The 288,358-nt window shown below is 35.2% G+C and overlaps 1 protein-coding gene across 3 annotated transcripts; it reads right to left on the bottom strand.

The window, feature by feature from the left end:
- Positions 1-66,390: 66,390 nt before the first annotated feature.
- Positions 66,391-223,676, bottom strand: CDH18 (cadherin 18). 3 transcript variants are annotated; one of them, XM_059468705.1, is made up of 13 exons: positions 223,449-223,676; positions 189,727-190,021; positions 183,050-183,169; positions 127,441-127,608; positions 115,529-115,716; positions 111,564-111,817; positions 98,315-98,451; positions 85,998-86,119; positions 80,458-80,471; positions 79,666-79,672; positions 79,401-79,518; positions 68,910-69,161; positions 66,391-67,700 (listed from the first exon to the last, which is right to left on the bottom strand). In XM_059468705.1, the coding sequence occupies exons 1-13, from the start codon at positions 223,674-223,676 to the stop codon at positions 67,210-67,212; spliced, it is 2,394 nt and encodes a 797-aa protein (XP_059324688.1). In that variant the 3' UTR covers positions 66,391-67,209. The 3 variants fall into 3 exon arrangements, with proteins under 3 accessions (XP_059324688.1, XP_059324670.1, XP_059324679.1); XM_059468687.1 differs by lacking the exons at positions 79,666-79,672; positions 80,458-80,471 and having other exon boundaries at positions 66,391-67,712; XM_059468696.1 differs by lacking the exons at positions 79,666-79,672; positions 80,458-80,471.
- Between the last annotated feature and the right edge of the window lie 64,682 nt (positions 223,677-288,358).

The following is a 288,358-nucleotide window of genomic DNA, read 5'->3' as shown; positions in this document are numbered from 1 at the left end:
GCTGACTTTTCCCTGTGACGAGTACATTTCTGTCATGATTTATTTTTTTAATAAAATATAGCTACTATTCTATCTTCTCTATATGGTTTATTTAAATAATGAGAGCTGTACAAAAGAGGTGGGGAAAAAAGGAATAAAAAGAAAGAAAATAACTTTTCCCTTTAAGTTCTAGGGGTCCCTAGGGTTTGCATTTCAATCTCCAATAGGAAAAATTGACTTCTTATTCCTAAGGGAAACAAGAAAATCCATTATCTTTGCTAGAAAATAGGAATAGCTTAATCTTTTTCAATTTTAGCCAGGTGGTTCATTCTGATTGTTAACCAGTACATTGTACAGCCCATTGTTCTTTCTTGAAACTTTCTATCAAGCCTCCAGTTTTGATATTTTATATTCTGTCAGACTAATACTAGTGACAGAGTCTGTATTTTCTCATTTTCATCTAAAAATGTGCAAATACTAGATAACAGAGTATTAGCCACAACTCTCTTGGTGTGTCTGGCTGACTATTGGTTTGGATAATGTTAATTTTGAAATCCTTGTAATTATGTAGGCATCTCCATGTACATTATGTTGCTATGACTTTGTTTCTCACTGTAGCCTTTTCTTCTGTTTCCCTTTTTTATTTATTAACAGCCACTGCATCATCCCGTGTTTTTATTATACATTGAATATTATATATTGAATAAAACCAAATTGTAAAAGCTTTTTAAAAATACATACACCTGTAAGTAACCTGTGGTTGCCTTTGCTCCTTCTGTACAATTTTTGACATTGAATAAATCACACATGAGGCTCCTTTTAAGAAGCAGATGTTCTCCTCCATGCACATACCTCCAGTATCGATACAGGTGTCTTTCAGATCTGGTAGCTTCAAAACGAAGGAAGAAATTGTTGAGGTGAATAAAGAACTTCAAGAAAATCTTGGTCAACTACAACAGATCAGGAACAACAACAGCAGTAAGAGGCCCCATTATAAGAGGTTTCTATCCAGTGAAATTAGAAGTATGGATGAACATGGGATATAGGATTCTTATATTCTTATTTCAGATAACTCTTTTACACTGATTTTGGGCAGAGGAGGTAAATAATTCCCTGTATCACTACAAGAGGCAAAAAATTCCTTGTATCTCTCAAGTATGTCCTTGATACGGGTGTAGAAATCCGTACGACTATTCTATTTTTTTCCAGTACTTTTCTTATTTCAGCAAATATCTCATAATAGCTTGGTTTATAAGGAATAGAGGAAGAGCATATAATTATTTATGCAATAATAAAATAATCACTTGCCTTAGAACTCACTGAGAACATTCTTCATTTTCTTTTCTTAAAAGTTAGAAAACCTGCTTATTTTTCCTTCCCTTCAGTGGCTTAACTTCCTAACAAATCTTACCCTTTTGTACAGTTTATCTTTTCTTCTTCATCTTTTTATTCTATGCTTTATATCTGACATCTAATGGTGACCTTCATTTAAAGTCTGTACTGTGTTTAGTCTTTCCCTCACAAATAGTGCTGAGAAGTGGATTTTAACAAAGAAAAGGATTTCCTTTGCAGCAATCCATTAACTTTACAAAGGACACAAAAAGCTACTTACACTAATGAATGTCACTAAAGAGATAAAAAGAAAAAGAACTTTTTTCTTCTAATTCATAACATATGTGTAGCTTTGTCATCTCAAGGCCACTTATCAAGTTTCTGTCTGACATACAAAAAAAAGAAATTGTTTAAAAAAAAGTCGACAGGAAAAAACAGACATTTTAGAAAGGTGATCTCTCTAAAGATTGGTATGAGGATTACCTGCATGACAATTTTTTTTTTTTAATGAGGTGGTATGTTTTAATGTCAAAGGAATCTTTCGTGTGTCAAATCTTTCAATCACAGCCTCATAGAATCACTCAGGTTGGTAAAGAGTTCTACAAGCACCAAGTCTGATGTTAACCAAACACTGCCAAGTCTACCACTTGGCCATATCCCCAACCACTACATCTACAATCTTAATTTTTAAATACCTTCATAGTTAGTGACTCAACCTGGACAGTCCATATTGAAGATTAAGCTTTTTGGTTGATTTTTTCCCTAGTATCCATACTAAATATCCACTGGCAGAATTAGAGTCTGTTTCCTCTTGTCCTATTGCTTGTGTTTTAGAAGAAATCAATACTCACCTCACTACAATCTTGTTTCAGGTACTTGTAGAGATCAAAAAGATTTTTCCAATATGAAAAATATACATGAAATTGTGTTTTATTTTTTCTGCCCAACTTAATCTGGGGAAGTTACACACTCAAAATATATATAATCCTTAATAATATTTTCAATTCAGTATAGACAATAGCTTACAATATAAACATTGGTACAGTAAATTCTATGTGGTATACATTACCAAAAGTACTACTAAGAATATTTCTTATTTTATTTTATGTATACAAATAAGAAATTATTTTTGAAGGGAAAAAATAGCAAAATTCCAAAGGTAGCTACTTTGGAAAACATATCCTTACTCCTACTGAAGCTGAAATTTCACCCTTAAATTTTAGATCTTAGCAACATCTTACTAAATTAGTATGAGTACATTAAAAAATTATAATAAGACAAAAGTAAAACAACCAGTAAAGGACGTAAAGCAAACTTTTCTTTAAGTAAATATTATGTCCTCGATCACTGAGGGTATTTTGTTTTAAGGTGTTCTGGTGACTTAAATTGTCAGACAAACCTGTGTTTTCTTTTGGATTCTTCATTCCTGGAGGACTGTAAACAAGGCATCACTTTTTAGGTATGGAGGACATAGAAAATAATGGACGACACAGAAAAGAATGGATGACATAGTGATTGCATTATAAGCATGCCTTTCCATACTAAAAAATCTACATCTGTATCAAGCAGATGTCCTTGATGTCTTACCATTATGTAAAAACTGAGCAGATTATACTGTACGCTGCAATTCTTTTTCATGCGTTGAACTCCTAAAACTGCCTTGGGAAACCTTGGGTTGATTCAGACTCCAGGATTCTCAGCTTAATATCATCAGTTTGAATGTTTAAAACTATTTTCAGAATGGGATAATGAGGATTCTATATTGATGACATAATTCTCTATAGAAGGGAAAAGGCTCCCCAGGGAAGTGGCCAAAACACTAAGCCTGGCTTCAGGAAGTGTTTGGACAACGCTTTTACGCACATGGTGTCATTTTTGGGATATCCTGCTCAAGGTCAGGAGTTGGATTCAGTGATTGTGATGGGTCCCTTCCATTTCAACATATTTTATGATTTTATGATTCTATGAATTTTTTTTCCAATGTTGATTGGTTAAAGTAAATGAGAAATTACTTGTGCTTAAAATATCCACCCAATAGATAAATTAGTTTGATTAGTGTTTAGCGTAGAAAGGAAGAGAGAAGCTGAATCTACAATATAAATCCTTACTAACAGAAGCATAGGACAGTGCTTCCTGAGGAAGTGACACTCAGTTTTACAGGAAAACCACATCCAACACTTTTCAGACATGCTTTAGTTCTGGCTTTTTTTGATATATTTTTGAATACTGAACCAGACAGTGAGATGTAACTTGATTCTCAAGGAAGAGAAGCATCAGAGTGAATAGTAAAAGCTGTAAATCTAGATAAAGCACCTCGTTACCTAAGGACATAATTTAAAAATTGTTTGAAAAAGCAGCATGATCTTTATCCTGGTAGGAAGGGAGGCTTTGGTTCATGGTAATGCTGGACTTGAATGGTTGTATGGCAGTTTCAGCTCCTCTTCTACACACTTTGTTCTGTCAGGGTGTATCTCAGTCTTTCAGCATCCAAAACTATCAGAAGAAGAAGGAGAAGCAGATGCTGTCTCAGCTCTGACAGTTGCTTGAGTGGTTTCCAGTGATCGTCTTAACTGGATGTGAGATAAAGATTTTGAGTTTGGCTGGGTATTTCCTTCTTTTCTACAAGATCATTAATTTGTTTGGTAAGTACCCATAAAAACTGTAAGGTATCATAAACCAGGGGTCCTTCATTGAGGTACTGAGTAGCAAATCAAGTTACTTTTCTAAAGGTGGTCAGAAAGGAGTGGAAGGTATTTCCCAATCATTTCCTAAATGCAGGCAAAATTGCCTGTGTTTCCATAGGACATTAAGGCTTCAGTATGTTATTCAGGTCATCCAGAAAAGGTTGTATTTTGGTTAGAATTGAAATACAATGTGTTTGGTCTCTTGAAGTTACAAATAGACCTGAAATGTGGAATTAAAGGAGGATGACTCTAAGGAACTTCCTATAGCATTTGTTCTATCATTCAGATGTAGTTCGGATGGAATCAATGGAACTCACAGTGGAGATGATATTTTCCTACTCTTCTCCTCTATCCCTCTGTCTTAAAGCTCATAGCAGGTTTCCATAGGTCCTTACAATCTAAAACTATTTGCAGTCAGTGTCTGTAAAAAATGAAAAGCACCAGCACCTAGAAATACAGACTAAGTGAGAAAGAATAAGCAATATCTTTGTATTCCTCCCTTACAGAGAAGTAAAGACTGAAGTTGTTCCTGAGGTCCTGACTTCAAGGATAAAGAATAAAATCTCACACTTTAAAGGTCCAGGCACTTTTCTGAAAAGATTGAAAAAAAAGTGCTTCATCCACAGAACCGTAACTGGGAAGGTAAAGAGAGAGTGGCTTTTCAACTTCTCTTGAAGTATCAGATGGGAATCTATAGGTAGAGGCAGGGCACTGAAGAAGGCAGAATCACGGTACTGGTGAAGTCCCAAAATTTTGGAAAATGGATACAAAGAATACTAAAGCATTGAGAACAAAACCTACCCTGTTTTCTCTTGGAAATTTTTTTTTTTTTGAGGGTATAAATAAAGAAAGCAATTAGCTGAAAAGTAGCTATATATGAGGTCATGCTGTCAGAATCCCTATATGTTAAACACCACTGTAGCATCTTTAAAGAAGCATGAAGAAAGGTATCAAAGACGTCAGGTACAGATTCATGTCCTGAGACCTCCTTGGGGACGAGGATAAATGAGAGGTTTTGTGGACACCAGCTGATGTGCCCTGAAAACTGAGCCATAGTCTTGATGAAGTTTCTGTGATCAGGCATGATGTATGCAGGGTTGTGAGTAGCAATTCTATCAACAGATGTTTGCTGAGTTCCAATAAAACCTTAAATGTCAACAGATTCTGAAACATTATAAAAAAAATAATTGCATCATGCTCAGCATCTCAATCAAAATAATGAATATGGGCTGACATCAGTGTTCATCTATGTCATCTGCAAATGCAGGTCTTACACAGGGCTTCTGTATTTCAAAATCCTAAGCAGTCCAATAGAAACTAATATTTTTTCTGATATATTTATTCATTCTGTAGGAAGAAATTTTGCAACATAACATGCAGATTATTTATTTCCATGGAGAAAAAAAGAGAAAACCCTTAAAGGTTTTCATTTTCCCCAAAATGTTTTTAATCAGCTGGTTTTGGTTTGCTGTCTGTTTTCCATGTATATACAACAAAAGAGCTTCTCTTATCCAGTGGTAACTTTATTCTTTGACTAAAGTATGGATTTTTAAAAAAATTATTAATTAAAATTTTTTTTTCAATTCAGAATATCAGTCTTGTTTTTTTTTTTTGTCTGTCTTATAATCACCCCTAGAGCTAATAAGCTAATTTTGTAAGAGGAGGCCAAACTATTTACACCCAAAGAAAATTTAATTTCTTCCCCATTTACAAAAATATATTTGTACACACTTCTGGCACTTATTGAAGTTATTTTTTGAAGTTATAAGGTGAGTTTCCCTTGCTGAACATCCACCACTCTTCCTACATTTTCACCTTTTTTTTTTCTAAATTATTGTGTACTTTCTCAACTAAGAATACCAGAAAAAATGTAATAATTATCCTATTTACATTAAATGAGCTTCCAAAAGCTCAATACTCTCCTGCAGGTGTTGGATCTAGGAAAATGCATCAGTTGCAATGCAGCTGCAGTTAGGTAGCAAAGACATTGTATAGAAAAAAATAGAAATATTGCTTCAATTTCTATACTTTCATTTTAACAAAAGTATTTTTTGCAGAACTTGTTTTATCACTATAAACAGGTATTTCAGTTGGAACTGTTAGGTCTTACTTATATTTGTTGAGAGATAAGATACTTAAAAAAAAATAGATTTGTCCATCTTTCCAGAAAAACATTTTTGCAGTGTTCAAGGTAAAGAGTAACGCCTATAATTCATGAAAGATGAGGTATTTACTTATATTCTGTAGTTCCTCACTAGCAGTGTCATATCATTATTCCAACTCTAGTCACAAAAAGCACAGTGGAAATCATTCTGCTACAAAAAAAGATTCTGCCAGCTTTGTCACAGAGAATCACTTATTGCTTCTTACCGTCAGGGAGAGCCAGATTCCTCTAAAGGGTCTGATGAATCCCATGTGGTCTTTCCAAGCAAGACAAAACTCATTTATGCTCATTGCCTGCTATTTTTGCAGTGGGAACACAAGCCAGTCACCACAGGTCTTGTAGACCTCCAATAACTCATCACCATGATACATGAACCTAAAAGAAAATTCTCACACTTGGACTGGAAAAGATACCATATAAAGTGCCTCAGCTCAGTACAGGGAAAAGTACTCTGGGATATAGTCACACATTACAGCAGCAGCTTTGCCTCACAGGTCAGAAAAACCATAGATTTCCATATAAATACTTGTATCCAGGCTAAATAAACTTAGTTACCAGAGCTGTATGTCAATCATCATGTCTAGATTTGTAAAATACTAAATGGATATCAGAGCTATAGGAAAATTGCCTCAACAAGTGATCTCAAAATGTTTTAAGATCATTATGACTGATATTCATCTGGTGCTGATACTGGGACTGTTACTGTTCACCCTCTGAATTAACAGTCTGATGGAGAAGAAAACAACCTCAGGAAATACAAAGGTAAACCCAAGTTGAGGGTAGTGAATGATATGCTGAAAAATAGAGTTGTTGTACAGAAAGCTCTTAGAAGCTGAGGGTTGAATGTACATCACACAATCAAACAAACCAAAGATATTTTTAGTTTTATCATTAGCAATTTGATTTTTCTTTAGCATAATAAAATTCTGAAAACTATTATTCTTTGTGTCCTAACCATAATTATCCTCATAAAGAAACCAATTTTATTTCTGTGAGATATAGATTATGTGATCTGCTAATACTTTTCCCAATAATTGTGAAGCATTTGTCCAATCTCTACCACATTTAGCACAGAAGTAGAAAGCTCACAACTATTAAGTTCCAATAAGTCTCATGAAAACAGGCACAGGAATATAAAGAATATTGCCCCTACTACAAGAAAAAAGTTCTGTTTCAGCTCAGCAGGGCTGCCAGGCACACAGAACATAAAAGCTTTCATGGAGGAGAAAAAGAGTTGAGGACAAAAGCTAAGGTGCTAGAAGACAAGATTGGAGACAGAGCAGTAACAGTTAGAGAAACAGCTAAAAAGCCTGTGTAATACATTCACATGAAATTGCATTTAGTCAGTTCTGCTCCTCATGAAATATCTTGGAGTTGGAAGTTTGAAAACATGTAGCACAAAGTGAGGAAAAGAACGGACACAGACTAAGCTTACAGAAAATGTAAATAAGTGACAAAGAAGAAACAAAGTATTCTCCCCATCCACAAAGAAAAAAGTACAAAGCCGCTGTCATAAATTGGGTATGAATCGTGATATTTCACAGAATCACAGAATATGGGGAGTTGGAAAGGACCCTCAAGGATCATCAGTCCAACTCCTGACCCTGCACAGAACACCCCAAGAGTCACACCATGTGCCTGAGAGTCTTGTCCAGACACTTCTTGACCTCTGTCAAGGTTGGTGCTGTGACCACTTCCCTGGGGAGCCTGTTCCAGTGCCCAACCACCCTCTGGGCAAACTTGTAATGTGTGATGACTGAAGAATCCCAATCCTGGAAAATTTATTGGAAGAATAAATAATTGATGTTACTACAGGGGCTCAGTATGATAAAATTGTGTGAAATGAAAGTGGCAACACTTATACAATTAAAATGTCAGTAGCTTTGAGAAGTTATTACTGACCTTTGAATCAGCCAATATCATCTCTGCCAACCTCTTATAATGGAAATATTCAGAACTGAAGAGCTTCTAATTTAAATATGGTATTTCTCCTCTTAAAGAGTGAAAATATAATCTGTGAAAGGAGTAGAATGTATATCTGATACATTGGATTCTACTTTTCCAAGATGCTACCCATAAAAATAAATTTTAAAAAAGTGAAAGAATAAAAAAGTGTTCAGAATTCTGGAATTTGAAATCCCTTGTTATCTTTCCAGCACACATCAGCATAGACTTTTAATCCTTTACACACATCATTTTCCTTTGCATGTTTCAGTTCTTTAGTCTGATGAGAGCAAACTTTCCTCTTTGTGCTCTATCGGAAATGACACAGCAGCTATGAAAATGTACTGCAAGTATCAGACACCTTTTCTGATGAAATGAAAGTACAGCTTGATTCAAGAAAATCACTGAAGTTTTTTAGCTCTGCCAGTTCTTGTCCTTCCTCTCTGGTAATTTAATTATTGCTCATGAGGAGATTCATCTGGATTTCTTTGAAATGGCATTCTTGGTTCAGTGGGCAATTGCAGGGTTAAAGCTGCATCTGCATCTTCATTCTGGAAAATGTCTATCCATTTTGTGCACCCGTAATGAAGCATGCTTATTATTCCATGTTAGAAACACTGCAGCTCGCAAGATGGGAGAAGCAGATGCTCTCAGAAAGGTCTGGGGACATGTAAAATGAGCAAGATGGAATTAGAGTCTTTGAAGGAGGAACCCAGTATGAAGATCCTCAATTCCTTAAGGCTTTGTTTCAAAAAATAAATATCAAGGCCTTTTCTTAATTTAGTACTAGACGGTTTGAGCCACTACACTTCTCCCAAGGTATTTATTACCATCTTGGCTGATGAGGTCACCACAGCTTGTGATAAGAAAATATTTAATTAAGTAACAGATGAGTATATGATTGGACATAGCAGAATGTTCCATTGTGTCTCATTAAAACATTTTCAGCTTTCTCCAATCTAAAAATTTAACTTTTACTGGTTTGAATTAGAACTCAAAACTAATGTTTGAGGCAGTTGATATGAAAGGGTAGGAGATATATTCAGATGACAGAATGGACCACAGGATTTAATTTAAAGCTCCTATTCACTGGACTGCTTTGGATTATCAATGTGTAAAATTTCAGGGGAGTTTTCCTAATAAGAATCAACCTTAGACACATACTTGCCACATTGTCAAACATTCCTTACAAGCCTATCAGAAATATTTCTGTGCTGAATTCAAACATCATCTGCATTAGTAAGTTCACACTGGTGGAATTTACTTGCTGTTGTTCCACAGTGAACTTACACTGATATATTTTAAGTATGCTTACCTAAGTCTTTCAGTCTTGTTTAACTCCCTCAGAACAGTATAAGAGCAGATTTCTTTAAAGATAGTAACAATTAGTATTCTGCCAGACTAAGCAGAATAAAATAACAGCTAGGAAAAAAAATAACCCTTGACAAAACCCCAAACTAAACCAGATGTTCACTGAATGGGATAGTAAAGCATGCTCATAATTCTGTCTTTGTTTTCAACACACCATGGCAGCCTCAGTCTCCTGTAGAGGGATGTGTTGTCACTGTACAGCAAAAGCTCTAATTTAGATATCCTCAGTGCTCTCTTTGCAGAGTGCATAAAGTCATGAACCAAAGAAGACTCAAGGATGAATGTGGACAGCTCCCATGGTCTGTTCTACAGGCATTCTAGTCATGAACATGAGGCAGGTACTACATGAGGTGCTGGGAACGCAACTCTACAAGAGGGAGAAGAATGAACTGCCTGGACACAAACTTCTACAAATCATTCTGTGTGTGGGCTTCTCAAGGACTCAGATGAGTGTCGTTCTTAATACAGACATAATTTATTTATTTCATGCATTTTTAGATTTCTTTTGGAGATGAGATATCCTACTCAAAATTGTTTTTCATTAAATATTCTCGAAGACAGGTAACAGTGAATTTTTCCTGGATTTGTCCAGATAAAGAGAATATCAGATGATACGAAAACATCGAAGACACTGACTTTAGGAAGATAAAGTCAGATATGTTTCTAGTAATATTGCACATCAAGGTATTTATTGTGACACAAATTAATCAATCATTTTCCCAATTGATATCACATACTGGGGGTTTTTATTAAAGTTGCAATTCTGAAGGACAAAATAATAAAGAAGAAACTCCCTAGACAAAAAGAGAAGTTGTGCTGAAGCAGTACAATCCAATACTTGCTTGAAATCTTATGGATGATGCCCATTAGGGAGTGTCAGACAAGTAAGACCTCACCCAGAGATATTTGACCTTCAGGCAATTTCAGAGTCAATCTTGAGTTCTAAATATTAACTTCCAAATTTGTTGTAAAGATAACTGAATTAGTATAACAAAACTGTAACATCTTCAGCCTGTATTCCAAGAGTGAATGATAAAAAGGTTAATTAATATCTACAGCAATACTTACAAATGAGAAATAAATGCTTCTAAATGATGTGCCTTTCTGCCCCTCCATTAAGTTGCAAATTATAATTGTGTAAAATACATTATGATGCATTAACATGTTTGTATGATTTTTCAAGGTTTCTAAGTAGAGCATGAGAGACTGAGTCCCAAGGTACAGTACTGAACAATATTTCCTCTGTTCAGTCTTGCAGTGACAGAAATGGAAGGAAAGTACAATCAGTACTGAAGGCATCACGGGGCTTTCAAAGACCTAGAGCAAGGCCTAAGGAAACAGTCCTCTACCAAATAGCAGTTTGGTGGGGTTTTTTTTTAATTTAGTAGTAAGCAATTATTTCCCAGGAAATCCTGCTGCAGGTTGAAAATTTGGAAGCAGAGCTGTTAACTGTTAGACTGGCTTTTCCTACTCAAGAAAGAGTAGTGTTTCTTAGGCCAATTTAAAAAGCCTCTTTTAATTTTCATCTGCTTCATTCCTTTGCTCTGGGTGGTCTTGTGCTTGAGTTGCAGGAGTCAGTTTACCCAAAGCCTAGTTTCTACACACAGAAATGACTTGCACTAATAGTCCCTGACAAGGCAGGGCAGATTCTGGACTCCCTCTTCAGTGAGTGCCAACCTAGTGTATCTTTGGCAACAGATGGAAGAATGCTTCTTGAACCACTGCCTTCCTGGAATCTTATGCTCCTTTGCATGTAACACAGATTTAGAGAAGCATTTTATCAGAACTTTTGTTTAAGTGTTCATTCAGCGTATGAAATCATGTTACTTCATCTGTTCTCCCTCAGATTTGGTTGGCAGATTATTTTACTCATCTAAAGTCCATATCTGTTTGACACTGTGATGCAATTCCAGACCAAATATGTCCTGTTGAAGCCATTGAAGGATTGTCAATGTCCTTGTCAGCCTAGGAGGTCACTGTGAGAAAAGAAAAAAAGGACAAATAAACAAACAGAAAAATCCCACTTTTTTACAACACAGATGTTTGAAGCATTTGAAAAAGGGAGCAAAATATGAAAAATTGAGACATTAAAAGTCACTGGTATGAACTATAATAAGGGCTCAATTAAGGCCCAGTAGTTGTAAATAGTTGAAAAAAAATCTACTAGTTTAATTTTGATAGGTACATTGAAAAAAGTATAAAAGTATTAGGTAGTTAATGTGATCATCCTTTTTTTAAAGTTACAGGCAGAAAATTTTCCTGCAGGTCATTCCACATCAGACAATTCTACTTTTGTTTCTAAGAAATTATGCCATCCTTCAGAAATAGTGCAGTTTGGGTCTATTTTTGCTTTCTGCTTTGTGAGTGGCACTCGCAAAGTACAGGCTTCCAACAGAATATGATCTGAAATTGTATATTTCAGTTGTTTTATATTTGTTTACTCTAGTTCTGAATTTAGTTAAACATTTAGACATTTTCCATAAAAATATTTATATCCACTTGCACTTGGATTTGAGGGGGAAGATAAGCAATAGGCTTTTTCAGCAATAGCAAAGAATGTATAAAATATAAAATCAAATATATTTTTAAAATTTCAAAAAGAAATACAAATAAAATGAATTGTAGACCTTTTAAAGTAGATAAACTTGGAATTAAATTGCATATATTTAAACATACCAACAGAAGGAATCTAGGACATACTTACCTATTTTCAATTTTTACATAAATAATTCTGATGCATTCCTTGAAGTTCTGACAAAACGACATGAAATATGACTACAGATATTCCACATCACACGAGTTAGGAAAATTTGCAAGAGCTGTTATTTTTGCTGCAGAAACACATGGCATTCAGTGTTCATTACCATGGACATTGTCATTTTAAAGAGAATGTCTTTGTCCTGCTCGTAACATTCTGAAAACATCTGAAAGATTGTCCCATAAGCACTGATTAGTTACTTTGCTTATCAGCAGTTACTGTAAAAAAAACCCAAACAACAACAACAAAAAAAAACCTAACAGAGAAAACAAAAGAAAAGCAAAAAACACCCCCAGATATTACTGTATAGATACCAGCATACGTAGACAAGTTGCTCCATATCGAAAGAGTTCTTTCCAAAGCAGGTGGTAGGCATTGTCCTATCATGACAACTACTGGCAACTATTGGAATCTGCCAATATGGATAAAAAACCTGCTGCAAATGGTGCTTAGAAGTGTGGAGGTCCAGCAGGCAAAGGATAGCAAGCCTGACACTGAGGCTATTTTTTTTGTTCCTGTGTAAAGCACTGCATATTTGAAGTTACCTACTCCATAGCAAAGAGCAATGTTTTGTCCATTTTCCTATTATAAATGGAGCGGCTCTGGCAAAACAAGAGAAAACACAGGATATTTGAAAAGAGAACCTTGGTGCTTGACCTCTGGTGCCAAAATTGCTATTGCTTCCAGCTGGCTCTCATTTTTATCACAAAATATGTGGCAAGAAAAATCCTACAATGCATGAAATTAGAGTTAGGGCAAGGAAGATGAAATAACTGCCCATAAGGCTCATCAAGAGAAAACCTTGCTGTGATTTTGAGAGCAGTGTGAGCTGGATGTACAAGTGAGCACATTTATGGCTCATTTATCAAGTAATGAACCATCATATGATGTGATGAAGCTCCTTCTTCCCTTCAAGTCCACACAAATTGAAGAAGGTCTATAACAGTTCTTGTTTCCCAATGCTTTTTCCTCTTGTCTAAACTTTCTTTGCTTTGAAACATTGCTTACTAAGCAGCACAAACATCTCCTATGTTAAACATGATTACACTATTCACAAAATGAACGTTTCACAGACGGCTGCCATAGAAAACATATATTTAGATTTGAAATTGCTGCAATCAGACTGTACTGAAGTTTTAAATCCAACAGAAGATAGATGCATTTTTCTCCTACTCCTGAAAAACAGAATTCACCGCAGAAGGAGCTATCTCAGTGAATGGACACAATTCTAAGTGCAAAGAACAAGTAGGGTTTTGTATACAACACACTTAATTTCCCTTCAAAAACCAGCTGGAAATGTTGCTGTCTGTGATGGGTGGTATCTGATCTGCTCACAGTTAATCTTTTCTAATAAAGAGCATGGCTGGGCAGAAGAACTCCTGTTTTTCTTGCTCTGCCTGCTAACCTCTGCATCCAGCAAAACCCTCTAGAGAGCAAGGGTGAGTAATGCCCCTGCAGAGCATGCCTCACACTGCTCAAATGGGTGACTCTCCTATACACACAGGGGACAGGCAGCAACAGAAAATGAGCAGAAGAAACTGAAACACCTAAAGAACAATGAAACAAATAAATAGGCAAATATCAGAAGTGACAGGATGGAAAAACTTAGAGAATTAGACAAAGGGTGTGATTTTTGCTGAAACTTAGAAAAAATGGTTAACTGAATATAGGACTAGTTAAAATATAAAGAATGAAGTGAGGAGACGGGATAGTTATTCTCAAGTCATTTTACTGTTTACCTTCCCACTAATTTGTCTAATTGTCTGTGTTCAGAAAAGTGAAATCCTTTGTTGCAGTAAATCTTTATCTCCAGAGATGCAGAGCTGTAGTACATCCAATTTATGGAAATGTGTATGAAAATTCTCTGCAGAATTCTGGCATAGTTCTAAAACCATGAGCTTCAATAGGGACCTATCCCTGATATTTTTGGAAGATTAAGTGACAGGAATATAAAAATCATTTCCCCTTCAAAGGAAAGAGTTAGTGTAAATGCTAATCTTGTTTCTCTCCCATAAAGGCACCAGGAATAATTGATTATGTCACGCTGCAGTAGTCTCCCTCTCTGTCAGACAAGACAAATATCCAAGTCATTTCTCAAAATTCGTTATCAAAACAGAGTGGCTGACAGTAATTTATAACACGTGACTGTAATACTGCAGTTTGGCAGTACATTCACCTTAAGAGTTTCACTTCCTTCTTCTGCTTATCTTTACAGTTCCCCTCACTTTGTTAAAATAGCTATAATCCAGACACCTGAATTGATCTTGGTTAAAAAAACAAACTCTGAAGGACCAAGGTTTGAGGAGGGATAGTGTTATTGTGGCATTCTCACTAAAATATTCACATTCCCTAGGTATCCAATTGGCCTCTGGCAGTGCAGAGTCAGCACTGAGAAGTGGTAAGAATTTCTTTATTTGGTGCTGCTGTTGAGTCCCTTGGCCCATGGAACTGCACCTGGAGGTGAGAGTCGTGGGACACTCACTTTGCGCCTTGTGAAGTCTTGATCTGGGGCAACACTGCTGGAATTCAGTATCTTTCACAGTATGGCTGTGTGCAACACCCGTTCAGCCCATCCTGAAGTGACTGATGGCACAAATAGGAGATGGAGGGGGGATTATACACTATTTAGACAAATTAGAATTTTATGAGAAAAAAGAATGCTTAATTTCCTTATTCCATCTTAAATAACCCTCAACTAAATAGCTGAATAGTTTTAAGAAGAGCTACTTCAATCTGATCTGTGATTTCTTTTCAGACAAACATCTGCACTAATAAACCCCCATATGTGTACAGTAAGGCTGTGAAACCATGATGAACAGTGAATTTCTTTTTTCTTTTTTTTTGGTTCAGAATAAAAATACCAGTACAAAGGGTTTTTTAAAATCACCATATTTCTGCAGGGAAAGAATATATCATTTGTAATACAATTCTGTTCAGCTTTCCAACAACAAATCTAGCAGTCCTTTCATCTTTTTCTCAGCTAATTTTGATGCCCCCTTGGTTAGCAAGGATGTGCTTCAGAGTGTCAATCTTTGACCCTCTGTTATTTTCAATTTAAAACAAGGTTTGGTACTACTGTTCTTGGCTATTTGCCTTCTGTCTTTTGTCCTTCTAGAGGCAAATCAGGCATCAGGTGTTCTGCCAGCTGCTCCCCAAGGGAAGGTGAAAATATTGGCATTTTACCTGCCTTGGAAGAGGTTGTGAGAAGTTAATTGTTCAAGATCCCATGCACGGAAGGCACAGTAGAGATATAAATTATGAGTCTGGTTGCAGCAACAGAATGATAAAAGGCAGCGGCAAGGAGGGAGCGGCAGCGCAGATGTCTAATTGCTTGTATGCAACAGCTGTTGTAATTGAATTCGTGACAAGACCCTGGCATTAATGCAATGATTCTAATAATTGGACACACCAATGAAACCTAAATGAGGAGTTCCCATTGGCAGGACAAACTGAAACAAAAACTAAAATTAAATAACACACCAAACAAAAGAGAAATACCAAACGCACGACATTGTTAAAAAAAAAAAAAAAATGAACCAAAGACAAAAACAAGTTTGTGCTAGCAGCGTCACAAAAGATTGGAATTTTATTAAGTCTCCTGAGATTTAGTGTACCCTCCCATCTTTTTGAATGGGTGTTCTTCAAATTTCTGAAAATCATAAGTGGAACTCTGTGTTCTGGAACTGTTTTCATAAGAGGAAAAGACAAGTCCTAGTTATCTAAGTTCACCTAACCTCACCCATCTTAATGGAGACGTAATCAATAGCTCCTTGCAAAAAATGTCCATTGTAGATAACTTTCAGAATGCTCTTCTTTATCAATTTTCTTGACAGCTTTGATATAATGACAGTTTAGGTTTATTTTGAACAAAAGTTCTGAAAGTAGCAACTGAAATATAAGAAAAATTAACTAAACATACTGTTGATAGCAGCATATTGTCTGATTTTCAGATTTTGTTTCTAAATGAACACATTTTTTTACTTGATCATAATTGGAACTGCATTTTTTTAACATAAAAGAAAAGAAGACTTCGATAAAATGTAAATAAGGATTCAGTGAAATACCAACAAAAATGTATCAGTGAAAATGAATGAGCTGGAGTGTCCCTCCAAAGATAACCTCTAGGATGTACTTAATTCATAATATTAATTATTGTTGGTCATGGATTTCCTAGTAAATATTTGCAATATTCAACTATAATTTTACTTTGGTGCTTGATTTTGCTTCATTGTAAAACTTTACTTCATTTTCAAACTGTATCAATGCCAGAAGCTTCATCTTATATATTTAAAAGAAAACAGGAAACCATATTATTGCCCCAAAAAATAAAATCTAGGAATTATCATTTAATAGCAGCTTTAATATAATACTTTTTTCCTAATTTTTAGGAAGCAGTATCTATTATTATATCATTTTTCTGTGCAAATGTTTTATTAGTACTTATACAATAATGCCTTTTCCTCTAGTAGGAGGGTGCAGCCTTACCCCAATGCTCAGCGATGTTGTGCAACAATCAATCTACCAGCTGGCAGTACTGCTACTACACTTAGAGAGGAGCCCCAGTTTGTCCAGGTTCCTTCTCCAAAATGCTGTGGCTGGCATCTATTTTCTCATGACAATACAAATCTCGCTGCAGAAAATACAATTTTGATTACTTAAGCTGTTTGTCTGCCAATGAGTAATTAATGCTGTTATCACCTAATCAGCTGTTGTTTAAATGCAGAATGCAAACTACCTCCATCCTTGGCTTTGTTCTTTTCACTCTGAACACCGGTAAAGACTATAGGCTCTCCAATAAAAATTTCCCATGGCTCAGACTCTTGAAGTGGCAGTACACAGATCAGGAAGAAGGAATATTGTGAGAATTTACTTCTTGCTGTACCTAAAGAATTAAACACTTAAGTATTGTGGTGTATGCATTTCCAAAGCTGTTTTTTTAAGACCTGTGTGAGAATATTTTTATTTGCAAAAATATTTTACTTAGTCGTAAAGACTCCTTATAATACAAAATTATTTTAATAGACACTTCAAGGAACATTCAGCTCATGCCAGGAGACTGAATTTCTTCTGACATTAGGGAGTTAACTTTTAGTTTATGCTGCAGTCTTCTCACTTATTTCACTTCAGAGAGCAGCTGATGGATTAGCCTTTCCTGTGCCTTTTCTAGAGTAAAACCCAGCGCTAACACAGCTGCAGTCATGAGGTCGGTGACAGCAGCATTAGCACAGTGACAGCAGCAGCACATCCCAGACAGGACGCTGGGCTCTCACAACACCCTCAAAGTATCTCCTCTGCAGCCTAAGACATATCAGATGTCTGCTCAGTTTGCAGCAACACTGGCCAGGTTTTTAACTGTGGATCATCCTCTTGTGCTATAAGAAGCTTTTTCCACGGACCTGATAAAAAAATTGATAGGCAACACTAAGCTGTTCCTTTTCCCTTTTTTTCTCCTAGAAGTAGAAAGACAATATCTGTACAACAAGGAGTCCTAGTTGGCAGTGTGGAAGACCCTGAGGGAAGATCATATTTTGAAGTTTTCTCACATTTTTTCTTTTATCTATTGATCAGTCAGAATTAGGTCATTCTCAATCTCTCATGCTAGGAAATGAAAGTAAAAAAAAAAAACCCCACCAAACTAATGAAAGTAACCTCTGTCATCTGAGAAGATCTGAGGCAGAACTTAGGTCTTCAATAACCACAATGACTAACAGATCTATATGCCCTAAAAATAGTCTCTCTCTCTCACACTCATCTAATCAAATAATTTGGCGCATTTGAATAAATGTATTTTTATATCATTTGGAATTTTATTTATTTATTTGATTTTGGTTGAGGTTTTTTGTTTTGGGGTGGGGGTTGTTGGGTTTTTTGTTGTTTTTGGCGTTTTTTTGTTACAGAATTCTTGACTTTTTCCATCCAAGCCTTTTCCAGAGGGATACAAGTCAGGAGCCTTTTCATCATCAAGCATACAGACAGTTACTGCTGGGAGCCTCAGATCAGATCTGTCTGGATTCCTGTACTACAGAGGTCTTTGACAGCTTTTCACAGTAAGATGCACTTCACCTCATGCTCAAAACCCTACTGTGTGCTTCAGTGCAGGTAACTCAGAAGGTCAGCCACCAGCAACTGGGTGAATTTTCATTATGCCTGGCCATAGGAGATGACAGTAAGAGTAGGAAGATAACAGTAACAAACCCAAGATTTAACTGCTTAGTTGCATGTTAACCAGATACTTCAAGTGAGTTTTCAAACACTGCAGACTGCCTCAGAAAAAAGACAGGAGTACATTTCTGTGTAACTTCATTACTTATTTTAAGAGTTTACAGCAAAAAAGTTTTACTTTAGACATACAAGTTAAATATCTAAAATCAGAAACATAATCCCCATGTCTCACTGCTCCTCTGCACAAATACTTTTACTTTACTCTCTTCAGTGAAGTGATGAATAGACTTCAAAATATTAGAAAAATCAGAAAAATTCAACCACTGCAGACTCCCAGAGCTTAAACAAAGCACTTAAAATGGCATTGACCAAAAGGCCAGCCTGTGAATCCTTCTGGGACCCAAGCTGATATAATTTTCATTTTTATAATCAGATCCGCAATTAGAAGAGCTCTTGGTGGTTTATTATTTTGGATTACAAAAGAAACCAAAATTAAAAAAAACCTAATTTCCCTATGCATGTAAAAAATTTATCAAGTTAACTTTCAGTTAAAACACTGGTGATGTTTCTGACACCTTGCTTCTCTTGAAGATAAGCGTTTACTCTTATGTTCCCATCCTTACAATATTGGAAATTGAAAGTAATTCCTGGTGGTCTGAGTCATATTTGGCAATCTTAACAAGAACCACAGGTTTTTCAGTCTTGAAACTATCGAATCTGAATTCACCCTGGTACTGGTTGCTTCTCATCAGATCTAGTTTTACATAATTTACATTCTTTCTAGATACATGTTTGAAGCCTAGTAAGTAACACTGGGAGTTCCTGATTTCCAAAATGCATGAAAAAAATGAAAGCATAAAGATAGGGGTGTAAAAGTAAGACCTCCTGCTTGTCCACATATACAAGATCAACAGTAAGAAAAGCCTCCACCCTACAGATTTCCTTTCAAATTTCTTGAGGAAACTCCAGCAGTACTATATACAACTAGCACTACCTGGAGCATAAAACAAACTCTTTTTTTCAGTCAAAAGACCAAGAGAGACAGACTTGTTTCAACAGTTCAAGATACAATCAATTAAAATATTTTGTGCTGAAAAAGACATCAAGCATCATAGTGTGGATGCCTGACTAGAGACTATTGCCTTCTCTTGCACAGTGTATTTCTTCAGTGTAAATCAGAACATTTGCTTTTATTAACATAAAATAGGTACTAAAAAATGCAGATATGATGTTTTAACGGAAAGGGTTACATCTTTATTGGGGCTTGGATTCTGTTCTGCAAGCATACATAACGAGTGGTTTGGTAATGATAATAATTGGCCAAATTACTCTTAAATAGGATCTTGACTAATGTCCATGGGCAGTTATTGGAAGAGAAAGTGTTAAGGAACCTTATAAACAACAATTATGTGGACAAAGAAATAACCCCATAGTACCTCTATCCTTTCATTTTTTTAATTAGGCTTAGAAATTCCTTCAGAGTTCAGTGCTTGATGTCTGTTAACGAGATAGACTCTATTAACCGTCTCCTCATCATTAATATATTTGCTTCAGACAGAGTTGCTAAATTTGAAGAAAGTGTCATGTCAGAGTTCAACTTCCTGACTTTTTAATTTTTCTCCTGAGAAGAAATTATATGTGCTAGGCTCTTATCAGCTTGATTGATAAGGATCCCTTGGTCAGTGTGTTGGAATGTTTTTGCTGACACAAGAAAATGGTTATATAAAGAAGCATTTCTATGAACAACATGAATAATGAAGCCTGACTTGATTTAAATTTATGGTTCAAAGGATTTTCTTACACTCACAAGAAGAGTCTCTATTGTGTGTTACAAAATGTCCTTATGCACCAGTGCTACTCTTTGGTGAGTTGGGGTGGATTATTTCCTGAACAGGGAAAGCTTAGCTCTATTTAGGGTACCTTTTTGTATCCAGGCATATAGCTTGATAAAGGAATTTTTAACTCCACTTGTTCACTTGTCAAATTTGGGGAAAAATCTTCATGTCATATCTCTGATACCTGGCATGTAAGTGGTTGTGAGGCAGGGAAATATGCATAAACATTTATCTCAGCAAGGGATACAGTCTCGCTAGAGACTGGCTTTCTCTCTTTCTTAGAGACTCCAGCTTCAACCACATAGCAGTGACAAAGCATCTAATGGGATGAAGAAAAATTAACTTTATAAAACAATCTTCAAACATTTCCTTACCATTAAATAGAATTTTTAAAAATATATAATGCTTCATTTATTTAATTTTCTTTTGACTTCTTCTTCAAAGCTTTCCTGGAGCTGAACAAAGGAATAAAAAATCCTCCAAATCCCTGAGTCAAATTTTTTTCACTGTTAAATGGATCAAGGAAGTAACTCATTAAGCTAAAATTAATGTTAAATATCATATCTTACAATCTAATATCTAATTTCCTTATCATGGCATTCAGAGAAAAAAGCAAATATATTGAGTCTCCTGTACCTCATTTCCATTATGTTGCAAAATACTAATTTTAAGTTCTATTAAGATATGGAACACATAGACACTGCTGTCTGGTTTCGCTAACTTAATTACAAATTTAACTAGAAATTTTGCAGTGCATACATCCTTAAGATTTCCTCTGCAAGACACCCTCAGAGACAGAAGAAATAAGGAAATGCCAATTTTTTAACCGAATATTTAGAGCTAGCTGTTGTTAGTTGTTTAGGCTGTTCTTCATTTCCAGTTTGCCAGATCTCAGCTGTCAGTTTCTGTCCAAGCCATCTTACTATGCAAAGCAAAGTATTGTTATGGAGAATATTGCTTTATCCCACAATTACCATTTGTTTCGCCATAGATCTTCATAATCCAACTACTATTTGATTAAATGTATCAACTTCAGTCCTTTATCCCCAGCTTCTCATCTTGTCTAAGAAATAAAAATTGCAAGTAAAAAAAAAATGTTGCATCAAGCATTTTAAGAAACATATGTCTGACTAGACAGCATGAAATGCTCTGGCAATTTCTGTCCCAAAATTACAAACAAACCAAACCAAAACAAACAAAAAAATACCCCAATCTCAACTGATTTTGAAACAAAATATATAAACTTAGAACTAGAAATTGAAATTTCAAAACAGGAGTATTTCCAACATACCTTTGGAATATTGTTATTATTCAAAAGTAGTCTGCAGAAGGAGCAATTCATTTAAATCCTTATTTCTTTAATTTTTTTTTCTTTATATGCTGTTCTTAGGTTCTGCATTTCTCTTTCCTTATAAGCAGTTGTCTGCATGAATGTCAGCAATTATCCTTATTTCTTTAAATAATACATTTTACAATAGTAGACACAATTTCACATCCTCAGCTTACTTTTTTTTTCAAAATCTTCGCAGGCTTTCATTAGAGGGTTGTGTGCAGACAGATTTTTTGAAGCAACTGAACTTAGCATTTTATAAAAAATACTACAGCCCACAGGAAATGTTGCAAAACACAATTTTAAGTTTTATTGTGACAAATCATAATGAAAACATTAGATTGGGGAATAAGAGGTTCACAGCACCATATCTGTTCTACAGACACAGTTTGAAAAACCTGATTTTTGAAATGCTAAGCTATTTGGCCAACTAACATTTTTGGCAAAACTCTTTTGTATGTGCATAAAAGTTTTGCTTCCCATTCCAACCATTAAATAGTCAAGAGCAGGAATATATAGCTCATTTAAATTTAAATTGCAGTCAATATATCTCCATGTCCCTTAACCACTTTTGCCTCCTAACAAAGGCTGTTAAGTTCAGGAATATAAATGTATCCTGAAATGGAGTAACCACACTCATGAGGAAAAATCAGTAAATTACCATGTCTTTAAGATGGAGGGTGTCAATTTTTTATGTGAGAAGAAGGTTACACAGGAAAAATGAGTGAGGGGAAAAACAATGGTTGGGTGGATTTTCCTACAACTTTTATTTTCTCTTCCACATGATGCCCTGATGAAGGGGCCTAAGTGTATCAGACTTATTCTTCTGGCTGGAAACATTATTATTACCACAAATATGAATGCAGAATTTTTTTAGAATGCTAGAATTTTTTTTAGAAATTTTAAAGATAATTTGCTTAGAAAAGTATTATGGAAGTTGCAAGTCATTTCCCAAAAATGTCTGACATAAAGCTTAAGAATTATTTCAATTTTTATATATTATATCTGTTCTAATCTGTATTTTCTCAGGAGGGCTCAGAAAGCCAAATTCAGCAAGTCCTTGATATTTTATTTCAACTTATAATTACAAACTTTTGAGTAAGTATTACTCTCTGTTATACAGTCACTCAACTAACAGAACATAGTCTTAAAAATACTAAAATCCTCCAGTTTCATTCCAACATAAAATTAGGGATTATTTTATCAAAAGTTTCTTATTGGTGGAAATAGTTTGTTAGCTGTGTCTGAGATAACTTCACTGCTTGTTTAACTGCAATTTTTTCGGTCAGTGACACTGTAAATGTAGAATGAAGGTGCTAAAATATAAAAGAAGACAACAAGTATGATTCCCCAGGTTTTTTTTTAAGTATTATAGTATGTATTATAGAAGACAAATTATTTGGTCTCACCATAATACACAGTATGTGACAGATGAAAAGTCTGAATGATAAGACTAAAAGTTTTATTTTACCCAGTTTCATACATGTGAGAGTGAACAACTACAGTTAATTAAGGAAAGACACTACTCCTCCTTTCTCTTTCTAACTTGTAGTTTGGAGTCTCCTAGAGTTTTGAATTTCACCTAGAGTTTTATTTGCAAAAGTCACTGTTTGGTCTCTCCTCCATGTACGTGTTTAGTACTTTTTCAAATCAGTCTAGACTAAGCTGAAAGTGGGGAAACAAACCTTACAGATTTTTTTAATATGCTCCTAAGTTATTCCTTACTGATCTTCTTTATGATGTTGCCAATTTTTATATCTAACAAATATTCCACATCCACCTTCCATGCTGAAGACACTTTGCCAGTGCAGACTTTCCTCAAGAAATGTTCATTAAAAATTTATTAATTTTGTCGCGACTTCCTTTCTCCATGCATAATTGCAATCAATACATATGAGTAGGGAATTGTCATGCACATCATCAGTAAGATAGAATCACAGAATCATTAGGGGGTTGGAAGGGACCTCTGGAGATCATCTAATCCAATGCCTCTGCCAAGGCTAAATCACTTAGGGCAGGCTACAACATAATGTGCTCAGGTTGGTTTTGCATGTCTGTAAAGAGGGACACTCCACAATCTCCCTGGGCAGCCTGTTCCTGTGCTCTGCCACCCTTAGAGTAAAGAAGTTCCTCCTCATCTTGAGGTGCAGCTTGTGTTTTGTTTTATGGCCATTGCTTCTTGTCTTGTCACTGGGCATCACAGAAAAGGATCTGGCACCATTCTCTTGGCACCTGCCTTTGAGATATTTATATGCTCTCAGTCTTATCTTCTCCAGATGAAACAGGCCCACCTCCCTCAGTCTCTCCTCATCAGAAAAATGTTTCAGCGCTCTCATACTCGAGGGGGTCTTTCACTTGACCCTCTCCTTTTGCTCCTTGCCTTTCTAATACTGAGGAGCTCAGAACTGGACACAGCATTCCAGATGTGGCCTCCTGGCCACAAAGACCTCAAACTGGATTTTAGTCCTCTGATCATGACCCTCTGAGCTCTGTATTCCGTTAGTTCTTGATCCACAACACTGTTCATTCATGTAACCCACATTTCCTGGCCTTGCCTATGAGGATGTTATGGGAGTAAGTGTCAAAAGCCTTGCTGAAGTTAAAGTAGACAACATCCACTGTTCTCCTCTCATTGACCTATTCTACCATGACAGCCAGCCCAGCAAGCTGGACCTGGCTCCCCTGGCAGGGCCCAGTGACTTAAAACCTTGTCAAAACCCGTGGTTGTTTGAACAATGAGAAACTAATTTAAATGGGTGCTGAAATTAACCAGAACTGAAGAGGACCTGTGGACAAACTGAGACATAATGGGTGGAGCCATCTAAGTGTTAGACCTGAAACAAAACAGAGCAGAAACATGGGAGCTCTGAATGAGTTGGAGGCAAAATCAAAACCTGAAATGAGCAGGAGCCATCCACAAGCTGGAGCTGTCCATGACCTGGACCAAAAACAAACAGAGGCTGAAACAACTAACCCAAAGCTAACAGCCTGATGCCAGAGTTGACAATCAGAGCTGAATTCACTCGGAAGTCAGTTGTGCTCATCATAAAAAAATGGTAGAAGTCAAATGCTCCTTAAAATCTTTTTCTGTTCTGTGAGCATCATGTCAATGGAAAGGTATACCAGTGAGCCAATGGGTGAATGCAAAAAGCATAGACACTTGTATCTCACAGTCCGGGTTTCTTCCTGTGTAGTGGATGATGTGAAGGAAAGTTCAATCGTGCTTATACAAAAAAATACGGAAAGAGATCATGAATTGTCTTAAAGAGGCTGTCAACCTGAAGTAGCTTATGATTCTTGTGTTTGTTCTCTAGGGTCAGAATCACCTACAGACTTATCAAGTTTAGGCCTTTTTATAACATCTATTTGTGACCCTATTGAAAAATAGCCTATGATATTGATTCACTAAATAGAAATACTTCATAAGACTGTGCATTAAAGGATGTCTCATTTTCTCACAGGAAGTTTCTCAGGGGCTGTTAAATGGTTGCTCAACTTTAAGGTTGACCTTGCTTTGCATGGGATTTGGAACAGAGATCACGGTAAATAGTTTTGTGACACTGTAGGAGAGGACAATTGTTCTGTCAAACCTCCCTTTACAAAATTGGTTTTCTAGCAACTCCCAAAGAAGACAGGATGCTGTTAGTTTAGTTAAATGCTTCCCACAGTTCACCGAGTTAGAGTGCCTACATATAGGAAACTGCATCTGCATATCTGTATGTTAGATAGAGAGCAGTATCATATATTCTCTGTCCACTGAAAGTTTTCTCCTAAAACTAGGTTGTTTACATGGAGAAATAACGCAGAAGATATAGGGTACAGAGTCCCTGCACCAGTGGATTGGGACACAAATCAGTCTACACAAATCAAAAACATTTGGGAAAGATCTTTCAGATCTAGTCTCGGTATAAAGAGTTTAAAGAATGATTTTCTTTCATTTCAGTTTCCAGCTGTGTTTTTGGAGTATAACATTTATACTCAGCTGTCAAATAAAGGCTAAAATGCCAAACACCCTTGAAGTTGTTCAGCACATTATAGCTGCTGCTTCAACCTGTGACAAAACCTTTGAGGGGCATACAGAATTTCATCAGACCTACATTATGTGTAAAAACCACAAAAAACTGAGACTGTCAAATACTGTATACAGACAGATAGCATAGCATAGTGAGAATAGCAACTATCTCAGGACAAAAGTTCCTAGAGGCTTTTGATTAGACCAAAAAAAAAAAAAAGAAAAATATTTCAAAAATCAAGAAAAGCTGCCAGTGCAGATTGAGAATGGAAGTGTTGATAAATGTAATGTTATCAACAATGATTACATCTTTCAGAGGCTACAGTAAAAATATATCAGTTCAATATACTACAGGCAACTTGAACTCTTTATGCTCATGTTGGAAAATGATGGGACACAAAACATTCAGTTTCTGAATATGATAAGACACTCATGCTAACATACCTTGCCTTTCAGCAAGATTGCCTTAGACTTAATGCCACTCTATCTGGCTTTTGAAACTCACACAGGGTTTGTTCAGGTATTTTTGTACTACAACATTTGAACATATCCTTAATGCCTATCTCATGGGTAGTCCTCCAAGACATAAGAGCAGTCCAAACAAGGAGATGGCTATGGTAAAACAATCAAAGTGAAGAAATAAGGAAGGTAACATTCTTGATAAGACAGCAACAAAATACCAGACATAACACAGAGAAAATTCTAATAAAATTACACTGAAATTGAGTTTCCATTAGGGGAGAGAAACAATGGTACAGAGGAAAGTACAGAAGTAGACACTATAGGTAGGCTTATGCCTTAAGTTTTAGCTTTCATATTTTCCAAATTCTGTACTGCATTATTATATAACTCTGAACTCCATATAAAGTGTTAGCAAGTTTTCTTCACAGTTTCGTTAGACAAAACAATCCTTTTCCAGCCTGATAACCAAAGACATCACTGCAGCTTCAAGCCCAAAAAGTATAAACAATGGCAAATTGAGGAGAGCAAACAGGGAGGATGAGACTTCATAACCTGAAGCTGTAATCGAGCATTTAACCCCAATATGTAAACTGACCAAAACTTATTAAAGTGTGAAAACATGTGACCTGTCATCCGTATTGGGTGTAGCCTCGACTGGACTCTTGTACTGCCCAAGGTGTCCTTTGAAGGCCTTTTAATAAATGCCTGCTTTGTTCTTTAACTCTGTCTAGTCTCTGTTATAGGTAGCCTCTCAAGGCATCAAGGCCAGAGGAGGAATACTTTTCCCCATTTGCTGATGGTACAGTGTCAGTTTACAAGGTCTGTGTGGATCTTTTCATTAACATTTTGAAATTTCCTAAAAAATAATATTATATATGGTGAAATCAGACATACCTTAAAGGAATTCCTTTCATGCAGGGATAAACAGAGAGAAAGCTTTGCTCTTATCCCTGGGTCCTGGCAGAGCCAGTGTCAAGAGATGAGCAGTACACATCTTGTATGTGTACACATCTTGCTCCTGCATAAGCTTTTTCCTTTTGCCCTTAATATGTCAGTAGTACAGTGTTTCTGTTGTGCACACAGAAGGCCAGACATGATCTGGGAACAGTGGTACTTTGGGACACCATGTTTCTTGAGGTGAAGGAATGAGTGCTGCAGCCAGGTGTAAAAAAATATACCTAGAAAGATTGGCAAAAAATTTGGGGAATGTGATATATTTGAAATACGGATAAATGTAAGTTATAGTAGGAAAAGCCATTAAAATCTACTTGTCCTGTTTGCTGTTAATGGGTACCGAAAGCACATCAGAACACAACAGTTTGCTTGCTTTTGGAAATCGTTCAAAGGCCCTGTCTGTCAGAGAGCACCAAAGCAGAGACTTTTAGGAGTTTTTTATTAAAACTCAACTAGTCCTTCAGGATGCAATGTGATGAGTGGAACTTAATCTGAAATTGGTGATTTGATACTATACTGCAATGTAAAGGTTCTAAGATTTAGCAGCTATGCCAAGCTTATCTTTTTTTTTTTTTAAAAAAAACCCCAATAATAATAAAGTAAATAGGAAAATTTTGAATTTTCCCTGCATTTCTCAGTTTAATAAATTTGAGAGTAAGTTTTCTCACTCTTGCCTTCTTACTTATTCAATGCTGTGCAATACATACCATGAAGTCATTCTCCTATTCTATATTATTATTTTTATTATGTCACTGCATCTAGATCCCCTTTAAAAATTCAGATTATAAGAAAATTTACAAATTTATGCAGGAAAATTACACAGAAGGAGCCTAATTGCATCATAGATCTTACAGAGTTAGAAATAGCTTCATTACAACAGCGAAAATAAGATACCATGCAATTGGAAATTGAGCTATACGGAGTTTTATCAATATTATGAGGAAGAATATTGATAAAACAGGAGAGAAAGAGCAAGAAGATCACTCAGAACACTTGGTTCCCCAGATGGAGTGAAGAAAATTAGTTCAAGTTCACAGCTTATGAGGCAGCACAGGGGTGTTTGGGAGACATTGCCTTCAGACAAAGGAACTAAGAGCTACTGACCAAAGAACAGGCAAGCTTACATTTGTAGTGTCAATATTATGTTGCCTGCCATGGGTTAATTTAAAAATAGCTAATCCATGCTTTAGAGGTTTTACTCTCTACCCGATAAATAGAGAGGATCAGTAAACCTGTATTTACTCTGTTGTTCAAATCTTTTGAACAAAACTAGGCCTTTGAATGAGACTTCCTTTTTTTTCCAGTTTAAATTACATCACAAAAATGAGCCTCCACCTACTGTTTCATATATTGTATAGATTTTAGTGTACCATAAAAATTTGCCAAAGCCTTTAAAAAACGGTGTTTCAACGGGACTTTGTAGTTTAACTACTTAGCTTGAACTGCTTGGAGCAAAATTTTTCAGTCTTTTATGCATCTATCTTTTCTGCTTCTACTAGTGTTATCCCTGTGCCTCTAAGCACTGCAAGACAAGGAAATTAATAATAATAATTATTACTTAATGATAGTATGTTGCTTCTTATTTTTCCCCAATCCTAACATTATGACCAAATATTCCATACTTGTCTATTTCTAGCTGATGACTTTTTCTTTACTGATATTCACCCTTACACAGCATAATCATCACAGGAGAGAAGCATCCTTTCTGCTTTCATTAAGTACGTCTCAGAGAACCTCTCTTTAAAATCCTAGGAGTAAAAACGCAAGTGTTGAAAGGAAAAAAGCATATTATCTTTCAGAGAAGGCTTTCTTTCAGCTACTGACTGCTTGTTCCAGATTAATTTGAAGAATAAATGAATGAGTATGCGATTTTTAAGTTTTGCAAAATATTGGCTTTTATATATTTATCTATATAATGGAACCCTACATTTTTGTTACTATGTTTCATATACTGCTTAACGTCTTCCAAAAAAAAATTACCCAAACTCACATTTATCCTATGCACCAGAATATTTTTCATTCATAAGATACAACAGTAAGATTTTCTGCAGTTTTTGAGGATTTGAGTGATGCATGACAGCATTTTTGTTTTCTGTGCTAATATCATTGTACATCAGATTAACTACTGACCTTCCTAGCGGTGGAAGTATAAAAATAACCTATTTTTTTGACAGAACTATATCTTCTTTTGATCTTGCGATGATCACATGATTTACATAATTTCAAAAAATAAGTAAATAACCAAAACCAAAAAAACCACCCAAAATCCAAGAGAATAGCATCATTTTATATATACAGTACATGAAGCATAAACACATGCATTAATAAAAGGTGCCTTTTTTACTAGTATAACAATATCAAAGAACAACCAGAAATTCTGCACAGTTGGTTTAAAAAAAAATATGCACAGAATTTCTGCTTGTAATTTTGCATTACACTTTAAGACAGGAACAGATTTTATATAAATACATTATTTCTTCCAGCTCCAGACATGTCATCCTCAACTACCAAGTTCACTTTGGAAGACAATAAATAGAATAGGAAAATTATTATTTTTTGTGGTTGTTTTCAGGTCTCAACAATTATCTCTTAAGCAAGGACTAGTTGAGACAGAAAGCAGCTTTAATGTGCTCCCACTAGAGCATCTAGTTCTGTCTACTCTGTGATCCACCTCAGTTAAAGCAGACATTCTTAGTCTTTTTCTTCTAACTCAAAATCAGCTGCCAAGACTTCATGACACATGTATTTAGAGAAGACATGTCTTTTCAAAACTTACAAAAGTATTGCAAATGAATTTTTGCCTTATTGCACCATATTTAAAAATTTTGCCATTAGTCTATCTCTCTTGAGCTCAGAAGACTGATGCTGAGATAAAAGAGAGACACAAAATTGGGAGTTCTGAATAATTGCTTGTCAGCAGAAATGCAGCAGTTCTTGATTGTATAGTTTCATTTTAAAAGATGAATTGAGTTGTCTGACTAGTTGATTTCCCCTAGTGACTTTTTTGAGGAAATGTTTTACAAGCAAGATCATGTAGCACAAAAAAGTTAAAACAGGAATTGCAGATGAAGAATAGATTTGTCATGGTCCCAAGAGGTTAATTTAGTTCTGTATAAGAACAAGAAACTAGCATAAAAAAGTACTTTAATTTCATGAAGTCTTTTCAAAAAATATTTTTAATTCCCTGAACTATGCCCTTATTTATCTAATGAGATATGGCAGATACAAAATGCATTACCTACTAATAGCTACATTTTTACAATAGAGCCATTGGCTTCCAAATTCCAGTGGGAATTGCAAAATAGTAAGCTGCAAAACAGTGAGCTAGATAAGTTGGAAAATTTAGATTTAAACTCACCAGAGAAATCTGAATGCCCAATCTATATAGTCATTGATTATACAAATTCTATTTTTTCTTCTAGTAGACAGTATTTGCTGCAGCTGACAAGAATGAGATGCAATCACCCAACAAAACATGCTGTATATTTCATCAGCTACAAAAATAATACACAAAAAAATACCTTCTCAATAATTTTACTTTCCATTAACTAACTCATGCATCGTTGTTGTTTTCTATTCTACAGTCCCAGGTAAGACCCCTAGTCACTTCAGAGACTTCAATTTGGAGTCTTTGTCACCAAACGGAATCCTCTGTGAGCCACTCAGGAAGGACAATACATCTGCTGATGGGCTACCTCAGCTCCCTACAAACTCTGCAAAATGCCATTTGACTGGAATATTCTAAAAGATCAATAAAGTCAAATACAAGCAGAGTGAAGAGCTAAATTTGTATTAAACTGAAGATTTTCCTTTGCAACCTAAACTTTTGCTATATTTAAATATCTTCTGAATATTTTCTTTCTTGGAGAAAGAAAGCTCCTTTTGCAACAGAACTGTTAACATTTTCTAAGAAGATTAAGAAATTTTCTGCATGAAGGGTAGAGCTTCAGGATCTAGGGACTGAATAAAATAATATACCATGATGAAAAAAATGTAAATAATATTTCCCACGTACACACAAATGATAAAGTTTCATCAAGCTGATATTTTGTTTGACTGTTTCAAAAAACCTTGCTTCCCCCTTATGCCCCTGCAGTAGCAGAGCCCTGAAACTTTCTCTTCATCCAGTTGTATTAAAAAGTAAGTTTTTTGCTGCTTTATTGTTTGAGATATTGTATATCCCAAGGCAGTCATATATACAGTCCTAAAAATCTAGAGTCTTCAGTTCTATTTGGCTGCTGTGCACAGACTTGTCCTGTTCCTTATGCCTGATCATGATTCCTGCACTGTGGCAGCCAGAAACTGAATAGCAATTACTCATCCACCTGTAGGCATGGAGGTGGAGAAAAAAAGAAACCTTATACTAGTATGCAGCACAGAGTACAGATGTCTTTGAGCAGAGAGGGGTTCAGTATGTGGAATCTAATATAAAAAGGGTCAAGTTCTTGAATCAAAAGTTGTGTATGCCCTGGGTCATGACGGTTGGCTTTAGGGCCAGCTATCTTCAAGATATCTTGTCTAAAAATACTTGAACTCCCTTGTCTATAACTCACTAATATCAATTGATTAAAAAAAAAAAGAAAATTAACAACACCATAAAAATTCATTTTTAAATGGATTAAAAACCTCTAGAAATATTAAGAATATCTGCTGGGGTTTTGTTAGAGTCTTTTCTCTGTTCATTCACCGTTGCAGTGGACATGCTCCCTTTTTCTTTGTGTTAATATATTTTCTGCTTTCTTTGTAACAGTAGCTCATCCTACCTCATAAATAAAGGCATCAGGGAAGCATAACAACCCAACCAATTAATATGCCTAGTGGCTAGCCTGTCTAGGACCTATGTATAAGTAAGAGAAAGAGCATCATCTAGTGAATGATTTGGGACACATAACTTCAGCTCCTATCTAAAATTACTCCATAGGGGAGCCTCTCTGCCTTTCAGCACTATCTGTGCATGTCAGACTCCAATCTCACAGTGATTAAAGTGAGCTGGTATGAAACTCCCATATGTTTTAAGGCAATGCATGAAGCAAAAGTCTGCAATCTTAACTCTGCATTTCAGTTTCAAAGCTATGTTTTCTGGTGTTGATTAGTAGCTACCTAGGTTTAAATATGGGGCAGGGGAGTTATTTTGGTGAATTTTATCCCACAACTGCTGAAGTATGACTTGGTGGTTGCCTAATGCTGCTAGGCCAAGAGTAACCAAATAGTATCAGTATATTACCTCCACATGATATGTTGCAAAAAACCCCTAGAAGCAAACTCTTCTTTTCTCCTGTCACTGTCTAAAGAAACAAATTCAAAGGAGAATTGCACTTTAACCTGGTTTTGTGAGGTCCTCACTCATGCACAAACATCTAACCTATCATTCCTGTAGTTACTTCTAAGACTCTAAATGCCTGGTGAGCTTCAGATCACGTATATTTAATTATTGAGGAACTGTTTTGTTCATTGACAGAGAAATGCTGCCTTTTCCCTTGATAAACTTCAGTCACACTGAGACCTCATACAGAAAATGAGAAGGTGCATAAGAGTTTTTACATAAGCCAGGAAAAAATCATTATGCAGGCACAGTACTGATCTTTTATTCCTTTTTCTTGCTGTTGCTGTCATTGTTTTCTATCTACATTTTTGGCTCAATCTCTTCTTTCTTCTGAATAATTGATTTCATGGTATCACATAATTCCAATGTATCCTCATTTTCTGCCTTTCCATTTAGAAGCTCTCTTATTTTTATTGTTTTCTTTCAAAATACTAAAAAGTCTTACTTTTTTTTTTTTTTTTTCTTTTCCTACAGCCTTTAGTACTAGCCAAATAGTACCAACAAGTACTGCTCAGGGATGCTTGGACCAACAGTAAGAAGAGGAAAAGAAATCTTGGAAGAAAGGAGATAAATGCATTTTAATTTTTTTGATCCTGTAAAGTTTCACCTCTGCTCACATTAAAGCTCCACGGGCAAATGTGTTTTATTCCCAGAATCTCTGCAAGTGTCTCTACCCACAGAGAGGTTTCTGTCAAATATTCCAAGTGTCTGGCCTTCCAAACCAATATGTAAAGGGCATTTTCAAAAATTAAGGTCCTTTTCAGCCTACTTATTTCTCAAATATGTTTTGTTTGACTGTAAGAAAGTATTATTCCATCTCTGCCACTGATTGTGGATGTGGCTTATTTCAGATGCAAGTGTTTTGTTATTATCAAGACTGGGTAAAGAAAACCAAGACAGTGCAGTGTAATTTTGGGTCAGATCAATTGTTTATACATGTAGTGCTATCACATGAAAATCATTTTAATGCCTGAGTGCCTCCAGTAGTGCATAAGCCATACATAAATGTTTGTCATATTTACCCTCTCAGCTTCAAGAGTCTGTTCACAGAAATGTTGCAGAATGGGGAAAAGAATAGATTTGAAATTTTTATGTGAGTGATAGATATTGGGGATTTATTTGTTTTTTAATTTTCATTTTTAAGAAAAATTCAAAGACCTTAAAATTTAGGATTTAAAATATTTTAGACTGACTAGATCTGTCAGCCTAAGTTTCATTTACTATATGTTGTCTTTCTCTTTCATGCATTTAGTCAAGGAAAACTGTTGGGCCTATGTCTCATTTAGTTTTTCTAGATAACATAAGGTCAGGCTAAAAAATGTAGATATAACTTGCATGTAAAAGTAGTTTTCAAGAAATGCATTCTGAGATCATTAATAATGTATTGTTAATCTCTTAAGAAAGGAAATTAAACGTTTTGTGTCTTTTCACTGATTTCTGCAAAATACATTGTCACGTGTACATCCCTGTTTTGACCGTAATAGTTCATGGCTTAGCTCATGCTGCTCTAAAGCAGAAAGTTCTTAGAAAATGTACAATATATTTAACCCTCCTATTTTTTAAGTGGGATGGTATCTCTCCAGGAACATGACATGCAGCTCAATTGAATCCCTTATACTCTGCCTAGTTAATGGTGAATAGTCCAAGTGATTAATTAGTAAACATGTCACAGGCCAAGATTTGCAATTCCAGATAAGTCAAATCTGAATATTTAGGTGCTCTCAGCTACTTAGGCATTTGAAAATGAGATTTGGACTCCTGTGTCAATTACATGTTGCTGTTTAATTTTTTTTTTAATATTTTGCCCAGAAACAGTGTGCAGCTTTTATAAAGTATATTTTTTTACCTTCCTCATTAGTATTTCAATATATTTATACAGACATGTTGAAAGAATACTGAACTTCTTCAAATTACAAATAGTTTATTAGAATTCTATGTATTCATTGCTTTACATAGGAGGAATATCTAGTTTAATCAGTAATTGCTGATATTTTCTGTATTTCATATCTGTCACTGTGCTAGAATAGTTCTTATATCATTACTTTTTGTTATACCTGCTGACTACATCCTGACAAGTATGAATGTAATTTACTCATTAAAATTAAGAAAAAAAAATACAGTAGTGTATCATCCTCTATCTTTATTTCAATCTTCACACTGAGCTTTTAGGGACTCTCCTAAATGAAAGAGTTTTTATGGTGTTATAAATGACTCACTGGGATTTTTTTTTCTGTTCAAAATATCAAATTTTCCTTTGTTGGGAAAAGCAATGGGATACACAGGTATGTCACATAGTTTTTTATATTTAATACAGGATCCTAAAATATTATTATGAAACATGCGAACAAAAACCAGATGAAAACAACAAATTTAACTGCCAGAAAGAAAGTAAGTAAATTGTAGTAGAGTTTTTTCTATTTGTAAATATTCTCAAAAAGTCTATAATGCATCCAATATCTGAGATGAAACTGAGTTGCATAATAAAAGGCACACTTGAATTCTGGGACACAGAAAAACAAGTGCTTGCAGCTACAACTCTAGAGAGATTTTTGGAAGGTTTATGTAGTAGTTTGCCTTTCAGGAGCTTCTTACCACATCAGAGTATTGGAAAACAACACTCTGTATGAAGATGTAGTATGACACCATAAATATTTAGTTTCCCAAACCTAGTTCTTTCTTAAGAAGCCATCTGTCTTTGAAAAGGAAAGAAATATTCAATTTTTGTTCTTGGTAATCATGAAAAAATTTAAACACAGAAGTATTTTAGGGTCAGACAATCCCATAAGCATATTTTTTTCTTTTATCCTGTTTGATCTGTTCCCATTAGAGCATTAACTTGCAGGTGGCTACATGACGCAGATGCAGATTTAGCTGTAAAGAATTTTGTGTTGGTTTCTATCTTTCAACCAGTGAACATATGACTGAAATCAAGAGAAGCACTTTTCTTTAATCCTTCTGTCTTACTTAAAGCTTAGGCATCAAGAGTCTATTAGAAGTACACAGTAGGTGCACATGGATATTGATGGGAATTTCACTGCTTTCACTTCCAATATGCCCACAAGCCAAAGGCTGTGGTCTAGCAGAAAGCCAGTCCAGAAGGAAAGGCAAGATAAAACTCCCCCTGCCAGCCAGCAAAAAGGTGAGTCAAACCTATTAACTTACAGTGCAGAAACATTATCCTAGAACAACGTTACTCTCTTGGATGACACAGCCATCTCAGCTGAAGTTCTTCTGCTCAAGTATGAAAAAGCAGTGACAGCTGAGTGAAACTAAATTCTGAGCTGCATTAGTGTTCATCACTAGGAAACCGGCCCATTTGTTTTTTCATTGCCAGAAACAGTTTTTGACTACGTATAATTATGAGTCACCTTTGTCTAGAAGCATTTATGATTTTCTGTATCCATATATCTATATATCTATATATCTATATATCTATATATCTATATATCTATATATCTATATATCTATATATCTATATATCTATATATCTAGACATCCAGATATCTAGATATCTGTGTGTCTGTGTGTGTGTATGCATGTATATTGTATATATCTTGTGTGTGTGCAAGTGTGCATTAGAATAATCTGAAAAAGGAAAAGTCTGTTTGTAAAAGCTGTGGAGAATAATGTAAGAAGCAACACATGAAAGAATTTTTAATAATTAGAGAAAGCAGGGGAGACTGGGACTTGTTGAGTCTTAGTGCAGTAAAGAATTGATAAAAGAGAATGAAAAATAAAATAGAGAAAGGACAAAGAAGAGAATGAACAATCATCCTCCAGCTCTATTTACATAGATTTAGAATCAGTGCATAAACCTTGGATGAGATGATTTTTAGGACAAAAGCTAAACAATGAAACTTCAACCTCAAGGAGGTTATAATCCTAATAACATTTTTGTTATTAAAAATCTTAAAGAGGAGAACATTCACAGATATTGTATGTTTCTTCATGTGAAAAAAAATCACTTTTGCAAATTTATTGGGTTTTGAGGAGTGTCATATTTTAGATTTTTCCCTCAGCAGGATAAGAACAGTAAGATCAGAATGAGATTGTTGCACATTAGCATACCTAGGTAAAAATATGTAATGCCATATTCATGTCTGATTTCTGAAGGTTCAGACAGTCAAGGGGGTTAAGGTCAATTCTGCAAGGTAGCTTAGAGGAAACATCTTACCACCTCTTCCTCCTCCTAGTCGTCTGAGGTATTCCCGAACTTCAAAATGCCAGGTGCTTCCTCCATGCTCCCTGGATTTATGTTCAAAAGTGTGTTATGACCAAAACCAGAGCATATCTCATATACAGAACCATGGATTTACCAGTGATACTGGTGGCATTATTATGGCTCATATTGCCATATGGCAGAAGCCATTACTTTCTGAGGCAAAGTTATACCTACACAACACACCAGTAAGCAAAATCACTCAACCAAAATAAGAGAGGAAATTAATCACACAGTTAAATGATTAGTAGTGTACTTTACAGAAGTCACTATTATCTGAACTTCTTTCTCACTGTTTGGTCGCAAATGGTTTTGTGAACCCTCAGGCAAGCGCAGGTGAATGGAATCCATAATTGTCTGTCAACTACATGCTTACTGTGGAAACTTCTTCTGGTCATCTTCAAAATTTCTGATTTTTTTTCTTCTTTTTTATGTTGGTGTTTGTCAATATGCATCTTTTCCATTTGGTCTGGAATTCTGCAGGATAAAAATGCTTTTCTTATCATTGCTTGCTGGACCTTTGTGAGAAATGGTACAGGAAAATGCTGTCACATATGCTCTTGGTAAGCATTAGCTCGAAAAATTAAGCATTGGATAAAGCCATTTAATAAAACAAGTTTGAATAAATGCAGAGATTAATAATAGTGAACAAGGTCTGTAGTTTAACAACAATCACCATTTTGTTTTTCGAGTCAACTTTAGCCACACAAGTGTTTCATAGCTAGTGCAATAAAATATTAAAACAAATCAAGACAATTCCAGACTTCAATTTTACTTTAATATGTTTGGCACCTTCCCATGAGAGTACAGAGTTTCAGGGAAGAGATTTCATTTGAATTCACTCAGACTTGTGTTCTGCTAGTAATACCCGATATTCTGTCCTAAAAATTAAAAACAAGTGGATGAAACTGTCTAAAGAAATCATGATTTACCCATAGTCTTTGGTGGGAATTACCATTATTCGGGAAGCATTAATGTTATGGAAAGTTTCTGCAAATATTTTGTTTGAGTGTGGTATAGTGTATCATCATCCGGACTTTAGTAATAATATAATCAAATAAACATTATTTTCTAAAAGGCCACTGCCATCTGGTGATTAATGCCTGTTAAAAGCACAGTGATATTTCTTGTCAAGTGAGCCTTTTCTAAATCAATAACACTTAAGAAAGCCCATCTATTATAAATAACCACCTTTTACTTATTCAGTGTTTTCATTCCATTGAGTTTGTTGCAACTTTACTTACCATTTTAGCAAAGCTGGTCTGACATTCCTAACATCCTTGCTAGTGCATGCATAATTAATAGTAAGCAAACAAGTTCAGGAAAATTAATAGTGACAACCAAAGCGCCAAGACCATTTGTTCATCTCTTTTGTCTGTACACATCCAGAAATCTTTCTTAGATACTAATGTAGACATAGCATGGTATCCTAGAATCTCATAAAAACAGATCTGTCTCCAAGAGAAGAAAATATTGGAAGGACTAACTGGAAAGTTTGTCTGTGCTTTGGGTTTATCTGTACATATTACAGCTCTGGAATAATTTCAATATCAACTCTAAATAGGTTTTTTCTCTGATTTTCTGGTTCCTAGAAAGAAGTCATTGTTGAGATATGCATTTCTTAATTTGCTAAATTTCTTAAATCTGAAAATACACAGAATTTCCACATGTTTTTTTTTTGGTTTGGTTTGTTGGTTTTTTTTCTAATATGTTTGTCTGTATTGTTTTGGGATTTTTTTTTTTTTTGTTTGTTTTGAAATATTGATGGTTGTATCTTTAGTTCAAAGAGCAGTTAAAAGATGGAGGACAAAATAGGAACAGGAAACATTTCTAAAAATCTTTAGATGCTGTTTAACTGCTTTGTGGTTCTAATGGAGGTCTTAACCCAAACCAGTTTGGTAAAAACAGTTCACATGACAAAATCTACCTGAGTTTTTGGAAAATGGTTTTGTGAAATATAAGATGACAGAAAACTAATCAGACACAAAGCACCAGGAATCCAAGACAGATCAGTGAGCAACTGCACTGGAGGCAGAGAATTTGTAAAGGAGTGAAGCATGAAGAATCAGTAGTGAGAGTGAGAGCTATAGAAGGGTAAAATCCTTTTTCTACCACCAGACCCTTTTAACGTATTTTTGCATTGAAATGAGTTATTAAGGAAGAAATGGTGCCAGCAATGTCTGCAACTCTGTATCTAAATTGTCTTTGCCCACAGATTCAGGTCATTGCTCCAGTCAATAATACCAAAAATTGCATGGTCTCATAGATTAGAACACTAATCTCTAGTGAATGTGTGTAAATTGCTGGATTTATTTATTTTTTATTATGATTTCTGGGCTATGGCAAAGTATTTGAGCGAATATATTTCACCCAGAAGTGTATTCCTAGAGAACAATAGATGACTGGCAAATTAAGAACTGTAACCCTTCAGAAGTATGCTTCTGTGTATGAAATTATAAGTGTATAAAATAAAATAACATTTTTATTCACTTTCAGGTCTTTAAATGAAAATAATGACATGCCAGTATAACCTGTATGCACATATATATGCCTGTATTTCACATGTGATATTTGCGGCCTTAGAAAACAGTATGAAAAGCGCTTCACTATAATGAAGAAGAACAAACAGCAAAACATTCACAAATATCAACTTTAAAAAGAGCTTTTGGGGTTACATATTTGCATTGAAATATCCATCTATTCAGCTGGCTTGTTTGTTCCTTACTTTTGAAAAAAAGCAACCAATTTTAGACTTGATTTGGATAGCCAGGTGAACACTTCATGAATTTTTAGGAAAACACTACTTTCTATAGTGCTTCAGAAACTTTTGTAAGTACCATGCATTTATTTTCTGATAATTCTTTGCATAATTTATAGCATAAATGTGGTGTCTACATCATCTGTAAACCAGCCTTATGAGGCATTTTTTACAGTTGCATCATTAATTTGGCCTTATTCCAGGAAAGCATCTCTAATCATCAATGCAGTATATCTGTCACACATACAGTTTCACTTGAGCTGATGACATTTAAATAAATGCACTTAGCATAGTATAGAAAGCATGACATAGTGTTCCTGCTGCAGAATAACTTATCCATTAGAAATTAGTGCAAACTTCTGGAGTTCAGGAAAAAAAGGCAAGTATAATACTAAATTTTATCTGAGTAAAACTGCTCAGTTCTCATCCCTGGTACAGACACTAGGTTAGAGCAGATGCATATCCTGCAGAGGGAAGCCAGTGCTCCTATCTGGCTCCTTAGGAAAAGATTCAATTTGCTATGTTAAATAAGAAACAGAAAATGTGGCAGGTACAGTTGGTCTTACTATAGAACCATGCTTACTATTTAACATTAATTTTGAGGAAATAGATGACAGGAGACCAATCCATGGCCAGACAACCGAAGCAACAGATGTGCCCAAAAGATATGTCAAACTGTTTGTGGTAGTCCAAAAAGGAAAGAGGGAAGCTTGCTGGTAGACCACGATGTAGAGTGAGAAACAAGAGGGGTGAGTGTTTTGTCTGAGGGAAAAGAGTCTTGCTTTATCTTTCCTGTTAAGCTCATCAGCTCCCCTTTCTTCCTGGTGGAGTCTTCATCATCTTTGTGTGACAGAGGTATGGTTGCAGATTTTATCTCTTCACATTGTTTTATCCTCTCCATCGTTACCACCCACTTCCCATTTAAATTAAATTATTGTCTGTATTGGCTGTGTCAGAGATTTAATAACTGTTCACATTACAAAAGATGCTTTTAAAATTTTATTTTTACTTCTTTTTGTTTAACTAGCTGTGCTGGAAGCTGAAAAAAAAATGTTCAATTGATCAATTTTTTAAAACTATCTTGTCGCTTGGTTTTCAGTGGCGAATCACTGTAGCAGAAATAGTACATAGAGTAATGATAGACCTAAAGCAAGTACTTTGAATAACTCAGTCAAAATTCAATCAGTGACATCTTACAAACTGAAGTTTACCAAAATGTGGGTATGTCAGAAGGACAAGAGTGTACATATATCTGTTTTATCTACATATTTTATTGAGCTCTTTGTAATTTGATTAGGTATAAAACATAGGGAGATTCTTTAAAGGATTATGCTATTGATTTCACTGTACTAAGAAGTTAAAGGCTAATGATCATCCTCTACTTAGTCTCTCTACTACTTCGTTTCAGGTAACCTCTGAACCCAAGCAAAAAATTCCATCTATGTTTGTTTCTGAGGGGACAGCGAAGTGGGATATAGGAGTGGGATATAGTGATATATAACACTCCTAGGTGGAGAGTTTTTTGGTTTTATGAATTTTGTTTTTATGAATTAGTTATAAAGATCTTCAGAAAAGAGTTGATTGTCATCAATATTTCTACAGACTTAACCCAATGTCAAACTTATATCCTTTATATTCAAATTATTTTACAGAAAACACTTCTGCTCCATTTGGCTCTACCTTATCTTGCAAAAAGTGTATAGAGGTTTGGCAGAAACTGTATCTTTTTGCCTTACAGATGGTTCTCAGGGATCAGATCAGCCAGGGTGTGGCTGGGCCTAATTTCTGATTATAGCCTATTTATTACTACCAGTCTGGTTGATTTTAATAAAAGTTTCACTGTCACTGATTCATTAATCATGCAGTTTACAAATCCAATACATAAGGTCTGGCCAAGTTCCATGAGAACTTACACAATCCAGATTCATTAATAGTGCAGTTTATTGAAGCAACAGAGCAGCAAATGTTTCTAATTATTGTGCAACAGTCAAATTGATCGCTATAGAAAATTCTATATATTAGGTATTCTTCTTCCTTTTGCTGAAATCATGTTTCCCATTAAGATTATAAACAATTTTTTGCACCTCCATGTTCAAGGATATTTAGTGTTCTTTAAATATCATTGTATTTGTTATTCTGGCTCTCACCCACTGAAGACGAATTTACATCACGTAGATATCAAATGCTTCAACCAATCTCATAAAAAGCTTGTTTTTAATAATATTCTTAAATTACTCTGGAAGGAGTAATGTGGGCAGTTTCTTTCTTGTGACCTGGAGCTCTAGTTTCTTATCACAGATCTGAGGGGAGAGGTGGGGGACTATAGATGCTGCAAGATATTGATGGAAAATACATATAGGCTGTAGCTATTTTCTACAAATCAAATAAATTTTCTTTATGCAACAAACCTTTCAAGATCAGCTGGCCACTCAGGAGGTTAAGTGAATTAATTGTCTAGCTGTGAGGGAAATGAGAGTTATCTATGTCAGTTCCCCCACAACCTCCCACTCCACTGAAGGATCTGCTTTAAATAACAACTAACAGGGGTTTGGTTGGGTGTTTGCTCATCCACTGAGGCTTCTGTCTGATGTGTTTCTGACTGTTTTGCATAAAATTGTGCAAAATATCACTTGCATATCATTTTGTTTCTCCTTAGTTGATGTTAAAATAGAAATTAGTATCATAAATAGGATTTATACAACACTAATATCGAGTCCTGCTGTTTTAGCTGGGTTTGCTTTAATATGAATTCTGAATATGAAGATACATGAAATCACAGTTGAAAAGAAGAACTCCATGAATTTTGATTTTTTTTGAAACATAAAACGAACAGATGACTATCATTACCAGCAGAATAAAAAAGAGAAAAAAAATGCTTAGGCAATTAATTTCATAAAATAAACAAAAAAAAGATGCTAGAATTAATGAGTTTTTATAATGCTGTCAATCACAAGCATTTTTGGTTGCACTACATTTATGTAAGTTTTAAATTATTCAGGCTGTGCAACATAAAGTATTTCCAGAAGTGAACTCAAACCATAGTAGTCCAGTCCTACAAGTAGTTTGATTAGCCATGCATTATAGCTTAGTAAATGTAAGACTTAAATTCCTGTAAAACATATAAATCAGTTTTTAAAATTATATTATTTATTCATCCATGCTTAACTGCACAAGCCCAAAATTTTTGCATTTTCAAAAAACTATGATCTATTACTTTTTCAGCATTAAAGGTGAAATGAGAATTCTCTGCCTACTTGCATGAAAAGTTTTGTCTTGAGATAATAATCTAATCTGCAGAAGTCTGACTGCTTTAGGAAGTGGTGATCTTTTAAAGTGATCTTTTAGACAGAATTTGGTACTGTGTTGCCACACAACTGCATATTGTTCTTTTGGATGCAAGCAATGCAGTAATGCAGTAATGCAGTAATGGTGAGACTGGATCAATCAGAGGTTTGCTTGTGTTCAGTGAAGTTCATTGTTTTCTGAACTTACACTACTTTCTTCATCCTAGGAAATAAATTAGCACTAATATTTTGGATAGATTTATGACTGTGTAATACTTTTACACAGATGCTTAATCTGCTATGGGAAGGCGCCCTTTAGTAGAATAGACACATTCACATTCATGTTATTTTGAACAGCAAATGATAGAAATAGCTAAACAAAACCAGTCCTATGTCAGAGATATATCTGGCAACCAGCAAAGGCTTTAAAAATAATTATTGACTTTATGATTCAGAGAGTTACAGAATGAATAACTCAAAATTTAAACATTTGACTTATAATACAACTAATTTGTTAACTCCCTTGAGTTTGTCAAGTAAATATCAGTTTTTAATTTTAATCAATTATAAAGAAGTTTTATAAGTTGTCTTGAAATCAACCATGGTTCAGGTTTTCAGTACTGAATTTTTAGATTTAGTGTCCCATCATAAGTATCTGATGAAGCAAGGACTCTACATCGTTCTGAACAGCCTCTCTACTGAATAACATTACAATCTTGGCCAGCCCCCCTCCTGCTGATCTGGGCCGAAATCAGGACAAGATACAAGGTTTTGTCTTCTGAAAGCAAGGTTGGCAGCAGGCTATGAGCTTTGAAAAATTCAGGGAAAAAATAATACACCATTTAAATTATAAAAAGAGTGACCAATGCTGGAACAGATGTCTTATCTACTTCCAATCATGTTATCATGTTTCTTTCCAATACACCTTATGTATTAATCTGAATCTTAATAAAATTAAAGAATGTATCCCCATTCTACTAAGTTAATGAAAAAAATTCAGCTGAAATTCAGCTTTTTGTAGTGAAATTAGGGACTGTGTCCTGTTGCTAGTGGGATTTATATGTATTACCATTTTATATTGTGAATTCAGTGCTAATATGAATAATAATTTCCTAAGTAATTTACTTTGTGTTTTCTTCAAAAAATATGCCACATTTAAGAAAAAAATTAAAAGGTAACACTCTGACTTTCTTTTCAATGATCTATAATATTGAACAATAGGTCTTCAACTGCAGAATGAGATCTCATGCCATGCTCAAATACTAGCATACAAATAGTATAACATAACAGGAAATGACACATCATGGTTATTGTTGGGTCACTGACTCAAAGAAAGAAAGAGGTGATACTAATTAAAACCAGTGATGATTTAGACAGGAGAGCTGCCAGGGAGGGGGAAAGTATACAGATAGATAATGTCCAGAAGAGATCTAACATTGAAATAACTCCCTCTAATAAGAAAATTTGGTCTGTGACAGGAACAGTCCATTAGCTGACACAACCTGACTGGGCTACTTCATGCTTCTGGCTGTATTATTAAGACAAATGAGAGGCAGAGGAGCTATGACTGCGTAGTCAAGCAGATCACACCTGAGTGCATGTGCCAGATTAATACTTTTCACACTGCTTGACTAAAACAAAGGCCAAAGTTCAAGAAAGTCAGTCAAGCAAATGAGTGGATTATAGCTCAGGATGAAAAGATGGGGGAGAACAGGGAGGTATGATGAATGCTTTTTTACCAGAGGAATTACAAAAAAATGTAGTTATTTTTAATAAAGTAATTAATTTTCCTTTTTGTCCCAGGTCATTTAACAAATGGAAAAAAAAAAAAGAAGTATATTTCAAAATTACACTTCTTACCTTGTAATTTAAGGCATGTGTCAAAACAATTACTGAGTTTTTACATTTCCCTCAATATATGAAAACGAATGTATGTTTGAAATGAGTTGGAGAAATAAGTGGAGGAAAACACAATCTATATTTCTCTAGGACAGGAAAGAAAAACAATAACTATATAGAAAAACAAAGAAAAACTGTAACTGTTAAAACCTTTTTTCACTATTGATGCCAAATTAAAATTATATTCATAACATAATGCAAATATTACATAAATTGTAGTAAAAATCAAATTAGATTATTGTTTTTTTCCCATTTAGACATGGAAACTTTAAACCAGAAGTAAAAAAATCACAGAGAACAGTGTTGTCAGCTTATTCATCAAAAGCAGAAGACAAGAATCAGTGTATTTATCATTTTGCAGATAAATGTTGCACATTTTTGTAGTTCAAGATACGCTACAGGGGTGGTGGTCAGAGTTGCTCAGCTATACATCATTTTGCAGAAAAGTGCAGAATAAAGAAACGAGATTTTTTAAAAGTTTGTCAGAATAAATAAAACTATTCTAGAATGAAAAATTATTAGAAACAATCAAGAATTGCTATAAAGAAACTATATTAAAAGCACAGCTTCAAACTACCCTTTTTTAAAGAAATATGGGAGCCCTGATGAGAGACAAAATGCCTTTTTCATGAACTGCAGATGACTATAGACAACTTACAAAGTGGATAATCACATCAACTAAGGAAAAGATTTGCAGAATAGCATGCACATCAGAACCAAAAATCAAGGTAACCTCTTTGTTCCCTTCATTTGTCAGAATATTTATTAGGAATTCATTGAATGCTTTTTATGAGATAAAGCTCTTCCACAGCTAATGGTTCTAAACATTAATTTTTATTTTGAAATGAATGGAAGATAAGTATTATCTCAGAAAACTAGAAATAGTTCAACTGGGCGATGAAAAAATTCACAGCAGAGGGATTTGAGGGTGCTGGTGGGTGAAAGGATGGACATGAGTCAATCACATCTTTTTGCAGCCCAGAAAGCCACTGGTGTCCTGGGCTGCATCCGAAGCAGCATGGCCCTCAGGGCGAGGGGAGGGGATTCTGCCCCTTTGCTCCATCTCATACGACCTCACCTTGAACACTGCATCCAGCTCTGGGGTCCTCTGAGCAAGGGAAGATGATGGGGCAGGTCTAGAGAAGAGTGAAAAAAATGATTAGGGAATGGAAAACTTCCTATGAGAACAGGCTGGGACAGTTGGAGTATCTCATCCTGGAGAAGGGAAGGCACATTGGAAACATTTTTGTGGCCTTTCAGATGTGGGAGTGGGCTTTAAAGAAACAAAGAGACAAAATTTTAGCAGGGCTTGTTGTGATAGGATAAGATGTAGTGGTTTTAAACTGAAATAGGATCAATTTGAATTAGATATTGAGGGTGGTGAAACCTCCATGTCCATATGTGGTAGATGCCTTATCCCTGGAAATGTTCATAGGCAGAGTGGACTGGGCTGTAAGCAACCTGATCTTGTGGAGGATGTCCCTGCCCATTGGAAGAGCACTGGAACTAGATGACTTTTAAAGGTCCCATGCAACCCAAACCATTCTATGATTTTATGATTTTGCCTGTCTGAAACAATCAAACAAAAACACTCAAAATATTATGTATCAATCAGTTGAGGTCCAATTCATAGCAGAATTTTAAAGAACATAGTCCTATCCAAATATGGATAACATTGTAACCAGACCAGTGAAGAGATTTTTGCTTTTATTTCCAGCACATCAGTCTCAAAATACAAAATGGAGACATGACAGCTCACTGATCCACACCAAAAAATGTCTCCTCCAACAGGGCTCATACAGCAATACATAAAATCATCTCAGACTAGAATTCAGCCAATCAGACACAGAAAACACATATTGACAAGCATTCTATCCAATCTTATAAAACATACGTAATCGTAGCTAAAACAAAGACTAGTTCATAAGAGACAAAGAACAGAGTTCTATTCATGCTAACCTTCTAAAGATATACATTAAATAACCTCGTTGCCATCCTAAAGCCAATTCCACAGAGACCTATTGTAGTTTGTCACGTCTACTGCTTGGGAAACTTTTCTGCTTGCATGGGAAACTTTTCTGCTGTATTTCCAATGCTAACAAAACTTCAGTCTGAGGCCTATACTTTTTTAACCATTTCCTAAAAACCCTCTAACCTTATGGATTCCAACATTACTTACTTATATCAGCCAAAACTCAGTTGATGAAGATATTTCTCTGTCTATCCAATATTACACCTTCTACAATGCATTGGGTTTTATGAATAAGTAAAGACTGGGATGCTCCTTCATGTGATATTCGTGGGCAGGTTAGGGGAACATAACCTGACTGCAGTCTCAACCAAATGAATGCAGAACTTATCAGGAAACTGCTCAGAGAATAGCAAGCTGAACATCACAGTCAAAAGTACAAATAATGGGTTGAGTGCTTTTATACAGAAATTGGACCATAATCCTTTATTATTCACTATTTGCAAGCTCCATAATGATGGAATAGCAGGTACACTTAGCAAGTAAGCAAACTGCACCAAAACAGGAGGTAATGAAAGCTGTGTTGGACAAGTTTCCATTTTGTTCTGTTGTTCACACAGTTGTTAGATGCTCTGCTTCCAATGCCTACCATCGATGCTTTATGCACAGCCATGCCACAGCCACTGATCTGCAGAGTGTAACCCTTCTTTTTACTCTGCTCTTTAGTCACTGAATGCTCTTTCCATGTAAGTGCTATACAGAAAACCTATAATTCTGCTTCTGTTTCCAGAAAGGAGGGATAAGGTATGATGCAAATCACTTATTGAGCTTTTACTTTAGTAGTATCTTGTTGGGCTTTTTCCATCTGGTTTGTTTTTAGTTTGTTTTGGGGTTCAGGTTTTTTTTTCATTAAAAGCCTTTATATGGATTAACCTTTAACTGAAATCCATACGGAGTCACCATTTATTTTTCACTTGCATTTCTATATTTAAAAAATCAATACAAATTCTAGAATTAGCACATAAGCATGTCAAATATATTAAAGTACTAGTATATACATGAAAATTCTGTAACTATACAAAGGGAAAAAAAAAAGAAACCTTTTAAAAGAGAACAACATTGGTTCTGATTTAGTTTAGTATTTAGTTGCTCAAATTGGGTAATGGCCAAGAAAACAGAGGGGAAAAAAGTACCCTGATGACCTGCTAATAAACTCTAGATCCTGAAATCAATGGCAGGCAAAGGGTCACTGTCTAATCAAGCCAACTAAAGGATTTTATAGCTTTCAGCTACTTTCAAAAACATGAGAGGCCACCAACTAAACAGAAAGAGAGTTTCAACTCTATTGACATAATGAGCAAAAACACTGTGTCTCCCTTTGGTGAACACATTAGTAAAACAGCAAGGAAATCAACTGATGCTTCATCACAGGAAAAATATTTAAAGGAGCTGTAACTTTTCATGACTGTTCTGTGTGTCTATCTGAAATGTAATCAATTCACAATGCCAAAGAAGAATATAGCAGGATAGAGGTTTTTTCTTCAATTTGGTCTGTGCAAATCTGTACAATTAATTATTTCAAAAGGTACATTTGACATATTTGTACTCTTTAAGTCAGTTAATTTCAGAAAGTGGCTATATTTTCCAGAAAATGAAGTATGAATTTTCTTAGGCAAATTGTCTAAGAAATACAAAGCAAGTTTTGAACTTTTATAGCAGGTCATTTCTAAAATTTTTAATAGGTCTGTACATATAACCAAGACAATTCTTTCTAACCTACTTTTCCCTTCAAGTCTAACCTACTTTTGTCTTCAAGTTTAGTTTTATTAGTGGTCTTTTCAACAGTGAAGTAAAAAATCCCAGTTAAATTAACACAAAACTAATTACATTCTAAAAGCACAACTTAAAAATGAACTTACTCCCATTCAAACTGTAGGTGAATATTTAGCACTTTTAAATACTCAGTATTACATCGGTATGGAATACTCAGTATTACATCAGTTCCATACATCGGTATGAAACTTGAACACTTGACTGGTAAAGAATTTCAGTTGTCCCTGCTGGAATGTCCCACATACTTATCCTAATAATGTCTATAACCAGCCTTAGATACTGTCGTGGTTTGACATTGACAGGAAGTGGGTTTTCTGGGATGTTCCGTGGTCACCAATAGGTGTTCAGATTTTAATATTGGCACCTGATGTGGCCATTGGGACATTTGGACACGCCTCTGAGAACACAGGGGTTAAAAAAGAGAGCTGCTGCCCTAGGAAGCCCTCTTGGGACTTCGAGGCAAAGAGGTCGGATCTCCCTACCCTGTTCAGCTGCTGCTGCTGGGCAGGGGAGGGGCAGCTATGTGGTAGGCCTGGGCATGGACAGAGATGGGGGGTGAGGAGGCCCTTGAGGATGGAAGGGTGGGAGAGCACCAAGAGACAGCCATCGGGCAGCCATCCTCCCCCCAGGAGAGAGAGAGAGGGAGAGCCGGCGTCTGAATTTGATAGCGGCCGGCCCAGGAGGAAAAGGGGGGAGTGCGGTGAGAAGGTGCCCCACAGGGCAGCTGGGAGCTCTGGAGCTCTGGGACAGGCAGAGACTGAAATTTTAACCCTTTTCTTGCATGATTGAAACCTTGCAAATGCTGATCCTCCCGGAGCTGAATGAGAAGAGAGATAAGAGTGAGATAAGAGGGGATGGGCCACGAGGGAAGTGGAGAAGACTCTTGAGTGGGGGAAGAGATGATGGAGTGGCCTTTTGGCTGGACTTTTTTTGTGTGGCCATAGATGGAACCATTTTTTTTTTCCCTGTGACACAGAGACTGAATTTAGGGGTAGGCAATGGCTCAGAGACACGGGAGTGCAGTGATGTTTTGTGTAAGAGTGCATGAACAGAGACAACAGGTAAGGAGGGTGGTTGGTGCCCTCGCTCTTCAGTGGAAGAGAAGATCTCTGTTTTTGAGACCCCTCAGCCCCAGGGGGTGAAATTTGGGGGGGAAAGTGAGAGACTGTGCTTTTTGTTGGAACTGGACAAATCATCCTTAAAAGGGGAACCCTAGAAGCAGCTCTGGTCCATGCGCAGTGGTGAGAGCACTGAGCATGAAAGGAAGATGTCACGATAGCATAGGATTTTCCAGGCGGTGCCACCTGTGACAGGAAACACAAGAGGTCTCAATGGTGTTTCCGGGGGAAGCCTATGGCACAAGAAGGACTCCTCACTCCTGATGAACTCAAGATTGAGTATTCTAAAGGGTGGTACCGGACTGAGAGTTGGTGATTTGGGGGAATGTATTGTATCGGGAAATTTGGTGGGAGGGAGGAGGAAAATGCTTTTGTAGGGTTTTCATTTTTCCTTGTGTGTTTTTTTTCCCTCTTTCCTTGTAGTTTAGTCATTTTCTTGTAGTTTAGTTAATAAAGTTTTCTTTATTTCTAAGTAGGAGCCTGCTTTGCTTATTCCTGGTCACATCTCACAGCAGACACCAGGGAGAGGGTATTCTCATGGGGACACTGGTATTGTGCCAGTGTCAAACCATGACAGATACCTGCTACCCAGAGACACTGTTCATGTACAAAGAATGAGCACTGAGTGTGGACACCTTCCTTAAAATGCCTAACTGGTGTGAGCTGAATGTGTACAATTGTCAGTGTTCTTTCATGGGAACTAACAGAACTACCAGTCCTTGGAAAGGTCATAATCTGAACAACTGCATTCCTTTGTCAGCTGCAGGAATAAATGTGATTTGGCAGCATTCAAATGAGAACCCAATGGGGGTTTCAGCATTAATGAGAACCCAAAGACGGGTAACAGTCTTCACATTATCACAGTCAGCTAAGGGTACTAGGATGAAGTAGGATACAACCTGCTAAATGAACTTTAGAGTTAGGGGAAGGAAAAGAACGTGAGTGATAAATGGATGCATCTGGATGTCACCTAAAACTGTCTCTCAGATATAATGTTCTGAAAGTCATTTCCTCTATGGCAGTGGGTCAACCCTATTAATGATGATTTAAGGTACAGCCTATATATCCGAGGCTTTTATTTAGCACACTTGCATAATGAAATTGAACTGATCCTGACAGAAATGCTAACAAATTTGAGTGAACTGGAGCAGTTTTTTGAAATGAAAGTTAGAGAATTAACTTGAAATCTGAATTTCATCACTCGTGGAGCCACTTTACTATGCATCGTTGACTCTTGACAGTGTTAACATATAAAGCCTTTTCCCTTCAGTGCAATACCTGAATTCTGTTCAGAGAAGATATTTTTTATTTATGAATCTTGTTCAGGGGGAAAACATGGACTTTTAATTCAAGCTTCAAATGTGTTGCATGACTACTTTGCTAACACAACACATGGGAATAGTAATATCCATCAAGCGAAGCAAAAATGACTGAAACTATCTGAAAAGTGTTGCAAGAGCTTCTTTGAGCCTTGATCACTTCTGTGGAAAATATGAGGTAAAGGAGGCAATGTTTGAAATAGACCAAAGAAAGAAATTTTTGATGTCTTGTTCTCTGCGCAAAACTACATGTGATTTTATACAATATTCTAAGCAATTAGATTTAAAGGCACAAGAAAATAGTATCTCTTTCTCTCCCTGAAATAAAATTTATATTGTCTTATGGCAAACACTACTAAAAATGGTGACGTACAGTAACAACTTTCTCAGGAATTACACCATGTATTATGTTCCAAATACATATTATGCAATATTCATGATTTTGTCCTGCACATGCTGTGGAAGACTACAAAGAAGAAATTAATCAATACAGAAGGTTTTTTTCTTGTGGGTCATAATTTTTATCATGTTATGCTTAGAGGTTCCTCTATCTTCATTCACACTGAGAAATTGATCACACTTCTGTTTGTGCTACTTCAGATTCAGTTTAAAGTTTATAGGAGTGGCAAAATCTAATGGCAAGGAGAGAATGACTTTTCCTCTCTGCAGTTCTCTTTGGCTTTCCTGCCAAGCAGAAAACCATTGAATATATTATCTGAACTAGATGTATTAAATCACATCTGCTGCCCTCCAGCTATGAAAAACAACAAAGTAAGAATAGCTAGGTGTTGGATGCCAGACACCAACCAAAACATCTCTATCACTCCCCTCTGCATCTTGACAGGGGAGAGAATATATAAGGAAGGATTCATAAGGTGAAGTAAGGACAGAGAAAGATCACTCATCATATACTGTCACAGAAAACAACAGACTTGAATTACAGATATTAATTGAATTTATTACTAGCAACGATCAGGATAATGAAAAGCAAAATAAGACCTTAAAAACTTTTCCCCTCCCACCCTCCCCTCCATCCCTTTCTCAGTGACAGAATAGTAGTGGGGTAGTGGTTACAGACAGTTCATTACATGTTGTTTCTTTCTACTGCTGATGGAGGGGAGTCCTTCCCCTGCTCTGGTAGCTCTTCACAAACTTTTCCAATGAGTCCATACCACAGGCAACAGTTCTCCACAAACTGCTGCAATATGGGTCACACTTCCATGGAATGCAGTCCTTAAGGCACAGTTCTTCAGGTCCATCAGGACCATTAGGTCATAAGTTCTACCTGGAAACCTCCTCCAGCATGGCCTCCGCTCTCCACAGGTCCCTGCCAGGATCCTGCTCCAGCACAAGTGTCGCACATGTTCATAGACTCCTCTCAGGCATTCTGCTGCTCTGGCCTGGGTTTTCTCCATGAACTGCAGGTGTATTTCTGCACCCATGTGCTCCTCCATGGGCTGCAGGGGGACAGCTTCTTTACCATGGTCTGTACCGCAGACCACAGGGGAATCTCAGCTCTGGTGCCTGCAGCACTTGCTCTTTCTCCTTCTCCACTGACCTCAGTGTCTGCAGAGATATTCACCTTACACATTCTCACCCTGCTCTGCTCCAGCTGCAATTACAACTGCACAATATATTTTTTTCTTCTTCTTAAGTATGTTACCACAGAGGGCTTACAGTCATTTCTAATTAGCCCAACCTTGGCTGGCAGTGGCTCTGTTCTGGGACTGTCTGGCATTGGCGCTGTTGGACATGGAGGAAACTTCTAGAAGCTTCTCACAGAAGCCACCACTGTAGCCTCCCTGCAACCAAAACCTGCCCACACAAACCCAGTATGCTGGGCAAATGTTGCATCACCTTAAGCCATTTCTTGTCTGATCAGTACCCAGGAGGTACTCATAAGTTTACAGAATGCAAATTGTAGGCACAGTTAATTCAAAGGGCAGTCCAAAAAGCAGCAACATTCTTGTTGGCTTTTATAGAAGTTAGCCTGGACAATAGGTTTATTTTCCACAAACTGAAGAATAGAAGACAAACAGAAAATTTCAGGAAGTGTTTTTCTGCTCTAGATTTCCTATTTGCTCATATTTCTGCCATGCCTGAGAGTCAAAGCATACAGCAAGTTAAAATGAAGTTTACTTACAAATAAAAAACACTGGAATTATATTAGTGGAGTCTGGACCTTGTCCACCCAGTCTTGAAGCTAACAAATGAAATCAAGCCTTCTATTAGGCAGAGGTCTAAGTGCCAAGCAACATAAACAAATACTTCAGCTCCAGGAGCACGGGAAAGCAGACCTTCTTATTCCCTCATGCTTATATTCCACGATAAGACATCAACAGCCATGGCTCCCAAGTGCTGAACTGTGTGACTTCTTCATACAAAAAGCTTTTTCTCAGTGCTGTCTCTCTAACAGCAGTGTGAATACACTGCAGTTGGATGTGTGGCTTACAGCAAAAATTCATTTAGAAAGCCTGCCCTGCTGGGAAGCAGTTTCACTCCATCCAACAATATACAAAAGGTAGCTCATCATGCCGAGCTGCACAAAATTTAGAATTTAAAAGAAGAACTATTCTGATGTAGGTCAGGCTATCACTGTGCTTCTGCAGGACTGAAAGAGAAAACACATAATGATTTACAGGCAGTTATCTACATTTTGTCTCATATGTTAAAATAGAAAGTTTTTGAATAAAAATGTTGAAATCTCACACATCAGTCATGTTTTTCACATATATAATATTCTGTATGCTCTAAAAGGCTCTTACGTAATGTAGAGGCATCAGTCATGACAAAAACATAGATCAGAACTGTGGCCACCTCAGTTATTTTGAGACAGAAAATTAACTACCTCTGAGCATCCACCACCCTCTGCCATTTCTACCCAAATATGCCCCCAACATCTTTTAATGCAAAACAATTTTTCTCCAGGAAGGCTATCAGGGTAGCACCTTTGAACAAAAATATAAAAATAAAAATAAAAATTGAGTCTATTTCAAATGGAAACAGTAGAGCAAGGGAGCCATTCCAGAACAAAGTACTCCCTTCAGTCTTGTGATTCATCCTAAAAACCAGACACATAAATATAAATACATCATACAGAAATAATCAAACTCCAATATCATCCCAAATGGATAAGAAAGAATATCCCTGTCAGTTAATATATATCACCAATCAGAAAGACCTTTTTCCCATCTGATGGAAAAAAAAACAACCTTGCTTCTATCAAATAAAAAGAATAGTAAAGATGATGTATTGAAACTTTTTAGTACAAGAATAAAACCTGTCTAGTTTGACACGAGTGCATGAAATTTGTTGCTCTGCTATCAGTCTGCTTCTTTCTTCAGGCAACTGTTTCTCACTATTTATTCAGACCAAATTTGTAATTTTGCCATATATTTAATATGTTTAAAATTAAACAATATATCAGGGAAAAGTATGTGTGGTGTGACTCTGTGGGAGGGGAGATTTGATTAACTGAGAAAAACTGGATCTGTAAACAGAACTTTGCAATATAAGGCTCTTACCTTAGAATACTCAAGCTATTCTAAATGAAATGACAGAGTTATTTATTTATATGATCAGTATTTTCGTTTGCATTTTGTGTGAAGCACATTACATACCTTATGCCTAACTGGGTTTTATGACTGTTTTGGCCAGGATATTGGTGTGAGTTCTGTATAAATAAATAGGCTGTTAACCATGGGTGATAGCTGTCACATTTGCAAATGACATTGACAGAGGTAATAAAATGCTGTAAGCTAGATACAAGCCTGGGTAGAATGATGAACCTTAAGGAAAAGAAACAAATAAATGTTTTACTGATCAAGAAGGAAAGAAGAAATAGATCACTGCAAAACAATCAATACCCCAAAGAATTTTTGTGTATTAGCAGTAAACGCATCGTAAGCAAAGAGTACAATCTTCATTCTGTAAGAGGTAGTCAGAATTATAAGTTTTAATGTATTTACTTGATATGTTTACACACAGAAAGGCCTCCATAGAGCCATTTATAGTCCCAGTCCCATACATCTCTTTTACCATAATCAATATGATTATACTGTCTTTTCTTAAATGAAATGCATGCCTTTTTTTTCCCAGTAAGCAACAGGGTTTCTTTGTCTAGACAAAACAGTCTATTTTTTACATAAGCCCTATAAAATTTTATCAGTGAATTTAACTAAGAGTGATTTTTTAAAAAAGTTTAGGCACTGGAAAAAAGATAAGTAATTATAATAAAATCACTCACTAATTTGCAGGTAAGTAAATGTGGTTTGGCCACACGTGTCTTGTCGTTCTGCATAATATGAATAATTTATTTGCTTATTACATAGACAATGTAAAATTTATAAGTTCATATGCTTCAAATATTAATTTCCTTTCTATCAATTTGTCATATTTGAAGAAAAAGATGTGATAGTTCAAAGTTTTCTTCTAAATTACCACTTTCAACAATGGATGGATTTAAATGGTTAGTTTGGTTTACTCTGAATTTCTCAAATTTTAGCATATATAATTGGAATAATTAATTTCAAAGTTGGCTTTGAGGTATCCTAATACCAAAAAACACATAGCTGAGTTATTTTCTCAACAGGTATTTTGTCAGCTACAGTCTCATGCATAAAAGGGAAAAACCCCCTGAGCGTCACAGGTGATGTGATTAATAGTTGAGGAAGAGAGTGGTTCACATTTCTGCTCCTCTTTAAAAACTATTCTCTGAATATTTTATGTGGTTTGTCTGTAATCTCAGCTCTCAGTAATTTAATTAAGCAATGACTCACTTCAGAGCATTTTGAATGGGATAATAGAAGCCGTTGGACTGTACAGGGTGAGTGGAGGCCAGCAGTTCATTCACTTCCATTTCATAACTCGTTGGACTTTAAATGAACTTGTGGGTTCATTTTCCTGACTGGTATTATCTACAGGTGAGCCAAGTCAGCTGAAGAAGGTTCATGAGCTACTTCTGTCACTGGGTGACTGGTAGATTCAAAAGATGCAGAAGAGGATGCAGGTAAGTATTACAGGGCTGTAAATTAAGTGATGGCTTCTTTGTATTCCAAACTGCGAGGCAGGACAATAGTTCAGGTCAACAACACCGTAGCTAAAGAAAAAAATGCAGCTGTGTGACTTCCAAAGCCACATCTGTGATGGAAAAATGTCTGCATCAACTCTTGACTTTTACCACTTGGTTGTATGCCATGTGAAAATCTATCTCATTTTGTTTATTTCAAATCTGTTAACTAAAAGCTTACTTTATAGGTCCTAGTTTTTTCTTTTCACTTTTCTATTGTGAAAAATAATAATAGTAGTTTTTTATTTATTTCCCACGTCAGTTGTAATTTTGAAAATTTTAACTTGTTAGATATTATTCCCATTGCTCATTTATTTTCCAAATTGAAGAGCCCTAACTTTTAGAAACTCCTGATATGCATGCTGTTTTGCAACTATTAACGATTTTCTTGATTTCTGTGTGGTTTCTCCTGTTTTTTGAATGGCACTATCTTGTTTTACTGAGTAGTTGAAATATGGAATCACTCTGAATTTTTGCAATAGCATATTGACACTTCTAATTGTTTTTTCTCTTATTACCTAATACATTTTAATGCCAAATTTGTTTATATTGGGTTTGCAGATATTTAGTTAGAAATAGCAACTCAAAATATTCTCCATGAGGAATGAGTTTGTTCTGAGTTCAAGGAGCAGGTGCTTTTTGGGTAGGTTTTGTTTTTGCCCATTACCTTGTATTTTTTCCATTTCAACCACAGCTTCAATTCATGCAGTGATGATCCACTGATTTCTTTTCAAGTAGTCACAATTGGGTTTTCTATATTATCTTTGGCTATATGAGACAATTTCCCCCCTGAAAAAAATGCCTAGCAGTATTCTTTACACTGAGAAACCTCATAAAGTAGCCATGTACTTTTTTCCTGTTCTCAAATCTGTCTTTCAGATCATGTAGTTATAAGTTTGATGAAATATTTTTGATTTTTATCAAAATCTTATTGGAAATCCAAATGACAAAATCATATTACCTTTATTCAAAGGCTTACTGAATCCTTCAAGAAAACCTAGAAGATTAACCTTCTGTATAAACTAGGTGTACTCTTAACTTGTATGCCTAGGAATTGCAATGCCCACAAGATTTTGCTGTTTGTGGCAGTTTCTAGATGATTTCTAAGAATATTTTCAAAACAGAATGTGTAGGTTTTGGACCTCAGCTTCTTAAAGTACTTAACAAAACAGGATTTTCAAAGCTGAATATTCAAGTTGAGATTCTAAATCACTTAGATTTAAGGTTCCATGTTATTGAGAAATTATGACTTGGAAGCACCTGCAGCTTTTGTTTTAGCATCTTCTGTTCAGAGTACATTTATATATAGAGAGGATTGAATTCAAGAAAGCATATATGAACAACGAGGCCTAACTAAATCTGGACTGGAAAAAAAATCAATGATTTACTAATACTAAGGTATTTTCTTAAGGGCAGATAGGGAATCAATAGGAAAGTATATTTGTTTATGGATGCCTCATCATTTCTTTTTCATGGAACAGAATTTTGCTTTTAGTATACTAAGCTCAAGAAACAAGTTTTCTTCTACTGTACTGTTCTTATATAAAAAATATTTGGCTTTGACTCTATATCATTGCATATACAAAGAGCTTTCTTATCAATAAATGAACTGTGGTTTCCTGTCCATTATTACTGGATCCCATATGGCTATTCCTCTTTCCTGTGTGCATTGTGTAGTTATCCTTTATCAATTTCAAAAAAGTGTAAGAAAGACTTTTGCTGATCCATGAATTTTCCATTGTGAAACACCAGATATATCAAGCCAGCCAGAAACATCAAGTTATTTATTCCACTTCTCTCAAAAATGTTTCAGTCTTATCTTTTCTTTAGTTCATCTGTCTCTTGGTCTTCAATTACAAAACAACATCCATTTTATTTTTATTCATGTTGCTTCTGTCAACATTTGGATGAGAGTCTTTACCACCTCTTGTCGACGTTAAGGTTCCTGACACAGCAAATTTCAGCTGGTGTTTGTTCAGCAGCAAGAAGTTCAGATCCTTGTCACCCATAAGTTCTTTATTTCCATTGCAATCTGGGAGCAACAGCAGTGATATAGCAAGGGTGGAAGCTGGAAATGGAATGTTGAGCCGAATACAGACATAATGCTTTTCCCTAAAATTTGGATATGTCTATTACAGGATTACTCGTCAAATCCCCATAGTCAAACAAGAGATTCAAAATAACTAGCAGCAGACAGGCATGTGGTGATCATACTGAGTTACTAATTCTTTGGCACTGCCATCGTGGAGGTTTTCTGTACCAACACCGAAGTGAGATTAGAAGCAAATTTCCTGTGAAGTAATCATTTACTGCTACCCATGTTTATATTTGACATTTCCATGTCAAATATGAACTTGTGACCTTGAAATGAAATGCTCAGAGTTTCATGTTAATTTCTTGAACCAAGTACATTTACCACCATACTCCTATTAAAAGGTCTGTCAAGAATGGGATGCTTCCGATCAGTACCAGGGACCATACAGCCTAAACCATGAACAGGAACTGCCCAAGGTGCAAATAGGCAGATTGACCATCACAACCTCTCACATTCAGGATAAATCCTTTCAAGCAGTGATAATGTCTGTCATAAAATGCCTCAAAAATAAGGAGCGTCTTTTCACTTTCAGAGGCCAAAAGTTTTATTTTCCACAGTAACACATCATAGCATGATCTTCCTGGCTGTCAGAACCATGTAGAACTCTACCAGACACCAAGTGCTCTTTCCACTCACTTAAATTAGGATGCTTCTGTCATCTGACCAATTTTATCAGAAGGTGTTCTTCCTTTCCAAAATATAACTTGAGAACAGACAGTTTGAGTTCAAGTGTAAACTGCTGTCCAAAGTCACTCACCTTTCAATTGACACACTGCATCTTTGCATGTACACATTAAAACTATTATTTCATTGACCTGACAGTTGAGAATCCAGTGTGGAGGTTGAACATCCAAGATAGCCAAGATTTTGACCCTTTTCCTTTTAGGGATAAAGCTTAGGTAGTAAGCTAAATATAGCATAAGGTCATGTATGGTGCACTTACGTTCTGTGTTTCATGTAATATCTATATTTTTTGTGGGTTTATTTTTTCACACCTGGATCTTTGGAACTTCCTCTACACACAAGCTAAATAAAGTGTGAGCAACGAAGTAATACTGGACTCACCTAACCTTAAATTTGGTTAGATTTGAAAGAAATAGAACAGAGTCAGCAAATGTTTTTCTTATGTACATCATGACCACAGCTTTCTCCAATGCCTTCTGAGGTCTGACAATATTTATTGTCTACTCTACTACTCTTCCATTGCTCTTCATGCTTCCTATAATTCTCTTTCCTCCTGTATAAGTCTTTACTTTGTAACACTGAAATCAGAGATCTTGCTTTTAAAGTAAGCAATTACTTAGGGAAATAATATTTTCTCTGTGACCTCAGACACTAGGGTCTTGGAAAATATAAATGCTAAAAAACAGCAAGATATTTTAAGTTATAATAAAAAGTTATTTGAATTTTGGAATATCATGCAGGGGAAAAAAAGGCAAGGAATTCAGCTGCGATAAAGTCCAATCTAAATGTTTGCCCCAGGGAACAAAAATGAAGATTAGTACATCTGGCATCAGATAAGATTGAAAAGTATTTCCATTTTTTCAGAGAGATAAATTCCTAAATTCCCTGGATATTCTTAACCTGAGTTATTATATTGCAGTGCTCCAAGCAATCAGTGCAAAAAGAGGGCCTTTGAGGGTAGGGGAAAAAATTAAAAGGAACAATAAAGCAGAATACAAAGTGAAAAAATGTATAAGCCATGTTTTCAGGATCCCACATCCCCACAAATCTTGACTGAAAATAGTAATGTTGTTTTATTAAAAAATTAATCATTAAACAATAAGTAAAAATTCATTGAAACTTCTAATGGGATTAGAACTTCTAGTGGGATTATGATCAAGAAATAGCTGAAGTGAGAGATCCCCATGTAACATCCTGCTCTGAAGTCTATTTTGCTCATCGATAATAAAGTGCTTTGACCTGTTAGTTATTGATTAATCACTTGCAGATTTTGGTGAGAAGTTCTATCAAAGAACTGTCCTTCTGATACTGTTTCCATCAAATTCAACAGAATTGATTGCATAGTATTCTGAGGAAATCACAAAAAAATTTTGTCAAAAAATGCAGTGAATCTTACAGGAAAAGTATAAAAACCCTATTGATAAATACATATGAAATAGATTAAATACATATGAAATACATATGATAGATACATATGAAATGTAGATATGAATATATATATTTTTAAAGGACAAAATATCATGTGAGCATTACAGGCCTTTTTTTTTTTAGCAGTAAATGGGATTGAATATGTTTATGTGGTGTTGGTCTCTGACACACTTATATAGCCTGAGTTTCTGTTTCACATACAAGATTTGAGAATTTTGCTTTATATTTATTTTCCTTATCTCAGAAAATCACATGCTATACTTGCAGTGATAGAACCCATTTAGCCAAAACTTAAGGTGTACTTTGGCATCCTGCTTTAAAAAAAACTGCTAAAAACCAGAAAGAAGGACCAGTAACATTACCAATATCATATGCAAGAGAGTTGTTTTCCAGAGCTGATAGTTCAATTTGTATCATAAAGAAATATATTTTCAAGTTTTCTTCTCTTAAATAGTTGGAGCAGCTAGAGATTAAAAAGATTTTGATGTCTCAATTACTATTCTCCATGTTACCACTTTCAGATAAAAACTTATGCAGCACAAAGCATTGAAACTATCTGGAAAATGCAGAACAATGCAAGTTTGATTTTTAAAAAAGGTAATATAATTTGCAAGCACTACAGATTATGAGCTATGTTTACTTCTTTTTGAGAAATCCAAATGTGGTTTATATGCCATAATCAGGATCATACACTTTTTCACTTCAAGCATAGTTTTTGATCAATAGACCTAGACTAGCAGAAACAAAATAGTTTTAGTAAGAGTGAGCTTTACTTTTCAAACACAAGCAGTGTTTGATTTTTGCCCAGCTCAAATCCAATAATGAAGCTGACTGTTAGATGTGTGTGCTTGAGCCTTCAAAACGGGGCTGAATTTTATTTGTATGTGCTTTTTACCCAGATCAGTTCCAGAAAATAAAGGGAAGAATTGCTTTTAAATCAAAGATATAATGCAGATTTAAAGAAACCATGCATAATCTTAAGAGTAAGGTAGACAGCAATCCAATTTGTTTCAAGACAGATAATGTGGTAGGTAAAGTTGTGTGTAAAAACTGCAGAATATCTCAAAATTATGCTGACACTGTTAACCCAACAAATGTATTTATTAAAACCCATTTCTGCCCAGAATTCTAGCAGAAGATGCAGCAGTTCTGATATTTGAGCAGTTCACTTATTTACATGTACCTATACAGAGCTTTCCATTAAGCTCACAAGGCATTAGCGCATTGAACTTGCATGATGTCAAGGTCCACTGTGGTGGGAGTTCCTGTGGACCCTGATTTTATTCAGCTTTGGCCAGGAATTGATCACCTTCCAAGGTCTTTGTGCCCTATGATCCTCTAAGAGTGCTAATCCCAATGTCCATTTTTGCTTTGAGGGTGTCTCTGCTGGATGAGTATATTTCTGCAGGTACTGACTGCCTATCAGCTCTGTTGCATCTACTTCCAGAACAGACCAGATTATGAGACAGATAGCATGGAAATTCTGTTGGATCTTTGGAACTTCCTTGGTGGACTTGTGAGGAGTTGCAAGAACACAAAATGCCACATGGAATCGTGAAACCCACAGAAGAAGTCTGCTAAACTCACAAGCCAAATGTTTTTGAAGTCTCTCTCCACCTAAGTATAAACAATACATTTGCCACATTTATAGAAGTAGTATAGACTCCAAACAAAAATCTAAATCAATCAACTAAAAATCAATTTCAGAATAATATAAGATGATAGAAAGTATTGTTAAGACAAAAAAAAAAAATCAGTCTTGAGTATAAAATATTTCTCAAAGTGTTTTTGAAAGTTTTAACACTTCAACTGAGGACTAAAACGAATACCACAAAACTTCCCTGAACTTGCTTTCAGATTCAGGCTGACAATATTTATCTTGCAAATACTATTTTACCATCTTTTTCTTTTTTGTTTTCTGTGTTTGTGGTGAGGCACTTGTGAAAATTGCTTAGTGTGGTGGTACACAATCTTAATTGACTCATGGACAATAGAGTAAGTAGGGTTCAACAAGAAAATTCTACTTTTGTTTCCTGTCCACCCTCACTTCATGTTTGACTTTTATGACAGTTTGGGAAAGACAGCCTTGCTTGCAACAAGTTTGTTGTGAGCTATGGTGTCATTATTTTCTGAGATGTGATTTGTTGATAAAGCCTGTTAATTCCTTTGAGAGAGAACGATTGACTCCTCTGCTCTTTCATTACTGTTGCCTGAGCTTGAGAATTGTAAATGTCCTTGTCTACTTTTGCCTTCTGTGTCACCTTGGGATAACAACCATGGCTTTTACCACCAATTTGGATTCATAGATGTGCAATTCCCCACTTTTTAACTCATGTGGTTAATGTATTCGTCCTACAACACTGTATTTCAGTTTCAGACAGTGATGGTTGGAGAGGAACAGTTGCCACAAGTAAAAGTAATGAACCATTTAGCAGCTATACTGCAGTCTGTTGTAAACTATCTTATGGTGTCTCTCTCCATCCCCATCCATTTGTACCAATAATCATGTGAGGCAGTCTTTGAAATAGTGGCACCACCAAGGGACAATACCAGGCATTTCAGATCCAGCTCAAGTTCCCACATAGTTTATGGCATTGGCCTCATTAATACAGCTGTGTCACACCCGGGTCATAAAGATGGAGCGTCTGCAGATGTTCTGGTTCCTTGGTGAATGTAGGATACAGGAGTGAAGGCAAAATAACACATTCTGGTTGTGATGAGGAATACAATAACCCATCACCATAGCAAAGAGCACATTTTATTTGAAAAATACGAATAAAAGATTTTGTCCCTTTTGTTTATTAAAAGAAAATGTAACAATTTTCTATCAGTAACACTTGCATAAGGAGGTATACTTTACATTACTCTTTTGTTAAAAAAAATATATATATTTTTGGAGACTTTGGAAAAATAAGAATGGCCCAAAACTTGTAACACACTTCTAATGTTCCTTAGAATGCACTGTGCCATTTATACGTACTGCAAGTACAAGGTCTTAGCACTTTATAATCCACAAAGTAATACTAGGCAGCATAATTTCATATCCTTCTTTGCATTCAGAATATTCCCTTTGTTACCCTTATGAGTATGGTTATGAGTTTGGTTAATTCCAGACTGGTCCAATACTTATATTTTTTAAAGGATGATTTAAAAAAGTTTTAGACCACAAAAATTTTGTAATTCCTCTTAAATACCATAAATAATACTTTCCCATAGACATTTTCTTTCAGTATTCACAACTTAAACAATTGCATCAATTAGAATTAAAACTCAAAAATGTTTGCAGTTATTTTAGTTTTCTAAAAATTATGCAAAAAAATAAAGTGCATAACAGAGTGAAGTTACTTTCAACTTTTACAGTATTCTATGTGTATGTAATAAAAGGTAACACTGATAAACAACTTAATTTGTTTTCAATGTATGAATCTTAATCTAACGCCAGCTGAATTCAAGCTCTTTCTTGTCTTTAAAGTGCATTAAACTACATTTTTGACAGGTTTTAGTTTGACAATTAAGTTTCACATTTTTCAATTCTTATACTGACCATTTTTTTTATTATTTTGACTTGTCAAGATTACAGCATACCGAGTGCCCTCACCATTACAAGAAAGAGGGTTTTTTTAAAGGAATGCAGCTAATTATTTAGGTGGAAATGTACTATTAGTTGAATGGTTGTTGTAGAAATCAAATTGTAAATAGAAAAGCCCTTAAGTATCACTTTGCATGTGCCTTTTAACTTTACTCAGTATTTTCAGTTTAAGTCAAACTGGCAGTTTTCAGCATTTAGTTGTTAAGCAGCAACAGGATTACTATTTAGGCTAATAGGAAAATATTTGAGAATATGAGTACACAAAAGATCCATGAAAGCTTTAAGCATAGTAAATATAATCAGACAACCATAAATTGAGAAAAAGTTTCCCACAATACTTTCACTGAATATGTGCTGTGTTTAAATCAGCAATGCTACAATAATGATTGTGCCATCCAGTGTTAATTTTCTTTTACTTCAACATAGAATCTAGGTCAACAGCGAATTTCTCAAATATAGTTTAAATTTGGTTTTAGGATATAAACGACCAAAGGAAAAAAAAAAAAAAAAGAGATTGAGTTAATAAAATTGTAAACTTGTTATTTCTGCACTGTGAGGCCTTCTTCTGTGGCCCTGAAGATTTAACATTCTGTTACTTGTCATGCAAACAACACGACACTGTGGTGTGAATTTGAATAGAACACAGTAAGCATAGCAAGCATGCAGACACATCATGATAGAAAAGCACATCTGGCGATCACCGTGGATGGGACGCACCAAACAGGACACACCGCAGCATCACAGAAGCAGCGTCTCAGTAACCCTGCAGAGTTTCAAAGGATTCAGGTTTCCTGGGGTGTGATGCATGTGCTGTATAGCAGCAAAGACAGCACCAGGAATGGCAAAAAGGGAAATATTATTTCTCTGAGTTATTGTTGACTTAAACTGACCATTAGCATAAGGAATGACTATTTGGTTGTGTCACTGCACTTCTGTTGCCTGTAAGTCTGAATGTTCTGTGATGTAAATTAAAATAAACAATGGCACAAAACAAACACTGCTTTAAACACAAAATACAATTGATTTTCCCTGCTTTGGTGTAGGGCCAGAGGGAATAGACATAAAGATAACTAATACCCAGTTCTCAAAACTATAATACAACAATGAATGCAATTTTCATGCAGCTGTGATACAAAGTATTATGGTAGTAGTAATGCTGAAACATTTTGCTTTTAACATGCTACTCATACAGTGTAAAAATTTAGATGTTGGCATAAAGCAAGTGTGACTTAAATAAAAGGAAAATTGCTCCTAATAAAAATCACGCAATACTAGTTGCTTTATTTGGGACAAAACTGAAACATATCCTAGTTCTACCCCCCAAAAAGACAATAAAAGACAACCATTCTCAGCTTGTGTGTAACTCTTACTGCATCTAACTTTACTCTACAGTAAGAATGCCTCTTTAAATGCTTTTCTAAAAGACTTTGTATTTCATAAAAAGCATATAAAAAAAATTAACACAAATTATTAAACTACTTTCAAATCATCAGCAGAATATCTTAGGGTTCAGGTGTTTTTCCCTACAAAATTTTTATGTGGGTTCAGATTCTGAAAGAAAGAAGAGTAATTACAAATTTTAAACAAAATAGTGTACAAAAAAACAATTCTGGAACCACAGTACAACTAATACTTTTCAGAGTGTAAAAGTTGCTTACAAAGCTACTTGCTATTTTTCCTAGAAGGCTGTTTAAACCAAAAGCAGTCAACTACATCTCAGGAGAAAAAAAAAAATCTCTTCAAAGTAAACTGATCAGAAATTTCAGTCATGTCTAGGACCTATCCAACCATAGAGTAAAGAAAAGAAGGCTTAATTATCTAGTTCACCTGTGAGGCTCACAGTAGATCAGCAATAAATATAGACTCTTCTTTACTAAGCTGAATATACGTGGCACCTAAAATGCAGAGGGGGGAATTTAGTACAGCATACAAATCTGCATTACTCTGCACTCCAGACTGCAGAGTAAGAAAAAAAGTACACAGCTTCTACTCTGGATAGTTTTTCAATCAAATGCATACTGGAAGAAGTCAATTTGCCTAAAGTGGAGCTAGAATTAGGAGCAGAGGACTGTTGATAATGATCGTGAGTATTATAGGTCATAATCTCTCATGAGATATTATGAGTTCCTTGTCCTCTCACAGTATTATCACCAGAAAGACAAAGAAAAGGTTAAAAATCCAAACAAAGAAAAAGAAAAATCCAAATCTGCTATATGAGGTGCTAATCAGGCTGCTATGTTAAAAAGAACTGTTTAGCAGTTCTGCTGCTGCAATGCTAAAAAAAGAAAAGAAAATACTTGCTGGATTAGGTGTTAAGCAGCTTGCTATGTTAAGGAGAACTATCATTCCTGCAATGCTCTAAAGTTACTAATGTAAGAAATCAATTTACTTAATCCATAGGAACCACAGTAATGGTATATTTCTTTCACTGACTTGAAATGCTCTTGTTTCCATGATGCTTGAAATAGGGAAAAACCATCTTGTTCTGCTGAGGTGGCAAATGCTCTAAGAGAAATAAATATCAGTAGAATTGAATTTAAAAGAAAAACGCATCATCATCTTATTCTCCTTGCTTCAATTTTCACTATCCCAGTGTTTTACCAGCAGCTCTATTTTGCTTTTAGTCACACACAGAAATAGAAAAACATTGTGATTAAGAACTCTGAATTTTAAACAGACTGTTGTAGCTTCTGGACTCAGACTAGCAAAAGATTTAAAAATCTTCAGCTCTTGACACAAGTGAAGCACAGTGAACCAAAAAGCCATGTCATTTAATGGTGCTGCCATTGTTGTTTTTATTGAAAAAGCCTATGCTTCATCTGCTTCGCTGCATAAAGAGTACTTTGGGCCTATTCCATTTAGATGAATGATGTTTCCAGGAAAAGACAAAAAGAAAAAGCACAACACTGGAAACAACAGTTCCTCCAGCACGCAGTAACAGAGCAGGTCTGGGGTTATGAGCTAGAGCTGTGTTCGAGATACAGATAATGATGCCCTCCATCTGTTAGCTGGTTATGGATGACAAGATTATGAAGGACATTACAAAATGACAGCTTCTCAATGCAACCTGCTAAGCCAATAAGATTAAATCATCAAAGGATGATTTATTTAAGAGGACAGGTGTGGCTTATCACCTCTGTAAAGGAAACAGACTGGTATCACTTCTCACACTGATAGTAAACCTCATTGTCTACCTCATGTTGGGATCACAAGGCCTAGAGCACAGCTAGAAATGCAACATCACAACCACCTGCAAGACATTTGATCCTTTTTTAGCTCGCTTCTCAAACAGACATGACCATAAACTTACTGCAGCTTGGAGCTGTTATGCATATTGCAATAAAAATGTCATTTCTTGGCGTTACTTTCAGTATTGTTGCAGATAAGGTACCAGACACTTTAATGAGCAATTAAAAAAAATACACAAGGGACAATAGATTCTTTTTTCTGTATTTTCCAAAATTTGACTTTCTTTCAATTGGAGAACCCAGTTTCAAATATGAAAAGGGCACTTGTTCTACAGTAACTGCATACAACTTACTCAGTTCCAAGTACTGTATTCACTTTTTTTTTTGTTACCATTGTTGTCATTATCTGTCCAGTGGTTTAGGAACTTCTCTGTTCCGGGAATTACAACTAAGTTGTTCTTTCTGGTTCTATTTCCCCATAGAGTTCAGCTAGCTTCTTGAACTCGGGTCCCCAGTCTCCAAGGTAATTATAATCCTGGTCAGAGTGTGTCGTGGCTGAATCCAGAGAGCTGATAGACCCAGCTTCTGATCGATGACCCTCATAGGCATATGTCTGCAGGGAGTCATATGGGGGCACACTGGGGTCCAGATCAGCCTCTGCCAGTCTTTGATTAAGGAACTCCTGAACATCTATACTGTCAAGGCTTGAGGAGGGATGATGCCTGGACAGAGGCTTCACTTCAGGCCGAACATCCCTCCGGTATTTCAGCTCTTCAGCAGCAGATGGATTCCGCAGTGCTGTGATGTCAAATGCTTCTGTGTCTTCCTCTCCACCTCCCTCATCATCGTATGTCACAACATTTTCCCGGACATCTTCTTCTGAAATGATCAAAGGCTCCTTCTTGCTACGTCTTAGGGTGATGAAAAGGACCACAATTGCTAAAGAGAAAACTGCAGATATTAGAGTAGGTTTAAAGTTTCCATCTGAGTGTGTTACAGAAATAGCAGACACTAAGTCAAAAATACAGAGGTGTAATATTTTCAGGCTGGTATTTTCAGTACTGGTATTAGGGATCATCTGCTACTTAGTTTATTAAGGATCTCAAAAAGGAGATAAATGGAGATAACATTCTTTCAGGTAAATGAAAAATGAGCAACTAAAGTTAGCATTTTTCAGAAGCATAATCCAGGGCTTTCAGTGCTTCATTAAAACCAATGTTTAGCATATAAATTGAATTATTATGGAAAACATTTCCTTTTTTCTTATGAATATTCAATTTTGTGTAATAAAATACAAAATTACAAGATAAATGTATAACTGTATATTTTAAAATAGCCTTCTAACAAGAAAATACTGAAGCAAGCTGTAAAGAAAGTAGGTCTTAGAAAATGTAGTCTTTGGGGAGAAAGTCCTCAAAATATCTTCTCGGTTACACTGTAATTGCTATTATTTCTTGCCATCTCTGTGCAGAAAATCACATGAGTAGCACAGAGTCATGCACCAGCAAGTTGTGTGTCTGACAGGAAAAAAAAAAAACAAACCAAACCCAACCACAATATTAACTAATGAGTAACATTGCATTTGACCTGGAAAAATAAAAAACCTAAAAAGAGTCAAGAGGAAATGCACTTGTAATGGCATTAATCTTATGAGTCTGCTTATAGTCTCCTATGTCCCTTGTCCCTGTGGATTATGTTATGCATTGCTAACAGTTTATCCCACAAAGGTAATTAAGAAATGGCTTTTGCAGAGTGCTAATGATGCTTCTTACAGCATAATGCATTTCAAAAAGCTTTGCCCATCTCTTTTCTATGATTTTTTACTCTGTTCAAGACATGATACTAAAATCCTCTCTTTTTGAAATCTTTCCAAATTATGGGAAAAAAAATCTCCAGTGCTAATTACTTGATGGTCTCTGAAAAAAATTTCTACTGGATTCCAGATATCCTAAAATGTACTTCAAAGGCACTTTTCCCCTATGAACTCTAGCTAAACCTTTACCCTCTAATCACAGCTTTGTGTTTCTAATTGCCTCCTACTACCAGGCAACCACTGTTCCAAAAGCATGCCATGCTGAAACCTTGTGCCCTGCCAGATTCCAAGAGGCATTGGAGGGACAGCACTACTTAGAACTGCAAATGGCTCACCAAGAAGGATGACAATGCAGAGCAGGATGGCAATCAGAGCTCCCGTGCTCAAGCCAGCCGAGGAGAGGAAAGCTTCAGCATGGCAAGTTCTCACTCGTCCATCCCTCTCGCAGGCACAAACCCGGATGGTGAGGGTGCTGCTGCTGCTGAGAGGGGGCACGCCGCCATCAGAAATCAAAACGGGGAGGTAATAGGTATCTTGGGTGGTTCGACTGTATCTCCTTCGTCTTGTCAGAATACTGGCCGTATTATCTACAATATCAAAACAAGAACAACATTTCAGTGAAGTAGACGATGAAAAAAAAACCAACACGTTATTTACTGTTTGTTTCCCATCAAATGGAAGCATGGGGCTTCCTAAAACTAGCAAGCCCTAATCTATGAAAATGCACAATCTAGAATTAAAATTTGCCAGGAAGCCTTTCTGGTCAATAGATGAAAAAGGAGAGGAGTTGAAAAGTAACTAACATTATGTAAATAAGAGCACTTAAAACTTGTATTTTTATCGGAATCAAGAGAACTTTGACAAATATTTTGGGCCCAATTTGCAAGTCTTTTCATCCCATGCTATGCTGTTGGTAGCATTTGAACCCATGTCAAATTGAATACCTGGAATTATGAGGATAACTATTGTAAAATTTTTGTACAACACATAATCCAAAATCCTCTTGACACTCAGTAGAATATTAAAACTCATTTAGTAAAAAACTAAAATGAGACTTTCATGTTTTGGTATTTATTAAAGGTTTAAAAGTTTTAGTGAGTTTTCAGAAAACATCTGAAAGGACAGTGACCAAAGACACGTGCTTTGAAGAGGTCTGGAGGAAGAGGGAAGGCAAAGGAAGAGAAAAAGAGAGGATAATACATGTTCTAAACTATTAGAGTTTAAAGATGAATAAGAAAGGGGGAGATCGTGACATAAGACATTTTCACCCTTCCGTTACCTATGGGTCCATTTGGCATAGACAAAGAAAACCTCGTGCTTATTACACACATATTGCAAGAGCATTTGTAGGCACCAAGGAGAGTAGGAAGTAGCCACACATGTCCCTTCAAGTCCAAGAAATTAAGATACATAAAGAGCATGCAGGGGAAGAAATGTTGCAGCAATAAATAGTTATAGCCAATATTCATATGTGTAAAATTTATTTTCAGTTTGTTGCCACCACTATTTAATTACTAGCCTCTGAAAAAAAGACAAGGATAAATAAAAAAAAATGGAAACAGTGAGAATTTGAAGCACAAGCAATTATAGAGAGAGAGAGAGAGAGATGGAGCCTGATAGATACAGAGACTTTAGAAGAAAAGAGATTTCTTCTTGTATTGCTTGTCACATGGGTTCTGAATTGTGGGGTTATGAGATTGGAGTATTTTAGCAAAATATAGAAGGATGATAAGTACTGAATACATCTGCCAGGTTCATCTTCCTATTATAAACCAATAAGCAAGCAAATCTATTATTTTTCCTTACCACTGTAGCTACACTATTTAATGGCTTTATCATAATCTATGGAAAATTAAATCCTTGTAACTCTGTGAACATCTAGTGCAACAGAATAGCCAGTGTGGCATATATTTGCCCATTAGACTGCTGCACACACATTTGAGTGAAAGAGTTTTTGTTTAAACTGGATACAAGATCTGTTTCAGGTTCTCTTTACGCTGTACTTTCTGTCAAACTCTGTGCAAAATTTTAAACCATTCATTTTAACCCACTTTTGCCAACATTTTATTTTGCATGGCATTTGACAGTGACATTTAGAAAAACTGGCAATATCATCCCACTTCAGCATAATATCACAATATATTTGGTAACAGGTTTCACACAAGAAATACATATATGAGCTGGGAAATGATACAATTGCTGATAAACCAAGAACTCAGCACTGAAGTTCTTTAGCTCCACTTCTGTACATAAGCAACACCCACAACACACCTCCACACTCCCCCCTATTTTTGAAATATTGAATATCCAGCATGGTGAGTTTGTTATAAATTCATTAAGTGTTGTTCTTTTCACTTGGAGTGGGTGCAATATTCATTCAAGTTACAGAACCTTACTGCAAGAAGAATGAGGTGATAACTCTTTAATCTGAAAAATTTTGACAGAACATAAGACCACAATACTGTGGAAGACTATAAAATGTCCATGATATAACATTGCAAAGTTATTTGTTAGGTATACATCCTGCCCCCAAAATATTTTGCACTTTGTTGTTCTGGGCCAACTAGAACTCTCACATAACACCCAAGCACAGTCACTGTTATTAACATACACCAACGACCCTTCTCAGGCAGTATGGACAAGAGTGCACCAGGTTTTTTTCTTGCCTCAACATTATTCCAACAGTCTGCAGATCCTTAAGCACTCCTAAATAGCCTCATGCAGGCACCATGACACACTGTGGCATGTAAATTCCTTTTGCAATATGATAACAGTGTTTTGCTGAGCTGCAATACAAATTTCACATTATTTTGTAAATTCAGAAGAGAAAAACCCATTGAAAATGAAGTCATTGGGTTCTACAGAGTCAAGAGGAGGTGCACGGCCGAGCGCTGTTCTTGTCACCTGTGAGTTAAATTTTAAAAAGAGTGAATGATCCAGTGCACAGCTCCAGCAGCAGTGATGAAAATGCTTGCTGACAACAAAAGCATCAGAGACTGAGCATAATGAAGAAAAACTGAGGACTCTTGATCAGGGATCTTGCAGTAATTTTAGCACAGAGACTATTGGCAAAGATGTGAAGGAAAGAACATTGAGATTTGAGAATGTATGCTACAAGGGTATATGTGGACAGATGGGAGGAAAATTGTGACGAAAAAATATTAAAGTTAAGAGAAAAAAGAAAAGAAGAGGAAAAAAATGAAGAAATGGGAAAATTATACAATTCAATGTTACAGTGAAAAAATGCGAAAAAAGCTATAATTAAACCTTGCTTATCTGGGAGGAAGGCCTTGTCAAAAAAAGAACTCATATTTTTATACTGTAAAGAATAAATACACATTTTTTAAAAAATAGACTTTTTTCTCTTTCAGAATTGATTTCTTTAATTCAATATTAAATTGTTTTTCTTGTACTTTTAACATTATACAACTAACTATAAGATACAATGAAATATTGGTATAAGACACAATTAAGGAAAAAGGGAACCAATACAAAATTTTTAATTTAAAAGAACTGACATGGTGAAGTTTTGGTTTTTAAATTCTCTTGGGTAGTAAGTAGATTTCTGTAGAAACAGACGTTGCATGAAATCCTCAGAAGTTTCTGTAATAACATATCCCATGACAAACATTTTCAAAGAAACAGAGTAAAGTTTTTCCTTCAATGAAATTTCACAAATTTTAACACAAATAAAGTATATAAGTAAAATACTGAAAGGTATCTGAACTCTCACATACTATTTTTGTCTCATTAAATTTCTTAAAACATTTTACAAAGGAGATATATAATATTTTTTCAAGAAAGGAAACTGTGTCTGATTTTCCAAAGGTCACTGAGAATCAAGCATAGCAGATAATTATCAAAGCCAATCATATTGCCATAACTCAGAAATTATATCTCTGATGCTCTAGTCAGAACTCCATTCTTGATGATAATCATATGCAAAGGTATGCTAACATAATAAATGGAAAGAAAAAAAGTTTCTTGCAGCCAAATTGCAATATTGACTGCATCCTGAAAACCAGCCAACATGCTGGTGTTCTGAGCTTTCAAATTTTAATTGCTTTTGTTCCTTGTCAAAAACCATTATAGAAACGTGTTGAGAGAAGAGCTAGAAAGACAGTAACTTTTAAGAGCTTTGCACAGAACAAAAAATCTCTCCATCTGTAGAAGCTATAGGAAGCCAAGTATAGAGTCTGACACTGATGACCTAGAAAAGAGTTTATTGAGAAGGGGAAAAAAGTTATATCAACAGAAGTAGTTTGAAAGGGAGCCAAGGGGTTATGCAGTGAGAAATTTCTTTGGTATCTGAAAAAAGATACAGCAAATAGTTGGGGAAGGCAAGCGTATAGAACAGCAGCAATAGCAATAGGATGAGGAGCTCTACAGATCTCTTTCTTCTAGACCTGGAAGGAAAGATTTTTTTATCTCAATAGATTTAAATGGTGAACTTCACCCTTGAGGAGCATAAGAACCAGGACTCACTGGAGATTACAGGACTGACTGCTAAGGAAAATTAACTCCCACATAGGGAAATAAATATTTATCTGATACCCTGTGTTATACATTGCTCCATTTAATGATCTAAACTTTCTAATGATCTAAACTTACTCCTGTTTGGGCTGCTCTTTGCAAATATGTCAACTAGCAGTTAAGCTTTATCTTAAGTGAGTTTGAGGTTACCCATGGGAAATGCTACAGGGCTGTAACAGAGCAACTGTTCACACTCTGAAGATGTCACAGTTCACTAATCCAGGCTGTACACTCTATACAAGGCTGTTATCACAGTCTTTTTTTCCATAATCTCTGCCTTTTTACATTGACCTTCTAAGCTAAATAAAGAAATGAGGGCATAGGAAAATCAAGGAAACAGAGATACAATGGTAAGGCCATGGAAGCTGACTGCTGGAGTGCATTGGAGGATGCTCATTTATTATTCACAATTTGAGAATTCCTTTGACACATTACACATTAAATGCAGACACAAGAGAAACGGAGGTAAAAGAAAAAAAAAGTAAAATCCTGTTTATATCTTAAGGCATGTTTCAATTTTCAGTTCTGCTTGTGTCAGCAGTTCAACTACTATAAATTTTCTGAGAAGTCATAAACTAATTAAAACCAAAGAAGATATATTGAAATTATTTGCATTTCTTACATTTCTAAAGTTGGAGTTGTTAATTTGTTTATGTGAACTTCATGATATGCATTTCTGTTTCATTTCTTTATTGATAGCTCTTGTAAATATTTTTTCTCTTTTGCTCTCTTTAAAGCCATTGCCAATGGGCACAAAGCTACTGTAAGTTTCTAGTTCAGTGGGTAGCAAAAACGAAAAGTACCATAGAACTCATTTTTGGTCTGAAATATAGTTATTTGCTTATAGTTGGTTTTTGAATCACCAACAAGTTGCAGTCCAGAAAAGAAATGCAGATCCTCTACACTATGCACTAAAATAACTTTATGATCAGTCTTAGAGCTAAATTTTTTAAAATAAAAAAAATTTCAGAGATGTTCAGAGGCCTGAAGAGGGAAAATGTCTTCCCTCTACAGTAGCTGCTCCTGGTTTTCTGTTATAATCATGGTAGAATTCCTTTTTAACTTCCAAATGTTGATTCTGTGATAATACCTACTCAGACACTTAATCCATTTACAGTAACAGTACTTCTGTGGACTGTACTTCAGTCACCATGTGTGATGTTAACTTTGCACTTTCTCAGATATCATTTCTCTCCAGTTACAACTTGTCCTCTCTGCAGGATGATATTTTACAGAAGGTCAGCAGTAATTCACAGTATCACATAGCCAGAACAAGCACGACTCTGTGATGTGAATGAAAGCCGGAACTATGCGGGCGTTTTCCTCTTGTGATGGGTTGCAAAGTGGGGGCTTCAATCCAACCATTTTAAATGCCACTTTAGGTGTTCTAGAACCACTAAGCCATGGTCTGGTATCTGGCATATTCATTTGCAACTTGCAAAGCTCTGAAGTTAATTCACAGGCACATTGTCCAATATGGTAGGAAATAAGAAGGGCAGAGTGATAAAGAGAAGATTCTGTAAGAAATTCACACTGGGATGGAATCAATTACTCTCTGGAGGCTGTTCTCTTTCTAAATAACAGCAATGATGAGTAAAATGGATCTTTTTTTTTTTTACTATTTTTTGATCTGTGACACAGGGAGAAAGGTTAATATATATCACAGGCATGGGTGGATGAATACATTAAAAACTTCATTTTATACAGATGCCATTGAACTCATCATGCTCTAAATTTTACAGAAAAACACATCTCCACTTCTGTGGGTGTTAATGGATCTTCTGACACAAAATTAAGAAAATTGAATCTCCAGAATTATAGTATCAGAAAAATGGCATACCTTTATTCCCATTCCAGAATATTCTCCATCACTGGGCATTAATCAAAGGGCCAGATCTTTGAGATAAGTGGGCAGAGGGGAAAAATAAATTTCAAATGCTTTTGTGATATGAAACCTTTGTCCTGAAGAAATAAAAGAAGAGGAAAACAAATGCTAAGCATTCTCTAGGGAGGTGTTCTTCATTGAAAGTAAGCTAAACTTAGACTGCTATCAGAAGTCAGCAATCTCAATTTATTGAAGTAAGAGAATGCACAGATCTCACTGGCAGTGTTGGGTGAATGTGTCCATTATCTGCGTTAACCCTTCTTGTCTAGCAAATTTACAGTACCACTAAGCATCCATGGCAAATTGCATATCTTGTGATTAAAAAATTAGCACCAGCAACACAGTGCTTTACAGTCAGAAATTTCTTAAATATTCTAAGTGAACTGTTCTCTGTGGGTTCAATATTTTTTCATCTCTTGAAAAATATTATGTAAGTTCTGAAAGAGAAGTTACTCTACATATTCATGCTTGGAAATATGATAACAATGACATGTCCAGATGCATTTTCCATCAGACAAAAAAAAAAAAGAAAAAAACCAAATATATCCACAATTCCTTAGGTATCTGGAAAAACATTATTATTTTTAGGACAAGAAAAAAAAAGTACAATTCTAGAATTCATAGAAATGGATCTATTGGGAAGAACTTCTGTTGCCTTTATTCTGATTTCCAAATAGAAAATGGTTTTAGTCCTGTATAGTTATGGAAAGTTTTTAATGGGACATGCAAAAGTAGATATTTCTGATTATGCAAAAAGTATAAGTTCATGATATTAGAAAAAGGATTACAAAATTATCAATGACAATATCCTAAAAAAGAAAGTGAGAACAACACAGACAACAATTAAATAAGTTATGTAGAATCTGATTTACAATATAAAAGCACAGCAGAAAAAGTACTTGGCTTTTCAGGTTTTAATAGAAATTGTAACCATTTGGTAGGCAAAATAAATTGCAAAGAAACCTGTTTTCATTAAAAGAACTTCATAAGTACAATTCTCAAACACAAAAGAAAGGCTTCCTCTGTGGGTTTGCTCTCTAAAGCTGCAGAAAATTATTACAACTTAATGCATTTTCTTAGCATAACAAAGAAATTCTATTCCAGTCCTTGTTCAGCCTTGTTTACATGAGCACAGATACTGCATCATTTTGTTGTCTGTCCTCATGTTCATACTTGCAAGCCTTTACTCTCTCTGAACACTACTTTTCAAGTATGGAATAAAACCTAAAGAACAACAAAGAATCTCTTGTACCTTAAGAATACAGTAGAGAAAAACTATCATATTCTGTATTTCCCTTTTTTTTTTTCTTTGAAATGAAAATTGTGGCACAAGCAGAATATAGAAGGGGATCCGAGGAACTCTTAATTTTGCTGGATGTTATATTTGGTATAGCCCTGTCACTCTATCCTGACCTACATTTCCCTGAGGGTTTTAAACTCTGCATTATGAGGGTGAATATTCCACAAACAGAGATTTCATATTGTGGAGATTTTCATTTAGAAAACGCACAAGTTCAGGCCAAGAGATAAGAGCTTAACTGGTCAAATGATCAATTACAAGGACTGAGGCTTTAATACCTATTAAATTTACTGAAGGCATAGATGATTATTGAGCTGAATCACAGACATGCTGGGATTGTATATTGCTGCAGTCTATACAGCTAGATAGGAACAAACTAGAGAATTTTCTGCTTGTGCAAGCCCTAGATTTCAGTCAAAGTGCATAGATATAAGCATAAATATTTTAAGATCCAGTGCACTGCTGTGGAGTATACTGATAAGAAATGAATAGGGATAAATTAATGAAAAGTGTATTTAGGGTTCAAGAACAAAACTGTTGTTTTGAGTTATGAAAACAAAGGGGGGAAAATGCCTATTTATATTTTTATGAAATTAAGCCCTTTTTCTGAAGAAATAGAAGAAGAGGATGACTGAATTAGAAGGTGACTGCAAGAGAAATATAGTTTTGTAGAGACAGATACAGCTACTACTAACTACCATTTCCTATGTGAAAACAAGAATTTAGGTTTTACCATTCTACAAAACATTAATAAAAATTTTCTCAAGGCAATTTTTGTAGTTTTTTTCTTTAAAAAAACATAATAAACAAACAAATAAAACCCTCCCAAAATACCAGCCTTTATATAATTTGGAAATTCAGAGCAGCTGTCTTCTGTTCAGAGTATTCTGATTATTTTTAATGCCTGATGCTCAAAAACATGAGTTTTCAAAAGTGCAAACTTGTCACAGACATAAGAAATGCCTTTCCTGCCCACCTTCTTTCTGCTATTTCCTATAATAGAAAGCAACAGAAATTCTGTTTGTGAATAGAAGTAGATGAGAAATATGGAAGCTGTAAATGCTAGACAGCTGCATGTACTTCATAGGTATTTCACTACTTTTTTGTGTATAGATTGTGTCATAAAAGGCAGTGTTTAAACAATAGATTCAAATTGCCTTGTACCAAGCAAAACATTATTATGTATTTACTTTTAAGATAAATTTCTTGTTATGTTTTGAGTTAAATAGTAATTTTTTAATTATATGGCAAATTTTGGAGTTTCTGTATGTGTAAGAATGTTTATGCAAGATACTATAGGAAATGCATAATTTTGTACTTCCTTAGGTGAAATAGAAACACAATGCACAACAGGCTTTTGTCTTCAAAGACATCTTTTTCAGTTCCTTCCTCTACCCCTCCATTCCCATAAAATCCAATTTTGGGTAGACCAAACAGTGCTTTCTGTTGATTGCTAGGTAATTTCTTGCTGATCTTGGGAAAGTAAATTTAAAAAAAAAAAAAAGAAAGGCAACAAGTGTTTTTATCCAAAGTTGAATATTTCTATCCAAAATAGGACATTGCTGCATCAAATGTTTGTTAGAAGTTCATGCTCTCTTATAAATCTGTGTAGTTAAATAATTTATGTAGCAATGAACAGACATAATACAGACCCAGCTTTAAATATGTTCAAAACTATAAAACATCTACTTTGTCACAAACCACAGTTTTAGAAGAGCTATTCAGAAAAACCTCTCCATATAAATATCTTGTATTGAAATGAACATGCATACGGTCTTTCTCATGAGAACGCAGTCTAATACTCAAGGAGTTTATTGGGAACACAGACTAAAACACAGAAATATTTTAGTACCCCTCCATCATTTGAGGAACAAGAGTCTGGCTTTTTCTATAATGTTCCATCACAATATATTATTATTATATTATATTCCCAGATATATTAATCTGGGAAAGTGCTGGTCTCTCACTTAGGGAAAAGTTTTAATATATTATTTATCCCTTCAATATTTATGATTGTTTATTAATATTGATATATATTTATTGATCTGTTTTGGAACTTGAATATGAAATCCATTTTCATATGCCAAATAAATAGCATTATTCTTTTTCTTCTGTAAGTATAGTTAAACATTGGAACAAATTCTTTAGGAAGATGATTCAATCTTCTTCCCTGATTGGTTTTACAAACAGATAAAAAATTCTGTAAAGAGTTGTTTCAATATAACTGTATGTACTAAATATAACAATGATGGCGCTAATGCATTACAGAGGACTTGTGATCTCTAAGATCTCAGAATGTATTCCACAGCAGTACTACAAATACATAACTGTAAAACAAGGCAAATTCCATACAATTCCACATAGGCATACAAAGAAAGCCCCACAATACACATAGACAAAATATCAGGAGGAAAATTTAGACAAACTTTTAAAGTTTACTCTTATTTTCATCAGGTTGCAAAGTGGAGATCACAAGGCAATCCTTGATTAAGAGCAAGGCTGAATTAGGTTTGGGTTTTGGAGGTTAGACAGTTTTTCACTCAAGAAATGTTCAGAAACACTTGTTTGGGAGACTCATAGGGCTGTTATCCATCTGGGACTACCTGCTATGAATTTCTGATTGCAATGTTTAGGAACAGTTTCTTAGGAAGGCATGAAGAAATAGACTACCATCCAGGGACCACAGAAGGACCTGCTCTTGATGTCATATCTGTAAAAGTAAGCATGAATTCCAATTTTTATGCCCCTTAATTTTTTTTCTCCTTTAAGTAATAATTGGCAATAACCTTGACAGTACCCAGTCAGTGCTATTCACCTAAAAGCAGAACAAATTTACGTATTTTTCATTAATCTACTTTTCAAAAGCATTCTGGAAAGTATGAGGTATAAATGCTAAAATAAAGTAGAATATAAATACAAAATGCAATATATTATTATTCATAGTTTGCAAAATATTGTGTACACGTGTCCTTGATATCCAACAGCTCAGTGATGACATGTTACAGTTTTCTGTTTCTGTAAGGAAATGCATGGAAATTGTTCTGTTCAATTCAGACAGCCCAGACAAAACAGAAGCCCATTTCTTTGAGATTTATGTATTTGATTTACCTTCATTGTTCCTTAGAGTAAAGTTGGGATTCAAAGAAAGCCCTTCATCAAGAGAAAAATGGAATCTTGCGCCATTTGCAGAGTTATCTTTGTCAGTAGCAGTGATAGTCTGAATTACCTGAAATAAAAATTAGCAGTGAATGTGTTGAAATTTGAACTTGACCCACATAGTGCCTGACTTCAGCAGGATGCTGAAGTTTACCTTATTTTAATTTTCTACTTGACTGCTGCTGAACTCAACAGATGAAGTGACTGGGTCATTAACTTGATTTCTCTATCAGGAAATATTTCAGAAACCACACTTCAGAGCCAGGTAAAAGCATCTAAAAGATCTATATTTTCTGATCTTTTGATACAGTCAGGACCCAGTGTAGAGATTATCACCATCTGCATTGTGTCCTGCTGACTTCCTGAATTACAGTTTTAGCTAAATGTCTGTTTTTATGGAGCCAAAATAGAGGCTGAACTGGGATGGTCTATGTGAAGAGTCATCTCCCTGCTGTCCTAATAATTGAATGTACTTCAATATTGGTAAGGAAAAACAACTAAAATATTTCTGCTAACCATATCTCTGCTTAAACTTTCCTGTTAAGAATCAGTTTTAAATTGCCAGAGAACAGAACAGGAAGAACAGAAGCCACTCCTGGTTTTGGTTTAGTTTGCCCAAAAGCAACAGAACTGGATGTAGCCAGAACCATGTCTGAGAGAGGTATTTTTGAAAGGTAGGACCTTTGCCTTCGAAAGCCCTGGTGGTGTTTTAAATTTACTTTCAACTAAAATTGATCTAAGTTCTAGGAATGTGGGACCAAACAGTATTTCTACCTCTGCTTTCATTTTCATGCTGTGTCTTGAAACTCAAGTGCTAAAGTGGAATCCAATAAAAGTTGTTCCTGTGATATAGGCAGTGAAGCCCACACAGACTGCTGCACAGAGCTGATAGATATCCTGAGGGAAACATAAAAGTGGGGAGGGAAAGTGCTCTTTTCATAAGAATTTTTCTGTGCAATGTTCAGCTATAGTCTGTCTGGACTGAACCTGAAACATACCCAGCACAGACTCCAGTGGCTTGGTCTGTTTTAAAACTGAAAGACACCACAGAAATCTCTACCTCCATTCACATAAGAGAAGCAAAACAAATTTATTTTTTTAAACCATGGTCTGGTTTGGGCTGGGGTAGAGCCAATTTTCTTCACAGTAGCTGGTATGAGGCTGTGGTTTTAATTTTTGCTGGAAAACACATTGATAACACAGAGATGTTTCTGTCAGTGCTGAGCAGGGCTTGCACAGCATCAAGGTCGTTTCTGTTTCTTGTAGGGCCTCACCAGCAGGGGCTGGGGGTGCAGGAAAAGTTGCGAGGGGGCACAGCCAGGACAGCTGACCCCAAGTGAACAAATGGATTTTCCATTCCATATGATGTCATGCTGACTTATGAAGCTGGGGGATAATAAGGAAGGAGGGGATGTTTGTAGTGATGGTATCTGCCTTCCAAAGTCAGCGTTGCTGCACATGATGTTGCTCTGCTCTTCCAGAGATGGCTGAACACCTGCCTGCCCATGGGAAGTGGTCATTTCCTTGCTTTTCTTTGGTTGCATGTGCAGCTTTGGCTATTGCCATTACATTGGCTTTATATCAACCCACAAGCTCTCTCACTTCTACTTTCCTGATTCTCTTCCCAGTCCCACTGGTGAGGGAGTGAGTGAGTGGCTGTGTGGAGATGAGTTTTCACCTGGGGTTAAACCATGACAACTCAATAGGCTATAATAACTATTCCATTTACTATATACAATAAAGTACATTGCATTGACTATACACATCTGAGACCAATTAACAGTACTTATGATGGTTGCCAATAATATTTTACTAGTTTGGCATAATATTTTTGTTGAAGTGGAGCAAAGTAAAATCAATCTGAAAAAAATCTGAAATATCTATAAGCATGCATATGACTTTTACCTAAGTCATGGCAATACCGATTGAAAATTTTGGCAAAAGCTAATTTTTCACTACTGAATTTTGCAAAGGTGGCACAACTGTTAGTTAAACTATCATGTAAAACCAGAAAGATAAGATTTTCTTAGCTATACATATTTAGTTCATAATGTTGAAATGATATTTGGCACAGTGAGGCAAAAAAAGGGGTGATGGAACACTATGTTCAAAATAATCGATTTCTGTTATTATTCAAATACTAAACATGTCATTAAATGCCATACACATCTGTAAAAACTTCAGGTAAGACCATAAGAAAAAAAAATTATTTTGGTAAATATTTTTGTAAATCACCAGTGTTTTTTTATCGTGAAATATAAGTCAATTTGCCATGCAGCTTCAGCTTTTATTTGACAGCACGGTGGATAAATTTTCATCCTGTTGCCCTATGCTACATAAAACATTCAGTGACATTTTACAGAATGCTGCTTGAAGAGCATGCCATTCTGCAACAAAAATACCTTTGATCAAGGAGTCAGTGACACATGACTTGTGTAAAAATTATTTGGTTTCAAGACAAACTTTTTAACTCAAAATATACTGTCTATATTCCCTGATTTCACGCATGTAAATACAAGTATTCCCTGAATTCATGAATATATGTAAAAAGTATAGCACCACATAGTATAAAAGTTTTGCTTTTTCACCTAGAAAATAAATATTTTATGTTTACTAGGATAGGTCAAAGCACTTTTAGAGGCCTGTTTTTAAACAAGAACTTCACACATTTTCAGGAAATATATCCAAGACATTCATTCACCAGTGAGAAACAAAAGTACACGTCATCTTGACACCCAAATGTACTATTAACCCTTTTCTAATTAATTGGCCAAGTACCTAATAGCCTATTAACAGACCTTAACATGTACCATGCCAAGCCTGATTAAAATAGAAGACGTAATCTCAGCTTCAGTAAAGCCCAGCTGACAACACTGATAGGATGAAACTGAAGGGTCATGATATTTTTTTAAAGGCAAGACATGATGAGAAAAGAGAATTTCAAGAACTGAGGAGAGCTAATTGAAGAAGACAGAGAGCAGGTGTTAAATTCTACTCAGAATCATTTTAAAATTGAATCAATAAACAAGCAAATATGCACATGACAAACATAGCAGAGGCATTCCTTGCCAACTAACATTGATTTCCTTTTAAGAACAAGGCAAAATGTCATTTTCCTACATTGGCTAAATTTCACAGTCAATCACAAAATCAGTATATGTCGAGAAGTCAGTATTCTCCAAGTCTGAATATCATCTAAGATCAACTCACAACTACTTTGTCTACTTTAATATATAATATCAATCAAGCTTCACTTGGAATCTGTTGCAGATGCTTAGTCTCCCTTCTCACCTATATGATTACAAAGTGACCAAAGCTGTCACTTCAGCCTGGAAATTATTGTCTCCTCCTTTTGACATGCTTTAGGTTTGGTCGTTTAGATTTAAGGCTTAAGCATTAAAAAGTTGAAGCTTTTTTTTTTTTTTTTTCCCAAATAACAGAGCAGTGGAGTGGAAAAAGCAGGAGACAGGCTCTGCGATTAGATGATACTGTGAATTCACTCCATAAAAATGGAATTTTGATAATAAATAAGCAAAACCAAGAAGTCCTTCAATGACTGTTTACAGTTGAGTTTATCTCACACATAAAAATTTCAAAATAGATGTGCTGAGGAAAGAAATAGTGGATCTTACAGGACAGTGCAACATGGAAGCCCAAGTCAAGCAGATGTCCCTAGAAGTACCGAATTTGTTATTTAGGAATAAATCTTATGAAACATTCTCACAGGATGATGGATAACTCAAAGTTATACTGTCTTTACAGTGATTCAGAACCACCCAGCTGGGAACCTTTTGTAGCATATGGAACACTTGTCTTCTTCTGCAATCAGTTTATTTGCCCCTCCCTAATATTTTTGAACACCATTTTATTTTTTTTGGTTTTTTTCCTGAGATTAAATTGTAACATCTGAGCAAGACACGTACTTTTGTGCTTGGTTTCGGCTTCTGTTTAGTGTTACAATTTTTCTGAAACCTTGTTGTGAAATGCAAATAAAAATTCTTTCATTACAAACACGTGAAGGAGCCCTGTGAGTTGAAGAATACAACATGAAGCTGGTCCAGCCTTTGGTATTAAGCTACAGCTTGCAGAGTCCCTCATGGCAGCACTAATCTCAGGTGTTAAATTGCTGCGTGGCTGAGGTCAGGAGTCATTCAGACATGCAACAGTAGCTCAGGGAAAAGCACAAGGCTGGCCCAAACAGTGAGCTAATGTTATTGTATCTCTTAAAAATCTTGCCCATAAATTATCATTTGTAAAACTACTACTGGAGAATTAAAATTTTGCTACAAAACATTAGCTACCTACCAGCAACAACAGCCCCAGCAGCCCCAGCAAAAAACATTTCTGAGATAGCTTCAGATTTGCATAATTTACCTTATTATTTAGTAAAAGAATTTAATATTTATTGTTTAATAAGGTATTTTTTAAAATATCAGGAAAAGTTGAATCGGTTGCAACTAATGCTTAAAAGAGACTTTTTTCTTACATTAGTTCTTTGCAAGTTCTAATTATTCTATATTTTCATTTATTTGAAGTTTTCAGAACATTATTTTTAATTTAATAAGCATTTAATAAGAGATATTCAGTTGACAGACAGACCTACTTGGATTTTCCAGTGTCTCAATAAGAGCACTGAAGAACACTATACAATCATTAGATAAGAGGGAAGGTTCTTGCACACATGATTGCTCTAAACACAGGAAATAGGATCTCTTCTGTAAATTGCATATTACACAAGGAGAGAAAGCCACAGTGACTTCCTGCTTATGCTGGGCCACTTGTTTATCAGTGATCAATAATAAATGTCTTTTATAAAGAGTGTGATTATCAGCCCACCAAATCTACTCATGATATTGAATTGTTCAAAAATGAAAAGAGGAAGGGATGGCATTAAAGACCTTGCAACACTCAGTAGCCAGGCAATACAAAGACAGAGGAAATTCATTATACATAACATGAAGTCTTAACTTCACACACATGATGGTGATCTCTGATCTGACTATTGCCTTTTATGATATTGGTGTTAGGGCAGGCATACTTTTGTGCATTCCATGCTTACTAGTGGTTAAAAAGCAAAGTCATTCTTAGAAATCGTTATGAAAATACTAAAGATCAAAGCAAAGATTATCATATACTATGAAGCATGAAATATTATAAGAATTTTAAACCACGGTATACCTGCATCTTGAATCTTGATTCCATCTCAAGGTGAATAGAGAAGAATTGGAGAAATTTTAGGGGAGGAAAAGATTAATGATCAAAAGTCTGGGAGGGCTTTATCACTGATTGCCCCAGTTAAGCAGGACTAACTCAGTCTGGACAGAGACAGCTAAGGGACAATGTGCTAGAGATTTATGCATGTCACAGTGATAATAAATAGAGATCAACTGCACTCCCTCTTTCTCTCCCAAGAGAACTGGTAAATACTGATTGAAGACAGTATGGAAAGATTAAAAAAAAAAAAAGTTAGGTCTCATGGAAGCACGCAATTAAACTACAAAATTTCTAGGCACAGATTCCAAAAATTTATGTTTTTTGTAGGAAAAGTTTGACAGGTTCATATGAGATGGTTAATAAAGAATTACTAAAAATACACAAACCATATTTAGATCAGGAAATCACCTGCAAATGGTCTCATACCAGGGAAGAATTAGTGGTAAGTATCAAACACACTTGGTCGTTTCTTATATTGTGCTTTAGGTGCCAGTTTTTGGCTGCTGGTGAAGATAACTTTGATCAGGCTACAGTCAGATGATGTATGGCATTTTTATAGTCTCAGCTTTAAAAACAGAAATATGTCACTATGCATTTGTGTACACTCTTTTTAAGGATTTGATGAAAATAATGTTATTACTAGTAATACATTCCTCAGGAAACATATCAGCTCATAATTGAAACATACAACCTGTGCAATAATGCAAAACAAGCTCAGTGCTGTGGGTAAAACTCAGTCTATGCAGAAAAGGAAAAGCACTTTGCAAAACTGTCAAACCCTGGGCTGCAATGACGTGCATCAATCAGAGGAGCAGTGGCTGGAATACGATTCAGCTATTCAGTGGCAGTTCTGGCCCTCCCCATCCTCATAGTTATGAAAACCCATTCAAGATCTTTTGTGTAGCAATCCTTTATAGACAAGGGCAACTAACAAGCAAAGAGTGAGGATGTGAGCCATGCTCACCAGCCACTTCAGTGAGCTGCATTTGAAACATTACTACTATGTGGCACTTGGATGAAAGATGTTAAATCTGCTTTATTCACTTTGTTCAGGATAGTGGCTTGTCAAATTCTATCCCTTATCTGACAGGATTAAAGTTTTACCTGTCTTTACAGAAGATAGCTTGAGTTTTTTTTTTGCAGCAACAAGAAAGAGATATTGAACAAATGCCAAAATTTTCTCCCTTTTGCCTCATACAATTAAAATTTCAATCAAGTACAAAATGTTAAAGTAAAATCAGAAAGAGTTATGACATTTTCCAAACTTCTGACATATGTGACATTAACAAAGCAATTCTTCTTTATCACTGGAAGAAATATAGCTGTGAGAGTTACCTGACCAGGCTTTGAATTTTCACAGACGACTACATCATAATCTCTGGCCAGCTCGGGAGGATTGTCATTGACATCCAGGATTCTAACACCAACTGGAACGTGGCTCACTAGCTCAGGGTTGTCTGCAAAACACATTGGATGGTATTAAGTCTTTTAAAACACTCAATATTGCGTGTAATCCTCAATTTGAAAGTGGTTTATTAAAACAATGACTAAATGAAAATTTGATGCATCTACAGAAATTTAGGTAACAACATAATAAAGCATGTTTGTTGCGCTCCATTAACTGTTTTGAAAAAATAGCAATTAAAATGAGTGGGAAGTACGGCATGAGTCAAGTCACTTAAATCAAATACAAGCTACTCTGGAAAAGAAGTGGGAGGAAGCTGTTGGACTTATACTATTGCACTTTATGGTGAAAAATAATCAATTTCTTGGCAATTAATGTTAAACTGTCCTCATAGTATTAAATTAAATCTAATGCAAAAAATATGAAAGCATTTTTCTTTTTCACAGTTCCTTAAAGGGTTTAGAAAGTAAAATGTAAATATAATAAAAAAAAACACATAGGCATATATAAACTTTCCCTAAAACTGAGTTCTGGTTTCTCACAAGTTGCTATGTCATTTCACACAGTAGTTAGTAAGTGTGGCTTTAGCAGAAGAAAAGAAAGTTCAGCAGAAGTGAGTCTGGTTTTTGCACAAAGAAAACAATATGTAAGTACCAATGCCCAAGGCTATGATCTGTACTTTAATGGCAGCTCTCCCTCAGAAACATTACACCCTCTAAAAAGCACAATAAGTAGAATCCTTTCAACAAGAATACACTTTCCATGAGAAAATGGAAAAACCCCATAATTTCTTTCAGTCCATAATACCCTTGTTCTTACTTCCAAGTACTAAGGTAATTTTATTTTGTTGAAAGAATTATGTATTTAAACTTTTTATGATTATCTAATACGTGCCTTCTGGAGTCTGTACAAGTATCAATCAATTAGATGACAAAATTTATCTTGCATTCACCAACTAAATGAAATTATCAGTAGAAAACTGTAAAGTCAATCTTTCAAATGGAATAAAATGGAAGAATGAGGTATTCTTGATTGACATTTTAAAAGTTCATGTGTGTGCTCATGAGGAGAAAAAAGAAAAATAAAAGAGAGAGAAAAATTAGTAGCCAAAGCTTCATTCATGGTGAAACTTCATTCACCATGGTTATTTTGATCATAATTAATCCCCACCATGTTTCTGTTAAAAACGGTCATTTACAAAATGCCTTATATTTGTCACACATTTAATGATCTCTCCTCAGAATTCTGGAAAGCATTGACTTGACACACACTTGGCTTTAAAACCACCAGTAATGTAGGCTCCCAGTGAGGAAATATTTGAGAATGTTGAAGTTTTTAGAAAAATGAAGAGATCTCTCTTTTTCTTTCGTCACATGGGACACTAGGCCAAGGAACTAGGTCTTAGAAGTTCCCTCAGATTTTTCATATTCTCTTTTTAACTAATATGTGCATATTCACACAATGATTTTAATACTTTTGAAACCTCATAGAAAGGAGATAAAAAAGTCAACAGAAGACTTTACTAACAGAGGAATGCTATTCCCCATTACCCTTAGCATTAGACGTTAGAAGAATATGCTCAGAAGACATGTACAGGCTTGCAAATGCCAATATATTGCTGAAATTTTCCGTTACTGTTTTTTCCAGCTTTACCCTGAATCTATAAATATCTTTGTAAGAGGTGAACTAAGAGACAAACTGGACTATCTCCATTGTTTTTATGCAAGAATGAGGCTCTCTACTGCCATATAAAAAACACCTTTAGTAGAAAACTTTGAGGAAAGTTTAAATGCTGGGGATATATAAGTGAGGCAAGAATTACACTTGGCTGTCCACTAAGTATTTGGGAGAAGGGGATATTTATCTATCTTTGCTGTTTTTTCTGAAGGAAGCAATCTTCTCTCCAGGAGAACATTCACAGTATGAGTAGTTATACAAAACGATGTTTGTTCCTTTCTTGAAGGTAGTCAAAAGACTGTGCAGAACAGCACAGGCAGTACAGATTTAACATTACTTACTGCTCACTTAAATTTAGCTTGCAATTCATTTAGGCAATGCCCTCTGTTAATGTAATCAGACAATGAAAATTAAAAAATCCTGTAATTACAATTACAGAATATGATATCTATGGCCCAAAGAAACTTTGGTTTTGAGACTTTGTTGGGGAGGTTCTTGAACATAATTTGTAAGGTATATGAACTAGAAAGTGGTATACATGAAGGAAGAGCACAATACACACAAAGAGACAAGATTCATAAACTATAATGAAAAATTTGAACATTTCAATACTACAGAAAATCTGTAAGAGTTTTAGCAAGAAGGCAACAGAAGTTGTGATTATCAGATAATTGTAGGATTACTGAAAAATCTTAGTTGAAAGGGATTTCTGGAAGTCACTGGTCCAGTTTCCAGCTCAAAGCAGGGCCATCTTCAAAGGTATGAGGGGGCAAAAAACATTCAAGAGGATGCAGAAAAAATCAGAGAGGGCACAGAGTAGTGGGTACCATAGATAAAGGACTGCTCTGTAGGCCTGGCATAGAGTTACCGGGGAAGAAAAAATCAAACTTTTTAGTCCAGTGCATGACAAAAAGAGTTAAATACTTTTGTTTCAGTACAGTGCTGGAGACCTCTTTGCCCTGCCTTGAATGTGTCCTCTCGTATGCCTGTCACCACTACTCAGAGCAATCTTATTCAGTCAGTTAGATTTGAAGTAGTTTTTATGGAGAGATATTTTATGGAGATTCAGAAAGTTTACTTTTATTTCTTTTGCAGCTGTTTTACAGTACGAAGAATTTATAAATACCTCATCAGTTCAAAAGAGCTCTTTACGCACAAGGTGATATTAGTAACTCCCTGGAAGCCAGTACCTCATGGAATCACTGACATTTGCAGGCAAATTTCCATACTGACAGGATACTCACTATAAAATGCTAATGGCACAGTATTAACACCACTTACCAAAACAGTCTTGAACAGTGTGCATGCCTAAATTTGCATGCAAGGCGACAGAACAATTTATAATAGGGGGAGAGAATGAGAAGGAATTGAAGGAAATAAGTTTTTTTTTTCTCTTTCTTTTTTTAAGTTTTGATTTTGGGAATCAAAATATATTCCAGTCTTTTTCAAGAATACAATTCACCTGCAATCTCCAAACCAATCTAATAACTGGCACTTTTAATAGTACATTTTTCTTAATAAGACACATTTCTTGCAGTAGCATGGCAGATTTCCAGTTTTAAGATAATCATTGCTGACATACATTTCAGGCCTGTGCATCACAAAATATTCTGTGTCCTATTAGCATTTGCCTCAAGAATATATTTTTCGAAATGAATGCTCTCTGTTTTAAGGGGCAACTGAAGCAGAAACACTGCTCTGATTCACCTATGCTAGGGACTTATTTTCTTATGCTCGAGACTTTTCCCAGAATAAACAGTTCTTCTTCCAGAATACTAAATATCTGTAAAGTAAATAAATTTCATTATCCATATCCTCGTATTCAGATCATCCATTGGCAAGTCCACTCTAAATATACAGAAGACCCAATTAAGAGTCAATGTGAAGCCTTGAATCTTCTCTTCTATTAGTTTCTGTGGGCAAACTTTTAAATCCCTATTTAGGAAGAAAGATTTTTAATATAGTTACTGATGACTGAGAGTTTCTTTTCACACTAACAAAATTCCAATAGACTTCATAAAAAAATATTTTACCTGAATGACTTTCAGAATGTAAGTCCTGACATCAACAAGCTTTTGGTTTGTTTGTTACTTGCTTTTTGATATAAGCCCATTTGACATCTTTTTAAGACATTACAATGCAAACCAATACTTAGGAAATTCAGCTAGCTCTCTATACCATTACTTCTTAAAGAGAAGTACAAAAGACTCATCACATTCCTCTAATAAAGATTAGTTTTAACACATTAGAAGAATAAACATAGATCTAGGAAGGATAAAATATACTACCCAAAAAAAAAACCTAAGTGATGGAAGAATGTCCAACATGCAAGTGGGAGTGGCAATATCAATAAAATACTGGGTTTAATTCAGGATGATGTACATGAGATAAACTAAATATTCTGGCAAGGAGAAAATTATGCAGAATCTAAGAATAAGTTTAATGTTCCAGTCTTCATTTTAAGGAAGTGGGTACTTCTAAATACTTCTAATACCTGAAGATGGATAGCAAATGCTTTTATTTTTTTTTTGTATCAAAATTTAACTTTTTACTAATAAATATAAAGTTGAAGGCACTGCTCACTTCTCTTCTATCACCGCAGTAGTGATAGCAGCAGCAACTACAGAAGCAATAGTGATAATCATAGCATTGCAGTAGATCAAAAACATTTAGACTTTTCAAGCTGGAAAACCTCTATTGCTGTAATTCAAGACAAATTCTCAGATGATGTTGGTGTTGACTGCCTGATCAGAACAGGGCATCACAAAACATACTGGTTCTGTGGCCAGAAATGTCCCTTTTGACATTTCTGTCACAAAGCTTCAAAGGGAAGTAAATGCCATACGATTCCAAACTCTATCCTTTCTCTAGAGCCTCACCTTGGTAGCTAAGAAGAGCCAAGCCCTATCCCACTTTCAGATGATAATGTAGGAATATCTTCATTGTTGCTTTTCCCAAACAAACAGGAGAAGAAATTCTAGTATGCCTAGAAGCCAATGACTAAGCCAATATAAACAGGGAATAAGCATTGAAATTGGAATTAGAAGCAAAATTCCTTGAGCAGGCTAGAGAACTAACTGCCTTTCAACAACTGTTGGATTTTAAAATAGCTTTTTGGTAGGCTTTCTCTATTGCATTGGTAAGCACATTAAAAAAAAAAAAAAAACAGCAGAGGCTGCTAAATCCACATGATTTTTGAAAACGTCCAGAAATTGTTATTCCACCACTTCTCTGGTCAGCTTGTTCCAGTGCCTGGCCACTCTGTCAATGAAGAAATTTTTCCTAGTATCAAGATGGAATCTTTCCTGGTACAACTTAAAACCATTTCCGGTTGTCCTCTCACTTGTTACTTGGTAGAAGAAGCCAAGCCCCACCTCGCTGGAACCTCCCCTCAGGCAGTGGTAGGGAGCAATAGCATTTTCCCCAAGGCTCCTCTCCTCCTGGCTGAATGGTTGGATTCAATGATCCTAGAAGTCTTTTCCACCCTTAATGGTTGTATGATACTATAAGTTCACATTGCTGTGATGCATTAGTAGGCAGCTTGCCAAGCCTGAAAGTAAACTGTGCATCATTGCTAAGTTTGGACTGGGTACCAGTGCTGTGTCCAGCTCTCATCAGTAAAAATGTAGCAGATATCCAGGTCATTGTCACTACACCATGACCAATACAGTCTCAAAACCCCATAGTTTTGTTTTTAAAATCTACTTTAATCTCTTTTAGATTTAGGGAAATTCTTTTGTGGCAGATTGTATTTTCTGGAAAAAAAAATGTTACCAATATCAAAACTCATTCTGAACCTAAACTAGATGGCAGAATGCAAGTGAGGTCAAAGATAAAGAATGAATGTGATTTTTTTTCTTTGGTGAAGTCAGGGTTTATGGTAACAATTTTATTTCTGTTTCTGTATTGTACCTATTGGGATAATCATATATATATAAAAAATCAATACAAAACACAGTATTTCCCTCAAATGATGCTAAAAAAAAAAAAAAATAGTGAATTTCATTCTTTAAGTCCATTCTCTATTGCTACAAAAAATTACTAGTTTTGAAAAAAAAACAAACAACTGAGACCTAGATAAAAATCACTATGAGGATGTTTCATATTTATTGTAAGAAAAAATTCAGTTCAAAGAAAAACTGAGGCAGGGGTCTTGCAACAAACTCACTGGTATAAAAAAAATCATCCTGCTGTCCACCAGATACAAATGGCTAGGAGTTTATAAAACTGCAACAGCATTTTGTTCTGATTTAGATGATTTCTTGAAGATATTGTAAAGAAAACATTTTCTAAAAACTGATTATTTGAGACAAGCTATTAGAGTCATTCATGGTTATGTGGAAAATTAAAAATGAGAAAATAAATTGACATAAATTCTTGTTCTCTTATTTTTTGTGTGTGTGCCAGGAAGGTATTCCTCCAAAGATTTATTTCCTTCAGGCAATGCATATGTTTCTTTCATGTGTTTCGAAATAAACCAAAATCATTGTGTATTTCTGTCTTTTGATATTACTTTTTGTAAAATAAATCAGCTTGCCTCATAATACTATTAACAGAAATACTATTTATACTTTATGTCTCCCCTCCAGCTTCAGTGATCCTTCTCCATATGACAGCCTCATGCAGTGCTATCAGGAGTAATATATTTTAATACCCTACCCAAATCTTGGTAATTTCTTTTCTGCAAATATAAAATGTGAAAAAGAACTGTCAAATTCTTCCCATAACCTTGTGTTTAATGATGGTAATATGGGTAGCAATATCCCTGTTATTCCTAATAATAGATATAACCACACCTCACCATAAGAATACACTTTATCTGTTTATTTGTTGCAATTATAGGAATTCCATTATTCAGCAACTTAAGGGGGCTTATATTTCACTGCTGCATATTATTAGTTGTCTCTGTGGATTCCTTTTTCCTCTGAATTATGTAATTGTATGTTTCTGTTATTGTTTTTACCAAGACTTATTAAAAAACTACTTATGTTACAATTAGAAAGGACACTTTAATGTTATTTACTCTAGGTCTTTTTAAATGAATGTTCCAAACTTTTATTCTGGTGAGTTACCCTAACTTTTCACATATTTAAATTCTGAGTAGGGTTTGTTGGCACTCTATTTAAATATGTCTAAAAGTTATTTCTTTGAGTAGTTTTTTGCAGTTACTTTTTCCTGATATCCCTTCCATAGCACATAGGGTATTGCATAGTTTGCCATTAAATACTGCCCTAACTCAACCCCTTGGCATTTTTTCCTGTGAAGCTCATAATGAATACCCATGGCAAAGTAAATACAAAGACAAATATATTTGTTGGTTGGGGTGGTTTTTTTTCCAATATCTGATTTTTTTAACACCTTGGAGATTTGTGGGATTTTTTTTCTGTAAAATTGATTGCATAATGATGTCTCTTCAGTATTTTGATTTCTAATCCATTACAGTGTCAAAGCTCTGTATATACAGGTTTCTTTAACGTGGCAATTTTTTTGCTGACTCTTGATTGGATTTCATCAAGTCTGGGGGATCTGACGAAACCTGGCATGAAACACCATTATTTCAGTTCTCTTCTATACAACCTCTCCACAGCTTTACAAATTAGGAATTCTTTATTGTCCCTTCAATCACAAGTTTTTGCACCCATTGTATTCAAGTTGGTCCTTTAAGCAAATAGTGGAAAATGGTGTGATTTTCCATTTTCAGCCACTGCAGAGGATTTTGGAGACAATCAGGAGCACCACAACTGGATCCCCAAACTGCTAATTATCTAATAAATCCAGAAATCCATTCTACACACTGATATAATAACCAGTTGCATAAGAGAAATATGTGACAACTTCCTAGTTAAAAGGTACCTTTAAAATATTTAAAATATAAGCACTTATCTTGCTTTTTAAAAAATCACATTTCTAATTAGAAGCACAGTTATTATACATCTAAATGCCAGTATTTTATGAACTGTGATAACCTTTTGACGTTAACATCACCTGAAAAACATATCAAGAAGCTGGTTTTCTCCATTTTCTTCTTTTATTTTCTTCTCCACATTTAAAACACAGTTCCTAGTACCAAAAAATCAAAGAATCATTGATTTTGAAGGTGCCTCCATAGATCTGCAAGTCCAATTCCTTTGCTCAAAGCTGGATCTAGATTGTACATTGCTCTGGCCATGTCATGTTGGGTTCTGAGTGTCTCCAAGACAGAGAATCCACAACCTCTCAATGTGACCTGTTCCAATTTTCAATCAATCTCACAGTAAAACCATTTTTCTTCTTTGGTTTAAATGGAATTTTCTGCGCTTCAATTTATTCAAATTGCCTCCTGTCATTTTACTGTATACTACTCAGATGAGTCTTTCCTGATGTTGATCATCTTTAGTCACCTCTTAGATTCCCCCTAACAGTTACTTAAGCTTATTGATAAGCTCCTTCTGAGCCTTCACATCTCCAGGCTGAACAATCCAAGCCTTTTCAGCCTCTCCTCATAAGACAGATATTCCAGCCTTCATGATTCTGCACTGGACTTAGTCTTTTTGGCATTGAGGAGCCCAGATCTGGGAGATTCCTCGTGTGGCCTCACCAGGGCTGTGTGGAGGGGAAGGATCACCCCTCTCAGCCTGCTGACACCCAGTGTTTTCTCACCCAGTGCAGAATGGCATTGGCATCCATTGCCACAAGATCTCATCACTGGCTCACACCCAGCTTTCACCCACCGGGATCTCCACCATAACCTTCTTTAAAAAGCTGCTCATCTGCCAGTTGGCTGTGCATGTGAACTGGTGCATAGGATTATTCCTCTCTAAGTGCTCAACTTTGCATTTCCTATTATTAAATCTCTCTTCAAGATTTAATTTCCCTCTCATCAATCTCTCTTCATTTCCTGTTCAGCCATTTCTCAAGCCTATTGAGATCTTTCTGGTTGTCAACACAACAGTCTGATGTACAAGCCTTTATTCCAGTTTTGTGTCATTTTCAAAGACTGAGAGCAGTTGAAAAAGCACTCTATTCCACATATCACATCATTAATGAAGAGGCTGTTATATCCTGCATAAGCCACCAGGAATAATTCCTAGTGATTGGACCCCACCTGCTATCTGGGCTGCTGGTTGAGGCCCTTTGAACCTGCCATTTCAGACAGTTTTCCATCCACTTCACACTTCAGTTATCTAGCTCATTCTTCTATGTGTCTTGTTCTTACATGAATTTCTCTCAATCTTCCTTAATTCTTACCAGCTAGGGAGGTAATTTTGGAATTTGAATCACTTTGTATCATTGAGTGCTATCATAATAATGAATTCTAATTGACAGATTCTGTTAGTCCTTGAAATAGCTCAGCCTTAAGTTTTTCTACTTCCAAGGGACAGACTGTATTCTTGGTATTACTATGCTATGACTGTTATTTCTTTCCTCTAAATCAGTCTTTCTTGTGTTATAAAACATTGTGCATTTGCTCTGTACTTTTCTATTCTCATTACTCTTGTCAAAGACTTGTTTAAAAACCTGTACTAGAATCAATCAAATTATATCTTCTTCCTCTTTCAAATAGACTTTTCTAATTTTTTTTCAAAGAATTCTAAGAAGTCAATTAAATGGTAATCACCCTATATGAATCTGTATTTTAAAGTATTAGTACTACTCTTAGTATGACTTCTCCTTCCACCTGTCTTAGATTTAGTCTTTAGATCCTTCAACATAAACTATAGTACTACTTTATCATCTTATTTCCTAATACTACAAAGAAATTTCAGGAAGCACTCCTATTGAGACAATCAAAGCAAATGCTTCTGGACACAAAAATGCTGCTGTTTAAGAACAATGCATGTTAAAGAAAGAAAAGGATTGCCCATTAATTTTTATAATAATGATGTGATTTAAGAAAAAAGAGCACAAACAGAAAAAAGCCTGTGGATTATTACATCAGCATTACTCCTGCAGAGCAAAGTGGTAGGACTTCCTCAGATTTCAGAGGACACTTGACCAATGCAGACAGTATATATCACATACAGAGAGGAAAAGTGAAAGTAAATATCTTATGAAAGGTTGAGAAAGAATGAGGTTGAAGCATGAAGATATCACACAATTGTGAATTGGGGGTAGAAATATAATCTTGATTCTAAATTTCATTTTTGTAAAATAAGCCCGGTTACAAATAGCGGCCAAAAGGATGATAGGTGGAAACTGAATTCTATCAGTGATATGTAGCACAAAGTGAAGAGAGGAAAACACTTCAAGAAACTAACTACAATCAACACTTTATACCCACAGAGTACCTCTTGTTTTTGAAGGAATGCAATCTTTATGGGCCTTGGAGGTTCTGCTGTGTTCTTGGCCAAGCAAATGATGTCAGAAGCTGCAAATGCCTTCTGCTGTGTCAGATAAATTTGAGGAATACCAGCCCAACAGCTAAATAACACTTTTGTCATAGCCATAGACTGATATTTCAGCTTTAGTCTTAGTTTTGCAATACCTTGTGCTTGAGCTTAAAAGCAAAACCCGTAAGACCAGATATGGGATAGGTAGCACTTAAGGGAAGAGCTTTGGCCATACACAACATATGCTCCTTGCTCCATCATAAATTCATTATTAATTTCACAATGGATTTGGAAGAGAACAGTGTTGTAATTTCCAAATACGGCAAAAAAACAAAATGTTTGAGGAAGTAGACACAAGGAAAGGCTGTCTGTCATTTAGGCTGCCTGTCAGTCTGTCTGTTATCCATCTCTTCCTCACTACTATATCTGCCTTTTTTCATAAATGAATTGTTTTTCCAACTGACTCTATACATTTACTTATTTTTTCAACCCCAACTTTAACTGTAACAAAGGCAGAGCAAGGGACAAAAAATCAGATTTGTGTTTTCCTGTAAAAATTTGCACCTGAAACAGAGACTTCTAAGCAGAGCACCTAAAAAAAAGAAAAGCCAAAGAAAAAGAAAAAAAAAGTATAATTCTTATAATTTATTCCATTCTGTTTTAGTTTTAAACATAATCCTCCTTCTTCATACTATTCTCAGCATGATACATGTACCAGCACTCTTTTGATTATGTGAAACAAATAATGTGGAGAAAGCTATGTTTAAGTTTTATGCTATTGAGATTTTTTTCTGGAAAATTATATTTCAATGGTTTCCAAAAAAGGACTCATGAATACTCTTTTTTCAGTGTCCCTGTGTAGCTTTTAAATTTTGTTTTTTTTTTTTTTTTTTTTTTTAATTAACAGTATGCTCCTGGTTATGATTAAGCTTTAATTATATTTTATTTCATACTGAATTCAGTTTTATGCTGAACTGAAATGACATTCTATATATATCAACACTGTCAAGCACACAGGAGTGTTAGTGTTTGCTTTTTCAAGGAGCTAATCATAAAATTCTAGATCCTATTACTTACTGTAGGGAAGTACTTAGCTCAAAATGTCAATTTATTTGTGAATGTAGGTACAATAATAGGAAACAATTTGTTGTATTTATGCAATAAATTCCTGCTGTTTATTTTGTAGCATGTGCTAGTGCTGTAGTGGCAGAACAGATTACATTTTAACCAAGAGTTGAAACAGATGAAAGCAGACAGGGCTAAATAATGTCAGTGGAACCTATTAGAGGTAAAACCTGTGTTTTATCATTAATAAAACAAAAACAAAAAAACAAACAAACAAAAAAAAGAAAATGAATATACATAAAAGTATTTCACAGTTTTGATCAAAATCACTGCCGCTGAAAGATAGTATCATGAACAGTGCTTGGGAGGATTGATCTATCAATCCAGAATGGGACTTTTTTTTTTCTTCATTTGCCTGTTGAGTTTTTTAAATTTAAAACTTTGACCATGGAAAAATGAAGACCCTGCAATAAAAAAGCTAAACTGAAAAGTTCTTTACACTCTCCTTGCCTCAAGAAGAAATATTTGTCTCATACTCCTCAGCCAAATGGGTTTTGATCATTGCAGGGCTTATCTGAGGCAATGGAGATTCACCAAAGTTAGAAGACTTTCAAATGCACAGCTAAGTATTTATTATATCTTGGTAATTTGCCCATTAAAAGGCCAGAAACATAATCAGAAACTACTAGGCATCTGTGAAATATAAATTAACATGGGCATACAATTGGCATGCAATTCGCTAAAATAGTCGATAGTAGATACAAGAAGGAAAGACAGCACTAAATAGTGTTAAATTCAGACAGTAATAAAGTGTGTTAAATTCTCAGACAGTACTAAATAGTGTTAACTTCTAAGACATACGAATTGTGAAACACAAATGGCACAAGCTGTTGATTTTAGGAGATTGAATGCTTAAGAAATGTTGCTGGGTAAGTTGGCAGCCTTCTGTCCCATGCAGAGAAATCTGGCAAATTTACACAGGTGGACTCACATAGGCATGTGATTTTGTTTAATTGTTCTGTGGAGTTAGAGTATTCACAAACATACAGAAAACTCTTCTTTATCTGGACTAGCTAAAAACCCACTGGTGTTCAAAAGAACATAATATATTAATGTAGTCTTTCTCAAAATGTGAGAGTGATTATTTTCCTTTCTAATTTTTATTTTTCATACCATGTGCCAAATAAATTATTTACCTATCTCAGAAGCAGCCACTGTGATGTTGTACCAAGGTGTCTCCTCTCTGTCAAAGATCTTGGCAGTCTTAATGGTTCCAGTACTAGCATCAATGGTGAAATACCTATCTTCTTCTGTGTTATGATCAATGAAATATCTATGAAGAAATATAACAATAAATATATATTCATTGTAGTATATATAATCCAAAGTAACAGAAAGCTATATAAGAATATTACTTTCAAGATTTTAAAATTACAGACATTTAAAAAATAACCTGAAAAAAATATAATTTGGAGAAACCCAAACTAATACTGTATTTAAGTTCTTTCCTAATTTTTTATTTCTTTTGATATATAACCATATTTCCACCGTGAGTGACTAAGATATAAATTGCTAACAGGTGGTATTTTACACAGCAGTATACAATCCTTCCAAAGGTAAAATACACATGTATTTTGACTAAAAATCATGAAATGGAAAAGCAGAAAAGAAAGCAGAAACTAGGACATTATTATTCGGCTTATTTGCCCGTCACTGCAAACCAGTGCCATCAGCCTTGGTTCCTGTTTCAAAGCATGCCTCTCTGACATTAACTCGATGACAAGGTGACACATAAGCCATTTGGAACATCACCATTACAGAGAATCAGAAACATCTGGTTCCCAGAGCAGCCATTGACACTACCCTAGAAGAAAAACTAAAATTCCCTGCTTTGCTCCCTTGGCTTCGGGGCACTTTGCCTAGCAAGGAAGCTAAAAGCCTTGAAGTGGGTAATGGAAGGAGAGGGAAAGAACACAAAAGAAAAGATTGACAAGACTTTTCTCAAAGCTGGAATTATTTACAATGGCTTTTAACAAATGAAACAATTACTCAACTCTTCCAAGCCTTCTTGACTAAGTCCAGAAAAAATAATTTAGGAAAGGAAAAATATTATTTTATATACCATAACTACTTTTCCTGCTAATTTTTCATTCCTCTTTTCATTCTGTGAAATTCCATATATATCTAATTCATGGAAGGCATATAAAGGTCAAAATGATTTATTTGTCCCATCCAATTGCTCTTATTTTTTCATTACCACAATGTAATTCCTAGCTAATAAAAAGAGTGTCACACATAAAATTTGACAAGCATAAAACAATTAAAAATAAGTTTTATTTCTCTCACAATGTACTTATTTATGCTAGTAGTGTAAACAAAAAGTAAGAAAACAAACAAGTATTTAATTGAATGATACGTTAAAGGTGGAAGTGATGTGAAAAAATAAAAGAAAGAAAGCACTTAGAAGGGAAAGCAGAAATCTGAGTGAGTCACCTTAACTGGTCAAAGGATTGGAGACTCAGTGGAAAAGCCAGATAGGATTTGGTGACTTAGGGTAGATCTTCCTTACTGGAAAGAACCCGAACCCACCTCCCCTACCTACAAGAAGTATTTACATCTGCCTTACAGTATGCTAACTTGCTTTTTGGAACTCCAGACATTCTTGCCATGCCTCAAGTATTTTCAGCAGCTGAAGAACCATAGCTCAGTCACTGAAAATGAAAGCATCCAAACCTAGGATAGAATATCTTTCTTTTCACCTGTTCTCCATCTTTCCTTTCAACATCATGAAGACCGAAAGCCCTGCTGAATGACTGTTGGAATTGTTGGAGAGACAGGAGACCTCAGTTCCTACCCATTTTACATTTTTCTGGAGCCAGGATTGTCCTTGATGTTTCCCATAAGCTAAGTCAGAAACTATTTTGCAGTTCATTATTACCAACATTTGAGAATAACTCATTACAAAATATACCAGAAGTACCCAATAATGACACTTTGGATGTGCAAGATGGCAACTCAAGTTGCTTCGAGCAAGTGGACTAAGAAGATCTTGATTATGTAGGTGATGGAGCAATCTTCAAGAGTTTAAGTCAGGAAAATTTTTTCAAAGGACATTATTCACTGTATCGCTAATTGAATGGAAAAAACTAAAAAACAAAACAGTGGTGGCGCCGGAAAAAGATTTAAAAAGTTAATGAATTTACACACAGCCGTCATTGCAGACACACTTCTGAAAGTTGCTATGGTTCTCCATGCTTGCTAAACTCAGGAGAGGAATTAAAAGAAAACTCCTGATGAACTTTCATCAGTCACTGATCATGAAATATTGGATGGTGCAGACATCCAAAGAAATTTATTTTGCTTTGAGGAATATTGGAATCCTCTGAGGATACATCCCAAAAAAGAACTGAAATGGACCACACAATTATCCTCTTGGCATTATTTTATGTGGCCCCATTTGTACAAGCTACAATCACCTCTTTAAGACTGTGCCAGTCTCAGTGGAGAAGTTGTATCTCCCATGTCCACAGATAACATTGCCTTTAACGATTTATAAAAAACTTGGAGACAGAGTGGTATCAACCTCTAAAAATCCACAAAGCTGCCATATTTGCTACAGAGTCATGTAGACATCCGAACTTTGTCAAGAAGATAACATGTTTAAGGTGGAGAAATGCCCCCATGCCTTACACCTTATGCTTGGAAGCCTAGCAAAACTGGACTAGAAAAAATAGTTGGAATGTTTTGGTCATACTACTTTTAACACAGAAATAACGGATGTTTGGTTGTGTTGGTCAATATATATACACAGATACACAAGCATCTTGTACATGATGAACTAGAAGGTTAAAAGAGAAAGTGTGGAAACCATAACTGTCCTTCAGTTTTCTTGGAGACCTTTTACTGGTAGAGATTACAAGTTATGCAAATATAAAATTTAATTATTTATCTCCTAGTATAGCTTTGTTTTTATTGACTCTAGGAGTCTCCTGAGAACAACAAGGATTTGCTGAAAAAAAAAGATCAAATTATTTGCTGAAAAAAAGAAATCAAATATTCTTTCCTGACCTGTTCTTATGGAATATGTACTGAAAATTCAATATGTACTGCAAATCCAAATCTTATAATGCAAGAGTCTTGTCCTTCAAACATTAATTACTCAGGACACTCTTTGCTTATTATCAACATCAGGCAGTGACTACAGTGACTATTCTGTTAGTCATTACTGTCATTAACCCCACAGGGCCATAAAAATAAGGCTATGTATTTTTTGTAGACTGTAGCTCAAAAATAGACAGAATTTCATATTGGGCTTCGATGAGAAAAAAACTTAAATCTATATGAATGTCCAGCTGTTATTGTGTGTATAAGACTTATGACAAAATGTTACCTCTTCCTCTGAGCAAAGTACAGAAATAAAAGAAAAATATCTGTCCCAAAAATGAAGCTTGTGTAGAAAAGCTGATGCTTGATTTTTCTGATAAATTGTGATCACCTAACAATTCATTTTCATAGACATTTTGTAAAATATGGTATTTTAAAATTTTTTTTTAATATGAACATCTTTTTCCTAAATCAGTTATTTAAGTGTGTTCCACAGAAACTCAAATCTCCATTTAAAGAATTTAAGATTGAATTAATAACTTCAATTGTATTTTCTGTGTCATTAATGAGAACAAAATAATCCTGTAGTAATTAATTGTACTAACACTCATATTTCCAATTTTGCTAGAATAATGAAATTTTTTACAAAATTTTCCACAGTAGCACTTCCCTTTCCTGTGCTTTTACATACAGTTTGAAATATTCACAGATTAACAATTCTTTTCTTCATCAATTAATGAATAAAGAGGTCGTATTTTCTTAGGTTTTCCCATGATTAAAATATTCAACTCTTCTCCGCTACTCCAGATTCTTCCTTAAAACTGTTTTGTGCATCACATCTAAAGTAGCTATTTGCACTTGTGTTCCCCAACTATCATTAACATGTCAGTAAAGCAAGTTACAGAAGATATTCCCACACAGTAGAAAACCTAGGAATGCTAGTTTTGCTTCCAACTGCTTTAAAAATATTTTGTACAAGAACTCCCTTGGTAGAGCAACTCATTTTTGTCCTGTAAGAGGACATTTAGAACAGGTTTCAATGCTTTTACAAAGTGATGAACAATTTAGATCTTTATAAGTATTAGTCACTCATTTACCTACATGTTGAGAATAAAGACCAGATATATCCATAAATAGAGCACATCCTTGAGTCAAGGATTTTTTACTTAAGCTTCTGAATTTACTTCATCTGATTAAAAAAATTATTTTCATCTGGATCATAGTGGCAACAGACAGTCATTCCCTTCTGCTCCTACCCCTCCCTCCACATCTACTGATCTGCTTTTCGATGCTTTTTCTAGACCACAAAAAGATATAGTGCAAGTTTTGAATTTCAAGGAGTGATTTCAAGAGAGATTTTTCACCTTAAGTCAGTTGATGGCTTCTGCTCACTTAGAATGCATTAATTCAAAAAATTAATTTATAATATCAATTTTAGATATTTATTTACACACATTTGCTCATGACAATGCCACATCATAGCATTCTTATAACCACTGCACATTAAATCTGCACATCAGAGCTGCATGGCACATGTTAATAAAGAGACTTAATAACAAGACATGCCTAGATAAACAGCTCTTCATAAACTATTTACATACAAACCAGCAACAGAAACCAATCTAAAATAAACTTCATTAAAAAGAATCATGAATATATAAAACTTAAAGTTTTATATACAGTCACGCTATCTGAAGACAATCTGAAAAAAATTAAATACCAAAACTGAATCCCGCTAACACTGGGAAATGCAACATATGCCATGTTTTTATTAGGCAATCTCAGTGAATGGAAGCGCATTCCCAGCTCCATCCATATCCTTCTGACCAAAGCAAGCCACTGGCTCTTCTGGCTTCGTTCCTCACCTCCTGCCTTTTAGTGAAGCAGTGAGTCAGTGATGACAGATATTCCCCCCTTTTGGCGGAAAACTAAAAACATTTGCGTCAGTTAGGGTGTAAAGAGAAATATATATGAATGATGACCCTTTGGCAGAAGGTCACTATGGAACATACAATTCTGCTTTCAGTACTCAACCTGTCAGACCCCAATAATGCAAAGACTGTTTAAAATGGAGAAGAATTTCAAGGGTCCTAAAATAATTTAGAAATATTAATGATCTCCAAACCATTTAGGACGGCTTCTGAAGCTAAAAGGCATAAGCATTTTCAGAATCTCTCTACCTAAATGATTGCCTTAGTATTAACACCAGTCTATCACTGGACAGACAACTGGCATAGGCTGTTACTGTTCTGGTATGGCTCTCTCTAGTTACCGTGTTTTAAGGATGAGCCTTGAGTTTGAACTTTCAAAATAGCTTTGAGATTTTAAGTTGCTTCTTTCTTTTTTTTAATCAAATCTTTAAATTATATTTTAATTATGTTATTTTTCACTTATTACCCTATTTCTCAACTGCAAGAATGAACTCTGTTACATATTTCTACCTTGGCTGTGAATCTCATATTAATAATCAACTTCCAAATACAAATTTCAGCCAGATGTGAATTCAAGGAGCACAGTACTTCCTTGGACTTTTGAGACATAAGCAAATAGCCAGTTCTTAAATAACAAGTGGAGGTGCTTACAAAGAATTACTAAAAGAAAGTCCATGGGAATGGAACAGAACCTTGTCCAACCAATTATATCTTAAAAGACTTATCAGTTAAAAGTCAAATGCCATTGTAAGGAAACCTGTTCAGTTAAAGATTTAAGCAAGAAACTTTACCCAAAAGAGATAAAGTACAGAAATTTTTATTTCATTTTATAAAATATCTTAGAAAAGGAAGAGTAAGCAACTGCATAGAGTGAGAAAAAGAGGTATACCATGACAAAGACTGAGAGAACCAACCAGATGACACTCTCTGTGTTTGACCAGCTGGTGAACAACAAGAAATGGCCCATGCTGGGACATAACTTGAGTGTGTGCCTTTTATATTCTCTCTGCCTCCTGACAGCAGCGCTCATGAGCCTGGGAGCCAGCAGCAAAGCCTTGAAGCCAAATGAGGTGGTAGGGAGACATTCTGCTGCCATGACTGTCTTGCACTACAGTACATCCATTCCAGGGCCAATTTATTTCCCCATAGCTCAAACAAATTCAGCCAGGAGAGAAAAGCAATTGTGAAGTATGAGTCAGAAGTCATGCCAATCAGCAGGTAACCAATTTTCTCCCTGCAGCATGTCTGGTACATTAAGGAGACATTCGATATTCGATGTTCCAGAGCTTCTTGGCAGAAGCCTGCTACTGAGAACTACAGACTTCAACTGTGCTTTCCAGGTGTGAGAATTGAATACATTTGAAGATAGCTTGGAGAAGGTACCCCTCTGTTTACTCTTCCTTTGCTTTCTTTTCAAACAGACATAGCATAACTTTGAGAAAGACACTGCTCCTCTCACAGCATTTAAAGGAAGCTGATTCAATGTGCTGTTCCTGCTGAGTTCTCTCTGGTGCTGCCTGCCAGCTGACATCCACCAGCTGATCAGCAGTACCTTGTTGTTTCCATGCAGGACTCCTGGCTCTCCTCTCATGCTGAAAGCTCAGCCACAGTGGCAGTGTTCCATGTCCTGGTCCTAGAGACGTGAGGTGCAGGATCCCAGGGGAAACAGGGGAATTCACAGCACTGAAACGCTGTCTCTCAGGAAAGTCTCTGAGAGACAGCCACTGCTGGTTTGAATTTCATGCAGAAGTCAGCTTCCTGCTCCAGCTCATATTCCTATCTTTTAGCACACTGCGCACCTTGAACACAGGAAATTTGAAACTCTTCATTTGAATGAAACAAATGTCTAGTTATTTCTAGACACTCATAATTTCTAGCTGGCAGTTTCTCTCTGCATGTGTTAATCAGTGATCATTTTTCCAGCTAATTCTGCCAGTCAGCGTAGGCTAAGAACAGGCCACACCCTTCAAGGCATAATTCAGAATTCAAAGCAAAATAAAGATTTGTCTTTTCACGACTTTATGAATTTCTTCACAGGATTATGACTGTCCAAAATCATTTCAGGTAGATGTGTTGATGGCAGAACTATATTTTATTATATCTGAGTTGCTTGTTATTCAAAGAGATTAACATTCAGATGCTGATAAGCAATAAAGGGCAGTCAGTGTTACATGAGAAACACTTCTATTTTCCCCGACAAGCTAGCTACAGCTACAGCTACTTCTCTAAACCTATGCCTACTTTTTTACCTACCAGCTAAAGAATGATATTCTACTTACATACTATCTTATTTTCCCCTACATATTATACACTAAAGCAAATAAACCCAAGATTGATAGATTTATGCCTGTTTAGGGAGTTGCATGACCCTATCAAAATGACTATACTCTAGAAACGTTCCAATATGAAGGCTGACTCTAAAACCATAAAAGACTGTAAATGTTTGAGACATTCTGAAGTCAGTAAAAATTCTAGAAACGTAAAGATGATGTTCTGGTATGAAAAATCTGTTTTTCCTTGTCAAAAAGTTGATCTGAGGCATTTCCTCTCTCAGCTCTCAGGGAGGGATGGAGGTGGCTCTGGTTGATGTGGGATTCTGACCACTATCCTAAGCTGGATTTTTCTAGTCAGAAGAGCCGTCAGAACATTTTACCAGTTCCTGCTTGAGGACATGGACATGCTTGTTACTGGGAGACCTAGGACACATAATTTGACAAGAATCAAAACTAATTTGAGGCCTCAGGGGACAAAATAGCAAGAGACCTCTCACCTCAACACTGTAAAGAAAGGTTTTATAATAATTTCTGACTCTGAAATCAGGTGAAGAATTAGTGAAGAAATTGAAGAAAAATTCCCATCTCTCTCCAGCCATTCAAAATAGGGTGCTCTTCTTCTGTCTCAGTTTAACATCAGTTTTAGAGAAAACACTGGAAGATTATGAAGTTGTTGTGCTTTGAGGTCTTCTTTGAGGAGGGCAGATTTCTGCCTTTGCCTTCACCAGTGCAGGCCTGACAGAATCTGGAAAATCTCATATATTCTCCCCCAGGCATATGAAGGAGGGATTATCCTTCTACATGATGGCACTGATCTCAGCGAGCTGCCCTAAGTACAGCCAAGAGAGAGTCATGGACTCATTTAATCATAGCCTGGGTTGGAAGGGATCTTGGATGTTATCCAGTTCCGACCTCTCTGACATGGGCAGTGAGACCTTCTCATAGACCAGATTGCTCAGAGCCTCATCCAACCAGACCTTTTCCATTTCCAGGTATGTGGCACCCACAACTTCTCTGGTAAACCTTTTTCAATGTCTTACTACCCTGACAGTGGAGAATTTTTTGCTAATATCTAAGCTCTTTCAGTTTGAAGCCATTCCCTCTTGTCCTGTCACTACATGCTTTTGTAAATAGTCCCTCCCTATCTTTCGTGTAGGCTCCCTTCAGGTACTGGGAAGCTGCAATTATGTCACCCCAAGCAGTGTAACAGTCCACCCATTCCATCCATCTCATCACAGTTTAGAGAAAATTATGTTGTGGGAGACTGTTTTGAAGGCTTTACAGAAGTCCAAATAAATGTCATCTGTAACCCTTCCCTTGTCCACTTGTCCTCAGGGAAGCCATGCTGGCTGTACAAAGGACAGCAGGAAAAAAACTGATTTTATTCCTCTTATATGACATTCAAAGAGCAAGTAAGGCAAATTAAAAAAACTAGGAGAAGGGACTTCTGTATTTTCCAGAAGGGAAGCAGCCTTATCCCTTCTCTCTGTTGAGAGCACAGAGACTGAATTGATCTCAGAGAAGAGGGGAGGTGGGAGGGAACCTTAAAAATATAATTTAATTTTCAGCCCCCCCTTAGATCCTTTCATGAAGTTGTCTTGCACATCCCTTCAATTTGAATCACAAGTTGAGGTTTTATTCTACCTCTAGCAAATTTAAACTTTATATTAGAAAAGATTTTTTCCCAATATTTTATATCTTTAAGACTTTGAGAAATAATAATGGGAAAGCATAAAACTTATTGGTTATGTTCTTTCATCTAAGTATAAGCATGCCTCTTAAAATACTGTTTGCTGAAAATTAAGATTACTTTCCAAAGGCTGATGACAAAAAATATTCACCTTCAGATGAATCTAAAAGATGACTATCTTTTACAATCAATACAGCAAAAGTTGAAATAAGTTTCTCTACCGAATACAGGAATTGAAGACAAAAATCCTATACCATATTAATTGTTATAATCATATGCACCTGTAATTCATTCATTTTTTAGTATTCTTCCTGAAAGAAGGAAAGAGAAGTTTGTCAATTTAAATCAAAGTAGGAGAAGGGAAATAGGAACTTATTGGAGCCTCTACATACCAGGTGTGGTGTTGGAAAGTTTTTGCACTCATTAGTATATACATTTATTATAACCATTATGATATATCATCCATTTTAAGGCAAAAACATAAGACCGTTAGAAAAGTGGGAAGCAGGATCATAGCTGAGATTGTACTCTTATTCTTCACCAACCTAGCACAACATTAAAAGTCAATTTTTAGGAAAAAGAAATTTCAAATATTAAAATTAATTTTTAGTACAAAATTTTAAAAAGGAAAAAAAAGAAAACCAAAACAAAAGCAACAGTTTGTTTGTTTGTTTTTTCTGACTTCTGTTTTCTATAGCTGATCAATCTTTGTGAATAAAATACATTATAGCAAGACATACTACAACCTGATTAAGGTCCAGCAGAAAATTTACTTGAATTCCAAATTATTAATATAACAAATCAGTCTTCCAGGAACAGAAAAAAAAATAAAATATAAAGCTGTTTTTAGCCAAGCAATTGTAGACCTTCTGAAAAGGGAAGATGCTTATCTTTCTTATTGTTTGACGCTGCTGTCACAGGCAGAGTCCTGATCAGGACCTGTACCTCATTCACCAGAAATTTTCTGTTAGATACCAGGAAAAGAAAAAATCTTCCCAGAAATGCAAACAACCTAAGTTAAACATAATAAGTGGGCGTAAAAAAATTACTGGAGGGTGCAGAGGTCTTATCGTTAATGCTCAAAACAGTGATTTATCCCCTGTATCACTACATGACAAAGGAGCACTCAAAGGAGTGATCTGATGTTACTGTATTTCTGTAATGGGATGTCTTATTTCTCAAACACTACTCCTAAGTGTATAAGGTTAGCAAAAGCAAAGGCTTTCAGTTCTTCATAGTACATTACCAAACCAGGAAGAAGTTATTCTGGGGGAGCTGGTCTGTGTCATGGAACTACTTTCCCTATTACATCAGAGCTGCAGAAAGTGTTATGGTCTTAAAAGTACATCTGAGCTCTTTTCTGAATCACTGCCTTGGAGGTGGCTTGGGGAACAGCTACAGCATCACGTTCCCAAAAAACATCCCACTGGCAGCAGACCAGAGGCAGTTGGGAAGCTCCAAGGATCATGTGGAGGATGAGCTGTGCCTGGGTAGACCCACCACCCAAGGATCACCACCCACAGGAGGATGTCAGGGTTTCAGGAGGCGCTGCCCTGCCCTGAGGCAGCACTCACAGCCAGGTGCCTTGCCAATTAAAAGCTGTTTGCACCCCTAATCGCCACACAGGTTTTCTGTGTATGATTACAGAAAGAAAAAAAGATAATTTCTAAGTAGATATACAGGGATTTAAAATGAATAATGGACTAAGAAAATATTGTAATTAGAGCATCTAATAGTCATGCTTTCTTCTGCATTGTGTGGGAAGATACTTTTCAAGATCCACTTGCACATCAGATATTATTATAAGACGTGACTTAACGCTGACCTTTTCAAGCAACAAAAGATATGAGTATGGAGGCAGAATACTTGACACAAAGCAATGAAAGGGGATTAGTTTTTCATAAATGTTCCAGCAGGGCAGTAATACCAGTGAATGCATGACAAATAAAGATATTTTCTGTTGATTTAGACAATAATTTTTAGGTAAATTTTTAAGTGATTTTCAAACTACTCAAAACCCCTTTATATTTAAAATTAATACTAATACATGACGAAGTTTTACTATATTTATTTCTTATTTCTATTATATCTTGCTTTTCATATTTCAGTAGAATAATAATCTTATTCTAAAACAGAGCATTTAAAAAAGTTTCCCTGAAAATACATTTCTATGTTTTTAAAGAAAAAAAAACCATCAATCAGCTTGAAAAGAAAAATCCTTTTGAACAGTCCAAATGGCCAGTCAGGTATTGAATAAAAAGACCCCACCGCTATTAGCTACATTTGTTATTACAGTTCTGCTGGGGTTTATAGACTGAAACACTAGTACAAGCACTGGCAAGTACAAGTCAGTGCCTTCTGAAGACTGCTCAGCTCAGGAACAAGATGAAATCACTGAGATGAAATCGCAGTGAGGAAATAAGGACAAAACCCACTTTGTCTCCCTCTACTGATAGCAGTAGATGATGCTATTTATTTTTGTTCTCAGTTCAAATAACCTAAAAAGGTTTCAGCAGTATTAATTACCTTAACTACACTTCCAACCATTATTCTGTATACAAGAATTGTTCCTGCCATCAAATTAAACTGTTACTTAATTAGGCAGTGAACAAATCAGAGCACTGTATCTCTTTCAGCAGCTGAAGAGCAAAGTGAGATGGCAAACTGTGTGTGCCTAAATGCTTCATCAATCTCAAACACGGCAGCGAGTGTCCTCATAAAGTGGAAAGGATGCACAAGTGGATTTGGAAAGACTGATAAGCAAATCGCTGCTCTGTATCTTGCCCTGTAGCCTCACAGTATTTGGAGATGTACCTGAGCCTCTTGGATAAGAAGTGCTGTTCTGTTACTCCCCTGCTACACAGAGATCAGCAGGTCAAGCCCTAGCTCTGTCTATCTTCCCTGGAGATAGTGGTCTCTGCTTTCTACGAAAAGCCCTTGCCAAACCCCACCAACATGTGACTGAGCGAGAACTGGCTCCCTTCGTATCTTCGTGGTTTGGTATACTATGTTAGCACTATATATTTTTCTCCACTGAGACATAAAGATATGGAAGAAACAACTCAAAAATATATGTCAATTGAGGTAAAAACATGATTGACAAAAGTAAGAACAATTTTTTCCCCTCAATTATATATTGAAATAAAATATTTCAATATATAATAAAATATAAAATAATAAAATATTTTTAATATTAATAAAATATTTTAATATCAATAAAATATAAAATATTTTTCCTTCAGATCCCTCTATCTCCAGATAACTGCCTGTTTCACCCAGAAATTCTACTTCTGGCCTCCCCAGGCTTTGTACAAACTGCTGCTGCTTCCCTTTTGTCAGATTTATCTCTTTCTAGACAAAATTGTTATGGGCAACAGACAGCTGAATTATGGACCAGTTACTCAAATATGCACTTGCCCTTCCTCCTCCAAATTTCCATGACGATAATGGCTCTGACTGTGTTAATAGCTTCAGAATCACAATATTAAAGCTACGGGAATTTGGCAGCTATTTTTAGCAAAATTTAATTATGCATGTTACAATTTAGGCACAAATACCATAGTGGAAATTTTTCAAAGGCAATAACTTGCCACTAAGAAATTGCATATATTGATTCTCTGACACAAAACATTTTGAATTTTAGACTATTATGACAAAAGAACCATAAAAATTGGATGTCTTCATTGCTATGGAAAGATTGTTTCACCTTACTAAGACTATTACACATACCCAGCAGATTTCAACTCAGTCAGGAGACTAAATCTTCCTTACTAGCTGAAGAAAAACTGCTTTCCAAGGATATAATAAAACGATTTTTACAAAGGCTTTATTATTATGTCATGGAAAGGAAAAGCATCAAAAATCTTTTTGCAGATATTTTTTGGAGACCTTTTAGAGACCTTTTAGACCTTTGACACATAAAGTTCTTATATTGTTCCACAAAATTCATTATTGCACATATTTAATTCTTTTGACGCTCTACTGAAGCTGAAGCATGTTACAAAATACTGGGCTCACCCTCAACCAATGTTTTGCAAAAACGATCCTACTTGTCTCTAAAAGGAAGATGTATCTAAACCTATTGCTGTCTTGCACAAGCACCTGGGACAACTAGAGTGCAGCAAGTGCGCAGAGGGCCAGTGCAATTTTGACAGCAGGAGGAAAACCGTGCTATGAAATTCTAAAGATTTACAGTAGGACACCCCTGGAAAATCAGGCCTTTGCTCAGACCAATGATGGGAATTATAGTACAAATGAAATAAAGGCTGAAGGTTATGTTACTAAATCTTATCTATACAGACTGATCACGATACTGTTCCAACCTATGTTTTCCATTATGTACTAAAATAAACCATCTTCCTACATTCCAGATCTCATTGACCATTAAGCTTTTGAAATTCAATATCATGACTGAATAATTAATTCCTATAATTTGGATTTACTATACCTCACTAAACTGTTTGCAGCATCAGGATCATGTGCTGTTACTGTGCCAACAGGAGTCCCAATCTTTGCATTTTCATAAACTTCCATGACATAGGAAGGCATGGTGAAGAGAGGGGGTTCATCCACATCACCAACGATGACCTTCAACATTGTTACATCTTTGAATGGTCCCAGGTGCGAAAAGCGAAAATCCAGGTGAGTATTTGCTCCTTCTATATTAAGTGTATATGATTTCTTTTTTTCATAGTTGAGTGGCTGTTGGAAGAAAAAATAAATTCTCAGAGACATTCTGCTCTCCAGTTTAGCCTGCTAGCAACTTAACAACATCTTTTCTGTTTAACTTAAACATTTCTTTGTGTCACTGGAAAGGGATGATATTCTCTGATATTCTGGCAGCCACTGTCATACCTCGTATATAGAAGGATATAAATGAAGCAGGATGGTTTCAATTTTTCTCTGCAACAGAATATTGAAAAAGATACTAGTTTTGGAAATAGCCCATGGTTTAGGATGAGTCTCAGATTCTACTTTCCTGATAATGTACTGTCTGAATTTTGTCACCTTTTGGTTTTAATCAGTAAATCCTAGGCCCTGAAAAAGGTAGAGACTGATGTATCCTGAATTAAAATAACTTCATGTCTTAAATAAAAAATGGTCATAGTGACAGGGACGACATTAAAATTCTTTTGGGCATCTCTTTTATTCTCAACTGAATAAAAGCAACTTCTTACAGGAAAACACTTTCTCAGTGTAAGAGAGCAGATGTAGACTATTTCCAACAGTTTCCAAACAAAGTCATATCATTAAAGAAGTTGCATATGCACATATTTATTTTTAGAACGAGAATTTTTATTTCCTCTATGGCATGGCAGAATTCCACTGATACCAGTGGAATTTGACTGATGGTGTACAAGAAAAATTTATCAGAATTTATATACACTTTATATATTTGTTTGATTTCTCCTTTGTGTAGTTAAGGACAATTAAGTCATTCTCTAAACTCTATCAGTATAAGGCTTTTGTGACCCTCTTATTCTCTGTTTCCCTTTCCTGAATGTAAAAATAAAAAGTTCTAAAGGCATGGAAATTAACCGTAGCCTGGTAAATCTATTACTACACAAGAAAAAACAGCTAAGTATCCTTCTCAAGTCAATTCATAAAGAAATATACGTTTAATAAATTCTAACTCTGATGTCCATTAATTTATGGTGGTTTTGTTATGAGTAGCCAAATATTGACTAGTGATTTTCATTTCTCTGCAGCATGCATATTCTAAGAATAAACAGGTTTAAAAAGGACTGCAGCATTTATCTTTGATGTCTTTTTGGAAAACTCAGTTTATATTGACAACAACTGAATTAACTTGTACAGGAAGATTCATTTATCTCAGAAAACACGTGAGAGAAGACTACAAGACACAAAGTCTTGTAGTAACACAAACTCTTTATTTTATCGAGTTCCTTGATCAAACAATAACATTTTTTAAAAGGGAAAAATCTATTCAGATAATCAGAAAAAGCTGACATTTTAAATATAGTCAGACTAGATTTTTGTTCTCATTTGCTTTTTTTTCTTCCTATAACATCTCAATCATTAGCTGTAGATATAAGATGAAAGACAGACTTTTCTTGTCTCTCTAAATATGCAAAATATTTCTGTATTTACCTAAAATTATCCTTGAAGATCATTGTCTTCCCCAGAAAGAAAGCAAAACATTTATATTTTAGATTAATTAAAGAGAATTTTTGTACATGTTTTCTATTTGCCCAATTAATAACATCCTTTCATTACAATTAGCAACGTAACTTCAGTATGTAGCCATCGGATATTATGATTTTTATGCCAAACTGAAAATGCCAAATGTAGCTCAAGTGACCACTTACAAGGCTAACTGGAATATGCTGGTCTGCACTATACTGCAGTTTGAGTTTCTAATATGAGACTCCCAAAAGAAATCTCGTATTAGGGTAACTGCAACTCCCAAAAAGAGTTACAGAATTTTATTGGAAATAACTGTTTCTTGAACATTTCCAATTTCATTACACAAAATTGAAGAGACATGGGCTGTTAGACACTTTTTCTGGGAAACCTGAATGATACTTGCTGACTTGAGGTCAGGAAAGTTCTAACACATGTTTCTGAAAATCATGACAAAGGGGGGCATGATGACCATTCATTTTTTGAAGGATACAGAGAATAGTAGCTTTTACTGGGCTATTTTGTTTGGGTTTCCTCCAGTTTCTTACTCAAATGAGGAAATGCATGAGGTAAAGTGGAAATACTTCATGACAGTTTGTAATCAACCCTTTCTGGAAGGATTTTTGAGACTGAAGAATGGCTCCACAGGTTTGTCAGTAAGAAAGATAATGAAAGTACTGGATGTTTTGGGTCAGCCCAGAATGAGACTAAAAAAGATTCTAACACTCCCAGCCCTTGCATACAAGTAGAGGCACTGAAAAATTTTATTTATCCATCAGAATCTTACATAAGGAAATCTTTAATATTTGGATGACGATTTCATGTCATTAGACACAATAATATATTTACTTCTGGCTTTTCTGATGTGCCTACTGTAAATTCTTCTGGAGAAGTACTAGAAGACAAGACATTCTATTTTACTGTTATAGAAGGCATTGGTATCTGATATGCAAAACCAAAACAGTTCTGTCCTCAGCTAAGATTATTTATTTATGGTGGGGTCTGAAAAAAATTCAGCTTGAAACCCAATCTAAATTGAAAGCAATTACAGCATACAGCATATAATATACTTATTTAACTGCATACAAGATCTGAGTAAAAAATAAGAAAATAAAGTAAAAAAAAAAACAAGGTAAATTTTTAATACTGTACAAAGGGATAAGGTATCCAAGGAAATAACAGAGCTATTATACACAAATTTATGTATCTTTCAAGTGCCAAAGTTCTGCTCAACTGGAATATAATATTTCATAAGCAAAACTTACCTCCTCTTGTCTTGATGTAAAAAATGACCTAAATTATTGTCATGTGTATGTAAAAGAACAGGCAACCCATGCTTTTGTCATATTCTAAATATTAGTGAAAAAATTTTTGAAGCTACTTTGCCAAAACTAATAAGAAATGTGATTTAACAAAGTTTTCTATGTCTTTCATTTTGTTGGAAATTCTTCCTTTCTGCTTCATGTTTTGTATATTAGTAAATATTGTAGTTAATGAACAGCACCCATGGTAAGGGTATAATGCTTATTTTAAAGAATAAATACCAGATTATGTTTTTAGCTATAACAAGGCTATCATGAAATTAATTCAGCGGTATAAAAATGACAGTTTACTTATATGTGGTTGTAAAAGGTGGGTATTACATAACCTTTACAAAAGACACTGAGTTAAAGGTTTTTAAGATACTGAAAGAGATCTTTTAAATATGTATGAATTATAAAAATAATATTTCCTTGAGTTAGAAACTATTTTTGATATCTTAAATACACACACATATATATATATATATATATATATATGCGGAAGCAAAAAATTAAAATCATGCTTTAGACAGTTTTTTATTTATTCTCTTCTTTCATATTTTCTCAGGATTTCATTTATCCAACCATTAATCAAGACCAGAATTCATATTAGTAATTTTGAACATATACTCACTTTTAATTTTTAGGGTGTATGGTTACATATAATTTATATCTACAAGACTCAATAACAACAAATAAATCCACATAAGAACTCTCAGCTGACTGGGACAAATATAGGAACTACATATAAATGGTAACCCTGCAATAGCTTGCCAAGTAACATTTTAAGTCTTTAGCACAATACTGGATCATTTATATACCAACTGGAAAGTAAATCATAGAATAACAGTCTATGAAAACTGAATTACACATTCATTGCCACCGAAAAAATTTCTACGGCAAGATTTCAGCAGGCTGGGGACAAAAGTAGAATTTTCACCCAAATTTTACATCTTCTATGGCTTACCTTCTTCAGAGAGAGAATTCCTTCCCTGGTTTCTTTGTCAGTAGATATGGAGAATACCCCAGCGCCATCACCATTTATAATCGTGTACTTCATGTCTGCATTTGAACCAGTGTCTGCATCATTTGCTTTGATTTTGCCAACTGCCGATCCAACTTGAGCCGACTCAGGAACATAGAGTTGATAATGTTCTGAGGGAAAAAAAAAACAACATAATAGCTTGGACATTTTCTAGTCAAACTAAATTAGAGAACCATTACCTACTCGATAGATGTCTGACTCTGGAAGAGTATTTATGTATTTCATAAAGTGACAAATAAACCTATGAATTTATTTAGAAACCTGGAAGAATTCAAAAGTGAATTATATTTTACTTGGGATGCCTTCATTCCCTACTCAAGATTCAAATTACCTAATGTAGGATTTTAGTTTTCACAGTTATTGCTGTACATTGCATAATACAGAAGTCAGTTCATAATAGTATTTTTACAAGTTTATATTCTCCATAATCAAAATATATTTATTTAACAAACTTACAATTAAATGCATGGTCAAGTGAGTAATTTTGAATTGAAAAATATGTTGCATTTTTTCCCAAAATCCAAATATTTTTGCAACATTGCATCAAAATTTTCAACACATGATTTTTAGTAAAGAAAAATATAATAAATCTTAATTTTTTACCATTTGCACAAAAATGTCCACTGTCATCCACAGTAAATTAAAATAAACACAATGGGTACAAGTAAGTACTACACATTTATGCCCAGAGACATTTTTCTTTACAACTCTTGCTCCTTTCAGTGTTTTTGCAACATGCTAGGTTAATAATTAGTAAGTGAAATATTTTTTGAAAGATAATCTTCTTAACTGTCTCTATGCTTTTGTGTGAAGTTTTCTAAAAGGTACAAAGTTTACTGCTGGACAAGAAGCTGCCACATGGAAATAAAAGTGGCAAAGAGACATGTCACTGTGTAAACCTCAATCTCCATCTGCAACTAGGCCAGAAAAACAGCTTCAAGAAGATTTCTCCAATAATGCTACCCTTAAAATACAGTAGGGATGATGAAATCTACCAGACCTGAAAAGAATAATTCACATCCAACAGAAGGTGTGCACATACCAGCAACATACTAATTTCCCATCTAAAATAACCCAATCCAAATGCCTCCCTAACAGTCTGCAGAGTTTACATCACAGCCCAAACACCAACACAGGAAAAAAGAAAAATAACTTCTGCCATTACAGATCTTCTGAAACTCTACCGGGTTCCCTTCATGTTCTTAAGGCATTCTGTGGCAGCCAGTGCCATAGTGCAAAGCTGAGCGGCAGCACAGTGGATCAGCAGATTTGAAAGGGGACATATAAAAGTTAACATATTGTTAACTGTTTACTGGGTTGAAGCCAGGTAGCATGACTGCAGAGGTGCCCTTGTTAAGCATGTATAAAAAGAAAGGCAAAATTTAAATTGAATTCAGAGATTAAACCTGAGGTGTGGCAGAAACCCACTACCGGTTGGGTGGATTGAAGAAATTATCAACCTACAGAAGTGGCAATTGGAAAAGGAATAGATATCATCAGTAAAATATAAATGCCTTTATCATCATCTGCCAGAAAACTGAAGATTAATTATACATTTATATAATTTCTTGCACAACAGCTCCTAAACCTATTTGTTGTTTTGAATTAATTTTTTCATACTAGTCCATAGGACTAGTAAACAACTAGCCGTGTGACAAGTGCACTGATCTTTATTAGTCTAAAGGAAAGGAGATTCCATAGAAAAATAAAAAAAATAGTCATTATTCATTTGGAAATCTAAAGAAACATAATAAATGTCCAACAGAACAAGACAAAAATTAGAACTTAACATGTAAAAAATAAAAATATCAACACTGATGTAACAGGACAATTACTTAATTCAATAAAAACTCATAGTTATTCTTTTGATGCAATTCTTTGATATGCATGTAAAAGCCACCTACACAAATTTCCAAAGAAATGCCCTGCAAAATTTAGTGCTTACAGATGATGTCAACTGACACTTTTGTATTGCTGGTTGCTTTATTTCATACATAAAATTATAATAATGGGATGAGATTAATTTAAAAATTTACTTAGTGTTAAAATAAATGCAAAATATGTTTTTTTGACATTTTTGCTCTTCCAAAAAGGAAGAGGTTAAGAATATAAAAATATTAAGAATATTAAGAATATGTTACAAAATCAAGTCACATGAGGAACTGAACATGCTATAATTCATATGATAGGGTGAACTACTTGGAGACTTTCAAATAGTTAAGCTTGTTCAAATGTGTTTATCTGCATGACACTATGCTCTGCTTTATAATCACACTCCAAGCGTTAGCCATCTGTTTCAGAAATTTGTTTTACTGATACCTGCTTCAAAGATTCTGAAATACTAAAACTTCAAGCAAAATGAATATTCTAAATGACTCATGAATTATGTCAGTTTTTGTAGAACTGTAGAAATGTTAAGGAAAAATGTAAATAGAATTAAAAGAAAGCTGTTGAAAAAAGAAAAAAAACCTCTTAGGTCAGAAATATGTCCCAACAGGTGTTTAACCACTGTTTCATAGAGACAGGCTGACAATATCTCATAGAGACAAATAGATAAATACAAAAAAATATTATCTAAAAAGACCAAACATGCAAGAATATAAAATTAAGCAACATGAAGGTTAAACTATATTACATACTCTTTTTTTAGGCTAGTGGTAAAATTGGAAATGCTAAATACTAAATAGTTATAAACTTTACTGTTAGCAAGAGGAACTGACAAAAGGCTCAATCAAGCACTGAACAGACTTCCCCGAGAAAAGGTCACAGTGCCAAGCTTATTTGAGTCCAAGATGGATTTGACAATGCTCTCAGGCACATGCTGTAACTCCTTGGGTGCTCTCCATTGGGACCTAATGACTCCCATGTGTTCTTTTAAAGTCAGCACAACCTGTGATTCTGATCCTATGAATGTTTCCTTGGGCATTGGATAAAAAAAGTTTGATAGGACACTGTAAAATATGGGATGTGTATACTGTGAATTTACAGTTCTATACTGCAAACTATGAGTCTGTATCAACCCTCTAAAACATTTGATTGGGAAGACAGGAGCCCTGAGGAGATCAGCTTATAGCAAAACTTTTCCACCAAATCTGACCATGTTGAACAGATTTTTCTTATTCTTCCAGAATTGCAGACTTCCAGGAGCTGTTGTGGAGCAGAAATCTTTTGGGGATGGTCTATTTTTTTCTAGAGGAGCTGGCCTGTTTCTTACAGATCAAGAATCTTGGCTGATTCGGTTCTTAGCTTTTATCACATTCATTCACATGCCTTCCCTTTGCTCATGATATGAGGAATTTAATACTCTTTTCCAGGTAATGCACTGTATAGGGTACCACTTTTCAGGACTTTAATCTATGCTAATAGAAATGCTTTCCAAATTCAAGTATATGATCTTCATCTTTCAATAAACTTTAATGGCTTATCTGTCATTATACTACAGAAATAATTTATTTATCTTTAGAACAGTAGACTTTAATTTCAGCGTACAGGCAACCTCCAATGCTGTATCTTACTCTCAGAAAAGAGTGTTGTCTCTGTCTGAACCTCTCAAAAAAGAAGTGCAACAGCATTTAATGAAAATCAATGAATATACTATTGAAATTATTGTATTTATTAATCTGTTCTATTCTGTTGATAATTTTGATTTACTTTTATAGGTTACAATGTCTTGAACAGTAGACATTACCATATTTAACCATGGGAGGGAGAAAAGACAGTATGGAACACCGACTTGGGAAATAAGTGTTAATCACACTGGAGGGCAGGGCTGCTTCTCAGAGGGACCTGGACATGCTGGAGAAATGTCCTAAAACAACCTCATGACATTCAGAAACAGCACAGGGGGAGGAATCATGCCATTCATTGGTATGCGCTGGGGCCAGCCAGTTGTAAAGCAGTTTTGCAGAAAGGGACCTACAAAGGACCTTTCAAGGCTCTACTAGACAAGACTCTAATTAAGTGACTTGATCTAACTGAACCTCCTTTAAGCTGGGCTTTGGGTACTTTTTCAACTCTCGCGTGAACCTATGATCCTGTCGTTTACAAAGGTCTGTCTCATGTTTCACTGCCTGCCATCTTCGATAAAAACTAAAGCAGAGCTTCAGCTGTGGACTGTGCTCAATCTTCCTTGGTAGCTATCTTTGAGAAAGCTATTCTTCATTCACAAAGCTGCTTGTTTTCATTACCTGTAATAGGCTATTCTGGATTTCTCTTTAGCAACTGCAGTCTTTTTAGCAGCCTATTTGTCACAGTATGTCTTGGACATATGTCACATGCTCCTTTACTATGCTTATTTTTAATGTAATAAAACCAATTTTAACCCATCATCATTATAAGTATTGAAACCTTTATGGTTGCAGAAGTTCAGTCAATTTTATATCTACTAATTTTGGTCTGAATATTCTTTTTGGTGACAACTTCTCTTTAAGGAAACTAAACTAAGAAATTTTCAAGAGGTATGTTCGGCTTACTCTTCTTCCCTGCCAAAACCCCAATGCTATTGCACTTTCTAAATCTATCTGAATTATAAGTGACGTTACTTCTTATTTGCAAATAAGACAATCAAAAACTTCAAAACTCAAACCCTTCAAACTTTTGCTTGCCTTGAAAGTCTGAAGAACATGGAAACCTTCAGTCAGTTTAGGAAAAATACCCCAAATGTTCTTTTTTGATTCAAGAGACTTCTTTGGCTGAAACAAGACTTATAAATCTCAACGTCTCTGCTTCTTACATCTCAGTGTAAAACAGGAGTTAAGACTGTGATTAAGATTTTAATCAGTGATGAGTTTATGTTCCATGACACTTTGCCTTTAGAGACAATAACTGAAAGTTCTTGAAAACTTTCTGACTTCAGAATACTGAACTTTCAGTCTGGGAGAACAAAAATATTCTGTATTCTTGTAAAAATTGTGATGTTTATGCTGCTCATAGCTAAAAGCAGAAACATAAAGAAAACTGAGTTTCTCCAAGATTTTCAGATTTAACTACTTGCCTTTAGGTATTGAATCCCCAAATACATATTTTCTATGCAAATGACATGGGAAAACAACATATGTACTCCATAATAATCACTAATGGGGAATTTAATTGTTGGATGTGATCTGTAGCAGTCTCTAGAGGTTGTGCTCTGTTCAGCATATTTTATGCTATTTAAAAGGGAACCATGGCTGCATCAGGCAGCTTGGATAAAGCAGAGAGCAATAGCAATACCTTTATATTATATAAGGGTTAAAGGGTTATATTGTATAAGGGATAAACTCCATTTGGACTGCATTTATTTTGTTGTTTGCATGCTTGCTTTTCCCTGGCACTAACACAGCTAGGATTGTAATCACAGTGGGGTTTAACTTCATAAAGGACATGAAAATTAAGGGTTACCAAAGAACACTCCTCAAAATGGAGTGGTCCTGCTCCCAGTTGTCTACTCTGAGAGAAAAACAAACAACATTCCCTCATTCCCAAATCCATTACAGTCTTATTCAAAAACCCATAGAAAAACAAACAAACAAGCCAATAAAACCTGCACATTTTTTTTACTGTCAAGAGTGTTTTGAAATTATTTTTATATGATGATACATGTAATTAATAATGGATCTGGTACACAGAAATCCTTATGAACAATATTCAATAAAATGAAATAACACTCCATGGTACTGTTATGAGTAAAGTTGATGCACCTAGGTGGTGCTAAAACTTAGTATGTAGACCACATATTTATTACATTAATAATTAATAATTAAAAGTCAGATTAATATTTAATCTGACTTTTACATAAATATATTTTTCCCCCCATCAAACTTCCTGGAATATTTAAATTCCATAAAAAATTCTGTCACCAAATTTTATTGTCATTAATTTTCATTAAAAGAGACTTTTACTATAAGATATTCAATACCCTTGAAAAGCATCATATTTAGTTAATTATATTTTATAGTAAAAGCTGATTACAGAAGTCACACTTATTCTGCTCAGGAAAGAGAACATCATGAGATTTCCTATGTGATCAAATGCCATTGAATAATTAATGTCAGATTTCAGTGTCATATGAAATAACTTGGGAGCTTTAACTTCAAATATTATGCAAATGTCACAGCATACCATTCTTCTCAAAAAAAAAAAAAAAAAAAGGCAAAAAGACAATTAAACAAATCACTTTAGATAACATTTTCCAGTCTATGGAAGCATACACTCATATGTGTACATATACTTTTATTTCATACGTCTTAACTCCCTTTTGAACCTAATGAACACATCTCAAGTAATGTATTTATCATATTTCCAAGGCATCTCATAGATGAATGATTGATTCTAGCGCATTACAGAGATACAGCATTTCTTACAAAGAGAGAAATTTAAAAAAATCACTTAGCAAGGCTTGTCTATTTTACCACTCCCTAAAACAACTTCTTGTCATTTTGTAGCAGTCTTGCTAAGCAGGTGATTTTAAGTACTTCTGGAAATCAAGCCCAAACATACTTCTCTGTTTAAAATTAACACATTCACCAGGTAATATAGGCACACAACGGCAGCTTTCCCCTGTTACTTTTGCTCCTGGCTGTCACAGTCAGGAGGAAGTTTCTGAAAACTGTCAGAAATAAAAACCTGATACCTGCACCTCATTCTGTTTCTAATGTAACACTTTAGCCACTTAAAAAAAAAAAAAAGTCAGGGGCCTTGGGATAATTCCCTGTAAAGTCAGAAAATCAGTATTTTCCTGATTACCAACTGTACTCACAAAGGAAATGTCACTTACTAGGCATCCATTATGAAACCTGAGCACTGACTTTGAAACCTCAATCAATTCAACATATATCTACCTTTAAAAAGATGCGAGAAGAAAAATACTTTTCAGCATCACAACTATGTTGTGCAACAAAATGTAAGTCACACAAACAAGAAGTGATGAGCATCAAATAAGGAAAAGATATTAGTCTAATTATAGTTAAAAAAATCTTAATATATAAGCAAGATTTAAAAGTAGAATAATTTCTGGACTGACATTCTTCCTAATACTCACTGGATACTGGATCATTGCTGGACTCATCCACATATAGAATCATAGAGTCACAGAATGGCTTTGGTTGGAAGGCAGCTTAAAGACAATCTGTTTTTAACTCTTCCACAATGGACAGGGACAGCTGGGCGCTCAGAGCCCCATCTAACCTGGCCTTGAACACTTCCAGGTATGGGACATCCAAAGCTTTTCTGGGCAACCTGGTCCAGTGCCTTCTGATATCTAGTCTAAACTTACTCTCTTTCCCTTTCAAAAATGCCCCCCCTTCTGATATCATTACCTGACTACGTAAAAAGTTACTCTCCATCTTTTTTCTAAGTCCTTCCTATGTACTGAAGGCTGCAGTGAGGTTTCTCTGGAGCCTTCTCTTTTCCAGGCTGACAACCTGAGCTCTTTCAGGTTGCCTTCACCAGTGAGGTGTTCCAGACCTCTCTTCACCTTCATGGCCCTCCTGTGGACCACTCTAGCAGGTCCACATCCTTCTTGTACTGAGGACTCCAGATCTGGACACAGCACTTCAAGTGGGGCTTCACAAGAGCAGAGTGCAAGGGGACAATCACCTCCCTTGATCTGCTGGGTGCAAGTCTTTTGATGGAGCCCAGGATGCAGCTGGCTTTCTGGGCTGCAAGTGCCCATCGACTGTTCATGCCCAACCTTTCACCCACCAGAATCTCTAAGTTCTTCCTCTCAGGGGTACTCTCACTCAGTCTTTCTACTCTGTTTTCATGCCTGGGACTGCCCTGACCCAGGCGCAGACCTTGCACTTGGACTTCTTGAGCTGCATTAGGTTCATATGGCCCCACTTCTCAAGTGCATAAATGGAGCAATGAACAGGGTCTTGATTGTACTGGTTATGCAAAAAATATAATTTAAAGAGGTACAGTTGATGAGATGTCAGCCATCCTATGAGAAATCAGTTATCGTGTCCTTATTTAATATCTGAGTTACTGGGGACACAAAACTTCTGCAATCCTTTTAACTCAGTACTCTTCAGCGATCTTTAACCCTTTTCCAGTATCAGGCAAATCTAGCAGAAGGACAGAGACCTAAAACTCATAATGATTCTATAAGCCTCTTATCAGCAACAGGGTGAAAAAAGGAGAAAAACCTGCTAAAAAAAACAATCAGAGAAAATTTTGCTTTCCTCAACACATCGGGCAGGAGCCAAGTTGTAAAAGAGAAGGCAGATAGCCATGGACTCGTCACCAGGTAGGGCAGGACAGGCTGCAGCACATGGCAGTGGAGAGTGAGAGGATGCTGACTTTTCATGGCAGGAAATCATGACAGTTGTCATGACAGGAAATAATGAGGACTAGATGTATTACATGGAACTGGAGACACAGAAGGGACCACATTGGAGTATGACTTTCAAAAGAAAATGAGTAGAAGATACTTTTACACTAAGTTAACTAATGAGTTATATAAACAAGGCCAGATAGTGGATACTTCAATAGCACTGAACAGAGTTGATGTCTCCTTCTAGGATGTGAGTTTACTTTTTCAGAACTAACAGGAGCGTCTTCATATCACATTCCTATTTAAACATGGCTGTGCACTTTTCATACAATGGCATTGTAAAAAGAGAGGCCAAACTAATTATGCATTTGCATAATTTCACATTAAGTTTACTATTGCCATGAAACTATCAAGCTTCAAAAATCAAGCTTTATAAAAATTGTTTTAAGCCATGAGTTGCATTTAAATTCTGCTTTATCCTAAGGAACTGAGCTGTTTGTATCAAAAACCAAAATCTACAAATTAGAGTGTAGACACAGGAACTCTAGATCTTCTACACATTGGCCAGAACATAATCATTAGCACTTGATGTACAAAGCATTTCAGTAGAAGCCTTTGCTTAGTGTGATGGTCTTGATGCTATCAGAATCTCTTCATATTAAACAAAACACAGAGAATTTATTCATCTTAAGCAACACCAGAGAGAATTAATGAAAGAAAATATACAGAACATTCTGATGTAGCTCAAGGCTGATAACAGTGCTATTAGAAGATGGAATATCTTCTACCAAATTATGAAATAAATTTATGACTATGAAATTAGGGCCCTCAGTCATCAACCACACAGATCCATCAGTGATGAAATTAACAAGAACTGAGAGATGAAAAATCTTCCTATGCAGAGCACTGTCTGTCAGCTTACATTGAATAGGTAATCCATTTATTATTTGACTCCCAAAAGAAAGGAAATTTATTATGATGTAAGAAAAACAAACCAGTATTATACAAGAGGCACAGGAAGTAATTGATAAGCAAAAAATATGTGAGGTTTCAGACTATTCTCCTGCTGAATTCACATTCACCTTCCTACTTTTGAGACATACTACTGTTTTGCAATCAGAATTTTTCAGGTGTGTTTCCTGTACCAGAAATCAGACTGATAAAATTATCCAGTCCTGTTTCATATTATTCCTACAAGATTTTTTTCATATATGGGAAAACTATTGCTCTTCTGTTAGGACTTTCTTTAAAAGAAAGTCAGGTCTTTTAGAATGAATGCAGAGAAAAACACAATAAACCCTTTCAAGCAGATATATTTATAACCTTTATTTCTAAGTTTTAAGTAGGGATTGTAAGTGTTTCTCTAAGGGAAAAATTCCTGCATATCTTACTGCATTTTGCATGTCTAATGAACACTGATCTACTAAAGCCAGAAAATTATATCTTTTCAATATATACAACAAAGTATTTTTGTAAATAAAGAAAATAATAACAGCATCAATCAGATGTACTTCCCAGCACGTTCTCAAGTAAGGTACTCATACAGTTAGAATCAGATTCAAAACTCACAAGTATGGTAACGGAGAAAAGGAAACTAACCAAAAGAAAGTCTGTGGTTTAGCTGAGGCTCAGCCTGTCCCAAGGGTTATACACTCGATTTAGGCAGTTTTGGTTAGCACTTCCCTGGAATTCAATTCTGAATGTGACAAGCCTCAGTAAGTCTCATTTAGCATTCCGTCTAATAAGGAAATTGAAGAGAAATTTAACTGAAAATCATGGCACACAAAGGAAACAGACGAAAAATAAACAAAGAAGTTATTTCTTTTAGGGTAAGACTCATGTATATAGTTCATGATGGTAAAACAGCCTTTTTAAGATCAACTGGATTTTCATTCTTTGTTATTAACATGTATCTACTGCTCATTACAAGGGGTAGTCTTGAAAAGAAGTAAAGAAATAATGTCACTCATAACTGTGCATAGGAATCTTCTGTAAGGAAAGAAAGCAATGTTTGTATTATACAAGAATTGTTTTAGAAATAATATTTTATGTTAAAAAGCATAAATATTAAAATACAATTTAATTCTGTCTGAATAAATTTTCTTTAAATCTGAAATGTTTTGTCATTTTCAATGCTATTAGAATCCTTCAGAATGTATAAATTGTTACATGAACATTTTGTATTTCTTTGATTTCTGAAAAAATAATAATACAGATAAATAGACATGGCAATTTACATTTCTGCCTGCCAATCAATTTGCCATCTAAGTCCTTCCATTCAAAATAAAAGAGGCCAGTTCTTGAAACCTAATAGATAGGGACACATTCCTGCATCCATTGAGTTTGCAGAAAACTTAAGACATTCTTTCTTTTTAATTCAGCTCTTGTTCAAAGATAAGCTTTTCCTTTTGCCTTTCAAATAATTAGGAAGTATTAAATTTAATGATGAATGAAATGAAGAATTTGTGGAACATAATATCAAAAATATTTTACTTAAGGGTATATTTCAAAAGCTTTATGTTTTCAAGTCTTTGTGAGGCACAGAGAAGATGCTCATTTCTGCAACACTCCTAATAAGCCTACTTGCTGTTTAGCCAGATTTTATACAATGTGTATTGCCAGGGAGCTTTGTTTTTCCTTGGAGCCTTGTGATCTCTACTATTGTTTATAAATCTTTTAATTCAAACAGCTTAAAGCACTTCCTTGTGGATGTACCTTGACCTACCAGCTCATTATGTTCTACAACAGCTCATGCAATATCTGAGACCAGATTACAACATTCTCGTTGGCCTTGAGCCAATATGCAGAGAAAATGCATTTATGTTCCAGAAGATTTTTACATAAATTGTTGACTGAATTCAGAATTACTACAAGATCCCAGCTACAGTGTCAGATCAATGTGCATCCAATGAGCCGAATAGAAATTAACTTCCTATTAGTGGTTGCATTAGGATATTCTGTTCTGGTATTTACTCTTCATATATACATGTGATAATATTGTTTGAAATCAATATCAGGAACTCATTTAACTATGATAAAGTCAGGCTCCACCATTGCTTAACTATAATGAGAAACATCTTAGATTTTGACCATTTGAAATGTAATAATTGACCTTAAAAATTTTGTTTGGTATAGAGAAAGCAGAAGAAAAAATTTTGATAGATACATATGGAAGCAGCCAAAGGCATGTTAAATATTTTAATGAATTGCCTTTTGCTGTTATCTACCATAGGAACATCCTAATTACCTCATGGGATCAAAATCACAAAATTATCAAAATATGCATTTAACAGGGGCTGGAGAATAACTCACATATGAGAACAGTATACCTTTGTAACCCATCTCAATATTATTCAGCGGTTAGCCTGAAAGAAATCTTTACTAGTTTCAGTATTTTAGCTCTGCCATCTCTGTGTTTTATCCAGAAATGCTGGAAAATTAAAAAATATTGGTGACTCCAAATGCTTTCCAAGCTGCCTTTTTGCCATGAATTTGACTACTAACTGGATTTCACTAATAGCTTCTTACTTCACTGAAAATCAACATGATTTTCAAATCAGTTATATGTTGAAATTGTACATACTCTGAGGAAACCTGGGTGGATTGTCGTTGACATCTGTGAGTGTGATATTTACAGTTGTTGACCCTGACAGCCCTCCGACCTGCCCAGCCATATCTTTGGCTTGAATGACAACGGAATAATGCTCTCTGGCTTCCCTGTCCATATTGTGCAAGGCAGTCCTGATGACTCCTGTGAGGGAAAGAAAACAAACAAACAAAACAAAACATCAGAATTAGCTTGTTCAAGCAGGAGCAAAGGCTGGGCATAACTTTTCTTGAAAGGAAAGGTGGAGCTAAATGGTTAGTTGTTTGTGTCATATATATACGTTTATAAAACACAGCTCCAGATGCCTCTAGGCAATGTCTGCTGCATAATATGATAAAATTGAAACAGTATTTACTGAATTATTATATTATTAAATAATTAATATAACCTATAACTTTCCTGATCCAAAGTTACATTGCCAAAATAACAGTGTTTTCTCATATAACTCTTCAAATACCTACTTAATAGAAAAACAATGAATTGAAACTCTTACCACAAGGAATAAGACACAAGGTGTTTTCTAACAAAAGTTTATTTCTTAATTAATATCTCATGTATCTCTTAAAACTATCCAAAAGCTTGATTTTCCTATTTAACAAATCTCAAAAAAAATATTTTTTGGTTTTGGTACATGACAATAATGTAGATTTTTTTAATGTTTGGCTTCATTAATAATTGTAAAGTAAAAGATAATATTTTTATTGTTATTACTATGTTAGAGAGAGAAAACCAAAATTGAATTATCCTAAAATTGCATTATTTTTTATCCATTATCATCAGAATTGCTTTTCACATTTAGTTACCCATACATGTAGAAGCAAAAATTAAAATAAAAGTAGGGAGAGACAACTCGATGGGCACAGCTTCAATTAGGAGACATTTTGCACCTGTGATGATAGCTGTAAATGAAACCCGGCTAATTTCTTTGATCACAGATTGACAGAAAAGTCATGGAATTAAGTAAAGAGAAAGGCAGGAAACTACTGCATTCTGTGGACAGACCAGCTGGGAAGAAGCTTTTCAGCAAAGAATCTGGTGTGGGTCTCAGGCTGAACATGAGCCAGTGATGCGTCCTTGCAGCAAACAAGGCCAGCATCTTGAAACGCATTGTCAGCCAGTCAAAGGAGGGGACCCTTCCCCTCTGCTCATCAGATCTGGAGTGCTGGGTGCAGTTCTGAGCACACCAGTGCATAAAAGACAGTAATAGACTGGAGTGAGTTTTATAGAAATAAATAAAGAAATATGTAAAATGCTCAATTTATGAACATTACATTTTAATAGAGTTAAACTTTTAGCATAACTTCTATTGAACTCTGAAAGTGAACTCTTGCTTGCAATAAGGATATACCATAACACCATCAGATGTTCCTTCTGGGTAAATTTTAATCATATAATAATTACTAATGCAAAGAATCTTAAGTAGAGCCTTACTCTTCAGGAGAACTTTATGTACAGCACAATTCTCAAGCTTTTTTGACTCCCACAGTTTCAGATTATGTACAAAAGTATTTTCAAGAGCATTATCTTTCTTGTATTTTAAAATTACATTCTTTGCATTTCTGCAATAAAACCATTTAAGCATTACTATATACAAAATGGAAAATTTCATGTAGCTTATACCATTGTGTCCATTCACTTCTGAAAGCAAATCACACAAAAACAAGGAGATCTGTGCACAAAGAATTTTTTTTAAACATCCACGAAGTTTTAGAATTATTTTAACACAGTTTTGCCCTGTAAGTTACTTTCCATCAGAAGTGTAGATTGGGACAAGCTGGCTAAAAATAGTATACAAGTCTGGTTTAGTTCATCAGTGTTTTTTTTCCTCAAAATGATACTGTTTGAAACAGATATTTTTTTCAGAAATTGCAACATGATATATTGAAAATAACCACAACTTATACACATTATAAATTTAGAAAAGAAAATTTACAGAGTCACTTAGATAAAAGGAACTGCTATAATTTAAATATGCATTTTCATAAAAATAAATATGGTTTACAAAATCTAGTACTACTGTTCTGAAAATATATTTTACTGATAAATAGGAATATGGGAAGGTCTTAGAACTGACAATGTCCTGCTTTGACTTTTCAAATGAATTGTTTTGGTTTTCTACATTGAAACCAAACGTATCATGCCTATGCATATGCATGTAAGAAATATGGAACTTTTTAAAGAACCTTCCATTTCAACTTGTAACAGACCAAAGATAACATAGTAGAACATGCCTTCTACGCTATCCTCCCTAGTACTAGCCACTTAATTTAAACAAATAAAAATTACCCTGATTTATGGTTACTTTTCTTTGCTTCAAGGGGTATGACACTTAATCAAGGCTTGTAGATAGTTAATTAGGATTTATGGGTGACTAATCATTTCATCTCTCTCACCTGCAGAAGATTCCTCTTCTCTGAAAACTGAGAAAATTAAATTGGGGCGGCTTTTAGTTTCAAAACCTTGTATGCAAAGTTTAGAGTAAGAAAACTAGTTTTAAAGTTTTGATGGGCTGCAGGCAGGGAGTGAGAGAAGATTTAGTTTCCTCTTTTTCCTGGGTTTCAGATCCATTTATGCATCCTGAAATTGTATCATCAGTTTGAGGTATGTAACTAATGTGAGGACTCTAATGCTCCGTCCTTGTCACTAGCAGCTCCAACAACTTCTGGCAGTGCAGCACTAAAATCATGCATAATCTCAAGTTTCACTATTGATCCCAAAATGTGTGAGGAGAACTTAGTTGCCTTTTCCACTAAGATAAAATTAAATGATCCAGCAGTTTCTTTTAAAGCAGGAATTGCTCCTAAGTATCTTCTGTATCCTGGGCAAGGGTTGGTGTACATCCCACAAGAAGACAGGAAGTTAATCTTAAGAAAGATATTTTCCTGACTAAAACATTTACCAAAAAAAACTGAAAAAGAAAGCTGTCACAGGTTTTTTAAATTTAAACACAATCCTAATTTTGCCTCATATTTTTAGGCAGCACTGTGACCCTGTTAACCAAGTACTTCTCAGCTATGCCTTCAGTATTTATCCATCTTTGGTAGGAAAAGAAAAAGAAAATTAAAAAAACCCAAGATGTAGACGTCATTACAGGTACAACCCATACTATTTCTGGTAATAAGTAAAGAATTTCTACAGAAGTTTGACTGCTATGTCAAAACTCAAATACAACATATGGGAGGGTCAATCTATTGGAATGGAGCTGGGAAGAACACACAGGTTTGGACTTCTGCCCTCACAAAAACTCATACCTATTTCCATCTTAAAATTATGAGATTTTTTTTTCCCACATGAAAGGCTCTCCCAAAAAACCACATTTTCTTCTAACTTCTTTTATAAGTTTATTCACCTCTAAAGCACACCAGTTTTGCCAGGGTTTTTAAATTTAAATATTTTTTTTTGTTTGTGTGTGACAATTTCAATAATTTTGGAAAGCACTTTTTCCAATTTGAATTTATCTTTCTTGACCATGTATGATGAGAAACCTACTTACTTTCCAATTAAGATTTTAATACCATCTTTTTCAATTGCAACATTTTTATTTTCTATATGGAATACATTACATTGATGATTGATCTTTAATTGACTAATAAACCTATGGTATTTTTCCCCAGTGACATTTCCAAATGACTGAGACCAGAATTACTGTAGAACCATAGAATCTCTTAATGTGAATAGGACCAATAAGGATCAAGTCCTACCCCCTGTTACTCACAGGAATAACTAAAATGAAACAATATGTCTTGTAAGCACTTTGACTATCTAATGCTGTTAAACTTGATTATGCTTTTCTTGCTCTTGCCCATAACCACATAAACCTCCTTCTCAGTACTGACAGTTCTTCACAACCTATTGCAGTTAAGAAATTTCTTCATGATGGTCCTGTATTTATCCTCAAAGTATCAGATAAAACTGAGAAAAAGAACTCGGAGATGAAATATTGATATATCTACTATTGTGGATAGCTCCTTTTCTTTCCTTTTCCCCAACACCTCTGGATTTCAGAAAGCCCTGAAAATTACTTCATTTTTGGCAAGTTTTACTTCCATCTCAGGCTCTCTGAATTTATTCTTATTACTGAATTGCAGTAAACACCTTTTCTTTTATACAAAATTTTCTTAAAGATACCTATATGCTCTGCAGCATCTGACAATGTGCTATGTTGTCTTTTTTAGCATTCTATGAAGAACCATTGAACTTACTTAAAAGAAAAGCTACAACAGAAGGATCCACTGTAACTGAGACTGCAAAAATCAAGACTTTTTTAATTCAAGTGCAGACAAATACTAAGAAAATATCTGCCACAGCCAGGTGCATAGCTACACATTTACTGAAGTATTTTAATATGTACTTACCCATTAGTCTGGTACACTTTAAAGAATTTATCTTATTACTTACACAAAATAAGAACTCATTTACATTCAATAACCACCTCAGAATTTTAGTCATCTTTATTTTACAGCCTACTTCTGCATGATGTCTGAATTGCCCCAGATAAAATATGGTCTATTTTAATATTTTGAGCTCAGAGGTTTTCTATCTAGTGGGGAAAACAAAAAGAAAACAGTCACACAACTCCACTTTAATGGCAAACTGTTTTTTGTCATGGGGAAGTATTTTTTTGGTTGGAAAATTTTCATTCTGTTGTTGAAACATGAGCATGGTCAGTAGATATTTGATGAAGGGCCAGTAAGTCACATTTGATTCCCCATTTTCTAGTTTCTTATATATCTGTCTTGCCATGGTCATAGACAATTATGATTCAAATGCAATTCTAAACATCTACTTAATAGCCAACTAAATGTGGGAGTTTACAATTTACTGAGGGATTTGAAGTATTGTAGATGGTAATTTTATTAACATTATTCTTTCTTTTGGAAGAAAAGCACTATTTTTATCACTGCTTTTTCTGGGGTATGAATTTAGCCTATTTTATTGTAACTTAATAATCTGAACATCTTGTATGTATTAAAACACATTTCAAATTCTAATATTATTCTACCTTGAAAGAGAAACCAGTTTTTTCCATTTTAAGACAGATACTGAAAAAGTCAAAAAATACTTTTTTTTCTTAAAATTTCAAAATGAAATTAAAATTTAGAACTCTCAATAGACATTGACTTGAATTTGTGATTCAGTTCAAAATATAAATGTAAACAGAAATCTGCAATATAAAGCTTATGGTCGTAATCCACATTCTGAATTCTTCTATAACAAAGATGCTTTTTAATCCAGCCCTTTGACTCAGATCTGCTTTATACAACTAATATTTTGTTCCTTTACAAAGACGTACCTACACACTTCATGGATCAAAGTCACAGCACTATAGAAATGACAATTAGTGATCAATTTTCTTCTCTGGTCATGACTATAGTACTGAAAGACAGCATATCCTTCCTTAAAGAAAATTATCATTGAAATGAAATACATGAATCCAACATTTAAGGACAACTGCTAAAAAAAAAAAAAAAAAAGTACTGAAAAATAAGAGTACTTTAAAGGGAAAATAATAAACATTTTAAAGAAATAGGCTAGAATAGCATTTATTTGGTATTAAAATAAGGGGTGGGTTGACCAGACTGATTATACTACAGTGAATACCCCCAAAAGAAAAAAAAATCTTTTAAAATAACTGTTAGTAAAAATAACCTTCTCTAACATCTTTATGAGTAACAGACAGAAATTAAAAAATAAAAAAAGTATTTTGTTGATGCCTCCTAAATTAAGGAATCTGAAGAAATTTTCTCTAACTGAGTGAAAATGCACCATTTTATGTGGCAATTGCATGGATACCAAATGTAATCACAGCACCTCTCAGTTTTAGTATTAGAACAATCACATTAATTAAATTAAAATTTTGCTGCCACAACACCTCCAAAAAGAAGAGAATACATTCCAATGCGCAATATGTAAGTGCTGTAATCAAAGGGATATCTATTACAGAAATAGTCATCCAAAATTTTTGCCAATGGTTGTCTTTTGTTTACTTCTAATCCACACAGAAAGAAGTTGAATAGAATTGGTCTTACACTGATCCCTGTAGTGTCCTGGAGGAATCTCTTCTTTTCATGACAATTCTGTCTTGGTGATAACTTTTTTCCTACCTCCCAGGTAGCCAATTCATAGCCATTTAATATGTGGCTTGTTGCTACTACTAATTGCTATCTCTTTAAATAGAATTGCGTGTGGCATGTCAATTATCTTTTCAATATAAACTGGCATTTCACAAAACAAAGAAATCAGGTTTGTTTAGCATGGCCTATTTTCCAGAAAAGCACATGGAAAGACATTATCATTATCCCAATCTTTTTAATTGGCTAAATCCTTTCTAATTTCTCTGTTTTTCTTTTTTTTCTCTTTGCCTAAATTTGCCAGCCTCATATTGCAAATTGGTTTTGCTTGGCCTTTCAGAAAACTGACACACATTTAAATTCTGCAAACTTGTTTATCTACTTTACTCTGGGAGAATCTACTAACCTTCCTGGATTTGGAGCTGGAAAAAATTATAATTCCCCCATTAATCTAATTCTGTTCCTAAAAAAGTAAAAAATTCAGAGTCAAGAAAAGGAAATTCTGACATGTTTTTTTCATGTGCAGATTCTGCAAAAGAATCTGCAAAAAATGTTTCATTCCTCAGAAACTATTTATCAATATGCTAAGTCCTGAAAACGTGCAAGTAGTTTCTTTTGGAGTACAAATTGCACACAACTTCCTATGATTTTTCAGACATAGAAATACAGTTAAGCATTCTTTCAAGCAAATATCCCACCTGAGTGGTTTTGACCTCTTTTAAAATTGTTTTTCCATTTTTGAATAGACATTTTTTCCAAAAAAATTGCTGAAGATGTGGTATGGAGAAGCAGAAGAAAGCCTAAAGACAGACTTAGAATAAAAATATTCATATGTCTCGGTAACCTGGCACTATATATTAATTCTCTGCATAATTGTGCAAGATTTAATAATTATATTTTCATAGAAAACATCTTAGTGATTTTGCAAAGACTCATGAGTTCTTTGGAATTGGAACCCAAACTATTGGCATTTCTATAGCTCTGAAGAAACGTGGCTGGGAGCCAAAAGGGATAAATGGTCAGGTCCTCCACCTGTACCAACACGATGCTCAAACTCTGATATGTTCCTGCTAATGTAGTAGGCATGTGTCTGAAATAAGGCCTGCAGAAGTATGATGCTACTTCTCTGTTGAAAATAGGTCTTTTTGAGAATTAATTCAAAAATGCACTTTAAAAAGCAAAGAAGAACCTGAACCTCAAGGGACAGGGAACAGAATAATTGTTTGCTGAAAGATGGTAACAAGTGATGGCTGATTGTATAACAGAATGAAATGTTAGGCCAAGATAGCTGTGGAACCCACCTAGATACAGATATACATGATTAACATTTATCTTAATGCCATTTAGATATTGAGGCAGTCTCCACAACAGTTTACTTCTCAGATATGCAAGCAGAGGAACCAAGCAAATGATATGACTATGGAGGCAAGGGCAAAGAATGCTGGAAGAGATTACTCATTCAGTGCAATTTCTTCAGATATAAACTTCTTATAGGTGTATTTAATCCTTTGTGAGAAGGAACAACCTAATGACACATGACGAACAAAGCAATTAGGTAAAAAGGGGATGCATTCTGTAACACCTGAACAAGCAGATTGGAATTAGTACAAGAGTCTTCTCAAAGGAAATCACATTTGACAAGAAAGATCTTAAAACAACCTAAAACCTAACTACTTATATTCACAAACATGGAAATCCTGCTCTCTTAAAATAGAGTAGAGTGCTGGACTGCTAATATTGAGCATTTCTTCTTGTAATGTCACACATATTCTGGCTTACACAAAGCTATATTTAATCTGCAACTTGAATGAAAATTACAAAGGAAGATGCAGATGAAGATTAAAGCTGCTAATATTCCAGTAATAATCCAGAGCTCCTTATTACTTTCTTCATAATGAAACAAAATAAAGATGAAGCCACAGACTTTACTTCATAATTCCCATCTACTATCAGTAAATTAATTTGCTTTAATGCAAATTAAACTTTTTGTCTTTAATAAGTACATAATAATATATCTAAATAATTGGAGATAATTAACATAATTGCCCATGATTTCAAATTATATTTTGGCTTTATTTCAAAGTAGATCACCTTGATAAGTGGTCAAGCAGAGAGACAATAACTATAAGCATAAATCTCCCCTTTCTAATAGGTTCAAAATAGTGTCCAGCTAATAAAAAAAACCCAAAAAACTGAATTCAACATACAGTCTTGAAAAGATTCCACAACTGGACGTTTTTCTGCTGAATAATTTGATTACAACTGACGGACGAGGTCAAGACATACAATTCAGATTATCTATTGGTAAGAAAACCTGCTCAGCCAACACACCGAGCCTTTACACATAGGTTGTGTTCTTTTCTTCCTGGGATGCTCACTCCTCACACGCCCACGGAGCATTCTACTGTGCTGCAGTGCTTCACTGGCCTTTGCACGATATGTTAAGGACAGCAGTATGGCATAACATATAATTTTTATAAGTCACTTAGGGAGCAGCCTTACTGAGCACTTCAGCATGGTTCTCTGCAGAGTGTGAGTGAATTACATTGAGACTGGTGTCAATACATGAATGTGAATCATTTTCCATCTATCCCAAGTACCTGGATTACAAGGAAAACCATGCAGCTAATGTCCTATGGCAGTGGACATTACTACTTTTCAAAGAAAAACTTTAATAAATTCAATAACCAGCAGAATTCCATTAATAAAAAAACCAATTCTTAATTGTGGGAAGTGCTAGTTTTAGTGCATCAGAGTGTAAATATGTATATATGATACAACAGCTGCCTTAAAATACGAGTAATTGGTTTCCTTAGAGGTCCTTGAAAGAAAAATTCAATATTTTTTTCTATATCTATGAAAAAAAATTAACATAATGTTCTCTTGAAAAGCAAAATTAATGACCAAAAAAATTTAGAAATTCTTTGAAGCTTCCATACTTGTATAAAAATCCTTATCTATTCACACAATAAAAAATATTAGTTCAAACTCTGCATAAGAGAAAAAATATCTAAGGACTGTACTCTGGATAAACAGAAGGCTGACCAAGGAACCACGGCAGATAACACATAGATATTTTTGAATGCTGAAAATGTGTCTGTGGTAGCCTTAGGTGAACCACAATTTTCAGAATTTTCTTATGGACACAAAAATAATTGTGATATATAAATAAAATTTAAAGGAATCTCATAAAGGATGTGAAACATGTTCACAAATGTTATTTTCTTCCACAGACCTGACATCCACAAAATCTTTGTGTATTAGGTGACATAATAGGTGGCTATTGACTTCTGTAGAGATTCAATCAGGAATTATTGACCTCAAGTCAGATCGATCTAGTCAGAGAAAAGATAAATCTCTACCTGGAAGTACAATAAATCTTACAATTGGCTGAAAACAGCAGTCTTTGTTGTTCATTTGTTACAGTACACTGCTATCAAGAAAATGATTACTGGATTACTGAATTACTGGTGTAACTCGTCAAAAGAGGTACTGTCACACTACTCTCACAATAAGTTAAAAAATTTCACAATAAGGTCACACAGAACATAAAATATGACACAAATCAATTTTTTACAGCTGTTTCTCTTTCTAATTTGAGTCAATTCATTATTCAACAAAGTGCTCAACTTCTGCTGTACATATTAGTATTGAACACCTCTTGAAACAAGCATTGTATGCCTTTGAAATTATTCTGAATTTAAAAAATCAAAACATTGTAAATACTAGCTCTGTCTGAGAAACTCTTACTGGAGAAAGACTTACTTAGGAATAACTCTGCATATATTTTGTTATTTGTCCTGGAAAAGTCATGACTTGGTCACCCAGACTAAGAGAAGTTATACAACCTCATGAATCCAATCACAAGTACCATAATTTCAAGCACCATATATTGCAAACTTCCAGGCTGGGTTCTGTAAAAAATAGGCAAGGAAAAAAAAATCTTTGCTTTTCTTGTTCCTACTTACCATTCTCATTTAAATTTTCTAAAAAATACACCAGTCTTTGTTTTGTACCTTCAGGTTTAATTTTCTCTATGAGAAAAGAACAAAACCTACCAACTTAAGATTCAAATTACTTGCTCAGTCATCAATAAGCTTAATAAAAAAAATGCAAGAAAATAGACCAGTAGCAGTGTCAGAGAGGTTTCTTCCTCCTTTGGGGTTCTATGTTGAGAAACTTCTTGCCTTCTGAGGACCTGGAATAATTTTTAAAAGTGTATCTCAATAGCCTCAGTCTGTCCTTTCCAAAGCAAATAAAATTTTATTAAATGATTTTCAATTTCTCCATTTCATATAAAAAATTCAGAGTAGGACAACACAGATAATCGGCCTACCTTGATTTACAGTTTGGTACAAAAGGTCAGTGATTACTCTAAGTGCATGTTCTAAATAATGGCATGAAGATTCATTGAAACTTATTCAAATGTACTTGTAAACTAATCATTAAGAAATAAACTTTCAATTACAAAAAGCAAAGCTATATTCCTTGGCGTGGCTTACCCTAAATTAATCTATTACTGCAGTTTTTAAATGTAAATGAAAAATAAAAAAAAACCCCCAAAACTGATTCCCTACTCTACTAACATTTATGGGGAGTAAGATTATTTTTTAAAGTTCTTGAAGAAGAAGGGTGTTTATTTAATATCAAATCACTCTCTGTTTTTAACTACCTATTGTCAAGCTAAATTATTATTCCTGGCCTAATTGTTCTTAACACCACTCCACAGGATATATAAAAATACCCTGTTTCTAATTCTATGACAAAATGAAACAGCAATTCAGAGCAGTATACAAATCTCCATTCTGAATTCTTTCCAGCCTTCTTCTTTAAATGAGTGAAGCACAGAGACATTTTTACCCAGAGTTTTCTTTATATATGTCTGTACAAGTCTATCCTCTAAACTGAATCTACTATAATAAGCATTTCTCTGAAGGCGTTGCTCCATTTTCTAAATCCCTAGAATGACCTGAAATAATATAAAACAGCATAAGAAATCTACCTAGATAAGAATAAGATACCTACATATCTGATATGTAATTCAAAATAATTTATTTCATGTATTAGAATAAAAAGTAAAAATCCAGGGTACCAGGATGAATGGGGAGCCCCAAACAGAGTGGGCAGGAGGTTTTCAACTGCAGATATTGCACCTGTTATCACCTGCCATGTTTGGAACTGCCAAATACTTTTGCTGTCCATCCTTCTTAAGACCTTCTTAAAGTACACAACCAATGAGGGTGAGCAGCATCTCATATTGTCAGGTTTGATAAATCCAGATACTTCATATCAAGGTAATGAAGTGGTGCTGATTGACACCAGTAAAGAATCTTATCTGTTATTTTTAGGCAAAAAAAGCTTCTTAGTACGATTAGGACTAAGTTGTAAATCCAGTCATCTAGCTGATGAGTTTTTGCTCTACAGGTGTTACTGGTGATGGAAGTTCACATCAGGGAAGAGTGTCTTCTATGAGCAAGGCTGCTGTTACAGCTCTGGAGAATCTGGATAATAATTATGTGCTGTTTATATCATAATGTTAGTAAAAATCACAGGCAAAGAACAAAATACCTATTTGAATCAATGTTTTTAGATCAAGAACAGGATACAAACACAGCAATATTTGGGCTATTTTCTTCCTCTTAGGAGCAGGCAATGAAATTAAAATCTCTCTACCTCTGCTTTCCATCATACATTTTAGACTCTCTAGAGTCTTTTCCCATCTTGTCTTACTGGAGAAAGTTCAGCATGCAAGTGAAGCACATTATTGGTATATTGATGCTGCAATATACAGCATGCAATGATTACAGAAAGAAGCTTTGTGAGTTGTGTACTTCTACCAATGAAATTGGACAAATGGACAAATTTAGAACTGCATCTTTTGAGAAAATATTTTAGTAAACAAACACTGTGAGTGTGAAATAAAATTCTGACTTCCTAAAACTCAGCTTTTTAAAATTCAATCAAATATTGAAAATTAAATAAATCTAAGTCAAGATACAACTAGAGAGAACCATGTATTTCCTGAATCTAGGACAGTTATTTGCAAAAAAATAGTTGTGGTAACTCAGAAAACTGAAAATTAAAATGGAGCATGAGTACTTTAAGGAATTTCACATTTTTACAAATGTTGTAGATATTTTTCTCCTGCATTTAAGTAGCTCTGCCATTTCTGTAAGAAAACTTCCAATATATAATTGTCCATGACGTGAAAATGGTGCACCATAGCTGTTTTAGCATGAGTAGACATTGCCCATTTGCGTCAACAATAATTGCTTAATTTTGTTTAGAAACTCTTACACTTATAATTTTTTTTTACTTTCAAACATTCTCCTGTGTATGGGAAAATCTACAGCTTGATGTCAGAGGATATACTATCCTAATAAATTCTTCTAAATATTTACAAAGACATAACAAAAAGTTGCATTCTGATTTTCAGGAGACAAAAAAGTAAACCTTAAACTTATATTTTGACATGCAGAAAACTTTCTCAGGGTGATCCATAACAGTAATACAATATCACATAGGGTTTTTTGTGAAATGTGTTACAGAAGTCATTTACAGAAAGATTGAAGAACAGACTTTTAGTACCCTTTTTAAAAGATTTCATTTGTCAAAGGAAAATGATAAACATATCCTCAGGATCTTAAAATAATTTAATGCCCTATATATGCATAGTTTGGAAAAGACATTACTATATTTCTCTGCCTGTAACAAATTCCCTTTTTCAGGACAAGATATTTGAGGTTTCTAAAAGTTTTCTCAGAGCATTACATCTACTATTTTTGTTCTAATTCTGAAAAAATTGAAGCCCTAGCAAGATAATTTTCTGTACACAATAGCAATATAATATAGATAAGAGGTGCAATTTTCAACTGTAAATGCCTTAAGTAGTCATTTGAAAACATGGCCTGCAATTAAGTGTGCTCACTTGTCTCTGCAAAATCAGCCTTAATCCTGGACAATGAAATTTCAAATAATTTTCTTCATCTTTAGATTCTTGTATCTATAAAACTGATTTGCAGAAGAATAAAAAAGCTTCATTCTTTCTGTAAAGAAGAGGACAGCAATTACACTAGGGAGAAAGAGAGGTTTGATCATTTATTATGTCCTGGCTAATACTGCTGCTTGTAAACTACTGAAAATTTATGACTGCCTAAGTGATATTGACCAAATAGCAGAACATTTAGGGCCAAAGTTCCAGCAGTCCAATGTTGGTCTATTATTTGTCAGACAGTTCATCTTCCCTATCAGTGACAAGTGACAATTGAAACCAGGACCTGCCATGTCCAGGGAAATGAATGCATGTCCACGACAAACCCAGTGATTCACAGACCAGTAAATGAACTGACTACTTAGGCACACACTTCCAATTTTTATGTGCAATACATATCATGATGCATAGCAAATATTCAGGGATGATTAGCAAGCAGTCCAGGCCAGCTGGCTCCAGAGCAGCACCTCTGACCTGTAGCAACACTCCCTTTATATTTTCAAGTTTTTGAAAGGTGCTGCTCAGACTATGACTGTTGCATATTGTATGTATATAATTCAAACACAGATGACCATTCCATTTTGATTTCAGGAAAAATGCTGCACTTGAATGTCCAGAGGCACACAATATCTTCCCTTGCACTCTCTATGGTTGCAGCTCTGTGCCTTTTACAAGTTCTCACTATTTATTTGAGTTTTACAAATCCAGCACATAGGAAACCTTTTTTGAAGTCACTGCAGTTCCACATAGTTTTTTTTAAATACATTTTTGAAAGCTATTTCTAGCAAAGGACTGAAGATATGTCTGTGTATGACAGTCCTGCATAAACACGATAAATTCTCATGAATCTGTCAAAATGGAATATTTTCTTTTCTTTTCTAAGACTATTGTTATTATACAGGCATATGAAAAGACTGACTTGTCACACCAGGGATGTATGCATTAAATTAATACTTGATAATGGCACAAAGGATATCTTGATAATTATATATCTGTTTACTGAATTTAGTGAACACTATATTCAAAGGGACATATTGAGCAAACAGTGAGAAAATATATGAACACACTTTAAAATGTGTTTAAATTTTTTTTAAATGCCAGCCCTGCAATTACGAAGTCTGAAAGCTACACAATGCTTTTTTGTATTTGTGCCTCATTATTAAGGCTACACTTTCTCTGGAGGAAATATGGTCTCTTTTTAGTGGTGCAAAATGGAAAACAAACAAATATACCAACATACTATACAGATATTTTACTGAGCAATACAAACCAAATGATGATGCCTAATGTTCTAAAGGTGCTTATGAAAATGCATTTGAATTTCCACCAACTTTCAGTGTCCTTCAGCTTTACACTGAACAATTCTTGAGTGTCAATTGAAGTGAGCTTGTTTAGGAACACATCACATTTCAAGAAATCCCCTGAAATATTCTAATCATTTTAGTATAGATTTTTTTCACATAAGAACCATTATTAAAGGTTGTTTTAACACTGAACTACACCATCAGTTGTGAATATTTCTGTATTGTTAAAAGGACTCTTTTTTCTTCTTGTTTTACTTTTTTTTCCCCTGTGTTGTTTTTGTTTGTTTGTTTGTTTGTGTTTTGTTTTGGGTTGTTTGTTTGTTTGTTTGTTGTTTTTTTTCCTGTGGCTACCTTAGTTTGCAGCGTGGTGATGTTCCCAGTTCTCTGTTTATGGGCAATAAAATGAGTTTAATACAATAAGCTTTTATGATCAAAGAGAATATTGGCTATAGGATAGAAATGCAAGAGTTGCCAACAACTTATCCAACAAGGACTCAAATATAAAGGAAGAGAGAAAGAAAATAAAAGAAGGATATTTCATGCTCCTTTCATGCTATATATGCATGTGTGTGTACCTGTGTAGTGTTCAACCCTTTCCTCCCTCCTTTTGAACTGGGGAAACAAAGGTTATGAAAAGAATACTTTTATCATGTGACAACCTAGCCTCTAATGTTCAGATTTACATACATTAGAATCTTACACTGTAAACAATGTTGTAAAACTATACTAAAAACATAGACCAAAAAAAACAACAAAAAAAGCCAATTTCTAACTAATGTTTCTATCCATGCTGGGTTTTTTCCAAGGTACATTCTGTATAATCTGTCCAAAACTTTATCCTGAGAGGCTTTAAGAATTCCGTGCATTTTTCCCATACACAGTAAATCTAACTAGCTGATGGTCCCAGTAAAATATATTCCAGTTTAGATTTACTGTTGAGGTACTAAATAGATAATAAGCACCTACACAGCCAGTGTCATACACCCAGGGAGTAAAGAGATCTTCCACTGTAAATTGTAAATTGAGTCTTTAGATGCTCCATGGTTTGGTGTATCCTGAAAGTAAAGAATTTATTGACAATGCACAGAGCAACTGCAGTTTGTATACACGTAGGTGTCTAATACAGATGAATATATACTTCTGAAAGTACAAAATAGAAACAGGAGACTCCTCCCTCCAGTGAGTGAGATTTGTGTTTCTGCCTCCTAGTATATCTGTGTTTTGTTCCTTAACTGCTTTTCCCAGAAATCCATTCAGCCCATTCATTAATAATGGCTCAGGAGCAAGTAGCTTCTTTCCAGGCTAGGCTAATTCTTGCATCATGAGAGAATATTCATTAATCTCCTCAATAGTTCTTGGCTGATTTTCTTCTGATATGTTATAGACGTAAAAAAAAAAAAAGTTTGAATTTCGCATTTTTAATGAAACAGTTACATTTTCCCAGAAAAGAAACCCCAAACAAAATAAGTTTCACTTTTCCTCTGAGATGAGAAATAATCATTTTACTGTGAAAATCACTCTGGAAGCAATGAAATTATTATAGTCTATAACATTCCCTCTCCAATATATTTACAAGCCTGAATTAATCTTTAATTTCTACAGGAATACATTCTACAAGGATACCAGTTTAAAGTATTAAATCTTACTTCTGTAAGTGTATCTGCCCAAGTATAAAGTAAAACAATCACAGAGAAACAGAACTTCCTCTCCTAAGGAAGAATTAGCTGTGTTTGAACTATTACTGGCACATGTTGATCTAACAGGTTTTAAAGACATCTTTAAAGAAAATTGGGGTTTCTTAACAGGCAATGTTTTCCAGTGCTTTAAAAATCCCATTATAATTTTTCCTAATGACTAGTCTTAACATGTCTAGCACAAGTAACAGTACAAATTCATTGTCTCTTGTTCTATTTTCCTTGAAACTGAAGTTCAGTGAGACACAGATGGGTTAAAACACACATCACTGACTATAAATATATTTTGTGGGGTTGTTTTTTAATTTTTTTATTTTCAATTTTATTGAAACGAGATTCAGAAAGATAGTTAAGTTTAAGACAAATACCTTGCTAAAAAAATCTATATATAAGCATACTATCATTAGATAGTATTACCCCCTTTTTAAAAAGTTATTTAACGAGAAGAAAAGCTATTTTTATATGTTTTTTTACAGTGTACTATCTATAACTATATTTCAACCCATCCATAGTTGTGTTAACTGCCAAGAATTTACTGCACCATACACTACAGTGTCACATACAGCTTTTGAGCAACATTGAAATAATTTTCCAGACCATTAGGTGCATTCCCCACTTAAAAGACTGAAATGCTTATAGTAATGCAGAAATAATTCAAACAAGTACACACAGCTGCAAACCTGTCAAATGGCAAAACACCGGAAGGAAAATGAGTTTTCCTTCATCACTTACAATCCTCTACTTGAATGCAGTGTTTGTGTTTAGTATATGTATTTCTGACCAGCTGGCATAATATTGCTTGACAACAACAGAGTATTTGCAAAGCCTAAAGAATAGAATCAAATTCTGGTTAAATAAACTGACTTCAGAAGGAATTTTGAAGGGAAGTGAAGGAGGCGTCATCACATGTTTCAAGTCTAAATGATATGTTTTCTCTGATTTTGTGGAAAATTGCCAGAGTTGCTATGGAATTGCTTTAAGTTAGTGAAGAACTGATGAGTCTTTGTGGGAAAAACATGAGCTAGGCCCCTTGGTGGTCTCATACTAGGCTCGGACCAGGCCTAACGTTGGAAGGATATCTGGGGTGAAGAAGAGGCCTAAAAGCCTCTCAGTGAGGCACAGCAGTGCCTCACTGAGGAAGAAGGAATTTGGGGTAAAAAGACAGAGAAGGGGAAAAATAGTATTTCTGGTGGATCAGTATGAATTGATGAAATCCATCTCTCCCCATCTTCTAAAGGGACAACTTTAGGTGAGCTTTGTCCCTCCAACTGCATTGGAACAGACACAGGAATAGTTTTTAGAGACATATATATATATATATATGTAAATATATATATATATGTATAGTGCTAATAGATCTGTTACTATATTTTGTCTCAAAACGTATAACACTCTGTAGCTACTGCATTCATCACCAGCAATCCTCGACCTGCCATTCTGTTGCTTCAATAATCTGCAGCATTTTTGAACCTGGATTCTGGCAGTTCTCATTGAACCTGGGCAGACCTTTGGCATCAGACTGGCAAACTGCACTATTTGTGAATCTGTGATTGCACGCGTTCCTATTGTGTACAGCCACACCTATAGTGACAAAACTGTGGTATTTGTGAATCTGTGGTTGTGAAAGCTCTGACTGATCTCCAGGAGACTTCCAGTACCAGATTGGCTGTAATCAGAAACTAAGCCCAGCTTCTCACAGCCCTTCTCATCCCTGAGAACCAGCTGAAATGGAAAGGTTTTATTTTCTGCTACATTTCTATAGCCTTAATGCAAGATACATAAACCATATAGCTATTTTATGTGAATAAATGAATAAGAAAGTCAACTAGAAACGAAAATAATTTGTTTCATGCACAAATATGGCTTTGTGCCATTATCTCTATTCATCTCTGCGGTGATTTAAAACATGAAAAGGAAGTGCAATATCTTGACATATACACTTATGAAGAAACAAAGCAGTAGTACTCAACTTTGTGTATGTCCAAAATGATAAGTAGTAAGAATCCCCAAAGGCATAATTCCTCTGAAGCTTTCCCAGAGACAACACTTAGTAAAGCTACTTTAACACTAGGGGATTTACAGATTCCTCCAAATTTCTGAGGACCCAATAATTCATGTGCAAAGCATCCTAATTATTATTTTGCAAGGGATATCACAGCAGTTGAAACACTGAAAATTTTAGTCAGAAACCTTAATTTATGCCTTCTAATGCAATTTGTTAAAAGTTATAGAATGAAAGAAAAAAAGGTTTTTAATGACTGTAGTCTTTACTCCCTTTTTTCATAATATGGTAGTGTTAGGTCATCAACTGGACTCAATAATCTCAAAGGTTTTTTCAAACCTAGTTAATTCTGTGATTCTGAGATTCTGTGATTCTGTGACTGTATGAAATGTTTTGATTTCAGTTATCCAAGCTTTAAAAAAAACCAAAACATATCTTCTAACATAACCATTGTCAACTGTGACGGAAAATTATATATACTCAAAAGCTTGAAAAAGATTTTTTCTTTCACAAAATTCTTATTTTTACATATTGATGACTTTGTGGGGAAAAAAAAAAAGTGTGTGCGTAACTAAAATGCTTGACTATTGCAATATTCTGCCAGAGGTGGCTGTTGGAAGCTGTACAATTTTTTTTTATATCTAGTACAGAATATAGCATGCAGCCTTGAAAAACTGTTCAATCATCATGCCTGTCTTTCAGGCTGACTGCCTAGAATGTGGTAGAATAACTCTAAATTGTTCAAGTTATTTTTTGTTAAAAGCATTTGATAGCATAGCCCCTAGCAATCTGTCATACTTCCTTCTTGAGTGGTGTCCTGAGAAGGAACTGCTTATATAAACTTGCTCTCTACAGATCACAGCTGAATCTCCTACTGCATAACAACAGGTGATTTTATCTGTGCTGACACATTTGCTTAGATTTGTCATTCCTTTTACTTCCGCTTCCACTCACCCTTCCCCATCTTATAATTATAATAATTTTTGTTACCAACCATAGTATTTTTTAATAAGCCATCTCTGACACTGAAGTGTGCTGACTGCGAGTTTCGCTTAGCTTTTAAATGGTTTGTTAAAACAGTAGAATCATCGACACATTTGTGTTGGAAGCGGCATTTAAAAATCATGAAGTCCAATCTCTCTGCAATGAGCAGGAGATTTTAACACAGATCAGTCTGTTCAGAGCCCTGCCAAAACTGACAATAAATGCTTCCAAAGGTAGAACATTCACCACCTCTCTGGGCAACATTTTCCAGTGTTTCCCCACTCTCGCTGTATAAAATTTTTCCTTATATCCAGCCCATATCTACTCTCTTTCAGTTTAAAATCATTGCCACTTATTGGATTGAAAGAGCTTCTGCTAAGAAGTTTCTCTCACTCTTTCCTATCAGCCTTGTTTATGTACTGGAAGGTTGCTGTAAGGTTGCCTTAGAGTCTTCTCCTTTCCAGCCTAAACAGCCCTATCCAAGTCTTTCCTTACAGGAGAGTCGCCCCAGCCCTCTGATCATCTTGATGGTCCTCCTTTGGACTCATCCTAACATGCCCACGTCCTTCCTGTGCTGGGGATGCCAGAGCTGGATGCAATACAGCAGCTGGAGTCTCACCAGAGGAGAGCAGAGGAGCACTGTCACCTCCCTTCACCTGCTGGACAAGGATGGTTGGTTTTTTGGGCTGCAAGGGCATGCTGCCAGCTCATGCCCAGATATTCATCCACCAGCATCCCCAGTTAGGAATACATTGTCAGTACAAAATATTTTTCTTACTAGAGGTGAGACATAATAGAAGTTGCACTGGAACATGCAATATTGGAGAAATATAAATTTATAACCAGAGCTTAGCTTTGCAGCTAGATCCTATTACTGTCTCTGATAACAAATACACTTCAAAGTCAGAGGTCCAAGACATAGTTAAAACTAAGCTGGTGCAATACCCTTCAAAGTGATTCCATCAGGAACAAATTCAGCACAAGTGCACAGATGTACACCTATATAAGTCTGGAAAAAATGAAACAAATGAAAATTCAAGGTCTGCATAAGCTTACTGCTTACTGCAGAACTGGACATGAAGTGCTTTACAAATGCAAAAGAAAAGACTCTTTTCTGGTCAACCATGTACAGGTTTCAAGTGGGAGGGAACAGACTTGCAAAGCCATTTTATCTTGTTTATTCCATTATATAAGTCTAATTTCAGCAACATTTGGCTTCATTTAAACTTTCCTTGGTGATATATGTGTACTTAGTCAAAACCATCAATATTTTTTTGTCTTTTTCTGTTATTAGCAATGCTCCCATGTTATTTATTAGAATCTGGAGGTATGTTAACAAGAAAATGAATGTGTTGCCCTCCACCCCACCCTTCTTCCCTCCCTCACCACCCCCACCTATGAGAACTGCATCTACAGAATATGTTTTCTTTTTCATTCATTATAAGGCAGGGATGAAGAAACCATAGGTATTGGATAACTGTCAAACACAGCAAGAGAAGATGATCTTTTAAACCAGCATGATCAGTTCACAGAACTCTGCTCTGTGCAGTGTAGCTATTTTATGTTTGTCAGAGAAAAGGAGAAATGAAAAGGGATTGATAAGGGATGGATGAATTTACTCATTCTCCACTAGACAACAAGGTATTGGAACTGAGGTTTTGAACAAGAAAATTTGGTATTTGTTTACAGAATACATAGAATTTTAAACAGGTCTTGAATCTTACATAAGCATCATTTGGATAATATGCAATATCAGCCACTGGTTGCTAAACAATGCTGACAGTAACTTTACTTAAAAAAAATGGCTTTCATTTTCTAATACTGTAGCGATAGTTTCCAACTAACCCTTAGTACTGAAGATCATTTTTATTTACTCTTCTCATTGTCTCTCATCTATCCTCTGCTTTTCCTCCTAAACAACTAATGCTTTTGCTCTAAAATCCAGCAAGTTAACCAAAGGCAGGCACTGGCAGATACATTCATCATACTAATTATGTGTTGCATGCTATGTTTCTCCCATCAAGTGCCTCCCACATATTTGACAAAAACCTTTCAAATGAAGAAGAAGAAAAATGAAAGCAAGTCTCAAAGCCAAGCTGTGCGATTGAGAAAATCACTTAACCTAATGTCACTGAACTACAAAATCAATTAATGTATTCTATCATCTTCAGAAAGTGCTATCTAACAGAAAGCCTGCAACAAATTATACTAGATTTCAATGGAAGTAATTTCTTCCATTTAGGATTAGAATCTAAGTAAATTGACCCATTCTCTACATGTTCACAGCATAAGGAAACAGGTCAGTTTTCCTCTGCAAGCCTTTCAAAAAGGTTTTAAATGGCATGCTAGGACTAACCAAAGTATAATTGGAATTGTGGTTCTGGAACACACAAAGGAATATTTAACTGAGGTGTAATTTCTATGTAAAGTAACTTTCCCTAGATGCATTAGGGAAATATAATTGAAATACATATAATTGAAACAGTAAAACTGACCACGCATGTAAACAGATTTAAAGAAAAAGTCAACCCACACGGTGTCTTTTCAAGTACACAAATCTTCACAGTTATTTCATTACCATATTCAGTATCTCTGTTTTATTTCTGCTTTGGCTTTGCAGATATGAGCAATTATATTGGTATCAATTAGATGTCTGATTCTTTTTTCACACCACTTTGCCAAAATTCACCTGAAAGTGTATCTAAGCTTCACAGTGCAAACCACATTGTATGGATTATCCCTTGTCCCTTTCCTCTATTGATTTGTAAATATAGTTATTTTTAGAGTAAGCAGAAGCAGATTGTATTATGTCCTTTAAAACAAAAAGGTCTAAAAGCCAGGAAAATAATTTTACTGGATTCTCAGTGGGGCTTGTGCTAGATACTTAGCTTCAAATTTTGAACATGACTGTACTTCTATTTTACTTTGAATATTGTTGGAAGGCTTTTTGTTTCTCACTTGTTTCTGAATGGAACTCAAGCAGGTAATTTTTAGCTGTAACTCCTCACAGCAAAGGTACAGACCATCTAAAGAATACCTGCTTTTAATAAACATTTTAGTTTGCTGAATTATCTAACATCGCATTTGTTAACTTGAATAAACATAGGAGTTAAAAACTGGTAATTTTCAGGAGGTGATCTTGACTGAAAGCTACACAAACCAAATGTGGTTTTGCTGATGCATATAAAGTGCTGCAAAGCCACTTGAAAAAAACTTTACTTGGGTGTTAACTTATTTAAGACAATGATATCTAATTGACACTGTGAAGACTAATATTCTATTCTACAAAAGAGAAAATATTTGAGCACAGATTTCTTTGCATTCCTTTCTTCTAAATAGGGCCTACACTTTTACTTCTTGCCAGAATCCATTTTCTTGCAGTAACCTTTATATAATAGCACTGATGAGATTGCCATTGACAGATTTCATGATGTTCTTCAGTCTTCACTCTCTCTTAAATAAAGAGAAAAAAAATACCACTGTTCCATACCTTATCTTGGTAGGCAGGGCAAGGAACAGAATATGGATTCATTTCTTCTGCTGGCTCCTTAAGTGCCGCACTTGGGGATAGCTTAAATATATGATCCACTAACATTCTATACGTCTAAATTCATTGCTAAATAAGGAAGTACATGAGTCCACCTTTGATTAGTTTTAAAGGGACAGCTACCTCACTTGGATTATCTAAACTCAGAACAGTAAAATTATTTCTAATATAATAAATATGCTAAATATCCTGATACAGATCAAAAAGACATCCAAATAAGTACAAATTTAGCAGATAGAAAAAGACAAAAAAGACAGTAGATTTCAGAATCTTTTGTATAAAAATTTTGAATATGTTATTTGTGCATTTGGTGTAGCTTGCCCTTGTGTAGACAGTACATTACTATCCCAGGAATGGAATATAAGCAGAGCCAAAACAACTTAAAAGTTCTGACTTAGATAGTCAGATTAGATAGTCTTGAAAAATGTCACAGGGGAGAAAAAAAGAAGACCGTATCCAAAGGAAGTTTAAAAGTGCAATTTTTTGCTTACTTCAAAAATAAGCAATGGTTTATGGAGCTCTGTAATTCCTCCTTCATTCTCCTTTCTTCTATCCCAGAGGCCCCATATTACTGTGACCACCATCCTAGATAAAAGAGCTTTGACACAACTTCAGGTGTCTGCCAGAAAAGAGTATTCCCAAGCCCCAAGGATAGATTCAATTTTTCCACAGTAGTGAATATTTATATGTTCAAAGGGGATTTGCTGCAGTTGAACAAGGAGGGAAATATTGCTATGTATTTTTTTGCTTTTGGAAGATTTTTTATATTAATCAAAAATTATGTTCACTAATCTGAATGAATCAGTAAAACAAGTAATGCATTTTAATTTATACACAAGCTCTGTTCATTCACTTTAGAATCACTCCTGCATGAAAATCCTGTAATTACATTCCATCCTATTTTGAGCCATTGTATCTATTCTTTACATACATACATACATATTTAGAAACACTTCTTTTCCTTCCTTTTGATACTTTTAAGAAGTACCGTCTATAAACCTTTACATAAGTATGGAAGTGTGAAATGGTAACTGTGAAAAACTATATTAGGATTAAAATCCTTACATCTTTGTGTTTTCTATGTGAACATCTGCAGGAATGCAAAAACAAGGGATATGAAAAGTCTATGTGATTGATTGCTTAACTGTGAAGTGGATGCCACCCACATCAACAGTTGGCAATTTATTCTTAGTACAAATAGCTGGCAAGTCACATTTATGTTGGGCTGTTTCCTGTGTAGACAAACACTGCGCTGCATTGATCTTGTTTACCGAGACCTAATGCCCCAAAATTTGTTTGTTGTTCATTGTTTGATTTTTGTTGTTACTCTTTCCATTTGTTTATTTCTTTTCCTTTAATTTTTTAAGCTGTGATGAGATATGAAGTAATGCAGTGGGAATGTTTATTTTAAGAAAACACTCTTCCTCGTCAGATGAGGCTCCATCTTTTTGAGAACTGGCTACTTGACACATTCATAGCCAGGAATTAATTCTTTACTCACAGGGATGTACACTGGAAAATTAGGCAATAAATCTAAATGCTCTCCCTTGATGTAAAGGAGAAAAAACTCAGTATTAAAACAGTAAAAGTAAAGTATTTACTTTTGTGTTTTTATTACTGGTAAATGCATACATCTTGGATAGATTAGTTAAAGAGAACAGTGCAGCTTACTGGTCCTATTCTTTTTGCCAGTGAAGGTCTGGTCTCTAGTAAATAATCAACAAATTGACAATCTCATAGTGTAAACCTACTTGATGGATCTTTCATTTTTCCACCATGCTGATGGAAAAGTTATCTTATTACTGTGAACATAAAGCATCACTGAGAAAACAGAAACAAACATCGATTTATGAACTATTTTTAAAATGCCTATTGACAGAATATACTATTTTTTTTCTTTAAAGCTATCTATTCAAATATTTATGTGGCCATACCATAGAACTGAAATAAAGACATGCTTGATAGAGACATAAAATATTTTTAATTTCCCTTCCTGTCCTACCCTTATTGGCATATGGTAAGGTGTGTAACACTGTAGGCTGGTGGGCTTCTGTGCAGCAGCAGAACTGCTCTTCTGCAAGAAAACTCTCAGTATAGAGACATCACTCACACTGTGAGCAGTTTAAATACTTATTCCAAGTAAACTTTTCCTGTATTCTTTATGACAGCTCAGATAGACCAGGAGAAACTATGGCATTACATATGAGTAGCCTGTTTCTCATTTCTCATGCTGCCATTTTGTGTTGCCTGATCATTGAAAAAAGCACCCCTACTAACAAGCTATGTAAACTGCATACAACAAATCATGTAGTTGTTGAATTAATTTAATTTAATCTTTCTATTCTATATTCTGTAACTTTTTTTAGAATTTTAATATCTTATTCTCAAATTTGTTCATAAATGTTGTTGTTAGTTTGCTTTTCCTCTCAATGCTGAAATTATTGTCATATTAAATATAAATTTTATAAAGTTTTTCTAAATGTCAACTGAAAATATTTCTGTAAAGAGCATGCCACTTTCAGCACAAGGCATATATATATATAAAAAGTTCTTCACAGTTTCCCCATTGCAACTGTGGGGTGTGGGGCTTTTTAACATTTGTAGCAGAATGCCTCTTAGTTACTTCTTTACTCTACAAGTCCTAAAGTCATAGAATCATTTTGGTTGGAGAAGACCTCTAAGAACATTATGTTCAACCATGAAGCCAGCACTACCATGTCCACCAATAAACCATGTTCCCAAGTACCATATCTACGTGTTTTTAAAATGCATCCAGGGATGAGGAGTTACTGCTTTGTGTTCTATTCAGTGAGGAGATTTTTCCTAATGTTCAATCTAAACCTCCTCTTGTGCAATTTGAGGCCATGTCCTTTTTTTCTATTTTTTGTTAGAGACTGACTCACACCTTCTACAACCTTCTTTCAGGTGGTTGTTGAGAGTGACAAGGTCTCCCATCAGCTTCCTTTTCTCCAGGATAAACAACTCCAGCTAGGTAGCTTGCTCTGCTGTTCCCTCACTAGCATCACTTTGAGCTTGTGTGCTGGTTTATCTGCGTTCCAAATCCTTTTGAATAACATGGATAACTTGGATACTGTTTGGCTGAGAGGATTTTCTCTTCCCTGTAAAACCTAAGTTGTGGCAGCTGTTGGTTTTGGATTTTTCCTTATTTGATATTTGTTTTGTTTTTCTTGCATGTGTGGGGTTTTTTTGTTTATTTGTGGGTTTTGCTTCTTTTAAATTCATGAAGCCATAGAACAGCTTGGGTTGGAAGGGACCTTTTAAAAGTCATTTAGTCCAAACTCCATACAATGAGCAGGGGCATCTCGATCCAGACACTGCCCAACCTGACCTTGAATGTTTCCAGGGATGAGACATCCAGCACCTCTCTGTGCAACCTGTGTTAGTGTTCTACCAACTTCACTGCAATAAAAAAAACAAAAACTAAAAAACAATAAATAAAAAAAAAAAAAAACCCACACAAAAAAGACCCCTACAATATAAAAAGACTTCCTTATATCCAATCTAAACAAAAGACGACATTTTATGGAATCTGGGAATCCACATTAATTAACTTTTCCATATGCAACAGACACAGAAAGCAATTTTCCTTTAGCTACAGTCTTTTTTTGGATATTTGAGGACTCTTATAAAATTTATTTTTCCAGTCACTTCCTTCTGTGAAAACAAGGACAAGGCTCTCAATTTGTCTTTTCAGGAAATGTTCCCTGAAGTCTTTATCCTGCTTGTTAGTTTTACTGAACGCTTTTAGCCTCCATCATTTTTTGAGTACCAAGAACTTGGTGCAAGATTCAAGCTGAGGATACACCAAGGTCAAACAAAGTTAAAAGATTATTATAATGGGTCTTCTAGTCATTTAATGAAAGCTTTTGTTAAGGGGGAGTGTTACTATGTAACACTTGCAACAGTGCCCTGTACATCTTTCAGTCAACATTATATTCTAAGTTTCTACTAAGTTAATATTTTGCACCCTCTGTATTATACACAGTATTGATTACTTTTTTTTTTTTTTCAAACAGGAAATTTCAACTAAAATATAGCATCTTGGAAGATATTTATACAGGTATGATCAGAGGTTACTTTTACACTTTCGTTCAGACATGCAATCATGCTATCTTCTAAGCAATGAAATATCTTTTCAACTGATGAAGTGAAACCTTGCCTCTGGGATGCTGTAGACATTTCAATGGGACAAAAAGTGACAGAAGTACCCATTTCCTTCAAAGAACCATAAAAGAACTCAAGACTGAGTAACAAAGATGCAGAAGGACATATTTAACTAGATGAACATACACAAACAACAATTTCAGAAGAAAAACTTTCTATAGGAGAAGGAAAATTGGAATCAGAGTAACAAATGTAAACTATGCCGAAAGACTTATGTTTTTGAGGATTTTAATGTTCCACAGATTCATCAACTTGGGCATGAAAGAGAAAAAAATTAAGCTTTTAAATATCTTTTTTCCTTCGGCATCTCTAATGGGAATTTTCTAAAGCCTTTCAAAATAGTACATTCTTCTAGTATAACAAGTAAATATGGAAAAGGCAAGCAGTTCTCCTAGTTAAATTATTCAATTAAATAATTCAATTTGTTTATCATCTAGGTCATATTAAAATTCCTTAAAGTGTAGAAAGCTAAGCTGTTAAATTCTAGAAAAGCCATGGAAAAAGAGAAACTATGAGTTTGATTTCCTAACCAAGAGCAGGCTGGAGATCACTGTTACTCATTCATTCCTTGAGCTCCAGTAAAATGTAATCTATAAGGAAGTAATAATTTTTTTTTAATAACTCATTAAAGACTGTTAAAGGATAAAGACTGTGGGCTGTTGGATATCTCCAAGCTATTTTTATAAATAGGGTTTGAATTTCTGAAGCAAATTTTGAAGTGAAAAACATTATACTTCAGTCATTCAAGTGAAAATACACCTGTCACCCAAAAGAGGTTTGGACCAGTACATGCGAAAGCCTAATGTAATTCTCCTCTCCATGTTGATTGGGCATTTGTGTACTCATCTGATTTTACTTTAAATACCTTCAATAGTTAAGCTTGAGCTGGTTTGTCTAGATTTTCTATCAAACTAAAAGAACTACATAGATCTAGGATTTTTTAGATGTTTTTATGAAATGAGAACTCACAGAAATTCTCATTTTCCCAAAACATGAAAGGATTTGAGACTGACTAGCTCAGACAAAGAAAGGTGGACTTGAACAGTATTCACATTCTGTGGTATTTTAGCATATAGCAATTTCTCAGCTGTTCCAGATCACTCTTTCTGGGTCCATTCTCTGTGCCATTTCCTACTCTGTTTGTTAGTATTAAGCAATATTCAATTTATTCAATCTACTAATAAGTTTTTGTTAATTTACTGCAAAAGGATCATATAAAGATCTAGCACCCGAACAAGATCCAACACCATGTTGTCAAACCTACTCGACAACATCTACTGCTATTGTACCTCCCAGAAAGAGCTAAGAAAATCTGAAAGGTCCATAGCTGAGGTTTGAAAGAGTATTCTATAGCAGCAATAGTCTGCTAGGTGCAAATGTTACACTGGTCTGCTAATATGTCAGGAAAGCTGGGAGGTGAAAGGGAGGACTCAGTAGGCATATTTATGTTGTTATCAGGGATGTAGAAAAATGAAAAATGGATGCTCCGGTGGATTGCTCATGGCTTCACAGCAAGGAAACTCAAGCCCAGGGTCTCCATGGAAAACTGCCAGGGTGATATACAAAACCTGAGATGCAAGTAAGGATTTATGATCTCTCTATGTGGATGATAGTGTAGTGTAGATAGGAAGAATTTTTCAAACTGGAAGTCAGGAACCTTTTGAGACAAGAGAAACCTAAAGAAAACCATCAGTGTCTATACTTTAATAGTAATGGAGCCAAGCTGCTGGTGCTGGAAACTAAAAAGAACACCAACTCCTGCAAGAAGTTTTATAAAAACTTATAAAAACCTGGGCAGAAAGGTGAAAGATCAGCTTTAGTGCAGGGAAAGGTACAGTAATAAACCACAAAAAATTAGCTAAACTTTGCCTATGTATACTTGTGGTTAAAACTGAGGAAAGCAAAGGTGTTAGTTAATGTTGGTAGGTTTAGATCACAGGAATAATGGCAGCTGCAAAAGAGAATTAAATTTTCAACACGTTTGGATATGTATTACGAATAGAAGAGAGGATGACATTGTGCCACTCATTATATCTTAATGTATCCATATTTTAAGTACTGAAGAAGTTCTGGCCTTCAAGTACAAAAACACATACCTTACAGTCCAAGGAAAGTCAGGAACAGAAATGAAGCAGTAGATTGATTGTTCAGTGTAAGTACTTTACAAGGAGGAACTAGAGAGGCTATTTTTCTTTGATCTATTGACTGAGAACTGCAGGAAGATACACTCAAGGTTTATGAATGGGAAAGCTAATGCATTTTGCTGCAAGAAAACTAGGATTGTTATATCATTTTGTTTGCTTTTTTTTACTGTACTATTATTCTGTATTTCTATCAAAGACAAAGGAGTGAAATCTCAAAGTCAGAAGACAGCACTAAGTTCTGATGGGTAATAAAATGTAAGAAAATAAACACTAAACTGTTGTTCAGCAAATTCAACAACATTATAATTGAAAACAGTAAATGAAACTCGTAAGAGAGGCTGGTTTGAAATAGGTAGAAATTACTTTGAAATGCAGGTAGTGAACTTTTGGAACTTGCTACCACAGAAGAGTAGTAGCAAGTTTAGAAATTGCTAAAGTTGCAGACAACAGATTCATAAAAAAGATATTTAAAGACTAGGGCAATATGTGACAAACCCTTATAACCCTAATGCAACAGCTATGGATGCTGGGAAAGTATTATAGGAGCAAAAGGTGCCCAAGTTACCCTACTGACACTGTCATCCCTACTGTCAGTGGCAGGATACTGTGCTAGATGGACCACAAACCCAGAAAGCTTTTATAATATCTTGATTATTTAAGATGGCTTTGTTCAATAGGATTTTCGATTTTACATCTTTTCAGTCAAGACTGAATTATTCATGCATTCATGGTTCAGGTAAAATATAATCAAATATATCTAATAAAGTACAGGCTTAGGTCTGAGAGGTAAATTCAGTTCTTAGAGATTATGGCAACTTTTGCCAAAGGCAAGACTTACATAGATTTTCAATTCCACTCACTCAGGAATCAAAAACTCTGTGATGTTTTATAGTAATGTAAAAACTACTAACAACATTCAAGATAAAGGAATACACACATACACACAAAGAGACAATAACTGAAGGCTTAAATGTCATGAGTGGGCAAATAAAGAACACTAGAATAATAGAAACAGAGGACAATCTGAAAGAAGATTTTATCTAACTCTTTCCCTTGGGTAGTTACTATGTGTGAAATGATAAACCAGGAACTTTGTTTTCCAGAAGCAGGTAGAGAAGCAGTTGAAAATAAAAATGCAGCACAAAATTACAGTAAACATGGCAGAGGACTTAAACACAGAAAACTGCTATTAATTTTGTTGAATGGATTTGCTTGTTTAATTCACATGTATTTAAGTCTTCACTTTGTCAATAATCAATGCAAAAGACAACACCAGTTTAATCAGAAAGAAATTAATTTGGCTGGAGGTGAAAATCAGTGTGTGAAAGGATATTGAATTCAAAATAGAAATAAATTGTACTCTCTCCTTCTACCTACATTTTTCTATTTACATTATTTAGTGCAGTACAATCCTTATATTGGGAACTGAAATTTCAAAACCTTGTTTTCTAAAAAATATTTTGATGTTAAGGACCACTGTGTTCATAACTTGAAACAGCACATCTGTCATGAAGCAAAATCTTAGAATTTCTTGTATTCTACAGTTCAGGAGATTAGTTAATGACAAAAGCTAAGAAATACTGAAAATTTAATGTATCAGTTTTTGAATATATTATAAAGAATAAAGATTAGTTTGTAATTATTTATTTTACAATAAATTACTAAATTATGATGAATATAAATTTTTTATGGAGTAGTACACCCAGCTGTGGAGATCTCAGTGCAAGACATGGAACTTTCGGAGTGGGTCGAAAAGAAGACCATAAAAACTACAAGAGGGTTGAAGCACCTCTCCAGTGAGGGCAGGCTTTGAGTGTTGAGATTGTTCAGCCTTACTGTGGCCTTACTGCGGCCTTTCTTGAAGGAGGCCTAGGAGAAGGGTGGGGACACATATTTTAGCAAGAGTTGTAGCAGTAAGATGTACATAGCTATGGGAGTTTAACATTTTCACAAATTCAGAAGGAATAGAGGATACCAGAGAATAGAATGGACTATTTCAGTTGGAAGGGGCTTCTAATGATCATCCAGTCTAACTGCCTGACCAGCTCAGGGTCAACTAAGTTGAAACATGTTATTAAGGTCATCATCTAAATGCGTCTTCAATACTGAGAAGCTTGGGGCATCGACCACCTCTCCCAGTCTAAAGCTCTCCTTGGCCAGTTTTGAACCATTCCCACACATCCTGTCACTGATTTCCAAGGAGAAGAGATCAGCACCTACCTCTCTCTTTTAACTCCTCAGGAAGCTGTAGAGAGCAATGGGGTCACTACTCACCCTCCTTCTCTGCAAACTAGACAGAATCAAACTCCTCAGCTGCTCCTCACAAGACATCCCTTCCAGCTCTATCACCAACTTTGTTTCCTGCCTCTGGGCACCCTGAATGACCTTCATGTCCTTCTTAAATGGTGGGGCCCAGAAGTTCACACCGTACTCAAGGTGAGGTCACACCAACCCTGAATAAGGTGGGATAATCACTGCTTTTACTGGCTGGAGATGCCCTTTCTGATGCACCCCAGGATGCAGGATCAGCCACCTCTGGACTGCCAGGGCACACACTGATGACTCATATTGAGCTGCTGCTGACCAGCACCCTCAGGTCCCTTTCTACAGGACTGTTCTCCAGAAAATATTCTCCCAGTTTGTAGCTGTGTCCAACATTACTCCATCCTAAATGCAGAATCTGATACTTGAACTTGTCAAATTTCATCCCATTAACCACTGCCAAAAGCACCAATCTGTCTGGGTGACACTGTAGAGCTTCCTGTCCCTCAAGAGAGTCAGCAGCACCTCTCACTTGGGCATCATCAGCAAACTTGCTAAAGGTGCCTTCATTGGAGATGATTGATAAACAGATCAAATAAGATTGGCCCTAGAATTGCACCTGAGGAACATCACTGGTGACCATTAATGAATCATCAGCCAGCTGTAACCCCATTTACCACAACCCTTTGAGCTCTGGCCCTTCAGCCAGTTCTTCCCCCAAGACACTGTGAACTTGCTCATGCCACAGCTGGGGAACTTGTCCAGAAGGATGCTGCAAGGGACAATATAAAAAGCCTTACTATGGACACATGGACTTGTCAACATTCATTTGATGCAGCTGATGCCTTACAATTTCAGCATCCACAAATGAACAGTCACTGTTCCCACACTTGTTTGTGCCCCTCTATTCTTCCTTTGACTGCCCAGTCTATTTTTCCTCTCCTTTTCCTTTCATGACCACACTTCCACAAATATCTGAGGAGTACTACCTTTCAGAAGAAATGTTTTCTTTGGAGATATATTTTCAAGGAACTGTACTTTGAAACGTTAAAGGTGTTACTCACTGGAAAACAATTCCATTAAGGATACAAAGCAAAGATAGTTACTAAATAAAGACCAGATCTTTTTCTGAGGGAGGGCTTTAAAATTACTTAAAAATTGCACTTCCTTATCATAAAATATTTTTTAAATTCCATTAAAAAAAAAATTCCAATTTGCTGTCTGATCATGGTTGTGTCCAATAAATCATTAATAACTCACCACTCGTTTCAGTGCTGTTTCAATAATTTAAAACTTTTTCATTAAACAGTTAATTTTAAATGTAATATTATCAATTTAATTAATATTACATATTTGACTACTCTTTCTGAATATAGAAAATATAATACAAACCTACTGTAATAATGACAAAAGGTTCTAGAATCAGGACCGTTTCTTATAAATGCCACAAATGTCCTTTTCAGAGAAGAGCTTTTCAGAGAGGACAAAACAACCCCATGTTTGCCCTTCAATATAAAATATTTCATGAATAGAGAGTGGAATGGGAACCTGAGTTGGGACTTCCATTGCATGGGCATATTTTAGCAAACAAACCTTTAGATAAACTAATTTCAAAATGGAGTTAAAAATTTTCTCTCTAAAGGTATCAAAACAATAAAATTGCACTGTAGAATATTTTCCTTCATTTTGGGCAAAAACAATCATTGCCACTTCCATATTTTTACCTGAAAGTGCAGCTAAACAATAACAGTCTGGCCTTTTAAATTATATTCTTTGTATGCAAAGCATAGGCTCAAACACCCTAAGCAAAGAAAAATATGAAACTCCATCTCCTACCTAATTCCCACTAGATAAAATGGACTATGAAATAATCATCTTTCTATTGGCACTGTTTTAATTCCACTCCTAAATTTCTCAATTTTATTATGAATGAATTAAAAGTAATTGTATATCTGGTGTCACAGGCTCTGAACCAATGACTGAACAAAAATATTTGATGGTTTATTTCCACTGAAGAATGGCGTTGAAAAAAAATCAGTTTTACATTAATTTCTTCCATCCTTTCCCCAACTAATTATGCAATCAAGCAAAATAAACAAATAACTCCCTTAACATTAAATTATCAACATTGAAAGGACCAATCTTTTATCAGGCTCACTTCAATGTCCTGCTGTGGTGGCTACACTCACTGCTGATATAATTTGGAGAAGCTAAACATGATATATGCAAGTGTAAAAAAGTACTCAATATGTTCTTTTAGAATTAATTGCACAGGATTTTTTTCAAAATTAAGCAAAAGTGTAGCTAAATGAAAGAAAGAACAAATAATACATTATTGGTATTAACAAAACTGTCAAGCCAATAACTATAACAGCACAAAGTCATGACTTCATAGCTGAGAAAAAAGGCTTGACTCAGCTCCAGCTTGCATGGCTGTAATACTTACCATTTAACACATAAGCTAGAGTTTTGTCAGTATGACATCCCACTCCTACTGCCTGGGATGCACATCCCAAAATAAAGAGGTTTCTTCATCAACATACAGTGATAGCAGCCAAAACCACTGCTCCATAGCAGAGCAGAAGATTTTCATTATGTTAGTAGTATCAATTCCAAATTTGTTCTCTATTAGATAATTTAGCAAATGTGCAAACACTACATTTATTATCTTTATATCAATGAGATAAGAATCAACAAAGTGGCAAGCTAAAGGTCTATGTATCTTCATATTGAGCTACAAAACCCCCTGAATCATAGAATCATAGGATGTTAAGGTGTTGGAAAGGGCTTTAAATATCATCCAGTCCCAACCCCCTGGGCAGAGACACCTCTCACTAGTCCAGGTTGCTCAAGCCCTTATCCAACCTGACTTTTAACACTGCCAGGAAAGGGGCAGCCATAACCTTCCTGGCCAGCCTGTTCCAGTGCCTCACCACCCTTACAGTAACAAATTTCCATCCTAATATCTAAGCTTAATATTCCCTCTTTCAATTTGCACCCATTACCCCTTGTCCTATCACTACAGCTCCTGACAAAGAAATCCAAGCTATTGTTTTTCAATGGTCTCATTAAAATTACCAGTCACTCACCTGTCTGGTTAATAAGAGTCACAAGATGGAATCACCTACTATTAGCATAAAATATGAATGGTAAAGATGATGGCTGTCATGAGGTTTTACTGGAGCATATGTACTATGAATAATTAAGAGCAAATATTGTGAAATCAGAGTAGTGAGATCATGCCTGGGATATACTAGCATGACTCTATTGGCTTTATTAGTATTGTGAGCTTTTTTTTTTATTCGTCCATGTGAAAATAAGTCAACCCTTTTTAATGCAAAAATAATTAGACTATTTTGTACTTGACACAAAAAAAGACCGACATAAGGTGGGGAGTAAGAATGATGATGTTCTAACACATTTTCCAAGAAATCAACAATCAGTGATTCCTTAAAATGTCAGACAAAATCACTACCTGGGTATAATTGGTATAATCTACTGTATGCTCCAATCATACTGAAACTTTTCCTGACCTGCTAAGATGCAAAAGAGTATGCAATTGCTCATTACCAAAGAGAAGAATGTCATGTCCAATTAAGACCATTTCTGAAGAAATGACATTTGAATTATTAATAACAGAAAAGGGGAACATTTCTACAACGTGTTTAACAAAAAATGTGCAGGGATTGTCAACAGCAACACAAGGTAAATGTCTGCAATAAAATAATGGATGCTTACATGGGACTTCCCGTGTTACACAGCCAACATAACAGTGTCCACTCACACAGTAAGAATCAAAATGGGGTATCTGGATTTTTGCTATTTATTAAATACACTTCCTGTCATCAGAGAATAAGAATATGTCAGGAAATAAGATACCAGAATGTTTAGTATGATCCACTTCAAGTCCCTATAAGGACACCCAGAAGCAGAACAAGAACATTTTTGGTGCCAGTGAGATATTTCTTTTGTACCAGTTCTGATAGAAAAGATTTTGTGAGGGCACATGGTTTCAAAAACAGTGAATATTAATTTCAAAGAAAAGTATTGCTTACATAAATACAGTCCTAAGGTCTTTACAGATGTAAAAGTCATAGACATTTTAATGAAATACTACCATTCTACTTCAGATACGATTGTCACCCATTATTTCATTTTGTCTTGCCTAGACTAATAGAGTAATTTCTCTAATGGTTTCTGCAAATTCCCATTTTTATAAAGCAGACTCTCGAAAGACACACAGTTCATATCTACCCCTAAGATTATTCTTATTTTTCTTCAATATCTCATTAAAGATAGTTTTAGCTCTTGCAATCCTGAAAATAAAAGATTTCTAACTTTCTCAAAAAGTATTAGATGTTTTTCCTATTTTCCTATTTGCCAAACACCATTTTTTTCTTAAATATAGTCATCTTGTTACTGGTAATATCTGATATTCCACCCTTTTGAAAAAGCTTTTGCATTCTTTTGTATCTCATGGTTTCTTTTTTTTATAAAACCCATGCATAGTGTTTTATCTCCTATTAATAGCTTAGAAGGAAGAAATTTCTAAGTCAAATGAAAAAAAAACCTCATCTTTCACTTGAAGGATATCAAGACTTCATGAAGTATAGGGGTTCACACATGTAAGACCACAGATTGAAACAGTTAAAAAATCCACTTGCATTATCTTAATCCATTTCATATACATTAGGGCATTAGCCAATGCAAACACAGGTTAGTATTAAAGCTAAGCACGCATACAACTGTTTACAAGATCAGTTTTATCTTGGAGTTGCAGAAATTAATACACACCAGGAATAACAGTACAAAAAAAAAAATCTACATTTACCAGTTCAAATAGGTCTGGATTACGAAAGTCATGAACTATGATTGTTTACCACTGATAATCAGAGATATTTTTTATTATGTTTGTTGATTTATTCTATCATGCTGAGTATAAATGTAAACACACAATCTCATTTGAGAGAATAGTTCTAGGTAGAGATTTCATAGTAGGTATTATAATCACATTATATTGTATTTCACAGTCTCCAGTAAGGCTCTCTGATTGCTATCATTTTTTGGCTATTCAAGCCAGCAGCATCAAAATACAGAGTAGTCTAGGAGAAATCAAAAGAGAATTCAGGGCTCTGAGATGATTGGTTGAAGAAACAGGAATGCAGATATCCTTTAACAAGGAATAATACTGATAGGAATAAGCAAATCCATCAGGTCAATGTGTGGCTCTGAGCTGATGTAGGCAGAAAAATTTGGGGTTTTTTGACCGTGGGATGATTCATTCAATACCGACCCACTGACACCATGTGGCTTTCTCAGAGGAGGAAAGGAGCTCTAGCCCAAGAGCAGCAGAGCTCATTGACAGAGCTTGGAAGGGGGAAAGGGAAAATACCAGGCTTGCTAGTGGTAAACAAAAGGATGATGTGCCAAATCCTGAGGAAATGAGCACTAATAGGATATCTCAATCTGCTGCACAAGGTGTTGTCTACAACGTGCCACACCTGAAATGTTTCTACACTAATGCACACAGCATGAAGAACAAGATAAGTTCAGAGCTTTGGCCCAGTCCCTGAGATTTGATATCACTGATATAAGTGAAACTTGTGGGGATGATTCCAGCGACTAGATTTCCCTGTTGGATGGTTACAGGCTCTTTAGGAGAGATAGACAGAGCAGAAGAGGCGGAGGGGTGGCATTGTATGTAATAGAAGGGTTAGAGTGTAGGGAGCTCACAGTTGGCAATGGTGCAGTTGAGATCCTCTAGGTAAGAATCGAGGGACAAACAACTAGTAATTTGGATGGCTTTGTGGGAGTCTATTACAGAATTCCTATCCAGAACAATGACACTGAAAAATTAACCTTTGAGGAACTAAGGGATACTTCCCAGTCAACCACCCTTGTCCTTATGCTGGACTTGACATCAGCTGGGAGCATCACACTGTTTGGTGCAACCCAGGCCAGAAGATGCTTAAAAAACTTAGATTACAGCTTTTTTGGAGCAGGTCCCAAAGGAGCCAATTTGGAAAGATGCCCTTCTTAACCTGCTGCTTGTCAACAGAGAGGCTCTTGTGAGTGAAATGGTGGTCAGCATCCATCTTGGCCACAAGGACCATTAAGTGAATGGGTTTAAAATCCTTGGTGAATGGAGGAAAAGTGCCAGAAAAAGTTCAGCTCTGGACATGAGGAGAATCAGCTTCAGGCTGATCAGGGAACTAGTGAGTAACGTCCCTGGGAAAACGTTTTTGGAATTGCTAGGGTTCATCAACAGTGGTTACTTTTTAAACATCTCCTTCTAGGGGCACAGGAACAGGCTATTCCCAAACGTCAGAAGTCAAGCAGGCAAGGCAGAAGGCTGGCTTGGCCAAGCAGGAATCTTCTCTTGAAATTTAGGTAGAAAAGGAAGATGTATGTCCAGTGAAAACCAGGTCAAGTGTGGGAAGAATACAGAGATACTGCTTGTCACTGTAGGGAGAAAATTTATGCAGCCAGAGCTCAAATAGGAAACTAAGCTGGCCACAAATTTGAGGGACAATAAGAAGAATTTTTCATATTAATGCTGAAAGGCAGTGTAGAAATAACATCTGCCCATTACGGGATGAGGATGGTCATCTCACAAATAGGGACATAGACAAGGCAGAGGTGTCTAAGGCATTCTTTGCCTCTGTCTTCAACACAGATCCAAGACAACCAAGAGCATTTCTGTGCCTTGAGCTGAATGACCATGGTCGCAAGAATGACCAGCAAGCTGAACATGAGCCACCATGTGCCCAGGTGGCCACGAAGGCCAATGGCATCCTGGCTTGTATTAGCAACAGTGTGGCCAGCAGGACCAGGGCAGCAATTTTTCTCTGTACTTGGCACTTTGAATCTTGCGTTCAGTTCTGGCCCCCTCACTACAAGAAAGACACTGAGGTTCTGGAGCGTATCCAGAAGACAATAAAGTCGGTCAAAAGTCTGGAGGTAATATGTGGAAGAGTTCTTTAGCCTGCAAAAAAGTTGGCTGAGGGGAGACCTTATTAACCTCTACAGCTCCCTGACACGAGGTTGTAGCCAGGCGGGTTTTGGTCTCTTCTCCCAGGCAATCAGTGACAAACAAGAATAAAAGGCCTCAAGAAAATGGCCTGTGCATCATGGGGAGTTTAAGTTGGATATTAGGAAATTTCTTTGTGGAAAGGGTTTTCAGTCTTGAGAACAGGCTGCTAAAGAAAGTGTCTGAGTCACCAAAATAAGTGTAGGTGTGTCACTTAGGGTCATGGTTTAGTGGTGGATTTGGCAGTGTTATGTTAATGGCTGGACTAGATGTTCTTATAGATCTTCTTCAACTTATAGAAATGTATTCTAAGGGATTCTAAATAATTACATAATCATATACTAGTGTCTTTCCCATTTGGATTTCGGTTTTAGTTTTTTTTTTTTAGTTTTTTTTTTTAACAGTGACAGAAGAGTTATTTTGAGCAGTCTACAACTTGAGCAAGTTTGTACTGGGTAGATTTTGTCAATTTTTCAGATTCATCTCTGATTTCTAGAGCTGACCTACTGCAGTTTCTGAGTCACGATATCCATTAAAGACCTCCAAGGATAGATTTTTATAGATGTTAATAGTAAGCCTATAGAGCTTTTGCTGAAATAACACAATCACCAGACATAACAGCTATATAACAGACCATTTCAGCTTAAATAACAAAATGTATCAAAGCCTATATGTCTCATAGTGGAACTGTTACTTAACCTCAATCATAGGTATTGTTATAAGCTCTTTTCTGAACACAGTACAAAAACCCCAAACATCTGAAAGCTGATACTTTTTTCCAGTTAGGAGAATTTGCACCTTACATAATTAATTCAGAGTTAACAGCAGTCTAACCTACCACCTAGGTTTGCCATTAGCAATTTCTAACTTTAAACATCTTACTTCTTATGTTATGTTCTCAGCATTACACCCACATTTCCAACAAGCAGAATAGCAAAATTAGATCATTACGTATTGCTTCATCAACAGTTACTGAATCATGGAACAGAAACTAAAAATATATATGAGAATGGCCAGTAACATAAGAAATATATTCAAAAGACAAACTATGAGCTTATCTGAAGGTTTTATGTAGAAGTTATTTTTCAAAGATAAATGCACCTTCTAATACACAAGGATGCTTTTCTGTTTTTTCTTGGGCAGGAAAGCAGGTGGTTGAGCAGAAAACTTCTTCCTTCTCACTTTTCTGCTAGACAGGAATCCCTTCCACTTAACATCTTACACTAAACTATCTAAAATATAGTGACTGCCAATCTCAAAAGAAATGAGTGCAAATCAGAGCTTTGATGTTGGATCAGACAAATTTTATTTAATTACTTCATAAGTGAAAATTTATCCCTACTAAGCATACCACTAACAATTCCATTTTGATTCAGAAAATAATCTTTTTTTACCACTTCTTGTAAGATAGTTATTCAAATTATCCTCAGAAATAAACAGTTATCTTCAGCTAAAATTAAAAGGATAAAAAAAACTACTCCATAGTATTTCTTAAAATATGTTATCATGTGATATTTATAAAGAGATTGAAAAAAAGGAAGGTTTTTAAAAATATTTCTTCCTCAAATAGACTTTTTTTCTATCTGTTGGTATTTCTAATGACAGAAAGGAGACACTGTAACAAACCAAAGCACACATAAAGACAATAAAGTACAGTTAGATCCTGCATTTTTGTCTTAAAAATTTCTGCTTCAGTACTGAAAGGTTTGATTTCAGGAGCTTAATGCAAATTTCACTGAATAGCAAAAGAAAATCCCTTTGAAATGAAGAGAGTTTAATCAGATTTTCTACCACTGGCTTCTGTTACAGCTAAGTCATTGAAGTAGGCCATCAATGGGCAATGAAAAAGGAGCAATGTCATCATATTATATTTTGGATTAGACCACAGTTTACTAAGTCATTTTTTCAGAACAGTATCATTATCTATCTATCTATCTATCTATCTATCTATCTATCTATCTATCTATCTATCTGTCTATCCATCCATCCATCCATCCATCCATCCATCCATCCATCCATCCATCCATCCATCCATTGCTGTGAAATATAATCTATATGAAACTGATTTGGACTGGAAATCAGAAGACCCTGCCATGGAACCCAATGACATTACAGTGTTGCACAGGCACTGTGATGATTATGACTGGAGAGAAGACCCCTTTACCATGGAAATGAGGACCAGTGATCCTCAGACAGACTCTCTTGCCATTTGATGTATATTGAAAGGCAGATGTATGCTGACAGCCTCAGTGTCCATGTTATAAGAAACTGGCCAGCACAAACAAGTGCTAACATGGAGTGCAAGAATCATGAAGGTTGGGAGACCTTTAAGATTAATGATCTTAAGACCTTTAAGACTGTGGTCTGAACATGACCTGCTTCTTTCCACCTTGACCGGTCGAAAAGAAAAATGCCATCAAAGCCTTTTTCTGATCTTCTGTTGACTGTACCAGGCAGGGTTCTGCAAGCAGAGAATGTCCACACAAGCCCACAGCTGCAGGGAACACCGGTTCAAAGGCCGGCTGGTCCTTTCACAAGCCTCTGCCCCCAGATCCTGCTTGCTCCTGAGGACAGGAAGTACAGATGTGGTCAGGGGACGCTGACTGGTTGGAATGCGCTGGACTGTCCTTATGCGCAGATAAATTAAGTGATCCCTAAAGAAAGTCCCAGATGTAAAGTGAATTGAGATAACTATGGCACTCTTGGAGACAGGTACTCTGATATTCTTTTGAGCCACAGGCACCTTGCAGCACAGCCAACATCATTGTACCAACAAAAGTACCACAAAAGTTGCAAGTACTGCAAAAGGCATGTGTCTGGATATTCTTCCAAGTCTTACATCCTGTAATAAAAAAATATTTTCCTCTCTATATTTGCACCAATGAGTATTTCAACTCATGCTCTACAAGGAGACGGTATTTGTCATAAAATGAATGGTACAAGATTCCTAGCAATCGATAAAAGACAGATAGTAATGCACAGAAAACGTAAAGTAAATTACAAAATCTTAAACTTAACATGAATTTAAAACTACTGCTACTTTTTAACCTATTTTTATGTTCTTACCATGTAGTACAGCCCTATAAAAAATGAAATTTTTAGTTATAATTTAGAATCTTTTAAGTAAAATGGCTGAGTTAGGAGAAAATGTAAAGGACATTTTGTTTTGATTTGTTATTCTGCTTCTACCTAGGAATATGTGTCAGCAGCTAGATGAATAAATTTTAATTTCAAGGCCTTGAAATTCACCCTGAGGATTTCCATCAGAAAGGATCTTCAGAATGAAAAGAAGAAAAAATTTAAAATACCACAGCATTGTGGCTGTCATTTGGCAACATCTGTTAGTTGTATTATTAATTGAAAATGAATCAAGAAGAAAAAAAATTCTTACTAGATTTTACAGGCAACTTAATGCAGTACTTGATGAATACAGTAGATCACCTACAAAAAATGTTTGTGGAGGTTTGGGCGTTCCTAAAGTCTTGCCAGGTGGACAAAATTCCTGTGAAGCCAGAATAATCCACTTTCAAATGAAATATATTTGTGGGCATTTCACCTCTTGTGTGGTTAGCTGGTCAAGAAAAATGGTCAGTTCCATGTATCTCAGGGCTTGTTTTGGTGATAACATGTGTATCTGATATATAAACACTTCAAAGTTCCCAAACAAGGGAACATATAAACCCAAACAAGTTCCTACACCAGGTGGCCATTCCTATGAGAAACCAGAATTTATAACTCTTCATATCTTTAAAGAACAATGCATCCTAAGTAAAACACATGGATGGTAAATATGTATCACCCTCTTTTCACCCTGTAGCAAAAAGTCACAGACCAAGCAACTATATTTAAATTTTCATTTTTTTTAAATAAACTATTTTATATCTGCTCTTCTCTGAAAAGGAGCAACACCAGAAATGGATGTTTCAAAATTTATTAAAATTACCAGATGCTGATTTTAGGTATATTTGCTTAATGTTTTTTCAGCACTCCAAATTAAAAATTAATTTGCGAGATCTTTATCATGGAAAAACTATCAGCAAAAAAAGCTTCTACCTCAAGAAAAGCAGAAATACAGAATTTAAAAGGATGATGACTATCCAAAACCTATGTAAAGAAAAAGAATTTTAAAAACCATTACACAAGTCAAATTAATTTGTACTACAAGTGCTTCATATTACATTTTACTCACTCTTAGTTTCCTGAATTAATGGGATATTAGCTGAACAAGAAGATGGTGTGATATGTGTTATTACATTTTTTAATTAATTGTATTATTTCCAATAGCTCAGCATACATTGCAACTGCTGTTTACCAGAGCATTTTGAAACTCTTGGACAATGTACTGCACTACATAAATATGAGGTTAGAAGAAAAAAATTGAGTACTTTAAAAAAAAATTTGATGTTAAATGTATCAATTTTTTTTTTCAGAATCAGAAAAATGCAATAGTTAATATATATTATCAGGATTATTGAGAATCTCTTGGAGACTGTATCAGATCTGTAACAAATCTAATCTACTTACTAAAACAGAGGATTACAAGGAAAAATCCAGAAGCATGATTATATAGGAGTGCAAAGTTGCATTGAAAAACTTAAAACTTTGTTTAATTTGCCTAATTTAAACCAGTATTCTTTTTTGTATTCTCTTCAAAAGGTCAAAGTAAACCAGAAATTTACCATAATAGTGTCCCCTTTGAAAATAAAGGATTCTTCTTTAAAGTACAGAAGAATATTTTCGCAAATGTGAAGGATTACACAAATAAACACACTTATATGTATTTCACGGATGCAGTTATTTTTATAGATGATTTTTACAGATCCATTTTGCCATGAATGTAACTTTTAATCAGAACTGATATTAATTGGATTAAAGCCTAGACTTGGGACATCCATTGAAGTGAAAGGTTCTACGCTGTGATACATGCTGTTGCCATTTCAAGTTGAAGACAAAGAAAATAGAGAAAAAGAAAACCTCATCATAAGAGAGATTTCTGAGGCAGAAACAGCCTAAGCTTCTGAAGTCCCTCACTGTATTTTCCTCTTCCATTCAAGTAAAGTGAAGTCTAACTGACATAGTGGTTAGATATACAGGGAATTGTTGCATTTTCTGTTTGGACGCTTTTAGATGCAATCTATTGATCTAAAATGTATTTCTTGAAAGAAGAGTTTGGGAGAGAAAAAAATCTCATTTAATCTATCCACTTCCCTTAGGATTGCTCCCATGATAGCTATATCTGCTCCTGGGACTGCAAGTGCTTCCCCAAATTCCAGACAGATTTCTTCTCTTGCACCTTTCCTAGTGTTACAGATAGAGTTGAACCTTTCCTTGAAAACATCGTAAGCACGTTTTGAAAATTCTATGTAATAGAAATACTGAGACTTAGATAAGGAAATAGGAAGGAAATAAGGGCCTGCTAAGGAAACAGAAAGAGGATCAGTAATTTAAGAATACTTTAAAATTGAATCATGGTCATAAATATAATAAAAAATTTCATGCTTTAATCCTGAAGAGTGTACCAAGAGAAAAACAAGACAAAACTATGTGAAAAAAAAAAATACATCCTCAGGGTCCTGAATTATAGACTGCAGACAGAGCTTTACTCCTCTGCAATGGATAGTGAACACAGATCTGCTTCTGCCTCTTCTAGCATGAGAATTTTCAGGGGCTTTACCTAATGCTTAAAATATTTCATAAGCAATGTACTGACTGCAAATTTGGAAAGCTCTGGGGTTTTTATTTTTGGTTTCTTTTTTGACTGAGGGATGGATTTTAAAAATTATTTTTAAAATGTGAAGAAAAACATCCACCTTACAAAAGTAGATGTTGTCCAAACTTTGTCCTTACAAAAGTTTGTTGACAAGCAGCACTTGCAGCACTGTCAGGGCACCAGAGGGGCTGGCAGCTTCTAGGGGCCAGGTGACAGGAGGGTCCTAGGATGGTGGTGGCAGCCACAGCCTGTTCCACCCCCAAACAGGGGCACTGGAGCAGCCCCAGTGCCAGGCCTTGGCACCTCCTTGGACCTGGGGACAGGCACAGGACCACCTCAGCCAGGATGATACATTATGACCAATCTAATTCTTTAATAAACCAAACCGAAAAACTAACTCTTACTATCATTCACAAATCAAGTCACAGTATGTAGGTGTAAGCAAAGATAAGTTAAAAAAAAAATTTAAAAAGAAAAAAATAAACAGAATCCTCTACTGGAAATACAGTCCCAGAGTCACAGGAAGTCTGGTTATAGTCTCTCCTAAATTTTACTTTTAGAAATATGATGGCAACTCATAAAGGCAGTTACAAAGGAGTGAATTTGCTGGTTGCTGAGTTTGATGAGAGCCTATCTTCAGTCTTAGAGACCAGGGAAAGCCTATTTGTACTGATTCTGCTGCTGCTCCTGGGCTTGACATAGTTGGCAAGGGAATGAAAACACACTCCAGAGCACATTCAGAAAAGATGGACACCACCAAGGGAAACGGACTAAATTTATTGCAAGACTTCACGTTCCCCACTTGCACAGGCACTGATGGTGGGAAGGCGGCAAAGGTGAATATTCAAAAGAAAAATATGCAAACAGAGAAGACAAAACTGGAAAATGTTGAATTTTCTGGATAGATCACAAGTTTCTTGGTGTTTTCTGAAAGTAATTTCTTTTTCCCTTTCTTGTCAGATATGAACTGAATTATAAGAGTCTCCTGTCACAGACATCTTTGCATGAAAAATCCTTTCCTTGGGATTTTTCCTCCTGAGAAGCTGAGAGGCCTCAGGAACAAAATGTAAACAATGGTTATCTGCTGCTGTGGAATGCAACAGGTGGGTCTGTGATTGGCCCATCTTGGATGTTTGTAATTAATGGCAAATCACAGCAGAGCTGGCTCAGACAGAGAGTCTGAGGCATCTGCCTTTGTTATCATTCTTTCCTATTCTATTCTTAGCTTAGCTAGCCTTCTGATGAAACCTTTTCTTCTATTCTTTTAGTATATTTTTGATGTAATATATATCATAAAATAATAAATCAAGCCTTCTGAAACATGGATTCAACATTCTCGTCTCTTCCCTCATCCAAGAACCCATGTGAACACTGTCACAGTCTCCAAATGTCATCTTGGTGGTTATCATTGTAAAACTGGTGTAAAATTGGTTTATATACATATTGTACTTCTTTGTTCATGTATATGGCAAATAGATATGGAGGTTTTGTTAATTTTATGAAGTTTTTGTTCAGTTTTTCTTGAGAGGCATCTCAACTGCAGAGGGATTATTTTTCCTAGTTAAGATTTCATGAGGAGCATTTTCCTTATACATATTCTTTGGCAAATCATTGTCTTCATACTAGTTTTTTGTTCTGTATGGTTTATTACAAGACAAGATATTATCAGACACATTTATTCAAATTGTCACTGAAAATGTATGCATTGTTCTCAGAGATAAGACTGATGGGAAACCAGATGCATACATATTTATTGACCTAATGTAAATTATTCATGAATTCTGAGTGTAACTATGTTTTTAAATCACAGGATTTGTAAGAATTACAAAATAAAATAAACTTATTAATAAAAATTATATAAAAGAAAACAATATCCTCAATCAGTTCTATATTTATAATTTCCTTTTCACATGTCTGCGACCACTGGTCTTGTCCACTCTAATGTGAATTAGTATAAAATATCAAATATGAAAGGCAAAAATGTGACCACAATGAAGCTTATTATTAAAACAATAACATTATTAACACAATATATCTGAAAAAACCCCAACTAATAAGCCAAAAAACCTAAAACAACATAAATCAGAACTTCAAGAAATTAGATCCTTTAAAAATATATTTAACCAGGGTATCACCAACCATAAGCAGACATTTGAACATTACCAAATCAGTAGATAACAGCCCTTGGAATAGAACCGCAATGACACTTTGCCTCACTTTCACTGCCACTGCTAAGTTCCATTGTCACCTTTAACTGCATTTCGGAAATTATTATCCTCAACTATAGCAATATCCATAACAGTTTACAAAAGGGAAAATTAAGCTGGAAAAGGGAAATGCGGATCAAGAAGGAGACATAAGTATGAATTAGGACGCCTGTGGGAAGTTCAACTTAATACCTGGTTCTATATCTTCGTTTCATTTCCCTAGCCAAAATTTCAAGGGTGTGTGTGAGGAGAATTTTTTTCAATGCCTTGGTGATTCTTCTAGAACTACATATGTAAATAATGACCCCTTGTCTAGAAAAAGGACCCCCGTTACCTGAATTAAAGACAATGAAGTCACTGCCTTTTTTTCACAACAATAAAGATTACTCTGTGAAACATTGTCAACATGTGGACTAGGGCAGAGCCTTTTAACAATCTAGTGCATTAATCTTCTCAGTCAGTGTCCTGATTCTCATCCCAGTTGAGCTAAAAATTACAGTAATGTATTATTTGTTTTAGGGTGAAATTTTATTCATTCCATTTCCCTAAAGTTAAACACATTTTATCACACATGTAATTTTCATACTTTGTTTGGATGAATAAGCTTTCTATGTTTAAAAACAGAGAACTTAAATTATTGGTTCATATCTCCCTTGTGTAAAGTTCAAAGACACAAACACATGTTTATAAAAATAGCTCTACTCTGGAAAAACAGACATTTTACAGGCACTTGCAATGTAATGTTTCCCTCATATCAAGATCTTTAACTTTTTCTAACAGATACAGCATGGTATTTTAGACCTATAAAATAGAGCAAACTCCTTACAGCCCTCAATGCCTCTGAAAATATGTGAATGCCAGGAAGTATGAAAAGCCAAGCCTAAAAAATATTAAGATTGGGAACCTTTTCCAATGTCTAATAGAAAGTAAAATCAAAGACTTTAAATGGTGAACAAAGAGCAATTTTATATCTAAGGGAAAGACTGTAAAAGATGTGGTGACAGAATCTATCCTACATGATTATGGATGTCTCACTGCTTTCAGTTCAGGACTTTCAGTCTAGTAACACAAATAAAAACAGTGCTTCACCTGTGTGCTGATCTTGATTGGGATAGATAATTTTCTCCATAGCAGGTCATATGGTCCTGTTTTGGATTTGTGACACAAACAGTGCTGATGAAACAGGGATGTTTTAGCCTTGTCAAGGAGTGCTTACAGCAACGTGGACTTTTCTGCTTCTCACACCACTCCACCATTGACAAGGCTCAGGGTGCACAGGGAGCTCAGAAGGAACACAGCTGGAAGAGCTGACCCAGGGGACATCCCATATCACATGAAATCACAATCAGCAAGAAAAGTGGGGAGAAGAAGGAGAAAGAAAGGGCACTCAGAGTTGTGGCATTTGTTGTCCCTGGCCACTGTAACGTGTGGTGGAGCTCTGCATTCCTGGGGAGAGCTGAATTACTGCCTGCCCATGGGAAGTGATGAATCAACTCCTTGCTTTCCTTTGCTTGTGTACATTACTTTTACCTTCCCTATTAAAATGTCTTCATCTCGGTTGCACCACTTCTTTTCTCTCCCCCATTGCATTGTGTGGGGAGAGAGTAAGAGGTTGTGTGTGGCTGAGCTGTCTACTAGGCTTAGCCCAGATGAAGATATCATGTTTTAAGTGGAAAAACATGTTTGTGTATTTACAGATGAAAGATTAAAAATATATACACACATAAATAAAAGCATGTCTACCAACAAAAGGAACACAGTACAGTAGTCGAATTCAATCTCCAAAACACAGGGTTCATCTCACAGGAGAAGTAAAACAAGATTAGAACATCAGGCAATCTTTTTTTCCCAGTTTGATGCCTCTTATGCTTGTCATTTTTAACTATATGATGAATGCTGGGAGAGAAATATTGGTAGATATCAAAAAAGGAAAATACAGTGCCAGAACACTGTTTCTGATGAGTGACCAATCCATCCTGTGCCCTGCAAAGCCTGCTGCACGAAGTTTCCTGTAGGTGGATGCCAAAAATTGCATAAGGATATATAAGAGGGATGATATACCACCAAATATCAGTAATCCTAAGAGTAAATGAGCTAGATTGAACAGAACATTCTGCCCCTCCTCTTTGTACACTTTTGATTAGAAAAGGACTTCCTGCATTGTTTCCATGATAACAGAAAACAAGGTCTAAACAACAAGGTTTCTAGTTGAACCAATGCCCTCACAAAGTCTCTAACTGTACCAAAATGTCGTCCCCAGAAACCTAAAAGAAGCAGTAGATTGTTCTGCTGTCTGATGGCTTGAGTTTTCTCCAAATGACTCTTGGGAAAACAGTAAGAGTATATAAGTATTTTGAACACAAAAGAAAACTGTGAGAATTAAGTCCATTGTTCAGAGCAGTTTTTTTTAAAGTGTCAAAACTGTAGGTGTAGAAAATTCAATATTTACTTTAAACTGAAAGCAAAAGACATTACAGTATTTACTCTTAGCTTAGAGCTGACAGATGACACTCTCAAACAAGTGTTCATGACAATATTTTTAGATGATGCACATATTTCTGTTCCTGCAGGAATGGAGGAGTGCACTGTACAGTACCTGGTGGAATTATAAAAACAAGGTAAGACTCTTTCAAATTTTGAGTATGAATTCCTAGTGATCCTCTTGTCAGTGAAGTGCAGACATTGGAAAAGGTCTACACTAGAGATGTAATTTCTGTTACAACATTTCAGAAATTCCTTGAGGGAAATCAAACCTATGTAAACCTGAATATGAAATACAGTTATTACAACTTCAAGATAAAATTTCAGTACCTATTCACAAAATTATTTTAATCCTGCACACTTTTAGAAAAATGTAACACTCATTACAATAACTAAATTTTCAAACTGATTCTTGACTGTGACCTCCCCTTGATACTGAGTAGAAACCAATAACATATAATGGAGTTATCTCCAATAGCTATAAATAAGTGTTCTGCAATGCAAGAACATTTAAAATTCAGAAATTTCATCACAGGCATTTCTTTATCTAGCTCAAGCAGAATGTGTCTTTATCAAAATTTTATGCTTGACAACCCTTTTGGTGAAGACTTTTTTTTCTTAATATCTAACCGAAACCTTGCCTGGCCACTTTGTGGCCTTTTTCTATTGTTACTTGTGAGGAGAGACAGACTTCCACCATGGTACATTCTACCTCCTTTCAGGCAGTTTTAGAGAGCAATCAGATTTCCTCAGATCCTCCTTTTCTCCAGATAGAGCAACACAATTTCCCTCAGCTGCTCCTCACAACACTTGTGCTCCAGACCCTGACCCTTCACCAGCTTCACTGTCCTTTACACACATGGTGTCCAATCGCAGTTTAAAAGCCCACCTGCAAAAACTGTGGGTAGATGAGGCAAAGTACCCAATAAGATGTCCACAGGAGCCTGGGAACTGGCTGTGGTGCCCTTAGTCATGGATTTTGGGCATTGTCATAAGATATTCCTTCAGATCAGAAGCATTCAACCTATGTTAGATACTGCTATGGCACTGTAAGGTCATTTAAAAGTTATTGGAGCCTCTGAGCAGAAAGCAATCATATTGCTAAACAAAATTCATTTTCACACTCACTTAGCAGTCCAATATGAACTAACCTGCATTTCAGCAGGGAATCACTAAACCCAGTAAACATGCTCATTAAAGAGATGTCACTAAGATATTTCAACTAAAAAACGTAAGAATTCTTCATAAGAAAAATACGGATGCTTGTTCAAGAATGTGGCAGAAATTGATTTTTATAGTATTTTCTTGTGATATCATTTTCTATGTGTGCAGGGACATAGGGTCATGAAATATCATTATTTCAATTAGGACAGTAGATTCTTATCTGGAATACCATGACAGGCTGTTCTACTAAAGCATAAAAAGATTGCTCTTCTTTTTTGAACTGGAAAGTTTATTCAATTTGCCTTTATATAAATTATCTTGTCAATTATAAGGAGATGCAGGGGGCCTTAATTCATTAAATTAATTATTGATATCTCACCTCTAGAAGAATTTTAATAGACTAATTAATTATATTTTTAAGTAGTCATGCTTATTTAGCAGTATTGAACTTGAGAATAAGTTGATAAACAATATATTTTTCTTGTTTTGCAGAGGAGTGCACATGTAACTTTTAAATTACACTCTAATTATTATAATGCCACAAAACCTGCCATTCCCATATGAACCATGGCCAAGAACTTTAAAAAAAATGCATAAGAATAGTTACAGATGTGGACAAAAATCTTGAACTTCCAGGATGGGTTATTGGTGTTTATGAGGCTCATCTCTATGTTTGGAAGCATCTATTCAGCCAGGGACTGTGTTTATTTGCATTTGTATTGTGCTCTCAGTCAGGAACCAAACTAGATAATCAGTGAGTAGGTAATTTCTCGTAGGGATCCTTGAAGCTATTGTTCATATTTTGTGAAGACAGAAAGCAGAAGGAGATTGATACTCATCTCACACTTCATGATTACCCCAGACTAATTTGCAGTGACATTCTTTGATAAATAGAAATACATATTTCTTTACTATTTAACATCTTAAAGTAAAACAAAAAACCAGACAATCTAATACATGACTAAGATCGTTGTAGTACTGTTGATGCAACAGCAGAACATTATAAATACAAATACTAATATCTGATGTTTTTTCCATATTCAATTCAATGACAAATGAGTTTTCTGTCTTGCCAATATCTACACTTAAATTCAAAACTGCAACGAATGGAGTTTTTATCCCTTTTTTTACAACAGTTGCAGCAGAACTGCTGATTTGAAAAGACATGCCCTACACATTACTTTGCTCTGTATATGTGGTTCAGAAAGATGAATGTACCTACAAAGAGCCATGTGAAACTAACATACTCCAAATAGCATTTACCATGTAAGCAGTCAAAGTGGACAACAGGTTTCTCTTTCATTCCCAAAGCATGTAGCAATAGAAAGTGTGCTGCTATAACTGTGACTGAAAGCACATAGTCTAACTTGAGGTTTCCTCAGAAAACAGAGCTCCTGGGGGCTTGGTTACCAGTGAAATGTCGGCTGCTGCTGTTTGATGAGCCACACTTGACATGAGCAAAGAACAAGCAAGGATCGATCCCAGATCAAGTTTATGCATTGAAAGACCTCATGATTTGGGAAAGGTGGAATATTGAATTTGCAGTTCAAACTCTCCAGAAAAGACTTCATGTGTATTTAGGCATTTCAAAAGATGCTCAAAATTTGAAGACAGGTAGTGGAGGGGATGCATATGTAAAAAGGTAGGAGTAGGAGAAGGGAGAACCATATTAAAACACTAAGTATCTGAATAAATTATTTGCTCCCCTGTTAACTAAAAACTTAGCTTTTTATTTTCTCTTTACAGAGAAGTTAATGATACTATAAAAGTATAAGCATTTAATTTTTTCTAGGGTTCCCTGAATATTTTGATTTAAGAAAACATACAATCTTATATGAATAATCTTTGCAAATATACATAAGATCTAAACATTTACTCCTTCCCTCTCTTTTGCCATAGTTATTAGAACATTCTTATTTATAAAATTTCAGCTGAGAGCTTTGCTGCAGATGGGGAGGAAAACAGATAGTAAACACTAGAGGCTATTGCAGGTAATTTTTAATTACATAACTAGTTACTATTACACTCCGCAGATAATTACCAGAAGTAATTAATAAACACAAATAGAGAGCAATTAATAGAAAGCCATCAAAGGATTTTGAAAGTCTTAAAACTTTAGGTTATGCATGGAAAGTAGTTTTGACATTCACAGCCAAAATTACATGGTTGCAGCAAATTTCTATGAAGAGAATTCATGACTTTTCCCCAGAGGAAAACAAAACAAAACACAGGTCTTAGAGCAAATCAACTGATAAACTAGATTGCTGGTGGCCTGATGGAGATGAGGTTGCTGCACCTTCCTATTTTTAATCCACGATTTAGAAGCAATGTGAGGTCATGCACTGTTCCCACAAGGCACATTCACAGATGCAATGCGCAGCGGGTGACACGCAAATGGGATGGCTCAGCACTCAAACACAAACAGCACAAACAGCCTCATTCTTCTCCAGCTGACCAGAAGGAAGGATTATTTATAACTGGAAATATACTCACAACCCAGCATGGATTGCTCCTGTAACTTGCTATATTTGGTCTATCCAGTAGCCTTGCACTCGGCGTCATCTGGACATCCAGCTCTGGGGCCTTCAGCTGCCCTCCAGCTCCAGGTACACACCCCTTTTTCATCCTGCACATCGTCCCACACCTCCACTCATGCCAGTACACTTATTGATCCCTCACAGCCTTACACACTGAGTACATCCAGTAGCAGTACCTGGGCCCCTTGGGCACTCAGTTCCCAATGCCATCCAGCTGGCTCCTGGCTCCCTGGTCTCCCCTTGCCTCAAGCACAGAGATACACAACTACAAACAGGACTATCAAACCACACACCACACAGTTGCTCTAGACTGGTCATGGCTCCTCCAACAGCTAACTCCTGAGCTTTCTGGTCTGGACATTGGGACAAATGGATATCCATCACCCAAACCACTCATCCAGACTGCTGACCATGTAGTAATACCATACTGGCATAGACACCTGTGTAATACACCTACAGTCTGCACTTTCCAGTTTGCTGACACCAGACACCCACCAGACCCCTTTAACTCATTGCCCTGCTCCAGCTGCTAGCACTTAAATCTACTTAAATCTCCACTCACACATGCATGCAAGAGAGAGACCTTTTACTCAGGAAATGGAGTTGGAAATGGAGCATAATAGAACACAGAACAGACTGCTGATCCAGGGCAGGGCATGGCCAGATAACAGTGCTGAGCAAAGCCTGTTTGCATATGGCTGGCCCCTTTTATCCTCTTACCTCTCCATTCTCTCTTGCTTTTCTCTCCCCAGTCCATCTCAGTCATCCCTTTCCCTGTCCACGGTCCTTCCTCTAGATATCCAAGAGTAAGTCTGTACATTCCCATTATCTGCATCTCATAATGTGTCCCAGAGCCCTGTAAGCAGTAACTTTCTCAGTAGGAAGGGTGGTCAGGGCAGTGTCTCTTTTTGGTTCCTCCTGATGGGTTTCAGAACTGGTCCATAGGGTTGAGGTTGTCCTGGGTCTACCCTAGGAGGAGCTCAGGCTCCAGTCTATTTAGGGCAGGAGTTTTACTCTCCCTGAACTGCTCCTCTGCCCCATTTTGTGTGAAGAAGAGCCTTTTATCAGGTAAGCTGACAAAGCTCTTCTGCCAAGAACACTTTTCCTGCTTCAGAGTTTGTAATTTGGTGCTGTTGCTTTATTATACTTTAAGTGTATGAATTCTATAGCCTTATTCTATAATCTTATTTAAACTATTCTACCCTAGACTTCTAAAAATCCATAACTTTTATGTCTTCAGATATTAAGTTGCTTAAAACCAAGTATAGGCAGTACTAAGCTAGAAGTAGCAGACGTTTTAAGATTATTATTCACATTAGAGCTTGATCTCTATTTCTGATAGCTTCAAGAAACTTTACTGATCATGACACCAGGCTGCATAAACAACATTCAGTCATGAATGTTGGGACTTTTCTCTTTCCTGTTTTTGGACCTCCTTTGTTGTAAAGGAAGCTTGTGCATGTAAGTGTAAATTCAGAAGACTTCCAGATAAAGTATAGTTAAACTGGAATTGAACAATTGAGGCATTAGGAAGAAAGGCAAAGAAATGCTTGAAAATTCAGAAAAGTGATGCTTTAAACATGAGTCTTAAACCCCACAAGTTCAAAGTGAAATTTTACAGTGAAAAATGCTATTCATCAAGAAGTTCCCATCTTTCTCAATATTCTTCTTCCCATTTCATCATGGCAAATTAAATTAACTGCTGTTCCGCAATTATAAAAAGGCAACATATAAAAGCAAAAAGCTTCCTCCTGTTTTTTCACCGTCACACTATTTATCTCATTTTCACTTTTTCATAGACTATGGTATCAGAATAATTTTCATATTCTACACAAATATCAAAAAGAGTTTGAGTTCATAAAGTGTTATTAAATCCCTGTCAAAGCCTAAGGCTTGAGGAGTGAAAATACACTACCATCTGTTGTTTCATTATACATACAACAATGCTATTTTTTGTGTGATATAGACTTGATACAGAGAATTTCTATTATGATTCCTCACTGACTGAATAGCAGCTCCAGACTACAAGGTCTACACTATTATAAAAATAAAAAATGCAGGTTATTGCTTCAGAGTGCCTAAACGGTTTTAGAAATATGAACTAGTTATATTTCTAAGGGCAAGAAGAATGTGAGGACTGTACCACAGATTTTCCATTCCAGGCCTTTCTTACATGACCCCCCAAATTTATAGAAAATTTTAGCTTGAGACAGACTGTCCTCTGAGGATCAGGGAGTTTGGTCTCCTTATCAAAGCAGCACTAACCTCAAAGCTCTCTGAGACGGCACAGATACAATTCTCTTGTAGTGAAACCAGGGTACATCTCCAGGTACCACAGAGACCAGTGTACACAAGTCAAGCAACGTAAGTGCAAAAACAGTAAAATGGAAACCATTTACACTACAGTTAATTCACTCCAGCACATTTAAAAAGTCATTATTATTCCCTACAGTTAACTAGGGAAAACTACACTGTTCAGTGTGCCTTTTTTTCCCCCCTCAGTATTAAAGCTTTGATATAGACAGGGAAAAACAGTCAAAAATTTAAATAAAAATATACTCTCTTAAATTATATTTACCAATTATTGAAGACTTCAAATACACACTTAAAATGTATAATCATGTTAAAATCGTTATAATAATGCTCTTCAAAAAATCACAAACTAATAACAACTCCCATCCCCAAAAGAGATTTTTTCCTCTCTTTAAATAAAACAGTTTGGATACATTATACATGACTTACACTTTGTGGGAAAAAAAAAAAGGTGATGCATAGAGTTTAAGCATAAACATTTAAGTTCATTATACTTCTCAAAACCTAGAATGAATTTTCAGTTAAATGGCAGTCCTGAGATTTTATAAAAACCACAAATTATAACAATTTATATTGGCAAGTGTTGAAGCATACATCCAATAATCCTCCCAAGCCTATCCTTCAGACAAAACAAACCATTGAAAATCATGTGTTAGGCATACTTGAGTCACTTCCTAAACAGAGGCTTGAAAAGATGAAAGAGTGCTATTGCAGTTTGGCTGAATGTTTCACATCATGACATGATGCAGAATTAATTCTGTACACAGCAGGCTCATTTTAGTGCTCAACAAAACATAGCAACTTATAAATTTCATAGTGCTAAAGTAAGAAGCAGCCTCCGGAAACACTAAGAAAAAAGTCCACATATCTGCATTGTGTACATTGCATTTCACCTACCAGACTTAATTAACTGCAACATAATAGCTAAATCATTTTAACAGAAATATAAAATAACCCACCTGTTTTGGGGTCAACAGAGAAATATGGCTGTCCCTGAAGAATACTGTACACTACTCTGGCACTGTTTCCATATGTGGGGTCATCTGCATCTGTGGCTGTCACCTGTAGAACAGACGTACCTGTATACATAGGAAAATAAACATTAACTTGCAATAAATAAAATTTTCCAACCAATATTTTCAAATACATTTTAAAAAGCTCCAAAATCCCCACATTCTAAAAAATAAGAGATTAATATCATGCTACCATTATATAATTTTTTAAGGAAAAATAATTACACCAATTTGAAAAAAAATTGTCTTTATATGTGTATGCGTAAATTGATTACACACATACAAACTTAAACAAAAATTACAGAGATGTAAATATAAATAGTAACTACATACTACACATATTTACATATGTTCTATACACATAGATCATAAACTTGGATATTGACTTCTAAATAACAGATTTATGGACTTCAGGATTATCTTTATCTGCAATACAAATTAATGTTGAAGTATTAAAAGTAACTTGTAAAAATGCCCCCAAATGAATAAAAGTTGCTAAATTAATATAAAAATTTAGCTATTGGAAGGCATCAAAGATGTGAAAATGAAATAACTTCTAGAACCTGTTTGAGGATGCAAATTAGAAATATGAGTTCAAAAGACAATTATTTTTTATGCTAGTAATAAAAACCACTAGAAGAATAAAATCACAGTTTGTAGCATATCGCTAGGTGGGATAAGTTAAGAGTAACCCTTTTGAGAAAATGAAATGCATAAGTACTGCACAGCTGGAATGGAGACAAATGATTTTTTTTCATTTTAGTGTTTTTTTCAAGGCATGTAATGATGAATCTTTGCTATCACTGCTGAACACTTCCCATAAGAAATCAGTGCATGTAAGACTGTGAGTTAATAAAGGCTCAGACTTCATTCTATTTGTTTATCTTTATGCAGACACAGCTTTATACACCTCCTTGGTCCAGCATTAAAATACCATGATAATAACAGAACAGGCTGCTCTCACATAACTCTGCATCTGAAAGCAGATTCTCATCTAAATTAACCCCTGAGGTATCACATCAACTCTGAGGTGTTCAATTTCACATTTAGTGGAGAGGAGAAGTGTGTTTCTGAATTGAAACCCTTGATCTCCTTCATTTGTTGCACTTTGATTTTCCTTATGGACCTGTTTCAGAGCATGCTACCTAGATTTTTTCAGATGCAACTAAACCAGGAGATGTGCTTTAGCAGCACATCTGATTTATTCTGACTGCTAATAGGCACATAATCTCAGAGACCAGGCAAAAGCTAATCTAAAACAAGATTTCACAAATATATGTGGCACGGACATCAGTTTCTCCGTTCCAGTTGTTCAGCCTCTTAGATCAATTTCCATTGCACAGAAACATTTGTTAATGTGCACATCCTCAGTATGCACTTGACTTAGAAGTATGCAAAGTCATGGAGTCTCACTTCACCATACAAACCTCCACAGATTTGGTTTCTACCCTCTTTGAAAACTCTTCCTTCACTTTTACCATGTTAACTTGGACACCAAGAGCTGCTGTTTGTATCTCTACTAGGGACTTAGCAAAAGTGTATCTAAGTGCTCTGCATACTTAAATACAGTGTCTCCTGCTCTCTGAAAAGCCCGAGTGTATTCAGTCTCACAAATAAATGTAGTAACAAACCAAGTATAGGGATCCTTGCATGATTTTGAAGTAGAATACTGTAATAAAATCAAGCTGGAGCTAGTTGTATGTTCACAATTATTGAGATATTAATGGTATAGGTAACTAAACTACTGCGTTTGTGTTCATGCGGAAAGGTAAACAAACGTGAATGAAAGTTTGTGTGTTTTTTCTTAAAATGTTCCAGAAATCAGTTCAGGCCTATTTATTTGCTATCTAAACATAAAAAAAGAGGTCACATCCAGGAGCAGACATTTCCTCCAGCTAGCCCATGATATTGGAATGCTGTAATGATATATTTCTGCAGCCCAGTTTGCAAATAATTTCTAGCTTGAGAGGAACTTGTATGGTTCAATCTTGTGGAATCACTGAAGATTAATAGTTTATGGATGCAGAATGATTTTATTTTGTAGTCATTTAAAACAAAAGCATATCTATATCCATTCAACTGGTGTAGTCAGTCACCTACCAGAGTTTACTATCCAGAATGCTGGGCAACCTCTGTACCTTTTTGTCTATACTTTTTCCTTTTTCCAGGAAAACGGTTGCCAACAGTGTGAGTTTCCATTAGCACTTTTCCCCAGAATTCTAGGAAATCAAGATGGATCTTGAACTTGATAAAAGTATTTTGGCTATTTCAGAAGAAAAAAAATCAGAAATATTGTTTTTTCATAATTCTCTCCTTCTTTGAAGACTTTCTTATCTCTCCTTATTTTAAAAGAATCTTAGCACTTGTATAACTCATTGATGTGAGAGAAAAGAAACAAAATGAGTGAAAGGCAGCATCTGACATAAGCAGCTGACTGGGCTTTTTAGCATGAATGGAATGCCATTGTATCCAAAATTTGCCACAGTGATTTTTCTAATACAACTGTATTTCTCTCACATGAGACACCTGATAATAGCAATTTAGCATCAAATAGTGGCAAAGTGTTCTCTTTCTACCTAAAAGAACCCTTAGAATCTCAAATTTTAACTCAACCTCCCACCCTACCTCAAAATCTCATTCAGTGGAATGAAGCACTTGAGAAGCTTAACTTCTTCACTATCTCACACAAGCACACTCAGCATTTTATAAGATATCCCCACACCAGCCTTTTGCCCAATTCTTGTGTGATTTGCTGAGCACCGAGGAAAGGCAGTTTGTGAAAGCTGCAGGTTAGAATGCCTTTACAAAAAAAAAAAAAAAAAAAAAACAAAAAAAACAAAAAAAAAACAAACAAACAAAACAAAACAAAACAAAACAAAACAAAAAAAAAACCCCAAAAAAAAACGGAAAAGAGGGTACTTTTACCTTCCAACTACTCCTTTCAAAGTTAGTTTAATTCAGGCTCATCACGACAGGTAAATCACAATTCTGGATACATTTGTATCATTTAGATGCAGCATAATTTTTCATTGTTGAGCTAGGTGTCATTAAGGATTTACATAGAGAATTACACAGCAGTGCTCTCTTGCTATTTTAAATGTTAAAAAGTCAAAAAAACCCAAAAAAAGTAATCAGCTACAAAAGATAAGGATCCAATTTCTCTGGACACCACAGGAGAGATATGAACATCAGACCCTTACCTTCTATTCTTCCTTTACCAACTTACTGTGAAAATTCCTGTCAAGAAAGTTTTGCTATGAAAGAAGTTTGTCACTCCAGTTAGGAAATAAAAGTGACATTTTTCACCCAACTGGAGTCTCTGCTTATTCAGAGTACAACTAGCATTTCATATGCTCTCCAGCTACATTTCAGAGCTTACATTTTGGGCATTCTGTTTTCTTAGTTAATGCTTTATAAAGAGTTGTAAAAGATGTCTGTATGGTCTGAATACCACTTTGTATGTTTTTATTTTTTCCTAGTATTAAAAAATAATAAAATAATTCAAATGGGGAACAAAATTGTATTTTATTTCAAAATATCTCCATTTGGTTTTTCTCTTTTTTTTTTTAATATACAGTTTGCAAGAAAAAAGTTTATGAAGTTGTATTTTCAAGAAAAGCTGAAAGGGAATACTGCAATTTGTCTCTCTGAAGACAAATTTTTGATTTTTAATGAGGCAGTTCCATAAAATACGTCTGTTGAGAATGTAAATACTTATGCATTACTTTTCATAGTTTTCTATACTATTGAATCTCAAATGGATCAATATTTAACAAAAATTTAAAATAAATTATAAAAAGGTGACATTTAATAAATGCAGGGATAGTATGCCTAACTAAAGGAATTTTTAGTACTGTCTGAAAACACTAACAAGTCAACAAAATGTGATTTAACTTCACATTAAAGAAAGTTAAATAGGCATTTCTAATAAAAATCATATTTATGAACAACATTGTCTTCCAGATTATCTGAAATTATGACTACCTCACACTGGAATACTCTCAAAAGAAGTTTGGAAATATATACTCTGCCTATTAATTTCTTTAGCAGAATTTATTGAGAATACCTTCTTATCAGAGAATCACAGAATTGTTAGGGTTGGAAGCGTCATCAGGAAGTCATTTAGTCTCACCCCCAAACTATCTCTGCATTAAACATTTCCATGGAGATTTTCACTCATTTTGCAGCTTACAACACATCTGAAAGCATTTCACTGACTGAAAAATATTCTTATTTTCTTTAATTATATAAAGATGAATTTCACAAACCTTAAAGCAGACTACAGAAATCTCAGTGTAACTGAGTTTTTCACACTACAGAAGAAACAATTTCAGATATAAATTTTGGTTCTTGAGCCAAATTTAATGGAAAAAAATCACTGAAGGCAAGGAATAGACATTTTCTTTCATCTCTCCCAGAATAGTACATAAACCATAAATAGTATGTTTATTTTGTGTCACAGTGAAAACTGTGGTCTAATAATTGCCAAAAACAAATTAACAAAACTTTTCTCTACTCACTTGTCAGTGACTTGAAAAAGAAAAGCTATAAAGGTCTTAGAGCTTTTTCAACTAAATTCAGTTCAAAGTGTGGGGAAAATACCAGCTAGGATCTTGAGGAGACAAACACGAACCTGCTTCTGAAACTATACAAAATAATGGAGATCAAAAATAATGCCACTTAGCATGAGAACTGCTGCAGAGAGACAGTACCTTTGAAAGATCTTTAAATGATAATGTAAAAATGAGAAGATATACTCAGAGTGAGAGCTCCTTAGAAATTCACAGAAAAACATCAACAATTTCAGTTATGTATAGACTCCACAGTTAAATGTCAAAAACTATGCTAATTATAGAATGAATAAAAGTGACAGAGGTATCTGCATCATTTGACACAAAGAATGCATCCTGTGGAGGTAGTAATAGAATTAGTCTTCCTGAAATTGCAGACAATAAAAATGCTTTCAGAGAGAGGAGAAAAAAGAAAATAGAGATAATAAATCTGCAACGAAAATGTAATGTGTACCTACAACAGAATGCCTGTATGCTAGGATATGAAAATTCAGCTTTATTCACGCAACACAAAAGCCTTGTGAAACAGATATTTTAATGATTTGCCTCAGGTACAACCAGTAAAGTATTTTATTTATAAAACATTGCTGTTGTTTTGGCTTGCTAATTTAAAATTTGATTAATTTTGAGGTTTCCTGGTTAATGTACTAGTGAGCGTGGTGGTTTTCAGCATCAATATCAAAGTGCCTTATGCAAAACATAAGCATGAATTCTCTGTTTTACTAGTAAAACTTCATTGGTTTACCATAATACACCCTGTTTTACAACACAAAATACCATCCCAGACTATTCAAATCATTCTTTGGAAAACAGTACCATGTATGATGTAGCTGAATAGTAATACCAGATTCTGATTACTGCAGAAATATGACTTACATTTATGGAAAAATGCTCAATATTGAGAAGATGAAAGAAAAATAAAACCTTTATGAATATAATACAAATAAAGAATTATTACATCAGCTACTTTGATTTTGAAGATAATATTGATCTCTCTTCCATTATCTTTCCTCCAATGCAGAAAATAAAATGCCTCTAAAGGTGAAGGAAATAATCAATTAAAATGGTTTCCATTAAAGACAAAGAAAACCAAAGAAAGAGAAATATAGAGTTACATATTTTTGGAAACAGTTGGTAAAGGAAATTAATTCCTCATTAAGACAGCTTGTGGTGTAATGGGAGATAACTGAGATAAAAGTTTAGATGATACTGAAATGAACTGCAATTCTAGCAGTAAAGCTTTGTGCCACAGTGAATTATCAAAGACAGCTGAAGTGGTTTTGTGCACAGCCAGAAGATTCTTACTGGAAGCTCCATGCATTCACTGTAGTAATTCACACAAACATGTATTGTTTGCATTGTCCTGGATTTATGATATTACTCACAGAAATGCTGCACTTTTGTCCTTGTAAAAAATTCTGCTGGCAATTCTTCTATTAGAGGAAAGTTATAAACTAACTCCAACAGCAGAGAAGTATTAAATAAAGAAAGCTGATTGCATGATGCAGCACCTCATAGAATAAGAATATTTGAAGGATGTAACAGAGAAAACCAAAGATTGGTATCTTTTTGAACTTCAGTTCACTTTATAAGAAACTTGGTAAGTAAATATATGCCTAAAAAATGTAGGGAATTGCTGTTCCTTTGTGTTTAATTCTGTGAATTGCATAGGCTGCTTATGTAAACCTAAGAGAATGCCTTAAAGTTTGCAGTTGAATGAGGATATATGAATACACCTTTTTCCTAGAATGGAAACTACAATTTGCCAAAGAATGTAGTTAAAACATACATTAAAACATGCATGTTGAAACATTCAAGATTAATAGTGACTCTTTTCTTACAACCAGCATGTGTATGTGCATACTGTTTCCTTACTGTGAATGTCACAAGTAACATATGGGCTCTATTTCACATCTTCTTATCATCTCTTCTCATCTCTTAACTCCAATATATTTAACATGCACTCAATGATGTGATGATAACGTTGGCAAACAGTATGTGGCATTTGCACTTGTTAAAAGACTGTTGAATAGCACACTTTGTTTTCCTTACCCATTTCAGACATCTCTGGCACAGTAACAATGTATGGTCCATCTGTAAATTTTGGTGCATTGTCGTTGATATCCTGCACTTTGATAATGAACTCAGATTCGGGCTCGAGTGGCTTGTTTGTCCGTCTGTCAATAGCTTGGGCATGAAGCACGTAGTGTGTCTTCTGCTCTCGATCTAAGCTTTTGGTTGAATGAATGTCTCCAGTTGTGTCATCAATAATAAATATAGTCCCTGCCCCTTCTCCAGTAAGAATGTATTTGACTGATCCATCACCTTTGTCGGAATTGGAGTGCAGCTGGAAAATAGAAACACATAAAAACATATAAAACTAACTAAATATTTCATAAGGTATAAAAACTAAGGTATTACTGTCAGCACCCTCCTATTTTGTTGTGACCTCTCCCAATTCTTGCCATAAATTCTCATATGATCTTTCTGGCAACACAGTCACTTTGTTGAGGGTAATTTTCCACCCAGCATAGTTAATTTCTTAAACTGGGATTTCTTGGGTTATGCATCCATTCTAGAAAACTTCCCTAAGTCAAGAATATTCTAGTAACTGTGATGGTTTTAGTTTTATTTGGTTTTCATTTTAGTCCTTCTCATGATTATTTTACATCATTCATTGCTTGAAATCCTGTCCTAACCACTAAACCAGATGCATTCCCACTGAGAATTGTCTACTGCAATGATGGTAATTCAGTCCCACCTACACTTTCCTCTGTGACCCAAAAGACAACATCATTTACTGTGAAAGGAAACTGCACACTGTGCCAGTGGCAGATGTCTGTCCAGAATTACTCTATTCCACAAGAAAATATTGGCATTGTCTTTAGATTATGTTTGTTAATTTTTAGTCAGAAACTTATCTAACTTGCTTGTATTTAAATTGTTTATTGTTAAATAATGAAGTTTGACAGGGACTTTCAGCATTTTCATTGTTCATAACACCTTACGCTATTAAATATAAATTAAATATATTATGCTCTTCCTTTAGCACAGTAAAGTGTTATTTTGTTGGGGAAGTGAAGGGTGGGTGGAAAGAAAACCCAGTTAAGTAGATTGGTATGTTAAAAGATAATGTGAAATGGCTTCCCATTGCCTCACTGTTCCTAACCTGACTTTAAAGAATTTGCCTGTTTATAACCACATGAACATGTGTTCTTTGATAAGAAAGGATGATTTTTCTATAAAGTGAGTTTTGCGAATTTGTTTTATTTTCATTTGAAACAGCTTTAAGAACATAATGTATTTATTGAGGAGCATAATAAGAACAAAGTGATAATGCAGAAATTAACAGCCTCAGGTATTGTGCAGTTATACTGTGATGTGAAATCAGAAGGGAAACTTTCTTATTTTAAGAAGACATTTTTATCCTTATCCTACTGCCCTGAATATTTTTTAATATCTGCAGTGTGTCATTACAAAATTTTGATATAGAACCTGAGCAAAGCAGAAGGAAAATAACAGGTATTTTTAATTCATAAGATGCAAGGTGCTACTTTCCTGTTTTCATTCTCAGTTCAAAAACCATAGAGGGTTGAATAGAAAGGAAATAGGATTTGTGTGGTAGAAAACATCTTTTTTTTTTAATTTAAAACACATGATACAGAGTTGATGGTATTTTCTCACACACAAGGTGTATCTTTTCTTCTGAGTCTTTGTCTTGCCTTTGAAACTATCTGCATTGTCTTTTGTAAAAGCAGTAAGCATATGGTTCTTGATGAGATTTTTAATATTTTTTAATAAATCCATGAAATTATGATGTTGCATATAATTTATATATTTTATGGGAGGGGCTTGGAAAAGGGAAATTTATAAATTGAAGGTTTTCAACTCATAAAAATTTCAGCACAACTTCAGTCAATGCATTTTATACTTACCTGAGTCTCATGAAGATCTGACTGAGTAACCAACACAAAACTGGGTCACTACTGTGGACCCTTTTTATTCTTTTCTTAAGTCAAAAAAAGAAAGAAGTAGCAAAAGGGTCTATTTGTTTGGTGTTTTTATAGGGCAGCAGAACAGTCTTACACATTTCATTTACAGTAGTCATTGGCAAAATTAATTGCTTCCTAGCCTTAGAATAACACTGTAATAACAAAGGAATAATTCACTCTATATAAAATACCAAGAATCCAAACTTCTTACAGTCTAAATGTTATTTGAAGTGATTTATTTCTAAAAGCAAGAGTAGTGGGTATTCTGGTATTCTAGAATAGCTTTACTGATACTTTAATTTCTCAAAAACAATTAGCATTGTAGGATCCTTTTGGGATAAAATGAGCCCTCAATGCTCGGGATTGCAAATGCCAACAGTAAAATGACAAATTTGAAAAGTTTATAAGGAGCTCAAAACTAATCCAAACTGAAAATGATCTGAATATTTTCCATCATACTTCTTTCCTTTTACCTCTACAGGGATATATGTAAAAGTATATTCAGGTATATCAAATAGAGATCCCAGAAAAAAATCACTGCGTCTATAACTGGAATCATGAACAGATGAATCAATTAAAAAATTGCCTGGTAAGTAATACACAGAATAAGGAATTGTTGTAGAATATAAAAAGTAAGGTTCTTTAAAACACCAAATATGAACATAGGCATGCCATTCCAATCCCATACTGCATAAAGGCACATTCAAAAATTTGCTATGATGGCACAAAATGCACGGACCATTTCAAAAATTAATAACATTGGCTGTTTTTTTATTGTGAAGAAATCACTCTTTACTTGTCATCAGTGAAGAAAATACAGATTTATTTTGAGTCAAGGTTTTTGCATCTAAAAGAAAAGTTAGGAAACACAAAAGATACTCAGCTGCTTTCATGGTCAACAAATTATTTGCTAAGCCTACTAAACATTGTGTTACTCAATAAACTTCAACTGAAAAATATAGGCAAGAGTATCATGAGAATAAACTATCTGCATATTAATAATCACTGAAAGCCTTCCATTTACAACTAGAAATTTTAAACTGCAGTTGTAAGGCAACAACTGAAAAGAAGTAAAAGCCAAAAGAATTTCCTGCTTCCTTACTTCCAGATATGTCTTATATTGTTTGAAATATAACACTTTGATTTATGCCTTTTAACTTTTAATGCTGAATTTTAAACTCACAAAGGAGGATTTTGCATAGCAAAATGGTATTTTCTTTGTCAGTTGTTTATATTTCAGTTTTCCTGCAAAGTAAAGATTAAAGAACTGTTTGTCTTCTTTAATTCTTCCATCTTAGTACAAATTGGTCCAAGTGGAAAAATATCAAGACTTCTCTCAAATGCTTATTCGCAATATGTGTTGTGCTGAGAGAGCCCCTGGGAATCTCGACTTCAGACAATGTTTACTAGATTAACTAGAGATTTATGTCCCTGAGCATGGTGCACTTCTCTCTCTTCTCTCTGTACTATGAAATCATCTCTACAACAAGAGGTTTGCTCCACAAAAACATTTCCAAATAGAATAAATGTTATTCATCTCTTAGGTTACAAATACATGGTTTGGGAGAGTATATTTCTGCAGCGCCGCCCATAATAGTTTCTAAAAGACACTGAGGGGGCAAAATCCAGCTGAACAATAGTGGCCTTTCTCTCTGCTTGGAACTGCTATAGCTATTTCTCTTTCAGATTAATTTGGCACAGAGGAGAATGTCACTAAGCAGTACAAATGCAAGCCAACCCATGTTTTGTTCAGACCCAACTGGTGTGACCTGGGGAATTCTTCTCAAACCAGATCCCTATAAAGGGTATGGCCCAGTCATGAGCCACTGGGGGAGTCTCCAGTGTCCCAGTGCCAGGGCGCTTCCTGACTCTGCTGATCTCTGACAGCAATGTCTCCAATTCTCCAAACTGCAGTCAGTGCAGAATTCCGAATTCCCTGTGGAAATGTGAACTCTAGTCTAAGTGATGGGCTGAAAACATTCTGCAAACACTAGCACTGATTTGGTTATGCTTCCAACAAGAATATATCTGTTTAATATTCTGAATCTGTCCACAACCAGAAGCTGCCAGAAAATATTCAACTTTCATCCCCTTCAGTCATTATTCCTGTCTTCATTTCTCTGATTTTTTTTTAGGGAAAGAAGAAGCTGAAAATTATAGCAAATGGACATATCTGGAATATCCCCTTTTGTCAACCCGGTGGCCTATGCTTCGTGACATATTTAGCAGCAAGTTGCATCCAGAAAGATTTATGATGGTTCCTCAGTCTTTAACTTTCCCATATCAGCAGTGTATGACTGATTTTGCAGAACAGTAACCAAGGTGTCCCTGTTTTGCTAAGACTTCAACATTTTTCTTCCATCAGTCCACTTAAAAGCTCATTTTCTTTTCGAATTCCTGCAGAAACTGCAGAAGAGCTACATTAATCAAATGCATGATTTGCAGATAGATGCAAATATTTCAGTTAATAAGTAAATTCTTTATATTCCTCTATTAATTTTGACACTATAAATCTTTAAATACTGTTTTTGATGTACTAGCATATTAACTGCTGTAAAATGAATTCAGAGATTGAGGGCTAATTACCCACCTAGTAAAGTCTGGTTACTGTTTGTAACTGAAAAATGATCAAGTGGCTAAAGCCTAATCACAGCCCAAGGGTCAGGTGACTGCTGCTTGGTCACTGGCCTCATTCACTACCAATCCACTTCATACACCCGCATTGTATTGGCTGATGTTTAGCCACATCATACATCCAAATATTTAAACATACCTACTTGTCAAGCAACAGACCACACATAGGCAGAAACTACTGGACAATAGGAAAGAGGCCCAATGGGAATAAAACACATCAATAGGAACTGCAAAACCTGAACTCAATGCAAAAATTGAGAAGAAAGCCACCATCCTACTTCTCCTGGGAATGCGGAATGTCAATATCTCGCAGTGATCACCATGCTCCCCTGCACTTGCCTCAGGAAAACAAGCTGCACCCAGGAAACCATGCATGACCAGAAGAGAAAAAGCCTGGATAAGAGGGGAATTTGTAAAGCAGAAAAGTTATCTGTTACTGATTTAACTGCATGACTGCTTGCTCCTGTTTGCTTTAGTTGAAAAATCTGCATTATTGGAGGGTAATGTGGGTGGCATTTTAAGTGGACTGCTTATGACTTATACAGTATTTCTAATTGGACTATCAATAAATTCTTTATATATGATCTGGATATACCTTGTTCTGGAAGCAAAAATATTATGAAGAATTTCCTTATATGAACTAAATTAAAATCCAAGGCTGATTTGAAAAAATCAAGAACTTGCACTAATCTAATGAATTTGATCTGAGCAAAAGTGGTTATGTACATGAACACTTAAAGTATTTTGAAACAACTGCAGATAATTAAAATTATTGTTGCAAAATAGCAAAAAATAAAATAATTTGTACAGGATTCCAAAAGCAAAGCCTGAATTATGGTAGTAACTCCCATAACTACCATTATGTCCCAAATAAATATTGTGTTTGGTTCTGAGAGCACCACATTCTTTCAAGGAAAGCAGGAGAATCAGAATCTCCCCCTCTTATTTTTATTGTCACTGTCAATAGTTTAAATTGACAAGCGGGACCCAGTACAACACTTCTGCAGTAGTGTCTACCAAGGAGTGCCCAGCCCAGAGGAATGACAAAATTAGCTCAACATGAGGTATGAGCTTTAACAAAACATAGAGTATTGTATTAAGTTACTTTGCTTTTGTTACACAGAATGGTTTATTGCCTCACTAAAAACATCAAAATGTAGAGAGATATATAAAGAATTAATGGCAGAGCATTAACACACTGAGTAAAAATATTTTAATCTTCCCTCTAATAAGAACTACAATCATACTGACCTCCTTTGACATTTATATAGAGAAAACATTTAATTTAAAAGAAACGTTATAATTTGTAGTAAAAACTGCATTTAAAATTTTTCTTAATGGTACACACTACAAAAGCAGTCTAGCTGATACTACTGAAATGTTCATTGTGTCTATGCAGTGAAAACATTGTCAGATTTGCTGCTGACTTGCTTCCCTTGGTCTCAGCTATAATATATGTTTTAATGAAAGACACTGCTCAGGGCAATGTCACACATTTTGATGGAATTTTCAGAGGGAATCATTAGCCAAAGAGATAAGTGTACTATCTGTAGCAGTGTCCACAAATTGACAAAAAAGTTATTCCAAACCCTTGTCAAACAGAGGAAGAAAATAGAAAACCGCAATTTCCCCCATCTGCTGAATGAGTTTTCTGAGATAGAAGAAAAATAATTGGATTGCAATCATCCAAGAAAAACACAACTGAAACAATATTAACTTCACAATATAACACTATAGCACACAAACATCTGCTCTTGCAAGATGTTTCTGTTTGCAAGCGGCTTCTCTGAAGTCTGCTGCTTTGCTGCAGCCATTAGGGAGGCTGCAATGGCAGGAGTATGCAGGTGCATAAGCAACCATATCTGAAACAACATCAGGCGTACTAAAGCAGCCACAAGTGGTCAACACCAGCTTCTATTTTCTCTCTAAACAAAAGAACTCCAGGGAATGAAAAAGAAAAAGGAAAAAAAAAAAAAAGGTAAGTAATTCTAAAACAACACAATAAATTTTTATGTATAAAATGCCTGTCATTTTGTTGTCAAAGAACACTACATATTTTTAAGAAAAATAGAATCCCAAATTGTTCTTTTAGTATACTATGTGTCCATACTGTGCTTCTTCCATATGGAAGAAAAATAATTACACTCTGGTGAAGTTTATATTTGAGCTCTCTTCACAGCAGTAAGCTTTCATTTCAGACATCTTTCACTTAGGCAAATGCTGTGATGGGCATAGAATATATTTATTTTTCCCCAAGAACTATGATTTACAAAGTGTATGGGTTTTAGAGATTTTTAAGAGCTTCAAAGATTTGAACAGAAGCAAATTACTAAAAATAAGAAAAAAAAATCATATTTGGTTTTCAGTTTTCAGTACCCCTTAACAATTACTGTCCATAAATCTTACTTTAAAATCAATAAATCTTTAATCTATGGAATTCTATGGTGATAACTTACATTCCTAGATCCATTCAGGAGGACCATAAATTTGACAGTTTGAGTCCAAGTGCCTTGATGATACATTGCTACTCAAATAAGCCTTGACCACACATCATCATCATTGTAAGAAGAATGTTTTGTTTTTGTTAGTGTTACCAAATCATAATAAGGTGATGACATGACAGCATAAAGCACTTCTCAAATTCTCACCATCCCTACAGATGGGCACAAGCAGTAATGGGAAATAGAAGCTTTTCAGTACACGGAAGTGCTCTTGGGCACGGGTCTGCAAACCTCTCACTCACTCAGACCACTGAAGTTCTTTGTCTGTAAATGCCTCAGCATTCAGCTACACTGTCACAGATGCCTTTAACCCCAAAGATGCCAAAAGCAGTCCTAGGTACCAATATCATAACTTGCATTACCTGCTCAAGTCAACCTGCTTTCACATGAAAGGATGTTTGCTTAAGACCTTGAAGAGGTCAAGGTCAGAAAAACAGTAAATACACTAAAAAAATCCCAAAAAAACAAACTGTAAAACCCCAAGGGATAGAAGAGTTCAGGGCTTGGAATTTCACTGATTCAGTGAAAAACTATTCTTCACTGAAAAACATTGTACATTTGTGACAACAATGGACTAAAAGCACGTATAAAAGCAGTGTGTTTCCACATACTCTTTCTGCAGACTTTCTACAGGTGATTTTGACTTTCATTTCTGGTGCTTCTTTTGTCAAGTTACTCTCGTTGCACTTTTTTTTTTCACGTGGACAAAGAGAAAAATCAAACTCTTATTTTTCTTTCTATTTCCAGTACAGAAGGCAAAAAGGGAAAAAAAAACCCCTTGTAACAGGGTCTTCTAAAGAGAAAGGATGTCTATCTTTTATTGAACAGGAATGCTAACCTAAGGATTATTTAGATTGTGAAAAAACTATTAGTTCTCTAAAATCCTTATCTGTGAATTTTGTACTATGTGTTATCTCCATGCATAGAGCTTCTCCTGATATCGAGAGTGACAGAAATAACTCCCTGCAGCACATAGGTGTAAGTATAATTGTACTCAAACTCTTTTTCAAAGTACCATTTATTTGCTTGCTTGTTTTTTTTGACAGTGCTACAGCTAATACTGTTTACTCTATGAAAGATCTGAAGACAGTACATTAATTTTTAAGCTCTGGGAAAACAAATCTGCTGTGTACTCATGTGATATTCTAAATTACTTCTTTTTACTTTGCTCTTCCTAAGAAATACTAATAAGAAGAGAAAAAAAATAAATGTGTGAGTTTCTGATGTGAGCCATGTAAAATCAGCTAGAAGAAAATTTTTTGCCACGGACCTGATTACTTGCTCAATTACAGAGTTTTGATTAGGAAAAAAATATTATGTGGAAAAGATCAAGGAGAGATAATTAATTTACCAGCTTCCTTTTATCCCATTCTTCCACAAAACGTTCACACATTTTTGAGTTTGATGTCTTTGAAGCTAATTTGCTGAGAAATTTTTAAGATTGTGCAAAGAAAACAGGTTAGCTACTGTCCAATGGCTTCTATTTCAGGTGAAAAAGTTATTTCATTCTGAGGAAACTGAAAAGAATACACTACCATGTGTCATCAAGGACTGCATATATCATTGTTAAGGAAGGATTTAATCTCCATATTTTTGTGAACTCCCTATCAAAGCATAATAATGCATTTTCCAGGTAAAATATATACATGTTTTTATTATTGAGATTATTTTTTTTCTTTTGGTCATTTTATTTGTTAAGACTTCTTCGTTATATACTGTTGAAATATTAGGAAGTAGTATCATAACATTGAATATCAGAATATTAACATATTGGGGTATTGATTCACTGCTTATGCACTATTAAACCCTTAAAATCATGTTCTGGTTTTGCATCTGGAATTTTATTTCATCTCTTTCATGTGGTCTACAGCTTTCCTTCTTGTTGGGTGAAATTTATATTTGTAAATAAACTGCTTCTGCATAGATTTTCCATTACAACTCTCACATATGATCACTCTTCTTCTTCATCTCTCTTAAAAAAGAGGTTTTTTTGGTTTTTTGGGTTTCTTTTTTTTTTTGTTTTGGTTTTTTTTTGTGTGTGTACAGACACTTTCCTTCTTCCTCTAATGTAGAACTCTTCCTCTTTGCTAGAAACAAAAAGTACTACATGACGCAGTAAAAAAAGATCCCCAACATCACGTTGAGGGAATGAGTGAATGTTTCCATAAATTTGAAAGATCATCTGTGCCTCAAAATCCATTGATAACGAAAAATCCCAGCTCTGCTACTCTGAACACCTTTTTTGTGTAAGTCAGAGGGTTCATGATCAGAGCAGAAGCTTGTCACCAGCCCTCTCCACAGATATGTCATGCAATGGCTGCAATAACAAAGAGACAAAGTGATCCTGACTGTTACAAAGATGACTATTCTTTCACAAGTAGGAATAAAAAACTTGAAACTTATAAATGTCAGTGAATGGGAAGGTAAACAACTTTCCTTAATTTTACCATGCTTTTTGTGGACTGTTACAAAAACTTTTTGGATACACAAATATATGTGTAAACTGGGGAAATTAAGCAATCTTTTCTATTTCCCTACTTCACACAGGCATTCCCAAAAATAAATGCAATTTCCGAGCTCGTGTGTTTTTTAATCAGGTAATTTTTACTATTAGCACATTTTTTTCAAAGTGTTACTGCTTTTTTTGTCTTTCTAGATTTACCATAACCCACTGCAGTCCATAAAAACTTGAACTGCCACTAACGCAAGTTTTTGATTTTAAGACATAACAAACCCCTCATTTTCACATTTACTTCAGTACAACTTCCAGACTAGTAAAACACAAGTTCTGAAAATGTTTTAAAACAGTTTTATATTACAGTTATTGACTGACTGGTGTTTTGAAACAGCACTCATGTAGAGGCCTGGTGTAATGTGCAAAGTTTTGCTGCATTTTGCACCTGATAATACACTCGCAAGTTCTGCATGAAATTTTTTCAGCACAGTATGGAAATTTCCATCTTTTCATGGACAGCAGCCATTCTTTATTGTGACTGACAACACATAGTTTAACAATGGTAATAAGAAAATATGCCAGACTTTTGAAATAGCAACCAAAGAGACCAAGCCATCCAAATTTCAAGAGACTCATAGTTAAATTTGGAATATACTTAATTTGTCCTGTGTTTAATCCATGAAATATATGTTTTTAAAACCAGCTGTAAAATATTTTTCTATAATGGGATGTACAAGAAGTATCTGCAGATGACATCAGGATGTAAAATTGCACAGCATTTGGTATTCTAGAATTGCTCTAGTAAAAGAAATAGCATTTACATGAACATTGCCCCATATGTTAAACAAGTGGAAAGTGTGCAGAAGAATTTATCTTACATAGCTCTAGATAAATGGATATGTTAAAATTAAATAATATCTTCTCCTCAAAGTTCTACTTTTCTGACTGAAAAATACTTATGTTCTTTGCTGTCTATTGTAAAGTCACATATGTTTCCTGCTTGAACTTGTTTTCCTTTTTCTGCAGGACAGATATATCTGGACCATGGAATTGTCTTGAATTTAACACAGGAAAAATCTAGTTGAGAACTACTTTCTTCCAGTTACCCTTTGACAGTGTTTAACAGAAAGCATTTCAACAAAGTCTTATTGTTTTACTAAAATGAACAGTAATATAATCTATCTGCATATTACTTTTAATACAAAATCTATGTTTCTGATTAAGAAAGAACTAAACTATGTTCACTATCATCTAATTCCAATAGGTAGCACCAATGTTCTCTCTGTACATGTAAAGAATCCCAGATATGATGTTTCATTCACTGCTATCACTAACTAAAGTAAGGAATGAAAAGACATCTGTTAAAATTTGATCTTTCTCCAGGACCAGTATTCAAACTATATTAAAAGCCAGAACCATACTATTCACACTTCAAGGCAATATATTCCTCTCCTTATTGTTTCTTATGGGTGTGCTGGTACGTCAATATAGATGTAATTTATCATGAACATTTCGATGATTTCTCTCTTCAGAGATGCTCTGACACCTTCTCCCTTCTGAAAAACTGCTCAGGCAGAGTAGGATTGCAATCCCTAAAACTACTGGCTGCCAAACGCTTAGGTACAAATTATTCTTTAAAAAATATGTAAAATGACAGGGAAAATAATATAAAAATAGTTCCTTCTGGGAGGCCATTAAAATGAACATTTATATATGTTCATTATACTACACATTCTTGCTAGCAGTACAAGAAAGTGCCAATACAGAGCACATAGAGTCTTCTTTGGATGTAGAGTTTATTCACTAACACATTTTCCATAAGAGACTGTTTTCTTTACATTTAAGTGCCTCAGGAGAAAGTGCACATATGTCGCAGCACAAGATGCAGGGCTATGTTTCTGATGTTCCAGTGTCTTTTTTTTCCTAACCTAATACTGTGAGGTCCAAAAATATTTATTCCTTTTCAGGAAAAAATGAAAATAATAAAAACATATTGCTTGATATTTCAAACACCCACTGAATACAAGTTTTCACTTAGTCATCCTAAAGTGAGTAAATATTACTCATATTGCCAAAATCCTATGCATTCCATGTAAGGAATAATCTAGCAGGTTTCTATGTTCAGTGGTGCTATACAGTCCTAACATAAGAATTCAGGGCAACAAAGATGACTACTATTTAGGCAGCAGAAACAAAAATCTGATTTTGACAAGAGGTCAACTTCTTTTCCCCCCTCAAAATATAATTTTCAAATTACATAATCAACTGGAAATATGTTCCTTCTGACCCAAACAATGTTGTGCTCTTAGAACTAAAGAAAACCCAGACAAATGTTGGAAACATAGAAAATATCACTTTCTCTGAAGGCATGCTCAAGAAAACTCTAGGTAAAACCAGGAATGACTCCTGCTTCCCACCTCTTCTGTTAATATATACAAAATTTTTGTTCAGACGTAAATTCACATCTTGGAGAATTTCACATATACGTGAGAGGAGCAAGCTACAGAATAAGTATTCAACATCACAACAATACTGACAGTAGGAGTAAAACAAGAAAGATTACATCAAAACAGTTCCTCTGTAAATGCCAATGAAGTATATTTTTTCTTTCTTAGTCCTAAGAAGGATAAATTTCTGACTTGATCTAACTTGTAGAGAGAAAAAGAAATCTACATTCTAAAGAACAGACACTTATAACTTCCCTTAGAGATTAGTAACACTAGCACTGCAGTAGTTTTACTTGGGAGTAACTTTTTCATCTATCTGGCTCACAACTAATTCCAAATGAAATTATACTAAAAATACTGCATATGTCTTCTATGGCTTGTCATAATAGGTAGGAGATCGACTTCAAAACTACATTTTTTTTCATTACTTAATGCTTGACTTTTTTACAATACATAAGATTAGAAAATATTGATGCATTTTAAATATTTTTATATATAGAATCATCAAATAGATGCACTTAAAAAATCATACTAAAAACTTATTCATACAAATATCCTGCAGTCTGAATTACAAAGGTCCTTTTGGCTTACATACAGGAGAAGAGTTGTTTCCTCTTGAGACCCAAGTTTAGATTCAAATTGTGTGAAAATAAACAAAATGAGATAATACATTCCATTCTGAAGATGAGGCCTATTGAGGCAACCAGTGATGCTCCTTCAGCTTCCAAAACATCTGCAGACATCACATAGTTAAAATACTACTTAGGCCATACCTAGTACAAGCCTCCAAGGTTTTAATTCACACCAAGTCATGAAGGGCAGGGCAAGATGGTTTTCAAAATGGTTATTATTAAATAAATTGCTTACTCAGGCTCAGCTGTCTGTGTAAGGTCAGGGCAGGAGCAGTGAGCACTCAGGCCGCAGACTACTCAGTGGTACAGGAGATCAAAGGGAGAAGCTTCCTCAAGACTTCCAATTTTTCAGAACGGATTCACCTTTTGGGGTTTTTTTTAAATGTTATATACTGGAGGTGGATTTTTTAATTGAACCTTTACTCCAAAGAGGGAAATCCCACTCCCCAGCCCAGAATATCACATCCTTATCTGATCAAGCTCTTTTCCTCGGGCTATCTTGCACCCCTCTATTTTTTAAAAAGTTCCATCATGCCTCTTCACTTTCCCTTTTTACACTGTGTTCCTTTGTGCATCCCAGCCTGTAACACCCTTGTTTACATGCTCCATGCGCACTGCAGTTCCTACAATCCCACTTCCTGCAGCATTTACACTGAATGCAGTGATAGACTGTCGTGTCAAGGACATATGAAAATTTTAAAATAAGATTTTGGCAGTTAAATTTTTTGCTGAATGATATGGAGAATTTTGGAAGGATCATTGGGTGCAAAACTCTGCAGCGAATAGAGAGTTATAAAACATATGTATGTTTTCAAATAGAAAAAAGTCCAAAGCTAAAGCTGTTTGTTTAAGAATTAGCGCAGCCAATGTGGAATTTTCATTAGAGTAAGTAATTCAAAGTTAAGGAGACCTCTGTTTCAGGATCATCTGTGTTTCAGCCTTTCCTAAACAAATCCAAAGGCTCCACAGGCAGGCAAAAAATGCATTTTCAGTTTAAAAACACAACTTGCCCCTTCCCACCAGAATACCCACATTTAGATGTGTGAAGACAGGTGTACACATATTTATATATACAGCACACGTACAATCTCTGTGAAGTTGAAAAAGACAGCTTAGATATCCAAGAATTTTAGAATAATTCACTCCCATTTTGTGGGTTTTATTGGAATGGGAAATTAAGACATTTTCCACAATTCTACATAGATTTCTAATAGAAAGAAGAAAGCTTCCAGCAGTCATCTTAAAGCATTTGATATGGCTGTGATAACAGCTCTGCAGAAAAACACCAAGGACACATTCACTAGAGCATGAGTTTGCCTGCCATTTATTTTCTCTCTGGAAGTGGTCCTTTCAGTATCATGCTGTTATTCAAATTAGCATGTGAGGGGGATAGCTGCTTGCAAAATTCTGAAAATGCTCAAGGACAAGTGAAGTCTTGTGAAAGCATAATTTAATTAATGACAACAATCCAGAAAGTGGTTTCACAGCCCACAGTTGGGATTAGTACACCTAGTTTCTGATTAATTCCGTTTATATCTTACAGCAGTAATGCTGTTGCTCTACCTCTGTCTGTGTATCTTTACCTCTTACGCTACACGCAATTCGGGCTTTGTTTTGTGAGTTTTTAAATTCTTTCCTTCTCATGTAAATAATTATTTTTCATGTTCCATTTCATCTCAAAACTTTTTCCAGGGAAAATTGAAGGCCTGTGAAATGGGAACAAATTTCTACCTAATATTAAATCAGTAAATTTCTAGTAAATATCAATTTTTCCCACTTTCTCCTGACACACTGCAAGAACAGATTACTGTATATGAATGCAGCTAACAAAAGATTTTTCAGCTGGCCTTCAATGTCATTTCCAGTATGTATTTAATAAGCAATAAAAGATTTTTTCCAGACTAGTCTGATCATGAAAAATACCAATTGTGGACAATCTCTCCAATAATAATGACAATATTAACAATAAAAATACTATTCTTTATGATAGAGGAAGCATTTTTTTTTCACAGCTCTGTTCCCCTGACTCAAGCAAAAGGAGGAGAAAGGTGATATTTCGAAATCTTGGCTGGTGAGGTATCCAGGCTAGATCATCAGAAATGCTCCCTACTAACCAAGTATTTAAAATAACTATTTTTGGACACTCTTATAAAGGACTTCTCCAAGAAGCCTCTGCATGGAAGAGGCACCTCGCTGTGCAAAAAGACTCATTGGCTCAGGGGCTCCAGAAAAAAAAAATCAAGTGGGCCCTGGAATGTCCAGCAATAATGTTACCACATCGGGGAATTTTGTGACATTTTCTGATGTCCTAATAATAAATATACACCTAAAAATCATGCTAAGATAGATAAAAGTTTCAATCTGATTAGTTATGAATATGATTTCATTTTAGTTTGCAAAGATTCTACTTATTCCCCTAATAGATCCCAAACTCAATAACATAGTTTCAGTAGTTAATCTACAAGTGAGTCTGGCTTATGGACAATTGTCTTAGACATAATTAAAAAAAAAATCACAAAACAACCAACCAAACAACCACCCAAAATAATCAAAAAGCCATCAAACAGTAACCCCAAAATAGAGCAAAAAGCAGAATAACCCCAGCAGAACCCCACATCCCCCAAAAAATCCCCACAAAAACACACAAAAATGAAAACATGAGAGAAAATGAATAAAGAAACGAACAAGATGATGGAAAAGATTACTGATTAAATGAGACAGGGCAGACAAAACTCTGTTAGAAAAGGTTTGGTCTTAGCTGGTCCCATAACAGGCTATCATTATGGAATGAATGGTCTTTTGATGTTTCTTCCTGACCTAAAATTCTGTTGCTTTCTAATTTTTAAAAAGCATTTTGGCTATTTCATGTATAAATCATCTCCTTTCAATCTGTTATCCTTCCTTGGTTAGGGAAAGGTAAAGGTTCAATTCTATGAATAAATTAGACTCTAACTTTTAAAGGTAGCATTTATAAAGGGTAGAAAAGGGGTCTATTTTTTTTCAGGGAATCATTATTTCATTACACATCAGCAACACTTAATTTATCTTGCAGACAGGAGTGCTGAAATACAACATATTTTTGTGATTCAAAAAAATCTTCAAGAAAAACCCACAAGCATAGAAACAAGGCAGCTAGTTTCTACTTCAAATTTCTAAAGAAGTGTAAGGCTTAAAAAATAACAGATTCATTCATTTTCTTACAGTTATTGAAATAGCTATTTATGTTTAGGATTAGCCCCATATGAATGAAGGGCTTAAATAACAAAAAAAGTGTGATCATACCACTCATGTTAGAGAACTGTCATGTGTTACTTCTCAGTTAGAGAATTTATCATGTGCTAATTATTTGTCTTTCTGAATCATATATATTGTATATACACATAACAGGCAATATTCTGCTGTACTCTGCAAACACACAATACAAGGAAATCAGAAGAAATTCATCATTTGTGGAAAAGACAAAAGAAATTTTTACTGAGGTGACATCTATGGAGGAACTTTTAAATAAAATAGTACATTTTGAACTCATAGAGTTACATACTTGCTATATGTGTAATTTTATCTCCGCCCATCATTTAAACAAAGTGAGGAAACTTTCCTAAATAATTTGGGATCCTCCCATTTCGAGGAGTTTCATATTTTCTCATTTTTAAGCAAATCATAACAAAAACTTCTTTCCCCTTTGGAGCTACAAAGCAGAACAGAAAGGAAAAAATCTAAAGCTCTTGGATATTTGTATACTGCTTAGCACCCTAAACCTGGAATTTTATATTTTTTAACTTTTTGTAAAAAGGCAGTATTAAAACTGTGAAAATAATGCCACTCAGTAGAACTACTCAACTAATAGATCCAATTGAAGATATAACAGTACCGAGATTTATTTAATTAATAATCCTTTCCATTGTTCTGGAAATCCAAAGATTTCAGAGACCTACAGTGTAATTTAAATTATGGTTCAATTATGGCTAAATTATGGTTCAAAATTGCAGTGGGTAACTTAATGGCAAATAAATGGTGAAGCTAAAACTAGTCGGTTGTAGTCTTACTCTCCTTTTACAGTCCTCATGGTTCCAGTTCTGGCTGTTATTTCCAACTTGCCAAGTTATTTTGCGCATAATTGTTCCATGTTCTCTCTACCTGTCTTGTGCAATGGCTTGCTATTGGTCACTGTGGTGTTGTTCTGGCTGCCCTGAGCTATGAGAGAATGCACTTCTGCACTGCTCCTCACGGCAGCCTGAGACCTAAGAGTCTGCTTAGGGACTCAGCAGTGTCCTTTAGCAGTGCTATCTGCTGCTTCACCTTCTGACTCCAGATGCTGCCTCCCTCCACTGCCACCCTGTACTCAGAATACCGTAGAAATCCTCAAGACAGAGGAAGAGGAAAAATATTAACAGGCAGTTTAACTTATTTCAACATTATGAGCATTTGTGAAAACAAAAGAGGAAACAATAAAAGTAAGCATCCAAAATTTAAAGATGCCAATCAACAAAATAAATTAGCTCTACAGAAGATAATCCAATGTAAAAATGTCATGTCAGAATCTGACCCATAAAAATATTCTTGACACCTTTGACAGAATGAGAAACAAAAAGGAACAGCGAAACCTATGCAGAATGTGAAACTGGCCTTCTTGTCACACATGTTTGTTTAGTTTCAGCAGGGAAAGAAAAACTCTCCTCCTAAAATATGCATTTAATTTTGCAGTCACATAGTTAAATACAGAGTAGAATGGGGGCTTATTTCTCCTCCTTCATGTAGAGATTCATAAACATGTACGAACAAATGTCTTTGGTTCTCAGTTTACCTCCTTGTCAGGAAACAAAATTCACCATTAAAGGCCATAAATCAAGACATTTGCAACTCTCCTAATCAACAAACGTGATAGTTAATTAATTAATCAAGTTCTATTTGTTGTATGTATCACAAGCACAATTAATCCAGCCACACAGCTTCTCAGCGTGTCCTCTGCTGGGCGTCCCACCTCTGCAGAATGGGTGAGAATTGTTCCTTTACACTCTGAAATTCCAACTGTATGAATAACACAGATTCTTTTATCCATTACCTCATCCATATCCTGTTACTGACACATAACAAAGACCTATCAAACAAAAGTCAATTCCAAATTTAGCTTTTGACTGTCAGCTGAATGTTAACAAAACCATAAAGCACTGATTTGATGCTTAGGAAATTTTCTGAAGTTAGTCAGGGTTCTGTGAAATTCTCAGAAATACTGATTATGATGAAGCCCAAAACTTTAAGATTTTAATTTTATTTTTTCAGAACTCTGATACCTCAGATTTGCACTTCTTTTGTTTTAACTTGAAAAGGAACAAGGAAAAAAATAAATCTTAGTGATCTGCAGATATGGGAACTTCAAAAGAATTACAAAAATTGTTCTCTATAGATGTTAAATACAAGCCATCCATTTTATACTCATAGGTAAACATTTTAATCTGTTTCAAAATTCAAACATCTCCTGTAACTAATACAAAGCCTAAAGACATCTTCTGGCAAAAGGGACAGGACTTAAAGCACTGACGCAAAGCAGAAGGCATTCAAAAAAGGGATGGGATATTTTAACCAAACAAGTTCACTGTCATTTCATGCCTGAAATCTGTCTGATCTGAGATTACACTCTACAAACACTACATAGAGACCCCTTGGGTCTTTCCACACTTGCACTTTGTCTTGCTCCTGTAAGCTCTGTTCTGTATTTCCAATGCACTTTTTCTCCACATGTGATATTATTCAATGGCTAGCAGAAGAGAAAACTCTACATGTCACCTTATAAACACATATGCTTCCATAAGACATCTTACTATACAAAGCTAAGTCATGCTTTCACCTCTGGGAGAGCTTCACAAACTTAATTAATAACTGGTTTCTGTCAAAAATTCTTCAGAGGGTGCATGAAACAAAAACCAGTTAGGACACGGATTTCAACATACAATTACATTGTATACAATTCCCTACAAATGTGTCAAAATCACACAATGCAATTTAATGAAAAAAAATCCAATTATTTACATCAGCTGAGAAGCCAGTCTGTGAAATTCAGATTATTGTCACATTAGGGTAGATTGCTAGAGTTTTGTCAGAAACTCAGTGTAACTGCATAAAATTCTATAATATGTTAATGGTACGTTAGATGTTATTAATTATCATAGGAGATGCTACACCTACTCTCTAGAAAGCTGCAGATCTCCAACACTTTAGTGCTTAGGTTCTCTTAACAAGACAATAGAGATATATCTTTCTCTCTGCACAAAATCTTCACAAAGAAGAAGAAAAGAAGGAAATGGGAGGTGCAGAGCTCCCTTTTACACTGCATGACTACCTGTTAATTATAGGCTTCAGTGGAGTGATGAACACTTCAGGATAAAACTCTGCTTGTTAAAGTCCCTTGTTTTGTGTTATTGGTTTATGCCTTCAGACATATTAGAATAGACATAGGTAGCAAGCCTGCATCTGTCTGATGTAAAATACATTTGTCTGTTGTGGTGACAAAATCCAGGAAAACTGAAGCCACTCCATGTGTACACATTTTTAATTTTTTTTTTCCTTTTATATAATAGATGCTGGAATGGGGAGGAGTTTCTTGATATAGAACTAATCTTAAAATTCAGATTCAGAAAAATGCTGTGAAGGCGAATTAATTGATATCTCCCATGAATCTTTGGATACAAGACTGTAGGCAATACAAACCAAAATCATTGCTTTAGCTATTCCTTTAGCCATTCCTGCTCCCCTTTAGCAGTACATGTAGCTTTAATATATTAATGCAACATGCAGTCTTGAAACATACATTATCTTCCTATTTAGTACTTTTCAGAATGAAAAAGATTTGAAGAAAGGTGCATTGAATAGCTTTCCTTCAGCTTCTGGTGCCCACACACATAATGCTGACATATTTATATAATCTTCCATAAAGTGCCAGAGGAGCTGCACTAATGTGAAGATTGAATCCTCTTAGCCTCCAAAGGGCCCACAAGAAGCTAGAGCAAGGTGATCTTTTGGAGTTACACATGAAACAAGGCAAAGATAAGAAGAAGGAAACTGGAAAGTAGAAACTGCAATGTGAGAAATTTTAAGTGAATGGAATCCAGCTGAATAAGGAAGGCTGAGGACAAAGCATTTCTGCAGATTATGAACAGACTTTTAATTTTGCCTCCACTTCCTTGATAGTACTGACAATGGGGGAGGTATGCAGGTGTTAGAAAATAAAGTAACTGGCAACAATTCAACAGAGGGGAATACCAAGAGAAATTAGAAACATTTCAAAAGAAGTTTATTCAAGGTAAATCAGGAGGGCTGACAAACTGGAACACTCCCCCACACAGAGAAGATTCCTTTTCTGCACTTGGTATTCAAGAACTGAAACATTACAGATAATTTTTTTGGAATAAGAGTATTGTCTTATTACAGTTGTAAATTCTCAGGTTGTTGGTTGTGTTTTGTTTTGTTCAGTTTGGTTTGGTTTGTTTTTTTTGTTTTTTTTTTTTTTTTTTTTTGGTGTGTTTTGTTGGTTTTGGATGTGGATTCATTTTTTTTTTTGCAGGGCAGGGAAGGAGGGGAGGAGGATGGGAAGGACATTTATTATAGATATCAGAAATGGGTCTTGCAATTTTCAAGAAATTTGAAGTTAACTTATTTATTACCTACTGGGCCAGAAGGGAAACTTCTGCATTCCCTCTGGGTTGCCTGTGTGGCTTGATACTTTAGTCACAATTCTACCTAGGGCTTTTTAAATCATAGTTTGCTACAAAGGGCTGACAGAGAAAAATATTTCTACTTAATAACTTATTTTGAGAAGGAATCAGAAACATTACTCTAACCATCTGATCTTCGCTCAAGTACACTTGTATATGCTGCCTAATTAGGTCTTATGCATACCTTCTGCACCTGGAATGGGGAAACCCTGGATGTTTAGACAGACTAGGGAATGAAATGCTGAAAATCAGTGCTGCAGAAAGAGACCTGGGGGTCCTGGTTGATGGCAAGTCGGACATGAGCCAGCAGTGCCCTGGCAGCCAGGAGGGCCAAGTGTGTCCTGGGGGGCATCAGGCACAGCATCACCAGCCGGGCAAGGGAGGGGATTGTCCTGCTCTGCTCTGAGCTGGGGCGGCCTCATCTCAAGTGCTGGGGGCAGGTTTGGGTGCTGCAATGTAAGAAAAACACTGAGCTGTTAGAGTGTCCAAAGGAATTTACGAAGATGGTAAAGGGCCTTGAGGGGGAGCTGTATGAGGAGCAGCTGAGATCACCTGATCTGTTCAGCCTGGAGAACAGGAGACTGAGGGGAGATCTCTTTGCAGTTACAACTTCCTTGAGGCAAAGAGGAGGGACCGACAGTGATCTCTTCCCTGTGGTGATCAGTATCACGACCTGAGGGAATGGCCTGAAATTGTGTCACGGGAGGGGTAGGCTGGATATTAGGAAAAGGTTCTTCACTCAGAGGATGTTGGGGCACTGGAACAGGCTCCCCAGGGAAGTGGTCACAGCACCAGCCCTGACAGAGTTCAAGAAGTATCTGGACAATGCTCTCAGGTACATGGTGTGACTCTTGGGATGCTCCTGTGCAGGACCAGGAGTTGGACTTGGATGATCGTAGTGGGTCCCGTCCAACTCAGCATATTCTGTGATTCTGTGATTTTATTAACCACTGTAATAATTATCAATATCCCTATTGAAGTTAGAGAAGTATATTTGAGGGATGCAGAGGTGTCTCTTTAATAAAAACTATCACTTTCTGCAGTTGATTCACCAAGAGAAAAGTAATGCATAATAGATGAAAGACAGTATAGTCTAAGGTAGAAGTTAATAGCTCTGTAAATAAGAAGGTAGCCAAAGCTAAGAACAAATTACAGATTTTTCCCCTAAAAGTGTTTTTATTTTGAATAAATACATAGAAGGAAGTGGACTCTGGGTGTCACTGGTTTAGGGTTCATACACAGAGGCCTCTCAGTGGCATCTGATTTTCTAACCGATACCCCAAAGTCAAAACTGGAAAGAACCAAATCAAACAAGATAACAATATGATTTAATTCCTAAACAATGCACTCAACTGGAGCTACAGAGTATCACTAGCACTTGTGAGACAGAAGAGGTTTTCTGGTTCGGGTTGGACTTTTTATTTCCCCACACACTGTTGTCATTATTTAAAGAAACAGTACCATATACTGCACGTATTTCAGCTTTTACCTGTAACCTATATTAAAATTTTACATTATCTTTATGATTAATGATTTAAATAAAATTTGAATGAGTAAATTGTCAGTTTTCTTTAAGTATGAAAACTATTCCTTGTTCTTGGAAAGAATCATGTCACTATGTTTTTATGCAATGTAGATAGAAAATCAAGAAACTATTTCTTCCAAGTAAAATGTAAAACAAGACTTGCTAGTAGTCTTTTAGACATATAGAGAAAAGGTTTTCTAAGAAAGGAGGATGGACTGGAAATTCTGAATTCATCACTGATATTCTCTGACACAGTCAAGCTTGGAATAATATTTAGTATCGCAACAAACCCTTATGATACAGATGTGTGACAGGTAAAAGTGCTTTTTGTTAACATTTATCTGAGCTATCTGTATTTGAGGACTTATTTATTGAATGCATGATTTATTGAATGCATGGCCTTTGTGTCAATGTGACATAATTTTTACCTGATGACTTATCTCAATTCATTATTGAGGGACTAATTAGGAGCACTGATGTGGCATTAAATATCAAATAATGCTATACTAAGCAGTTTCACCAATTTCATACATACATGAACAACTGCATTGTTTCCTTTATTTTTAGGCTGTCAACCTTTCTTTTTTTTAGTTGGTCTTTTCTTCTTTTTTTTTTTTTTCTTTTGCGTTTTATGATTTTTGGCAGCTTAGTATGACTCTTATTGCTTGTTGGAGAGAAGGGAAAGAAAGTAAAAAACCATTCCTGATTCATACTACTGTATTACTTAATACTCTCTAGGTCACTACCCAACCCACTTCATCTTATTTCAGCCAGAAGAGTCCTCCCCTGTTCAGGTGTTTATTATACTACTTCCAAAGCCATAATTTCCCATAAAAAATCCTGTACCCAGAAAAACAACAGCTATAAAAGAATATAAAAATTCCAGAAATGAAGCTGTTAATTGAAAATATGGATTTTATCAAATAATGTGGCTAATAATCCAATTAGTTTCTTCTCATACAGAGACTGTTCTATACTTTACATCAGCCTGGTAGATCTTCTCTGAAATATTTTTTTTGCTGTGGAAATAGATAAGAATATGAAAACCATGATTTGCATTTGAGGTACAAGTGCACTGTGGTTTTAAAGAGTTACTGGTGGGGGATTTTTCCCTTCCCAATGATTTCTAATATTCAGTTTGTTCATCGGATTGTTTCCAAGCATTTAGCTGATGGAGTTTTATCTTAGAGATCATAGAACCTCACAGTTCTTTCAATGAGTTGTAACTGTTAATGCAGTTAAAACTACTCAACTCAGTTGCTGCTCATGTGCCTCATTCTATCTTTATCTGTACTAAATTTCAGTCATTCTTGGAAGGTCTTTCTGCTAGACTTCATTATGGTTGGTCCTTCCCTTTTTCTTCTCAGTAATAAAATTTGTCACCTAGCTATTTGTCACCTACCTGCTTTCCACAAATAGTTTAAAATGTTAAGTGGTATTGCTTTTCCTCGCATGAAAGTTTTGGGGATTGCTTTGAGATTGTTTTTTGTTTGTTTACTGTGTTGCTATAACTGCACACTTTGGTCCTCAGGCACCGAAGTAGTTTTATATATCTATATGCCAAAGTTATTTGGTGAGGTATTTCTTCTTGGGTTACTGCAGCAGATATGTGTGATAATTACTGTTCATTTGTTGATTTTCTCCAGAGTCTCTCCCACAATGCCTCAGTTTGAGACTTCACCTTTGATACATTCCTCATAAAACAACTGTTCAAGGTCTCCTAAAGAGATTAAAAAGCATTCTTTTAGCTTTTCTGCAAAAGTCTTGTTTTGTTTTCTTTAGATTTTTAATGTTTCAGAAGTGTCTTCTGTTACAGTAGCCTCTGGTAGGGTTCCAGATTCTCATATTTCTAAAGAAGAATTTTTATTGCCAGTTTTTCCTCAAACTCACTTTAAAGCGGTTTTTTTTTTTGCTTCACAATTAACGTGTAACATTTCTTAATCCTTTCTATTTCTCTCATCTGGAAACAGACTTTTTTTAAAGGCTACACCTTTATTTGCCCTCATTACTGTATGATTTGGTCATCCCAACCTCCTTTAGCCCTTCATGTCTTTGTGTTGAGTATTTTGCATTAGCTTCATGCATTGCTTAAATTTTGATTTAGTTCCTCTTTTTTAGATTGATGACTAGATAACTTCTGAGGCAGATATTTTTTAGGCCTACAACCTTTTGATATTAGGGTTCAAGCTCAATGTAAAATTCAACCTGTGTTCCAGGGAGTAACTGAAGTCTCCCATCATTGCTGCAATTTTCCTGTCTTAGAATCTATCTGAACACTCAACATATCATCAGCAACTTTGTTATTTCAGTCAGCAGGATAATGATGATGTTCTCACAGTTTTAATACTACATCTGAAACATCCATACAGATGTCAGATGCGGTTTAATTTGTTGAAAGTTATGTTGCCATGATTTCCATCCAAGGTATTCAGATAGAAAGATTCATATATCTAGAGTGTGCTTTACTCTAAACATTGCTTCTGTAATATTTCCAAATTCAGAATCATACTTCTTTAAGCCACTATTGACTTTTACAATTAAGATTTATAGTTAATACTAAGTAGTATTACATATATATATATATATATAAAAGGTAAAAATCGACCATATATTTCAAAATGCATTGTTATTATGGGCATTTATATTCAATGGAAATCCATATTAGTTATAAACATTTCTATTTGCTTTGCAACCATATACAGAAACCCTTTCCTGACTTTCTTAATGTAAAGGAGGGTGCTTGTTTGTTGGATAGCACCTCTTTTATCAGTATCACAAGAAGGCCTCAAGTGGGACCTTTGAATATTATGAAAAGATCTCTTCAGTAGAACTGCAGTTATTAGTATGTCTTTCATATGAAACCTTGAAAAGCTCTCCTTTTTCATACTGATAGCTTAAGTATCCATTATTAAAATTCACAGGAAGACAATAAAAAACCCCACACTTTGGCAACAGTTAAGGTTACATATATCTGTCAACAAAACAGACAAGGACATGCAATGATCTCATGCCGCACAAATTAATTGTACACTAAGCCTGACTGAAATCCGAAGTGTGAGTTTACAAATACAAACTATTAACTCTGATGATTGGAATTTTTTTTTGTTTGTAATCTGATGAAAAATTTAAAAAAAATATTAGAAGAGCTAAAATGAAGACCTGATACAAAGATATTTCTGTAACAGTTCTATCTCCTGTCTTGAATAGCTCCATACGGGCAACCTATCTTTGAGAAAACCTCAGCAAAATTCTTGAGAGAACAGACTTTTTAGCAAATGGTCCCAAGATCACAAGAATACAAAGATTACTTTAAAATTATTCTGCTCTAATCTCAGATGTAAAGATCTATCACTGCTCAGGTTCTTGACTGTAAACCATTGTGCATAATCTGAATGCACACCTCATCTCTCCACTTTCTTTCCAAACAAAGAGGCTGGAGTTCTTCTTATTGTTATTTAAAGTATATTTAAATTGCAGATGATAAATTTGAAGGAATAACTATTTAAACAAGAACCAACTGCTTTCCAAGGACCAACCAGAGCTAATCCAGCTAGGCAAAAAAAACTTTAAAAAAACCATTCTGAAATAGTGCTTTCATTTTTTTACAGGCATTTTTTTCTACTACAATAAGGATAAAAATCTGAAGTATTTTAGAAATTAAACATTTACAAAAACATTTGATCTCAATATTCGTCACTGTGATTTTAGTTCCACAGACTGTGTGTTATATGATTAGAAATGACAGAGAACTTTAAGATTTAAACCTCAGTTCTCCTGCTTTACTTGTTATTGTCTCACACATTTTTATTGCCATTAAAAAGTGTGCATGTGTTCTAGAACAAAAGAAAATACAATCTGGCATTAGATACTAATTTTCTATGAGAATTGAAGGATAACATCTAGCCAGTGTAACTTCTAAGGCAAAGAAGCAATTGCTGAGAAGGCACCACATTCAAAATCAACAAAACTGAAAAAATATCTTTACAGCTGTACAGAATATGGTATATAAATCACCCTTGGCTACCTCTGCTGAGTCTAGGAATACTGCAGTCTCATAATTTTCTGCTTCTTGGATATTTTGAGAGTAATTAATAAACTACTAGACCTGAAATTCCTATTCTGTTACAGCATCTTCATCTTAGAAAAGCAGACCAGAAAAGCATGTTCTGCATGGTTTCATTTGTCATATAGGTCTAGATGAAAAAAGACCTAATTTTGATGTTCAATCTACTTCACCTTTTTAAACTTTTGTAGTTTGTTATACAGTAAATGAAATTATTTAGACTACAGTTTGAATCATTCAACAGAAGTGTTCCTGTCAGTGCTTAAACAAGCCATGTCAAGATAATATGCATAATATATAATATAAAATATAAGATATAATTTTACAAATATATCCTGAATGATTTGATAAACTATATTGAATAGCAAATTGATGTGGCAATTTTTTTTAAAAGACAACAAGGCATGTAGGTGTTGAAAGTTGCACAGACAATGAACATGAATGAGTACCTCTCTTAAGATAAGGTCAAGAAGATACTCCAGAAGTAACTGGCATGCTAATGAACACTGGAGTTTATCAGCATACTTTCAACTTCATTATCTATTGACTTACAATTAGATGGTAAATATCCTTTAAAAACGAAGTTACTAAGATCATAATTAATATAAAAATATGCAAAATTATCTTTGTTTCTTCATTGTTTCATCTGATGGATGTAATTGGTGCAAAACCACTTTTCTTATGGTTTTGTTTATTTGTTTTTCTGGTTTGGGGTTTATTTTGTTTGGTTTTTTTTGTTTGTTTTTGTTTTTGTTTTTTTTTAACAGACACCAATTATATGGCCATCTTACATAGTTTTCATATAAAGACTATCAGAGGCTAAGAGGTTATGCATTCAGAGTATGGCATGAGTTAAAGATGCAATTACAGAGCAGGCATGTTGGACCACATCATCTTCATGGTGAGTCAGTATTGGCTGACTCCTAGTCACCAACCCAGCTGCTTCTTTCTTAAGATCACAGGGGGAGAAAATGAGATGTAGCAAAAATCATGGGCTGGGAAAAACGGGAAGATCACTGACTAGTACCTAAAACACGTTTAACTAGGGAAAATTGATTTAAATTTCCTGGCAATTAAAATAGACTTGCATGTTGAGAGAAAAAAATGCAAAAAAATTAGAAACAACTTCTTCCCACACCCGACTTTTTCTCAGGTTCACTTTCAGTCCTGGCTGGTCTCTCTCTTGTCCCCTGGGGGCACAGGCACATGGGGAATGGGGGTCAGCGGGCAGCCCACAGCAGCTCCCCTCTGCATCCGCTCTCCTCACATTTTCCCTGTTCCAACGTTGAGTCCATTCCCGGGGCCGCAGGGCCGGCCCAGGCGGGCCGGGCTCTCTCGCAGGCCGCAGGGCCATCCCTGCCGGGTCTCTCCTGCCCCCGGCCCTGCTCCCGCTGTCCCCTCGGGGCTCGCAGGGCTGTTTCTCGCTCGCTTCCCCTGGCTCAGCCCCGGCTGCCGGGCAGCGTTTTGCCCTCCCTTGCCCAGGCTTTCCCCGGGGCTCAGGGGCTCAGCCGTGCCCTGCGCTGGGGCCGCTGCAGCCGCTGGCACCGCCTGGGGCCGGCCCGGGCAGTGCCGGGGCACGCCAGCACTTCGAAATGTTAAACCAATTCATTACCAAAGTAAGAAAAAAAAAAAAAGAAAGGCGGGAACAAGGCTGGATTTTCTCTCAAAAAAATTACTGCTAAACCATTTAAGTAAGAAGTGGCAGTTTCACACAAAATATGTTGGTTTCATCAACGCCATTGTTCAGCATAAAGACTGGCTGCTGGTGTGGCAAATTCCTGAAAGAATAAGTAAAAAAAAAAAAAAAAAAAAAAAAAAAAAAAAAAAAAAAAACCAAAACAGTTCTTCAGTCCATAATAACTTCAGGGAATATTAGATCACCTTGACAAAATTGTTTTGAACCGTTAATTTAAATAACAGTCTTCACATCGAGAGCTGATGTTTTGCAATATAGAACTGACAGACTCTATAAAGCTTCCTTACAAAAACAGTTATTACTTTGACATATTAGACTTAATGTAGCTGTTTTGACTTAAAAGAGCCAGTTTCTTTTTGGTGCAATTTCATGTTGACTTAAATGAAGTTAAACAAGGTAAACACTTTATCCTATGTCTTTGGACTAGGACTGAACTTCAATATTTTCATGCTTTTCTGTTTCTTTGGTTGGTCTGTCAAGTCAAAATGCCCCTGTCAGTGCCATGCTTCAGGAAACCTCAGATATAGCTGGGCACACTGGAAGAAAGTCAGACTGATCTGGCTGATGAAAGCTCCCTCTTCTCTTGGATGTGATTTTCCCCCAGATGACCTTTAAATATTTAGAGATGCCACTTAAAAAAACCCTGACCCCCCCAAAAAAAAAGATCCACAGCATTTGTGGACTTGTAGAATTCAAGTACTATGCCTTCAACTTTTAAATGTGAAACCAAATGACATTTTTCAAATGAAGGTAGGAGGCAGCAAAGTTGTCTGTGCAAACAGAACTCAGGACAAAACAAGTACATATGCATGCCTTTTTATTTGGGAAAGCTTTGAGTTTGGAAAGAATATTGAGTTAGCTTTTTTGTAAAAATTACAAAAGAAAAGGAGATGGCTAATGTGATATGGGGCCATATAATGTTGTGCTATACTGACATCAGGTTTATTATTCATGTTGTTCTTGCTACTACATTTTCCTTAGGTATAGAGGAAAATTATGTTATATAAATACATTATTTGTGCTAGCAACCCAAAAGGTAGAAAGTGAGATGCATGTTATTTGAGAAGTTGTTTTCATTGCTGATGACGCTTGTCTACCTTACAGAGGCATAAAAATGGCTAACAAATCATGTGCAAATATTTAGACTATGTCATCCAAAATTTCCTTTCAATTTTCTCTACTATAAAATAAAACTCCTTTTCACCACAATAAATTTTGGAACTATTTGCTTGTGCTAAAAATGCTGAAACGTCTGATATATTTTTTTATGTAAACCTCTAGAATGGAATAAAAATGTTTTAGTTGTTAAACACCAATTTTTTTTTTCTCTTGGCACTTATTCTAAAACATGATGCCCACTTACTGTCATTAAATCAGAGATGGGAAATTCTCTTGATCTAGTCAGGGAAGATTAGATTCACTGTCTTGTATCAGAACTAACTTATTGCAATAACATGTCACATATTACTTTGAAAAAATAATTTTGAATGTCAAGTCTGTTATGCTGTATTTATGTTTTCAAGAATAAAATGATGAATTAAAAGAATTGCTATCTTGTAAATCCAATATAACATCTGGAATTCCTTTCCTAATCTAACTTTCAGTAGAAACATTTCAAGATATATTAAAATTGTTATTTTCTTCTCCCCTTTCCTATATTCACACTAATTTCCAACTGTTCCATACTTCCTTATCTCTATCAATGTTAATCTGAAATTGTTTTTGCACTACAGGTAAACATGTAAGAACTAAGTGAAGTGCCATCCCCCAAACTAGGGAAGAAAAAAACACTTGAAAACCAATGCAGATCTGAATACCTGAACGGTCTTTCTTATTTACTGTTCAGAAGTCATCTGAAATGGATTAAGAGGTATAGGTTTGGTATTTCAGAGATCCAAAGGGTTCACAGATAAATTTTCAGTCTTGTGCATCATAGTCTTCTGCTATTCAGTCTTAATAGCATGACTCACTCAGCCCCAAATCCACAGTGACCTTCATTTTATTTACTTCCTGCTTCACTGCTTATTTACTTCCCTCTCCAAAGAAAAAGCACAGCAAATGATTAGTTATGACTTGCTTCCAGTACAACTGATTTTTAGAAATATCCTTTTAAGAAGGAGCAGACCCTCTGGAGACTGAGGTGTGAAGGTTCAAAATGAAGAATGTTATGGATAGAAACACATAGTCTTCTTCATTAATTTCCTAAAATTCTTTATTTGCTATTTTTCCAAATGTTGAGACATGAGTTATCTAACCTAGAAACATGCAGAAAATGCAAGAGAAATGTAAACTATATCAGCTATGACAACTGAGAGATGCAAAAGCTTGCAGTACTACAGCCTGAATTTTTCTAGATTTCTACAGGAAAATCTTCATTCCTCTGTTCTGGTGCAGTAGGTAACTGACTCATCATCAGACACTAGTGCATTCACTAACCTTGCCCCTTTCTGTATTCATGGCTATAATTTCATTAGAAATTTACATCAGGGGCACACAAAAGATAAGAATTCTCATATAACTGAAAGCTCAGTCTATGCATTCAAGTTACTTATCTGAGGCAATGATATTTTATCTTCCTTTCTCAAATTTCCACAGATTCTGCAGTGCAAACACACCCACACAGACAAACACACACACATACTTTCACCTGCAGGTGAATAGTCTCTCTGAATTAACACTTCCAGATACCACTGATCATTCATAAGTTTTCCAGAAACCATCCACAAATAATTAATAATTTTGGTAAAAGAAGTCACTGTGGTTTCAAACACTTTAAAGATACCTTTTTAAATACAAAACTATTTATTTGGGTTCTTCCATCAGTGAAACATATTTTGAAACACTAAAGACTTACCCCACGTGCAACAGCAGGGAATCAGCCTCAATAATCTCAGAACCACAGACAATATCTACAAAAGGATCATTTTCCATTTCTACAATAAGCTAATCTTTCCAGGACCTGTGTCTCACCAGGTTCCTAGACAAACCTTGTGAGTATGGTTAATAGGGATTAATTCTATACAGAATTCTCCAAATAACATTTTCTTGGAGAAAAGAAAAAATGAGTGAGAAATGGGGGGATGCTTTATACTAAAATACTATAATAATTTGTTGTCCTAACACTGTTTTTATGATGATGGCAGTGAATTAATCCATCCTCTTGACAATCATTTCACAGTAAGAATGAGAAAGCTTGCCATTTTCATTTCTGGCCTACCCCATTCTTGTCCTCACTGTGCATTTCCATGACAATGCCTGTGAGCATTATAACACCATTGTACATCATGACTCTGCTTTCTGTGATGTTACTCCCAAACTGGGTGTGAAATATGTGAAAGGACAGATCTGAAATGGAAGAACTGTCATCAGTGAAGCAGAGTAGTCTACAGAATTAATAATTGACTGAATTGACAGCATGCTACCACCCAACAGAAATCTGAAATTGAAGGGCACTGACTTCCTTTATAACTGAGCGGCTTTGTGTCAAAATTACTTGTCAAATTAAAGGCGTGTAAAATGAGACCTTGATGAGGTGTGTACAATTTAATGCAAAATTAGTAAAAAATATTTTTTTTCTAAAATGTCTGGGTTTTTGTGTTAAATGACCACTACTGAAATTTTGGTAACTATTGATATTATGACAGTCTCAGTTCAGGCTTCCCCCTGCCCCGCCTTTTTTTTTTTTTTCTTTTTAATTGAAAGTATATGCCTGAGCTAATATAATTGATCTTTTCTTCAAATCAGGTCATCAGAATAATCAAACCAAATGAAAAATAGAGTACAGTTGCTTTCAAGTTCCCCACAGCTTTTGCAAAGACAAGCTTACTAATGTTGTGAAGTACTCACAGTAGAAAATTATAAGCACCAGAGGGAATTATTTGAGGAAAATGGGAGAAAAATTGGTAAGTATAGAGGGAGAAATGTTCTCAACCAAGGCATGCAGTCACATTTTGACCACAAAGGATTGAAAGAAATTCTATTCATTGATCTCTGTAAATGTGGCATTAACAGAGTGGTCAGAGGATGAAAGGAAATATATAATAGCTTCATAAGAACATAAAATTGAAAGGGACCATGCTTTAGCTCACTGAATCCAGGCTTCTGTTCTGGCATGCATCATGTCTATAAATGCTTTCATAAAGACAAATATGCTGTACTTTGAAACACCTTCAGCTTTTTTTTCTTTTCCTGTTAGTAACCTCTTTCAGAATCTGATTTTTTCTTGTTTTCATTCTAAATTTACTAAACATAAATTCTAAATTAACTCACAGCCACCAAAACCTTATTTTTTCAAGTAAAACTGTAATCAACCTAAATAATTTTTATTTTTCATTGTGCTTTATTTGGAGGTGTATTTATAGACTATCATGTGTCCACTTCTATTATTTATGGAAATAATTAAACAAGCATATTTTATTCTCCATTACTATCCCAGCCATAATGTTCAATTCTTTCTGTACAGCTTCACATATAAATCATTTTTCTTAGCTGAAAGTAATCAGAATAGCATATAGGTCAACACTATTTTCCACAATGTCTTCAGTGCCCTTTATCACTTTTTTTATATATCAGCTTTTGCAGCTTAGTATTACATTCTCCTTCTTTAAGACTTGACACTAGATCTGGTAACCAGTTCTTTCTCTTCCTCTCTCAATTACAGTAAATCACTAGTGTATAACAGAAATTCATAACATTGTTTTCTATTCCCAAGGTTTACTCTTTATTTCTATATCCAAACCATATTCATAATATCTAGCTCTTTCCAGACAATGTTTTCATTCTTCTGCAAAGCTTTGTATCAACAATATTTTTGCAACATTTTTTTCTGTTCCAAAATCATTTATGAAAATGTTAATCATTGTAAAGCTGCCTGAATGCATATCTCCTCATCCCCTTACCCCTTTTAAAAGCTTCTCTTCCAATGCAAATAATTACCTCCATTTAGAAAGGTCCTTTCTCAGTTTACATTTTCTTCTTATATAGCTCAGTAATTTTTGGCATTCTGAAATACTTAATATTTTACTACGTTTGGTATAACAGGACATTTTTTTTTATCCTTTGAGTTAACAGACTCTTAAATAAAGTTGTTCCACTTCCTATTTTTAGTTCAGAAGATACTATTCAAATTTGGAAGCCCTCACTACCAGACATGTGTGATTTCAGAGGCTACTGGTTCCCTTGCATCACTTTCTACAATATAATTTTCAGAATTCTAATTTCAAGGGAAACTAAAATGAATTTTTTTTTCCATGCCCTCTTCCCCAATAACGATCTTACTTTACCCCTCATATTCTATGTATTTCTCTGATTTCATTAAGGAAATTAAGACTCATGTAGATTATCTAATAAAAAAAATCTATCATAATGCAGCAAGACAGTCTTCAAGGAGAGGAAAACTTCCTCTGTCATATATCATGGGTTAAAGTTATATAGAGGATTGTGTGTTATTTAGTGCAAGTTAAAACCCAAGCTCTACAGACAACATTACATATGATGGATCGGACTTCAGCTGCCCAGGCTTCAGTTCAATTACATTAGTGTGAACATTATATCTGAAGCTCACTCTATATATCAGAATATAAATGCAGAGCTTGTTCTTACAGACTTTTGAGGAACTCTGAGTAACACACCTTGTATCTCCTAGTATGAAAAAAACCACAAAAGATTTCCTTTTGGAGGAGACCTTTTCCACCTTACAGAGTGGAATGAATACCCTACGGAGCTTAGACTGAATATGCAATATTCCCTGAAGCAGAACTGAAAATAATTCTGAAATAGTCTGGAAAAGCCATTAGCAGTGACCTCATGCATTTAGGATTATAGAAATTGATGTAACAGGATCAATTGCACACACTCTGTTTAGCTGAGCTCAGAATAAAAGCTATTTTATCACATTTTAGAATCTTCATCCTATATACTTTTATTTATCCTTTTGATAATAAACAAAGTATTCACAGGCAACTGGCAAGTTCACTGTAAATCTATGTAGCAATCCAAGAGGTGTCTTCCCTTAAAAGAAGAGGTGCCATCTAAGGACATAAATGATCTGCCTCTTATCAGTGCCACATTTCTGGGAATGGAAAAAAACAAACCAAAGCCAAAGGAGAACAACCACCTTACCTTTCCTACATACTGAGGATCTGGTCCCATGTGTTCTTCTAAAACAAAGAACTGATTCCACACCCATCCACGCTTTGGACGATGATGCACTTCTGTTTCGCCTTCTATGTGTTTGGTTTGATTTCTGGTCACCTTGATGGAGCCATGGTGAGCAGCTCCATAACATCTTTGTACAAAACAGAGACAAACTAGGACTGGGCAGATACAAGATGTACTTGTAATTCTCATTGTAGGATAAGATTCCTGTTCAAGGTTTTCTTTCTCTTGTCCTTTTCAGCTGTAATCCTTCAATAAGGTCCCGAGAGTGAAGGTGAAGTCTGCTTCAGAAATACAGTCCAAATTAGGTTTTTCTGCTTGTTCATGGTTTAGCTGCCCATTTGGGAAAGCTCAAATTATATTTACATTATGAAAAGCTGACTGGAAAAAATGATATTTCTTCTGAGGTCTTCACAATAGAGTTCCACGGCCGACCATTTTCTATCTAATATGAAAAGGAAAGAAAGACACTTACTCATCACTAAAACCAGCAATTTTCAGTTTCTGAGCTTAGATTACACTCAAAGTTGTACTAAGCACTCAGTCAAAGACTACCATTGGAACTAAAATTTCATTTCAATGCTTCCTGTAAAAGCATTTCCTGATTTTTATGTTAAAATACAGTAAGACAGCATGACTCCCACAAGCTGTGAAAACACTCATAATTAAAACCTGCATGATTCAGAACAGTTCCTTTGGCTTTTACCTACAAATCATTGACCTGGTCTGGCAGTAGAACAAAATCACTGCTACAGTGTCATTAAATAGTGATCGCTGAATCATTTCACATGAGTTTTTGATGTTCTATACACCACACAGATATCCAGCTTGATGAAAAATATCTAGTCTATAATGGGTTTTGAAAGAATGCCACCAAAATGGGCTTTTAAAATTCTGAGTCAATACTAGAGCATACTGACAGGAAGCTTCAGTCAAAATGTGCATTTTTACACATTTTATATAAAGCACACCTTGTGATTTATATAAATTCAAACCAATATCATCTAGGACATCATAAAATTATAACATACTGACAGGAATTTCTCGTTGTTTTGATATCAGTATTTTCAGTATATTTGCAATATTTTCTCAGCCTCAAAAAGGAAAATGTAACCTAATTTATTACAATAATAAAATGTGAATATATGTGGAAGGTGATGTAGTGCTTAAAGCCAAGTACCTTGAAAGTAAAATATTTCTTCAATCTTAGAGAAACAGTTACATTAAATAAGCATTTGTTCAGTTATCTGATGATGTCAAAGATTATCTCCGTATCAGTCAGTCCATCAGGAGTCTGAAAACATGCAATTGAAACTACAAAAATTGGACTTTTCCTATATTGGTCTTTTTTGAGTATCATAAAGCTACATAAACAGAAACATAAACCACATAAACAGAAACAAAATTAAACTAATTTTCTTTCTAGATTTCATAGGAACCCAACAGAATAAATTCAAAATCCCTAAAGAGGAACCAAAAAAGAATTTAGAAATCAGACAGAAAAAATACTGCAGTGGAAGAAAATTTCTTAGGTGTCTTTTGGCTGCAATTTTGTTTGAACTTATGTTTCTCTCAAGTCCATAACCAAACCTCTTAGCTGAAAACAATTCCTCATCAGAACAATGGAAGAATACTTCAAGACCACTGAACATTAGAAATAGACAGAAAAGACATTATTTTCCATTGCTAGTACTCAGTTCAGGATAGTGGGTATTGCTGAAGTGAAGAAAGAATTTCAGTCTCTTGAGGTTGTGCAGGAACTCAAAATGAAACTCTATACATCATTTTCAACTGAAGAAATAAGTTTTTAGACATCTAGCATTCCCCTACTTGTTTCCAAAGCACTTTAGTCTCCCCTCAATCCCTATGAAGTCCAAGACACAATTCCCTTAAAATTCTGGCATTCCATCTCTGAAAAGGTTTATATAACATGAATAATTATTATCTCTCATAAATTCAAATGTGAATTAATAGGATTTTGTTTACAGTCAAATGTTGTATGATGTCTAAATTAGATCAGGGATAAAATCCAGCCTTTCTGGGTCTCATAGTTGTTTCTGGGTATATTTCTTAGTTTCCTTGCCTTTCTGCATTCTTTGCTGATTCATATTAAAAATAATTTTTTACCTTTGAGGCATGCAGTTTCCTTGTATAGATTTCTATGTATACAGATGATCTATTTAAATAGATTAGTCATCATTATACTTAAGATGTATATTAAAATTAAGAAGTGTCTCACAAAATATTAACTCTTTAGCTTTATCCATTCAAGTATTATTTTTCTTCCCTTTGTTTCTATCCTGAGAAATGCCTGGGAGCCATTCATAAGACCAGAAGCAGCAGGTAATAACTTACAATTGGTATGTAAATGCATTGAGATTTCTCAAAATAGCACATTTAAAATATATTTTAGATTATTTACTACTAAACTTTCTTTTACAAAAATCTGTGGAAATAGTTGAGATGGAAAATTCTGCCCTCATAAATTGTGTATATGAGTACAGAAGCTACCAACAAATCAGGACTTACTAAACAGAACTTGTTTCTCTTCCCTCTCAGAAGTCATCCATAGGAAAAAAAAAACACCAAACAAACCAAAACAATCAAGATGGAGCCTCCAAACTGTTATGCCACAGTCACATATGAGCCAGAACAAATATTAAGGACATAATTTATTAATAGATATATAGATATAGATATATGTGTGCATATGTATATAATATATATTATAAATTATATATATATGTATTATAATATTAAATATATTATTCAAATACATTGGAAAAATAAAATACTACAGCAAAATATGAAGGGCTTTTTTCGTCTTTCGACTAAAAAAGGTCTGTTCATCTTAGCATTAACATTAACAAGGAGGCAATACATTTTTATTTAGTAAAACCATTATTTTAATAAATTCAATTAAGAGATTTAATTTTAAGCACCTGAACCCAAAATTAAAGTTTTAAAATCGTTTATTCTGAACAAATATACTTAATAATAATAATAACAACAGTAGCAGGAAAAAACATTGCAATATCTACTTCCTGTTATACTTAGAAGTTGATGCCTTCAACAGTTCCTGAATTGTACATGAAGCCTAAAGAATCATTTCCAAAAAGAAAAATTCAGCAATCAAAAGAGGAGGGGATTTAAGTGTCAATTCTTTGAAGTGTTACACCTCTGGAAAACATCTTTGAAGCCAAAGCCTAATTAATATTCAGTACAAAGGTCGTTATTCAGCACTCTCCTACTAAAGGTCTAGAATAAGCATTTAATAAAGACCTGACACCCACTCCAAAAGAAACCTCAAATCTACCTTGAAGACAGCAGAGTGTGTCTGCAGGGGAAAGTTCGGACGGAAACAGCTCACACAGTTAACGCAGAGGAGACAGTAAAGCAAAGACTTGGCAAGAAACAGAAGAAAAACAGAGGAGAAAAAAAAAAGAAATGAACTTTCTGAAATCCTTTGAATTGAAGCTAACACACTGAGATGCTGCCTGCTCATTGCTCTTGTCTGCAGCTTCAGAGTCAGTTTCTTGATTTATGACTTTTGTTATAAAGATTCATGCAGCTGCAGAGTAGACTTGTGTTATAGCCATCTCCTGGGAGCCCTCATGAAAATGAGTTGTGTAGCTTGAGAGACTGTCAGAGTGAGTTAAAATGAAAATAATTAAATAAGGTGAGATGGGAAAGTTCCACCAACATTGCTGGAAATCATTACAGCACAGTAGTTACTGCTTAGTGTAAGACCCTATAATGAATTCCCAGGAAACTAACAGGAGCAGAGTGATGCAAAATGTGTATATTTCACCACCACAAGGAGATGCAACTTTTGTAATGGATCTTGCCCTGAATCTCAGTGTCTTCTGTCTTCCATCAAATTGAATCTCATTTGAATTCTTCTGAACGATCGAGTTTTGCAGATGCACATTTAGCACAATTCCACTTATTTTTTATATATCCCTTTTAAGTTCCATGGTGACAGAGTGGCAATTAGCTATGGAGCTTGTAATAAATAAAATTGTTTATATGCTTTCTGACTTCTCTCTATGCCCTCTGCCCTCTAAATCTCCTCCTATTAGAAAAAAAAAATTGATTATCAAAATCTGAGCAGTTTCAAATATCTATCATTTATATTTAAACACCCCAAAAAAATCTTACATCCTGGACTGCCTGTGTTTATTGCTTATTGCCAATATTTTATCCTTCAGCATGGAAGAAACAATGGTGTATTCACCTGGAGACCAAAGGCAGAATAATGCACTAGGGTCAGAAAGGAAAACTGAATGTGATTTTTTTGTTACATCCTTTGAATAAGAGTTTGATAGATTGCCAAGTGAACATACAGTATTCCTGAAGACCTCAGGTAAGCGGCAGAAAAAACAGTGACATTTCTAGGTAGATGAAGGAAAGTTGTTCATCTGTAGTTGATCTCCATTCTCTATTCCCAAGGCTGGTAGAGCTGAGCTATGGGAAGTTACACAATAAATTGAAGCACCAAGTTCTTCTCAGCCTAGGTAACAGAGAGACAATATATAATTGTCTGTCTTCTGCACATGCTAGTCAGTCTGACAGAAGTAGTGACAAAACTGTTTTAGAATGCATTTAAAACTGTGTTGCACGTGACTATTTTGCCTTTTTGTTGTTTTAGTTGCACCTATGTGTGTGAGACTGAAAGCTAAGAAAACTCTAATTAAGAAAATGCTCTTGAAATAGTTAAATAACGATTCCAATAACCAAAAATGTTTTAACTATAGTTCTATATTGGCAGACCTTCTAGAAATGGGAAACTGGACTCCTTTTTTACTTCAATAGCATAAATAAATTTCCATTAATTGGTCAGATAATTGCATGAGATATCAAACTCCTAAATTATTGCTAAATTTATTTGTAGGTATATTACTATTCTGAAACATAGTCTTTATCACTCTGGAAATTGATCAGTTTCCTAAAGAAATATACAGAAAAAAGCATTGAATGCCCCTCTCCTCACCTCTATAAACCAGCAAATCTAGCTGATGTCTATACTGTGTCAAGGGGGCTTATTTCTTGTAACACTCTTTCACATTTACACACAGCATTTGATAAAGAGCATATCTATTAGTAAAAACCCAAAAAGTGTCTGTAGTAATCTAATACCAACTATTGTTTACCTATCAAATTATTCTACATAAACTCCCCTGTACAGAATGAACAGAAACAACAACTAAAATTGAAAAAAAATAGAAGCACCTCCATGAAAAATAAAGACTGTTCTTTCATTTATGGCAACAGAAATTCTCTTGTGTGAACAAAAGGGTGGATAGGTGAATAAAAAAAAAAAAAAAAAAAAAAAAGACATTATAAAAAAACATAGCATGAGAAAAAAAATATATGAAAGAGACTCTGTGAAATCACTGGAAAACAAATCAAGACAGAGCCGCAGATTGGAAAGTTCAAGTGGAAACAGTTGAAGCTGTAAGAGAAGATGTAAAAAATCCAACAGTTTACGAAATGTAAGAAATATATTTAATGAAGTTCAAGAGAAAGACAGTTGAATAAAGGAAATATGAATTTGGAACAAAAATTATGGAACAAAATTCCACAAGGAATATGGATTTCTGGGAATTGGTATGCTGAAAATGGCAAGGGAAATAGAAAGCTAGTATATTTTTCCCTACCATTTTTACATTGCATACCCAAAAAGCTCTTATAACTTTCACATTTTCACATATAATTCACAGATCAAGGCAACTGCTAACACATTTGATATCAAAAAAATTAAAAAATATATACCATATAAAGAAATAAAACAGTATAAGAACAACTGTAGAGGCTTAATGACTACAAGTTGTTATGCAGTATGTGCAAAAAGCTGGGATATTCTTAGATTCAATTTACAATCAGAGAAACACATTATACAAAATTAATTACTTAGATGAGTACATCACTCTTGCTGACATTGCCCAAATGAAAATCAAGAAGAGGAAAAGAAATGCCATCCTTTTTATTTTTTCTTACCCATTATCTCCTATCTACCTACAAGGAAAGAAACAGTTATACCAAAAGCTCAGGAAGAGACAAAAAACAGCAGACATATCCTGAAATACTATTAAAGGGAAATCGCATATTTTTGGGCATTCTAAAGCAGCAAAACCAAAACAACAGAGAAATCTTTCTCATGGGTAGGCAAGCTAGCTGTTCCTCTGAAAAGAAGTTTACATAACAGAAAGACAATCTGGCATTACAGATGTGGGTTTTACATGCTCTAATGTTGTAATTAGATACCAAAAAAATAGTCAGTGCAAAGGTAAAAATAAGTTTCTCTACCCATGGGATTTTTTAAAGGTAACAGTAGCATTTAGCTGCAGAGTCATCGTTAAGTTGTTTTAAATTATTTCAGACAGCAAAGTGTGATGGATTTTTCAACACCATCCTGACTGAAACACACACATCAAATAATCCACACTTATGAGACTCCATTCCTCTTACTGCTTTGGAGCTCCATGGAGAAAATGTCAGAAGACTCCATAAATTCTACAGGTTGTAGCACCTAGGATTTCTTCCAAAGGTGTTCATAATCCAGGCTATTTTTTAAAGTGTAAAGCCTTTCTATTTTTCTATTTCCAATTTTTCTTCCATTTGAGGCATATACGATTTTGAAATATTCCTTTTACCTTCAGTTAAGTATTACATAAGTTTTATTGATAATTAATTTTTTCTAAATTAATATTTCTTGTTTAGTACTCAGCTCCAGTAGCTTTGAAGTAACAGAAACTGATATATTACTATTCCATAAAGACCACAGAAAATAAATCTTAGCCATCTTTTTGGATTAACAACTGCTGAATAACTAATTAGCGTATAATTATTATTATTAGCTTATATATTATATAAGCTTCTATATTATATAATTATAATTATTAGCTTATTTCACTAGTTTTCAGAGGTTTAATTGAAAGATAGTGGATTTGTTCATATTTGCGCTATATGTTTGATTTTAGACAGCTTGTACCTAAACCTTTAACCCAGCATAAGTATGGATTCTTCTTTATTTCTAGCACATAACATTAGTCAGATGTTTTCCTTTGTAAAAATACTATGTTGTGTTAATAATATAATGAGATTGAAAAATTAAGAAGGTAAGACCAGAGATGACTTTCCACTCAAGCATTAACACCCTGAATTTTCTAGGGTGTTTTTGTTGTTGGATTTTTTTTTTAAGCTATACTTCGTCAAGGTGAAATAGAAAATTGCAAGCTTTACTTTAAAATCGTAGCTGCAGCCCTAGCAATCAACCAGAATAGGTTTGATTCAAGTCCTAGATAAAAGTTAATTTTCTTTTTCTTTTATTTTTATCTCAAGTATTAGAAATAATTACACTATTCAGAGTCTAGACTGCCTGTTAATTTACTAAGCATTAAAAACTTACCTGGTTGGCTGGAACAGGTTGCATCAGTTAAAGCTGGGGTCACAAAAGAAAATAGACATCATATGAATAAGAGCTTTTGCAACCTCATTACTGTCTACAACTTCCTCACAAGGGGAAGCAGAGGGGCAGACACTGATCTCTCCTCTCTGCTGGTCAGTGACCTGAGGAAATGACGTGTACTTGTGTCAAGGAAGGTCACAACCACCTGAGGGATGGGTGGGCACTGGAACAGCCTCCCCAGATAAATAAATGGTCACAGCATCAAGCCTGTCAGAGTTCCAAAAATACTTGGACCATGCTCTCAGGCACATGGTGTAACACCTGGGAATGTCCTGTGCAGTGCCAGGAACTGGAGTTTGATGGTCCTTTTTGGTCCCTTCAAACTCGAGATACTCCGTGATTCTACAATTATTAGTAGAAGAAGTATCACATTCCTTACAGAAGGAGGCATGAACTGTGGTTCCAGTTTTGTTATGAAGAGAATTTTAAGGAAAGCCTAGCAGCACCTGCAATTAAAAGAGCACAGAAATGCTGAACCAGTGCAAGCAGTTCTGGCCAAACACCTTCCCTCCTGGATTAAAGGAGATTAGTCATGTGTTTTATCTAGTTGGGCTTCACTGGGAAAGAAAACCCACTGGAATCCTACCTAGCTGTACCATGAAGATGAATGAAGTGTGAAAAGCCAAAAGAAGCTTAGAAAATAAATAGTCACCCAAAAAAAAAAAATAATCCCATATTCAGAAGGTCTTTATGTTGGGAAAAAAACTTCTGAATACTTACTGGGCTAACATCTGATTTATCATTCCTTTTTTGAAAAATAAGACAGTCAAGACTGTTGTTTACCAATGTCTTAAAATAGCAGATTTAATAGGAGTTCAACGAATTTGTAACAATAAATGTGGAGTCATGATCAGGGTATTTTCTTCTGGACTGTGCATAGCTTATCACTAAACACAAGCTTTAATGGATTTCTTAATGGATAGCATGACCTGAAGCACCACTCACAAAAATGAAAACCAGCCACATTACACTAGGTGACTAATCCAGCACCCTACATGGCCAAGGAGATTCATTCTAAATAGTACAAATAAAGGATTCTAAGCACACTGACTCCCAATATAATACAAAAATTAAAAACCAAAACAAAACAACAAACAAAAACCACAAAATCCTCTATATATTTCAAAAAATGTTATTCAAATAAAAATGGTTTTGTTTTATTCAACAACAGTAATAAAATTTTTCAAAAAGTTGCGGGGGAGGGGGGTTCTAGTGTTTTTTGTATACAAAAATGTTAAATTTTTATATACAAACAATCAATGCTCCATAACAAAACACTATCAGCCCTTGAAATTTTCATTAGAAGCAGGTTTATCATTGCCAGACCCAAACAGATGGGCCACATAAGATCCTTACCTGCTGAAAATATATCAGAACCACTATGCAATCAAAGTTGTATTGCCATAGCAAGATTTTTAAAGGTTATGTAATTGATGCTTTGATTAGATGATGTGCAAGATGAGCTGTGTTCTGCTATGCTGTCTTTTCCACTAAATGGGAGTGGTTAACTCTAGAGATTATTTAAGACCCCTTTATTTTTGAAAAAAATATTGAAGATAGCTATTAGAAAGCATTCTTATATTCATAAATAGGTACAGGAAATTATTAAACACTACTAAAAATCAATGGATTTGGTACCCTGATGACCAAAGACATTTTACGAAAGAGAGTTAAATGAGTTATGAAATAGATCTTTCTTGAACAAAAAGGAATTTGAAAAGTTTGCAAACAAGACTGTAAAAGTTCTTAATCTGCAAACAGCACTGCATGTACACAGGCAGATAATGAGCACTGCATGCACACAGGCTATAATGAACAGATAATCTAAACATGATATTAAAACAAGATTAAGGGATGCAGTGCCATCCTCAGTTGGCATAAAAATTATTTTGCTCATCATAAACAGAGATATGGAAACTACCAAGGATAAATGAAATGAAATGGCATAACCAATGACTGAAGAAATATTTTTGCAACTCTACCCAAATGATTTGCACAGAGAGTGACTGTCAGAAGCACAACACAGTAACAACACAATTAGTCAGATAAAATCCAGCCACTGTTTCTGTAAATATAATTGCACACACAGTCATGCAAGCCATTACCTGCTGTGAAAGGAACAACTGTGAAACACAGAGGGATGATTCATTAATCTGACTCATGTCTCTCTCTGTTCCTCAACCAGAGAGGAAACTATCTACATTTATACCTGAGGTCCATGTGCTAGTCAAGGGTAATACAGGCATGCAAGGCAGTGCAAAGGTCCCATTTTATTCCCAAAGCAGCAGAGGCTTTTCTTATGTGCTGTTTCTCTTCCCAAGGAACTTGCTAGCAGAAAAAGATCTCACTGATTTCTTGACTCATTCCTCGCATTTATTAAGGTCAGGTCACCAATCAGGGAACAAAGCAAATACATGAGACACTGATGAGCAATTACTTAGTTTAAATAGAAAGAACTTGCAATAACCCACTTGTGTATAGTCCACATGTACTGTTTGTCTTAACAAATTATTTCTCAAAAATGAATAGCAAGAGCTCCTCTGAGCACTATGGTAGCATCCCATTGACTAGCAAAAAATAAATGGAAGAGAGATCTAATGCAGATGTTTGAGGCTTCAGAAGCAGTTAAAGGCATTTACCTCTTGTTCTTTGCTAGTAGTTCAGCACTGCACTTTAAACTTCTTAAAATCATGTACACTATTAATAATAATCTTGTTACAGAAATCTTAATAATACATAATGTGCAGCATTTTTTGGGGGGTTTCTAGGCTGCACACAACTGTTTAACGGCAGAGGAATTTGTTGTCTGGGTTAGGCTAACTGAATAAGTGTTCAGAAAACAGCAAATATGGCAAAACAAGGGGCAACAGATAAGTTAGAGACAGAGCCAAGAGGAATGGCCCAATTTCACAGAGACTTGTGAGAGAAGCAGATGAATTCCACAGGTCATCCCAGAAGCATATACAGGTCATCCCAGAAGCATATGGGGGCTCTTTTGGACAGTCAAGTCTTGCAAAGTCCACACCGCCCAGATGACTATGTGAGTACGACTCTCTAAAGCTGAGACTACCTAGGTAATGCTACCAGAGATACTGAGCTTCAGTGTACTTGTAAAAAAACTAAGGCAAATAAGGAAAAGGTAACTATAGGCCCTGGTTATCACATAACACTTTAACTCAGATGTCTTTAAGTCTGTGATTGCTCCTGTGAAATTTCTTCGGCCAAACATACTAGAATCTGTTAACCACACAACTTCACTACTCTGATGTCTCCACTAGATATGCATGTTGTACAGGTGTGTACCAATGTGGACAAAATTCCTACAAGCTCCCATCTTTCAGGAGTTGCACTGGTCTGTTTAACTTTAGAAACAAATCTTCCCTGATTAATTAGTTTTTGCCCAGTTTTCCATTTCCAGTACTCAAAGCTATTGACAGGAAAAAAAAAAGAAAAAAAAAAAAAAGAAAACTCCACAACTAAAAACCTCAATCATAAAAACTGTTTATAGGCACTATCAAGAAGAACTTCTTTTTTTGAGGGTGACCAAGCACTGGAAAGAATTGCTGAGGAGTCTGTGTACTCTCCCTCCCTGGAGATATTCAAGAACCGTCTGGAGAAAATCCTGTGCAATATTCTCCAGGATGACCTTGCTTGAGCTGAGAGGCTGGACCAGATGACCCACTGTGCTTCATTCCAACCTGGCCCAGTCTTTGGTTCTTTAATCTTGCATTTTTTCTATCAGAAAGTGAAAATTCTCTTGTATGCATGCTGGTTTGTATTGTATACATATATGCTTTTTTTTTTTTTTTCTTGAAGTGGAGAGGATCCATAAGCAGGATGAATGGAATGCCTTCTCTGTCTTAAGAAACTGTGCATTAGACAACATGGTATTTGTAAAACAGGTAAAAATAACTATAAAAATGGCAGTGTACTTGTTAAATAATAATGTTCAGTTATCAGTGAAAGTCAATATTGACATAAGAAAGACAGTGACATTTTCTTCTGTTTGTCTGACTATTTGATACCTTGTTTTTTCTAACATCTATGCATATCCTCACAACTTTTATTCTCAGGAAGACAAGATGACACCAAAACAACAACAAAAAACTCAACTCTCAATTTTTATTTGTGTAACAGTGTCTATGAACACATATTATTTCATTATATTAATTAATTAATGCTGTTATATTAATCTTAAAGAAATTAGTTTTGTGCTAATACTAAAACACACAAAATCATGTTCATTCCTACTCATCTTTTGAGAGCAGAAAGACTTATTTTTATTTCAGATTGCTTTTTACTGTTTTTCCTAAGCCTCTTTTCTGAGGCAGAGAGACAGTTCTTCATTCCAGCAAGGTAGGCTTTTATAACTTTTGTGTTACTACTTTTTTTTTTTTTTTTCTAGATATGTCACCTCAGTTCTTCCTTAAAAAGTTCTATGTTATTCTAGGAAAGTTGTTTTTAATTGAAACAAAGTCAGACCTTACTACTGGTCTTAAGATTCATTTGAGTTTCACACAGTGGACAATTTTCACAAACTAGTTTAAAACTTAAATAGCAAACTGTGTTAAATATACTAATCCCACTGATGGCCATAGACTTTGTATATGCAACTTGATTTCATGCTTGTGAAAATTTTAGCTTTCATTCTTGTCTTGACTACTTCACAGGAATGTATAAACAGGTAGATAAACAGAGATTTAATGTTCAAAACACAACACCAGCAAATCCTCAGAAACAGAAGGGGAAGGAGAATCTAGGTTAATCAGTAGGATCATGTCTTAGGTTCTGATTGAGCAAACAAAAAAAGAGTTACTTAACTTTAGGCCTATTAAAGAAAAGCTCATTCACATTAATTGGCTTGTCTGACTAAAACTTAGCTTAAAATGGAACATTTTTAAAAATCACATTATTGTATTTTATGGTGCTAGAAGAACAGCTTCTATGCATAGATAAGATTATAAGTATAAATTCACCAGGAAAAATTAAGAATGCAGAAATCAAGTTTCAAAATAAGTTTGTCTTCAATTATCACAATAGTAGTCTAATGACAAGCGAAACCTTGTAAGATCATTTTGATATTGTCCATAAACGCATGGTATTTTTCATAAAAGCGCGGTGCATGATACAAGACTTTCTACTGTGAACTGGAGACCTTCAAGAAATCATTCACAGTGTGCTTAATAGGAAAAAAAATTGGACTCTGCATTCAGAGAGAGCCTCAAATGGTAACTTGCATGTTTTCTGGAGCAGGATGAGGGTTTAGTGATGTTGATCACCACTAAATGAGCATCAGAAAAAGAACTGAAGGACTAGCAAAATTGCACTCTCACTTTAATGGAGATGGAAAACATTTCACAGAAAGAATCCGTTTCTGGGCAAGGGCTTGTATCTCATTCCCATTTTGAGCCTTATTCAACAGTTCTTACACTGTGTTCAGAGAACTCTATTCAAGCAAGTCATGAAAATGGTGGACAAAGATACCTAAATAAACATGAAAACTATCTTGAACAAGTTTTAATAAGTTATATCCTACTTATGAAAGCAGTCATCCAGCGAAGTTACTAGAGAGAGAATAATTTAAAGAGAGATAGAACAATGAAAAAGAAATTTTAATGTGCAACAGCTTCCCAGTTTGTTTTTTATTTTTTGTGGGTTTTTTTTTTGTTTTCAAATGCAGCTTGGAATATGCAGAATGGAAACAATCAAGACAAATAATAACTAAAATTGTGTACGTATAATTTCATCTGTAACCTGCTACTTTTGATTAAAGTTAATAAATATTTCATTGTCAAAAGTACATGAATTTCCTCATATTCTAACATAGAGCTACTATTACTAGATATGGATTCGGCCATTTGTGAGACTACTAGCAAAACCTCATCAGCCTTTAGGAATAAAAAGGATTCAGTTATCAACAAGCAATAATCTTCAGATAGACAGATCATTATAAAAAAAACCAAAACCAAACAAAAACAAACAAACCAAAAACTACCCACAGTGATTAGAAAAGCTTAAAAAGCTAATAAAAGTTCATAATCCTGATCTGATGCAGATTTAATAGTATTAAAGAAGCTTTAAACCTCTTTCTTCTTCATAGAGAAATTGCAAAGGAGGCTAAGGCAACTTAGCAGATAGGAGACTAAGGGGCTGCTCTTTAACCCCAGCTGATCTTTAACCCCAGCTGATGGCTGATGGAATAAGAGCTTGAATTGCAACTATCTTTCACTCTAAAACCCATCCTATGAAGGAAAAACAGCCATGAAATATTTTGTTTGTTTGTTTTCTGAGGCAACATCACTTCTCAAGGAGCAGAACAAAGCTTCATTTTTTTTTTCATGGTTATGAAATCACCTCCTACACACCATCATCACCAGCAACATCATGCAGCTTGCTGTAAATTTAAAACTTGAATACAAGGCTTTTTTTTCTAAGACTCTGAATTATGAGGTGCTGACTTTATTGGGTTTGTACACATCTTGATATTGAGCAGTCTGTAAAAGATACCTGTGTCAGATTTAAGCAACACTGACAGGTGTTAAGCACTTGTTCCTGCCCCTTGCACAAAAATGAAGAGCTTTTACATGATTGTTGCAATAATGCAGATTTGCACATGAGAAGGAAAAGAGACACATGAAAAGATAAATACACTGAACAAAATATCCAGTAAGAATATTCCAGTAAAGAATATTCAATGCTTAATCCAAAGGTAATGAAAATAATACTGAAGAACTAAAACAATTCTGAATTGACACTGATGAATTATTAGAGTAATAATATTTTGTAGTATTTCCCCTAAATAACAGAAAGCAAAAAAGGCAGTTATCTGTTTTACTATTCCAAAGAATTAAATATTCTGTTTCTGTAATCTAAAGAACCTATTTCTATAAGGTATGAAATTTATAAAATAGTGAGTTCTATGTTTTCTAGATTATATTAGCTTTTGTAGCAATTTACATAATACTTTCCACCACATTTCATGAAAACAGTTATTCTTGACTTCTGTTAGTTTACAAATAGAGAGAAAATAGTAAAAAGGAGTTCAATGTTATACTGCACTACAACCATTACTCTTGGAAAACACTGGGGAAAGGACTGAAATTCATTAAACTGAAGTCTTGTCTTCTACAAATATTTTCATAATCAATTGTATTGATCAGTTTGGACTCCAAATTTTAAATTAATAAAAGTGTGTTGTGCGGGGTTTTTTTTAGATTTTCTATTTCAAAATCTGAGTTTATGTTTTCTTTAGAAACGTACAAAGCCCAGTTCAATTATAAAATGTATATATAATTAAAAAGAAAAAGGACAAAAAATAAAGAGGAAAAATGTAATCAGGATTCAAAATATGTCCAACATAACTTCTTGACATTTACGTTTCCAGTTATTCTGTCTGTAAACAGGAAATATGGATCAGAGCAATGCTTTTTGTGAACAGCATCTCTCCAGCTCTGACAGCAAAGGACAGAGCTTGAGCTCCACAATATGACCAGGCATTTGGGTTAAAGGCCAGTGCTCAGACACCACATGTACACTCACACATGTGTAAGCCAATTTTCTAAGAGCTCATCCCAGTGTATTTGCACTATACCAGGGATTTTGTCAATCAGGGACATCTCCCGCTGTAAAAAAAGGTCAAGAACAGACCAATGTATTATCAAGAGGCAGAGTTCAACCCTGTTCATTTCAGCATGTGTTCAAACAAATGTCTAAGAAATACAGCCTGCTATGAGGAAACAGGAGTTTAATGCATGAACAAGGACATTTGGTATGTAGTTTTCCCATTTAAAAGAGATTACTAAAGGATAAGTATATCCTATATATAGACTGTAAGATGCCCTTAACATACCTTGGATAGAAAATCATTCAAATATACCATGTTCATAGACTACTGAAAGAAACAATTAACTTATTTTAGCTAACAGATAAAAATAAATGCAAAGCACGCATATATGACAATAATATTTGGTCCTGAAAACTACCTAGCCATAATTTCTTCTAGTAAATATCCTATTAATTTTTACCATACCCTCCAAGTCTTTTGCCTTATTTATACATGAAAGAAAGCAAATTTTCTACTGTTAGTAACTAAATTTTACCAAAAACTTAATTATATAGCTAAACATCTTGTGGATTGTAGTGACGTTTTTTCCTCCCTTTCATCTTCAACCCTTCACTGTTTTTATTATATGGACTGTAATAAATCAAAATGGTTTTTTATGCAATCTGGTTATATACATACACGATCTTATTCTAAACACAGGCATTCTAAATACAGGGAAAAATCCCTCTGCATTTCTAAAATTCACTTTCTGATGCACATCTATTTTCTCTTGATAGCAAAGAAAAAAACCAAAACAACAACACCACCTCTTCATAAGCAATATTTTAGAATAAAGAAGTTATAGACAGGAAGGGTTCCATCTCATCTACTACAGCTGCCTTTAGCAATGGTGTTATGAAAGTAAGGTACTAGAGACCACACTTTTTTCTAATTCATTTTTTACTGCATTTTCACCAGGGAGAAAGAAAATGAGACTCCAGGGAAGCTGACTACACATTCTAGTGCTAAGACACAACCTACAAGATGAGAATTGTTTGATATGTAAAAAAAAAACTGAAAAAATAACTGACTGAAAGCAAACAAGTTATGGTACAGCTCTACTTCTATCTATTTCAACACACAACCATAAAATCCAATGCATCAAAAATTTACATGTCAAAATACCATGAATCACCAGAATAACATCAACGCAAAAAAATCCAGCTCAATTTAGTTTATCAGTATTTCTTAAATAAACACAGTAACAGCTATGTACTACTGATGTCAATATACTCCCACTCTGCACAATTGCAGACCATCAGAACAACTGTTCATCAGTGACTGAACACTCTCAGTAATCATGAACCTTCTCATATGCACAGGCAAGGCCTCAGCTAATGTCAAAGTAATCAGTCTTTATCCCTGACACAAACTCATTGTACGTGTTGTGTCCTGAAAAATAATCTTTAGGGAAATACAGGAGAAAATATTCTACATGCCCACAACACAAGTACTTTGTAGCATCTCTTCAAATAAATTCCTTAATAAGAGTATAATTAGTGCCAAGTGCATAGGAAAACCCTTAGATAGCAACTCCTCTGATCCTGCTAGGCAGGGCAAGATTTTTACAAGTAACCTAGGATCAGAATTTTGTTTCCGAAAATAAGATCATCAGCTATGTACTGCTCACAAAATTCTGGTAAAGGGATTATAAGCCTTGCAATCGTCATCATTCTCTCCAATATCTTACTGAAATCTTTTGGTTTCAATTCCACGATACTTGCAATTCCGTGACTGACTTCTGTGTACAACACAGCCTTGACATTGATTACTAATACAGTATTGCAGCTACTCCCCATGGCAACTTGCTTTCAGATGATTTCTATAAGCCATATTTCTACCAACCACAGGAGATGTCCTATAATATCACAGTAATTCCTAAAATATGCAATGTTTATTAAAAAAAAAAAGCAAAACACACCACTTATTGTTCCATTAAAATCCCACAACCCTTGTAGCTTGTGTAATTTATCAATTTTCTCACTTTTTCAGTTCCGCCCTTCCTCTCTAGCAAACCAGTATTCATCACTCAGCAGCTGAAGCTAGCTTCCATCCAAAACCCAAGGAGACAGCAGAGGAAGGTGTGCAGTCCCTCAGAGGCAGAAGTATTGAAACTAAATTTTGTGGATGGAAAAAATTTGTAGCTAGACAAGACAGAGGATTTCCTTCAACACTCTGAAATGGTCAAATTTGTGGTCCACTTCCTCTGGTTTTCCTCTCATTTCCTGCCATCTCAATTCAATCTAGTTCACTTAATGGACAGAAAACCCTTCATCTCTTTTAGCTGAATCAGTATTTCTCTGGCTATTGTGCTGCATATGACTTCCCAAGGAAATAAATGAGTGCCAGACGTGGTACAAAAATGAGAGTGAAACATAGCTGACAGCCATAAATATACTAACAGTGAACAAGAAGATTGATTTGACTGGGTCTAATCTGCTTCCTAGGTACATCCACATTAAAAAAAAGAAAATACGCTCTTTCCAGCTAGTCCTATTCCACTAAAACACGACACTGTTCTTTTAATTTCCTACATGCTGTTTGCTGCTGTAAAAGGATCAATATTCTTTGTATTCAAAAATATACAAGGAGCAGTTTGTTCCACTGTCAGGGGTGTCTTATGGCATTCTCCTTCCCTGCACTTGTGTATAAACAAAATACACTAGACTAAATTAAAGCCATGTTCATATTTCCTCAGGTAACAGAAGTACAACCTAGTGCTATGAACTTCTGCCTCAGCTGCTGCAATATTTTGAATTGCAAGAAAAGTAAAAATTTCATTTTAAACTAATTTGTTCAATAATCAAATTTTGAATGCATTATACACTAAGTGTAAGGTTTAAATATTTTTCTTGTATTACTATCCTCAAACAACAGTTTAAGTCCATAATACACTCACAAATACATTTAAATGCTTCTAAGGCTGAGCTTCACTGATTAGAGTTCATTAGGATAGCTCAGCTTCTCACATCCAAATCTATCCTGTAATATTCATTATTATATCGTGCTTTTTGCTACAGAGAGAGTTTCTGCTGTAGAGAAATTGAAAGCAGTTAACACCTGCATTTTGAAATTGAAATTTTAATTTGACATGAATCAAAAAAGCATTAAAATTAACAGACAAGCATGCTGAAAACAAAGCTGACAGTCATTTTTAGTATATAGCAGAGCAGTGTTTTTAATAGCATGCAAATACTGTTGACAGGCATGTCTTTATTCAATTAGTTCCTAGTTTCCAAGGGCAGAGTAGTGTGCACACATCCAAACTGCGTTTTCTAATTTTAGAGGCTTTGTATATTGAATATTTCAAACTACTTAGTATCCAAATGAATTTAACAGAATGCCACTTAAGGTACTTTTCAGTTTTGGCTTTCAATAATTTACGTTGTATACCTCAACGCTGCTCATGACCTGATCCATAATTACATCCAAGCAGATCTCTTGGCCTTCTTTTTGAAGTATTTCACAGTAGTTATACTTCTAGGTGGGCACATTTTTGTATGCCTCTCAGTATTATAAAAGTTTCGTGCCAATCCATCTGCATGTTCTATTTGCTTCTGTGGCTAAAATAGCAGGTAAAACTGGCACTTACTGTTCAATGGTTACGGGACACTTCTCCACTCCTCCTTTTCCAAGTGGTTTGCCAAATCAAACCTACTGCCTCCTTAGCTGCTGGGAAACAAAAACAAAAAAACCCACACACACGTCAGAATTCAAGGAACTGAGGGAGAGGGTATTTTACTAAAAAAATCTCTTAGGGAAAGGAAAGAGCAATGTAACAGTGGTATTAACACCAACTTTTTCTCATAACAGCTAACAAGAATGTGAACAAAAGATCTCTTCTCAGGAGAGCTGTGGTGGGACACAGTCAACATCTTCAGCCAACAAGAACAAAAACATACCACAAAATTATATTAAAAATATAAAAAATAAGCATAAAGCAAGCTTAATTGTTTGTCTTTTTATCAAACTGTGAACTATCAATAACTCAACAATTAATTATATTTTTCTAATGCATTCTCCTCTGGTCAACTGTATTAAAGAATTAGCGAAGGTTTGTCTACAACCATCAATCATATCAGTATCTTTTTTTTAATTTGCAAATGCAAATGTTTACACCTGGATACAAAATAAAGCTTCTTTGAAAACACTTTTGCTTTATTTATTTTTTATATAAAACCTGAAAATTTCCCCTGGAGAAAATGCAATTAAAAAAAAGGCAATTGTAAGAAACACATTTTCTGAAGTACCTGAAAGCTGCTGATTGCTTAGCATTCCCCAGAGGTTTGAGTAAGCAATGCAGTGCTAACATTTGCTGCTCAACAGAGTTATTAATAGTTGTGATTCTAGCAGAAATAAATTGTGCTGGCATTATTCCTATAACACTAGTGTGATGCAGGACCTCCTTTACAGTAAGCCTCATTTACAAAACACCAGATAGCATCTTAAAAAACTAAAGTTTAAAGAGTCATTTCAGACATAATATATATTAGACATGCCACGGTGTTGAGCACAATTCTGTTTCACAAGGTATGTAAAATGCATCATGACTAAAACATGAAATAGGAACAGTTTGCTTTCTAAAAGTCAGTATCATTGTCACACTCTTGTCAAGACCACACCAGCTACAAAATGTTTTTCTATTCACAGCAGCTGGTGGCAATACTGACAGACAACATGAAGACCCCTTCATGTGCTGCACTGCAGAATCACTCCTTACACACTGCAAAGAGACAGCCTCTGTACTGCATAGGTGGAAATGTATTAAAAAATGTATTAAAATATGTATTTTTGAAGAGAAACCTTCCCTGTATGAAAATAGCTATTATTTCCATATTACAAGCAGAAAAATGAGGCATGCCCAATTTCATGGGGTAAAATCTACATGCAAGCAGCAGTCAGATAAAATGAGATCTGAACCTCTACTCATTCTACTTGAGTAACTTTGCAAGGGACAGAAACACAGATGAGCTGCTACCAACGTCATATCCTTGCCAAGCTACAATTAAATTTTTATCAAGAAAATAATTTTTTAATTTATTTTTCATTGGCAGTAATACTTTTTTCAACTTTCTGTTATTCACATTTGTATTCTGGCACTGCAGGAAACCTGAATTTAGAGATGAGAGATCCTGTAAAAAAAAAAAAAAAAAAAAGCCTCTTTTCTGAAGATAGAGTACTTAATCAAGTGCTTAATTATTTTGCCTTCTTCACCTATTTCAATTTAATGTCATAATTCTCATCTCCCGAATGACACCTGCCAGTACAGGTGTTTTACTTGGCATTTCTGTGTGTGCTCTTGCAAAATGAAAACAGAGTTGGAGTCGGGACAAAACAGAGGGGCACGAACCAGGACATTATTGGAGTTGTTCCATGCTCTGATCCCCAAGGCTATTCCAGGGAAAATAAAATATTATTGCTGCTATATTTTAGAAGAGACCTGGGAAAAATGTCAAGGAATAGAAAGGGTGAAATACTTTTGTATCTTTTTTATCAGAACTCCTAGAGAGAAAAAGGCGAAGGAATTTGCAAATCACCAACAGAAAAACAAAAGAGGAAAAGTAAGGCCATGGGGCTATGGACCAGTTTTGCCATTAGATCACAGGGAAAAGCACAAGTGAGATATGCTGCAAGACTCCTGTCTTCTACTGCAGATAACATTGAGTGATTATAAGAAAGGTGGTGACAAATCTTTTACTAGGGCCTGTTGATATCAAAGAAGGGATGGTGATTTTAAACTAAAAGAAGGTAAATTTAGACTGGATGCAAGGAAGAAGCTTTTTACAATGATGTGGTGAAGCACTGGAACAGGTTTTTCAGAGAGGTTGTGGACACCATACCTCTGGAAACATTCAAGGTCAGGTTGGATGGGACTAGTAAAAAAAGCATGCCTCATCCATCAGTGACTGTAACTATGCTTATTTCAATCAAATAGAGAAACATTCACCTTCTCACAGTGACAGCAAGAGATATGAGTTTAAAACTTTGCTTAAAAGCATTAGGGTAACTCCTGCAGATTTTTTGGGTTCAGGTCAGTGATTTATCTGTTAGTTCTAAAATGAGAATGGGCTCCACAATTTCTACTAGACCCTATTGCAGCATTAAGCATCATCTGTCTAGTTTTTAGAACAACCCACTAACTTTGCTTATTTCTCTCTGGTCTCCAGCTTGCCTTCCTCATCCTGCATCCTTTCTTTGTTGTGTAAGAGTTTACTGATGTTAGTGATATATTTACTAATCAAGACTAGACACTTACCTTACAGAAATGGCTTAGCTTTACCAGTGTATATTTTATTCCTGGGCAGAAATAAAAATCTTATTAAATGATTTCAGATAGCAATTACTTTATTTGAAAATATTCATGTGTTGTATCTCTTAAAAGATGCTGAATGTTCTGTACTCCTACAGATGTCTTTCATAATCTTGCAATTTGTGTAATTCTTAATAAAGAATATAGTTAGTATGAACTGTCCATCTGCTTTGTATCATTATTAATATTTTCTCAATTGTTCTGTTGAAAATTACAGTGTAGCATCACAAATCCAGTTACAATACCCCTAATTATAATCTCTGCTGAAAGAATGATCCAAAATGATCATCTGGAAGTCTAAAACATTTATAAAATATGGGCACAGGAGAAAGGAAAGCAGTTTAGCTAACACATGTATTTTCAGTGCTTGCTGAGGAAAGATTGGTTGTATATTCATCAGTCCTACCAGTGACTGACAGAGGTAACTTTTAGGAAAAAACTTCTGGGAACCAAATTAAACTGCTGAAATGCTGTTTCTGAAAAGGTTATTTATATTATTTCTTAAGTCACATCTCCCACTATACAGAAGTTATTATTACTAGGGAGAAACAAACACTGTATGTGCCTATTCCTTTCACTTATGATTAAAGAACAAAACAAGTGTCTGAAACAATTCAGTACATCTTTTGACCAAGTGCTAGATAAAATAGGGTGCAATCAAAGCCCTGACTTGAAATGTGAGAGGCTTCATTCCTTGAGTGGCTTCAGTAATTGCAGTGGGCTTACTGGCGAAACGGGCTAAAGCTCATTGTACAGAGCAGAACACACAGCACTAAATTTTGTGGTCTGCTACACACCCCTGAGCAGAGCAAGGAGTTATATTTAACTCATATTCCAGTTGTGCCAACAAAAAAAGCTCCTGGCAGATTAAGAAAAGAAGTAAAGTTCAACACTACCTTCTGTGTCTTGAAGAAAATACAAGATACAGATAACAATTTAAAATAATATGACATATATTATCAAGTAAGTTTGAAGTGAGCAAGACAAGGTTTTTCATTTTTCTCTAATTCTTGCCTGAGATACAGCAGAGTAAGATCACTAAGATCATTTTCCTTTAGCAAAGCTTAAGGTTGGAAACTTTCAGGTCGCTGTTAGGTGCTTACATCCCCCGGTGTGATGTTCTTGTTTCTATACATAGCTGGAATCCCACTGAGCAAATGGATTGCATGTGCAAGTGCGGAACAAAGTCAGGCTTTTAGTGTGACAACTTTTCTCCCTCCACTGGCTGGGAGAAAGGAAAAAAGATTTGAAGTATAAAAGAATAACTATAAATCATTTCAGGGAATATATTTGCCATGAAAATGTGCAGCAGGTTTTAGAAAGCCATTATCTAAGGGTTACACATAATCAACATTAACTATATGCTTACACAACATAAAACCATTAAATTTCAAGTACAAGAAATAAGCAAGTCACTTACAAGCTAAGTAAGTCACTTAACTCTCTTTTCGGTGTAGTTTAGTCACTGTGAGAACAGAACAAATAAAATTAGCTACCATCTGACATCAGTATTTTTAAATTCTCAGAGGAAGGGGAAAAACCAAAGTACATTGATGTAAAGTAACCTCTGAAACCTCCAGGCTGTTTTTGCATTCCTTGCACAGGAATCTTTAAACCCAATGGCACTTTGGTGCCTTATGCTATGACACTGAGACATGAACACATGGTGTAGGCAGACTTCTAACTCCATGGATATAACACCCACATGGCCTGGAAAACCTGTGATTTACAACACTCTAATTCAGGCAATGGTCTACAAAAACTTTCTATGAAATTACTCAAGCCCAACATATTTCTGATTAAGTATTTTGCCTTGAGGCAAATATGACTTCTGTAGCTCTGTCTTTTTTGGAAAACTAGTCTTCAGGAATCACAGGCCTCTTTTTCCAATGGTAAAGTCTGGAGTAAGGAAGACATTGGTGGAAAAGAACCATATTAGGGAAAGTTTAAATAACCTGAACACATAAGCCCATGAAGTCTGACAGAAAGCACCCACAACTATGGTGGGTTATTGTGTAGCAACCAGAAGAGGTTCTTGAAGACTGAAAGAAAGCAAATATCACTCCAAAATTCAAGAGGGACAAGGGGAGAGATCCAGGAATTTATAGGTTTATCACCCTCACTTCCACCACTGGGATGGAGCATCTAACACTGGAAAATGTTTCCAGAAACGTGAAAGACAAATTATCTGGAGCAGTCAGCTGGATTTATGAAGTGGAAATTGCGGTTAACCATCCTGATTCCCTTCAATAAATGAGGAGACCAACTTAGTGGCTGAGGGGGCAGCAGTGAGTGTTGATTACTTCATCCTCATCAGGGAGGCTTTTGACACTGCTGTAACATCTTCACAGACGAGCAGATGAAGTATGGGTTATGCAAGAGCACTGAGGTGGATTGAAAACTGGCTGATGGGCCAGGCAGAGAGGGTTGTGGTGAGCAGCACAAAGTCCAACTGGAAGCCAGTGCTGTACCCCAGGTGCCACAACACTATTTAGATCTTCATAAATGTCCTGAAAAATGGGACATAGTCCACTCTTCTGGAGATTGCAGATGATATAAAACCAGTGGTGGGTGTGGGGAGCCGAGATGAACCAGATGGTTGTACTGCCACTCAGTAGGATGTCAACAGGCAGGGGAAATGGATAGAGAGCAATGCCAGGAATTACAGCAAGAAAAAACACCAAGTCCTGCAACTGGGGAGGAATATGTTCACACAAATGACAGATCATTCACAGAAAAAAATATTTAATGCCCAATTCCCTTAGGCTGGTGTACAGAAGTATGGTATATGCTATAAGTATGCTAGATGGTCTCTTGTGAACTGTTATGCTTGAATTCAAACATAGGAAAGTAATCTTGGTTTCTGCTGTTCTGTGAGGGTTTTTTTGTCACATATTGAAAGTTTTCAAGTGACCAAAATCCCTCTGGCAATGAATGCTAATGAATATAATGATTCATGTAATGACATGACTTAGCTTTACCCTTCAAGAGCCAGCGCTGCTCTGTCTACAGAGCAAACATATGCATTCTCCTGATACTGAAATTGTAAACTAAATGTGCAGCCTTGCAGAGAATTCCAGGGACTTATCCACAGGTAAAATCTTCTATATAGCTCTGATGATGCAAACCCTTAGTGAAAAATAGACTATATGGATGAACTGAATGATTTCTCTGTATCATAGATTTTAAACCTTCAAGAAAATATTGTACCAAGAAAGGGATTGGTGAACAGTTCTGATATCAAGTGTACAGTTAGACAGTAATTCAATCAAAATGCTTCAATTTCTCTGTGTAAGTTCTTCAGAATTAGACACCTAACATGGTTCAGGCAGGCATTTTCAGCAGTAATGCCAATAAATAAGCACAAACTGGTAATTTCTTTATCAAGTTTTTTGCACATTTTCATATATCATGAACACTTGTTGCTATTTCTTGTGCTCCTATTAGTTTACTTTCACATTATATATAGATAGGGGTGATCTCAGCATATAATACATCTGGTCCCAATGAAATATTATCATTCAGTTATTCTACAGAGATCTTTGCAACACACAGTTTTAAAGTACAGATTATACTGTGTTAACTTACATGCAAAGAAATGTAAGAGGCCACCAAGTGTGCTTTATAAATTACCTTACCAAACCTTTTGAGCAAGTGTAATTTGATGTTTAATACAAGCAGAAATAGTGTAAGATTGCCTGCCATTTTGACATCATATATTTAATTCAGCTCAAGGAATGAGGAACAAACAATGTGATGCAAGGCTTGTGCAGCAAGGATACTGCAACGCCCCTCCCTTTAGCCTAATAAACTATGTGGTCTAGACTGTTTTGAATGCTATAGACAGATGCAAGCACTTGAATTTAACCTTAACTTTGCTTTAGTTGGGTTTGATTAGTGGCAACTGGGTAGCAAACTATCTTTAATGATTTTAAAGTCTATGAACTGGGTCCTGGAACAGCCTAACAAGAACCCCGGACATAGATTTTTTTCCTCCTTCTCTGAGGCTGCAGTGAGGATGGATATACAAAGTTGATACTACAGGGCCAATGGAAACAGAAGCATCTCCTAGTGACTGCTGTTGACCTTGAGGAATCTCTGGGACACAATAAGATTTTCTGGTAAACACTTAAGCCTCTACCTTTATAGAAATATAACTGTTACAGATTTTGCATTGAGGTTTGACATCTAGATGTTTTAGAGCAAATAATGGAATCATAAATGGCAGTAAAGGTTTAAATCAGCTGCAAATATTATTCTTTCACACTAATCTCTACTTTCCATAAAAGAGAATTTCCTTCAAGGAATTCAGAAAAAGGTAAGCAAAAACTTATTAATGGACTTAGTCAAAGCTGGCTTTCTAAAATAATTTCAATCTCAAATGCACAATTGGTCTGTTGACTGAAGCGTTTCTACAAAAAATGTCGATCAGATACACAAAAATTAAATATTATCATTTTTTGTATATAGCAGGAAGAAATCTTTTAAAAATGTTCTTCAGTGGTGTAAAGTTTTCAAAGATGTTTGTGTAAATGCACAAACCATATACTTAAAATCTCAAAGTTCTTACATGCTACATTTACAAGTGCTGCAATGCAGAAAGAAAGGACTACTCATATAAATTCAGGCTTGAATAATTAGGGGACAGGCTCTAAAATAATTCAACATTATTTTAATAAAGATCACTTAGATAATAACTAAATAACATTATATAAGGTAGAGCTAAAAAATGCTTTCCTGTTGCTAGAAAAGACCATCTGCAAGGATAATTAACTCACAAGGGTGGCTAACTGGGATAGTTAACTAAGCACAATTAGTCATCAAAGAGGTTAAGTTCTCTTAGTTCCTGCTTTCTTATTTTTTCTTATTATTTTATATTGTTGCACATTTTTCCACTAAACAGTTACCTTCGTTAATTTTCCAATGTTTTCCATGCAGTCCTAAAATCACATGAAAAATAGAGATCTGCAAGAAAGATAGCTCAGTGACTTGACATGGTGCTCTTCGATGGCAGTCACCATTCTAATCTCAAGGCTGTGAAAATAGCTCTTGTTTTTGTGTTGTAGGAAAGTGCCATTTCAAACAACAGATGAGTTTCCTTGTATATTCACTGTATTGCTTCTCTTTTCTTTGCTACAGCTATCACACAACCTGTTCCTATTTAAACAGTGTGCAAGTCAGATGGAGGAACCTGGTAATGAGTTTTCTTTTTAGCTGAACACAGAGTTGCAGTTGGGATGAAAACGAGATATTGGTTTGAATGCTCACCTTGGGAGTTAACCTATCCTCCCTCCTAGTGTATATTCTAAAACAGAGATAGCCCTGAGAAAAAGCAAATGCTTTTGCTCAAACAGTTTCCCAAATAAGGATCTTTAGACATTATGTTCATAATTTATGATCAAAAAGAAGGGACAAAATGTTGACCAAAGACTTGAATAGTAACAAAATTATGCTGGGGAAAAAAAAAGAAAAAAAAAGAAAATAGTTCTTTTTTTCAATACAACTTCTGTGGTGCTTAGAAGAGAGATATCTGCATAGGTACCTCAAATAATTAAACTACACACAAAAAAAGAAAACAAAAAATTTTACAAAAAAAACCCCAAAACCAGAACAAAACAAAAAACAAAAAACCAAACCAACAAACAAAAAAACCCCAACAAAACACTACCCTGCAAAATGTATTCATTTACCTCTGTATTATGTACCAATTCACAATTGTTTAGTTGATTTTTAAGTTAACAGGGAGGGACTGCCATTCCTTTCTTGAGTATTTTAACTCCATCAATTTACCCCCAAGCCTGAAAAAAATAAAACACACAAAGCTTGCTCCAGCTTCTCTTGCTGTCCGGGTGGGTCTCTCCATAAAGTGATTCTCCATCACTGAAAATCATTATATATTCTAATGTCAGGTCCCAGAGCCTTATAGCTCAACAGAGTAAAATAATTTCAATTTTAATTTCCCTCATAGGACAGATTTTAAAGGCATTCACTGTTTCTACCAAACATGTAATTCTCACTGATCCAGAAAACCATTCCTTGCCCACAGCTTACATCCCTTTTAGAGCTGGACATTCCCATCTCTCCGTATAACTCAAAGATAAATGCCCTTGAATTGTACAGCCATGTTTTTGCATCTGTGACTGAAATTGTTCAGGAAAAGAATTTGACATTCTTTTTGCAAAAGCCAGAGAGGCTGCTGGTTCACACAGCATGAAGCTGACTTGAGCTCAATGAGAAAATGGTCTGCCAATTTCAAAATCTTCCCAACCATTGACTAACTCCTCCACTCCACCCTCAGTGATTACTGCAAAGTAGTTGAGTCAATCAATCAAGTTTACCATTTTGTAAGAAGTTATTAGAGGATTCTCAGGTACACCACACCCTGACTATCATGTCTGAAAGTCATTAGTCTGCAATGTTTTGAGTAAAATAATGCAAATTGAAAATTGCAGAATGCACAAGAATAAAACTGTAAAAAATAATTATCACATGCTGCTTGATGTTAGAATAGCCCTTCAATATGTATAAGACTATTTCTTGTTTCATCTATGTTTAACTTATATTCATTCCATGGAGGGCATGTTCTTAGAAAATTTCCATTCACTTATGGAACTACGTTTCATTGGCTTCAAAGTATTTATTTCCTCTCAACTGTATCATTACTTTCATGTAACTGTCAGCTGAATATGCTCAAATATGTAATTTTAGGCTGCACTATAAAGAAATCTGTAAATAGGACATCTTCCCAGCAGATTTTTTAACTGACAGCTAATGGGAAGTAAAATTATAGCTACAGTCTGATCCTCTGTCCTGCACAAAGTCTTACAATAAATCTCGCAGTAAGGTCACCTCCCTCAGTCCATCTCAAGGTAGAAAATAACAACACCACAGCCATTAATGTGTCCCTGGCTATAATTTTGACAATTTTGACAGTCAAGCCTCTAAGGTTTATCAAGATGCTGTTGAAGTTGCAGTTAACAACACATAAAAATTTGTATCTCCTCTACTTCAGTATCAACAATTATCAACAAATTTCTATAAATACTTCTTTCTTTTAATTGGCATAAATAATGCTGATACTCCTTTACTGACATAATATAAATACATGCATGTACTTCAGGCACATCGAAAGAAATTAAGTTTTATCTACAAAATTGTTAAAGGCTGGACACTAAGTACAGTATGATCATTAGAGTTAAAGAGAAACAGGCCTGTTTTGTTCTTAATAGAGAAATAAACCTCTGGCTATTATTTATGTATTTCCTTAGAGCCCAGAGTTCCTAGCAAATTAGCAGCATTGGAATATTTTGTCCAGATAAGAGTATATTACTCAGTTCACTGGATTAAAAAAAAACCACAACAAACCAAACCAACAAAAAAACCTCAATGCCTCTGTTAAAATCCATGTCAGCCTTAATTACTACTGAGAGTTTATTTATTTATATCCTCAGATATTCAGATATTTTCCTAGAAAAAAATACACTTATACTGCTAGAAAAATTAGTAACTAAGAATGCTTACTGGAAATTATTTTGAAGTTAACTAGGAATATTTTTGTTATTTCTTTCTGTTTAAATTGTGCAGTGAAATGACAAAGTGATATTAAAATCCTGGGTCTACTTCCAATAAAGTCATAATTTTTTTTAATAAGAATGGAGGAAATGGTTTTCACTTAATGATGTTCTGACGTAACAAAAATATTTGTCATACAAAATGCTGTATTGATCTTTCAGCAACTGTGAAAAATCAAAATATGGTCAAAACCCCAGCACTGTATGATTGGTTTTCATTCCATTAATTTGTGGACTCATCATAAATAATTAGCAAATATTGAATTTTTTTGACAGTAGAGTGCAATTCAGATAAAGTCAGAAGCATCTTCAGTGCTTATCTCAATATTTCTGCATACAGCATTTTTCTGAAAAACAGAAGGTAGAACTCAGAAGCTCCTAACAAGAGCTTTTCCACACATCTGTTATTTGCGCTAAAAACAAAGTGGCAGTGCTACATTTCAGTTTCTATCTGTTTTTTTAAAAATACAGTAAAGTTTCACATTCAAACAATAAAGCAAACTTTAAGATTAAAAGTTAGGTACTTTAAATATTTATTTTATACTCATGACACTTTGTTTTGTTTTTGGTGGTTTTTTTTTGACAGTCAATCTTATTTTAAGCAGTGTCCAAAGAGCAGTAGAGTTATGTAGTCTCATGGGACATCTTTTCAAAGTAAGGACAAGGAGATCAGGTTATTCAGGTACTTGTCCAGTCAAGTTTAGCACATCTTTAATGTGGAGATTGCACACCACACTGGGAATCCCGTTCCACTGTTTGACTGTTGTCATTATATATATGGTTTTTCTGACCAAAATTTCTCATGCACCAGCTGTACCCATTGTATTTTGCTATTTTGTCATGCACCATTAAGATTCTATCTCCATCTTTGTACACTTCTCTGTCATTTAGTATCTGAAGAGAGCAATAAGACCCTCCCGGCAGCTTATCTTCTTAGGACTGTACAAACCCAGCTCTCTTAACCTCTTCTCATTCATTCTGTACTCCAATCACCCCCACCATCTCAGTAGCTTCTTCAGTTTGCTCCAAGACATCAATGTATTCTATGGAAATAGGGTGCTCAAACCACACACAATACTCCAGATCAGCCCCACAAGTGCTTAATAGAGTTAGAGGTTTACCCCCCTCAGCCTACTGGCTTCTTTCTTACTACTATTCTGCAGAATGCAATTGTCTTTCTTTTCTTGGCTTTCTCTACCAAGACCTGCCCATGACCTTCTCTGCAAAGATGTTTTCTGCCCTGCTGGCACAGAGCCCACACTGCTGCATGGCAGATTATTCCAACCCAGATCCAAGACTCAGCATTCACCTTTGTTGAAATTCATGAACTTTTTGTCAGCTTGACCTTTTTCATGTCCTTTGTCATGAAATCCTCTGCCGCACTGGAACAATGGGCCCAATTTTCTTAGGCTGCCTTTTGCTGCCAATGTAGTCACAAAAGTCAGTCTTGTTTCTTTTATAGCTCTTGATCCAACTGAGCTACTGCTTTCCTAACATCACCTCTACACGCTTGGGCAGAAATGCCTCGGTTGGAAATAACCAGGAAGCCCATCCCAGATTCTACCTTCTGTGTACATTCTAGTTTTGCTCATCCTCAGGCAAGATTCTGCTGTTCACCCCAATGGGTCTTCTGCAATACCTGTGTGGCTTCTTTCTGCACACTGGCATAGACCACTCAGTCTGGTGATATTGTCTTTAAAAGGTCTATCAGCTCCCCATGGTGCTTCTGTTCTCCAGTTCAGACTCTTACGGGATCCTGCCAAGAAGATTCCTGAACAAGCCAAAGGTGTTTCTCCCCAAGTCCCTGCAATTCTATTTGCCTTGGTAATTTTGGTTTTTTTTTAGAATTTTAAACTTTGCAGTCTTGTGGTCACTACAATTAAGGATCTTTCCTATCTTTAAATTGCTTGCACTCTGTCACGCTATGTTGCCCTTCCAGCAGATACCAAATTTGGTAAATTTTCCATGATTTTCCTAGTCACAAAACTTCCTTAAGCTGGTCAGAGAATTTATCTACTCTCTCCTTTTGGGCATGTGGTTTGAAGCAGATGCCTTTCACTATGGAACCAAGGCTGGTCTGTCCCATGACCATTACTGATGCTGTGGAACAGCTCTTTGCTGGCTTGTGACTGCACCAAGATGAAGCTCTGTGCAATCAAGCCACTCCTTAGCACAGATGATTACAGCTACTGCTAACATAAAATGCCACAGTGCTCATTTGTTATGAAAAGAACTATTCCTGCACTAATTAACTTGCCTGAACCTCAAAAACTGTTCTAGCTTCCAAACACTTTTGCAATTCAAACAATTAATTTTAATCCTACAACTCTATGGGAATAGAAACCTCAGGTGCTGGGTTTTTTCTTTCTTTTTGATCCACTGCTTAAATACCATGAAATCACATAGTTTTTTTTCTTGTCTCTCAGGGGATAAAAACATCAAAACTTTCAAACCTATTTCACATAGAATATGACAGGTAACATTTTACTCAGAGGTGTCATATGGTTAAACACAAGTGACATTTGTATCTGCTTCTATGTATGACTAAAAGATACAGAACCATTCATTTAATCTAAACTGGTTTGTTAAATCCTACCAGGTACATCACTTACCTAAACCAACTGGCTTTTTAAAATTTTTATACCCCTTTATTTTCTTTTATTCACTCAACCCTCTCAAGTGGCAGGCAGATGGTCAGCTAGAGAAATAAAAAGGATGATGGAGGTTTAGTTTTGGTGGTTTGCTTTTTTTTTACAAATAAAATATTTTTCAGGATAAATATAATTGGGATGAAGAATTTGGATTTGTATAACACAGGGGAATAAATAAAAGGCAATGTAAATGGCAATAAATAAATGCCCCACTGTATCTTTATACTGTCTCATACACTGCATGTGCAGATATTCTCCCATGAGAAGCGCACATAGATTTTTTTTTCCAGCTTCTCTTTCATTCCCTTTTGCACACTAATTTAAAAATATGGATGCCTTTTGAATAGAAATATGGATTATCAAGATGGTGACTTTTGATGCCTGAAAGGTTTTGTAACTCTTACAGAAGCTAAGCTAACCCAGAGCACTAAATTATTGGAGGTCAGCTTTCTGAGAAAAAAAAAAAAGACGGCTACTTTTAATTTGGTTTTTGAGTCTGGAAAGTACAATCAAATAATGTTTTAGATCCTTCTTGCATGCTAAAGGAAATATCCTCTTGCTATTATTTTTAAATTTAAGCTAGAATTCTAAAATAAATTTTTCGTTGCCAGAAACTGGAGCTTAAGAAAGCACACATAACAGGGGAAGGAAGCATTGATGGAATGCTTTTCTCTCACACTTTCAGGAGGTGACTAGCCTATAGGCCAACTGACTCTTCTAGAAAACCTATTTTAAAATAAAAAATAAGAGGAACAGAGTGAAAGAATGGAAAAAAGGCTACAAAAGTGCAAAAATGTTTATAAAAAATGTATAAACACATTAGTTCCTCGTTTATTCTCAGGGTTGCCCCATATTTAATTTGCTGTTCATTCACCTGTGCAGGCTGGAACACATAGTCTCAGTCTTTGCTGTTTGCTTACATTCTGTCTTGGATGACCAACACCTCCCGCATATGGATCTGCAGCTTGCTGCCATATAAATATTTGGTCTGTGGACTGGACTTTGCAGCTGGTCCAAAGAGATAGTGACCATGGCCACAGTTTCAACTGCACCCAAAATACATGTTTAGAACAGACAAGTCTACTCTGAAGTCTAAATCCAGAATTGGTGAACCCCATTAAGATCTTCCCTGGGGTTCTGCAGCACTTTCAGAGGCATTGTTCATGGATAAGAAGCATGAAGATCACGTTTGAGGAAGCTGGATTGATTTAGCTCAAAAATGTTAACTAAGGAGAGAAGGATTATTACAAGTTAGCTCAAATAAAGCTGGAACTGTATCCAAGAATGAATGAAAAATTATTTTGCATGCTCTTCAGTGCACTTTTTTACTCTATCTGCTAAAGACATAGCCATAAGCAAATCACCTCACAGTCACTTTTGAGTCCACAGATAGTCTTATTTATAATGAACATAACTTGCATGGCTTTAAATGTTCAGTAGAAAGCAGTGCACAATAATAAGCTCACAGAGGAAAATAAAATTATCTCACATAAACATTACTTGATAAAATACATTGACTTTTTCAAATAATAAGGAAGCTTATCAAATGTGAGATGCAAAGTATAGCAACAATGCAGAGAGGTCAAATTATGTAGGCTTAGCCTTCTGTGTGTTTGCTTCTTTGGACTCACTCGAAATTACAGAAATAAAAATTAATAATTTATTGTATCTATACAGGAATACAAGTTCTCATTCAGCTAAGTTAGCACACACTTCTTGTGGTTTGCTTTATTTTGAAAACGTTTATAAAATATTAACAAAGGCATCAAAAGAAAAATTTTTAAAAAAGCAGTGTTATTTTTAGGTCTTTGATATACTCACTTGAATACTCCACAATAAGTAAAGGGTAATGCTAGCCATGTTTTCCCTACTTAGAAAAGATTCACAGTGACTTGGGCATAATCACATCCACACGAGTACGAAAATTTTACTCTTGTTCTTAAGGCACACCATTAAGGCAAATTTTAGAAACAATAGTGTTCATTTGTCCATCTTTAAGGACAAATTTCACAATCTGCTGCTGCCGTAATTCCAGAAGCAAGGTATATGTAAAACAAAAAAATTCCTTCAAGAGGTGAAAAATATTTTTCTTTGCTTTAACTTTAGCTTTTCCCTGGATTTTATCCTGTAACAGAAATAAATATTTGTTTTGTCATCATATTATCTCTTTAACATCTAAGTCTGCATACCAGTAAAGTAAATAATCATGTTGCAGGACAACACTTGAAAATACAACAGTACACAAGATTCTGATCATGTATTAAATCTAGCTCACAAAAAGACAAATATTTTTGTCTTTTGTTCAAGACAAAAATATCTTCCATCAGAGAACCCATCCCCTCTCTGCAGCTTTTCTTATGTGCATTCATCATATATGACTTTAATTTGGGTGACAGCTGCTGTGGAATGAGGTTATTAGAGAAATATTCTCAGAAGTGATGCTACTTGCTGAGAGAAAACAGCGTGGTATTTTTGCTTATTTGGACAAAGCAAAGTATTTGTGTGTGTAATACTAATTCACCAAAGTTACAAAACATAGATATAAATAACTATTTGTTTGGATTAATGTCAATTACTTCAATAGGCTGAAAGAGTCCTTCAGATTTGGCTGTACAGAACAGAGAATACTGAATCAAACTAAAATTGGAATCTCTCTATGTACAACAGCACCTGTCTCCTTGTTGTCCACACACATAATAGTGGAAAACATTGAAGTGGGAAAAGGCCACAAGAGAAGGAAAAAGTACACATTTTTAATAAGCCACTTATTTATATCTGGACATGCACAAGTTTCTATCCATCTATGTGTATCCATTATATATTCTACATCAATTTTATTCAGGTTTGCCTTCACACTGTATTTGTATTCCTGCATATAAATAGCTTTTCTGTACCTTAGACTACTATTCTCAGTGGTCTCTCTCCCATTTCTTCCATTCAAATAGAGCAGAAAATATAGGAGCACTCTGCATTGGAATTGGAGGGCTCATTTACAGGAATATGTAATTGAATTAAAGATACACTTTTTCCAGTTAATTCTGATAAAGTGTTTCAGTTGGGACTGCAGCAGTGCATTTCATCCACAGCGAACCCTGCAACAGAAGGTTCAGGACAGGGTTCATCCTCCTTCCTCAGGGGGTTGGGTCTTAAAATCAGAACCCTGGATAAAAAGGGGTTCCTTCCACTGAGATCCACCTCAGGTCATTTAAAACCTGTCCACTGTTAGTCATTTCAGGAAGCTGAATGAGCAACACAGATCCTTAGCCTGCTTCAGCAGTGACCCTTTCTATGAGGGTGTGGGGGTCACTACTACAAAGGCAGCACAGTGTGAGCAGACTGAGGCACAGACCTCTTACTTTAGTGCAGAGAAGACTTTTCCTATTTTTTTTTCTCTCTGTTAACACAAAACAGAGCCAGCTGTTTTCACACTGGTTTAAAAACTGAATGGCCTTTGAAATAGTTTATATTACTGCAACTTTACCTTTGTTGGTTTTTTTTTTTTTTTTTTTTGCTCCTGTGATTTAATATTTTAAGGGAATTAAAAAATTGGGACCCCTTTTATATATGTATATATCAAGGTCCAGTAGAAAAAGGTCTTTCTTCTCCTCAGGCCATTGAAGCAAATTCTTCATGTGTGAAATGCAAATGGAATCAAATTCAAGTATAGGATCAGTAAGTATCTGACATTGTCCTTGTGACAAAAGGATCAATATAAATCACATTCTATAAAAACATCTTTGATGATTTTGTGTGGTGAAGGTTTTGGGTGTTTTGATTCTTGCTTCTTTAAGTATCAAATCTAAAATACAATGAGATAATCACATAGACATCAACTAATCCTTCAGCTTTCCCTGTTTACAATTATGCATTGCAGTTTGTCTATAGACATGTAAAAAGTAGCAGAGAGAAGAATGGAAAATGGTAAGAAATATGGGTCTGTGAGAATCACATTTCTACACAACATCAACAAGCCTCTTAATGCCTCAATATCCGAGAATCACAGAGAGGGTTGGGTTGGAAGGTACCACAGTGGCCATCTGGTCCAACCACACTGCTCAAGCAGGGTCATCCTAGAGCACATGGCACAGGATTGTGTCCACACAGTTCTTTAATATCTCCATAATTTCCATTTCTTGGATGGAGTTATGGAACTGCAAATTCTGGACAATCAATTAAGTCAATATAGGGTAAATAGAATTCCAGTGATGGTGCTGCCCAAAAAGACAAGCATTTCTTTAATGAAGGGGAAGTGCAATCACAGACAGTCTGAGGTGACAACTGTGGTTTTGACGCCTATAATACAGGGTTGGTTTTGGACCAATTAGTTTACAGGGTATTTGTATGCCAAATCATTGTGATTGGTATGATTTGGAAGCATCTTCTTTCATCTTTTTTCTGTATAGCTTGTAACTCCTAAGAATTCGAGAAATTTTTCTATGAATATCATAATAAACATGTTGTAAAAAGAGAAAAAATGGATTAATTTGAATTTTATGAGCTGGTGCAGAAAACCAGGAGTAAATGCTTGTCACATTGTAATCAGTTTTATTGGTATGACTGACTTCAGTAACATTAACTTAACATCCCTGTTTCTTGCGGGTTTTGTTTTATTCCTCCCTCAAACAAATTCTGAAGAAATAGCTCACAGCTTTTTAATAAATGGAGGAGAAAGGACACATCAGAGCAAAATAAGTTACTTGGTTCATAAAATTCTTGATTCCTTGGAGAAAAAAAAAGCCATGCAGATGAGAAGGACCCCTTACTTTGTGCTAGTGAGTGTGAAACAAATTTTGTGTGAAACTCAGGAAAATATAGTATAAGTACAAATAGCCAGAGAAGTCCTAAACATTTCATTAATATAAAAGGAATTATTTTTGAGATTTTGCACAGAAAAAATACCCACTTTCCCTTTCAGTCATGCCCACACTTCCAGGTGCACTGAGGAGGGGATAGGAATGGGAGGAAGCTTTTCTGAGAAAATCCCATGTATTACAAGGTTCTTCAGGGTTCTAGGTTAAAAGAAACTGCTCCTCTGATGCAAGGAATCATGGCTGAATGTCTACTGGTCCCAAGAATTTTAGAAATTACTCTTGGGTGACAGATAAAAAGGAGCAAAACTCAAACCTCACTATAACCAAATTTCTGTTCATATTAACTAAGAAGGCAACCTGCCTAGATGTTTTCTTCTGTAACAGGTCCTGCAACTGCTTTATCACAAAATGTGTGATTTAAAATAAAAGAGGAAACATTCAATGAAGCCTATTCTAATGAGCTCAGAGAACTTGCACAGAACTGAGATGAGCAGATGGAATTTCAGCTCTTGGCTGAAAACAACATTTCAATTCAATGGTCCTGTGTTATTCAAATGTAAGTCTATAATATTTAATCTTGAGGTTCCTTGAATTGCAAAGAAGGTACCTTAAAACATAAGTCTGCAGCATGCATGCAATTTTTGCACACACACATTAACACACACATTATATAGCAATGATTCATTACTTTTTAATTGTATTGTACATTCTCTTTTATCTGCCTCAAAATATTTCTGATTCAATCTGGATTATAAGGGCACAAAATCCAGAAGAGAAGATCAAAGCATTACTACATAAAACAACAAAAAGTACCTACCTTCCAAGACAAAAAGCTGTTTTATTTCAAACTTCTATTCACTCTTTCAATTATCTTATTTCTCACTAACACAATAACACTATCCTAAAATTAAAGAATATGGTCTTTAAGAAAGAGTGGAAAAAAAAAACAAAATGAGGAATGCACATGTTTATATCAGTAGCAGTTTTATCATTCCATTATGCTGATCCCTGTAATATTCTCTAATATTAAAAAAAATTGTATTAGGTGGAGGCTGAAAAAAAAATTTTGCTTCCATGCCTGTGAAACTGTAAAATTAAGGGATTTTATTTTCCTCTTCATTTGGCCTGAATTCCTGATTTTTTCACCTTCATGTTTTTTGCTTTGGTTTGTGTTTTTTTTAATTACTAAGCATTTGCATGGAATACCATCAACCTTAATAGTTTTTAAATAAGCGTGCAATTTTTAGGTTTTTTACTAGTAATTAAATAAATGCTGTTCCAAATGTTGTTCCATTCTAAAATTTAGGGTATTGAGGAGCAATAGTTTAAATAACCATGAAGGATCATAGCCAAAGTAAATTCATGATCAGAAGACTATGTATTTGGCCAAGAGTAAAAGCAAATCCACCATCTTCACTACAGAGAATGGGTCCCTGGTCACAATGGGTCCCAGGTCCCAAGTCTTTCTGTTTTCCACTCACATAGACATCAACTGCATCTGGTGAGAATATTTTTGTTGTAGAAAGCATGAATTCTGTAGAAAATTGATGTTGTATACATCTACATTAGAATGTTACCTTCTTATTTTCAATTTTTTTCCAAAATATTTGAAAATATATTTTTAAGCAAAAATCAATAATTTGATTATTTCAGTTACTAGAAGCTACATTTTCCAGTTTTCATTTCATTCTAAAACAGTATTTTCCCATTTTGACCACCAAAAACAGAAAAAAAAATTATAAATCCAATGGTTCTAGTACCAGACATGGAAACTCAGAGTATAGATTTGACAATTAATAATAAAAAGAAAAATCAGAAACTTTAAATAACAACAAAAAAAAAATCTAATTCTGTATAATATTTCAAATCTCTTGTGCTTGGAAAGCCCTTCCTCATTGAAGTCTTATTTTACCAAGTAGTTCTTTTGTCACAGACTAGCAGCAAGGTTATATTTGTTTATTCAGTAATGCACAAGAAAGTGTAATAATTTTCAAAATAAATAGTTGTATTCTATAAGACCATTGGAAGTCAGAGAAAAAGGCAATATAATAATACAAGGTAGGGAAAATGTGCTCCATTGTAGAAATAGCTAATCCTGCAAAACAAAACTCTATTAATAGGAGATGAATAATCAAAGAAAAAAATACTATCTACTTCCTTTGTTATTTGTATTTGAAGCAAATATTTTATGGACATATATAAACTTAGAAAAAGAAATTATGTTCAAATATTTTTCCTATGGAGAGCTAGGATGTAACATTATAAGAAATGTTCTAATTATATTGATGTTCTGATAAGAGAGAAAATTGGCTTCCATATGAAAATAATGCAGCTGTAGTTTTCTGTCAGGTTACAGGAAAACACCTGCTGTTTCCATAAGTGACCCCATTGACGACAGGCCCCTCTTCTACAGCTTGGGATTTTGATGGTGATCAGGGCACCCTACCACAACCCAGAGTGCTCCATGCTCCAGAGCAAATGGCCCAGCTGGATAAGGGCCCAGAGCTTAAGGTATCTGATTTCTGTCTTCATCATTAGTGACAAGGCATAAATTGAATACTTAAAGGAGTGCAAATGTTCTCAGACTGATTCTTAGTATGCAAAAATCATCCTACTAAATTATCTTCTTGGCTGACATTGTGAAATGTGTGATCTGGCAGAAGGTACGGCTTAAGCTTTGCTTAAATGAACGCATCAACTTTCACAATGTTGTAGCAATGGAACTACAATATTCTGTGATGGTACTGAAGATAAAGTGTGCCATTGTCACTGTGAGTTATTTCATGTATAGGATGCAGAAAAGAACAAGACATTTGTACAAGATACTCAGTTAATTGCAGAAAAATTTCCACTCTCCAAAACAGAACAGATTATTTACTATATTTATTGAGGAGGCGCATCAATTTTTACTCCTGTGATATAATTCACATTTTCTCAAATAATAATTTTATAAAGGCATTATGCCTGTTTCTGATCCCCCATTTTGCTTTGGAAGGAAAGGTTCTGTACATACCTGGACAGAACCATGCACTTCCTATGGTATACCAACAGTCATCATAAATAATCAACTCAGCTACAGATAAAATTGAGTTGCACAATGAAGAGTTCACTTACAGTACTAAATGCATAGCCCATACTATAACTTTGTTTAAACTTGAGAAAAGAATCAGAGATTGTATAAGCCTTTAGAAATATGTATGTACTTTAAAAGCCAATAGAACCAAAAGAAAAACAACAAAATAACAACAAACCAAACCAAACCAAACAAAAAAGAAATTAAGCAAGTAAACCACTGGAAATTTTGGAGCACATGATATGTTGGCTACTCTCTGCAGATGTTGTGGGTGAGAAGTCTCTATAAAAGCCTGAAAGAATGTTGTAGAAGTGATAACTACAAGTTAGCCCCTCATATTCCTGAAAAGATGTGATATATAACATTAAAAATAATCCACAAGGAAGAATATCCCCTTTTTGATATCTATCTTTGTCTTAAAAGTTCCCATTGCCACTACAAGATACACCATGCAGACTACATTTTTGACTTAGTGTTAGCTCAGCTACCCTGTCATTCAGTAGAAGAACAGTAAATTGATGACAGGGGCTTTTCAAAATTTGGTTGAAGTGTTACAAGTAAAGGTAGAGTAGTTGATCTCAAAAATGTAGCTGAAACACTCCCTGTACTTAATTCTCCTCATTTTTCTATGTTTGTTTCTATTACACTTCATGTAATACAGGACAAGCACCATGACCTCTCTCTAGAATCTTCTCTCACTTTCAGTATCAAGGACAATAACTCATAGAAATAGGAATAATTTTCTCTTTCTACAATTCTGATAGGATTGCAAAGAGTACTTAGGAAATGAATCTGTTTTGAACCACAAAAAATTACATTTTTTATATGTGTGCATTTTATAGAAAACCATGTTCATAGTAAGTATTTAGGATATGAGGATTTCTCTTTCCTTTCTTTTTTTTACTAAATGAAAAATATTGAATTTGACCTTACAAGTTAAATCCATGAGCTGCAATTACCTAAGACATACTGCAGGTAAACACTTGTTTTTATTGGTTGCTATGAAGATTAAGTGGCAGGCTTATTACACAGTCCTTTCTGATTGTTTGCTTATTGGTTTTTTCTTCTTAATAAGAAAATTAGCCATAAATCACAATCGTTCTGCAAGTTTGTTTTTTTTTGTGTGGTGACAACTTCTGGCTGATATAGAATTTGCCTATTTCCTTGTTTCAATATATCCATTTAGTTATGCTGGACAAAAAAACAGCATATCCAGGACTATTCTTAAACTAATTTGTCCAAATAATAATTAGTGCTGTGTCCTAGAAAGTGATATCAAACAAGACTTATACTGACACATATCCTCTGATCATACTCACTTGCTAAATCCGAAGTTTCTATTTATTCTCATTTACTTACCTATTAAGACTTCACAGTAGCTCTCACCAATCTATCTTTAACACATCTTTAACTGTGCAAGTACAAATCCAACATCCATTTCTCACTTCGTGAAAAGGAGTCAATGATACTACTCAGTCTGGTCAAGTAAAACTATAAGTTCTTTAATAATGGCAAGGAGAGGAAACTGAGGGCTTTATAATACTTTCAAATGATAAGGAGAAAGAAACAGTCCAAGATTTACAAAAACTGCCTTGCTTTCTGAAGAACAAGGAAGAGTCTCATAAGATCTATGGTAGCTGCAGATACAGAAACAATTTTTTGAGCAAGGGAAACACTTGATTTAAACTCCTTTCCTGTAACACCTTGCAGTCCATTGCAAATTTGCAGGGTACCAATAGTGTCAATAGTCTCAATGACAGGAGCTTAAATTTTGAGGCATTAGGCTCAACACTGTAGGATCCAGAAAGTATTTCATAAGTAGATTCAAGTGCACGTGTATTTTGGTCAATGTTAGCTGGCTATCATTCTGAAAGACTGGGGAATCACACGTACACAATAATCCCTAACAGCCATAATGCTGTCAGATAAAGTTTTCCATTAGTATGTTTTGGTGATAGTGCTATGTTATGCATGCTGTAAAGACATTGTTAAGTAACTCTATCCTATGTTAAGACAGAATATTTATAATCTATTGTCTTGAACAGAACCTTTTGTTTGTATCCAATAAAAAAATATTTTTAAGCAATAACTCTGTAAATAATATGTTTAAATAGGTATTTGATGGCAAATTTGTGTTTCACATGATATAAATAATGTTTCCTTAACATTTTCCATAAGATATTAAAATTCTTTTTTAACATTCCATAAATTCTCATACCTCTGGCAGATTCCTCCTCCTATGTCCACATTCACTCCCTTCAGCTGGTGTCAAAGAATAAAGCCTTTCTACTTTTGCTCAATTTTGAGATTTGTTTTCTGTATTTAAAGCAAATTTTCTAACTGTGTTCTCATATCAGAAGGTTCTAAACACTTTCCATATCTAGAATTTGATTTCAGTTATCAGTATTCCATTCAGAATCATATTTTACTTCAGCTTCTGGATGATAAATTCTAATTCATTCAAATTACAATTCTAAAATTTGCTACATAGCTTTTCAGCTACTTCTAATGTATAAACATACTGTAAGAGAAGAAGAAAATAATCACAATAATAATACTCCAGAAGTTTCAACAAAATCCAATAGAGGAAATAACAAAATCTCCTTCCATATGTACTAGCACAATTGAGGAATAGCTCTGCCATTTTGTGGAAGCACTCTGGTATAACATTGAATGGCTTCTAGTCCAGGAATGAATAAGAAAGAAAATTCCTTTCACAATTTTTCACTGGCAAATTAAAAACAACAACAACAACAACAACAAAAAGACAAAAAAAAAAAAAAAACAAAAAACCAAAAACCCCCAAAAAACCAACAAAAAATTCAACCACAGATATAGAAGATATTTATAAAATCATACTTTTACAGGAGGAATAGCAGAAATGCATCATTTGAAGTCCTTTTTAATTCCCAACTATCTTAACTTTGAAGACTGTCTCTTTGTGATGCAATTAACACCTTTTTTCACAGCAGCCCTGGAAAGATCAGAACCACATTGCTATATCATAATATATAGCTAAATCAAAATAACTCAAGTTTTTTCCCGATTGTGAGATATTTAGTAGAAGGTGTTATCACACAGCAATCTTTTCTCCTAGAAGTAGTACTTATTTTTGTAAAATTGATAGGATATTTTACATCTTTGAGCCTTCTAGCCATCTGTGAAACTTGGCAAGAACTGGCCAATGGTTTAAAAAGTTGTTAGCAGTGGAGGAGGGCAGGATAACAGATAGACATACAGACAGTATGTATTATTAGATTAGGTGTTAGACCATACCTGAATTAGACTATGGGTGTTAGCAATGGTTTTATTACTTGAGAATTTTCCATGTCTGTTAGAAATCATCTCCATATGCCAATAAATGTAATTTTAACTAAAATACAGATTGCAACTCTTGCATCTGAGTGTCATTGTATGTGTGGTTCCCCTCCTTACAGAAGAAGCTCAAAATAAAATCCATAAAATAAATTGAATTGTATTAAATTATCTCAACTCCTGTATCAACCAAACATATGGAGCATGCAGTCACATTGGCTGAATCAAAATTAGGGTTAGGTCTTTTGGATGCATTCCCTTTACTGATAAAACACCCTCCTGTGTGCAACTAACTACTGTTCTGATCATTACAACTGCAAAATAATCAGAGTTGCTAAGAACTGCAATACTCAATGAGCACCAAGGATGTCTGGTACCCAAAGCAGTCTGTTCCCTATCCAGTAAAGGACCTAATTATGATCTTTATTATGCACAAGCTGCTTCTAGTAAGTGACATTTGGAAGTGGGATTAACTAGGAAATATATATTCAGGTCCTTGCCAAGAAACAGGTTCTGCTGGTACAAGAAACATCATCTGAAATAGTATTTCAATACTGCAAAATAGTCAAACAAATTATAATACTATCTGTCTCACTTTGTTCATTAGCCAGTACAAACCTCATAAATTTTATACAGTTATTTGAGCAATCAGTACACACTATCTCAAGTTATAATTACCCACTAGATATTAGAAGTTTCTCTGTTCCAGGCAATTTAATTGGTTGAATAATGTTGGCTCTCTTTCATTGCGAGGATTCACAAAATTTCATCAAAATACATTTGGACAAACTCTGTTATTCTTTAATGTCCAGGACAAAATGTAAGAACAAAGTATAAGGGGATTACTATTTTTCTGTTTCTTGGGAGCAAGCTGTAGAAACATGTTGTATATATGTGACACCATATTACTGACAGTACCTCTTTTTTTTTTTTTCCTAACAAAGAAATCAAAAATGTATAAATGAAAAAATTTAAAAGTTATTAAAGAATAAGTAGGGTGAAGTACATAAGGTGCTCCTCATAATTCAAGTCTGCATAAAGATGTACTACTGAATGACTTGAAGAAGATGCTAACAGAAGTAAGCACCAAGAGAGTAAGAAAAAGAGGAAGAGAGACAATCCATGCTGTTATGGTTAGTCCAACAGCTCAGGTGCATAACCCCAGTACAGATTTTCACACACAACTTTAGTCTAATAAACTTTTTATGAACTGTGGAAAAGGAAAAGCAGTGTTATAAAAGAAAATAGGTTTTTAAAAAGTGTCAGGATATGCCTAGCCTTCAAAATTTCTCCATACAAAGATTTGTTGAATCCCAAGATTCTGTAGGGGTCAGGAACACTGCCTTTAACTAGTGTCTGGAAAATGCATTAAACTTCCCTCTCAAATGCCATTTCAACAATATTTTCTATCTACTATCAGTGAGAAAATATTCTTTGAAATAAACACTGTACAGGGTCATAGAGAAGAATTTTGCAGAAATAGCAACTACAGCAGAGCTAAGTTAATAAATTGGATGTTCCTATAAGTGATTTTTAAGTTTACACTTTCACTTTCCACCTCTGAAAACTGACATAATTTGCAAACTTTTTCTGCCAGAGATCTTGTTGTGCAACTCTTTTCATGTAGCAGCATTTGTCACAATCACAAGCTTTTCAGGCAAAAAAAAAACCACCAAAAAAAAAAAAAAACCAAACAAAAAAACAAACAAAAAAAAACAAAAAACAAAAAACAAAAAAAACCCAAAAAACCAAACTCCAGTCTGTGTGACAAATAGCAGGATATTTCTGGTGGAAAAATCTGCAAATTACTTCCTTCCTTGATCTGATGACTCACAGGACACAACGCAAAACCCTTTTCCCAAGCATAGGAGACACAGCAAATGGAGAATAACAACTTTGAAAAGGTGCAAATTAAGTGTTTTCATTAAGATCTGCCTATCAGAAGTAGCACAGTACTAAATAGTTGCATAGATTCTGCATATCATTCACTCAGTGTCTTTTCATAACTCACCAGTCTCTTTTTGAAGGTAACCAACAATAGGTCAAGAGGAAATGGGCTCAGGTTGCACCAGGGGTGGTTTGGACTGGATAGTGGGAAGAAGTTCTTCACTGAAAGGGTGGTCAGACATTGTACCAGGCTGCCCAGGGAAGTGGTGGAGTCATCATCCCTGGCAGCGTCAGGGTAATGTTTTGAATCAGTGATCTTGAAGGCCTGTTCCAACATAAATGACACTTTGACCTTTCAAGCCTTTCACTAAGAAGTTACACATGTACCATCTGTGATCAAAGGCAACACAATGAAGATATGTTTTCTATTAAATAAAAAGAAAAACAAAACCAAAACAATTTTCCACAATCTTCTCAGCTAATTCTCCCATTTACATATTACAGAATTCTGTAAGATCTGTCTGACCAAGGCCAACCCTTCCAGAGACATTTCTATCCCTAGATCAGTAAAAGATAGCCTGTTCCTTTCCTTTCACTGAAATTTTCATATTACTGCCATGCTACTAAGAGTGGCACCTTAAGGCATCATGCTGACAAATACATTCAATTTTCTGTTACTCCTGATTCCATTGACAAACATTTGTTTTCCGCACCAACTATGCAGTGATTTGGTCTCACTCATAAATTTTCTTTCAAACTCAGAAAAATTAGAGTTTTGATTCATTTTAACACTGTGCTGTAATTATGACAATAATATCAAGTCCAAATGAAAGCACTAGCAAGAGGAAATGAATGGAATTTTAAGTTTCCAATAGCGTTTTATCTTTCTAGCAAAAGGAAAACTAGCAAATGATGCAATGTGGTGCATAGAAATTAAATTATCAAGAAGCCACTATATGGCTTTCCATTACTCATTTAACAAAAGATATGTTGGAAAGTTTCATAGTTCTTATTAGCAGTAATGTGGCTGTTTATGAATATTGACATTATAAGCCATTCATTAGTCTCAGAACTAGGAGGGTGTGAGATCATATTACCTATAAACTTACTTAGACTGCAAAATTTTGCTAAGAATTTTGTATGAATTAATACTAAGTGGTATCCTTCACAGCTTTATAAGACAAATTATCTTCTTTCTTGACTCCATTGAAACATATTTACTGAGTTATGAACTCCACAGCATGAAAAATTTAACTGATTGAGTTAAAATTACTAACTATTGATTTCTCTTGGCTTTGAAAACATGGTGACATCTGTTGGCAGACATTTCCAGCTTGGTAATATTTAAAGTGGCTCTGCAAAAGGAAAGACAAAATCCTGTAACATCACATCCCTATTACAACTATGTCATTGTGTTGCCAGTAATGTTGAACGAGGGGATCCTTTCTCTCCACAGAACACTGGTGACCACACCTGTACTTCTGGATCCAATTCTGGGCTCCCCAGTACAAGAGAGACATGGACATATTGGAGAGAGTTCAACATATTGAGAGACACGGATAGAGTTCAACAAATGACCATGAAGATTGTGATGGGACTGGAGCATCTCTCCTATAGGAAAAAGATGAGAGAACTGGAACAGGCCAGCCTAGAGAAGAAAATGCTCAGATTGGATCCTAACAAGGAGTATAAATATCTGAAGGAAAAGAATGAATAAGAGGGAAACACTATTCTGAGTGCTGCCGGGCGACAGGGCAAGAGGCACCAGGCACAAACTGAAAAATAAGAAATTCCAAATGAACATGAGAAAACACATCTTCACTGCAATAAGGCAGACTGTTTTGACAGTAAGGTCAAAAATCTTCTTCTCTGGAAATATTCACCATCCAACTGGACATGTTCCAGGCAAGATGCTGTAGCTGATCATGGTTGAGTTGAGGGAGCAGGCTAGCTGACCTCAAGAGGTCCTTTCCAACCCACAAGATTCTTTGACTCCCTAAATTTAAAAGGTCTTCTATCAAAGGTATTTCCAGGTACCCACACACAGCACCACACCAAGAATTATATTTAAACAACAAATGTTCTAAAGAACTATGAGATGCAGCAAACAAAGGCTTCTTCATTTTCATCAGTACATTACCCCTCTCCTTGTATTGTACTAACAAGGGCCTGTAGGTGGTATCATAATGCAACCAATGAATAAAAGAAAATATTAATGGCCATAAGGTGAAATATTTAAAAAAATTAAAAATCTTGGTCAGCTTACCATCTGCCTGTGCACATATAGAGGCAAAAGTGTGCGAATGTAAGTTTTTACGTTGTTTGAGTTTTCTAATTTTTTAAGAACGTCTCTATAAAACTCTAAGCAATAATGATCCAATGATTGTGAGCATGCAGTATAGTGAAAGAAAAAAGTCTTAAAATTTCTTCAGTATTATCAGAATCCAGGTGAAATTTCTCTAAGCTTGGTTGGCACGTGCCAGAAGTCTTTCTGCAGACAAGTTTCAGAAGTATACTTCTGCACAATATTTAACTGTACCACAGATAAAACATCACCAACAGCTCCTTGCTGCGAGCTCCAGGCACTCAATTAGATTGTGCCTTTGGTATAATTAGGCTGATAGACATTACAGAGCAGTTGCACTAAAACTAATGTATACTATCCCAGCCTAACAGAACAGGAATAATCATTCTGATAAGCCGGACTCTTTAGACATCCTGAGGTAAAATAAATCATTCCTGAGGTAAAAGAAAGCCTGCAGCCCCAAAGAATCTTTACATTTGAGAGTTTGACGTAAAATTCTCCCAGTATAATCTCCTAGATTTCAGGCTCACATTTGCAGCTCTACTCCTACATCTCTAGAGGAAGACCTAGATTTCATTTTGATCAGGTGACTATAAAATCTGACTTATATTTTTGTCAGTAAGTGATAAAACAAAAGAGAACAACATTTAAAATAAAGTGGGTGAACAGTGAAGATGTTTAGAGTTGTGGCTAGATATGTCTGTGATCATTTGTGACTAAATAAACTTTTTTAGCATAAATATATTTCATTTGTATATATGTACATTGACATTTCCATATATGAAATTCCATGCAGTCATTGACATAATTTAACACCCTTTTTGTCATACCAATCAAAGAAGACAAGAGCTTCAGAAGCTGACTCAAGATTCTATGCAAATATTTTACTCCTGAACTGGATAAATCTAATAATCTCAGACATTTCTGATCATGAACATACCCATTGTTTTTCAATTACAGTTTTACTAGACAGGAGGGATAAAAAAATCCACATAATTGCCATAACTACACTTTCAATCATGTGAATCTACAATTAAAGCTGTATGTTTATGCAGTTTTATTATAAAGCCACTTCAAACATGAGCAGGTTTTCCTCTTCAGTGGGGAAAGAGAATTAAGTAAAACAGACAACTTACTTAGGTTACCACTTCTACCCACACTTGCAAAAAGGCCACTTGCTGAATTATCAGAATTGTGCAAGTTATGTACTTATTTTCTGTCTTTTTATGTGTACACAAACACTACATCTCAGACACCATTTTGTGACAAAAACAGATAAAGGATGACATGAAGTGTCGACACCTTTCCATATGGTATTTACCAAAAAAGATATGCTTTTATATATATATGGAAAATATATCACATATACACAGACTATATTGCTCTTCAGCACCAGCAATCAATGGGGCTAAGAAAATCTATTCACTTTACATGTGCATGCCATCCTAATCAGTAGTAAGTAAAAGACCTTGCTGACAACATATAGGATAATTGGGGAATGAGAAGAATGCAAGTTGTATAAAAAAAAAAATTAAAGTTTTAAGGCATAATAAAATGTACTTCAAAAGCCAAAACATGTAAACAAAGGTAGAGCAATTAACAGAGATGACTTTGAACATTTGGTATAGACTGCATCAAGTTGCACAAACCAGCCTTAAAGCAAAGTTTGTACAAATCTAATCTTAGTTTGTACATTAAAATAAACCCTTTTTTTAAATCTTAATGTTTATCTAACCTCAAGAAACATACTTTTTTCAACTTAAAAAAAAGAAACAAAATGCAGGTTTCTGATATATGAGCACATCATTGCACTTTTGAGATGACATAGTCAATTGTGAAGCTGTTAATGTGTTCTACAAGTTGGGTAAGAATGTATTAACAAACCACATAATTGGTTAAAAGGCAACAAATTGAATTTAGATAGATATCCGTTCCAAATTTCAACTAGTAAATCACGTCAGGATATAATATGTTTTTCACTCAGAAAATGAGAGCAAGGTGCACTTTTGAAATGTCTGTCTTTGGCTGTACAGCATGTAATTCGAAAGAGCTGTATTTATGACCTACATTCAAGTAGAGAGGTGAAAAACACCATAAATCATCACAATTCACAGTAGTATGTATCAAACAACTGATTAACTTCATTACATAAATGCTGACTGCCTTTCTTTCAATATTCTGTTCACTTACATGACAGAGTAAATCCATACAATGATTAAACACCACACAAGATTACAGAAGCATTGACATATGTATTGAATTGCATCACAGCTGCATGACACCAAGCTCCTGTGTAAAGCTAGGAGCTTGCCTCCTGTATCTCAGGTTTATCTGAAATACATATCTCCATCAGCTTTACCATTCCTTTCATGCAATGGAAAAAAATTTATACAAAATTTAAAACTCTGCAAGAATGTCCACAGCCAACATAATTCATAATCAGCCTTTATTAACCCAAAATTCAAGATCTGCTGACAATATATCTGTGACACGAAATGCACCTCTGATTTGAAAACCAAAATGTTGCAATCATAAAAGGTGCAGTCCCTTGTTCTGATGTATCTAATACATTTAGTATTAAATTATCCTTCTTTATTGTCCTAATGAGAAATGATTTTTTTTAAGGGTGGTGGGTGCTAGTTACTCAAAAATATAGTTTGAAGACTTTTGAAAAAATAAAAAAATTATTGGGCTAAATCTCCCAGTTCTAGATTCTTTCTAACACATTTTGAACAGTGCAATGATCTGATTAACCAGCACAATAAAGGAAGAGATATTTAAATGAAAAATTATCCTTGTAATAGTCTAATGTGCAATCAGATAATTTATCACTAGTAAAAAATATTTATTACTTTAAAAAAAAAACATTCAGAGTTGTTTGGGGGATTTTTTTGTGGTTTTACTTTTGTTAAACACAAGAAGTCCATCGTAGAGTTACAAGAAAACATACCATTCATTGGTATTTCCCCTGGATGTGCCTTGCACAGCAAGTCCTAAGGCCTACTCTAAGACTGTAACTGAAATACTACAATTTCATACCAAAATTTTAATCTCTCTGACATTGGGTATTTATGATAAAACAAAAATAAATCAGAAATATACTGTGCAGCCAAACCCTGAAATAATTACTGATTTTAAATACTACGATAAATATTGTTCCATGTATTAAATTAACAAATTACTTTTATGCAGCAGTCAGAGAATAAAACAAGGTTCATTTTTCTCCCTTTTCTCTTTTTTGATTACTTTGTTGCTCTTACTGGCACAGTCCAATGCATACTATATTAATGACCTAACCAAGAAAAATTTTCTAGATTATTAGTTACTTTCAGATTTTGAGATATACTTCTCTTTTTTTGCTCCTTACACAGCATTAAGTTTCAGGAATTTGTGTAGTTTGAATTTCCTTCAGTGTGAACCTTAATCGAGACATTTGTTTTCCTTCAAAACATCCTATATCACAAAACATATAAGGCGTCCCTGACACAACCTATGTCCTAATGTAGTGAGTCACATTCCTTTTTCTTGACCACTTTGGCCAAAAAATTAACACAATGGAAGTGGATAGGATAGTTGCTTAAACATTTAAAGATTCTACAGAAATATAAAAACCTTTTCCTATGTCCTGAATACTCACACAAGTTGTTTCATGTTTTGTGCATATTTAGGCAGACTCTTAACAATCACTGCAAGACTCTTTTCCCCTGGTAAGGTTTTCATACAAGTTCTGATAGCAGTCTACGGGAAGTTTTTTACCTTTGAAAGCTCTAGAGAGATCCCTTCTTGTGGCAATCTGCAATTCTGAGCCAGGACAACACACTCAACAAATCCAGTTTCTTCTTTTTTGGTTTTACTTTTTCAAATAAAACTAAAACACAACGAAACCAACAAACCAGTAATAATAAATCTAATTATAAAATTGTACTTGTAAAAGAAAAAATGCTTAACCTCTTTATGGCAAGGTTAAATCTTAACTACCGCTGACTTGCTTTAGGCTCTTCTTACATTGCTGGTTGATTTTTTCAGACAAAACCTTGTCACTGTGTAAGCACTGCTAGTTTTCACAGCCAAACTGTACTTTGGACTTAGGTCCAAAGAACTTAATTTCTTTCCCTTTCAATATGTACTCTTGAGAATAGCTTCCTATCCAGAAGACATGCTTGACATCTTGACATTTTTCACTCTTTGGCATTCCTTTATCATTGTTTCACCTCTTCAGATGTGACTTTGTTCGACGAGGTTGTCCTACAACAAGATACTTTAGGATTTGTGATAATAGAACAGGAAAAAGAAAAGCCTTTCTTCTAAAAGATATAACAACAAAAAGATCTTCATGGAGGAAAAAGGGGGCAAGATTTAAAAAATAAATATTTCTTTCACAAGTTTTAGTTGCTAAACCACCTATAGTCAAGGAACCATCCATTTGAGAAGAAAATATGACCTTCCACTCTCTGCCTTTTATCTTGGTCGTGCTTTGTGGGTATTTTTATAGATCTAACAACTGAACCTTTCCATTTCATGTCAGCTGTGTCACATATATTGTAAGGAAAGAAGCTACAACATTGAGTCTTAGATGCTCTTTTAGCCTTTGTCACCTACTTGCCAGTAGGTTACCCAGTTCTGATTCTCTGCGAGTTTATCTGGATGTCCAGCATTAGAGACTGTCTTATTCCACCACTGGAACAGAACTGGACACAATACATAAAGTTAAGAATCCGTGAAAGTAGAGATCAATGCCTTGATCATTCTCTATGATTTTCAGTAAGTCTGTAACACTTATCAAGTATGATCAGTAATAACTTTTACAAAGGAAATCTCTCAGATCTCTGGTACGAAACTAAACTTGATCTGCAGAGTAAACTTTCTGTGATTACAGTGATTGTCAAATATTTGTGCTCTGAAAAACTGTGACCTGAATGCAAACATAAACATTGCTGTATCTAACTAAGGCATAAAACAGATCTGAGCCAGGAAAGAAACCTCCTATGATTTTATCAACTTAAACCAGTTACCTGCATCTACTGTTAAAATAAATGAAAATGTTACAGTCTCTCAAAAGTGTACTTTTTAAGCTATAACCTTTTTTTTTTCCTTTAATAACTGGACTAGTACATGTAGTTACAAAAACTTTTCATTATTTAATGGGTCAGCTCTAGACCCATTAGAACATGGAAACTATACGTACAAATTTAGTGAATTTAATTTAAATGATTCTTGTATTGATTTAAAATAATAATCATATGGTGAGATAAAGACACACAGCACCTGTGTCTTTCCATATATTTTTTGTGAGAGTTTATCAGAAAGTCAGCCTTTATATGAGCATATACAAGCATATGTCCACCAAGGTTTGAACCCTCTTTTATCTTCCACAGTAAGCATGCATTTCTGGAAGACATGCCAAAGAACTTTTAACCGTATTGCCACCACAACATGACTGGAAGCAAACCATGACCAACGCCTCACTAATGTCCAGGATAATATCTGACTAGACAATTTTTGAGGAGAAAAAAAAGTAAATCTTTAGACTCAAAATTATTTCAACTGCCCTGTGACCTACAGATTCAACAATGACTTTTGAAAACAATGATGTAGAATTTCAGGTAACACCAGGAACTAACCAAAAGTAATTAAAAAAAAATCTGAAGAGAGATTTCTGGCCATGTTTTCAAGCTATTTCTAAGTTACATTCTATGCAGCTGTTTTGACCTCACTGATGTTGCATCAGGAATAAATAAGCAAAATTTCTGGGTCATTATCTTCAGAGTTAATTTTTGGGAGACCTGTTCATTAAGCAGGGTTCTTTCCTCAGTTCTCTAAATTTACTTAAAATAAAAACTAATCTCCTATTGAGGCATCACTGCCCACTTGTTCATGGGATAAAAATACAATGTTACAAGGAAGAAAACTTTCATTTGGATCCAATCACAGCAAGACAAAAGCAAAAAAGAAAATCTAGAAAGAAATATTTTGATCATCAAATCTATGACATATTTTGCTAGTTTTCCACCCATCTTTTCACACTTCTAGAACTACACAGTTGTTGCTAGCTTTCTTTTTGGCTGACAAAGACAAAAAGCAAAAAGTTAGCATCCACAACATGCCCCAGTCGCTCATGAGCATTTCTCTTCTCATGGACCCTCAGGTCTACTAGCTTAACTTCATGCACAGTCAGAGCTGGTACTGATCAAAATGTTTAGTGTCAAATTAAACCTGGCTTTTCAGTTCAAGATATTTGATAGAAACACAGTAAGGAGAGGCTACAAATGCAATTCTACTGTCAGAGAGGTGGCTATAATAATTTCTGGCAGGATGCAGTGAAGAGCAGCCGAGGTATGCTCAGAGCTGTAATCTTTCCACCAAGCTCAGTAGCAACCAAGTCAGCATTTCAGACCACAGCCTCAAAGTTCTGGAGACAGATGAGAGGAAGGAGTGGCAGATTATCACAGACAGAATCCTAAACCCTTTTAGAGATTGGCTATGGCTGAAGAAAAAACTCTGTCTTATGAAACTAAAAAATGAGAACAGAACTCCTTAGTTTTCTATGTGGGCTCGCATTTTTGGAATAATCAAAACCAGTAAAAATAGGGAACCATGAGAATTCTCACAAGGCATGTAGCAGCATGTAAAATCTATATCCTTACAAGATATGATTTTTTCAGGACTGGCTACATTAATACAATGCTACAGGAAGTAGCTGATGTGAAGCATTTACTGGACCCAACAGCATAGAAAATTCACTTTGCAATTCTTCCCTTTCCTTGGTCATCTTATGGTTACAAAAGCCAGCTCCAGAGCTAACGTGTTGGGTGCATGCAAACCCTGTCTCTGGGAACCCAGGGGCTGCCAAGTCCCCCAGACCCTGGGTAAAAGTTAGGCAGTGGTTCAGCCCCTTTGGATATTTATCTAACAACGACCAATCATTAAACACAAGCAAATGTTGACTACAACACAAGCTAAAAATTTCTCTCTTGCAAGTAAGGAAACAGCAAATTCACCTTCTTCTTGGGCTGTTGGAGAATTTTGCTCAGAAATGGCTTATAGAGTTTTGTTCAGACATGCCATAATCATGTACAGCTGATGGAAAAGTAAAAGGCAGCTGTGAGGAGCAAATTCTCAAAGCCTCTTTCTGTAAACAACAAAAGTTCTCAGGCACGTTTATGTAAACAGCAGAAGTTCTCAGGTTGTTTTTTAATAACAAGTAAATATCCTGTCCTTGGCTGTTTTGGGAACAGACATGGAGGTTTTGAGAACCATTCATATCAGGGTGAGAACACAAATCTTGGTTTCAATAACAAACCACAGGTATTGAAAACAAAAGGAGGGATCGGTGTTTTATCTGTAGCCTATAATGAGCTCGGGTTCTGCAATATGTATGAGCTTAATTTACACTGTTATAAAAAGTGCCTGATAGATCAATAAATCGGAGTTCGATGCTGATCAGAGGATGGGTCGTCTCCCTTTCTACACTGGGCTCCAAACCCATGGTTTAGCCAAAACTATGTGCTTCCTCTCTGCTTACTTCAAATAAAATTTATTCTCTGCTAATTTCACAACAACTAAAAATAAAAAAGATCTTACTGAGATAGCATTGGAAATATTCATTTAACATAGTCACTTTCCAGAAACTGGATTAGGAGTTGTTTGTAGTCCTAGTTCTGTACAAGAGATCATAAATTTCAGATGGGAATATCGAAGGCACTTGCAAATGTTAAATCAGTAGTTTTAACCCTTCAAGTTAGATAAAAGACAGGCTGTCATTAATTAACACCAGAGAAATACTATGTTTCCTTTCTCCGCAGTGTGCAGTCTGTCATACATTCAAAATAAAACACACTGCTTCCATGGAAAAGAAAGAAAAGGCAAGAGTGAAGCTTTTACTTTTGTAATTTCTGCCTGGATTGAATACACTCTGATTTTTACGCTGGGAAGAAAACAAAACTCTAAATTACCATTCTCACTCAAAAAGTAGAAAAGGAGTTAGGTGTCTCTAAGAGGCGCTACAACAATTATATACAACCAAAAATTATATACTCCTGAAGGAATGTGCTCCTTCCAAAAAAATAGAAACATTTGATTATTTTGAAGTAGCTGGCCAGAGCTGGCAGTTGAACTCAATTATGATTCTATCAGGTGCCAGCTAATACATTCAATATTATTTGAGAGAAGATGAAATACAGCAGTCCATGCAAATCAGAATGGAAAGGTCTCTCACTAAACTGATGCTGAGCTGCACCTTGTCCATGAATAGGTCAAACATTCCAGATTAAAAAAATCTAATGCATTAAAACTAAAGGATAAAATCAACTTAGCAGGATTATTTGAAAGTCCTTTGTTTCAAAAACACGCTCCTGCAGAACTTAAAGCAGAAAAACATATAACATAGTATCATTATTTTTGTAAAAGGTCACAAGTAATTAAAAAGATTATATTAATGTAATGTCTGCATTGTTTTCTGTGTCCATCTGCGAGACCTATTTTCTCTACACTATTAAGCATATGCTGGGAAGAGATAATAATAAGGTTGTTTGAGATTCCTCCAAAGGTTGCACAATGCAGTACACATGTAACATTTATTTAGGATTATCAAAAGCTACAGTGAAAATTAGGAAATTATTAAATGTATACAGAAATGGAGCACTAGAGTTGGTCCTTTAGGGCAGTTGATGCTTCCTTATGCTTAATGCCAGCTAGGCCCCAACCCACTAAAAAAAGCACTATAGATTAGTGTTTTCTGCCAGGCCATGCTGTAAATTAACGTTCTTAATTGTACTGGCATGGTGCTCGAGGGGAAAAACTAATTCTAAACTCAGAGAAATCAGAAGAAGGACTTTAATTCTGCTCTACTAAGCAAGAGGGTTATCTTAGATAAGGAAATATTTTAAGCACACAAAGAATGTTCCTGTCATCATTATTTTCTAGAATGATCTGGTGTCCAGATGATCTGAGCAATTTTGTTTTAAGAGCTTAAACTTCATTCCTTCAGATCATACTCCAGTGCCAAACAAGTCTTTGATTGTCCTGGTCATCACTTTTTTTTCTGTATCTTACCCCAAGATGATATAAATATTTTGTTTCACCTTCACAAGTGCGTCTTTTCCTTCGGCCTAAATGATGTAAAACTCTATAAATCAATTCCACTCTTGCCATTATGACAAACAAGATACTTACCCTTCTTTGTCTCCAAGTCTTGAATTCTTCCATTCACTTATGCTCTTGCCTCTCCACAAATACTCTTGCCTTTCTCAAAACTATATTTTTTTGGAAGAAGGGTACTTGATTTAATAATCAGTTCACATAAAAAAATATCCTTTAAAAATGGGTCTATTTCTCTAACCTGGTTTGTCCAATTACTGAAGTTTGAAGTGGATGTTTGCATCCAAAGTGACTAGAAATGAGCACTTAATAGATTCAATACATTTCCAAGTCAGGCAAATATAGTCCTGAAGACTTAGAACTGAATTTATCTCTGTGAAATCACCAATAGCTCTACAGACCTCTACAGATTGCTATTTCTAAAAAAGAGCAAATGATAAAGTCAACACTCACTGCAAATAAGACTGCAGAGTGAGCAATAAGAGTAAAAATGTAGGTAGAAAGGACTTTTGGAGATCAAAAAAGTCCAGATTCCTCCCCAAGGCATAGCTACCTTCTAAGTTTTATTGGGTTGTTTTTGGGCCATCTCCAGATGAATTTTAAAACATCTAAGTCTGAAGGTCTCTCTCTGAGCAACTTGTCCCAGAGCTTAACCTTGCTCCCTGTGAAAAGCTTCCTCTTCAAATTCAACAGGAATCTCCTGCACGGACACTTGTGGCCACCATCCTGTGCCCTATTGCTGTGCACCTCCCAGGGGAGCCTGGCTCTGACCCCTCCACTGCTGAATCTAGCTCCCCGCAGTGCCCTTTCTCTTGTCTCCTGGCAATACAACTGCCAGAAACTCAAGGCCTCCCACTCATCACTGTATTTTCTTGACCTCCCTCTTCTTTTGGAGCCCTACAAATTTGGCACAGCTGCTCCACTGCAACAGAAGAGGAGAATTCTGTGCCTCAACTTTACCGCTGTGCCTGCCCTTCCTTGGTGTAAGGGCAATTTCCACCTGTAATCCATATCCCACCAGATTCCCGTGCCTCTTTCCATGTAACTATTAGCAGCTGGGCTCTATCACTGCACTGGGAAATCCCAAATTAGATGCAGAACTTCTGCTGAGCTGTCTTTGTGAAGCATATTTATACAGAGTTTTAAGACAATACTCCTGTCCTAAGAAACTTAAGCCTAAACTAGGCGCGACAAGTAGGTGAGAAAGGATAAAAATTAGCTGTTCAAGAAAGACTACTAGTTAAAAAGAAGGCCGGTTAAAAGTTCAGAGATGGATTCAGAGGGACCATGAAGACAAATGAAAATTCAGGAGTTTCTGTTCAAAGTGTGGGAGACAGATAACTGAGAAACTCAAATGCAGAAATGGGTGATAGGAATAAATAAAGCAATAATATTAGAGGGCTACCTCACTGTAAGGCATAAGAATAAAAGAAAGATTGAAAGCAAATTAAGATTATGTACAACCTTAGGCCTGCCACTCACGTCTTCATTCAGCTATTTATTTTTTCACTTCTGAGATTCCAATTAGGCAACATCAAAGATACCACAAGGCACTTGAGGTACAAAAAGGTCTTCAAAAGGAAAAGTAGTACTGTAGTATGTCTGTACTATCTGTCAAGGAAGAGTTCAATAAGCCTCTACTGCACTTGAACAATGAGGAGTGAAAAGTATGACCTTAAAGTATAAGTGATGGAAAGAAGTAAGCATGTGCCTGAAAGGAAATCTCAAATTCATCATCCTAAGCTTTCAAAGACTAACTTTACACAAAATGGAGGGAGCTGAAAATACCTATTCATTCTGCTTGTGAGAAAAACCAATCTCTCATGCCTTTAGGCAGTACAGAATTATGTGGTCTTTTGAGCTGAAATAGTGCAAACTGTAGAGGATCAGACTGAATAAATGTTAAGATACCAGTCTCACAGGACCTTTGGGAATCTATGCAATAACAATATTTTTGAGATATCACACACAGGAATGGTGTATTTGTTGTAGTTATATACAACTTGCAGAGTAACCAAATAAAAATGAAAGGATGCGTATGCAACAAGGAATAGAGTAAAAGACAAAGGAAATATCTGCATGGGAACATATAACACATATAAAAAGACCCATCATTTTAAGGTAAGTTGTAAAGAAAGAATGCAAAACAAACAAGCAAAGAAAAAAACCACAAACCACCCAAAAAACTCCCACACCAAACTGATACCTTTCAACTGGGCTATGCTATAAGAAATACTAAGTGGAAAAACATTAATCTATTTCAAGTGCTGAAAAGTTGGTGTGGTTAGTTGGGCTCTTTTCCCCAGTTTATGTAAAGATGCAGAATTCATTTAGTCCTTATAGCAAGAAAAAATTTCCTTATCCTAAATAAAGTAGACAGTTTCCTAAATCTGTAAATTTTTACACAGCACTACTGTTACAGCTGATGCAGAGCTGTAGATATATATATATATACAGATATATATATATATATATATATATATATTTATGTCTGAAGAAGGCTTTTTGAATAAGTCCTACTGTTGACCTTGTTGCAAAGACCTTCCTTCCTGAAGACAAATTTTTGGTGCACTTTACTCAGGCTACAAGAATGGTGGCAGCTGTGCAGAAGCCCTCTGGTCTCTGTGATGGGAGGGTTAATACCAACAGAGTCCACCTCCATTGCAGAATTTCTTTCTGTGCTGTTAAGCAGAAGTATCAATAAAAAGCTGAGGGCTGAGCACCTCAGTGAAGGTGAAGATTCAGCTCAGTATGCAAATATATTTTGCCCTGGTGGGTGAGCCAAAATTAGGCAGTAGATAGGTATAATTTTCAATATCTAGTATATTGCTTATAATATCATAAAAAAGTATTTACAAGCCCTGATTATTTGGTCTAAGCCTGTAATCCTCTTTAGGAGTAAGATATCTACTGCATAAATACCTTCTTGAGGGGGAAAAAAATCAACTCCTTTATGTGGCAAACTGTAAAACTAACTACATCTTCTTGTGAAAAAAAAGAGATAAGAAGGCATAAAGAGCTGACTCTAATTGACACCTTTCCTACAATAATCTGGAACAATACTTCAAGAAGAGCAAAAAACAGGTTTAGTCATGCCCTTCTTTTTTTGTGTCATATGCCAAAAAAGGCTTCAATCTCTTTCTTAAATGACATACTTTTACTTCCTTATTGAATTCTTTATTTCATCTCTTTCATCCTTTACTTTCTACCCTTTTTTAATCAATTGCTAAAATTGGTCAGCAGAATTGCACATCAGATACACAACACTTCCTTTTATTGGCATGAGATACATGGGAGACAGGAGCTGAAAAGGCCAGTCATTATGCGCAGTCCAGAAGCTATCCTTTCCTGCAGACAGTGTATGTTCACAGTTATAGCAGGAACGAGGCCAAATTTGATTTAAACTATCCATTTCAAGTTCCTTTTTTCTGAAATTATTCAAAGTCCATCTTTGTTCCAAATATAATGCTCTCTAATGTCCAGACTCTACAAAAATGGAGCAAAAGAACTTGGACCTTTAATGTAGCTACAGCTAAAATAAAGACAGAAGTAAAAACACAGAGTTGGCAGTAATGAAAAAGCCATTAAAAAGTGTAAAGACATAATGGAAAAAGTGGGGAAATGGGAGCATAAGAACTCAGCAGGAATAACAAATGCACCATCCTCAGATGCCATGGAGGTTCACCATGACCTTCCTGAGTGGTAGCTGTCTGCTGTTCAGGGACTCAGCAGGACCTCACATTGAAGTAATCAGGCATTATAACATCCTGCCTGTGAGTAGTTTACCTACCTAATATTTCTATCAGAAAATAAATAATTGCTGTGTAGTCATAAATTCAGTAAATTTCTGCTTGCAAGTCTTTGGGGATGATAAGAGTTGTTCAAATAAAAGTGTCACAGTAGAGAAAGAGTATAGAAAAGAAAAGAATGGTTTGATTAAAGATTTATCTATCAGTTTGAATTTACTAACACTGCACTTTTTACAATAAGAAAACGAAGCTGACCTTCAGGTTTGCAAAAGATAAACAACTTTGCCAATTCAGAAAATCAGTTGATATTTTTAAGTCTCAATGTTGATAAAACAGTATTTTTCAAACAGCCGCCTCAGTTTGAATCTGTCTTTAGTGGCAACATCACAAAAGCATAGAGAAGAGCAAAGTGTTTCCTTTAGGGCTAACACTGCATGTAGATATTACAAAAATGTCATTATAAAAAGCTTTGTAGATTGCTGGTGATCTTGTTGTGACACCAAAGATTGACTAGACAGACTGACAGGCTAAAGACCTTGTCTGCAAGTCAATTTGTATGACATTCTTTTTCCAGTTCTCATTTTCCTGAACACAGTTATTGCCAGAATATTGAAAATCTTCAGAACACAAAAAACAATTCTACATTGATATGCCTCTAATTAGTTTGCAGATCCCATAAACCTACTTAAATATTAACTAATATTTTTTAAAAAACATAAGCCTGAATCTAAAAAGTGCAGTTTTTTTTTTTTTTGGGGGGGGGATGTGGTGAATTAGCAAATTTACAAGCTGCAATTTATTATAAATTTTTTAATTAAACCACTTATCTTTCACCTAATATAAAATGTGAATGCTAAATATACAAGCACCTATATTTTGGGATTTCTCCAAAGCTAAGGAAAGTAATGTTCTGCTTTTAAAAGCAAAATTATAGCTGTATGTTGCAAAAAAAGTATGTGCTCACAAGTCCCAAAACTTTTGACAAATCCACTTAAATGAATCATGTGCATGGAGACACTCTTTGAGTTTTGCTTTGTGGGGGAGTCACAATAGCCATTAAAACATATTAAGCTCCACAATAAATAGAGAGAGTGCTCATCATAATATAAGGAGTAAATTATCACACAGTGGTTCTGTGAAGGAAACTCGCTGCATTTCAAGACTGTTATACCTCTTTGTAATTAAAAAAAAAAATTAAAAAAAACCAAAAAGAAAACAAACAAGCAAACAAACAAAAATCCAAACAAACACAAATGGGGACATCTCCTGTTTCAGTTCAGAACTAGAAAACTTATAGGTATAGCCATGACATAACATAGCAAACACACTACAATAGTGTAACAATATAATCCCACTGGCTTCAGTAGCACAGTAGGTATTAATAGCTTTAGGAAATCAGTCATCACCTGACCTATATAGTCTGAAAGAACTCAAGTTCATTAGCCTTCAAGTCACAATGCAAGGCTACATAGTCAGTTGTCTTCCTGCTGGCTTTCCTTGTGAGGTATTGATAAACCTCCTGAAAAGGTTTTCATCTAGGAGGCTACTTTTCAAAGGTTCTTACAAAGGAACATCCCTCTGGTCATCTTTTCCATTCATCTGCCTCATGGCTAAAGAAAGATTATCAAAATAATGGTGCCCTATTTTTCTTTCCCTGCATCCAGGCTGTGGTTCCCCCAGTTTTCTCTGCTTTAGATCCAGAACATGACAAACCTTCCTATAAAATGACATAGCTCTTTAATCCAGCAGAAAATTAACCCAGGGGGGAAAAAAAATTACTAGGGAAAAGCAGCAACTTGTTGGCTGAATATTTTTGCATACATTCTCTGTAAGCTCCTTTATGCTCTCTGAGGATCAAGTCTCTGGTAACACATATCCATCTACTAACTCCTCCTTATAGACCAAGAGGTATCCAACATTATGTTTTTCCCTAATAGTTTAAAACGTGGTTGGCATTAGAATGATGCAGTGGATTGAGTGGGATCTGAGAAATACAAAAACCTCCTCAAGGAAAATATTCATGTAACATGATCACTCCCCCCAAGTCCTCTAAACCAAATGTCCAATTTATAGCACACAAATGGCATGCACAGTGTCAAGCCAATGCATTTCTGCAGTCCCAGCAAGAAAGTCGGGGAGTGAACCACAGCACTTGGCCGCAGTGGAACCCACTCCCTGTCTAAAAGCTGTGCATAGTCTGCATGCCCATAATGGGCCTGCTAAACACCTGGGAAGAGGTACCTGCTGCTTGAAGGGAGTCATGGCAGCAGGTCACATCATCTGTGCCAGGATCAGCAGCTATCTTCCCACTCTGCTGCCTCTTGGCACAATTCTGGCGCACCCACTCTGTAAATGCACAGGGAACTGGATGCCTTGGATAGCTGTCCTGAGAGTACACAAGATAACACTGAAAGAAGCCCAACCAGCTAGAAATGTTGAGTTCCATTTGAAAACGTGTTAGCTTGCTGGTTGTCCTGACATTTTCCAAAATCACTTAGAAGGGTTTCTACTACAAAACTACACAGGACTTAAAAGTGTTAGTTACCCATTCATTGAAAATGAATGAGTATAAGAACAAGCATTATACTTTTCCACAAGTTTTCTAGAAGAAGCTTCTTAGATTATTCATAACTTTAAAAAAATAGAAAAAACCAACTAAACATGCAATGATAAATGGACTGATTATTTTACACTTTCCCTCTTGCAAATAGAAAAATATTTAAGATCTCTCTAGCCTGAATAGTCAAGATAATAACTCTGAGCTCAAATTCACTAATATGAATGCAAGAATTTAAGCTTTAATGAACAGCAAATATATAACAAATTTTCTTCATCAGCAAAGTGTGTGGAAATTGCGTGTAATAAATGATGCGTAGCTTTTTTCTTGATTTTATTACTCCAGTAAGAAAGCTTATTATTTACTGCAAGACCAAATGTAAAGCATACAAGAAATAGAGATTGAGGACTATAGTCCAGGCATCAATGACTTTCCCAGTATTTTTATATATTGTCAGTTGCCATGAGCAGTTAATGGCTAACATGCTACAGTGCTCATATGCCCTAGTTTTATTTCACCTCTCCTGAAAGCCAAGATTTTACATTTAGAGCAGTCAGCACTTCCCAGGTGCTAATACAATACATCAGTGTTAAAAATACCTTTTTACAGTCAAATTAAGTCTTTCTCACCATTGAATGAGCTAAAGGAGCTTCCTCCTTTACAGGAACTACTGTTTTCTTCAAATATGCACAAACACATGCATATGCATTCCAACACCCCAAAAATTAATAGCAGCATTATTGGCCTGACATCATTGCTAACCTACCAAATTTTTCACTAATAATAGGAAGATTCTCTTCTGAAGGAGGACATGTATTTGACAAGTGGAACAGGACTTGCAGAGACAGTCTGAAACTTGCCTCTGAATATCTCAAATACTTGCCGTGCAATAATAGAGATTGTATTCATGTTGCTATTTTTCAAAATTATTTGTTCTATCACTTGTCATATAAACAACAGCAGAGCAGGACTGGAGGTTTGCATACTGAAGCTTGAGATATGGGCTTTAGTATTCAATTCACCTCAACATGAAGCACCATCTTAAATCTCCTTCAAAGAGCTGCCCAATACACAAATGTTTACAAGTCAAAGACAAAACAAGATTCTTTTCTCTGGGCAAAGTATAATTACTGGAAATGAAAGCAAACATAGTGTCTTGCTTGAACCAAAAGGTTTTCTTTCACAGCTTTCATACCATCCAGCAAGAACAAGATGTAAAATAAACAGAATTCAAATCCAAATGTATGACTTTTGTAGGACAATATATTACTGATTTGGTTAAGTTGACTAATCATAGAATTCAAATAAATCATTTCATATAATAATGAAAATGTACATTCCCATCTGTGACCATAAGACATCTTGTGCCAAAAAATTGCTCAGTCTAGTGCCACACAATGTTACTCATAATTTTTACATGCCTTTAGAGTACCAAACATTGTACTTCTTAAAAGTTGATATTCATTTCTTTGTACCTTCTCAAAGAATATGTGTGTAAACTTACCATATATACACCCATAATTGTGCTGTAAGAGCTTAATGGCAATTACGAAACAACACAGTGCATGATGGAGACACTGGAACAGGCTGCCCAAGGAAGGTGTCAATGTCCCATCCCTTGCAGTGTTCAAGGCTTTGAGTAACCTGGTCTAGTGAAAGATGGCTAAACCCATGGCAGGGCAGAGGAGGTTGGATTAGATGTTCTTCAAAGGTGTCTTTCAACCCAAACCATTTCATGATTCTATGATACACCTGGAAATACCAAAATGAGGAGTCAATCAAATAGAGTTGGTTGTTTTCAACAGAATACTGAACAGGGAGAAGATATGCTAGGAAGCATTTAGACCACCTATACTGAAGCATGTACTTCTATATCACTAGCAGGGAGAGGCAGATTTCTGCAAAGAATGGTTCAAAGCAGTTGTTGTACATTAAAAACTTGAAGATATTTCATAAGGAAAAGACTGCTGGTCCTACCACATCACTCATCCCATCTGCTAAGTCAAGACAATGTGGCTGATCCCTCCTGTAAAGTACTTTCAGGATTCAATATTACAAAGTACTTTCAGGGTTCAATATTACAGTAGACTGTGCAGTACTACAGTACAAGGAGAAAAGAACAAAATATCTCACAGATCCTTACTACAGTCCTAGCGTAGAAATGCAGCTAGTGCCTCAGCTAGCTTGTGTATTTTTACACCACACTTCACAAGCAGCCTTGAAAATCTGGCCTTGTAAGCACTGGATAAATTGTACTGAAACCTAGGTAAGGTGAAGTGAGAATGGAATAATTTGTCTGTGACCTAAATATACTTCCTTTTGCAAGAAGATCTGCTTAAAAGAAGCGAACACTTTCACAAAGAGTAGGGAGTAAAGTAAGGCTTTGTCTTTTCTATAACAAACCCAGCTTTACCTCTACTCAGTTTTGAATAAATTCCATAAAAATATAAATGACAATTGCCATCAAGCAAAACT

This window comes from Ammospiza nelsoni, chromosome 1 (genome assembly GCF_027579445.1).
Source record: "Ammospiza nelsoni isolate bAmmNel1 chromosome 1, bAmmNel1.pri, whole genome shotgun sequence".
Classification (NCBI taxonomy): Eukaryota; Metazoa; Chordata; class Aves; order Passeriformes; family Passerellidae; genus Ammospiza; species Ammospiza nelsoni.
The sequence above is the reverse complement of the archived record's forward strand: the minus strand, read 5'-3'. Positions and strand labels throughout refer to the sequence as shown.

What these genes read in the sequence shown, in the direction of transcription:
- CDH18 (XM_059468705.1), bottom strand. Translation starts at nt 223,676, where the DNA reads ATGAGAATTACAAGTACATCTTGTATCTGCCCAGTCCTAGTTTGTCTC. An exon ending in GCCAGAGATGTCTGAAATGG is followed by an intron (nt 183,170 to 189,726) that starts GTAAGGAAAACA and finishes CTATGTATACAG; the next exon opens with GTACGTCTGTTCTACAGGTG. An exon ending in TCCACCCAGGTTTCCTCAGA is followed by an intron (nt 115,717 to 127,440) that starts GTATGTACAATT and finishes TTTTTCCCTCAG; the next exon opens with AACATTATCAACTCTATGTT.